Source organism: Lepidochelys olivacea (genome assembly GCF_965140295.1).
Source record: "Lepidochelys olivacea isolate rLepOli2 genome assembly, chromosome: 1".
NCBI lineage: Eukaryota > Metazoa > Chordata > Testudines > Cheloniidae > Lepidochelys > Lepidochelys olivacea.
The window spans coordinates 330,497,772-330,786,129 of NC_140411.1; the positions used below are offsets into that span (position 1 = coordinate 330,497,772).

Below are 288,358 nucleotides of genomic sequence, written 5' to 3' on the forward strand. Positions count from 1 at the left end.
TATTGCACCAGCTAATTCTGGAAGAGCTCCCATATTGGGTCACTTGCTCTCTGTTCAGATCTCTATAAAAGAGTACACTAAAGGTTTCAAAACCTTTATAAGGTTCCCCATATATTCTATAAGAGTTCTAACTTGCCTACCACAGGACATATTCTGAGAACATATCCAGGCAGTGGAACTAGCCAGTGTGTTTTTAATCTTGGGTCTGATAAAGGGACCTGCTCCTGCAACTCCTTTTGCAAGGCTAGCTGCATTTGGTATACAAATCAACATACACCTGTGGATTTTCCAACTCCAATATAATTTCCCACAGACTGGAAGCAATCCGGTGTTGCAGGCTTCCAGAGTGCATTTCCCACTCACTTCTCCACTGTCAATGCTGCTCTCATTTTGGGGTCTCTGTGCTGGAACGAGCTTGGCACACAGCTCTAGGAATGTGGCCTTTTGCATCAAAAAAATTCTGCAGCCACTGCTCATCGTCCTAAACCTGCATTATGATCCCACCAGTCAGTGCTTGTTTCCGGACCCAGAAGCAGCACTCCACTGTCTGCAGTTGCTCCATGAATACCACCAAACAACCTTGAAATATTTTCCGTTATGTCCCTCAGCAAACTGCCCTCAAAGAAATTGTCATATCCCTGATTGTTGTGGTACTTCCTAGAGTCTGCAGATACAGTAGAATCATGGCATGTATTTACAACATTCATGAGATTGGTGCAAAGCTCTGGGCGCTCCATGCTTCTTTCAGAGTGGCAGAAATGAAAAAGTTGTGTGTGAGTTTGAGAGATTTTTAAAACAAGCTGAAAAAAGTATGGGATGGAAACAGTTGCATGCTGGGAACCTGAACCCTAGCTCCTGGAGATACCTGGGTGAGTCATTACTATCCCATAAACATTGCAAAAATAACTCAAAAGGTATTCACTGGACAGCGATGCATGGCACACTGGAATACCTCCCCATGGTGCACCACCCTTTACATCAACATAAGTGCTCCCGGTAAGCACAAAGCTGATACAAGCAGCCAAATATGCCCAAATTATATAAACTTCACTGGCTATATGCCCATGTAACCTGCCTTAACCAAAGTCTGTAGCATAGAAAGTATGCTACAGGTATCATCTGCCCTTTGAAGAGGTAAACAAGAAAGCTCACACCTTCAGGTGGAGTTCTGTCAAGGGGAGTTTGGGGCCTTAGCCCTGTTTCCTGGGAGGGTGCAGCAGGCTGTGTGGTTGCACCTCTCTGGATAGATCAGAAACCTGAGTGTGTTGAGTGATCCTAAGACAGGGCTGTGCCTGAAGTCACTGGTTCAGATGCCAGAGGCTTAAAACACATGAAACTAGTGGCTTTATCTTCTCAACTGGACCTGACACACATGCAAAAAAGTGCTGAAATAAGGTTTCACAGGCAATCTTAATTCCAGCCCTTCCTACTTTTTGTGTGCTTGACTTTGTACCTTTGCATGTTTTAAATGTATTTTGTATGTAATTTTCTAAATAGTTAAAAAAGTAAACTGAGAAAACAAATCCCATCATGAGGCATAATAGTGAAAACTACATGGCTCAGCATCAGGGACTGAGATCTTTACATCCATCATACAAACCTCTGCTACTAGAGCTAAGTAACTGATAGTAGTAGTAAGAAATCATTCTTTAGGTCAACCATCTCTAAAAGAGGATGGACATTTACCAGGGGTGGTCTCAAATGTTTGTTGACAAAGAATGGTGCAATTTAGATCTTGGGATCCATTCCAGGAACTGGAGCAGTGTGTTATCCACTAGGCATAAAATATACTACCCATCTCCCCCAAGCTTGATTTCTTTTGCCTGTGTCTACCACACCACTGGCCTTTTGTCCCAGTTTTCTAACCTAGTCAATCTCCTTGCCCATTCCCAGTTCTCTCCCCCACTCCCTGATCTTTTTCTTTCCTCCCATAGCCTTTGGCTACACACTCCCTTAACCACTGGACACACGTTCCCATCCCCACTGGCTCCCGGTCAGTCTCCCTCCCTGGGTGTCTCATCTAATTTCAACATCCTCATCTCCCCTAGCTGGTCTGATGTCTCTCCTTCTCCCAGGCCCACTAGGTGCCTGCTAGGTTACAGACCTAAGTCTCCTTATCTGGACAGGCCCAGTTCCCACCCCCAGGCTCTTTCTACTAATCTACTCCACAATTTCCTAAGTCTGGGTCTTGTCCTCTCTCCATTTGCATCACACAGCTTACTCTATGCTGCTTTGGTGCCAGGAGGTAGGTCACTGTCAGCACAGAAGAGATAAGCTCCCAGGTCTTATTTCTAGTCACTAACCACAGAGCAGCTATTACTGGGAGAGTCTGACTTCACCTTTGTTGCCCTGGGCTTTGTGGGGATGGTGCATGAACACTCTGGTCAGCACTAGGAGCTGAGAGAGGTCTGAGTGGGAACTGAATCTTTTGAGATTTTTTGCTCAAGCCTGTACTGAACATGTGCAAACATTTTTTGCCCAAAGGCTTATAACTTGCCCAAATTTGTGCAGATGGTCACGGAGAATGGCAGAAGGCACCTCCCTGACACAAAGTGACTTCCTCCCTCATTTCAAATTCCTTGCTCCAAAATCCAGGAGTGCTAGAGTTTTTGAAAGAGAACCTGTCTCAGAAATGGCTGAACCCTATTAGCCAAAATTAATTAACTAAAAAAAAAAATTATTCGGAGGCAGAAACTCCCTGGAAAATTTCAACCTGAACTGTTAGTCTGGCATAGTTGTAAATTACAGAAAAACAGCATCTTATGTGACATGTCAGGCAATGGTAATAGGCAGGGGTATTAGCCCCACTGTAAATACTTTCAGCTGTTATCAATGCTCCACAGAAAATTTAGTACATTACAGAAAACTGTATTAGAACTATTCTATCAGTTCCAAGAAGCTACTTATTTCAATATGTAGTGGAAAACTAAATCCTCCTCCCAGAATTTAAACAGGCTGCACTCTTTAGAATGGAAGGTCTAGTAGTTTTATGAGGCGGTGAAGATGTGTGTCACAAAAATGCATGAATTCTGTTTTAACAAATTACATCATGTTTAGAAACACAGCTGAAGTCAAACATACTTTATTTACATGAAGATATTTGTGACAGTTCTAAAATAAAAACTGAACAAGTCCACTTTAAATACCTGCCTGTCTTAAATAAAATTTTCAGATTGACATTTATTATTTGTAGTTGCTGTGTGAAGTTTAAGCTTGTACCAAGATAGGATGATCCAGTAATCTGAAATTGGTCAACTTGAAAAAGTTTTGTTACAACTTAGTCTCTTCGTACATAGAAGATGTTATATCCAAGCTCAATCATTCCCCCCATGAGCAAGGCCCATAAGGGGATAAAGACATACACCAGTTTCATTTCAGTAAATTGTTCCAGTTTAGCGCAGAGGGCAAGGCAGAAAGCTAATTTAAGCAGCATTGCAATGAGGTACCAGGCCTTTTTCTTTACGTTTTGAGAACCGTTGCGAGGGTCATAGCCAGACTTACATCGCCCAGCCATTTTTACAATTAGCATAACGAGAAGGATAGTATCAAATATCCAGACTGGAATAAAGATAAGAAACCAGTTCCATGGTGCTTTCTCGTCCAATTTTAACACCAACATAATCAGGAAGAGTAATGTGAAAAGCCATGTGAGCAGCACTCTCTGTGCCAGGGACATTCTCATTTAAACAGCTTTGATAGGGAGTTTTCCCCCCCCAACTGTCAGCAACAACCTAAGACCAGGAAAAAAAAAACAACCAGTCAAAAATGGCATATCAAGAACATATGGAATATATCTTGAAGATTCACAAGCAAAAGTTTCATTCCTTGTTATTGCTTTCAGAACCCATCACAATTCCACCTCACCTAGACAGCAGACCGTATTTCACATTTCCCTTTTATGACTCTGTTCTTCCAATGATACAAGTCTTAACACTGAGCATTTTAATTCTGGTCCTCTTCCCAAATGAATTCACCACTCAAACCTGAATGCTTTTTGTAAGCCAATTAGCCAAGCCCTCATCCTCTCATGTCCCTAAGAAAACACATTCTGCAGAGCAAATACAGCAATTTACAGTTAAACTATAGAGGCCTTAATCCTAAATCATCCTTAACTTTGGACTTCTCTGTGCAGGCTGTCATCTTTGTGAATCTCTCTAGACTGTGGTCAACAAATACAGTTTCTGCTTTGGAGGTTTGTACAAGGCTGAACGCTTTTTCCGGGACTATGACATACACAGAAGTGTTATGTTACTTAGTTCCTGTCAAAGCACAAATAGTGTGTAAACTTCTCTAAAATGGATGCTGCTCTTGTAGAGATGCTTTTCTCATCAAAGGAGTAAAATGCAGAGGAAGTACAAGGTAGTAAAGACACTAACTGAAATGTCCTGGAAACTGCTGCTCAGACTGAATGATCTAAGGGAAACTAATAAGGATTAAGGACAATTTTTGTGATAACTTAGCCAATAGCCACCCAGCCCTTTGCACAGTTAGTGTTGGCTCTGACATCAGTTGTATTACAGTCGTGCTTAGAGGGCGGTCAGGGATCAATGCCCCACTGAACTGGTTATGGTGTATATGAACAAACAGGCCCCAATTACAATCTAAGTTTATTTTGTTCCCTATTCACAGTTCCAGTTGTTCATGATTTTAGCTTGGTGTCACAAGAGCTGGAGTTCTGAGGGCTCCTGCATACAGCCCTATATATGACCTGCTACTACAATATTAGAGACCAAATTTCAAAGCAGGAAAGAAAGACAAGTGATTTCAGGAATACCAAACCCCTCCTACCCACACCTTCAGAAATGTATTTTAGATCCATGGTCTCACAGCTTTTTCTGCTTCCACTATTTCTCTCCCACTCTCTGTCAGGCGGTGTTTTCAGAAAGTCAAACCCTATAGACATTTTTCCAAAGAGGATTTCAGCTGCCTAACAGCACATATTCAGATTTGTACAACTTTGTCATAAATATAAAGGGAAGGGTAAACCCCTTTGAAATCCCTCCTGGCCAGGGGAAAGCTCCTCACCCCTGTAAAGGGTTAAGAAGCTAAAGGTAACCTCGCTGGCACCTGACCAAAATGACCAATGAGGAGACAAGATACTTTCAAAAGCTGGGAGGAGGGAGAGAAACAAAGGGTCTGTGTCTGTCTGTATGCTGGTTTCTGCCAGGGATAGACCAGGAATGGAGCCTTAGAACTTTTAGTAAGTAATCTAGCTAGGTATGTGTTAGATTATGATTTCTTTAAATGGCTGAGAAAAGAATTGTGCTGAATAGAATAACTATTTCTGTCTGTGTATCTTTTTTGTAACTTAAGGTTTTGCCTAGAGGGGTTCTCTATGTTTTGAATCTAATTACCCTGTAAGGTATCTACCATCCTGATTTTACAGAGGTGATTTCTTTACTTCTATTTACTTCTATTTCTATTAAAAGTCTTCTTGTAAAAAACTGAATGCTTTTTCATTGTTCTCAGATCCAAGGGTTTGGGTCTGTGGTCACCTATGCAAATTGGTGAGGCTTTTTATCAAACCTTGTCCAGGAAGTGGGGTGCAGGGTTTTGGGAAGTATTATCCAACATTTCCCAGGAAAGGGGGGGTGCAAGTGTTGGGAGGATTGTTCATTGTTCTTAAGATCCAAGGGTCTGGGTCTGTAGTCACCTAGGCAAATTGGTGAGGCTTTTTACCAAACCTTGTCCAGGAAGTGGGGTGCAGGGTTTTGGGAAGTATTTTGGGGGGAAGGACGCGTCCAAACAGCTCTTCCCCAGTAACCAGTATTAGTTTGGTGGTGGTAGCGGCCAGTCCAAGGACAACGGGGGGAATATTTTGTACCTTGGGGAAGTTTTGACCTAAGCTGGTAAAGATAAGCTTAGGAGGTTTTTTCATGCAGGTCCCCACATCTGTACCCTAGAGTTCAGAGTGGGGGAGGAACCTTGACAAACTTTCTTCCTATTTAATCTTTAAGAGGCAAAGAGCTTTGCCCAGGAGACAAAAAAAGCTATTCCTATCCACTTGAGTGCAGAGACCCACTGTTTACTGAAAGTACTTCTCCCACATGCTCCGATTCCAAATTCCCATAGAAAGGGATAAACAACACAAGCTGCTGGCAAGGGATAAAACAAGAATGCTGCCTGGCTGGTAGGGGTACTATCAAGGAGATGTAGTCTGGAAATGCTAGTTTCATAAATGTACTTCATCCAAGAAGGTGACTACTTCTTGGATAACCAGGTTCAGCAATTGTTGCCACAGACACCACAAGGGGAAGGACTGGAAATAAGGGAACTAGAAAGAGCAGAAAGCCAACAAACAAACTGACCACTTGTGACACAGAGCTAGGAGGCATTCAGCCTGGCTAAAATTATCAAATAGTTATCAGATAACCAGTAAGTCAGCTATCGAGAAACGGAACAGAAAGCTATTGGGGTCATAGCTGATGGGCATCCTTGCAGTTTGGTAGCTGTTTGCCTTGTGACAGATTATTCAGTCATCCTGAAAATGCAAACAATTATCATTAGTGATTCCATATAAAGAAGAGTGGAGAGAGAACTCAGCAAGGGACTGAAGAATAACAGGATGGTGTGTTGTCTCCCTGGAGCAAAAATTTGACATGTAATTGCATGATTGGACAGAATTACGAAGTAATCTGGCAAGTCTCCACTGCTGCTGTTGAAACATTAGAATCAATGACTTAGCATCACATGGAACTACACAGACTACAAAAGACTTAGATCTTGAAAAGGAGATGAAGGTAAAAGACCAAGTGATATTCTCATAGATCCTTCTGGTCCCATCAATAGAAGGCTGAAGGAGAGGAATTGCTGGCTGCACTACTAGTGTGACACTGGAATTTTTGTGGCCCCGTCCCAGTGGGAGAGGGGGCACAATGAACGAGATGGCCTGCACCTTGCAGGCTCAGAGTTACGGGGGCTGAATTTCTCAGCTGGAGACTAGCAGAAGCCGCCTGGAGAGCATTAACCTAACAAAGAAAGGTGAGAGCGGAGGAGCCAAATGTCGTACCAACTCATATTCAACATGTTCCAAACACATTGAAGAGATGTGGGAAAACATGTGAAGAGAAAAAATTAATTAACAATGCTAGGAGTATGGGTAACAAGCAAGAGGAACTGAAAATTCTCAATTAATAGAAAATAGACATTGACCTTAATGAAACGGGTGGGACAAGTCACAGGTCTGGGATGTCAAATATCATTGGTTATAACCTGTTTAGGAAGGATAGTGACACCATTACCTGTTTTAGAGTTATGCTTAATGCAAAACTATAGGATCTTGACTGCATATAGATCACTGTGCTAACTACTGGGGAGATCTGTTACAGGCCACCAAATCAAACCAGGGCGTTCTTAAATTGTCCTCTAAGTTACTCCTTTTGTAACTGTTTAGTGTATGGGGGGGGAGGGGGGGACGACGGTTGTTAGGGAGAACTTCCATTGGAGAGGCATGAAATGGAGGTTTTGTGCAGCTGGTAGTAAAACACTGGAGTTTAGAAAATAAAAAAGTTTATAACACAAAAAAATACTGCACCCAACACAAGAACTATTCTGGACCACATTCTGATGGATAAAGGGGAGTTAATCACTGGACAGGAAATTGCCCATTGACCAATGATCTCGATCTGATTATATTCAATGTAGACAATGAGGACAGTCCCAACTAATAATTTATGTATTTGGTACTAAAAGGGCTAAATTTCTCACAGTTGAGAAAAATTATGCGAGAAACTTATTGGAAAGAAAAATTAGATGGAAAAATATGACTAAAACCCAGCAGTTTAAATATGTTCTTCAGAGAAAGAATACTTAACAAGAGATGTATAGCCAAAACACTTACATATACCAAACGGCCAGCTTCCTTCCATAAAAATGGTGATCTAACAACAAGTGATTAGATCATCCATCTCCCCCCCGCCCCAAACATGTTAAATTATGGAACAGAGGCTTTTTGTATGGAAATCTCTACTACAATTCCTTAGAGGTTTCCTCATTGTAATCCTGTAAAAGGGGGATTGGGGGTCAATCCTTTACCTCAGTGAGACAAATCTGTCAGATCCCAGGAGATTTTGTAGAAGACTTTATCCCTGCACCACAACTGGCCCCCAGCACTCAGGCAGGATGGCTCCAATGTAACTGTGCTATGAGGAAATGCCCTCTTGCAGGGAATGCACCACAGAAAAAGGCAACACAGAAAAAGGCTGACTGGGGAGTTGAAAACCCAGGATGGAGGCACCTCTTCACATAGGGATGTAGGGAGCATGATATGGTCCAAGCAATGCAGAAAATCTTGTCTGCTCTTTTAGATTTCTTGAAGTCAAAATTTTGCTCTTGGAGGATGTGTGCGCACAACTCACATTTATTTTAGTGGAAATACTGATGCATGGAACAAGGGTAGAACCTGAACATAGAGCTCGGCAGGTAAGAGAAGGTTAATGTATTGGTCATCCTTAAACTGTGTAGTATATTAATGATTTGGACTTTTAAACTTTTTTTTTTTAAACTGTTTTTCTCACCTTTAAAAGATAAGGTATCCTAAAACAATGTTCCAGTTCAAGGAACAACCTCATCCCTGTAACACTGAATGTTAAGAATGATTGTCTGGATCAATTTTCTTCAACTAATCCATGGGCATTTTACCTTATGAACGGCTTTAGCCACATATCTATTTTACTATGCTAAGGCATTTTATTTCTTGAGTTAAAAATTTTTTAGGGAAAGAAAACTACTGACATTCACTAACTCCAACTAATTATCCAAATGGAAAAAAATGCCATCTTCTGTTGCGTTTTTGGCACATAGTATATTCACTGCTTCTGGGTAACAAGTTATTGTCAGTTGCCTCATTATTTGGGACACTTCATATTCACAGCCTCCTTTTGCTGGCCTGAAGGCACTGATAGCAAGAATCCTGGACACTCCTTTTATTTTGGGATATTAGGGCTTGTCTGTCCCTGGACACTGATCTGGAATAAAGTAGGGTGTAATTTAAAGCAGATTAACTGTTTTAGTGGATGCTCTCACTCCCCCATAAATGCCATATTCCAAATTTGTTTAATCTAGTTTAATAACTCCCTAGGTCAATAAACCCTTACTCTATGTCTATATACTGGAGACTGGAGTGTAGACATAGCCTACACCAATGGTTTTCAAACCATGGGTCGCAACCCAGAACTGGGTCACAGAATGGAAGGGACTGGGTCGCAGTGGCTTTGGTCAGCACTGCTGACTGTGCAGTTAAAAGTCCCATCAGTGGTGCTGCCCAGCTACGGCAGGCTAGTCCCTACCTGTTCTGACATCGCGCTGCGCCCCACAAGTGACCATCAGCAGGACTGGCTCCTGGGGGGTGGGGGGGAGCGGCACAGGGCTCCACGCACTGCCCCTGCCCCGAGCACCAGCTCTGCACTCCCACTGGCCTACTGCCTCTGCATCCCGGCTGTGCTGCTGACTGGGAGCTGCCGGAGGTAAGCCCACCCCCCAAACCCGTGCCCCAATCCCATGCCCCAGTCCTGAGCCCCCCCAAACCCAGAGCCCCTTCCTGCACCCCCAAACCCCTCATCCCTGCCCCCCAAGAGCCTGCCCCCCCAGCCCAGAGCCCTGACCCCCTCCCACACTCCAACCTCTTGCCCCAGCCCTGAGCCCCCTCCTGCACCCCAAACCCCTCATCCCCAGGTCACAGACCCCCTCCATCCCAACCCTCAGCCCAGCACCCCCCTCCCACTCCCATAACCCCTCATTCCCAGCCACAGCCCTCACCCCCCGAACCCCTGCTCCAGCCCAGAGCCCCCTCCCACCCCTGAACTCCTCATTCCTGGTCCCACCCCGCAGCCCTCACCCCCCTACTCTAACCCTCTGCCCCAGATCTAAGCCCCTCCTACACACTAAACACCTCATCCCCAGCTCCATTGGATCACAGGCATCAACAATTTTCTTCAACTGGATCCTCAGAAAAATAGTCTGAAAGCCACTGCCCTACACTGATAGGAGTAATTTTTCTGTCAAGGTAGGAATACCACCTCCCTGAATGATGTTAGCTATGATGATGGACAAATACTTCTGCTGAGGAATATATCAACAATAAGGGTTACGTCTCTGTTTTCCCCCACACCCCTGTGACACAGCTATGTAGCTATAAGTATCATGTGTAGGCCATCCAAGCCTGAGTCTAGAGGAGCATTTCCTGCGATTATGCCTGGCCAATTAGGATTAGCAAGGTTCTGGAATTCATAGTTGACTTCTGATATCATGAACTCCTCAGGGCCCTGCACTACTGTGGTCTGTTCCCCACCCAGATTACTTGGAGCAGGCAGCAGCTGTATTCCTGTCCTCTGTGTCAGCAGGATTCTGCCATGGTGGAAGGTGCTTGTGAGTCAGCGATGTTCCCCGAAGCGCATGAGTCTTCACCCCTGGCCCAGGGGTGACATTTGGGTGCGTGGGGGGGGGGGGGGGAGGACTCTAGACCCTCTCCCCGAGTTCCCTAGGGGAGGTCTTCTCACTCTAGCCCCAGACAGAGCTCTTAACTGCAACAGCTTGAGTGTGATATGTAATAACTTCTGAAGCTGGGAGCAGCACAGCCTTTGGTGCAGGGAGTTTGTTTATAACCAGAGACAGGGTGATTAAGATAACAAAAGGCTTATCATTAAAGTAAAAAGAAAAGGAGGACTTGTGGCACCTTAGAGACTAACCAATTTATTTGAGCATAAGCTTTTGTGAGCTACAAGTGCCACAAGTACTCCTTTTCTTTTTGCGAATACAGACTAACAGGGCTGTTACTCTGAAACCCATCATTAAAGTAAAGTAAGTGATCCTGAAAGCACTGCCAGGCACTTCAGTTAAAAGATAGGAAACAAAGGGTAGGAATAAAAGGTGAGAATGGAGAGAGGTAAATAGTGGTTTCCCTCAGGGGTCTGTACTGGGACAAGTCCTATTCAACATATTCATAAATGATCTGGAAAAAGGGGTACGCAGTGAGGTGGTAAAATTTGTAGCTAGCACAAAATTATTCAAGATAGTTCAGTCCAAAGCAGTCTGCGAAGAGTCACAAAGGGATCTCACAAAACTGGGTGACTGAGCAACACAATGGCAGAAGAAATTCAAAAGTTGATAAATGCAAAGTAATGCAGTTGGCAAAATATAATCCCAACTATACATACAAAATGATGGGGTCTAAATTAGCTGAACCCATCAATAAAGAAGTCTTGGAGTCATTGTGAATAGTTCTCTGAAAACATCTGCTCAATGTCCAGTGGCAATTAAAAATGCTAACAGAATATTGGGAATCATTAAGAAAGGAATAGATAATATGAGAGAAATATCACATTGCCTCTACATAAATCCATGGTATGCCAACATATTGAATAGTGTGTGCAGATTTGGTCACCCCATCTCAAAAAAGATATATTGGATTTGGACAAGGTACAGAGGAGGACAACAGAAATTATTAGGGGTATGGAATGGGTTCTGTATGAGGAGAGATTAATAGGACTGGGACTTTTCAGCTTGGAAAAGAGATGACTAACGAAGCATATGACAGAGGGCTATAAAATCATGAATGGTGTGGAAAAATTTAATAAGGAATTATTTACTACTCATAACACAAGAGCCAGGAGTCACCAAATGAAATTAACAGGCAGCAGATTTAAAACAAACGAACAAGTATTTCTTTACAGTCAAGGGGTGGAACTCTTTGCTAGGGGACGTTGTGAAGCCAAAACTGTAACAGGGTTCCAGTAAGAACTAGATAAATTCACGGAGGATATTAGCCAGGGTGGGCAGGGATCCAACACCATGGTCTGCATGGTCCTCGCTGTTTGCCAGAAGCTGGGAGCGGGCAACTCGAGGATTGCCTGGAGCCTGTCCTGTTCATTCCCCCGGGGCACCTGGCAGGGGCCACTGCTGGAAGAATCAACCTCCACCAAAATCTGAACTGGCGCCCCTGCCCCGCCGCGACAGGACTCGCGGCTCCGCCGGGTCGAAGGGGAGGCTTCCCTCTGCGCCTCACTCGCCCCGCCGCTCCGGCTCCCCGCCCAGCGGGACGCCTCAGCCAACCGGCAGCTCTGAAAGGCTCGCGGGCGGGGTCCCCTACGTGCCCCCGGGAGGGGCACCTGCGCCCGCCCGCAGGGCCGAGTCCGGCTCGCGCTGGGCCCGGACAGAGGGTCCCCCCCACCCCGTTGGGAACCCGTCTCCGGGAGCAGGAGACGAGAGGCCCCCACCTCTCCCTGTACCTACCAGGCAGGCCCGGGCCACCCTGCGCAGCCGCCGCCGCCGCCTCACCCCGAGGCCAGAGCTTTCCCCCGCCCTTCGCAGGGTCTCGGCTCATCACGTTACAGCCCCCGGCTCCGACGCGCGTTGCAAGGGCCCCAGCCAACAGGCAGCTTGCAGGGGGAGAGGAGGGGCCCCCTCGTTAGAGAAAAGAGAGCGCGAGAGACGCTCACACCACCTCTGCGGCGCGCCCATTGGCTAGCCCATCACGCCATGATTGGACTCTGACCCACTCCCATTAGACGGCAGAGGAGCCGATCAAATTGATGCCGCCTTTGCGCCACGTCTTTAGGTGGGCCAGATGCCCATCAAACGGAGCCCTGCCTTCGCACCATAGCCATTGGGTATAAGGGAACCTGAATGCACGCTCAGCCCGCCCACTTTTTCCCTTCTGCCGATTCAGGGACAGGGACGTCAATCAAACAAAGGACTACATAAAGTCAGCGACTCTTATTGTGGTAGAGACTTGCCCATCTGACGGAATCCCGCCTCACCTCCTTTCCCATTGGATAAAGTAGCTATCCATCACATATAGCGCCCGCCCCTCTTCATGTAGTCGAATGGGAGGGAGCTCCCTTAAATTCTTACGGAAGGTGGTAACTGGCGTGATGACGTATCTCCGCAAGTCTTTCCTCGGGCTAGGGCGGAGCTTCGTTTAAAGCCCGGCCCCTTTCCCCACCTCTGTCTCCTGGCAGCGCACTGTTCCCTCCCCCTCCCCTGTATCCCGGCCGCGCGCTGTTGCTGCCGCCGCGACGGCTCTGCCTCCTCTCGAGCTCGCGCGTCTTCACAGCTGTTGCCTTTCGTTACCGCCGCACAGCTGCTGTTGTCTGCGGCGCGCGCTCTCCCCGCTGCCGCCTCATCGCGGCGCCGGGTAACCGGTAAGGTTTGAACCCCAACGGTTACCGGGGTCGGGGGCAGAGGAAAAACCTCCTTACACACGGGAGGAGAGGGCGCAGAGGAGCCTACGCACCCCGCGTGGGTGGGGGGAGCCAGGCTGGCTCTGGCTTCTCCGTATACTGGGGAAGGGATAAGGCGATAGTGTGTGGGGAGGGGGTTTAAGCTTTATGGGGCAGGCAGGGGAAGAGGATTGGGGGGGGGGGGTAAAGTAGCTTCCACTCACCAGGAAGGCGTGGCAGTCGGGGGGGAGACTGAGGGGCTGGAGCTGTTGTCACTGGAGCTCACTGGTCTTTTTTATTGGGCTATAGGTGGTGGGTTTAGTCTTCAGGCAAATAGGTGTACTCTTACATTGTTCAATCCCTGAACTAATGGTTCCTTATTCATGGGTGCTGTGTGAAAAGGCTAATTTTGGGGCTGTTGTGAACAACCCTTATTTTCTTGGGAGAGGGTGAATTTGGTTCAGTAGGTTGAGCAGATGATGGGAATCACATGGACTTTTTTTCCCCCTTGCCTTAAAGGCCCTGTATCACACAGTCCATGCTTTCAGCTCTGACCTGGTCACCTTTCATATTCTCTCCTTCATACATTGCATCCGTTGCACTCATTTGCCTTTTTTTTTTTCATCCCCACTTCTGCATCTTCCTCACCCCAATGCTGACAGCCTCTCTATTCCAAGCTGCTCTTATGCTTGGATCTCCCTCTCAGAAACTGTTTGTTTGCCAGGCCATCTCCTTCCTCAAATTAGAAGTTCTCTCTAAAACTCCTCCTGACCTTTCTTCCATGAGAAGTAGAGGGGAAAGAGCGAACAGCTAATATGAGCAAAATAATAAAACTGTCAAGTTGTGTAGCTGCCTTACTTTTGTTGTCCGTCTTCCCCCTTTGTCTATGACCCTCACTTACAACATTTTGTACATTTTAGTCTCTATGCTCTTTAGACTAAAGTTTATGGGTTTTTTTCATGTTTTATCAGGTGTCTACTATACTTTTGGGTGCTTGAAAAATAATGGGGAGTTGAGAATGCTGGTTTTTATTCCAAGCTCTGCCAGCATCTTGCTATGTGACCTTGAGTAAGTTGCTTAACCTCTCTCATCGTTAGATACCCACCTGAAATATGATTAACCTCCGAAGAGTGTTGTGAGGTTTAATTAATGTTTGTAAAGTGTTTTGAGGTCCTTTTGATAAAAAATGGTTGAAGATAATGTTAAGTATTCGTATTATTATTTTGACATGGCATAGCTTTTTTTTTTGGGGTCTCCACTCTCCAAAGAGTGATACAATTTGGCAGTTTGGAATGTGTCCTCAGTAATCTTCCCAATTTACTTCTTTATGCTGATTCTAGAAACCAGACGGCTGCATCTTTTGTTTCAACTAAGGCATCTCCTACGGATATAATCTGTTAATCCCAGTATGTGAAAGGCCACCATTTTTAACTACATTTAGTGCAATTACTAAATGGCAGGTTATAGTCTCATTATGTGTTACAATTCATTAATGCTCTGTATTTGCTATTTTTGGTTTCCAGTATATATCTCTCTTTGTGAGGAGCTGTATGCATTTGACTTTTTCTGCTGCTTTGGTGGGCTCTAGTGAACTACCGTGTTTTGCTGCTTAATTTGTAGCTCCCTGGAAAGGATTATCCTTTTCTCAACAAGTTTATTTTTGTTTCTGTAAAGTGTTCAGGAACTGATGTGTGTAAGATTTATTTTGTTTCTATGGCTCCTATACAGTCTTTGCAAACTACTTCAGTGCTAAAAGGGAAAACAAAGGATACTGTTTGGAAATGATACATTTTTAGATCCTGATTCATATTTGAAATGGAATTTCCATGTAAGTAGGGTTTTTGTTGCAGTGTGGTTTTGGTACCAACATATTTATTACTCTAAATATAAACGTTACTACTAATAAAATGTGAGTTTGAGTCATCTGAGCGGCAACTTTGAATTCATGAAAAGACTTACTCAATATGGATTTGTAGGAAAAAAATGAATTCTACTGTACATAACTTTTAAAGAAAATTATTCCAGTAACGTAACATTATAAGCTATTTCTACTCCAGAAAAAGGCCCAGTGCTAGAATAGTTGAAGTGTTTCAATAAGTTCACAAATGCATGGGGAAACAAGGAAATACTAATGATATTGGGCATGGACATATAGTGTAGTTGAATTAAGAGACCTCGTTCACTTTGATGGAGCAAGAGAGCTTATTCCTACACACCCAGCAGGGTGGGGCAGCTCTTGGAGCCAAACAATGCTGTTCCTGTACTGACTGGAAGGGGTCACTGGAAAGTCCTCATTCCTGAGAGTAGAATGTATTCTAAATAGGTTTAGAAGAATTAGATTGTTATCAGTAAATGTTCGTAAACTATGATTTCACCTCACACACAAACCAACTAAAAATGTATACATCTATAATAATTAAAATTTGCAGGTAGGCAGAGTAAGAAAAATGCTCCTTGAGAACTTATTAGAGTTTGATTTAAGGATATTTACTTAGTATATTTTGACATGTGATGTTGATAATTTGTGTTTTAATGGTTCTCCTTCAAGTGATTGTGCACATTAGTGCACTAGACTTGCACAGACCTAAAGTGGGAGATTCTTGCCAGCAGTATGTCTAGGTGGTACATGATCCCAGCCAAGGCTGTAAAGTGGGTGTGTCCACCGCTATCCTCTCATTTCCTTCTCACGGCCGGTGGCAAGAGTATGAGCTCCCCATAGCTTTGCAGTTCAGCCAGCTTTCTAAAAATCTTTTTGCAAATAGTTTATACTTGGGTTAGTTTAATTAGTGTTAGGTTAGCTAGTTTAGTTTTAAAGTAAATCCTGGAGGTTAATTATGAAGAAATCCCTGGGTTTCAAACAATGTGTTACATGCAGGGCTGTGTTCCCTGTCCTGAATAGATAAGAAAGATGTTTGTTCTGCTTAGGGGAAGGGCATATGAGGGACAGATGCCCAATTTGTACCTCCTTGCCCACTACAATGAAAAAGCAGACAGACTGTTGTTCAGTGGTCCATCTAATGGACATGATCAGACTTGTGTGTCCAGTATCAGAACTGGACCCTAACTTTGAACCGATAGATTCTGTATCAGGAGTGCCCCTCCTCTAGCACAAGACTTTAAGCACAAGTTGGATGAGAAACATTGTTCTTCATATGCTTCTGCTGTCTCATGTAAGTGCTCTAAGTGTTCTTATCCTGAGAAGCATTCAAAAGTCTACATCCTCACCAAAGAAATTGTACAGTAAGTCTTCTGGAACTGGTTCAGCACATCAAAAGCACAAGAGCACGTTGGCTCTCTCTGAGGCAGTGCTGTTGACTCTGGTACCGTGAAGTCTGGTGTCTTCACCTGTCTCAATCTGAAGTGATGAAAAAGGCCCTATTTTGGCATTATTGATGTACCAAGCTCTTTCACTACAGTCCCCACCTCTCATGTCTGTCTTGGAAGAGATTTGATGTCTCCCTCTACTGGACTCTTCAAGACTATTGGCTATGTCAGTACATCCAAAGCTAACAGCGTTATTGTTTGTTCTGTGCAATCAGAACACTTAGCACCTCCGTGCAGTCATGTTGCTCAGCACTGCTGTAACAACCAGCAACATCAATATGGTCTGCACCATCAGTGCAAGAGAGGGTTACTTACCTTGTGCATTAACTGAGGTTCTTCAAAATGTGTGTCCTGGTGGGTGCTCCACTTCAGGTGATGGTGCGTCCCGGCGCTGTTAATTGGAGATTTTTGGTAGCAGTGCCTGGTGAGGCCATGCATGTGCAATAGGTGTCTTGCGGTGTCGTTGGAGTCTCGTTCAGTGTGCACACTGCTTGACCCCCTACCGTTCCTTCTCAACCGTCCTCGACTGAAGACTGAGCTCGGGATAGTGCGTCAGCTTCTACCCCTAGAGATGGCAAAATAGTTAATTGTTCGCTTCAATTTAACTTTCCTTAGATAAGTAGTTAGAAAAAACTAAGTAAATTTTTTTTTTTATATAACACTGTGTTCCCCTGTTCCCTGCTTCCTGTGGAGCACAAAACTCAAAGTTCTTGGTCCACCTGGGACTTTACTTTGATCATGCCAGGCTCCCCTGGTGTAAAAAAATGCAGCTCTTGCGAAGAAGCTATGCTGTGCTCTGATGGGCACTCTCTCTGTGTGAGATGCCTCACAGAGACGCACATACCATCCGAGTGTGTCCGCTGTAGCAACCTGAAGGTGAGAGCGATTGGGATCTCCACCTCAAAAAATGATCCTAATGGAAAAATCACTTCAACCTGAATAGGAGAGGGACACCCCGAAACCTTCTCCTTTGTGCTCTCCAACTAGGTCTAAACCAACCACAAAGGAGATATCCGAGGAACCAGAGGAAGAACCCGTTCCTAAGAAAGTATCCCTTGAACATAATTCTTTTTCTTCTCTTGATGAAGCCATCGTGCCATCTCCACCCATCCTGGCTGATGACTTTAAACAATTCCAGGAGTTATTCAAACGCATAGTGATTAGCCAGGACCTCCCACTTGAAGTCCAAGAAAATCAACATAAACTGTTAATCTTGCAACCATCTTCTTCCTCAAAAATAGCCCTATTCATAAATGATGCTATTCTAAACCCAGCAGAAACGGTGTGGCAGACCCCAGCCATCGCCCCTTCCCCCCAACATGCAAAAGGGTGGACCAAAAATATTATGTGCCAGCCAAAGGAATGTTTGTCCATCCACAACCAAGTTCTTTAGTGGTTGAAGCTGCTAACCACAGGACCAAACAAATTCAACACTGATCTACATCACAGGACAAAGACCATAAGCAACTGGACCTTTTGGGCCGCAAGGTCTACACCTCCCCGACATTACCAACTACAGTGCCCTTGTGGCTAAATATGATTTAGACAATTATGGAAAACTCTTCGAGTTTACTGCGGAGATCCCTGAAGACAGAGCACAATTCAAATCCGTGCTTATTGAGGTACAACTGGTCACAAGCATGGCCCTACAGGCCTCCCTGGATGTCGCCAGTAATGTGGTCTGTACCACGGCCACAGCTACAGTGATGCGCAGAGCCTCCTGGCTACTGTCATCTGGCATACTGAAAGAGCTACAAGTAAAGGTAGAGGATTTGCCTTTCAATAAGGAAAAACTTTTTTCAGAAAAAACTGAAGTTCTTCACACCATGAAAGACTTTCTCGTGACTCTTCGTATGCTCGGCATCTATACACTGCCCCCTAAAAAGAAGCGGTACTAACTCAATATACCTGCTCTCAATCCAGACCATCTGAGGAGGGCAGGTACAGAAATAGACCACCTTGACGCTGGCAGACACAACCACAACCAGCGGTGTCTCAACCTTCAGGGAACAAACCACAGTTTTGAAGGTCTGATCAAGGGTCTGAATGACCTCCCCTTGACACCAGCCCTTACCTTCCCATTTGGTCACCACTGCCAGGCATGGGAGCGCATAACCCAAGACCGCTGGGTCTCAGAAATAATACAGTCAGGCTATTCTATCCCTTTTACTTCTTGTCCCCCTACCTTACCCTCCTCCCCAACCCTCTTCAGGCACCCTTCTCATGAGCACCTCTTAAGATTGGAAGTAGATAGTCTATGACGGCTAGTTGCCGTGGAACCAGTATCAACACAATACAGAAGGAAGGGTGTTTGTACTATTTTCTGACCCAGAAGAAAAGTGGTGGATGGTGCCCAACACTAGACCTACGAAAACTCAACAAATTTGTATGATTCCAAAAATTCAAGATGGTCATTTTAGGCATAATAATCCCAGCGCTGGAACAGGAGGACTAGTTTTTAGCCCTCGACCTACAAGATGCATATTTCCACATTACAATACATCCATCTCACAGACTATTCCTCCAATTCACAATGAGACACAAGTGTGTCTACTTCATGCCAGATTCCTGGCCATCAAACATCTCAGAGACACTGTCTCCATCTGCCCGCGAACTGAGGCAAGGACCTGTCTACAACTACTGGGACACGTGGCCACCACCACATTTGTGGTAAAACATGCCAGGTTACACATGCAGTGTCTCCAGGGCTGGCTGAGTTCAGTATACAAACACAGCCTGAGTATGATGGTAACACTACCTCTTGATGTTCTAACATCTCTACAGTAGTGGACAAGCCCTGGAAACCTCTGTGTAGGCATCCCTTTTCACCACAGAGCATCTTCAATCATGATCACAGCAGATGCTTCCCTGCGTGGCAGGGGGGCACACCTGGACCACCTCACAGTACAAGGCAGGTGGTCTCCATCAGGGAGATGCCTTCACATAAACCTGCTAAAACTCAAAGCAGTAAGGAACACGTCTCCACTTTGTACCACTCATAAGGAACTAATCAATTCGTGTGATAACTGACAATGTCGCATGCACGTTCTACGTCAACAGACAAGGGGAGCCTGATCTCACTCTCTATGCACTGAAGTTATGAGACTGGTGTATCCAACACAACATCGATATTTCAGCTTCCCACCATCCAGGATTCCAAAACACCACCGTTGACACACTAAGCAGAAGGCTCTCACAGGAGTACGAATGGGAGTTGAATCCTACAGTCTTACAACAGATATTCCATCAATGGGGGTTTCCATCCATCAATTTATTTGCCACAGCACAGAACCACAAATGACCTCTGTTATGTTCCAGGGCAGGACTCAGTCCCTGATTGCTAGGAGATGCTTTCCTAATTCAGTGGGACAAGACACTTGTGTGCATTCTTGCCAATCCCTCTGATACACAGTCCTACGCAAGATACAGGATGACAAGGCCAAGATCATTATGATTGCCCCATCGTGGGGCCAGACAGAGCTGGTACCCTTACCTGCTGCGTATGTCAGTTTGTTCTCTGCAGACTCTTCCGATGAGACCAGACCTCCTGTCATAAGCCATGACCAGATACTCCATCTGAAAGCATTTTTTTCCCATGGTTCCATTTGCATAAGTTAACCTGTTCAACATGTGTTTGATTAGTGTCAAACAGCAGATGTGAATCCACACACAGTACTTACCCACAACAATGGAAATGTTTTTCTATATGGAGTCTTACCAAACAGCTCACTCGCTGCACCATGCCACTACCAGTGATGCTAGAGTACCTTTTTAGAGCTGAAGAACAAGAACTCAGGACTGCCCTTAAGCTCTATCAAGGTACACCTCATGGCGATTAACACCTTCCACGACAAGATTGATGGATTCTTGACATTTACACATCTGACTACAAAACGCTTTCTGGCTGGCCTCCAGAATCTTTACCCTGAAGTACACTCACCCACATAGGATCTGAACTTAGTGCTCAAGGGACTAATGAGACCCCTCTTCAAGTCACTGGCTACCTGCTCATTACTACACATGTCTATGAAGGTAACATTCCAGGTGGTTATCACATCTGCTAGAAGGGTTGGAGAGATTAGCGCACTAATGGCCAATCCACCCTACACAACCTTTTTCAAGGACAAGGTCATGCTGCGACCTTATCCGAAATTCCTCCCCAAAGTGATGTCAACCTTCCACATCACCAACCTATTAATCTCCCTACATTTTACCCTAAACTGCACAAAATCTCACAGGAAGCAGCACTGCACACCTTGGATGTCCAAAGGGCTATAGCCTTCTACCTAGCCAGAATGAAACCTTTCCGTAAATCCATAAGGCTGTTTGTCTTGACTACTGAATGATCCAGATAGCCAAACAGCTGCTTTCTAAGTGAATATCTAACTGCATTAGCTTATGCTACCACACACATAAGATAGAACCCCCCCCCCCCCCCAGCAGGGATCAGATCCCATTCTGCTCAGGCTATGGCAACATCTGTGGCATTTCTGCACAATGTACCCATTTTGGAAATTTGTAGCGCCACCACAGGGCATCAGAACATACTTTTGTCAATCACTATGCCATTACACAGGACTCCAGGGCAGATGCCATACTAGGCCTTATGGTCCTTTCCACTTCTACTATGCACATAACTCCAAAGTCCCCTCAACCATAAGGGGTACTGCTCTACATTCACCTGAAGTGGAGCGCTGCCCCCGCCCTGGGACAGCACACAAAGAAGAAGAGAGGGCCACTTACCTTGTGCAGTGGCTGAGGTTCTTCGAGATATGTCCCCCTGTGGGTGCTCCACTACTCACTCTCCTCCCCTCTGCTTTGGTGTTCGAAACTAGGACTCTACAGTAGGGAAGGAACTGAGGGGATCTGGTTGTGTGTGCGCCGAACGAGATTCCAACAGCGCCTCAAGGCAGTTACTGCACGTGCGTGGCCCAACCAGGCACTGCAACCGAAAATTTCCATACAATCAACATGGTCTGTACCGTCAATGCAATTAGTACTAATCCGTGAGGCTAATGCTGCTGAAGCAGTCTACTGTGCTAACATGGCTGGCACTGTCAGAACCTTTGATGCTGTCTCTCCATTCTCTTAGGCTGATTGTCAGCACCAGGAGCTCCTCTGGTACAGTTGGCACTGATTGTATCCTTGGCATTTTGACCACCTTATCCAGTACAATCTATTGATTATAGGGGGTCTCCTTTACTGATACCTCCTTCAACCTCAATGGGCCAAGTGTGCCCTCCACACACATCTGCATCAGCAGTCTGGCATCACGACAGTGACTTGGTACCTAGGAAATAGTGGTCTTATAAGGAAGCCACTGTATGGTGCCCTTTTCTATGGGTGACCCAGGCTTTACTGGTCATGGCTGGTCAAAGAGAATTTGGATGTTTGTCAGTGTCCCATGCTGAAAAGAGAGTTCCTTCTCAACTTTGAGAAGCCCCTGAACGAGTTGCTTAACCAGTCCTTCCGCTATCCAGGTTGGACCTTTATTGAGAGAGGAGAAATAATGGAGGAACACACAGATGTCCCTCCATATCTTGTCACTGTCTGTGGACGATATATTCATGCCTGAGTGTCTCTGTCCTCCCCCAGAGAATTACAAGCTGTTTCAGGATTTGATGAGACAAGTGGCCAATTCTCTGGGAATTCAGATAACTCAACTCAACAGAGAATCGGCAAACCATCCTTTACATTTTACAGATCCCAGCTCTGAGAAGGGGTGCCCTTCCAATTAATGAGGCTTTTGTGGAGCTAACAAACTCTGGAAGACCCTAATCCATTCCACTGACTGCCAAGGGAGTGGATAGACATCAAGTCCCCCAGAAGGACTTTGATTACTTCTTCACTCATCCCAATCCCAGTTCAGTGATCACAGCCGCAATTGAACACTTGTGCCCGTCACACCCTAAATTCGTACTAAAGAGAAGGAGTATGAGAGACTCAGCCTCTGTGGCAGAAAGGCTTATTCCACATCAAAAGAAGGTGGCAAATTATCAAGCTGTCTTGCCCAAGTATAATTTTAATTTCTCTGCAATTGCTAAATTTGTGGACAAACTGCCAGACGACTAGAGAGAGCAGTGTATGTCTGAAGTCTCTGAAGGACACTTTGTGCAAGGATTTTGCTCCAGGCAGCAACTGATTCAGTGGATATGGCTGCATGATTCATGGCCTTTGGAATTGATGTAAGGTGTTCCTCCTCGCTCCAGGCGTCCCAAAAGAGCTGCAAAACTCAATTGAAAATCTGCCATTTGAGGGCTCTAGGCTATTCTCTGAATTTTTTTACCTTCTCCTTTTTGCTATTAGTTTAATGTCCTCCTGACTACTCAGGCAGGCCTGTCCCTGAGGAGCTTGTTTCCCCTTCTACTGAGGTGGAGGCCATCCAAATTATACAGCTCTTTCCCTACAGAAGGAGGACCAATGTTCCATCAAACCAAAATCCTCCTCCACTTATTTAGCCAGCAGTTCATTTCCAGAATCTCCTGCCTTCTGTCTTCCTATGATACAAGCACCAGAATTGTCTGGTCTCTGGGGTTTTACATAGACCCTAACGGGATGCGACCTAGTTACAGTGCCATTCTCCCGAGCAGACACAAACTTAGGGCCATTCCCTTTCTGGGCTTTAGCTGAATCCAGAACCAGCTCTGAGACAACTGCACTACCCTCAACCATCACAGGCTGAAAGGCCCCTTCTTTCTGCTCCACAGACAAAGAAGAGCTGGACACATTTTCTCCTTTACCAGACACACAGCTTGGGATCTCATTCCCCTTGTCCCAGCACACAAGGCTGGTCACAGGCAACTGCTTGGAGATCAGGATAGCTCCCTCCATAGGCAAGTCAATACCCCTGACAGACACAGGCACATTTCCTTCACTGTCACAATTCTCTACCCAGGTAATAGGTAAGGTACAGGGACACTCATCTTCCACTTTCCTCGCCTTCCCACACTGCTGACTAGACACAGCCATCAGTTCACAAGGCTGCCTAGGCTCATCCAGACTTTCCTTACCAAGCACCTTGCCACTCCCAGCAGATCACCTGCCCTGCCTGTGTCTCCCCCCACTCAGCTGGGGTCTCAGCTCCCACTGGGCTCAGCGCTGCCCTTGCTGTCCTAGTGGGGGTAGGCAGCGAGCTCCCTGCTTTCCTCACTGCATCAGAGCCAGCCTGAGCCCCCTCTCCAATGTGCAAGGGGGGCGGGGAGCCCCAGGGGTCTTGTGGCAGGCAGGTAGCATAAGCCGAGCAGCTCCTCCCCCCTTCCAGCCAGGTCATCTGCCTTTTCACTGACCATTTCTCTCTCCACCGATTGGTTCCCTGGATTCAAATTCAAACCCTTGGCAGTTACCGGAGCAGGGCCTGGATCTTGTCCCGAAGAGACACAGTCACACCGCAACAGGGTCTCGCAGCTGGTATCCTGGAGCACCCCAACGGCCAGCCAGCCCAACCCCTCCTGGGTCTGAACGGGAGACATAGGCAGGGTGAGGGCTTCATCCCTGGGACCCTCACCCAGCTCACACAGCCCCTCAGCATCTGAGGCTGCACCACCCAGGGCCTGACAACAGTTCTCTCTGTCCCAGGATCTCGCCACCCCAGGAATGTCTCCCCATTGACCATCACCTTCTGCTCCCACTGGAGGTCCGAGGGGCCTGGCCCCAGGAAACTCCATACAGACATATAGGTTGGGGTCAGGAGTGGGAGCCTGTCCACCTCCCCACCCATCTGGCTGACAGTCTTGTGGGAAAGGAAGAATATCAGAGAAGATGATTGGACATTCCTCTTTCATATGTTTCCAAGTTCCCTGAAGTCATCTATTATCTGTAAGATACCCCGCAATGAAATATATCTGTAGTGCTGATATGAACCATCACCAATGGATCCTTGCCTGTCAACTTTAGAAGCTCTTCCAATCTTAGAGTGAGGTCTTGTATCTTGGGTCCAGGAAGGCAGCACACTGTCCTTTTGTCTGCCTGTCCCTTGAAGAATGTTCTTTTGCGTACATTCACAAGTGCTTAGATCCCAAGACCTGGTGGTTATGCTATTTCAGTGGGGGTTCCTTTTCTAGACCCAGAACTGACAGACATTTTTAACACATGTCCAGGACAGATTGGGGTGTCCATTTTAGTGCACTGAAGGCATAAGTTCATTGGTAATGCTAAGAAGTCTCGCTTTACACAAGCATGTTGGAGCTGCAGGTGATTCGCTGAGCAAGTGAGATGTTTATGCCCACTCTCAGGAATTGGGTAGTGCCACGTGTGTGAGATCCAATTGGTTATGTCAGGAAGCTCTCCATCGTTGGAACATATGGATTAGGAATTGCGTGTCTGTTTAAAAGCCTTCCATCTCCTGGGAGAGAAAAACACCATTGTTAAAACCTGCTGAGGGAGTCATGTGGACCATCATGAGTGGTCCATCGGAAAAGGACATACTCCTTCTGATCTTTCAATAGTGGGGAACCCCATTAATTGACCATGATAGATCTCAACAACAAATGCAAGAAGTTTTGCTCATGGGCAAGTCCACAGGCTGGTTCAGTCACAGTCCCCATTTTCTCCCATGGTCTGGTTGGCTACTTATATACATTCTCTCAACCCCAGGGTAATCAGGAAGCTAAGACAAGATAAAGCAACATTGATTTTAATAGCTTCATCTTGGCCAAGACTATGCTGCATCGAGTCTCCATCAGCCCTCCGTTAATGTTACCTCTCATCAAGGATCTCCTATTTCAGAACCAGTGTCACTCACTGCACCCAAACCTTCGGTCTCTCCTTCAGGTTCTTACTGCCTGGATGATGTTTGGCTAAATGATCATGAGAAACTTTGCTCTACAGATCTTCAGGAAAGATTCCACTAGGGCCACCTATGCTGCAAAGTGGAAAAGATTTTTCTCCTTGGGAGCCATCTCATCTAGTCTAATATAAGACTAATGTGCTACTGCATGGACATTAGCCATATACTAGATTTACTTATTGCATGTGGAATCATTTGGCCTTTTGATTAGCTCTCTAAGGGTTCATCTAGGGTCCGTATCTGTGGCTTTCCCACTGATAGAGGGTGTTTCTGTTTTTTTTTTTTTCCTCACCCTCTGGTGTTCAGTTTTCTGAAAGACTTAGTCTCTCTCATCTAGTACTAGTGTGGGATCTTGTCCTGTCCTGTCCAGATTAATGGTGTCTCTTTTAGAACCCCTGGAGACTACGCCTTTGTCTCAGCTATCTATGAAAACTGAGTTTCTGGTAGCAGTTGCTTCTGCCAGAAGAGTTTCAGAGCTCCAGGCTCTACTAATTGACCCTTCCTATATGGCCTTTTATAAGGACAACCTTTTTCTCAGTCCACATCCTAAATTCATACCAAAGGTGGTGTGAGCTTTCCACATGAACTCCTCTTTTTCAGCTTCCAGCCTTCTTTCCAAAACCATACTCCTCTAAAGCAGAGGGAAAACTTAACACCTTACGTGTGTATTGTGCTTTGGCATTCTGTATCAACTGTACTAAGTTGTTCAAAGCCTCTACCGGGCTAGTTGCATGTTATGCTTGATAAATTAAAGGCGAATCAGTAGCAGCTCAGCATATCTCAACTCTCTCTTACTTTATCAAACTTTTGTTTTGAACTTGTGAAAGTCACTCCTCCACCGAGAATAATGGCTCAGTCTGCTTCTTCAACCTTTCTGAGTAACCACCCTTTTATGGACATTTGTAAAGCAGCAATGTGGTCTTCTGTGCATACGTTTTCAAGATGTTTTGTTATCACTCAGACCTCTTGAGACAATGCCAGTTTCAGCAAATTGGTGCTTCAGATCTGAAGTTCTACCACCTGTTTGGGAACTGCTACAGAGTCATCTAAAGTGGAATGTAAGATTTACAATCCACTCAGAGAAAGTTTCTCTCTTGCAGTAACTGTTCTTTGAGATATGTTGTGTACATATACATTCCACAACCCTCCCACCTTCCACACTATTTCAGACAATGTTTCAGAAGTGGCAAGATGGGACACAGAGGGAGGCAGCAGATATGTTCTCCACTTATGCCCTCATCTGGGCACACAAAGAGAGATGAAGTGTGTGCCCTGCCTAGTGGTACGGCTGGCAAGAGTCTCCTACGTGAGTTCCCTGGGTGTGCACACTCCACTTTAGATGTGTATCTGTGCACAGCACATCTCAAATAACATTATTGCAGGTGAATAATCAAAAGTTTTAATGTCTTTAATCTCAACGTCTAGTGTCATGAAACAGTTGTTTGACCCCTTTAATAATTTCCTGCAATTGTAAATCTTCAAAAAATCTGAGAAAAATAAGTTTTGTCAAAATTATAGAAAATAAAAATCATTGTGCCAAACCTAATTTTAAGCACCAACATGTTTTTAGCATCATCCTCTGTTCTTCTGTAAACTTCTGAAATTTAAAAGAACATGGATTCTTGTGCTTATCTCTGGTGTTCCCATCTGAGTGAGAATACTGCAATTCACAAGTACTTGAATTGCGATGGGGAAGCTCAGGGCACATGTGCATGGCGTACAGATTCACTCCTGAGATTGAGAACATAACTGATTTCATTTTAACCTTGTAGCAGTTAAAAGAAAACAGTCCTTTGAGATTCTTTTATCATTCACCAAGACCTCCTCTTATTGTGAACATCTGCCCCATAGAGGACAGCTGAACATAACTTCAAAGGATGAAACCTTCCTGAAGCATTGTTAAGAGGAGATCGTCTAAGTTTAACAGAGGGTGCTTTCTCTCATAGGTACGCTGTGCTGCTCCAGTATTCTTCTGGTCTGTAGGGGTCCAGAATGAAGTTTATGGATAGAGAACAGAGATGACTTTGACAGTATATATCTTTGACTTAAAAGAATAAAACCTCAATAATAAATGTTTATTGGATTGAATGATCTGTGGGGAAACAAAGTTCAAAGTAGTACGTGTTGGGATGTTGCATATGCCTTATTGCTGTGTAACATTTGGATGACAAATGTTTTTTAAATATAATAATTAGACTTCGTTATGCATATGTAGATATCCATTAAATTGTCAGTGGATCTACAACAATAGGTTTTGCTTGAATGTTAAGGGGGGATGTCAGTCAGCATTAATACAGGTTTTTTTCCTCCCCCTCGCCCCATCACATGTAGATACTTGTAAGGGATTTTTGGCAATTACCTTCAAAGATGATATGCAGTACCCAACCTTTCTTTGTAATTGGGGTCATTTGAGACACCGACAATGGAAATGTGCCCAAAAGGGTAGATAACAACACGTTTGTGGAATGATTGATTGAACTATGAATTCTGTGCAGCCTCATTATGTCAGATAGAAAGATTTTGAACAAGAAAGTAGTTGTAAGGAACTAGAAATTCTGTTACTGAAACGGATCTGAAGTCCATCTAGTCCAGTATAGGATTTTGAATAGTGGCCAGCACCAGTTGCTTCACAGATAGAGTTAAAAAAACCCCTAACAGGCAGATGTGGGATAATCTGGCCCTTCACATTAGGTTTCATCCTGATTTCTAATAGAGATTGTCTTTAAACTTTGAAGAATAAGGTTTAATATTCCTTCCAGAATTTAATTTGTTATCCATATAAATATCCAATCCCTTTTTGAATCTTTAGTTTTTGATCTCAAAGACTGGTGGTGGTGGTGATAGAAATGTAGGGCTGGAGGGGACCTCAGGAGGTCTAGTGTGGCCCTCTGCACTGAGGCAGGATCAAGTATACTTAGATTATCCCTGACAGATATTTCAATAACCTGTTCTTGAAAACCTCTAATGATGGTGATTCCACAACCTCCCTTGGAAGCCTTTTTTAGCGCTGAATTATCCTTATGGTTAGAAAGTTTTTCTTACTATCTAACCTAAATCTCCCTTCCCGTAGATTAAGCTGATTACTTCTTGTTCAACTCTCCCTGATCATTGAGAACAATTGATCATTGTCCTTTCTTATAGCAGCCCTTAACATAAGTCTTCAAATACCAGATTTCTCCTCAGTCTTTTTCTCAAGACTAAACAGGCCCATTTTTTTTAACCTTTCCTCACAGGTCAGGTTTTCTAACCCTGCCCCTCCCCACAACCCAAGCCTTTTCAGCAGTCCTACTGCCTAGCCAGTTATTTTCCATTTTGTATTTGTGTGTTCCATGGTCTAATTATCCATTGTGTGAAAGGATTTCCTTTTAATCAGTTTTGAATTTGCTACTGTTTTGAATTTCACTCACTGACCACTCATTCTGGTTTATTTTCTTTATGGCGTTCAATATTTTATATACTTTTATTATGATTTTATTTGTTGTCTTTCTAAAGTAAACAGTCCCATTTTTTCAGTTTCATGGAGAGTTTTCCATGTCCCATATCATCCTCGGAGACCTTCTCTGAATGCCTATTAATTCTGCAATATCCTTTTTGAGGTGATGTGACCAGTAATGCACACAGTATTCAAGAACAGGATGCATCATTGATTAATATAATGGCATTATAATATTTTTACGAGTTATTCTCTGTTCCATTCCTTATGCATCTAGATGTCTTGTTTTGCTTTTTAGACCGCATCTGCACATTGAACAGAAGTCTTCACTGAGTTGTCTATGAAGAAGCCAGAGTTCCTTTCCTAGGTTGATAGCAATTAAGTAAGAACCTTGTAAGGTGTATGTGTAGTTTTGTTTCCCTCTTGTGTGTATTACTTTGGATTTATCAGCATTGAACTCTATTGGCCTTCATATTGCAATTCATTTAGTTTGGTTAGTTCTCTGAAGTTGATCCCCAGTACTTTGTAGTTTTGACTAATGAACATGCATAGCTTTGTCATCTATACGTTTTGCTGCTTTGCTACTTGCTTCCTTTTCCAGATCATTAATAAATTATAGTAAACACTGGATGTAGTACAGAATCTTGAGGCACCCTGTTAACCTTTTGTCATGATGAATATCAATCATATATAATCCTACCTCTTACTTTTAGTTTTTGACCCATGGCAATACTCTGCCTCTCACTCTACCAGCTTATTTTCTCTAGTAGTCTCTTGTGAGGAACCTAATCCAAAACCTTTTGAAAGTTTTATCAGCCATTTCTTCTCTATCAGTTACTTCACTGATGTGTTCAAAGAGCGTTAATAGATTAGTGAGATACAAGTTTCCTGTGGAGAAACTGCTGGTTCATCCTATCATATACTGATCTTTCAGATACTTTACTATTCTGTTTTTTTAAATTATCATTTAAACCAGTTGTCCAATACAGATGTAAGGCTTGCTGCTCTGCAATTCCTCAGATTCTCCGCCGCCCCCCCAAGAACTTTTTTAAAATATAGGCACAGTATTTAGAGAGTGCATGTTTTTGTTAGCAGCTCAGTCACTTGATACCTAAGTTCCTTCACAAGCTCAGTTGATTGCTGTTTATAGAATGTGCTGAAAACTTTAATCTAGGAGTGGTTTTCTGCTTCCTGCATGCACTCATTAACATACCACAGCTTTGTCATACCAATTTCTTGATACAGATCCACACTTAAAAATTTGTGGTATTATGGCTCTGCAGTCAGGTGGCTAAGATGATCATCACTGGGGGTGGGGGAAAGGGGAACAACCACTGTTTCTGGCTTTTGTTTTTGACAATTTATTAGGCGTACAGCATACCTGACTTGTATGCACAGTTTTGGTCATTTTATCAATTGTGGGGAAATACTCAACTAGTACATCTAGAAAGGCATATATTAAAAGTATGTTAACGTATTTGCCCTGCAGTAGATGTACTTGATATTTTAGGGATTTTTAAAAAAATCACACTGATAGAATGTATTTTGGGAAAAGAATAAGTGTAAAATTATTTTTTTTCATAGTTTTTATCTGAGCAACTTTCTATTCTGCAGTATCATAGTAGCAGTAGCAAACATACAGGGCTGAACATTGATGAGAAGGCAGAATTGGAGGTCAGCCATATGTGGTGTATGTTTAAAATGGAATATGATATTAATGATGGCTTGGTTTATTGTAGACTACCTAGCAATGGAAACCAGGGTAGTTGGACTAACAGGAATGATTTAATACAAAGAGTAAAAAGCACAGTTAAATAGAAATATAAATCTATAGAAATCTGTACTCTTTGCTTTAAGAAACTGATCTTGCGCTACTGAGTTCAGTGGGAATATTGCCATTGTTTGTAATAGGAGTGAGATCACACCCTAACAGCATACGGCTAAATAATATATGTTGTAGCATGTCAAAGACCTAAAGACTCTCTAGAGATGTAGAAAACTCTCAACTTTTAAGTGCAGAATTGACTGAGAAGATGACAAACTGCCACCCTAAATTAGGTGCGAAATAATGCAGGTTATTTCCATGGGTGTTTTCACTGGGGCAATGCATGCAATACCGCCATATTTTAAAATATCTAAGAATGTTCAGTGATTTAATTGATTTGGATTAGCTAAATTTCCTAATACATTTCAAGTCCTATATAATGTATAGTGATAACTTTCACAGTATTAAAAAATTATGGTTAAGGTTGCATACAACCTTTCATTAAACCTGTTTCCACTCACAATTTTTTAAAGAAAGTCATTTGTTTACGTTAATGTTCCTACTTAATCTCAAACCAGAGAGAATGTTTTTGTGACCTCTTGCCAAAGTCTCTGATGACAACTTTTTAGCCAGCTCTTAGAACCAGTACTGTCCTCATCCTCCTTTACCTGTCAGCTGCCTTTGACACAAGTCAATCATACTTTCCTTCTTAAAATCTTGACCTTCCTTAGATTCTGGTTCTTTTCCTGTTTCTCTAACTTCTCTTTCAGTTGTCCTTTACAGGATCCTCCTCCTGCTCCTCCTCCTCCTCTTCTAGTCCCCCCCTTCAGCTTTCTGTGGGGGTTTCCCAGGACTCTGTCCCTGGTCCTTCTCTTCTCCCTCTACCCCTTATCTCTGGGTAATCTCACCTGCAAACACAAATTCAACCACCATCTGTATGTGGATGATTCACAGATCTAACTTTACTCCAGTTCTGTCTAAATTACAATCTTGGTCTGTGTCTGACACCCCCACATGGATGTATTTCCATCAGCTCCGGCTCAACATGGCTAAGACAGAGCTCTTAATCTTACCTCCAACCCTCCCCTCCTTTCTTGATCATTGTGAACAACACCACCATTCTTTCTGTCACTCAAGCCCATAACCTGGGTGTCATCTTTGACTCATACTGGATGTGAAGAACTAGAGAGACAGTCTGTCAGGGCCTTTGTTTAAAATGCTGCAGCCAAACAGTTACCTTTTGTGTTTGCTAGTTTAAAGATGCAGACAGCTTTACTGTTTAACTATTTAAAGACAGATGGTGAACCCACAGCATAGGCTGTTCTGCTCCAGGTGGGCTGCCCCAACCCCATGTGTGTAATATCATATTATTTGAGCTAGCACAGCCCATTGGAGCTGCACCTGTTCCCTAGATGTCCTTGCAACTCACCCACCCAAGGACAAAGGGTGAAGTGGGCTAGTACAGAATCTCACTACAGGACTCCCACATGGACAGCCTCTCAAAGAACCACAGTTAATGTAAGATAGGAAACTAGTTTTCTCTTCAAGTGACTGTCTACACAGATTCCTTTCTTGGTGACTAACAAGCAGTTACCTGTTTGGAGGTGTTTCAGAGCTTTCCCCTTGCACTTCTGCAGTGCCCTAGGGTTAATAGGTGCTGGCTTCTTACTCCTGTGAACCGTGTGCTTCATGACTTGTGTGGCTATTTATGGGCTACAGCTGCCATATCCCTAATGATCTAGGACAGTTTAAGAAATCCCTAGAGAAGCTTGCACCTCATTTTTCCTTGCCAAAATAACGATGTAGAAAGACTGTATCAATCTCTTTGACCTGACCTGGTCTGTCCTATCTCCACCTTTTTCCTCAGTGTCTCTACTTCAGGGGCAGTTTGTCAGGGCATGTCTTGAGGGGGAAAATGTATACATCTGGATTATGGTCGCTTAGTTGCTTTCTGTCACAATGTCTTCTACACTGTTTACAAATTATAAATAAATTTGTAGGAAGTATTGAGCCATCTGTCATAGGCTTGGTAACTGTAAGCATATACTGTGCAGGTGAACTTGAACAAATTACTTCAGGTCCTGCTAGAAGATCTTTTCAAACCAGCTCAGCATTTGTATCTCAACCTAGCCTCAATCTTTGTATCTTGCCTTGTGACTAAAACAACTGATCAATTGTACCAAATGGGGTTTGAACATTTTCAGCCACCTTGTATCCTGTAGCTGTTAAGGGTATAGCTATTATAGGGGAAAAATGCACATATTTGTAGAAAGAATGGCAAATCTGCTTGCTCAGTGCCCCAGGAGGGGTCCAAAAGATTGACTCTTCCACGTGACCCCACTGTTCTTGGGTGGTCACATATCCGTTCTCTCCTCTTCAAAGTATAAAACTGTTTACATAGGTTGAAAAAAAAAATCACTTCTCCCCACAAAAAGCTAGAATAACATGTTTGTGGATGATTGAATTAATCTTTCAACCTGGGAGCAAATTGTGGGGTTACAGTGTAGCACCTAAGCAACTGCTATTTCAACCCTTTTGCAACTTTTTTGATCCTAGTGAATGGGGTACCTGCCCACTAGATTCATCTAAGTACAGTTCCAATGATCTTAACTGGCCAGACTCCAGTGGCCAGCTAAACATCAGCCTACCTGGGCCTGTGTGGAGGCCCCAAAGTGTGGCTTCTCTGTCTGCCATAAAAGCCTAGAGGCCCTAGACAAATAAATGGCTTACAAATATCGCAAGTTTGTCTGGAAGAGTCTCAAACAGCTAAAAATAACTAAATTGAAATAGTTAAGTGCTTAATTTTAAGAATGCAGCTATCCAAAATTTCTTGATTTCTAAACCTTAACTATCTAACATTTATGAAATGCCCTTGTAACAATTTGTCTTAATGGACAATTTGTCTTAATCATTCCTTTGATTTTCATAGTTAATTAAATAACTTGGATATTATCTCAAAACACTTCGTTAAAAACAGGTTCCCTTAATTCTCAGTTCATCTGTCCTTTGTTACACTGCATTTTATGGACACTGAATAGGTAAGAGGACAGTTAATATAACCATGTAATTTATTTTGTTCTTTTAATTATATACACAAAAATCCAGATGAAAGTGTTTTTTGTAGGACTATAGATGCATTACATAACTTATGCAAATTCCACCAACCCTTGAATGATTCTTGAGCCGGTGCTTAAACTTTTGGGACTCTCTATACAATAAAATAGAAAAAAATCTCTCTTCTAAAAATAGGGTTCTTTATTTTGTGCTGAATTTTCATTTTTAAAATTAGATTTACAATGTAATTAATTAGTTAAGTGGAGCAAAGACTTCTTTAACTTATTTTTCAGGGGAAACCTCTTATGCACTCTAGAATTCCTGAGATCAACATTTAATATTTAATAAATTTCAGTTTTAATGTTAAAATTAGCTATACATTAGCAAAAGGGCATCCTTTAAAAAATGGAAGTTAAATCCTAGTGAAGAAAATAGGAGCATAAACTCTGGCAAATGAAGTGTAAAAATATAATTAGGAAGGCCAAAAAATTTGAAGAACAGCTAGCCAGAGACTCAAAAAATAGTAGCAAATTTTTTTTTAAGTATGTCCGAAGCCAGAAGCCTGCTAAACAACCAGTGGGGCTACTGAATGATAGAGATGCTAAAGGAGCACTCAAGGATGAGAAGGCCATTGCAGAGAAACTAAATCAATTCTTTGCATTGGTCTTCACAGTTCAGAATGTGAGGGAGATTCCCAAACCCGAGTCATTCCTTTTAGGTGACAAATCTGAGGAACTGTCCCAGATTGAGGTGTCATTAGAGGAGTTTTGGAACAAATTGATACACTAAACAGTTATTCACCAAGGCCAGATGGAATTCACCTAAGAGTTCTGAAGGAACTCAAATGTGAAATTGCAGAACTGCTAACTGTAGTCTGTACCCTATCTTTTTAAAAAGGGCTCCAGAGGTGATCCTGGCAATTACAAGCCCATTTGCCTGGTACTGAAGTAAGGCTAACTGATTGAAACTATAATAAAGAACAAAATTATCCGACATGTAGATGAACATAATTTGTTGGGGAGTAGTCAACATGTTTTTTGTAAAGGGAAATCATGCCTCACCAGTTGACCAGAATTCTTTGAGGGGGTCAACAAGCATATGGACAAAGGGGATCCAGTGGATATAGTGTATTTAGATTTTCAGAAAGCCTTCGACAAGCTCCCACCAAAGGCTCTAAAGCAAAGTAAGCTATTACGGGATAAGAGGGGAAAGTCCTCTTATGGATTGGTAATTTTCTTAAAAGATAAGAACCAAAAGATGGTCAGTGTCAGAATGAAGAGCAGTAAATAGTGGTGTGCCCCAGGGGTCTGTACTGGGGCCACTTCTATTCAACATATTCATAAATGATCTGGAAAAAGGAGTGAACACTGAGGTTGCAAAATTTTTGTAGATGATACAAAACTACTCAAGATAGTTATGTCCCATGCAGACTGCAAAGAGCTACAAAAGGATCTTTCAAAACTAGGTGACTGGGCAACAAAATAGCTGATGAAATTCAGTGCTGATAAATGCAAAGTAATGCACATTGGAAAACATAATCCCAACTATACATATAAAATGATGGGGTCTAAATTGTTAACATTCAAGAAGGAGATCTTGGAGTCATTGTGGATAGTTCTCTGAAAACATCCACTCAAAGTGCAGCGGCAGTCAAAAAAAATGAACAGAATGTTGGGCATCATTAAGAAAGCAATAGATAATAAGAAAATATATCGCCTCTATATAAATCCATGGTACACCCACATCTTGAATACTGCGTGCATATGTGGTCGCCCCATCTCTCCCCCCCCCCCCCCCAAAAAAAAAAAAGGAATTGGAAACAGTTCAGAAAAGGGCAACAAAAATTATTAGGGATATGGAACGGCTTCTGTATGAGGAGAGATTAATAAGGCTGGGATTTTTCAGCTTGGAAATCAGATGACTAAGGGAGGATATGATAGAGGTGTATAAAATCATGACTGGTGTGGAGAAAGTAAATAAGTGTTTACTCCTTCTCATAACACACGTACTAGAGGTCACCAAATGAAATTAATAGGCAGCAGGTTTGAAACAAACAAAAGGAGGTATTTCTTCACACAACGCACAGTCAACCTGTAGAACAATTTGCCAGAGGATGTGGCGGCCAAGACTATAACAGGGTTCAAAAAAGAACTAGATAAATTCATGGAGGATAGGTCCATCAATGGCTATTAACCAGGATGGGCAGGGATGGTGTCTCTCGCCTCTGTTTGTCAGAAGCTGGGAATGGGCGACAGGGAATGGATCACTTGATTACCTTTTCTGTTCATTCCCTCTGGGGCACCTGACATTGGCCACTGTCAGAAGACAGGATACTAGGCTAGATGGACCTTTGGTCTGACCCAGTATGGCCGTTCTTAGGCATTATGTTTACATAATTTTAAAAAAAATTCAATGGATGTAGTAAATACTACCATTTGATAGTTTAAAAAATGCCTTTGCCTGTCCCCTTAATATAGTTTTAGTTTACCCTTTCAGTGAGAAAATTGGCAGACTTTAAAATCATAATTAGCGTGGTCCCAACAGTAATTTTGTTAAAATATCCGGCTGCAAGTCTGAAATGGTCCTCCTTTGCATTTATAATGTTCTGGTTCACTTTCTTGAATATACTGTTGACTTCACTAAGTGCCACTATTTCCATGGAAAAGTACTTGTTGACAAATTCTAACAAGGCAATAATATAAAGCAGTGGGTACAACTTCTCATTGCACGTAAAATCATCTTTATTTTTTTAAACAATGTTAATCTTGGTATTTAAATTCCTAAGAAATGCTGTGATTTTCTTTGAGAAGATAACCAATTTTCTAGATAAAGGAAAAGCAGTAGACTCTAATCTATGTGGATTTCAGTAAAGCATTTGATAACTTCCCACATGGAACTGTAAGTTAAATTGGAGAAGATGGGGATTAAATTAGAACTGAAAGGTGAGTTAGAAACTAGTTTAAAGGGGAGGCTATAAGTAAGGCTATGTTTGTGTCGCGGAGGTCATGGAAGTTACAGAATCAGACTTCCAGAAACCTCCGTGACATTCTCAGGACTCTGGAGCTGACAGTAATGTGGCCCTGGGAGGGTTACAGCGACAATCGACAGGGGGGCCCCCCCTGCAAAGTTCCAGCACAGGTGATAGACTCTTGAGGGAGCCCCTCCTCAGGGTTCCAGTTACAGGCGACAGCTTGCCCAGGGGGAGTGGGTCGCCTTGGGCAAGTGGCTGGGGTGTCCCGTTTTTCCTTTGGGAAATATGGTCATCCTGCGGCTCCCATGATTTCCCCCACAACTCCCAGCCGCCACGATGGTGGGGGAAATCATGGAGCCACAGCAGCAAAAGTCACAGACAGATCACAGCTTTTGTGAATTTTTTTTTTTTGTTGTGACCTGTCCATGACTTTTACTTAAAAAAAACCATGACAGAATCTTAGCCTTAACTATAACAGGTTATGCTGAAAGGTGAACTGCCAGTCCGGAGAGAGGTTATTAGTGGAGTTCCCTAAGGTTTGGTCTTGGGACCAATCTTTATTTAACATTTTCATCCATGACCTTGGCACAAAAAGGGAGCGTTAATAAAATTTGTGGATGACACCTAATTGGTAGGTATTGTTAATATAGGAGGAGAACTGGCATGTTCTACAAGAAGATTTGCATGACCTTGAACACTGGAGAAAGACATGGGATGAAATTTAATAGTGCTAAATGCAAGGGACTAACAACAAGAATTTTTGCTTTAAGCTGGGGATTTATAAGTTGGAAGCAACAGAGTAGGAGAAAGACCTGGGTGTATTAGTAGATGACAGGGTGACAGTGAGCCTGTGAAAAAGGGTAATGCAATCCTAGGATGCACCAGCCGAGATATCCTAGTAGGGAAAGGGAAGGTTATTACTGTTGTACAAAGCATTGATGAGACCTCATCTGGAATACTATGTGCAATTTTGGTCTCCTATGTTTAAGAAACAGGTGCAGAGAATGGCTACTAAGATACTCTGAGGAATGGAGAATCTACCTTATGAGAGGAGGCTTACAGAACTTGGCTTGCTGAGCTTAACAGATGCTGAGGAGAGAGATGATTGCTCTCTTTGTAAATATATCCGAGGGATAAACACCCAGGGAGGGAGAGGAATTATTTACGTTCAGGGCCAATGTTGGCACAAGAACAAATGGTTATAAACTGGCCATCGACCAGTATAGGGTTGAAATTAAATCAAGGTTTCTGATCATCAGAGGAATGAACTTCAGGAACAGCCTCCCAAAGGGAGAAGAGAGGGCAAAAACCCAGACTAGTTTCAAGACCGAGCTTGATAAGTTTATGAACAGGATTGTATGATGAGGTTGTGTACAATGGCATGAGGGCCATTGTTGACCGCTATTGGCAAATATCTCCAGTGGCAGGACACGGGATGCTAGATGGGGAGGGTTCCAAGTTACTACAGAGAATTCTTTCCCAGCTGTCTGGCAGTGGGCATCATTGACCTGCTCAGGGTTTAACCAATTGCCATATTTGGGATTGAGAAGGAATTTCCACCCGATCAGGTTGGCAGAGACCCTGAGGGCTTTTTGCCTTCCTCTACAGTGTGGGGCATGGACTTTAGTAACTCAGACACAGGTTATGGGTCTATTTCAGGAGTGGGTAGATGAGTTTCCGTGTCCTGCAATGTGCAGGTCAGATTAGATGATGATGATTGTCCCTTCTGGCTTTAACGGCCTATGCTTCCACACTGCAATAAAAGACCTATGGCATGGCTGCGGCTGGCCTAAGTCAGCTGGCTTTGGCTTGCAGGGCTCAGACTGCAGGGCTAAAAATTACAGTGTAGATATTCGGGCTCAGCCTGGAGCCTAGGCTCTGAAACCCCGGCTCTGAAACCCCATGACGGGGGTGGGTCTTGGAGCCTGAGCTGCAGCCTGAACCCATATGTCTGTTGCAAATTTTAGCCCTGCAGCCAAGCCCTATGAGCCTATGAACCAGTTGATCCAGACTGAGACTTGGTACCATGGGTTTTTTTATTGCAGTATAGATGTATCCTATGAGACTTAGCTGGGCAGTAAAGCTTACTTTGTTTGCCAGGTATGCATTACTTTACAGAGTGGAGAAAGCTCTTGTAATAGAAACTTCTGTCTCTTACTATGGTAGCAGATTTTTGTTTAGATGTGGAAAACTTATTACTAAAATAATAAGACAAATGTGATGTAAGTATACCTGTAGACCACTTTCCTCTGCAGGTAACTAGAGTAGTTTACATGCCTGTTGATCAGTCTTTTCTTGGAAGGTGGAAGTAAAAATTGTCTGTCTTTCAACAGGCTAAAATGACTACTGTGCGAATGCAGTAGAATAAATGGCGTCAAAAGTAACGGATGCTATAGTCTGGTACCAGAAGAAGGTAAGCTTTTTAGTTAAAATGTGGTGTTGGTGCTGGTGGTAGTGGTAAAAGAAAGGAAGGGGGATGGTGGTGGTGGTGGTTGGGTTTTTGTTTTGTTTGTTTTTTTTCTCTTGAAGTGTTGATTTGTGTAGGCTCTAGAAATGAGTAGCTCAAACTATTTTTCCAAAAATGCTTGATTAAACATATGTTAAGAGTACTTGTGGCAGTGAAACTTCAATTAAAAAGTTTGTGTTGATTCCTTTTGGGCTGCTTGGTTTTTGTTTTGTTTTTTTTTTTTCTTAAAAGGAAAAATGTGGTTTTGAAGGAAAGTTTTCATTTATTGGTTGTAGACTAAAACATTGGTGTATAGGAGAATTTACAGTTTATGTAGTACTTTAAAAAGTATTGAAATAACACTATTTGAAGGAAAAGCAAACTGCAAGGCTGAAAGTAAAGATTTCATTTATCTTTTAACTCCTCGGTTAATGGCTCTGCTTTCCAGAATATTCAAATTTTAAAAATTTTTTTATTTGTACTGATATGTGGTGTTTTTTTTTTAAGTTATCCATTATATATCTACAATTGTGTTTCTAGGATTTGTTAACCAATTCCATTAATGTACATGAAAACTGCTAAATGTTGCTCCATATTTTGGTTTTAAAATCTCAAACTGTATCATTCATGACTTAGTCTGCCACAGTTTTTTAATATACTTTAGAATTCGAACTGCTTTTCAGTTATAAAGCAGCACGGAGCTAGAATTCATGATTTCAGTGCTCTGATGCTAGGATTTAAACCAGGAAGGACTGTCTTATATAACGCATATTAGTTTAAAAATGTACTATATTTAGTTAGGCTCTAATGAAAAGTTATGGGTTTTTTTTTGTGTGTGTGTGGTGGGTTTTTGTTTTTGTTTTTGGATTTAAAAAAAACCCTCATTTGCTTGCAAATCAGCAACTCTTAATATTTTTTGTTCACTTGGGATAACCTGTTGAGAATACACATCTCATTTTTATGAGCAGGGTGACAGCATCATGGTTCACTATCCTACATACAAGATATGCAATAATTATTGTTTTCATTGCACTATTGTGTTGAACCTTTACAATTGTGGATAACGCGACATTGAAAAGGCAAATCTAAAACCTTGATAACAAATGAGATGCTATTTATAATGTAGTTTTGGTTATATTAAAACACATTTAACTGTAAAATGTTTTCAGAGCATACTAGTGAATGAAGACTACTTCAGTGATCTTCAGTTATCCCTGTCTCCCATTATTTAGGTCTTTGCTAGAAGAAATAAAATAAAATATCTAAATTTAAAAGTGCAGGAACCTTTTGTTGTAAGGAAAACTAATGGAAGAATTACTGACAAATAGATTGAAGCTTTAGGTGTGTGTTCTTCTCTCTGGTACTAGTTGCAAGTCTTTTTACAAGTCTGGTGTAAACCTTCGAGTCTGAACATTCTAAGATAAAATTACATACCAACTACCCCCATATTTAAAATAATATTTTAGGTTGTAAAGTAATTGACTTGAAAGTTTAGATAATATTTTCATTCATTTCCCATGCAACATTAATTCAGTCCTCTTATGGTATGCTTTTTGATAGTCTTTAATTCCATGATCACCCCCTATTTTTTTTCCCACTGCACCCTGGCCATTCGGAGATCAAGACGGATGGTGTTCGGGGAATGATTCAGAATTGTGTTGTGAAACTAGGCTATTTGTAGGATTCCTGCCTCATTTGCTCTAGAAGTTGGAAGATATATAAGGAATGAGGTAAGGAACTACTGAAGGAGAGGATGGTCTTGTGGTTAAGACAGGTGAATGGCACACAGGGATACTTTATTTTCATGTTAATATTGTGTTCCTGGGCCCGCTGTGAGAAAGTGGTGAGTCCTCGTAACTGCAACTAAAGGCAATGGAAGTGGTGCATGCTCAGCTTCTCTGGTGGTAAAACAGCTGATCAAATGAGAACAGGGGTGGAAATCAGGAGGAAGCCCTGAGATGGCCAAATTGAGAGGTTTGCCTGATGCTATCTGTAAAATGGGGAGAATAATACTTTTATCTCACTGGGGAGATAAATTCATTAATATGTGAATGCCCTAGAAAAGACAACAAGGAAATAATTCTGTATTCAGTCCAAAATCTGGATAACTTTCATTAAATAAAGTAGGGACTGCACACTGAATGATGAAGATAAAAACAACCATTGAATAGATGTCTCATTCCCTATGTTGAATATTTTCAAGTGCTTGACTTTGCAACATAAAATATATTAAATAACAATCTTTACTGTAGTTTATTTCCTAGCCTGTACTTAAAAAGGGAAAAATTATATTCTGTGCAACAATAACCTCCCTCCCCCCCCCCCATGCATCATCTTCAAGCTTTAAACCCTGAAGCTTCCTTCAGCATGGAATTCTGCCAAGTGAAATACAGGACCTGCTGCAGGAAGCTGTTATCCTGGGGGGAAATGGGCCACTGGGGCCATGAGCTTTGCTTGTCCTGGGAAGTGGTGTCAGGGAGTTTCATAGAATATCAGGGTTGGAAGGGACCTCAGGAGGTCATCTAGTCCAACCCCCTGCTCAAAGCAGGACCGATCCCTGACTAAATCATCCTAGCCAGGGCTTTGTCAAGCCTGACCTTAAAAACTTCTAGGGAAGGAGATTCCACCACCTCCCTAGGTAACGCATTCCAGTGTTTCACCACCCTCGTCGTGAAAGAGTTTTTCCTAATATCCAACCTAAATCTCCCCCACTGCAACTTGAGACCATTACTCCTTGTTCTGTCATCTGTTTGCCTGCCTGTTTTTCTTCTTCCCCAGAAGATGGCGGGGTAAGGGGAAACTCCTGCTCCATGTGGTACTCTAGAGAGGAGAGGGGATCAGTAGGGCCATGCCTTGGGTCTTGTGCCTTGTTTAGGGGCACCTGGCTTACCTTCCTTTTTCCTCTATACTGAGAGGCAGGGGTAAGCTTCTTCCTCCATATGGTGGTCCTAGAAGGAGAGGTGCAGGGCTTAATTTGTGCCAAGGCTGAGCCCCGACACCTCTAGGTTTGGCAATTCATAGCACTGGTACCACTTGCCACATCGGTTATGAAAGTACAAAAATGCTTGAGCCCCAGCACCTCTTTCATTACAAATTAAGCCGCTGGAGAGATGGGCTTTTGGGTCTGGGTAGGAAAAAGAGTTGTGGGGGAGAAACATGAACCAGCTCTTTCTTCCCTACCCCTGGAAACACTGTTTGATCTTGGTGTTCCCAAAGTAGCATGTATTGTGCTGTTGTTACTTTGGTAATGGCATGGGACCATGTTCATGTTCATTTGTTTTGGCATGGTGCCAAATTTTGCTAATGTCATAAGAGATAGAAGGGAAGTGGCAATTCTAACAGTTTAAAACTTGAATGGAATTTCATGGATGAAGACAAGGCCCTTTTTTAACACACACACCCCCCCCCCCCCCCGGATTCTTCTCCCAGCTGAAATTCAAAGGCCTTCTGTAGAGAAAAGAGGTGTTCAGAACTTTGCAAAAATGAAATATTTTGTGACTTTTTTTTAAATGGAAAGAATTAGGCAACCTAAATATGAAGGGTATGGTTTATTAATTTAAACCAAAAAGCTTTCAAAGTAATACAAAATTATTCAGATGCCTAGTATAGCCTGCAGGGGCCCAGAGGCCTGTCACTCTGGATATCTCTCTCTGCTCCAGGACCAGTCACAGGAGTCAGTCTCCTTCCTACAGCTCTCCCTCCAACGTATCTCTTTCAGCCCTTTATAGCAGGGGTGGGCAAACTTTGTGGCCCGAGGGCCACATCAGGGTTGCGAAACTCTATATGGAGGGTCGGGTAGGGAAGGCTGTGCCTCCCCAAACAGCCTGGCCCTTCCCCCTCCCACTTCCCACCACCCAGCCCCCCAAACCTCCACCCCATCCAACTGCCCCCTGCTCCAGGGGAGGGGGGACAGCAGGGGAAGGGCCAGGGGCTAGCCTCCCTGGCCAGGAGCTCAAGGACTGAGCAGGATGGTCCCGTAAGCCAGATGTGGCCTGAGGGCTGTAGTTTGCCCACGTCTGCTTTATAGGCATCACTGACCCCTTCTCAGGTGGGCCTGATAATTGAACAGGGTTGCTGACTCCATGCCCCTGGCCCTTAAAGGAGTAAGCTACCCTGTTAGTGTCATTACCAATTGTCCGTATTGCCTCTGAGCCCTGCAAACACTTATGACTAACTTTACTCATATGATCAGTCCCATTGGCAGAAATTGAGTTGCTCAGATTATTAAAGTTTATTTTTGTACTTAAGTGTTTTAAAATTCATACCCTCTATATTGTTACAATAAATGTATTGTGTCTTGGGAGAATGCATGTGAGCTCTTGTCTGTAGTAGTGATCTGGAAAAGTATCATCACATGATCTGTTATGGTGACTAAGTCAGAATTTCCTTACTCTTAAGAATTTTAAGACTGATCCACACTACTTGAGGTTTATAAAATATTTATAGTGGGAGCTTACAGTTCATGTTCAAATTTAATTGATGATCTGTTTTTCATATATTCCCCTTTCTGAAATATTTATCTTTTTAATAGTGATTTCATTGCTTTTCCAGAAAGTTTCTTCAAAATTAGTTCAGCTGGTTTTGAACTTTGAAAAAGGTGTATGCATGAGGAGACTTAATCATTTTTTCTTTTTAAGATGGAAGTTAAAGCAAAAATGCCTGAAGTTTGATCAGGAGAGTTGGCATGGATGCAACTTTGAAAACAAATGCTTTTGCTTTGGGGAGGAGGGGAAACAATTAGTTTTACTTAAGAGAACCCTTTCAAAATTGTATATGTAGCTTGTCAGAACATGTCCGTAGGTCTGCATGTGTGTACTAATGCACTGAACTCACATACCACAACTTGAATAGATGAGTAGCTGCACAGAAACATTTCCTCTTGAAAAGTCCTGAGAAACTTGACAAACACTATCAATTTATTTTAAACTAGGGTGGATGAAATCAATGACATTTAAAAAAAAAAATCCGATTTTTTTTATTTAAATTGCATTTTTCCTCAAAGCATTTTATCAAAAAAATACGATCTAAAGATATCTCCTCATGGAATAGGGATTATAAATTCTAATTCTATAGTATGAGACAATATATTCATGTAATGTTTAAGAAACATTTTTTGTAAATGAGTTCATGGATTAGGGACCCAATTTTATGGGGTTCCAGGGGCTTCCGTATAGATTATTTTGGTTAATCTTTCTATCTATCCAAAGAGACTCAGTGCTCAGTCTAGAAGATACCATCAGAGATGCTTAGTTTTGCAGTTCTCAAACTGTGAATTTGTGTCTCCAAGATAATATGCTTGTTAATTGTTAACAGCAAAAATGTTTTTTCAAATATATATATATATATAGAGGTGAGAAATAACAGACCTCAACCCTATTATTCCTCTGCAAATTTGTGTACACAGAGTCAATCCCTTACCTCTCTAAAAGTGCAAAGTTTCAAAAAGTTGAATGAATAGAAGATTGTTGGGGGCAGAATAGATCTGGACAAGGAGAAGTCTGAAGGGAAGGACAGGCAGTAGAAACAAAAGTGAAACTGTTAAGAGCAGCATATTCCAGAAGTCTTGAGGTCTTTCTGAGCGTAGCCTTCATTGATTTGAGATCTACCGTACCATCCTCTCACTAGAAAGGAAAACCTATAATGGCAGCAGGGTGTAAAAGAGACCCAGTTTGGGAATATTTTAATGAAGTTCCTCTACCCGTGGGTAAGACAGGCATGCATGTGAAATGCAAACTGTCATAAATATAAAGGGAAAGGTAAACCCCTTTAAAATCCCTCCTGGTCAGAGGAAAACTCCTCTCACCTGTAAAGGGTTAAGGAGCTAAAGGTAACCTCGCTGGCACCTGACCAAAATGACCAATGAGGAGACAAGATACTTTCAAAAGCTGGGAGGAGGGAGAGAAACAAAGGGTCTGTGTGTCTGTCTGTCTTTATGCTGCCTTTGCCGGGGATAGACCAGGAATGGCGTCTTAGAACTTTTAGTAAGTAATCTAGCTAGGTACGTGTTAGATTATGATTTCTTTAAATGGCTGAGAAAAGAATTGTGCTGAATAGAATAACTATTTCTGTCCGTGTATCTTTTCTGTAACTTAAGGTTTTGCCTAGAGGGATTCTCTGTTTTGAATCTAATTACCCTAAGGTATCTACTATCCTGATTTTACAGAGGGGATTTCTTTACTTCTATTTACTCCCATTTCTATTAAAAGTCTTCTTGTAAGAAAACTGAATGCTTTTTCATTGTTCTCAGATCCAAGGGTCTGGGTCTGTAGTCACATAGGCAAATTGGTGAGGCTTTTTACCAAACCTTGTCCAGGAAGTGAGGTGCAAGGTTTTGGGGAAGTATTTTGGGGGGAAAGACGTTTCCAAACAGCTCTTCCCCAGTAACCAGTATTTGTTTTGTGGTGGTAGCGGCCAATCCAAGGACAAAGGGGGAATATTTTGTACCTTGGAGAACTTTTTGACCTAAGCTAGTAAAGATAAGCTTAGGAGATTTTCATGCAGGTCCCCACATCTGTACGTTCAGAGTGGGGCAGGAACCTTGACACAAACAGTGCAACAAAGAAATGCAAGGCCTGGTTTCCCAAATGAAACAACATCATGAAAAGTGTTCCTTCTCAGGAGGAAGCTGCGTTGAAGATGATGAAAGGAACATGTCTGAACATGCAAGATCTTCAGGTTGATAAACTTTTTTTTATTTCATACTTCTTTCTTAAGGACTGCCTGTCTTCCTTCTGGACTATTCTTGAATTCTCGTGTTTGAGCAAAAAATACAGTTGTTACTGTATGGTACTATCATTTTAGATGCAGTTGTGATAAAAAATAAATAGCTAAAATAGGTAGGTCTTCCTTTTACAGTTTCACCTTTAACGTAGTACCCAGTGTCAGTGAATGCAATGGAGTAATACTATATGAGCAGTATGGTAATAATTAAATAACTGCATTGACTTATTTTGTTTAGGAGAATCCATCCTCAACATACAGGATTCTGAAGACTCCACCTTCAAGATCACCATCATTTTCTATAGTTTCAGAGTTATCTGCCAATGATGGCGTTTCAGTCACATCATGTATGTCACATAGCCACAGTAATCAACTGTAGCAAAGAGGGGAAAAAAAAATCTCCATCATCCAGAAACAACCATAGATATCTTTTTGATAAGAACCAGCAGATTACAAAAAGAGGTAATTGATGGAAAAAATTGCCCAGTTTGTTTATGCAACTAACTCTCCTTTCCGTATAAATAAGAACCCACACTTTATTAACATGGTTCAGTCATCAAGACCAGGATACAGTCCACCCAACAGTGCAGGTGTCACAGGCAAACTGCTGGATAAAGTGTATGGAAGAGAAATTGAGCAGTGTGCAAAAAGTCTAGAGGACGAATTATTAACCTGAGTCTTGATGGGTGGAGCAATGTCCACAATGATCCTGTTGTATGTGCTGGTGTGACAACAGAAGAAGGAAATGTTTTCCTTACAGAAACAGTTGATACATCAGGAAATGCACGCACACAGCAGAATACTTACAAGAAGTAGCCGTAAAAGCTGTAACAAACTGATAAATTCAAATGTCTAATACGCAGGTTGGTCACAGACAATGCTGCAAATGTATCCAAGATGAGAAGAATTTATTTAGAAGCGTGAAGAGAGTCCCAAGCTAATAACATATGGTTGCAGTAATTATTTAATGCACCTCCTAGTCAAAGACTTTAGTGTTCCAGAAATAAAGGCGAACGTTGTTGAAATTGCAAAATACTTCTGTAACAACCACTTTACAGCAGCTGCTCTGAAAAAAGGGGGAGGAACCAAGCTAACTCTCCCACAAGACATGCGATGGAACTCAGTGGTGGACTGTTCTGAGCACTATCTCAAGAACTGGCCTAATCTGATGACAGTTTGTGAACAAAATTGTAAAAAAATAGATGGCACTGTCACAGCCCAAGTTCTCAACATTGGGCTTAAGAGAAATGTTGAACACATGCTGAGTACCCTGAAGCCTATTTCTGTAGCCTTGAACAAAATGCAGAGAAATAGCTGTTTATTTGCTGACACAGTTGAAATTTGGAAGGAACTGAGTGAGATCTTAAAAAGAAAAATATGCAATGACAGAGTTGAATTACAAGCATTAAAAAAACAAATGGGACAAGCACGGTCTCCAGCTCGTTTTCTTGCAAATATTCTCAATACTCTGTACCAGGGTCAAACCTTAACTGCTGAAGCAGGGGAGTTGGCTGTGACATGGGCATCCAGCAATCATCCCTCCATAATGCCAACTATAATAAACTTCAGAACTAAAGGGTGAGCCATTCAAGAAATATGTTTGCTGGGGATGTTTTAAAGAAAATCACACCAGTGAACTGGTGTGAAAGTCACTTAAGCACTTGGATTCAGAGACTGAAGTGATGATCTTATTTTTAACAGCAGTAGGTTCTTCTGCTGGTGTAGAAAGATTTTCTTCCTTTGGACTAATTCATTCTAAATTGAGAAATCGTTTGGGACCTGAAAAAGCAGGAAAGCTTTTTTTCTTTTCCAGATTATGAACAAACAGGAAAATGAGGATGAAGATGACTGAGTTAGCTGCAGAAGCCAATATTTTAAGTTTTTCATGTTCGCCTGGCTGATTGTTAAATTAAATTGACTATTTTTGTTAAAAACAATTTTAACAAACAAACCTGATTTTAAAAAACTTGAATGTTTAACTAAATTCAAAAATGCATATGATTGTTTTGTTAAAATATTGTTTGCTGTTGAAGAAAAAAATCCAGAATACATAACCTTGTTGTTAAATAAAACAATTTAAGTGTCTGTCTGGTAGTGTTCTCCTTAATACAGCATGGCAAGAAAATCCAAATATTAATGATTAACCTGTTGAATTGGAGATTGTTCACATCCCAATGACTTCATAAATATCTGCTTCAATTGCCTTTGGTAAATGAAGTAACCAAACAATTATTCATTTTTCTGATATAGCTGTAAAAGCTAATCTGAAAAGTTTTCAAAATAAATCACTTTATAAATGTATAGTGTGTACCTTCTAAAAAGGAAACCTACATCTATCTCTGAGTTGTGAAGAATATGTATTAAGGTTATAACAACCAACAAGAATGTACTTTTATGTAGCAATCCATGATTAAATAGTCTTCCTGACTATTGATTTAAATCAGATCCACCTTATTTTAAACAATTCGCATGTCTACCTGAACACCTTTTTCAGTTTTTCCTGGTTTTGTTCTCCATTGCTTTTAATAAAAAATAAATTTAAAAAAATCTGTTCCACTTTTTTTCCTTTTTAGCAAAGGAAAAACTAATGGTCTTCAAAGAGAAAACAGCATTTGACCTATTGCTAATTTTGCTGTGAAATACACAAACTTTGACAGAGTTTTTCACTAATTTTTGTTAACTAATAGGTACAAAAATTTTAGACAGGCATAATTTTCAAATTGATGGTGATCTGTTAGGTGAGCAAGTTGAATTGGCACCGTGCAAGAAATTTACAAGATGCTCAGCATCTTATCTCTGGATTTTCTTTGTTCTTAAATGCTTGGGGAATTTAAATGCAAGAATGTAACATTAATGTGTAGTGTTAAGATTGCAAGACCAGCATTCAATAATGAATTCTTAAAGTTAAGGTTTATCTTGAAATATTAACGTGCATACTATACCTAATATTTGTGTTCCTCTTTCCCTGGAAAAAGTAGATCTTAATGAATTAATGATCTTAATGAATTGGGCCTTGATTCTGCATCTGACTGCATGTCAGTTAACTTTGAGTGAGTGAAGCTTCACTTGAATACAGAGGTTCCCAAGTACTCAGTCATTTGCAAGTTTTGGAGCCTTACTTTGTTATTAGTGTGTGTGTATATATAGTAAAACATACACGATGCGCAATATGGCAGTTACAGTATTGTCAACCCAAACATTCAAAAATTGTGATTCAGACCTCAAAACCATGAGATTTAAAAAAAAAAAATTAAAGTTCTTTCTTTGCCTTCTAGTTTAAGACTTTTTAGGCTACACTTATGCTTGAAAATATGACCCTTCTTTCTGTATAACCGCAAGAACTAGAAACTTACTTTGTGAAAATGAAGACTCAGACTTAAGAAAAACACTCAGTATAACGACAGGTTTCAGAGTAGCAGCCGTGTTAGTCTGTATTCGCAAAAAGAAAAGGAGTACTTGTGGCACCTTAGAGACTAACAAATTTATTTGAGTATGAGCTTTCGTGAGCTACAGCTCACTTCATCGGTTTCATGAAACTTATGCTCAAATAAATTTGTTAGTCTCTAAGGTGCCACAAGTACGCAGTATATTGGGACTCCTGATAAAATGGTTAGAGTTTACAACATTGGAAGTATTGTGAGGGCAAACCTTCAATTTCATAGCTTCTGAGTGCTTGACCTTAACTTTTTGTATTAATTGGGTTTTTTATATAAATATCTCCTCTCTAAATAGTTTCATCATAATCCTTTCATGCCAGTGACCCCTTCTGCTCCATTCTGAAACTGGAAAAATCCAGCTCTTAATATTGACTGATTTAATATATTTGTTGAGGATCAGGAAAACTTTTAAAACTTAATTGGTTTTAAAGCTCACCTTTTTGCTGTTTTTTTTTTAAGTGAATGTGTTATGAAGAGTATCAAAAGTCTGTACGTTTCAAGAATGTACACTTGAAATACAGGGTGTTTTGAATGAAGTTTAGGGGAAGGATGGGAACACATTTTGGGCCCTTGCTATGTCACAGTGCTCTCTTTCAAGTTTTTAATAGTAGATTTATTTAACAAAAGGTAAGGTTTGCATAGATTATGGTGGAATTAGGATTGTTTACATGCATTTTTAATTTTAAATCTGTAGTATATTGTGCATCAATACCAAATTTGTCCCAAGTTTGGCAAGATAAAAGGAACGCAAATAGCAGAATTTTGTTATGCATAAGGGAATTGTATACAAAGCTCCTCCACTCCACCTTTGGCATCACTCAGTCAAGTCATGGGTGGCCCTGGCACCAAAGAAGTCTGTGCCAGATGGATTGGGTTTGTGACGACACTGTATAAAGACTTCAATGGGTACTAAAATTACATCAGCTCAAAGAAACAGTCCTTTCGGTGCCAGACTTCATCAGTGACACGGCTGATTTTTGCCTTCTAAAGAATTTGTTGGATCTGGGAGTTTCCTGTGTACTGATGAGATTGGATACTAAGCTGGTACCAGTTGCTCTTTCAGTAACAGCTTTGTTCTGTTGGAACAAGTTGATTAAAATTTTAGCACCAGGAGATTGTCTGAATCAGATTTAAGAAATACTGCTGCATTATTCTTTTTGGCATAATCTCTGAAGCATCTCTGACTTTGGGGCTGCTATGTTACCCTCAGACATAAGGCAAAGAGAGTGTTAAGGGGACTTTAGTTTTGATATCTGGGAACATTTAGTGTATAATTTAAGGTCAAGTAATTTCAAGATAAAAATCTCAAAATATGTTCTAAATAAGGGTAGTGCTATAGTTTAATGGCAGAGCAAAGAATAAAGTATCTCTCAAATTGTGGCTTTTTTGTAGTCTTCTGATGCTGCCAGAATAGGCTTGAGATATGTGGGCAGCTGAAATACCAAAGTCCAAGGTGTGTCACTAGAAAGGGAAATAGTGCTAATGAGGCCAACTGGATGCATTCATACCGGTGTAATGAATAAGGTTGACTGATTCATATTTTTCCTCGGACAATGCTTAGATCCTAGATACTTGTGAATACGTTTATTGTAAACACTTCAATAACATGCATTATTGCACTTTGAAGGCACTTCTCCACTATTGATCATTTTAAATATTTCATTATTTTCATAATGGTAATTGTCTACTTCAGAAATGTTATAGGGATGTAAGCCTCAGTAAAATTCTAGTTCTGTGAATCCCTCAAAAAATTTAACACTGTTAATGTTCTCACCAAAAGCAAATAATTCACTAGTTAATAACTTGAGCACCACCATTAAAATGTTTTAAAAATATTTTTGTTAAGGCAAAGTTCTTCTTCAAGCGATGGCCGCTATATGGATTCCAAACGAGGGTGTGCATGAGTGCATAAAAGTTGTTTTAAATTGCCAAGATGGTGGCAAAGAAGCATGTTACCACTTCTCCGACTTGGGAATCGGCCAAGAAATGGCATTCCTCAAATGGGCAAATACCCTTGGTACCTACTGCACCAGCCTTTTCCATGGCCTTAGTAGCTGGACCATCTCAGACTGGTGCCACGAGAGTGAAAGACCCTAAGCCAGTGAGCTCTGACATAGGCAATAAAAGTAAACTGAAACCCCATGCCTTGGCTGTGCACCACTGCACATGATGGCACCACCTTCTGCCAGCATCATACATTCGATGTGCACACCAGCACTGACAACCATGCTGCAACAATCAGTAGGGTATTGATGACTGTCCTCCGCAGTGCTGATGCCCCAACACCACAACAATTCCTGCGCCACAAAGACCTCATAGTTATTTTGATGCTGGAATCCCCTATTCTCTGCACCGACTCCACCACGATCCGCTCTACCATTTTTGAGCGATGGGGATGATGGAGAAATATATTCTCCTCAAAGTTCATCTCTGGTCCACGATCCACACAGACCAGACAGTCTGCACAGGGGCTATTACACTGATACCAAAGACAAACACCGGTATGGTCACACATGGATACCACCCAGGCCATTTCCCCCCAAAGTGGGCATATTGGAACCCATGGGCATCATACCCCCCCACCACAAAAATCTTCCAGCCCACCCAGGGTGACCATACATCAGCCACCTGCACCTCCGGTACCAGGACCATTGGAATCTCTAGAAGAGGGCAGTGATCAGGAGGAAGAACTCTCTGTCCAGGAGATGGTGCCAGCAACCCACTTACCTTCATCTTCCCCCGATTACACTGTTATGCTACCACCTCCCAACAAAGGAGATCAATTCAAACAATTTCAAGATCTCCGCAAAATAGTGACGAGCTCAATAGACATCTCATTAGAAGAGGTCCAGGCGCAACAGCACAAACTCCTGGACATTTTACATACAGCGGCTTCTTCCAGAATCACTCTTCCTGTGAACGACATGATCATGGAGCCAGTTAAGTCAATTTGGCAAATCCCTGCAATGATCCCAACTACGTGCAAGAGGTTGGATAAAAAATATTATGTACCAGCGAAGGGAAGGGAGTTCCTCTTCTCGCACCCTTCACCCAGTTAATTGGTGGTGGAGGCAGTACATGAACACGGCAGACAACGATACCCTGAAAACATGCCTTATGACAAGGACTGGAAGAGGTTCAACCTCTTCGGCCACAAGGCATATTCCTCTGCATCTCTGCACTTGAGGTTAGCCAACTATGAAGCATTACTGGTCCAGTACTATCATAATAATTGCACTAAATTCTTGGAATTTATTGAATTTATTCCAGAGGAGGAGAATGTCCCTCTGATATTAAGGATCTAAATGGGTCTGTTTACAACCAGGACAGCACTTCAGGCTGCCCTGGACTCGGTGGACACAGCAACGAGGTCTGTAGCCACCACAGTGCTGATGGAGAAGGGTGTCTTGACTCCATCTATCTGGGTTCCCCAAAGAGGTGCAATTGACGGTCAAAGATTTGCTGTTTCATGGTCCCAAATTCTCCGCAGCCAAAACAGACAAGCCCCTCCATACACTCAAGGAATTGAGGGTGACATTGAGGTCCCATTTATACATATAGGACCAAGAAAAGATGAAGAAATTATGCTCCATAGAGGTTCCAGCCCATTTCTCAGACTCAACAGCACAGACAACATGAGCATCATGGGTGGAAACTGAGACCCTCGAGGAGATAACAGCCTAGTCCTCAGACTACTATGTCTCAGCCATCAACATCCAGACAGCAAATATGAAGTCTTGGTCGAGGGTCTGAGACCTCCCACATCTTTCAGCGCTGGCACCATTTCTCAACCATTTGGAGAACACCTGACTCCATTTTACCCAATCTGGCAAACTATTATAACGGACAGATGGGTTCTAGAAATCGAGACTGGGTATTCTATCCCTTTTATCTCCAACCCTCGTACCCACCCTCCTTCCCCACCCCTCTTCAGGGACCCCTCTCATGAACATCTGCTGCATCAGGAGGTAGCCCATAGGAGCAGTATAACCCATACCAACAAAACACAGAGGGAAGGGCTTTTGCTTACATTATTTCTTCACACAGGGGAAAAAAAAAACAGGAGGATGGAGAGACCCATTCTTGATCTAAGACACTTCAACAAGTTTGTGAAGACCCAACACTTTAGTCACCATAATTCCAGCGCTAGAAAAGGAGGGCTGTTTCTTGGTCCTTGAGCTCCAGGATGTGTATTTTCATATAACAATTCACCTGTTACATCAAAGGTTTCTCCGATTTGCTATTGGACTGGATCACTTCCAGTACAATGTCCTGACTTTCAGCCTATCTACTGCCCCGTGGGTATTCTCGAAGGGCCTCGTAATTTTGGCTGCTTACCTCCGCAAAAAAGGAATCATGGTATTCCTCTTCTTGGACACTGCTTACTGAAAGTGTCAACACGACAAACAGCGTTAGAGGCCACCGAACAGATGGTAGCTCTCTTTACAAGATTAGGCCTCCAAATAAACGCACAAAAATCAATGCTAACACCAGTACAAGAACTAGAATTCATCGGAGCCTACCTCAGTTCTCCTGAGGTGATGGCCTCTCTACCATGGCAATGATTTCTAATCTTAACCAATCTGATCACCACGAAACAGTCCAAGTAACCTCCAGGATTTGCTTGCAACTATTGGATCCCATGGCTGTCACGACTTTTGTCATCAAGCATGCGAGACTACATGTGAGATGGCCTGCACGGGCACAATATAAACAAATGCCTCACAATGCCAAACAAGAAAAAAAAACTCCATACTCCAGACAACATCTGCATTGGGGTGGGGTGTCTTTGTACAGAATCCCCCAATGATGACCATCATGACACACCTCACTTTTGGGTTGAGGAGCATATCTGAACTCGCATTCTTTCCAGGGCTGTTGGTTCCCAACTGAATCCCTTCTGTACATTAAACTTTTAGAACTACAAGCCATTTGCAATGCTTGCTCCCACTTCTTACCCATCAAAAAAGACAAGACCATACAAGACCTCACAGAGAAGGTGGCATGCATGTTTTACATAAACAGACAAGGGGGAGCATGCTCACGCTCCTTATGCATAGAGACCATGTGGCTCTGGCACTGATGCATCACGCACAATATTGACATCACAGCATCATACTTATCTGGATGCCAAAACACCACAGCAGATACATTAAGCAGGAACTTCTCTCAGGGCCATGAGTGGGAGCTGGACACACGTGTGCTCCACAATGTATTTAGGCATTGGGGCTTTGTAACTGCACAAAACGCCAAATGCCAGGGCTGAGTCTTCACTCCTTAGACGATGCCTTTCTTATCAAATGGGATGCTCCCCTCCTATACGCCTTTCGTACTCTCCCCCCCCCCCCCCCAGCATGGGTTCCTTACAGGATCAGACTGGAAAAGTCCAAAGTAATACTAATATAGCCCCCACATGGCCTCTGCAAACCTGATTCCCTTACCTTCTCAAAATGGCGGTGTGTTCACCACGCACATGTCCACCTCTGCCTCTTCTCCTGTCCCAGGATGCAGATCAAATCCTTCCCCCCGGACCTGGAAATACTCTATCTCAAAGCGTGGTTGCTCCAAGGATCTGAAATTACGTGGTTGAAGGAAGTAAACATTTTGTTAAACAGCTGCAGAACAACCACCCCACCCACACATACCTACACAAATGGAAGTGGTTAGATACCTGGTGCCAACAGAGAGACTGTATCCATCTCCGTCTCCTTACCTCTAATATTAGAACTTAAAAAATCAGGCCTCTCCATGAGCTCAATCAAGGTACATCTCTGAGCTATCAACGTTCCACCACAAAGTGGATGATTTATTGATTTTTTTTTTCGCCTTCCAACTCACCAAGCAGTTCTTCAAAGGCCTCAACAACATCTACCCTGAAGTGTGAAATCCTTCCCCAGCATAGGAGCTCAACTTAGTCCTTCAAGTCCTCACCAGCCCCCCATTTGAGCCGATGGCAACATGCTCTCTCCTTCACGTTTTGATGAAGGTAGCACTTATTGTAGCTATTACATCTGCCAGATAGGCGGAGATCTGGGAGCTCTCATTGCAGACCCAGCATACATAATCTTTTTTTCAAAGAGAGTTTCCCTGAGGCTGCATCCCAAGTTTTTGCCTAAGGTTGCCTCATCATTCCACCTCAACCAACCCATCAGTCTACTGACATACTATCCAAAACCCCACAGGCATAGATGAGTCAACACTCCATACCCTGGACGTATGCAGGATGTCCACAATTTACGTAGAACAAAGTCCTTCTGCAGGTCTCTGAAATTTATTTGTCTCAATAATTGAATGATCCAAAGGGGACAACATATCTAAACAGAGGCTTTTCAAATGGATTTCAGGTTGTACAACCCCCTACAGACATTTGTATACATGCCACCAAGAATGTTCTGGACATTTGTAGAGCAGCAACTTGGGCATCAGACCACACATTTTACCCAACACTATGCACTAGAACAGCATTCAGCATCCGATGCACTATTCGGACTCACCATATTATCTGCCACAACTTCAGCACTGAAGCCTCTTTCCTCACTGAAGGGCATTGTTCTGAAGTCACCTAAAGTGGAGCACCCACAGGGACATCACTCGGAGGAGGAGAGGGTTACTCACCTTGTTCAGTAACTGAGGTTTTTTTTGAAATGTCACCCTTTGGCTGTCCCACTACCCACCCTCCCTTCCCTCTACTTCAGAGTTTCACACTAAGGGTATGTCTACACTATGAAATTTAGGTCAAATTTATAGAAGTCTATTTTTTAGAAAGCAATTTTATACAGTCGATTGTGTGTCCCCGCTAAGCACATTAAGTCGGCAGTGTGTGTCCACAGTACCGAGGCTAGCGTCGACTTTTGGAGCATTGCACTGTGGGTAGCTATCCCACAGTCTCCGCTGCCCATTGGAATTCTGGGTTGAGCTCCCAATGCCTGATGGGGCAAAAACATCGTCACGGGTGGTTTTGGCTAAATGTCATCAGTTGCCCCTCCCTCCATGAAAGCAATGGCAGACAATCATTTCACGCCTTTTTTTCCGTCAGGACACCATATTGCTTTTAGCAGACGGTGTAGTAGGTCTGCAAACTGTCCTCATAGAACTACTGCTTCTGCTGCCACTCTGTTCTCCTGGTGGTCTCGCGGGTCCTCTATATAACCGTCATCATCCACCGCTTCCGCTGCAACTCTACTCGGCTGCTCTTGTGTTGCCTTACCACAGCAAGCGTGCAGCCCGCTCAGCTGTTGTGTCCTGGCAGCAGATGGTGCAGTAGGTCTGCAAATCTGGTCATCCAACCACCGCTTCCCCTGCAACTCTGATCTCCTGCAGATGCCATACCACGGCAAGCATGGAGCCCGCTCAGATCACTGCGGCAGTTATGAGCATTGTAAACACCTCATGCATTATCATGCAGTATGTGCAGAACCTGCAAAAGCAGGCGAGGAGGCGACGGCAGCGCAGTGACGAGAGTGAGGACCTGGACACAGACTTTTCTTTCAAAGCCTGGGCCCCAGCAATTTGGCCATCCTGGTGGCAATGGGGCAGGCTCATGCCATGGAATGCTGATTCTGGGCCCGGGAAACAAGGACAGACTGGTGGGACCGCATAGTGTTGCAGGTCTGGGATGATTCCCAGTGGCTGTGAAACTTTTTTGAATGTGTAAGGGCACTTTCATGGAACCTTGTGACTTGCTTTCCCCTGCCCTGCAGTGCAAGAATACCAAGATGAGAGCAGCCCTCACAGTTCACAAGCAAGTGGCAATAGCCTTCTGGAAGCTTGCAACGCCAGACAGCTACTAGTCAGTGGGAATCAATTTAGAGTGGGCAAATCTACTGTGGGGGCTGCTGTGATCCAAGTAGCCAACGCAATCACTGAGCTGCTGCTATCAACGGTAGTGACTCTGGGAAATGTACAGGTCATAGTGGATGGCTTTGCTGCAATGGGATTCCCGAACTGTGGTGGGGCGATAGATGGAATGCATATCCCTGTCTTGGGACCAGAGCACCAAGGAGCCAGTACGTAAACTGAAAAGGGTACTTTTTCAATGGTGCTGCAAGCACTGGTGGATCACAAGGGACGTTTCACCAACATCAACGTGGGATGGCCGGGAAAGGTACATGATGCTTGCATCTTCATGAACTCTGGTCTGTATGAACAGCTGCAGCAAGGGGCTTACTTACCAGACCAGAAATACTGTTGGGAATGTTGAAATGCCTATAGTTATCTTTGGGGACCCAGCCTACCCGTTAATGCCATGGCTCATGAAGCCATACACAGGCACCCTGGACAATAGTCAGGAGCTGTTCAACTGTAGGCTGAGCAAGTGCAGAACGGTGGTAGAATGTGCATTTGGATGTTTAAAAGCGCACTAGTGCAGTTTACTGACTCGGTTAGACCTCAGCGAAACCAATATTCCTGTTGTTATTACTGCTTGCTGTATGCTCCACAATCTCTGTGAGAGTAAGGGGGAGTCATTTATGGCTGGGTGGGAAATTGAGGCAAATCGCCTGGCTGCTGATTACGTGCAGCCAGACAGAAGTGTTATTAGAAGAGCACAGCAGGATGCGCTGCGCATCAGAGAAGCTTTGAAAACCAATTTCATGGCTGACTAGGCTATGGTGTGACAGTTCTGTTTGTTTTCCCTTGATGAAAACCCACCTCCTTGGTTCACTCTACTTCCCTTTAAGCCAACCGCCCTCTCCACCCACCTTCGATCACTGCTTGCAGAGGCAATAAAGTCGTTTTCAAATTCATGTATTCTTTATTAATTCGTCACACAAATAGGGGGATAACCGCCAAGGTAGCCTAGGAGGGGTGGGAGAAGAGGGAAGCACCAAGTGGGGTGGGGGAGGAGAAGGCCACACTGCACTTCAAAACTTATTGAATGCCAGCCTTCTGTTGCTTGGGCAGTCCTCTGGGGTGGAGTGGTTGGGTGCCCAGAGCGCCGCGCACCCCCCCCCCCCCATGTTCTTGGGCTTCCAGGTGAGGAGGCTATGGAACCTGGGGAGGAGGGCGGTTGATTACACAGGGATGGCAGTGACGGTCTGTGCGTTTTCTGCACCTCAACCATACGCCAGAGCATATCAGTTTGATCCTCCAGTAGCCTCAGCATTGCATGCTGCCTCCTCTCATCACGCTGCCGCCACCTCTCCTGTTGTTCCAGCCATCTATCCTCTCGCACGTCCCTCCTATCCTCGCGTTCATTTTATGCTTTCCTGGACTCTGACATTGTCTGCCTCCACGCATTCTGCTGGGCTCTTTCAGTGTGGGAGGACTGCATGAGCTCAGAACATTTCATCACGAGTGCTTTCTTAAAAGTGCTTTCGCCTTCTTGTCTGCGCTAGCTTCTGGGATGGAGATGCTAGTGGCAGCATTGAAACATTTGCAGCTGCGGGAGGGGGAAAAAGGGAGAGTAAAATTGAAAACCCATTGTTCATTTAAAAGGAAGGGCTGATGTTTTCGGGTTAACATGCAGCACAAACCCAACTAATCCTTCCCCCCCCTCCACCACCAATTCTCTGGGATGATTGCTTAACCCCTCCCCCCACCACGTGGCTAACAGCGGGGATGATTTCTTTTCAGCCACAGGCAAACAGCCCAGCAGGAACGGCCACCTCTGAATGTCCCCTTAATAAAATTTCCCTATTTCAACCAGGTGACCATGAATGCTATCACTCTCCTGAGGATAACACAGAGATAAAGAACGTATGTTGTTTGAATGCCAGCAAACAGCGGGACCACACGCTGCCGTGCTTTCTTATGCAATGATTCCAGACTAAATGCTACTGGCCTGGCATGGTAAAGTGTCCTACCATGGAGGACGCAATAAGGCTGCCCTCCCCAGAAATCTTTTGCAAAGGCTTTAGGAGTACCTCCAGGAGAGCTTCATTGAGATGTCTGAGGATAGAGCGGAAATCCTCCAGGGACATGTAAACAGACTTTTCCAGTAGCTGTACTAGCCGTGAATGCATCCCAAGTCTTTAGGGCAAATTAAACACTCTTGCTTTTAAACTGTGTACTATATTTACAAAGGTACACTCACCAGAGGTGCCTTCTCTGCCTTCAAGGTCCGGGAGCCCGAGTTGGGAGGGTATTGGCTCCAGGGTGATAAAAAGTTCCTGTCTGTCGGGGAGAATGATTTTCCTGCTTGCCTGGTGTGCGCTATCTTCAATCTCCCCCTCCCCAAAATCCTCATCCCTGTTGTGTGAGTCTCCCTTGCAGGAGTCCACATGCAGGTGTGGGGTAGTTCTAGGGGCATCCCCTAGAATTGCATGTCGCTCATCATAGAAGCGGCATGTCTGAGGCTCTGATCCCGAGCAGGCATTTGCCTCTTGGGTTTTTTGGTAGGCTTGCCCTGAGCTCCTTAAGTTTCACGCGGCACTGCTGCGGGTCTCTGTTATAGCCTCTATCCTTCATGTCCTTGGAGATTTTTTTCAAATATTTTGGCATTTTGTCTTTTGGAACAGAGTTCTGATAGCACGGATTCGTCTTCCCCATACAGCGATCAGATCCAGTATCTCCCGTTCGGTCCATGCTGGAGCTCTTTTGTGATTCTGGGACTCTGTGCAGATCTCATCAGCAGAGGTGACCATGGTCTCCTGTGCTGATCAGCTTGCCACGGTGGCCAAACAGGAAATGAAATTCAAAAGTTTGTGGGGCTTTTCCTGTCTACCTGGCCAGTGCATCCGAGTTGAGAGTGCTGTCCAGAGCGGTCACAATGGAGTATTCTGGGATAGCTTCCGGAGGCCAGTACCGTTGAATTGTGTCCACGCTACCCTAAATTTGACCCAGTAATGTCGATTTCAGCGCTAATCCCCTTGTCAGGGAGGAGTACAGAAATCTATTTTAAGAGCCTGTTAAGTCGACAAAAATGGCTTCGTTGTGTGGACGGGTGCAGGGTTAAATGGATCTAACGCTGCTAAATTTGACCTAAACTCATAGCGTGGACCAGGGTTAAGTGCTCTGCAGTAGAGAAGGAAAGGGGGGGGATGGCTGCACAGCACCAAATAACCACCTGAAGTGGCGCGAAATGGGGACCATGCATGTATGACCCAACCGGGCACTGTTATCACAAATCTCCAATTGCGAGCAGAGGGGCACATGAACACCTAAAGTGGAGCACCCTCATGGACACACATCTCAAAGAACCTCAGTTACTGCATAAGGTGAATAACCCTCTCTTCTTAGTCATTGGTGGTTAACTGTTTGTGTACTGGGAGTCAGGACTCACATCAGGAAGCTGAAAGGTTAGAAGTCCTGAACAGTGTGGTGGGCAACTTGTAGGGTCTACTTCCGTCTCTCCATCCCATTTGAATAGTGAAAAATTGAAGTCCCTATTTCACTTCCCAGTATCGGCTAATGTAGTGTTGTTACCTTTCTTATAAAGTATTTTTAATCAGTAGATCTCAGAGTGCCTCACAATTTGTAGTGTATTTATCCTCACAGTACCCATGTGAGGTAGGGAAGGTATTATACTGTACCTGTTTTATAGATGAGGACCTGAGACACACAGGCTAAGTGACTTGCCAAGGTTACACAAAGTTTTGTTGCAAAGCAGGGAATTGAACTGAGGTTTCCCTATTCTTAGGCTAGCATCCTAACCACTGGAGCATTCTTCCCATCCTCAGTATGACCACTTTTTTTCCTGCACATGTGCTCCATTTCCCTACTCCATTCTCTTGTCTCCTTTAACACAGTCCATACCTAGGAACAAGCTCTGCCCATGTCCAAACAAAGAGACTTATCCATAGTGTACAGAGGTAAACTACAGCAAAGTCTGTGGTACTGCTGTATTACTGACTTGCTGCCACTTCTGCCCTGTAGATCACTAAAGAAAGAATAAAATAACTTCTGAAGGATGTTAGTAAATGCAGTTATGCTAGGCTCTCGTAATAAAATATTGAGTTTTATTTTTTATTTCTGGAACAGAAGGTCCATAGAAACTACTGGTAATTTAAAAATGAATTTGCTCTTGGGATTGTGTTTAGTATCTTGGAATTCTGGTACTAAATATGGTGATGCATCATTCTTATTCAGAATTTCTAAGCAGAAAAATTATAGTATGGTTGTTTTTGTTTTTTTTCCCCCTTATGTATTAACTGTTTTTTGTGCTAAGTCTTTAAAACATTATATATAATGAAAGAGCAAGCATGTATTCTCAGAAATATAATCTTGGAGAATGGTAGCCTACCCTGGACATTAAATTATAAATGACTCCTGAAATATTAATTGATTCCGTTAGAATCACAAGGTACTGTGAGTATTGGACTACATGTTGATACCATCGCTATGTTAGCTTAAAGTGAATATTTGTGTCCTTAACAAAGCTCAAATTCAGTCTTGGTGCACATAAGGCTTATTTATTCTGTCTGTTCGTGAGCAAGATGCTGGGAAGAAATAATTTATAATGCAAACACAGCTAGCATGAGGCATTACTTAAATCACAGATTAGTTGTCTTTGAAATAACTAAATTGATACATTGGCCAAAGAGAACTTATTTCATATCAATTGCTATAAAAATTAGATTTTTTTTAAACCAAATAGTAGCATTATTTGAGCTGTATTAGAGGCACCATCCATATATCAATTAAAATTAAGTAAAGCTATATAAATTATATTCTCTGAATGATTTTGTCTGGGAAGTTTATAAACAAAATCACTTACAGTTAAGGTTACATTTTAGTCACTGGTATTTTTAGTGAAAGTCATGGACAGGTCACGGGCAGTAAACAAAAATTCACAGCCCATGACCTGTCCATGACTTTTACTATATATCCCTAATTAAAACTTGGGCGGGGGGTCAGAGGTGCTCTGGGAGTGCTGGTCAGGGGTGCTGGGAGTGCTGGGAGAGGTGGCCCAGGACCCCCGCTGGTGCTGGGGAGATGTGGGGGCATGGCCTGGGACCCCTGCTGGTACTGGGAGGGAGAGGGTTGGCAGGGCTGGTATAGGATCCCTACCTGGCTCTGTGCGTCTCTGCAGCTCTTAGGTTGAGTGAGTTTAGACATATTTTAAAGTTTATATTCTTGAGGGAAAATGTAGCTATCCAGTTGCTCAAGTGGATTAGTGGTTAGAAATTTTGAATAGTAGCCAAGAAATGGTGGTGGTTTTTGTTTTTTTTGTTTGGTTTTTTTTTTCTTTTTTTACCCTTCAGTAGTTTGGCAGTTTTTTAGTATCTCCTGGTAAATCATATTCATTGCTTAGTAAAGTACATTGCTTTGTGAATCAGTTGTAAGGCACTGAGTGCATAAACTAGGAAAAAAAAAATTTTAGAGTATCAATATATTAAGTTTACTGTCAGTTAACTGATAAAGATCTACTAAGCCATATTCTGCTCAGTTAAACTAGTGCAACTCTTAACTTTTAAGTTTTGGTCCACTGTATCCTTATTCAAACAAACTATTTTTTTAGAAGTGTATACTTTTATTTGGTTTTGGCAAAATTTTGAATGCATGTGAAGTGAATGATAGGAGACAAATGAAGATTGAGCCTCTTTGACAGGGTTAAATGTGATGGTGAAGTAAAGTTGAGGAAAAAGCTTTGGAGGAAAAATTAAGTTTTTGTGTGCATTTGAGATGGCATTCAAAGATCCAGGGTGAATAATGACAGACATGAATGAAAGATTGACCAGACAGGGGTTCAAACAATTTGTATAGTGCGGGTGCTGAGAGCTATTGAACCAAACTGTAAACCCTGTATATAATGGAAACCACTTCAAGCCAGTGGGTGTGACAGCACCCCCAGGACCCTTAATTTCAGCACTTATGTGACCAGAGAAATTAAGGGACGTGAGGGATTAAAAATCATTAACATCAGTTTCAGAGCGGTAGCTGTGTTAGTCTGTATTAGCAAAAATAACAAGGAGTCCTTGTGGCACCTTAGAGACTAACAAATTTATTTGGGCATAAGCTTTCATGGGTTAGAGCCCACTTCATCAGATGCATGGAGTGAAAGTACAGGAGCAGATATAAATACATGGAAGGATGGGGGTTGCTTTACCAAGTGTGAGGTCAGTCTAACGAGACAAATCAATTAACAGCGGGATACCAAGGGAGGAAAAATAACTTTTGAGGTGGTAAGTGAGTGGCCCATTACAGACACACCTTCTTGTGAACTGTCTGTAATGGGCCACTCACTTACCACTTCAAAAGTGTTGATTGCTGAGAGCACTGGCTTCTGCATAATATTAAGACACGAATGACTGACTACCATTCTCCCCTCTGATCTGTCTGTAGAGACACATGCACACTCAGACCCTGCATCTTATACATACAAATATTAACATTGTGTTTTCAGAGCTCTTATTCCGTTGAGATGAGTGGAGCAGTTTATTCTTTGCAGGACGATTGTTTCAGGCTGCATACAAACTCAGGAAGATAATATTTAATCTATTTACAGTCATTTACAGAGAGGGAGGCTGGTGGTGGTCGGGGACTCTCTCCTCAGGGGGACTGAGTCATCTATCTGCCGCCCCGACTGGGAAAACTGAGAAGTCTGCTGCTTGCCAGGAGCTAGGATTTGATGTGACTGAGAGACTGCAGAGACTCATGAAGCCGTCTGATCGCTACCCCTTCCTGCTTCTCCACCAGTGATACTGCCGAGAATGACCTTGAGCGGATCACTGCAGGCTACGTGGCTCTGGAAAGAAGGATAAAGGAGTTTGAGGTGCAAGTGGTGTTCTCGTCCATCCTCCCTGTGGAAGGAAAAGGCCTGGGTAGAGAGCGTCTAATCGTGGAAGTCAATGAATGGCTACGCAGGTGGTGTTGGAGAGAAGGCTTTGGATTCTTTGATCATGGGATGGTGTTCCAAGAGGGAGTGCTAGGCAGAGACAGGCTCTACCTAACGAAGAGAGGGAAGAGCATCTTCGCAAGTAGGCTGGCTAACCTAGTGAGGAGGGCTTTAAACTAAGTTTGCTGGGAAGAGGAGACCAAAGCTTTGAGGTAAGTGGGGACATGGGATACCGGGAGGAAGCATGAACAGGAGAGCGCGAGAGGGGAGGGCTCCTGCCTCATACTAAGAAAGCAGGACAAACAGCAAGTTATCTCAAGTGCGTATACACAAATGCAAGAAGTCTGGGAAACAAGGAGGGAGAACTGGAAGTCCTGGCATAGTCAAGGAATTACGATGGATTGGAATAACAGACTTGGTGGGATAACTCACATGACTGGAGTACTGTCATGGATGGATATAAACTGTTCAGGAAGGACAGGCAGGGCAGAAAAGGTGGGGAAGTTGCATTGTATGTAAGAGAGCAGTATGATTGCTCAGAGCTCAAGTATGAAACTGCAGGAAAAACCGGAGTGTCTCTGGATTAAGTTTAGAAGTGTCAGCAACAAGGGTGATGTCGTGGTGGGAGTTTGCTATAGACCACCGGACCAGAGGGATGAGATGGACGAGGCTTTCTTCCGGCAGCTAACGGAAATTACTAGATTGCAGGCCCTGGTTCTTATGAGAGACTTCAATCACCCTGATATCTGCTGGGAGAGCAATACAGCGGTGCACAGACAATCCAGGAAGTTTTTGGAAAGTGTAGGGGACAATTTCCTGGTGCAAGTGCTGGAGGAACCAACTAGGGGCAGAGCTCTTCTTCTTGACCTGCTGCCCACAAACCGGGAAGAATTAGTAGAGGAAGCTAAAGTGGATGGGAACCTGGGAGGCAGTGACCATGAGATGGTAGAGTTCAGGATCCTGACACAGGGAAGAAAGGAGAGCAGCAGAATACGGACCCTGGACTTCAGAAAAGCAGACTTTGACAACCTCAGGGAACTGATGGGCAGGATCCCCTGGGAGAATAACATGAGGGGGAAAGGAGTCCAGGAGAGCTGGCTGTATTTTAAAGAATCCTTATTGAGGTTACAGAGACAAACCATCCCAATGTGTAGAAAGAATAGTAAATATGGCAGGCGACCAGCTTGGCTTAACAGCGAACTCCTTGCTGATCCTAAACACACAAAAGAAGCTTACAAGAAGTGGAAGATTGGACAAATGACCAGGGAAGAGTATAAAAATATTGCTCAGGCATGCAGGAGTGAAATCAGGAAGGCCAAATCACACCTGGAGTTGCAGCTAGCAAGAGATGTTAAGAGTAACGAGAAGAGTTTCTTCAGGTATATTAGCAACAAGAAGAAAGTCAAGGAAAGTGTGGGCCCCTTAATGAGGGAGGCAACCTAGTGACAGAGGATGTAGAAAAAGCTAATGTACTCAGTGCTTTTTTTTGCCTCCATCTTCATGAACAAGGTTGGCTCCCAGACTGCTGCCCTGGGCAGCACAGCATGGGGAGGAGGTGACCAGCCCTCTGTGGAGAAAGAAGTGGTTTGGGACTATTTAGAAAAGCTGGACAAGCCCAAGTCCATAGGGCCGGATGCACTGCATCCGAGAATGCTAAAGGAGTTGGCGGATGTGATTGCAGAGCCATTAGCCATTATCTTTGAAAACTCATGGCAATCGGGGGAGGTCCCGGACGACTGGAAAAAGGCTAATGTGGTGCCCATCTTTAAAAAAGGGAAGGAGGAGGATCCTGGGAACTACAGGCCAGTCAGCCTCACCTCAGTCCCTGGAAAAATCATGGATCAGGTCCTCAAGGAATCAATTCTGAAGCACTTAGAGGAGAGGAAAGTGATCAGGAACAGTTAGCATGAATTCACCAAGGGCAAGTCATGCCTGACTAATCTAATTGCTTTCTATGATGAGATAACTGGCTCTGTGGATGAGGGGAAAGCAGTGGACGTGTTGTTCCTTGACTTTAGCAAAGCTTTTGACACAGTCTCCCACAGTATTCTTGCCAGGAAGTTAAAGAAGTATGGGCTGGATGAATGGACTATATGGTGGATAGAAAGCTGGCTAGATTGTCGGGCTCAACGGGTAGTGATCAATGGCTCCATGTCTAGTTGGCAGCCGGTATCAAGCAGAGTGCCCCAAGGGTCGGTCCTGGTGCTGGTTTTGTTCAATATCTTCATAAATGATCTGGAGGATGGTTTAGATTGCACCCTCAGCAAGTTTGCAGATGACACTAAACTGGGAGGAGACGTAGATATGGTAGAGGGTAGGAATAGGATACAGAGGGCCCTAGACAAATTAGAGGATTGGGCCAAAAGAAATCTGCATTTGTCCTTGTTGAACCTCATCAGAGTCCTGCACTTAGGATGGAAGAATCCCTAGGGGGGACTAGGGACCGAGCGGCTAGGCAGCAGTTCTGCAGAAAAGGACCTAGGGGTTACAGTGGACGAGAAACTAGTATGAGTCAACAGTGTGCCCTTGTTGCCAAGAAGGCTAACAGCATTTTGGGCTGTATAAGTAGGAGCATTGCCAACAGATCGCAGAACATAATCATTCCCCTCTATTCGGCATTGGTGAGGCCTCATCTGGAGTACTGTGTCCAGTTTTGAGCCCCACACTACAAGAAGGATGTGGAAAAATTGGAAAGAGTCCACAGAGGGCAACAAAAATGATCAGGGGACTGGAGCACGTGACTTCTGAGGAGAGGCTGAGGGAACTGGGATTGTTTAGTCTGCGGAAGAGAAGAATGAGGGGGGATTTGATAGCTGCTTTCAACTACCTGAAAGGGGGTTTCAAAGAGGATGGATCTCGACTGTTCTCAGTGGTAGCAGATGATAGAACGAGGAGTAATGGTCTCAAGTTGCAGTGGGGGAGGTTTAGGTTGGATATTAGGAAAAACTTCTTCACTAGGAGAGTGGTGAAACATTGGAATGTGTTACCTAGGAAGATGGTGGAATCTCCTTCCTTAGAAGTTTTTAAGGTCAGGCTTGACAAAGCCCTGGCTGGGATGATTTAGTTGGGGATTGGCCCTGCTTTGAGGGAGTTGGACTAGATGACCTGCTGAGGTCCCTTCCGACCCTGATATTCTATGATTTATTTAAAAGGGTATCTTTCAAATCATGAGGGACATAGCGGTTGCCTATTATCAAGATTTTTAGTTTGTTTTCTGGTTTGTTTTTTTTCCTTAAAGTCCCCAGCTGCTGGAAACAGTGTACTCGAGAATCTCCACTTTCATTTAAAAATTATAATTAAAAAAAAAAAAAGTTTTAATCCTGATAGTTCTGGAGAAGAACCTGAAAATGTTGATCCCTATATGCTTCAACACTAAAAGGCAAATAAACTCTCTCCTAAAAAGTTACTTTTTGAGTCATTATTATAATATGTATTAATTATTATTATTTTTTTTGGAGGGCCTGACTCATGATTTTTTGAGTGCTCAGGATTGGCAATACTAGTGCTAGAAAGATTGTTGTTAAAAACAAAGTGGAATCTTAAATTTTGGAGCACAGTTCTGCACCGGCAGTAAGTAAATGGTGGATTCCAAAGTAAAGTCGGTGGTGTAATTAGGGCTCCATTATATTCCTACACAACTTGCTGAAATGTTTCATGCTCTTAACTAGCTGCACAGTGCAAGCAAGTTTAAATATATCACTAGTTGATTCAGCCAACTTAAACCATTGATGGCAATTGTCAACAATGGTTGTAAGTTGTGAAAGCAATTAACTTATTTTTAAAGTTTGAGGGGGGGAGGGATATGGCGTTTCATATCGGTTCAGGAAGGGCATTCTATGGAAGAAAGCACATATGGTGTATTAAGGCTGGCATTTTTGTTGGCCCTGTGAATTTACTGAAAAGAGTTACCAGTGGATAAGAGATACAAGTGGATAGGCAGGGAGAGGCAGAATTATGCAGGCCTTAAGGGAAAGGACAAGAAGTTTGTATTTTAATGAAGTGGCAGGATTAAAAGAGTGTGTGTGTGAGTGAGAGAGATAGATACTGGGTAAGGAAGTTGAAGTGGTAGCATTTTTTATTGAGGAGAAGACAGTGATGTAGATATCAGGGAGGCCAAAGAGGGATGAAATTACAGTAATCGAGATGGGAGATAGAGTATGAATAGGAATTTTAGCTGTAATGACTGAAAGAAAAGGATTATGTGAGAAACGTTGGAGGAAGAAATAGTGAAATTTGAACATGGCCCAGAAGAGGGAGGAGTAAAAGATCTCCAGATTATAGGCCTGAATATGGAGGAGGAGGTTGGTGGTCAGAGAATGGGGCAAGTAGGGATGATTTGTGGGGAAAAGGTAGTTTTGGCTGCCTTTCAAGGCATTGAGCTAGCGCAAGTATAAAGGGCAGTTTTTTAGCCACAGTAGCACTGGTAGTGGCAGCACAGCTGAGCCATGCCGAGTACAAACCCGCCTGAAACTGGTGAGAATGTTCTCGGCATGGCTTTGCTGTCCCTCCGCTGCTGGAAACCATGCTACTGCAGTTGTTTATACTTACATTAGCTCTCACTGAGGTAATGCGAATACATGTACATAAACAGGAGAATCACATCCTTAACTCGTAGTGTAGACACAGCCTAAGAAAGAAGTCTGGGATACTGATAAAATCCTCACTTTCAATAAATCTATTTTAAGCAAGGGTAAATAATTCCTCTTCAAGAAGGCAATGGTACGCTGCCAAGGGAAATGTTGAGATTCTCCAGTAATGAACTCAGTGCTTCCCCACAGAACTTTACAAACCAGGAAGAATATGGACTTAACTGTCAGGTGGCAGACTAAATCTCTTTGAGGATTTCTAGAACCTCCGAGGCTAATACTGGCCTAAACTCAGAAGAATCTACATTTGCATTGCTTGGTAGCACATAGAAGCTGAAAATCATATGCATGTCCCCAAGCATGGAGATAATCAGAATCCACCAAGCTGTTAATTGCCAGAGTAAATTAAAGGAAAGAGCCAAATAACCCTTGACAGTTGATATATGATACATGATCAGTTCCTCAGCTCAAACAATACCAATAAAATCTTCAATTCATTTTTAAAATTGATTTGTTTCTACAATTAATCATTTACTTGGGCATAGCCACACATGATTCTCTGGTATTGGGTTTATTTTGTTCCACAATAACATGTTGTGCTTATTAGATAGTATTGTATTTTCCCCGGCAATAGCTGATCTGAGAGTAGAGAGGGTTGCTTACACAATATAACAAAGCATATTCATTTCAGGACTTTGGCTGAACCTAACTGAATCAGTTCAGTCTGCATATAGAGTAATAGCATATAAACTCTGAAAAATGTTTTGCATTTAAAAGGTAGCCAAATGTTTCCTTTTCTTTTGAATAATCTCTCTTTTGTTAATCAACACTTAACAAAACAGAAGCAACCATACTTTTCAGCTACTTCAATTTGACTAGTACTCACAACTAATGTTGGTGTATATATGGTTGTGTACGGAGAAATAAATATTAACAAGCATGTAAAATATGCTAGCTTGTCACTATGTTTATAATTCTAATTCTGTGATGATTGCAGAAGCCTGGAAAAAGTTTAATGTACCTGCCTTTTCAGTGCAGGGTCCAAATCACAATTATACAATTTCTCCTAAGAAAGGTTTTATTATTATATCCACTATTTCTGGTACTTCCGTATTTATATGAACATCTAATTGAGGCGACGTCACACTTGTCAGTAATATTTGAGACATTCCTTTTGTACCTAAATTAAATGGCTGAGTGTATATTGATTAGTTTCTTTTATTTAATTATAAATCTGAATCTACTGGTGTCAGCTTGAATTTTCTTATGTACTCTTTCCCATATACGTTGTTAATCAGACCCTTTTTTGTCCAGAAATGATATGCTTCATTATTAATATTGCTGTAAATTAATAGCGCTTGATTGAAACTTAGCCTAAAGGATCTGAAACCAAGAATTTATGCTGCTTTGATTTGTACCTTTCCTTTGTATTGAGTTCATTCTTTGGGACTTGTAAGTGTGGCATCTGTTGCTAAATGAAAAAAATGGAAAAGCCTTCTCTTCTTTCTTTGATGTGTTGGTCTTCCACACCTTAAGTTAAATTTATAAGGTTTATTTATACAGTTCAGATAGGCACACTTAGTTCTTCCTGGACCCATATAAAAATACTTACAGTATTTTTCTGACCTCTGTGTCACGGCAAATAGACAGTAAATGAGCTAATGGCTAAAATGTAAATTTCCCTTTCACAATCAAGGGTTATTTTCAGTTACAGAAATAGTGATTTTTGTCTTGTATGTAATGTTTCAAGAAACTCCATTTAGGTTTGATTGCTTTAGTAATACATCTTAATTATTTTGTTTTTTAAGGAACATTACGTTATTCTGAATGCCTTTTCTCTTTAAGTTCACTGTTCATGGTCAAAGCTTCAATAGATCATAACTGGTAGGCATAAACCTCATTGGACAGAAAACAAGCTGTCACTGGGTATTGCCTAGGAACACTGCTATATGTGGAAGTAATGCAAAATCTGACTCGTCAAGTGACTGCACATGTCCATTGCACTTCAGGTGTTTTGTGTGCCAAGTGCATCAGAGTCAGATATTTTTTTCCTTAGTGGTAACAGTCGGGGAGGTGGGGACACATGCACCTTCTGCTGCCTCTTGCTATTGCATGATGGCATAAAGGGAGGAGCCGCCCCAGACCCCACTGAATTCGTTCTTACCAGCCATGATTGGTAGTCAGAATGTGTTGGCTTGCTTTTTGCAAGTTTTTTCCTTCACAGGGAATTTATCTTATATTTCTATAAATAGGTGGTATGGTTCAATAGTAGTTTAGATTAGTATAGGTTTAATTTTTTTTCTTTATTTTCTTGGAACATCTGTTCCCTCTGGTTTTTGGGTGATAATGGCTAGTACTGAGGTATGCCTCGTTCTCTGGGGTTTCAGCATTGTGCCGGCTACAAAAGATGTATGTTGGCAAGGGATCCTCATTCCACCTGCCTAAAATGCCTTGGTAAGAGTTGCATAAGGTTGACTGCTGCCAAATTTGTGAAGACTTTAAGTGCTGAATGAAGAAAACCTGAGACGCGAGACTGCGCCACATCCTTATGAAGGCTGTCATGCAGGCTCCTTCTGAGCCTTCCTGCTTAAGGAGAACACAGAATGCTTGGTCATTGGTGAAGATTGTCCTCTGGACGTTTCCTCGAATCATTGGCATTGATTTGCTTCCTTGGTGCCGAGGAAGAAACACGACGGGTCGAAATCATCCAAGGAGCCAAGACTTAGCTCTGCTAGATCATCAAGGTCCCCAGTGCCATCCACTAGTAAGCACTCAGGAGGACAGGGAAATGGGTTCTCTTGCAAAAGACACTCGCTGGTACCAACCCTTTCACGTAAGGGGTGTTGACTCCAGCACTAATATTTGGGCCGTCTAGACCATCTCCTTCCACAGTACTGACCTTCTGTGCAACAAAATCAACAACAAGAAAATCTCTCTCAGTACCAACAATGCTTGAGGCATACGTAGCAGCATGAGACCTACTCTGCCTTTCGGTGCCGGAATCCTTAATGGTACAGGAAATGGCTCACCCTGTACTGATACATCCTCAGGCCCTGGCTACAGACTTACCTTAGGCTTCTGATCAGCTGTCAGTCCAGCATGGGGGACAAAGCATTGGAATATCAAGCATTTTCTCAACTAATTTAGTCTAGAGGTTGACCTACCGCGATATCCCTGGTACCAATATCCCTAGGGCTGTGACCCGGACATCAGCACCATCATGGTGGGCTGAGAACCTACGGAGTCTGAGGTAGGTTCTTATGCTCCTCTCTCTTGACATAAATGATGGCATTCCCTTTCTCCTTCATCAAGGGAATTTTGTTACTGATACTCACCAGATGTCCAGAGGCAGTCAGAGAGAAACTTGGAGCATGGATGGCTGTGGTCCTGTGCTGTACCCATGACCCATCAGGAACCCAGAGGAATGCCCCCTCTTTCTAGATCCTACTTGGTTCCTCAGTCTTTTAGATCTCCTACCAGGCATCACTACCAATGTCAATACCGAGCAAAACCCTGAAGGCCTGCAGGCTTTGACACCTCCACCCACTACAGCACAAGAGGATCAGCCTCAGCCTCCTTTATATTTGTTGTCCTCACAACATGCTCAGACTGTAGCTCCTCAAGATACCTCACTAGTCCAAGATGACTAGAGGGCTTACCAAGATCTTTTAAGGAGAGTTGCTACCTCTCTTGAAATACCTGTTGAGGTGGTCAATAGTCTTGTGGACATTCTGGGTTCAGCAGGGCGTTCGAGAGTGGCTCTCCTTATCAACGAAGCCCTCCTGGAACCTAAAAGATCCTTGTGGCCAATGCCATCCTCTCTGTCTCTAACAGCCAAGATAATCAAGAGAAGGTACCATGTCCCTTCTCAAATCTATGAATATTTTTCCTGCCCATTCCTTGTCAGGTTCCTTTGTTGTCTCAGCATTAAATGAAAGAGCATGTCAGGCATGGCCTTCTACCCCAAAAGGACAAAGACACAGAGACTTTTGGTGATTTTTTTTGGTTGAAAGATTTATTTCACAGCTGGCCAACAATTTAATATCTAGCCAGCAAATCTTACTGGCTGGGTATGACTTCTCTCTCTGAGACAATATACTGAAGTCCTCAGACTAGTTGCCGGATGATCCCTGACGGGAATTTTTAGGCCATCATAGAAGTGGGCAAATTGGAGATTAGGATCTTGCTGCTAGTTGCCTTAGATGGGGCAGTTTTGACATCCAGAGCCATGTTATCTGCAATAACTATGCACAGATGTTCATACCTTCAACCATCCAGTCTCCCAGAGGATGTCCAGCAGACTATCCAAGATCTCCCCTTTTGAAGGACCTACTCGCTTTTCACAGAAGATGGATGAGGAGCTCCATGCTCTGAAGGGTTCGAGGGCTATGCTGAAATCATTGGGAATTATACTTTTCTTTGGGGGCGGGGGGAAAAAAAAAGCAGTTCTGTCCTCTGTCTCTGTGGAGATATCCCCTCTTCCCACTTTGGCAGCCTGGCCATTCCAGAAACAGGAGGAAACCACAGAAGACCTCACCCTCCTCAGTTTTCTTCTGCAGCAGGTTCTTAGTCTGGAAATCCGAAGCAGTCTGTTTGACTGCCTTGTTGAGGACAGGATGCCAGATCACTTTGTTTGAGTTCCTCCCTCCCCTATTTATTTTCCAACAGGTTATCCCACTTCCTATTTGTGTGGTCCTAAGTGTTGTGGATCAGGGATACACCCTGCAGTTTTTCCATTCTTTCCTCCGACCCCGCTTCCCATCTGTCTTCCGGGACCACTCTTATGAGCCTGTGCTCTTCCAGAAGGTCCAGTCTCGCCTCCATTTGGGGGTTAAAGAAGAGGGTTGTTCCCATTCTCCAAGGGAAGGGTTTCTATTCATGTTACTTGATTCCAGAGGCAAAAGGAGGCCTCAGGCCCATTTTCTGACCTGCAAAATCTGAGCAAATATATAAAGAAACCTAGGTTTTGCACAGTGACTTTGGCCTCCATCCCCTCTCTGCATCCTGGAGACTGGTATGCTGCTCTTAACTTGAAGGATACATGTTTCCAAGTGGTTATCCATTAAAGCCGCAGGAGATTCCTTTAAGTTTCTGGTCACCAGCACCATTATCAGTTTAGTCTTTCCCTTTGGTCTGTCCACTGCCCCATGAGTATTTACAAAATGCATCGTGGCAGTGGCTGCATACCTAAGGAAAACTGGGGGGAAAGAATTTTATTACCTAGATGGCTGATTGGCTGGTATGAGGTTGCTCTGAGCTCCAAACAGAAGTCAGTCTCTCCAAGATCTGATCCCTCTTCAGAGTCAGTTGATAAACCATATTCTCCCTGATTCAGAGAGTAGAATTTACTTGGGGAAGTTTTGGATTCTACAGTAACAAAGGTGTTCCTATCTCAAGCCAGATTCCAGGCAACGTTAAAAATTACCATAGAGCTCAAAGCCCATCTGCTTTCAACATTGAGCAATTACCTGACTACTGGGTATGTGTATGTATGTGATTCGGTATGCCAGATTTCATCTGGGAAAGTTGCAGGGCTGGTTAAAATCAGTGTACTCCCTAGCTCGTCACCAATTAGACATGCTGGGTTGAGTGCCCACAAGAGTACTAGCCTTCTTGGACTGGTGGATGGATCTGGGCAATGTATGTATGGGTGTTTCCTTTGCCCCTCCCTTACCCACGCTGACTCTGGTTATGGACACTTTATTCAATTTGAATGAATTAATACCAGTGGGGTTGGATACTATTCATCTGAGGATACTGAAGGAATTAGCTGAAGATATCTCAGAGCCACTGGCAATAATATTTACAAACTCGTGGCTGACAGGAGAGGTCCCAGAAGACTGGAGAAGGCCTAGTACACTGCTGATCTTTAAAAAGCTGGGAAAGGAGGCCCTGGCAAGCTATAGACCTGTCAGACTGACTTTGATAGTTGGAAAGCTACTAGAGCAATGTATAAAACATTCAATTTGTGAATACCTGGAAGATGAAGGGGTAATTGCTAGCAGCCAGTGTGGATTCACCAAGAACAAATCATGCAAAACCAGCTTGGTTTACTTCGACAGGGTAACTGATTTGGTGGATAGAGGGGGAATGTGGTGGCCATAATGAACCTGGACTTCAGCAAGGCTTTTGACACAGTCCCACATAACGTTCTGATAAGTAAGCTGGAGAAATGCAGGCTTGATACAACTACCATTAAGTGGATACATAATTGGTTAAACAATTGCAAATGAAGAGTAACTATTAATGGAATGTTTCAGAGTAGTTTATTAATGGAATGATGTCCTATTGGAAGGAGGTCTCAAATGGGGTTCCACAGGGATCTGTTCCGGGTCTGGTGGTGTTTAACATCTTTATTAATTACTTGGATGTAGAAATAGATAGCATAATCAAGTTTGCAGGTAACACAAAGCTGGGGATGGGGTGGCTAATACTTTGGAGGATAGCACTAAAACTCAGAGATCTTGATAAATTGAAGAACTAGACACCAAAATGAAATTCATCAAAGACAAATATAAGGTGCTGTACTTTGAGAAGAAAAACCAAAAGGACAAATACAGAATGGGGGAAAACTGGCTTGACAACAGCACTGCTGAGAAGGATCTGGGATTTGTGGTGGATCACAGCCACAATGAGTCAACAATATGATGCTGTTGCAAAAAAAGCAAATGTAATTTTAGGTTGCATTAACAGAGGTGTATAACATGCAAGTCCTGGGAGGTGATAGTATCACTCTATTCGATACTGGTTAGGCGTCAGCTGGAGTGCTGTGTCCAGTGTTGGTTACCAATGTGTAGAAAGAATATAGAGAAACTGGAAAGAATTCAGAGGTGAGTGACAAAGATAAAAGGAATGGGATAAGCCATTCAAGCACAGCCTGAAGGAACTGGGTATGTTTAGTATGGAAAAGAAGGGATTAAGGCGGGATATGATAGCGGTTTTCAAGAACTTGAAAGGCTGCCACAAAAAAGATGGAGAAAAGTTGTTCTCTCTTGCCACAGAGGGTAGGACAGGAGGCAATGGGTTAAAATTACAGCATAGCAGGTTTAGATTAAATCTCAGGAAAAACTTCCTAATTGTAAGAATAGTAGGACAATGGAACAGACTGCTTTGGGAGGTTGTAGAAGCTTTTTCACTGGAGGAGGTTTTCAGAAGGAGACTGGATAGCCATCTGTCTTGGATGGCTTGGACACAACAGGTCCTGCATCTTGGAGAGAGGTTGGACTGAATGGCCCTTATGGTCCCTTGTAACCCTATGATTCTCTAGGTTGGGGAGCTCATCTAGGAAATCTACGGACTCACTGTCTATGGTCTCCTCAAGATTTGGGCTCTCCAGAAAAACATGTGAGTTGTGAGCTATTCATCTGGCACTTCTCCTCATATCAAGGGAGAGACCCTACAAGTCCTCATGGACAACACTGTAACAGTTTTCTACTTGAACAGGCACGGAGTGGCCAGATCAGGTAGTCCTTGTTTAGAAGTGATACATCTTTGAGTTTTGGTGTCACCAGAACAATACATCTCAAAGCCTTCCACCTTCTTGGTGTTCAGTACAGCTTTGCGGATCGCCTGAGCAGAACAATCCGTGAGAATCATGAGGGGTCTCTCAGCCAGGATATAGTGCGATTCATTTTTCAAATTTTGGGGGGTCAGTGTGTCTCCTAGACATGTTGGCTACTTGTCTCAACAGAATATGCCAGCTCTTTTTTGTTCCAGGGAGGTCTTAATCAAGGATCTTTGACCAGACTCTTTCGTACAGCCTTGGAAAGAGAAACTACTGTTTGCCTACCACTCCTGTACCTCCCCAGATGTTGCTCAAGCAGGATCATGCTCACATGATCCTCATAGCACCAACATGGCCTCACCAGCATTGGTTCACCAGTCTGTTTGCCGAGGCTCCTTTGATACTACCTTCAGAAGCTCATCTGAACTCCCAGGACCATGGCTGCCTGCTTCATCTGATGGCCTGAATGCTCCATGGTTAATGTCTCAGGAGGCAGTGTGTTCAGGGAATGTGCAAAACATGCTCATGAATACCAGAAAGTCACCTACTAAACATGCTTACTGGTTGAAGTGGAAATGATTATCCTTATGGTCAAAGCAAAAGGATGTTTCACCAGTCCTGGCATCTATACCATGTTTTGGACTATTTGTTCCACCTAAAACAACAAGGCCTATTAATTAGGTCCATCAGAGTTTATCTGGCAGCTGTTTCTGCTTTCCACCCTCCAACTATGGGCTGTCTGGAATTTTCTAATCCTGTGTCAATCAGATCTGGACAGAGTCTGGACACTTTAAATCCCCATGTTGTAGCACCATGGAGTCCAAGCAAGGAATGGGATCTAATTCAGGTGATGGTTCCACACTTTGAACGAATGGCTACTTGCTCTTTACTACATCTCTCTATGAAAGTAGTATTTTTGGTAGCTGTTACCTCCACGAGAAGAGTGACAGAATTACAGGTTTTGGTAGTTGACTCTCCTTAATGCAGCTTTTTTTAATAAGGAAAAGGTATACATATGTCTACATCCAAAATTCCTGACTAAAGTATCATAGAAGATTAGGGTTGGAAGAGACATCAGGAGATCATCTAGTCCAACCCCCTGCTCAAAACAGGACCAACCCCAACTAAATCATCCCAGGCAGGGCTTTGTCAAGCCGGGCCATAAAAACCTCTAAGGATGGAGATTCCACCATCTCCCTAGGTAACCCATTCCAGTGCTTCACCACCTTCCTAGTGAAATAGTGTTTCCTAATATCCAACCTAGACCTCCCCCACTCCAACGTGAGACCATTGCTCCTTGTTCTGTCATCTGCCACCACTGAAAACAGCTGAGCTCCATCCTCTTTGGAACCCCCCTTCAGGTAATTGAAGGCTCCATGATTTTTCCAGGGACTGAGGTGAGGCTGACTGGTCTGTAGTTCCCCAGATTCTCCTTCTTCCCTTTTTAAAAAAATGGGCACTATATTTACCTTTTTCCAATTGTCTGGGACCTCCCCCAATTGCCACTAGTTTTCAAAGATAATGGTAGTGACTACAATCATATCAGCCAACTCCCTCAGCACCCTTGGAGCATTGGATCCGGACCCCTGGACTTTTTTGCATGTCCAGCTTTTCTAAATAGTCCTTAACCTGCTCTTTCACCAGTGAGGGCTGCTCACCTACTCCCCTTACTGTGCTGTCCAGTGCAGCAATCTGGAAGCTGACCTTGTCTGTGAAGACCGAAGCAAAAAAAGCATTAAGTACTTCAGCTTTTTCCACATCTGTCACTAGGTTGCCTCCCCCATTCAGTAAGGGTCCCACACTTTTTTTGACTACCTTCTTGTTGCTAACATACCTGTAGAAACCCTTCTTTTTACCCTTCGCATATCTTGCTAGCTGCAACTTCAGTTATGCTTTGGCCTTCCTGATTACACCCCTGCATGCTCGAGCAATATTTTTATACTTCTCCGTAGTCATCTGTCCAAGTTTCCACTTCTTGTTAGCTTCCTTTTTGTGTTTAAGCTCACCGAAGATTTCTCTGTTAAGCCGAGCTGGTTGCCTGCCATGTTTACTATTCTTTCTACACATCGGGATGGCCTGTTCCTGCGCCCTTTAAGGCTTCTTTAAAATACAGCCACCTCTCCTCCTGGACTCCTTTCCACCTCATATAGCCTCCCAGGGGATCCTGCCCATCAGTTCCCTGAGGGAGTCAAGTCTGCTTTTCTGAAGTCCAGGGTCCGTATTCTGCTGCTCTCTTCTTCCTTTTGTCAGGATCCTGAACTCGACCATCTCATGGTCACTGCTGCCCAGGTTGCCACCTACTTCTCCTTCCCCTACCAGTTCTTCCTTGTTAATTCCTCCAGCGCTTGCACCAGGAAATTGTCTCCAACACTCTCCAAAAACTTCCTGGATTGTCTGTACACTGCTGTATCGCTCTCCCAGCAGATGTCAAGGTGATTGAAGTCCTCCATGAGAACCGGGGCCTGTGATCTGGAAACTTCTGTTAGTTGTCTGAAGAAAGCCTCATCTACCTCATCCTCCTGGTCTGGTGGTCTGTAGCAGATGCCCACCACGACATCACCCTGGTTGTTCTCACCTCTAAACTTAACCCAAAGACTCTCAACAGGCTTTTCTCCAGTTTCATACTGGAGCTCTGAGCAGTCATACTGCACTGTATGTAAGAGAGCAACTATTCTACCTTTTCTCCCTTGCTTGTCCTTCCTGAACAGTTTGTACCCAGTCATGTGAGTTAGCCCACCAAGTCTCTGTTGTTCCAGTCACATCATAGTTCCTTGACTGTGCCAGGACTTCCAATTCTTTCTGCTTGTTTCCCAGGCTTCTTGCGTTCCTGTACAGGCACTTAAAATAACTAGCTGATTGCCATACTTTCTCAGTATGGACCAGGAGGCCTCCCCATTGCACCCTCCTCTGTGTTTCCTCCTGGTATCCCACTTCCCCACTTACCTCTGGGCTTAGGTCACCAACCCCTGGTGAACTTAGTTTAATGCCCTTCTCACTAGGTTAGCAAGCCTGCCTGCAAAGATGCTTTTCCCTCTTTTAGTTAGGTGGATCTCATCTCTTCCTAGCAATCCTTCCTGGAACAACATCCCATGGTTGAAGAATCCAAAGCCCTCTCTCTGACACCACCTGCGCAACCACACATTTACCTCCACAATTTGATGGTCCTTTTCCTTCAACAGGAAGGATGGATGAGAACACGACTTGCACCTCAAACTCCTTTATCCTTCTTCCCAGAGCTACGTAGGCTGCAGTGACCCGCTCGAGGTCATTCTTGGCAATCTAATGGGTGCCCACATGAAGTAGGAAGGGGTAGTGGTACGAGGGTTTGATCAGTCTCGGCAAGCACTTGGTCACATCCTGAATTCTAGCTCCAGCCAAGCAGCACGCTCTGAGTCTCCCAGTCTGGACAGCAGATGGATGACTCCGTCCCCCTTAGGAGGGAGTCCCCGACCACCACCCATCTCCTCCCCTTGGGAGTGGTGGTCATGGAACCCCCATCTTTAGGACAATGCATCACATACCTTCCGTTCACTGGGGTCTCCTTCTGATCCCTTCCCTCAGATGACTCTTCCAAACCATTCTCTGCCCTAGTACCTGTGCAGAGAACCTGAAAACTGTTTCTTATCCCTGTCTGCATTGGGGATACATTGGTTTTCTTCTGGAGGTCACATGCTACCAATTTTCTTCCCCGTTCTGCATCGCACACTCTGATTCTTCAGCATGCTGTGCCTGCAGTACCAAACGCTGACTTCTGTCTAGAAAGTCTTCATTTTCTTTGATGCAGTGCTGGGTTAATAGTTGGGTCTCTAGTCCTTTAACCTTGTCTTCCAATATGGAGACCAGCTTGAACTTCATACAGACGAATTCGCTTCTATCCTCCTGAGAGAAAGACAAACATGGCACATCCTGTGCAGGTCACAATATCTGATGGCTCACTGTCAGTGATATCTTCCTTTTTAAGAGCCTCTGCAGATGATGTATTTACTGCTCACAGAAGCCTGATAAGCAAAAAAAAAAAACCCTCTGTGTGGGAAATCTCTCCCCCCCCCCCCAGGGCAAACTCCCTCTGTTTGCCTGTCCTCTGTTCGCCGCTCACTTGCTTCAGAACTGGCTGTTTTTTATAAGGCTGCTGTCTTGAAGCAGTTGGCCCGGCTCAAAGTCTTCACTCCAGTCAACCACTCAAGGTCCACCTAGAACAAAGTACTCCCAATTCACACTTTTCAAACAAATAACCACATGGTCATACAGTCCTGGCAACCAGCTCCAGTCAAACGAATAGTCACAGGAGACAGACACTTGTATATTCACTTCAACTGCTCACAACACAGCCCCCTCAGTGCAGCACTCACTGTAGCTCCTCCCAGACAGTTCCCAGGCAAATTCCCTCTGTTCACCTGTCCTCTGTTTGCTGCTCCAGAATTAAAGTAGCACCAGAATTCCACCTTCATCAAGTCATATACTTGTCAACTTTCTTTCCTAAGTCCCATTCTCATAAGGCTGAGGAGAGACTGCACACCTTGAATGATAAATGGATGTTGGCTTTCTACTTGGACAGAACCAGATCTTTTAGATCTTCACCACAGCTGTTTGTGACTTTTGCAGACTGGCTTAAAGGCCTTCCAGTCTTGACAGAGGATTTAATCCGCATATGTTTGTGCTATGACATTGCCAGTCATTTGCCCCTTCCAAGCAGCATAGTAGCGTAGTAGTTTCTACAAGACCTCAGACAGTTTCTATAGCTTTTTTTGGGCTTAGGTATTTATACCAGACATTTATAAAGCTGCAACTTGTACTCCTGGGAGAATTCTGCACCACTACTCAATGCAGAATTTTGCAGAAATGAAAGTGCATGCAGAATTTCCTTTCTCCCCCAGAAATGGGCTGCAGTGCTTCTGGCCCTCACTAGGGGCTACTGGACCTGGCAAAACCCAACTCACACATAGAAGACACTGTCGGGGAGAAGGAGGAAGCTGCTGTTCCCCGCATGCTCTGAGGGAAGGAGAGGGCAGCGTGCAGGAAACTCCATGCAAGCCTGGGACCCAGCATCAGGCTGTTTCTCCCTCTGGATATCCCTGGGCTCTGAGGGGTAGGAGGGCAGCTGTCTAGACTGAAGGGGGCCGTGCCTGGGCTCTGAAGGGAGAGGGAATGCAGGTATCAGGGCAAAGGGAGCCCCGTGGCTGGACTCTGGTCGGGAGGGGTTGTGGGTGTATGGCCCCCTGACTTGAGTGGAGGGGAAGGGAAAGGGGCAGAGAAACAAGAATTGGGTTGTCATAGGGGTTTCTTTAACTCTCTACTCCTGTGGGAATTTGTGTGTGTATAGTGTGGCAGAGCTCCGACCTTGCCCCCATGGGTCCCATGCTTTCACGTGGTTTATGCTAGCCTCAGAGGCTCACTGCGACCCACCATGTAGACCTTCTTTCTCTAGAGCCAGGGTACAGTCTATTGAGCCCTTTTCATCATAAGCCAGCAGGGAGGCTGGTGAGAGAACTCCCAGTCTCTGTTGTCCCTATGGGCTTATTCCAGAACAGTTTTTAGTCTCCTGTCCTGACGGGGCCTGTCTTCCCCTCCCAGGAGGTGTTTCTGTAGTGGCAGGTTGGGGGAATCCCGGGCCCTCCCTCTACTCTGGGTTCTGGCCCAGGGACCCTAATGGCAGCAGCTGTTGGCAGCTGACCTTTCACTGCCAGAGTTGCTACATTTTCCTGGGTCACTTCCCCACAGCTCCCCCACTTCTCTCTCTTAACGCCGCCTTCACCCTTACCTTAGGGCTCCCTTTCCAGTGGCTTGAGGGTGTCTTCATTACTCAGTCCTTCAGCCGCACTTGCTCTCCTTGGCCTGACTAGAGTGAGCCCTTTTATAGTATCAGAGGGGCCTTAATTAGAATCAGGTGTTCTCATTAGCTTAACAGCCTCACCTGACTTGTTGCAGGCTAATTGGAGTCATGTGTCCACCCTAGCCTGTAGTAGCCCCTGCTCTGGTCAGTCAGGGAACAGAAAACTGTTTATCCAGTGGCCAGTATATCTGCCTTCTACTACTCTGCTGTACCCAACTGGTCTGGGTCTATCACAATATTTAGACATAGTGGCTGACAGGTGTTTTGAAATAAATACCTAAATAATTGAAACTGGTGTGATTATGTAGTTTTATTTTGAGAAATAAAATTTGCAGAATTTTAAAATATTGTGCACAGAATTTTTAATTTTTGGCACAGAATTGCCCCAGGAATAAACTTGGTCATTGGTACATAACTTTTTACAACTCATTGTGCTATATCTCAATATTCCAGAGATGATGCTAAATTTGGATGAGTAATCCTTCATTCATTGTTCAGTTAGTCTCCAAAATCACCTCTGGATTGAATTGCTTGAGAGTCACCTAAAGTGGAATGGACATGCAATCTCTTGAAGGAAAAAATGGTTACTAACCTGGTCTGTATCTGTGATTCTTTGAGATGTTGCACATGCCCATTGCATGACCCACTCTCCTTTCCCTGTATATTGGAGTCCCTCAAGAAGGAATGAGGAAGGTCTGGGGGGCGGGTCTGCCCTCTATGGGATTGTGCAACAGCATAAGGTGCAAGCCCAAGGAAACGATGGTCTATTGTTTTGTGTGTTCATGCTGTACCTTACCTCTGTGAAAACAGATTTTTTTTTTTGTTGCATAATGTTTCATTAAATGTAATTTAATTCAGATATTTTTGTTCTCTTTTTAGATTGGGGCATATGATCAACAAATATGGGAAAAATCTGTTGAACAAAGAGAAATCAAGGTAACATTTTAATAATTCTTTCTGTTCATAGTGTAGGTTATGGCTAACTTAATCTTAAATTTCAAATTACATAACTATGGTGATTTACACTCCTAAAATTCTTATTGCAATGAAAAAGTAATGTTCATAATGTTCTGAATTCCAGTGTATAACAATAAGTAGTTTGTATGTTTATCGTATATTATTTCCTAATTACTGAAAAAAACGCTAGCAATCCACAGTTCATGGCAAGAACTTTCAATTTTCTTTGTATGAATTCTAATGTCAGTTGTTTGAGCTGTTTTTTACTTTCAGTTAGTTACTCTGTACCACCTTATATCCTTCTTTTTGATGGTGTCATTGTTTTGTACAGTTTATTGGACTGGTAAGTACTTCGGGTTGGTGGTTTTGTGTTACTATGCATAAGCTGCTATGCTTAACTGTAATTCTGCGTTTTGGGGTGACTAACAGAATGTCATCAGTGTTTGATGCTGCCAACTTGTTATACAAAAATAACAATTGGTAGGAGTCTTTTTTAATAGATTATGATTTTATGGAATTTATGCATAATTATGTTACATGATTATAGAAATGAAGCAGTTCTAATTTTTCCTTGCAAATTAATTTATTATACCAACTTTTTTTTTCCTCAAGTTCTGCATCTGGTAAATATGCTACTATTGCCTGGGCTAAAAGCTGTTGCTGATTTTAGCACAAATAATTCTGATAACATATAAATTGCTTAAGATTTCACTGGGTTTTAGTGTTTGGACAGTAAAATGCATAGGATGAAAATGAATAGGGGATTTTGATGCGCTTCAGGCATGTTTTATTAAGTGGAAATTCAGCTGCATTAACACATCTGAGACTGACCTGGACTGTGTAATTGTGACCCTGACTTCACTATAGATGGCTTTTTTTTGTTTGTTTGTTTTTCCCCTTTCATTCTGCACAATAATTGCTTTCTACTGAAATGTTCCTATCTTTATATCTGTTTAATGAGAAGAATGTTTGAATATATAAATATATTTTAGGTGGCACATTACTGTATACTAATAAGATAAAAATGCTTCAGTTAAATTGTTGCATCATATAGGTGTTTTTAAATTATGAACTAAATGGTTTAGCCATTGAGAGTAAGAATGAAATACTTTATAGCATTGGCTCTCAACCTTTCCAGACTACTTTACCCCATACAGGAGTCTAATTTATCTTGTGTACCCCCAAGTTTCACCTCACTTAAAAACTACTTGCTTTCAAAATCAGACATGAAAATACAGAAGTGTCACAGCACACTATTACTGAAAAATTGATTACTTTCCTATTTTTACCATATAATTATAAAATAAATCAATTGAAATATAAATATTGTACTTTGTATTTCAGGGTATAGTATATAGAGCAGTATAAACAAATCACTGTATGAAATTTTAGTTTGTACTGACTCCGCTAGTGCTTTTTAAATAGCCTGTTGTAAAACTAGGCAAATATCTAAGTGAGTTGATGTACCCCCGGAAGACCTCTGCATACCCCCTGTAAACTCAAGGGTTGTACCGTATGATTGGAGAATTTCTAACATAGTTCCTATTTTTAAGAAAGGGAAAAAAGGTGATATGGGTAACTATAGGCCTGTTAGTTTGACATCTGTAGTATGCAAGGTCTTGGAAAAAATTTTGAAGGAGAGGGTAGTTAAGGACATTGAAGTCAATGGGACAAAATACAACATGGTTTTACAAAAGGTAGATCGTGCCAAACCAACCTGATCTCCTTCTTTGAGAAAGTAACAGATTTTTTTAGACAAAGGAAACACAGTGGATCTAATTTACCTAGATTTCAGTAAGGCGTTTGATACCGTGCCACATGGGGAATTATTAGTTAAATTGGATAAGATGGGGATCAATAGGAAAATTGAAAGGTGGATAAGGAATTGGTTAAAGGGGAGACTACAATGGGTCCTACTGGAAGGTGAACTGTCAGGCTGGAGCGAGGTTACCGGTGGAGTTCCTCAAGGATAGGTTTTGGAACCAATGGGGGGAGGGATAGCTCAGTGGTTTGAGCATTGACCTGCTAAACCCAGGGTTGTGAGTTCAATCCGTGAGGGGGCCATTTAGGGATCTGGGGCAAAAATTGGGGATTGGCCCTGCTTTGAGCAGGGGGTTGGATTAGATGACCTCCTGAGGTCCCTTCCAACCCTAACCTTCTATGATTTAATCTTCTTTTTTTATTACTGACCTCGGCACAAAAAGTGGGAGTGTGCTAATAAAGTTTGCGGATGATACAAAGCTGGGAGGTATTGCCAATTTAGAGAAGGACAGGGATATCCTACAGGAGGATCTGGATGACCTAGGTAAACTGGAGTATAGTAATAGGATGAAATTTAATAGTGAGAAGTGTAAGGTCATGCATTTAGGGATTAATAACAAGAATTTTAGTTATAAAATAGGGACGCATCAATTAGAAGTAACTGAAGAGGAGAAGGACCTTGGAGTATTGGTTGATCATAGGATGACTATGAACCGCCAATGTGATATGGCCGTGAAAAAAGCTAATGTGGTCTTGGGATGCATCAGGAGAGGTATTTCCAGTAGGGATAAGGAGGTTTTAGTACCGTTATACAAGGCACTGGTGAGACCTCACCTGGAATACTGTGTGCAGTTCTGGTCTCCCATGTTTAAGAAGGATGAATTCAAACTGGAACAGGTACAGAGAAGGGCTACTAGGATGATCCGAGGAATGGAAAACTTGTCTTATGAAAGGAGACTCAAGGAGCTTGGCTTGTTCAGCCTAACTAAAAGAAGGTTGAGGGGAGATATGATTGCTCTCTATAAATATATCAGAGGGATAAATACCGGAGAGGGAGAGAAATTATTTAAGCTCAGTACCAGTGTGGACACAAGAACAAATGGATATAAACTGGCCACCAGGAAGTTTAGACTTGAAATTAGACGAAGGTTTCTAACCATCAGAGGAGTGAAGTTTTGGAATAGCCTTCCAAGGGAAGCAGTGGGGGCAAAAGATCTATCTGGCTTTAAGATTAAACTCGATAAGTTTATGGAGGAGATGGTATGATGGGATAACATGGTTTTGGTAATAAATATTCATGGTAAATAGGCCCGATGGGGTGGGATCTGAGTTACCCAGGAAAGAATTTTCTGTAGTATCTGGCTGATGAATCTTGCCCATATGCTAAGGGTTTAGCTGATAGCCACATTTGGGGTCGGGAAGGAATTTTCCTCCAGGGCAGATTGGAAGAGGCCCTGGAGGTTTTTCGCCTTCCTCTGTAGCATGGGGCACGGGTCACTTGCTGGAGGATTCTCTGCTCCTTGAAGTCTTTAAACCACGATTTGAGGACTTCAATAGCTCAGACAATAGCTCAGTTTTTCGCAGGAGTGGTGAGTGAAATTCTGTGGCCTGCGTTGTGCAGGAGGTCAGACTAGATGATCATAATGGTCTCTTCTGACCTAAATATCTATGAAAGTACACGTACCTATAGTTTAGAACCACTGCTTTATAGCACCTTTCACGTGGGAACTTTTCTTGATTTGGCAACACGTATAGGGTGACCATATATTACAGATATATGGCTCTAAAAACCCTCTTTCAACCAGAGCTCTACAGTTGGTATCACTAGTTGACCTCAGAAAGGTAGCAAAATAATAACTTGTATACAAATGTCTTCTTTCAAGTTTGTCCTTCTGGGTTACAGTGGGGAGGATGTCTGGTTGTTGGGTCTTCTGATTCATCAGAAGACCTGTGTCTTATACAGACATTGTCTAATGCAGACTGGTGAGTGTTCAAATTAAAAGGGTGGGTGGAGTGGTGGGACTTCAGAAGCATTCAACACAATAACTACCTATAATCTCAAATCCAGACATTGGGCACAGTACTTATTAATTGAAGTGTCATTTCAATGAAAACCAACAATTACCTCTGCAGTAGTATAACGATCATATAAATTTAGAAATTGAAATAAACTGTTTCATATGCATCATGTTCTTTTGAAAACATGCTGCATGCGTATCAGGGATAGCTCTTGTTTGGGCAGTCCTATTTTACAATAATTAAGCAATTATACATGAGTGATTAAAATAATGCTTTTCACTCACATTTATATTGTGAGAGTTTAGTATAGTTACGCTTCATGTAACATGCCTTTATTACAATATGTAGCTGGGGCTTTACACAACTTCAGACCTACCCTCCTGCATTGTTGTATTGCTGTTATAAAAGAACTTGCGTAAACATACAAATTCAGTAATTTATGTAGGAAAATAAAATATCTCCATAGCTGGAAAATGTTCATTATTGATCAATTATTTCTCAGGTGTCCATGTTAAAACTAAGTTCTAGTTTACAGTAAATGTTAACTGAAAATGTGCAACTAAGTTCTTTAGTGTGCATTTGCATTCTTGCTTAATTGCTTAATTCAGTTCACATTCTCTTTTCTTTTCTGTTGCATTTTATTTCTAAAGATAAAACTATATGAAAAGAATTTAAGGCCAAGGCTTTCTAAAATAACTAGTAGTTTTGGATGCTTTGATTTTTGGGTACCAACTTGAGACATCTTAAAGGGTCCTGATTTTCTGAGGCCTAGCATGAGTGCTTTTTGAAAATTTGGCTCCATTTCAGTTTGGGCATCTATCATCACTAGTCAGTTTTTAATATATTGGGCTAAAATCCCACATAAACTTGATATGTGCATTCTTTTGGGATGTTTTACCTACTAAGTGCATATTTTATTCAAATTGACTGAAATAGAGATAATATTCTAACTGAAAAAATAACACAAAACATACCTGCTTTGAAGTTTCTAAAGAGTAAACTTACATTGTAACATCTTGCAGATAGATTCTGAAAGGAACAAGGACCAAGATTTTAAAAAATAAGTAATTTTATATGCCTCAATTTTTGTGTGATCAACCTGAAATACCCTAAAATGGTCTGATTTTCAGAAAGTGATAAGCGTTCAAGCTTTAGAAAATCTGGCTCCTTTAACGTGTCTCATAACAAGCCCCCCAAACTGAAACACCCAAAATGACCTTGTCACTTTTCTAGAAACTTGGCCAGGCTAACTGTGGTGTCATGGCTGGGCATCCACTAATGTTAGTTTCAAGGTTAATGTTGCCAAGTATTTTATTTCTCTAATATTTGAGCTGTTGCATTTTGTCATTTTCAATATAACAAGTTCTAACTTTGTGCTATTAAAAATATTAATTAAAATATATTTGCAACATTTAATGGGATTACACAGGCTTATTTGGCAGCTAGGAATCTGCTCTGCCTATCAGTGTGGAACTCCTCCTTCCTGCAACAACCTGCGTTCTCAAGATTTCCTTTAGTGCTGTCATCAGTGTTCATCCCAATGCCGGCATGGATACTGGCCTCAGTACCCTCAACTCTCATGGTGCTGCATAGACTTTCTAGATTGCCTGGCGCCCCGACCAGCACTGAATCGCCTCTACCTAAAGAATACTCCTATTCTTCTGACTCCAGAGCAGTGAGAGGCTTCTCTGGGTAGATTGCAAAGGTCAAGATCTTTGCCTTCCTCAGCTTGGGAAAGGCACTGTATTACGGTAGCTCTTAGGAGCCCACGTCACGGACCAGGACCCCATTGTGCTAGGTGTCATACAAACATAGAACAGAAAGATAAGACCCCGGGATAGGGACCATAATCTGAGTATTATGAGACAACAGATGGATGGACAGAGGGGAAGAGTCCCAAGTAAACAATGAGACAATATTTGTTCAGTGATAGCCAGTAGTTCCTAAAAAGAAAAGGAGCACTTGTGGCACCTTAGAGACTAACAAATTGCCATTAGGAGTTGGGGCCTTAGCCGAGTCTGGCGCCACAAGTACTCCTTTTTACGGATACAGACTAACATGGCTGCTACTCTGAAACCAGTAGTCTCTGCACACTAGCAGCCTAACCATTGAAGAGGGATCTGAAGGTGGATAAATGAGGTAGCTTTACGTATATTTACAGAGAGTATACTCCAAGGGTGCAGGACAGGATGGGAGAAAGCATGAAGATATTTGTTCGAAAATTTGACAAGTGGGCAGTGGAGGGTGGCTTTGTTGGCCAATTGGATGAGAGAATTGACAGCTTGATAACTAATGAGATGATATGTAGAGTGAGGATTGACTGTGAAGGGCTTTGAAAGTGAATACATGCTACATTGTTTTTAATAGAGAAGTGAAGAGACATTGGCGGGGTTCAAAGAGAAGAGTGGCATGGGCAAAGTGACAGTCTCCGAAAATGATCTTTTTAGCAGCATTCTGAATGGATGCGAGTGGGGCAAGACTGCATTTGTCAGGGTCAGAGAAAAGGACATTGAAGTAATCAAGTTGTGAGGTGATGAACCTAGATGAGGGTTTGAACTGTGTGGATGGATAGGAAAGTCTCTGTGTTAGAGATGTTATGCAGAAAAAATATCAGCAAGATTTAGATAAAGCCTGAATGTGAGGACCTAGAGAGGGGTCAAAGTTGGTAGTTAGAGTACCAGCTGGGATTTCGCCCGTGGGTGGGGCATACCCCACTCTGCCGGCTTCAAACCATGCTTGTCATGCATGCTGATGCCTATTAGTGACCCCCATGACAGTTGTTTAGGGGAATCTCATAGAAAGGGCAAGTGCAGAATCTGTAAGAACTTTCGCCCCAGAACCCAAAAGGAGAGGGATGGTTGCTTGAGGGCCCTCTTCATGGAGCCTGAGCTTCTTCCTGCATTGGAGCCCTCCTGCTCAGATCCCACACCGAGCACCTTGGCATCGGTGCGTAGTGCACCGCCAGCACCAGGCTTTGCCTGGCACTGTGCCCCCTCGCCTGCACTGAAAAAGTGGCAAAAGAAGAAGAGCCCCCTGGCACTGGAAGATAAAGGGGCCTTGGGCAAAGGACCTATGTCAGGACATGTGCGCGCCTCAAGGTATCATGGGGGTACCACTGAGGTTGAACCCCTGCCAGCCTGGCCAGGGATCTGCCTCAACTCCTGGGAGTGGCAGGGGACCCTGGCTTCTCCTCAGGCCCTGGTTGCCCGAAGTGGCCCCAGTGGCTAAAAAGAAAGCTGTCAGATAGGCACCACAGACACGGCACCAGGTGCCAGACTTGGCTAAGGCCCCAACTCCTAAGGGCAGGCTGATCATGGGACTGCCCCATAGGGCAGTGGAGCACCCTTCATCCCCAGACCGCAGGCATAGATCCTCCTCTCTGGGGCCTAGGATTCCGGCACCACATCTCTGGTCAGAAGGCCCAGGTCCCCTGCGCTCTCCCCCTACAAGAAATGGGACACCAGAGTAGAGGCACCAGTCCCTGTACCACTACTACTGGTGAGCTTCCTGTCAAAGATTGCCATAGCACAGGTCACCCTCGCCCAGTCGGTCTCCCAGACGTCGGTCCCCACTGGGGCGGGATCGCTCCCTGTTGCAGCACCAGTCTCCATCCCCCCTGTACTGCTCATCGGGCAGGCACCGATCATCACCCGGGTCTGTTGGCAGACTCAAGCCTTGAGAACTCTGCCCTGGTCACTGGAAGGGCAATGGTTGGACATGGACTAGGAATTTAGCCCCTCGCCAAGGAGGGGTGATTCACCGCCGACCCACGAAGCCGGCTTGGCACCTGCAGTGATGGCATGGAAGCAGGGACAGTGGCCCAGTTAATGGTCATACTGGAACCTTTGGGTCATGCCCATTATGCTGGTCCCATATTACCACCAGTTCTCCCTGGCTGCCTTGGACAAACCACTGCCGGCACTGGAGTTGGAAATGGTACCAAATCCAACATGGGGGCAGGGCATCAGACTCCAGCACCTAAGGAGCCGTCCCTGGAGACGGAAGGGGAACCCACCCCTCCCTGGTGGTACTCGTCATCTTTTCTAGACGAAGCAGTGATGGGTCCCTCCCAAATGGGCAGCTTCCCCTGATGACTTCAAGGAGTATTAGGACCTCCTTAAAAGGGTGGCTACCAACTTGAACTTAAAAATTTGAGGAGGTCACAGAGGAGTCCAATGTCCTCCTTTAACATTATTCCCTCTTCCACCCCAGCCCACGTCGCACTGCCCATCCACCCGAGGGTCCTTAAGATTGCCAAATCGCTGTGGCAGACCTCCTCTTCAATTCTGCCTGCTTCTCAGAAGGTGGAAAAGTAGTAGTATGTCCCTGCGAAAGGGTTCGAATATCTGTATGCACTCCCTCCAGCAGCACCACTGATTGTGTCTGCTGTTTAATGAAAGGCACAGGCAGGGTCTAGTCAGTGGCATGCCGAAAAATAAAGACACCAAGAGACTGGATTTATTTGGCAGAAAGATTTATTCAACAGCAAGCCTGCAATTTTGAGTGTATAACCACCAGGCCCTGTTAGGCAGGTAGAATTTTAACCTGTGGGACTCCCTTAACAAATTCAAGGAGGCCCTCCTGCAGGACCGAGCCCAGGATGCTTTCGTGTACGAAGACACAGCAGTGGCAAGGGAGGCCCTTCAAATGACCTGGGATGCTACTGACTCGGCAGCCAGGGTGGTCACCTCCGCAGTGGCCATGAGGTGCAGCTCCTGGTTGCAGTCCTCTGGGTTATCCCAGAAGATGCAGTCCACTATACAGGACCTCCTGTTTGAGGGTGCAGGGCTCTTCTCCGAGCTCACGGACTTGAGACTCCCGTGCCACTCTCCACTCCTTGGGCCTCCATACTCCTCAGCAGGCCAGGAAGCCATTCCACTCTCCATCTCCTCTGACTCCACAGTCCTAGCTCCTGGGGGGACTCCCTGGCTGGGCACCTACAGGAGAAAGGGTCTAAGTGGCGACGCCCATCATCTTCCCATTCAGCTACTCAGCCTGACCTTTCCAGGAACCAAGGAGGCCAGAAGCAGTCATTTTGAGGGTGTGCTCGAGGACGATGCCCCAGTCACCTCCCAGGATCCATCCTCCCACTCTTTTATTTTTTTCTTTTTCCCCCTCCACTGCCTCCACCCCTTTCAGTTGGCCTGGTCGTGGTTGACCTCAGATGGTTGGATGCTCAAAGTAATATCCTCAGGTTACACCCTGCAGTTCATGGCTGACCCTCACTTCCACCCCACTTCCCGGACCCTCTTCAGGGACCCTTCTTATGAGCAACTCCTCGTCCAAAAGGTTGAGAATCTCCTGCGCCTGGGGGCGGTGGAGGAGGTCCCTCGAGACGTGAAAGGAAAGGGGTTCTAATCCCGCTATTTCCTAATCCCGAAAGCAAAAGGGGACTTCAGACCCATTTTGGACCTGCGCCATCTCAACGAGTCTCACAAAAAGTTGAAGTTGTGCATGGTCTCCCTGGCCTCCATCATCCCCTCCCTAGATCTGGGAGACTGGTATGCTGCCCTCGACCTGAAGGACACGTGTTTCCATTTTCCCAAGGCACAGGCACTTCCTTCGTTTTATGCTGGGCCAGCGCCATTTCCAATCACGGCATTGCCTTTCGGTCTCCTGTCAGCCCCAAGAGTGTTCTCGAAGTGCATAACCCCAGTGGCTGCTTACCTGAGATGCCAGGGTGGTCAGATTTACCCGTACCTTGATGACTGGCTAATAAAGGGTCAGTCCCGGGATCAGGTGCGACAGTATCTTGATCTGGCTTGTTCCTCTTGTCGCGACCTGGGGCTGTTAATAAACGAGAAAAAGTCGACCTTAATCCTGGTACAACGCATAGAGTTCATTGCTGCGGTCCTTGAGGCTCAGTTCCAAGCCATGGCGGACCTCATCTTGTGCATGTAAGTCACCCTATTACCACTGCTCACACATGCCTGCACTTGTTGGGTCACATGGCAGCCTGCATTTAAGTGGTCTGGCACATGTGGCTCCGCCTCAGGCCTCTACAGGTGTGGCTGGCATCGGTCTACGTCCCCAACAGACATAGCATGGGCCACGTGGTCAGGGTCCCAGACCACATACTGTCGTCATTCACCTGGTGGCAGAGTCCTGCATCTGTGTTGGAGGCAGGTCCCTTTGTGGCTCCATCCCTGCCGGTGACCCTCATCTATGATGCCTCAGATCTGGGGTAAGGAGCCCGCCTTGACGATCTTGGCACGCCAGGTTGTTGTTTCAGTTATGATCACTCACTACACATCAACGTTAGGGAGCTCAGAGTGGTTCACCTGGCCTGCCAAGCCTTCCTGCCTCATTAAAAAGCAGGGTGATCCATGTCCTGATGGACAATACAGCGGCTGTGTTCTATATCAACAAGCAGGGCGGAGTCAGATAATCTGTCCTTTGCCAGGAAGCCCTCAGGCTATGGAACTATTGTGTACAACACGGTATCCATCTTGTAGCCGCATACCTCCTCGGGGTCAGGAACACTTTGGCAGATCGCCTCAGCAGGACCTTCTTGTCTCGCCATGAGTGGTTCTCGCCTCCGGGAAGTGGTCAGTTCCAAACGCCACGTTTGCTGCTCGATTTGGGGGGATTGAGGCTCCCTGTTGGATGCTTTTGTGCTCCTGTGGTCGGGGGCTCTGTTATGCCTTCCCTCCAGTGCCGCTGATTCACAGAGTTCTCATGAAAATCAAGCAAGACAGAGTGAAGGTGATCCTCAGCGCCAGCTTGGCCGCTCCAGCACTGGTTCAGCCTGCTGCTGGACCTCTCGGTGGCTGCTCTGTTACAGCTGCCACTGAGGCTAGACCTGCTGTCCCAGAACCACGGAAGTCTTCTGCATCAGACCTTGGTAACGTTGCACCTGACGGCTTGGCTGCCGCATGGTTAAATGCGGAGGAGCAGGAGTGCTTGCCACTGTTCAGCAGGTCCTGTTCGGCAGCAGAAAGCTCTCCACCAGAACGACCTACCTGGCCAAATTGAAGCTGTTCGCTTGTTGGACCTCGGATAAAGGTATTTGGTCTGAGCGGGCTTCGCTTCAATTGATCCTGGGCTACCTTCTGCATCTCAAGCTCCAAGGCCTGTCCCTTTAATCTGTCACGGTCCATTTGGCCGCTATTTCGGCTTTCCATCCACTGATTGAGGGTAGATCAGTTTTTGCCTAGGATATGACTGCCAGGTTCCTCAAGGGCCTCGAATGCCTCTGCCTGCACATAAGGGACCCTGAATCTTGTGCTGTCATGGCTCATGGGATCTCCCTTTGAGTCACTGGCTTTTTCCTCTCTTTCTCCTGTCCTGGAAGGTCACATTCCGAGTTGTGATAACATCCGTCCACCGGGTCGCTAAGATTAGGGCGCTTACCTTGGAACCTCCCTTCACAGTCTTCTACAAAGACAGGGTCCACCTATGGCCACACCCACCTTTCCTGCCCAAGGTGGTCTCACAGTTTCATACAGGCCAGGACATTTACTTGCCTGTTTTGTTTTTTTTTTCCAAAGCCACATAAGTTGGAGGAGGAGTGTAGATGGAATTCCCTAGATGCCAGGAGGGTGGTGCTAGCCTTCTACATTGAAAGGACCAAGCCATTCCACAAATCAGCGCAGTTGTTTGTCACAGTGGCCAACAGGTTGGAATTGCTTTTTGGATCACTGCCTGCATTCACTGCTGCCATAATCAGGCAGAGGTGCCACATCCAGTGATTGTAACTGCCCATTCAACCAGGATGCAAGCCTCCTCGGTAGGGTTTCCTAGCCCAAGTGCCTATCCAAGACATCTGTAGGGTGGCCACCTGGTCGTCCGTCCACACGTTCTCCTCTGGGATAATGCTGGCTAGAGCAGAGTTACAAGCCGCAATGCTGTGAACTCCAAGCTCACCTTCAAGGATACTGCTTGTGAGTCACCTAGAATGGAATCGACATGAACAAGCACTCGAAGAAGAAAAAACAGTTACCTACCAGTTTTTTGAGATATGAATAGCAACAGTTACAAAAAGGTACGTTGCCGGCACCCAGTGCCAGAGGCGAACAGCAGCAGGGGGTTCGTTACCCTGAATCATCCTCCCCAGTCATGGATGATTATGGGTGTAGATATAGATATAGATATCTACATATCTGTACCCACAATTGTCCAAGATTGGGGACCCAGCAGAGAGCTGAAAGCAGAAAGGGTTCCACCAGGACAATTTACCTTGTGAAAAGGAAGAGATTTTCTGTTTGGTCTCCTAGGCACCATTTGTCCCCGTTTGAAATGCAAATTAATCATATCTTGGAATACCTTCTTCATTTGAAGGAATTGGGCCTCTGAGTGAGCTCACTAAAAGTTCATTTGGCAGCCATCTTCAACAATCCACCCTCCCATTCATGGTTCCTTGTCTCACTTGGTTGGTAGGTTCATGAAGGGAGTAGTGGGAGGTTATCCTCCTATTTATTAATCCATCAGACCCTGGGACTTGGTGTTGACAATGTTCATGGGGCCATTGTTTGAACCACTAGCTGCCTGCTTTTTTTCTTATTTGGCTGCAAAGACTGTCCTTTGTGGTAATGACATCTACTTGAAGAGTGGGAGAGTTACAGGATCTGTTGATAGGACCTTCATATGTAAACCTTATTAATAGTTTCTTCAAGATCTCACATCAAATTCCTGGTTTACAGTGGTATTGAATTTGCTCCTGAATCAAATGATTCATCTACCAATATTTTTTTCAAATGCCTCAAAACCATTAAGATGAAGACAGACTTCTCATTCTAGATGTGCACAGGCTACTCTTTCTATATTGATAGGAATAAACAATTTTTATGTTCTCCAAGACTATGAAGAAAGAACGCTGTTGACATTGCCAGGATTCCAGTTTGAAGGAACTGAGGGGGTTGGAGCAACTGTACCCTTTCTGTCTTCAGCTGGAGTCGGGCACGAGGGACACACAGGACACCTGTACTGACCCAAAAGCACTCTAGAAATGCTGAGGAGGAAATGAATATTTTTTTTTATTTTATACAGAGTTTGAATGGTATGTGATAAATAAGGCCAGGGCTCCATATTGAATGAGGATAAAAATATTGAATAACTGGTTAGCCATTTCTGCGAAAATTATTTAGTAATGCTTTGTCTAATCCCCTGACTCTCCCTTTGTAGCATAGTATTTTCCTTGTCTTCTGGCCGGTATCTTATCTATCTGATCTTTGTGGTATCCAGATCTTGTCTCCCCTCTCTCTCCAAACACACTTTTTTGGGAGGGAGTGGGGGGGAAATAGCTATAGAGAAATTCACCATCTGTGATGGGAAACAAGACCACAGAGTCAAAAACTGGTGTCCATTTTTTATTAGTTTGATCATTATGTCTTGGTTGAAATGGCATGCAAACACTTATCTGAGGGAAAGCTTTGGAGGGAAATGGATGTCTTTGTCCTTAGTGGTAGGTAGGACAGGCTAACATTTCTCTAAATCATTGGAAGGTTTCACCTAGAGAATAGCAGAGCAAAGGTAGAGGGAAGAAAATGGGTAGCAGAATTTCTTCTTTGTGCTTTGTCTGCCTATATAGCCATTAAGGAGGCAAACCTAATAGTCTGATTTATATGGCATGATCAAGATGGCAGGGTATAAAAATTCATTTATTTTAAACCTGAAAATGTAACATTTCATGTTAGTATAACATAAAGTGTGGTTCCGTTCTAGAAAGTGACTCCATTAAAAATGACACGTTTAGGTTCCATATATGTTGTGTCTGAATGGTTCACATGTCAAATTTGCTCTATTTACACGTAAAATGATTTTTTTTTAAAGAAATAAGCGCTAACCATGCAAACTCTATTTTTAAGTCATTCTGGGTTCTTATGTTGTCGTCTTTCATCATGTTGAATAAAATGTCTGCAGCCCAACTCCCCTTAAATGACACCTGTGCATACCCTTTACCTGTGAAAGCTGCTTGGAACTTAAGGCATGTCTACACTACAAAATTATTTCATTGCTTGTGCTTATGCGTGCTATGCTTCTTGTGTTGGTGGTATGCATCTCACAGGAGTGCTTGTATCGATGCACATTCCAGTGCACCATTGATAAGTCTCTTATGCAACTCTGCACCATCCAGTGCAGAGTGTTTTGGGAAGCTTTTGCAGTGCCTCATGAGGCTGAAATGAATTGTGCAGGGGTGACTGGAAGCATGGGGTCAACTTCCCATAATGCAGTGTTCTCCATCCCATAATTTAATCTGCGTTCCATAATATTTTGTGCATCTTTTCAAAATCCCCACAAACCTGTGCATGTCCCTCCTTGCTGTCCACCCTCCGACAGAAGCATGGAGCTTGCACAGTTCTGCAGCTTGTCATGAGCATTGCCAGCATGGGGTGCCTGATTCTGCAGTACAGACGCTCGCTGGGTTACGCATGACCCAACTTACACAAATTCGCACTTACGGAAAAAGTTCCATAAGCCAGAAATAGGATTTTCGAGTTGCGGAAATTTTTGCGTAACGTATGGATATACGTTTCCGACTTAGGCAAAATTCGAGTTACACAAGGCTTTCTGGAATGGAACAATTGCGTAAGCCGGGGGGCATCTGTATTGCAGAGCTGCAAGAGGAGTCGTGGGGAACATGACAATTCTTTGGAGGCTAGATTGTTTTGGGACATAAGAACAATTCAAGGTTATTGATGGTGGTGTTTACAGAGCAGCTGGAGATGGTGGAATGCCGATTCTGGGCTTGAGAAACAAGCACTAGCTGGTGGGATCACACTGTCATGCAGCTTTGGGATGATGAGCAGTGACTGCAGGACTTTTGGATGCATAAAGCCACGTTTCTGGACCTGTGTGCCAAACTCGTCTCAGCTGTCCAATGCAGGGACACCAAAATGAGAGCTGCACTGACAGTTGAGAAGCAAGTGGTGATTTGTACTGTGGAAACTTGCAATGCCAGATTGATTCCTGATTGACCAGAAGCAATTTGGAGCCAGGAAATCTACCGGAGGGACTGTTACCGTGCAAGTGTGCAAGGCTATTAATCGCCTCCTGCTATGCAGGACTGCGAGTCAAGGCAACATGCAGAACATAATGGATGGTTTTGCAGCAGTGGGCTTCCCAAACTGTGGTCAGGCAATAGATGTCATGCATATCCCTATTTTAGCATCAGACCACCTTGTCACAGACTACATCAACAGAAAGGACTATTTTTCCTATAGTAATGACAGGCTCTAATGGATACCGGGGGCACTTTACCAACGTCAGTGTGGGCTTGTTAGGGAAAGTGCATGATGTGTGCATCTTTTGGATTACAGGACTGTTCAGAAAGCTGCAAGCAGGGACTTTCTTTCTCAACCATTGGGAATGTTGAAATGCCAATAGTGATCATGGGAGACCCGGCCTACCCCTTGCTCCCATGGCTCATGAAGCTGTACACCTGCCATCTTGGCAACACCAAGGAACACTTCAGCTACCCGCTCAGCAAGTACAGAATGATAGTTGAATATGCTTTTGGTCATTTGAAGGAACACCTGGTATTGTTTACTCACAAAATTGGACCTCTGTGTGAAAAATTTCCCATTGGTTATAGCAGTCTGCTGTTTCGTGCATAATTTCTGTGAAGTGAGGAGGGAAAAGTTTCTGCTGGGGTAGAGGGTGGTGGTGGAACAGCTCTCTGCTGAATCTGAGCAGCTAGATACAAGGGCTATTAGAAGAACTCAGTGTGGAGCTGTAAGTCTCAGGGAGGCTTTGAAAGACCATTTTAATAGTGAGCCAGAATAGTGTGTTGCTGTAGTGTGCTCTATCTGGCCTTGCTCTTTTGTAGCCCAGTATGAATCTTGTAGAGATTGCTGTGTCTGTAGGAATATAACATCAATGCACCTATTAATATTGTCTGTGAATATTATAGATTCTGTGACAAAATGAAGTAATAGTAAATCGGTACATGTCAGACCTGCTTGGCACCAGACAGCATATTTTTTGAACTAATAAAGATGAAACTTGATTAAAAAAATATAATTTTATTCAGTAACATGAACCAGGCAATTTAAAAAAACATCTTTAAAACTTAATAAATTAAGGGAACAAAACTTATGAAGGGGAAAGAACACTGCATTTTAAGTACAAATACACCAACTGTGGCTTTCACAGATCAGTGTATGTGCAGCTATGATTGTCTTTAATGTCCTGTGGAGTGGTAGAGAGAGTGCAGTGACCAGTCATGCCACGTGGAATGTTGAGGGGGTAGGGGGGAGAGAGAGATCCCGATATTGAGTTCTCTATGGACTGCAGTGAGTGTTGAGTACAAGATCGTTGAACCTGCAAGCCAACCGGAGTCCACAACGTCTTTGATTGCTGTCTGAGAAGCATAAGCATTTCCTGCTGCATGTCCTTTTCCTTTTTTTGCCCCTTTTTCCTCTCCAGTCAATTCTTAATGATCCTTCATGCTGTCTGCAAGGGTGATCCTAGACCCTGTGCTCAGTCTCTAATGCAGCACTGGCTTGCAGGATCTCCTGGAACATGTTTTCCTTAGTCCTCCTCTTTCTTCTTATCTGGATCAAGCATTCTGTGAATGTGGAGGAGGAGACCCTGAAGGCCACAATGGCAGCAACTGCAGATACAACAGACAGAGGTACCATTGTCAGTGTATTCACCATTGAAATAAAAACTTAGGATACTGAACTCACTTCCCTTGATCCCCAAACATTGTAAGCAGTATATTCTCCCTTCTCCTTGGCATTGATACAGCACAGCACCAGCCATGGAGCGTATGGCCCCCAGGGAGGGAGTGGGGGAGAAATGAGTGGGGAATAGCACACAGGCATGAGTATATTTGTGTAGGGCAATGGAACTGAATACTGGCACCATTTTCCATGGGTGGTGCTGATTTAGCTGATATCGCATTCCTGAGAGTAACAGGCAGAGACCGCACAGCTACAGCTTGCGTCCTGTTGCCACCTGGGCCCGTACGCTGCTAGCCTGTGTACTGCAGTGATGCTTGCTGATGTCAATGCTGGGTAGCATGCAGAAGGTGTCCTATTGCAGTGGAAGAAATTAAGGCAGCCATCCCCAGAAACCTTTGGCAATGGATTGCAGAGTACCTCCATGAAAATTTCATCAAGATCCCTGGGGAGGATTCACAGGACATCCTGGTGCACATAAACAAGCAGCTGTGCATGGCTCACTCTGCCTAACTCCAGAGGAGAATGAAAAGCGGATAGCAACTCTACCTCTCGATTGTTTCAGTACCTCTTCTAGCACAGGTTTGTTTCTTTGTTCTTTTGATTTGCCTTTTAAAAAAAAAAAAAAAAGTGTCCTGCTACTTTGTGGGTTACCAGAGATTCCTTCCCCTGCGTCAGGCGTGCCCATGCTGGACTGTGGTGAAGTCAAAAACATGGCTGGCTGGCTTGCTGAGCAGCTGGATCCCCCAGTTGCTTGTCTTCTATACTATTCTAACTCTTCCTTGTCCATCTCCTCCTCCTTGTTGTTCATGGTAGGGGTCTGTCACTTGGGCTCCTCTGAAGTTGCTGAGGATGCCATGCAGATCTTTGTAAAAGGAAGGTATGCAGCTCCACACTGGATCGATTGTTGGGCTCCCTGGCCTTCTGGTATGCCTACCGCAGCTCCTTGGCTTTCATGTGGCATTGCTGCTGGTTCCTGTTGTAGCCCTTCTCCTGCATCCCCTGAACAATCTGTTCATAGATGTCCACATTTCTATGGCTGGACTGGAGCTGTGTCTGCACAGCCTCTTTTCCGCACAGGCACAGGAGATCCAACACTTCCTGTGTATTCCAGGCAGGAGCGTGTCTGCAGTGTGTAGCCAGCATAGTCAGCTGGACAGTTGCACTCAACAGTGGAGAGCTGCTAGATGTGCTCAGAAAGCTGGGCAATCAGGAAAAGGCATTTCAAAAATTTTCAGTGCTTTAAAGGGGAGTGGTGGGTTCCTGTCTACCTGACCCCTGGACAACTTAGTTCACAACTGTGACCAGAGCAGTTGGTGTGAGACATTGTGGGACAGCTCCTGAAGGCCAGTAATAGTAAACATAAGTCATGCACTGTCTGCACTGACATTGCGTTGATTTAACTACATTGATCCTCAGTCTACGATGCTTGGGGAGATGGAGTAATTAAGTTGGCGTAGCGAGGGACTTAAGTCAGTGGGAGCAAAATTTAAGTGTAGACACATCCCACAGCTAGGTGGTCGTATACTGCCTTGCGTTGACCTAATTGTGTGGTTGTATACCAGGCTTTAGTAAACAGTTGTGATAATGCACAAGAAGAAGTAGTCAGGTTTCTCACTCCTACCTGTGGAAGCGTTGCAGGGCTAATAGGAGTTAAAAAAAACCAAAAAAACCCCCCAGAATTAACTGATTGTAAAATAGCGAATAAACCTCAAAAGATTTAGTTGAATTCATTGACTACTAGCTTACAGTTTATAGAGAAGAAAATACTTGCAACTTTACATTTTAACAAATTTAATGGCTGCTTTATGTGATAAGATTCTTTAAGTATGATAACTTAGCCTGTGTATTGATCTCATAGCCACTTTACATAAGATAATTGAACAGCAGAGAGAGTTAAATTGTTTGAGTGTTTTCTACTGGTTCTATCAAACTCTATTCCATCTAGGGCAGAGGTGGGCAAACTATGGACCACATCTGGCCTGCGGGACTGTCCTGCCCAGCCCTTGAGCTCCCGGATGGGGAGGCTAGTCCCCGGCCCCTCCCCTGCTGTATCCCCTTCCCCCACAGCCTCAGCTGCCCTAGCTCTGGCCTGCCTCCTGCTGGGCAGTGCGATGGCATGCCTGGCTCCAGCTGGGCGGCAGGGCTGTGAGCTCCTGCTGTTCTGAGTGGCATGGTAAGGGGACAGGGAGTGAGGGGCAGTTGGATAGGTGTAGGAGTCCCGTCGGGGGCAGGGGTGTGGATAGGGGGCGGGGCAGTCAGGGGACAGGGAGCAGGGGGGGTTGATAGGGGGTGGGGTCCTGGTGGGCAGTTAGGGACAGGGGGTCCTGGGAGGGAGGGGTCAGGGGACAAGGAGCAGAGAGGGTTCGATGGGTTGGGGGTCCTGGTGGTGGTGGTCAGGGGACGGGAATGGGGGGGGTTGGTTAGGCATGAGAGTCCTTGGGGGCCTGTCGGGAGGGGGGTGGATAGGGGTTGGGGCAGTCAGGGGAAAGGGAGCCGGGGGGGGGGGAGGGGGTTGGATGGAGGTGGGGTCCCACAGGGACGACAAGGAGCGGGGGTGGGGTTGGATGGGTCAGGAGTTCTGAGGGGGGCAGTCTTGAACATGCATGATTAGAATTGTATACAGTATATCAAATGAGGTCTTACCAGTACCTTGTACAAGAGTATTAATACTTCCCCATCTCCACTGGAAATACCTTGCTTCATACATGCTAGGAATACACTTTCCTTTTCCACAACTGCATCATTTTGGTGGCTTAGTCATCCTGTGATTGACTAATACATCCAGGTCTTTCTATCCCTCTGTCATTATACTCGCTCCCATTAGCATCCTGCCTTTGCCCCCATGGTCTGCATTATCACTCTGATTGAAAACTGAGGCAACGTATTCATTTAGTTTGTGAGCCATACCTAGATTGTTTAATCTCTACCCCACTGGTTTTCAACTTGTAGTCCACGGATCCCTTGGGGTCCGTAGATGGTCTACGATTTCCAAAAGGGTCTGCACTTTCATTTGAAATATTTTAGGGGTTCACAAATGAAAAAAGCTTTAAAACCACTGCTTTACCCCATAGCAGCCCTACTTCTTTTCTTGTTCTCCTTTTATTTATATTGGTAAAAAAAACCCTTTTACATTCATTTTAACTTATTTTGCAAGGCCTAAATAAAGCCTGCCTTAAGCTCATTAAACTACTATGAGGCTTAAACAGGATTTCCTGTTGATAAATTTCAGAGTGGTACCATGTTAGTCTGAATCAGCAAAAACAACGAGGAGTCCTTGTGGCACCTTGGAGACTAACCAATTTATTTGGGCATACGCTTTCGTGACGAAAGCGTATGCCCAAATAAATTGGTTAGTCTCTAAGGTGCCACAAGGACTCCTCGTTGTTTTTCCTGTTGATAAAGTTACGTACCACGCCCTTGTAAGATATCAGTTTTGGAAGGATTCACACCATGATACGAAACTCTTCCCCACCCCCAAAATTATACATGTTTAAAATAGTGGGTTTTTTGTGATAGTTGAACTTCCTTTTACATTTGGAGCTGTATTTCTTCAGATTTCACAGTGATCTACAGCTAATTTTGTATCTATTAAGATTCCCATTTCTCATTATGGAGGCTTATTTTCTTGCTCAGCATAACATATCTCAAAAATGAGACTGATGTGCAGACTGAAGGAAGACTTTTACACATCATGTTCTTTACAAGACTTTTCTGACCGTGTTTTAATTTTTACATGCAGCTAGTTTTTCCATATGTGCGGTCTTGTAATATATTTAACTTGCTATAACCATGTTTAGTTGTGCTCTATGGTATGTTGCTTTGTTTTGATTAATTTCTCCTGTTTGTGTCTCCAGCATGCTACAGATTTAGATCAGCTAAATCAAAAGTGTAGAAACAGCATTGTCTTATTCAGCATTACCAGCATCACATCTGTTTGAGCGTGTCAAACTGAAATTACCCATTTAAATTAAATGGAGAAAATTGCATGCATTCTTGCATCTACTTTTCATAAGATGAATTTGCCAGTTTTGGCATTACAGTAATATGACTAATTATCACTGACATTTGTTTGCTTCTGCCATAAGTATAGTGTGACTTTGGGTAAGTCTACACTGCAACAAAAGACCCTTGGTACTGCTGTAACTGGCCTGAGCAAGTTGACTGAGGCTCACAGGGCTAAAAATTGCAATGCAGATGTTAAGGTTTGGGTTGGAGCCTAATCTCTGAGACCCCATTAGGGAGGAGGGGTCTCAGAGCTTGGGCTCCAGCCTAAGCCCAGATGAGTGTGCTGCAATTTTTTGCCCCTCAGCCCAAGTCCTGTGAACCTGTGTCAATGGACCTGGGCGCCAAAACTGAGTGCTGCAGTGTTTTTTATTGCAGCGTAGATATACCTTTTAAATCTTACGTAAAATAGTACGGTTGTATACTTAATTTTATGAATGAAATTAACATTCTTGAAAATAAAAACTTAAATGTTTTACAAAGGCAACTGCAGTTTATTCATCAGTTTAAAAAGAACTGCAGAAGGATAAGGTTCAACCATCCCTGATGGTAATTCCACATCACTAACCTGCTCTCTTTTGAGAACAAAATATTAACTCTCAATCTGTAAAAACTGTACTCCATTGAGTCCATATCCACGTAATATGGCCAATGTAATTGACCTCAAATTTCAGAAAACAAATGAACCATAATTAAGTCTGTTTTAGTCACGGGTATTTTTTAGTAAAAGTCATGGACAGAAATTCACAGACTGACCTGTCCATGACTTTTACTCTATACCCCTGACTAAAACTTGGTGGGGAGAGTTGTGGCCTGGGAAGTGCAGAGGGGTATTGGTGGGGCTGGGGCAGGCTCCCTACCCAGCCCCAAGCTACATGTGCTGCCTTTGCTCCACCCCAAGCCCCAGTCCTGCAGCTCCCATTGATTGGGAACCGCGACAATGGGAACTGCGGGGACAGTGCCTGCGGGCGGAGGCAGCATGTGGAGCTAGGAGCTGAGGGAGGGGAGTTCCCTCCTGGTAAGCACTGCCCCGCACCCCAATCCCCAGCCCTGAGCAGGTTCCGGTCCAGCTGCACTGGGCTGCTGCAGAGGTCATGGAAAGTCACGGAATTCGTGACCTCCATGACTAACACGGAGCCTTAACCATAATACATGCATAGTTTTCTAAGGCTTGAAAAAGCAAGTGTTGAACTGAGCAATCTCTTGTGGGACAGTCACTTAATAATGGGTATGTGTGTTCCACTGGTGGAGCAAAAAGACCACCTTCCTTTGCCTATCTCTGCCTTTTTATGGCAGATCCTTGTTACCTGTCAGGAAAACTTATTACCCCTTGCTGTCACTGGGATTTAGCAATCTTAAAAGGAGGTTGCCGTTGACCTGCAGATTGCCGAGCACAACGTTGTTTGTCATTAGTTGTTTTAGCTGGTACTCCTTTGAGAACTAAAAGCTACATAGTATATATAGATTGCAATTAAAGAGAAAAAGGGTGTAGTGTTTTATAATAAACCACAATCCAAGTATATTACTAACTCTGGCAAATGTGTGTATAGTATTTTGCATTATCGTAGTCTATAAGAATTTTTAGGCACTACTGAAAATCTCACCCTAAGGGGGCAGTAATTGATTAATTTTCATTACGTTATCCGATCAGTTGTAAAATGTTTTTATACCCCATCGTGGCTTTACTATAACACATTGTTTTTATTTAATACCTGGTACATTGTTCTTTGGAGTACTTGTTACTTTAGATTTCAAATTGTGAATTTGGCATTTTCTTCAATTTTTTCAAAAAAAGTGAAAGACAATTACTGACCCCATTCCTATTTTTAGCTAATGTATATCTTCTGTTTTGGTGTTTATGTTCTAATATTTTTTGCATATTACAGGGTCTGAGGAACAAGCCAAAGAAAACAGGACATGTGAAGCCAGACCTCATAGATGTTGATCTTGTAAGAGGTAGGGCTTGAGCTAGTAAATGCTGAATTTGTCAGTAATTTGACCTTATGGGGACAGTTATAAAAATAATTGCCTTTATCCTGATAGCCTTGCAGCAGAAGAGTGGAGTATAACTATAAAAATGAGAAGAAACCCTATGGCTAAAAGAACAGGAGTACTTGTGGCACCTTAGAGACTAACACATTTATTAGAGCATAAGCTTTCATGGGCTACAGCCCACTTCATCGGATGCGTAGAACGGAACATATAGTAAGAAGATGTATATAGATAGATACAGAGAAGGTAGAAGTTGCCATACAAACTGTAAGAGGCTAATTAATTAAGATGAGCTATTATCAGCAGGAGAAAAAAAACTTTTGTAGTGATGATCAAGATGGCCCATTTAGACAGTTGACAAGAAGGTGTGAGGATACTTGACATGGGGAAATAGATTCAATATGTGTAATGACCCAGCCACTCCCAGTCTCTATTCAAACACAAGTTAATGGTATCTAGTTTGCATATTAATTCAAACACAGCAGTTTCTTGTTGGAGTCTGTTTTTGAAGCTTTTCTGTTGCAGAATTGCCACCCTTAAGTCTTTTACTGAGTGGCCAGAGAGGCTGAAGTGTTCTCCTACCAGTTTTTGAATGTTATGATTCCTGATGTCAGATTTGTGTCCATTTATTCTTTTGCATAGAGACTGTCTGGTTTGGCCAATGTACATGGCAGAGGGGCATTGATGGCACATAATAGCATATATCACCAGAAAACAGTTGTCTCCTATTTACATCGAAATTAAAATTAAATCAGTTTAGTTTCCTTAAATTGTAGCTGTAGTTGATCATGTAGATTTATTATAGCCGTAGACTTAAGAAAAGAGGAAACAATTACTAATTGTTTTCTATCTGATAGTGTCCATTTTAAGAAACTTCAGAGGAAAGTTCAAGAAATCCTGATAAGGGCACTTCAAGGAGTAAGCTTGAGCATAGTCTGAGAAGGTGTTTGGAGATGCTGTATAGTTATTTCTTGCCTGTAAAACAGGTGTATCTGATCATACTTATTGGCTAATAACAGCTCTTAGCCTCAGAGTACAAGTCCTTGTCCTGACTGGCTGCTGCCTTTGGAACTCCTAATCTAAATGCATATACAGACGTGTGCATATCACCCTGTCACTTACCAGCCTCACTCTGATTTCAGAATCTCTGTTGCTCCTTGACCCTGGGAAGGTTTACACTCCCCCCCAATAAGTAACTTTTACTATATTTTTAGCTTCCCTTCTCCCCTCTTTTCACACCAACGCCTCTTTTCATCTTCCTCTCTTTCAACTCCCTTTTAAATACTAAATGCTGAGCAATCCTGTGAGGCTCTGTGAGGGGTCAGTCAGAATCAGGAGATGGCAGCAAAATGGGGCTGGTCCCTATGTGACACAACAGGAGCTCTGAGGAGTTTTGAAAACTGAGCTGTGCCCCTGAGAAGTGCCTGTGTTCCCATTTCAGAGTAGCTCAATTGATGGAGTGTCTCAATTGATGAAGGGCTGCTCCCATTCACTTTTTAAAAGGATAAGATGGGAGTACAAAGTAAAGGAGCAACAAAAAATAAACACAAGTCAGTTTTAAAAAAGACTAATGGTTTTGGGAACAAAGAAAGGGAGAGACGGTGGAGACCATTTCAGTATAGCATGAGTATTTTCTGCTAACTCAGTAATAACCATATCCTTGGGTGAATAAACTCAGAGACCTAAGGATTGTTGTTAGCTTGTAATACCCTGTAGTTATTTTAAGTGAAACATGAAATGCAATGTTTGTTTGGCAATATAAAGCTGAAGGACCAGATTTATTGGTATTTTGTTAAGTATTTGAAAGTGAAATCTACAGAGGAGTAGTTCTTCCCAGGAATATGAGTGGCTAGCACTGCAGAGCTGTTTATTTTATTTGTATTATTGTTCCATCTAGGAGCCCTAGTCTTGGACCAGAACCCCATTGTGTTAGGCACTGTGGAAATATCCATAGATTATGATCAGAATGAAAACAATTCAAGGTCATAGTATTGTATAAAGCCCCTCACAGTCCCTAAGTACTGACGTAATCATCTGTGACCCTTATGCCTCTGCTCCACAGTTAAAATCAGGCAGGGCATGCTCGCTCTCCAACTGGGTCAGGGACAGGAGTGTCTCAGTTGAGGCTGTGGAGCTCTCTTCGAAACAAGTCTTCCTGAGACCGTCTTTGACGCAGTGCAGATCCCATTTATTTTTGGCAGGCTATCCTTTTAGAACCATCATCCCTCTCTTCTGTTCTCTTACATGTTGTTACCTCCTTTTCATCCCTAGGGGTTGTGTTAACTGGGAATTGATCTCTCTCATTTGTTAGTGACTTGCCTGAATGGTGGTGGGTTTTACCCTGTACCAGATCCTTTGGTTGGAACAGACTATATATAGTCCTATATATGTGTCAGTGTTTTTATTTTTGTTTTATATTAGTTTTACTTTATAGCTCTTCATGCTTTTCAATAGATGTCTTAAAATACGTTTGCATTAAATTAATTATATTTGAGAATAGGAATCAATTAAATTTTCACCTTTCCGTTCTATGTTTATATAGCAACTAGTATACTAGGGTCCTGGTCTAGGACTAGGGGTCATATGTGTTTATACATAATATTATATGAACAAAAATCTATTTAAAAGCACTGTAACTATAAGACGACATGGGATTCATGGTGATAATATCTGTAAATGTCCATTGCTTCAGAAGTCTGGAGTACAGGCTATATTTAGAAACATCTAAAATGTATTACTCCGTTATGCTTGGGAAGCTTTATCATCTGTAGACCTATGAAACAAGGCAGGACTTCTCCCCAGCTTGTTACAGACTAACGCTCTTTTGGGCAGGTTTATTGTCCAAACTTAAAACAAACGAACAAAAAATTCTTCAGCTCACTCTTTAGATATTGGGCTCTTGCTGTCTCTTCTCCCAAACTCTGGCAGTCCTGCAGCTTCCTAGCTTTCTCTCAGTCAGTTCTGCCTCACTGGGTCTTTCTCTTACTCAAATAGCCCCCTGTTTTGGGCTATTTGAGAGCTTCCGGCTGGGTCACTCTTACTCTGCCATATCATTCAGGCTGCTCATCTCCTTCAGCCACAGAGAAGGCTTCTGCCCATTTGACTGCCTCCCACACTAAGATATGCTGGCATTGTCTAAATCGGCTCACTTGAGTAGGACCTTTTAAAAATTTGTTCCAGGATGATTTGGTTCATGATTTTCTCAATTGAACTGGTCTCTGGACATAGTCACCAAGCCATGAGGTCTTGTAATCTTTGACCTCTACCTGTGATCATGGCCCCCATGGAAATGGTTCAGCCCAAAACCGTTGTTATACACTTCTGAAGTCAGTCCTAGTCTATCTAAGATGGCAGCCTTCACCTCAGGATAGGAGCCTATCTGCTTGTCACTTACTGCTTGGTATACTGCCTGTGCCTTATGTAGAACTGATCAATGAAATTGTTTTTAATTGTTCACTTTATTAATATAACTTCATAAGCAAAGTTTTATGAATGAAACAACATTCATTCATAAAACCGGTTACCCCAATAACTGGCTAATTGAGTTTCACTTTCAATCCAATTGCTGCTTAAATCACTGAAACTTACACCGTTTCAACATTGTAACTTCTGTTCACTGTTTGCCATTCCTTACACTTGTCCATATTGTAACTCAAACTCCATTTTAACTTGTCCCAAACTCCATTTTAAAATGCTCACTCCATTTTGTAAAAGCTTGCTGCAAAACCTTCATTTTTGCAAAAGCCGATGTAATCTTATTAGTGTAGTTTAGATGTGTGAATGAGGTATGTATGGATGATGGAATCAACCTCCAGCCCCAGCCTGTCCTGATGAAATAAAGTGTAAATACCAACAGCTGAAGATGTAGACAACAGCCCTGACAAAGCAAGAAAGAGTCCACCCTAAAAAGAAAAGAATAAAAGTACAGTTGAAGAAACATCAAAGCCAGGTCCTAGGCTGAAAGTCATGTCTGCAATTGAAGGGTGATCAATCACACCGAACCCAGAGGCAGCGTGACACAGCAAGACCTATAGACTCTGGATTCAAACTAAAGCCTACAAAAAGGATGGGTGAGATGGAAGACTTTGGAGGGTAACATTCTGCTGCCAACATGGAAGGGCATTGGTGCATGCCCAGTAGAGACCCAGCTCTTCCTTGTGCCTGGGTTTCCTGGCCAGTTAGCCACCACAAGCTACGAACCCAAGCCACAAACTCAAGCTACATTCAGGACTGGTAACTATCTAGCAGCTGCAGAGTATTTGGTGTGTGTGTGTGTGTGTGTATACATAGGTATTAGATATTAGTTATTGGTCATAAGTCAAATTGTGTTATAATAAACGTGACATCTTGTCGCCTGAAACGATCCTGTGCAATTTTGTCTGTATAATACTTGCCTATCAGGAACAGTGCTGTGTAAGCTATCCAAATTGACTCCTTCCTGACCATTACACTTGCCACTGTCTCCAAGGAATGGAGGAAGGCCTGGGGGTTATCGTCTGGCCCAGCTTCACCAGGCAAGGGACTAGGTGACCTGAGCTTCCCTCTCCATCACCAAGCAGGTTCCCCTGGGTCTCTTGACCCAACTGCTTCTGTAGCCATTCCTGTTGCTGGAGGGGGGGGCCTCTAGCCAGTGCTGTTGAGCAGCAAGTTGTGCCTCTGTTGCTTCTCTAGCCTGTTTATCAACTGTAGGAGCATAGCTTGGGTCTTTGCTGTTCCTGTTGCTGCTGTGCTATCATCAATAGATGTATCATCTCCTCCATCTTCCTTAATCAGCCAAACTAGGTGGGCTCAGTCAATGCTGGGGCTTCAATTTCCCTTTTTTTTTTCTTGGCACCAGTAATCCTTTTCGCTCTCCCCTGTACCGGGGCCAATTTCAGTGCTAGCCTTCTCTTCCACGTATCAGAAGGACGGCTTCTCCCCAACTTGCTATGGACTCCATTACCACACCCACAGTATCTCTCAGGCAGGTTTATTATCCAAACTTACACAAACAGTTCTGCAGCGGACCATTTACATTTTAGGTTCTCACTTCTTCCCTTCCCAGGCAGTTCTGCTTCCTGCATCTTCCTAGCTCTCTCTCAGCCATTTCTGCATCACTGGCTCTCTGTCTGACCTTTGTAACTGCAGGTGCAGCCCTGCCCCCTTAATTTGCCCAACTGGGAGCACCTGTTCTGGCATAGGGAAGATGGACCTACTTCAGTTACGGGGGTCAGCCACCCTGAGAAATTCTAGAATTAATTCACAGGGTTAGGCATTGCAGCAAACTGCCAATAATAATACTACTAAGTTCTTATGTAGTGCTTTTCATCAATAGATCTCAGTGTTTTAAAAAAGGAAGTATAATTATCCCCCTCTTACACATACATTTATTATTATGCCCTTCAGTAAAGCGCATGTATCACGATGGAAAATTCCTTTTGTTTTAGTTAACCAAAATGTAGAGCTATATATCGAGGTACAGTGCTTTTAAGCAAGATTTTGTGGATCCTGGAAAAAAACTCTTTATTTCTGATGATTTTTTTAAAAAATGCTTTGGGGGTTTTTTTTTCAGGAAAAAATATTCTACATGTATACGAACAAATGCATAAAATGTACAATTAATTATGACCATGGTTGAACTAAGTACAATGAACATACTACCTGCTAAAGTAATGTAACAAATAGTTGCTTCTGAGGTCTTAAACTAGTGCTGAGACTTCCAAACCTTTCCCACTGGTGTAAGGTAGAAACAGATTTATCGTTATGGGTGCAGGGAAGGATATTTTATTGTTCCTGATTTTTCCATATAGAAGATATGGATCCTATGTATGCTCACATTTTTATCTCCTCACCAGCATATTCTTTTTTTTAATAGGATTATGTCTATTAAAGTATCTGTTTAGGCTTGAAACACTAACCAGACGTCTGCTATCCAGTTTTAAATATTAGCCAGATGTAGACATGAAAAATAAGGGTGGGGTTTCCACCAACAAGGTCCAGGGGCATCACACTGGTGGGAAACCCATCCCCTGTCGCATCAATTTTCTGGGAAAAGAGAAGGTGTTGGGATTTCCACCAGGGTGTTGTTCCTGGACCCTGCTTAGTGGCTTCAAGTATCAGCCTCTGCCTAGCTAGTAGATAACTGGTAAACTTGAACTTTCATCCTTCTCAATTTGTTGTTAAGGTGCTTTGTTTTCTCTTTCTTTGAGACCCCCACAGAACTTCTTGGGAAGAGTTAAGGGGAGGAGGAAAGAGATCTTTGATACTCTACCCTATCACAATGCATAGCGTTTCTTGACTGCTGTGATTCTGCAGAAATTGATGGCTTAGAAACCACATTCATCAGGAAAAACTTCTCTCACCACTAGCAAGTGGATTTTTCAAGCCCTGATTATTTTATTACGTTATTTGCTTTTCAGTATCTTAGTGAAAGATGCTTTGTTTTCAAAATGCTGACCGTGGGAGAGACTGTGATGATCCACAGAATCTAGGAACGTTATATGGAAATATAAAGTTTTAGCACATGAGAAAATTGCATGCCTATGTTGCCCATACAGTCTACCACATTACTACCCAAAGTCTCCAAAAGTGTGTGTTTGCCAGTTGGTTGCTAGTGTATTTAACAGTTGTGTCCATAAAATGTATCTTTAGCCAAGTCTATGTAAATCTTAAATTCCTGGTCATTTGACTATTTGTAATGTGTTTTAGGTAATTCAGGTAGAAAAACTAAGTTATCCATAACACATAGGAGTAACTTTATTCTAATAGAGCAAAATAAAATCATGCAGTTGAAAACAAACTTTCACTTTTCAACAAAAATCCTTAATGATTGCTTTATTTTACAAGGTACTGGAGGTGGATTTGAAATTTTGAATCCTGAAGTAGGTTGCCTTTATACAACCTGGTTGGTGCATGTGTGTGTATATATATGTACTATATGGATGCATTTATACACAAGACAGCTTTGTGATTATATTGTACTAAAATGATAACCAAAACTTTATTAGATAAGTGTATTTAAGAATAACTTCAGTTGTCTTTTAATTTTAGGATCTGCCTTTGCTAAAGCAAAACCTGAAAGTCCTTGGACCTCTCTGACCCGAAAAGGAATTGTTCGAGTAGTTTTCTTTCCATTCTTCTGTAGGTGGTGGTTACAAGTGACATCAAACGTCATATTTTTCTGGCTGCTTGTTCTTTACCTTCTACAAGGTATAATTGGATAATAAGATAATATAACGGCAAACATTTGTTTTTAACAATATTGAAAATACTGTATCTTGTCAAGTTCACTCAGTACTGACAAGATACACTATTTTCAAAATGCTGAGCAGTCCTAATAATGCACCTTTAATTTACACAGCTAACCCCAGCTAAAGGCTGCTTTCCAAAGACCCCCTCGTAAGTCCTGAAAAATGTGGGGAAGAGAGCATTGATGGTAGCACACAGCATTGTGGCCAGTAGGCATCAGGGAGAGGCTTCAAATTACACAGGGGGGCATGGAACAACCCAGGATTGGGAGGGCATAATGGAGGCTTAAAGCCATTCTAGCTCCCCTTCCACTTGAACAGTGAAATCTGTGCTGTGCTTCCATTCTCTCTATGATGAATATGAATATTAAGAGTTTTCTGAACATCCAGGGAATGCTAGAACTCTGAGCCCTGAGGAAAATAACTTCGTCAGCACCCTTCCAGTAGCTCTTCTCCACCATTTTTCACTGCTGCCCAAATTTCTAGTTCCACTTCCCAGTACTATTTCCTTTTGCTTGCCTTTATGTATACCCTGTTTCTAAGTGTATTTAAAATTCATAATTAATGTTGCATTTAGGATCTATAATTAGCTGTGCATTCTGGGTATATTTTAAATCACTGGAGAGATTTTACTCTGGATAGATGCAGTCTGGGGATAGTTGGGTGTATTTTTTCATGTAATATGTTCACTAACCTAAAATCAGATTAAAAGTATGTTAACATGCTGCAAAACCATGCAAATATGTGTCCCAACAAATATCCACAAATGGACCTTCCTTTTTTTTAAACTATTGAATAAATGTATATACGCTTCATAGAATCATAGAATATCAGGGTTGGAAGGGACCTCAGGAGGTCATCTAGTCCAACCCCCTGCTCAAAGCAGGACCAATCCCCAACTAAATCATCCCAGCCAGGGCTTTGTCAAGCCTGACCTTAAAAACCTCTAAGGAAGGAGATTCCACCACCTCCCTAGGTAACGCATTCCAGTGTTTCACTACCCTCCTAGTGAAAGTTTTTCCTAATATCCAACCTAAACCTCCCCCACTGCAACTTGAGACCATTACTCCTCGTTCTGTCATCTGCTACCACTGAGAACAGTCGAGATCCATCCTCTTTGGAACCCCCTTTCAGGTAGTTGAAAGCAGCTATCAAATCCCCCCTCATTCTTCTCTTCCGCAGACTAAACAATCCCAGTTCCTCAGCCTCTCCTCAGAAGTCATGTGTTCCAGTCCCCTGTTTGTTGCCCTCCGCTGGACTCTTTCCAATTTTTCCACATCCTTCTTGTAGTGTGGGGCCCAAAACTGGACACAGTACTCCAGATGAGGCCTCACCAATGTCGAATAGAGGGGAACGATCACGTCCCTCGATCTGCTGGCAATGCCCCTACTTATACATCCCAAAATGCCATTGGCCTTCTTGGCAACAAGGGCACACTGTTGACTCATATCCAACTTCTCGTCCACTGTAACCCTTAGGTCCTTTTCTGCAGAACTGCTGCCGAGCCATTCGGTCCCTAGTCTGTAGCGGTGCATGGGGTGCTTCCATCCTAAATGCAGGACTCTGCACTTGTCCTTGTTGAACCTCATGAGATTTCTTTTGGCCCAGTCCTCTAATTTGTCTAGGGCCCTCAGTATCCTATCCCTACCCTCCAGCATATCTACCTCTCCTCCCAGTTTAGTGTCATCTGCAAACTTGCTGAGGGTGCAATCCACACCATCCTCCAGATCATTTATGAAGATATTGAACAAAACCGGCCCCAGGACCGACCCTTGGGGCACTCCACTTGATACCGGCTGCCAACTAGACATGGAGCCATTGATCACTACCCGTTGAGCCCGACAATCTAGCCAACTTTCTACCCACCTTATAGTGCATTCATCCAGCCCATACTTCTTTAACTTGCTGGCAAGAATACTGTGGGAGACCGTGTCAAAAGCTTTGCTAAGGTCAAGGAACAACACGTCCACCGTTTTCCCCTCATCCACAGAGCCAGTTATCTCGTCATAGGAGGCAATTAGATTAGTCAGGCATGACTTGCCCTTGGTGAATCCATGCTGACTGTTCCTGATCACTTTCCTCTCCTCTAAGTGCTTCAGAATTGATTCCTTGAGGACCTGCTCCATGATTTTTCCAGGGACTGAGGTGAGGCTGACTCGCCTGTAGTTCCCAGGATCCTCCTTCTTCCCTTTTTTAAAGATGGGCACTACATTAGCCTTTTTCCAGTCGTCCGGGGCTTCCTTGGGTCACCATGAGTTTTCAAAGATAATGGCCATCTTCATTTAGAAGAATTTACTACAGTATCATGCATGTTACATTAAAATTAATCTTTGAAACAAGGTCAAACATTGAAGACCTTGCACTTGAAGGGGATGGACTTTAGTTCTAAAACAAATGGACTCTTAGAGAAAATGAAAGAGATAGGATCAACAGCTATACATCAGGGTTTCTTGCAACCTTTTAAGAGGGAAATTCCTATACCTGCTTTCAAATAGCAAAGGCAAATAGCAAAGGCAACATTGTCCACCTTATTCTTCATCTTTGTATTTCAACAAAGGCAGACAACACTACCGGCAGCAACAATGGCAGTCACGGCTTCTCAGTAGCAATATAAAAGATGTCCCTTTAAATCCATGATGAGAGAAAGGAATTTGTCCTCCATTACTTCTGTACTGCAGTTAAAGTGCAGATGTGACATGAAGTTCAAGAGCAACAAAACAACCTTGAATTCAGTTCCCTGAACAATTGGAGACTCTTTGTCATGTTTACAGCAAGTGGCAAAAGATACTGTAGACAAATGGGTTTTGGATATTATAAAAGGACAGTTTGAAATCTTCCCTCCAGATCAGCGTCTCCTCCCTCTCTTTTCATGGATTCTTCTCTCAAACTGGTGTTAAGAAGAGAAATCCTACACTCTATTAATGGATGGAGCAGTAGAGGAGGTTCAGGAAAATCTCAAAAACTGGGGTTCCTACTCCCACTATTTCCTAATTCCAAAGGAAGATGGAGGTCTTCATCCCATCCTGGATCCAGGGCTGAACAGATGCATCCAAAAGCTCTTCTTTGAGTAGTGTCCCTATGTGTGCTCCACTGTAGGTGTATCTGTGCCCCTGTGCCTCTAATTGGAGATTTTTAACAAGAGGTCTCTGGAATCACCGGGAGTCTTGCCTTCATATCCGTGTTCTGGAGTTAAGAGCAATTTGTTGGCACTCAGATCATTCCTTTCTCTGGTCAGATCATTCAGTACTCCAGTGCAAAGATCAGTGGTTCAAGCAGCCACAGACAGTATAACAGTATATTAGAGGTGGCAGGGTCTCTCAATGAGTCAGTGGACCAACTACACAGAGACTTTTCCCAGATGCACAAATGGTACTTCGGGGCTTCATAGCTACTTTGGGGTACTTCAGATAAAGATCTGTTTACAGAAGATTTAACACTAAGTACCCTTCTTTTTGTTCAAGAGCAGCAGCAGATGATCACTCTCTAACAGATACATTCCTCCTACATTGGGGTACAGAGCTGATGTATGCTTTCTGACCATTACCTCTCATGTGGATGGGGTGACCAGATAGCAACTGTGAAAAATTGGGACAGGGAGTGGGTGGTAATAGGACCCTGTATATGAAAAAGTCCCCAAAAATGGGACTGTGCCTATAAAAACGGGATATCTGCTCACCTAAATATGGAAGATTGTGAAGATGATCAGCCAGGATGATGCTTATTGCCCAAGCATGGCCAAGATAGCAGTGGTACATGGACTTGTGCCTTCTTTCCAAAGGGAATTACAGACACTTACTTGTGTCACCATATCTTTTGTCATGGCAGCAAGGGAAAGTGTACTGTCCAGATCTGCTTTCATTGCATCTGACAATGTGGGTGATAGGACTCTGACAGAATTAGAGAAATCTTTCTCTGTAGATGTACAATATGTTTTACTTAACTCTAGAAGACGAGCAACTAGGAAATGTAAAATGAAAAAAATGTTCACTGTGGCTGTATGATCAGGTTTGATCCTGTCATCTCCTATTCAGTTGATATTTGCTGTTTCTAAAGAAATGAGTTTGTTCATAACTTTCAGCACAGAGGCCAGTTTTAATAAATTATATATGAGCTTTATTCTGAGTGTTGGATTCCATGAGCTCATGCACCTCAAGAATTTTCTTGGAAGCATGAACACTTTCTAGTTTAAATGTTTTCACAGGTGACACATTTCTTCAGCCATGAATATTCAGTTTATATAGGTTTCTTCTGACCAACTGTAAGAAATAGTTGCACCAAGACATTTTCCATGTAACAAGCTGACATTCTAGTTCAGAGGGCTCATGTGGTGTTTGTGAGATATAATCAAAAATGTCCCATAAAATCAAATACATTGATCCATTTTATTACAATTCCAAAATGTGTAAACATGCTGTGGTCTACATACAGAAGAAAATAAATTTGTAATAGATGTGACAGTATGAATAAGTGATACTGTCCTATAGTTGTAAGTAATTTTTAATTCTTATAGTAATCCTATTTAAAGATTTCTTCCAATTAACCTCTGAGATCACCAGACCTGAAAATTGTTTCCATGTGTCTGGGTCAGAAATGACATCTATATTTGCACCATATAATTAAGATATCAGAATGGGTGTGGTTCTACTTCTAAGATGAGAGTAGAATCTGCAACCTGTCATTTAGCAATGCAAGTTGTATCCAAGGATATATTTAGCTTGAGTGAGTTAGGTGAAGAGCAGTTAGGATGTGTAAAAAGATCTCTACAGATGTGAACAGTTTTTTAATTTTGTGAAATATCCATGTTTGTTGACCAGTAAAGTATTTCAAGACAATTCAGACTTTGAATTGAATATTCTTTTCCCCTTTTTGCAGTTACCGCAATAGTATTATACTATACAGCAGCAAGCCCACATAACATACCTTTGACTGAAGTAATTGGGCCAATATGGCTAATGTTGCTACTTGGAACTGTGCATTGCCAGATTGTTTCAACACGAACTCCTAAACCACCACCTAGCACAGGGGGTAAAAGAAGAAGGTACAGTCTATACTAAAATGTTTTCTATGAGTTAGGTTCATGAGTACATGAAATTATTTTGGAATATACAATCTCTGAACCGTTTTGCAAGGTTTTGTCTACTACAGAGTATGATGTTATGCATTGTCTTGTAAGAAATTTGAGTACTGTTTATATGTTTACTAATCTTTAAAAGTGGCTGTTAAAAACTTTAGTCTTTATTTGGCTATGTATTGAACCTTACCTTTTGCTTCAAATTGTTTGTTACTAAATATTGGTAGAGACTGTTCTGTAAATATGACTATAAACTTTGTATTATTCAGTATTCAATACTGAACAATAATCTTCCTGTTTGAGGCACAAATTAAAAGAATAACAGTGCAACCACAAACATAGGCCCCATCCTGCCAACACTTAAGTGAATTGGTTTACTACTATGAGTAATCCTGTTGAAATTGGTGGGACTACTCAACAGTAATTTTTGCGGGTTTGAGCCTTTAGTGTTTAGTGAAATTACATTTTTGTTTAGAAGAAATTATATAATGTGCTAAATGTTTTAAAATATTTATTAAAGCAAAATGGTAAATTACTAGATTAAAATATATTTTGAAAAGTCTCATATTTTGCATGCTTACAAAAATTGCTGAACACATTATAGAGCTAATGGATTACATTTATGAAGATGCCTTCCAATTTTAATCTCTTCTGATGAAGGAAATTAAGGAAAGCAGCACATTTGGAAGTACATAGGGAAGGAGATGGCTCTAGTACCACAGATAACATGCAGGAGGGAACAGTGCAGAGCTACGGTACAAGCACCTCTTACAGTATTGGCGCAGTCTTCAGAGATATCTGGCATGCTGCTTTCTTTTTATCAGGGTTTGTATTTATTTAAGGCTATGTACGTTAGATATGTACTATCCCTTTTCTGAAAAATTAAAATTTGATCTGTATTTCTATCAAATGTTTTTCTATTGAACAGAATATTTTTCTGTGTTTCTAACATACTCTGAATTATTTGAGCTTGTGTAGACATTAGTCTTTATTTTGGCAAATTCTAGTGAAATAATCCATGTGAAATACAAAATTAATGTCTTAATTTTACAGATGTGTTTGATGCTTGAGGGAGAAGTATTATATAAGGACTATCAAAGATAAGACACTTCAGTTTCTCTATTTTAAAATCCTGTCAGAGAATAACTTAGTGGTGGCAATGGAATTCCATGGCATGACAAATTCAAATGTATGTATTTCTTTGCTCTAACTCTATGCCTGTGTGCCAAAAAAAAAAAAGGCAAAGTGTCAAATACCCATAAGCTTTTATTGTTCAGCAAGGACCAGAGAACACTTAAGGTAATGAAATATGCAAGAGGCAGTTCTTTTTTAAACTAAGGCTTTATATGATTGGAGGTAAAATATAGTTGTTATGCCCTTTAGTAGCCTATTTTTTTTGCAAACAATTAATCTATCCAAACAATAGTCCTCAGAAGACTTACGTAAAAACATTTAATAGCTCTCTGGAATCCAAATGCAAGTGCACTATACATCTTTATTAGAAATTGGGAGGCATTTAGAAACAGTTCAAAATACAGTAACTCCTCTCTTAATGTTGTAGTTATGTTCCTGAAAAAAGAGACTTTAAGCGAAACGCTGTTAAGCGAATCCAATTTCCCTATAAGAATTAATGTAAATGGGGGGGAGGGGTTAGGTTCCAGGGGCATTTTTTTCATCAGACAAAAAACTATCTTTTTTTATATATCACTCACACACACACACAGTATAAGTTTTAAACAAACAATACTATATACAGCAATGATGATTGTGAAGTTGAGGTGGTCAAGTCAGAGAGTGGAAGAGGGTGGGATATTTCCCAGGGGATGCCTTACTGCTAAATGATGAATTAGCATGCGGCTGAGGCCTCTATGGTTAACACGTTAATGTAGCCTCACACTCTGCAAGGCAGCTCGTATGGAGGGAGGGGAGACGCACACCATGTGTATGAGGGAAAGAAATGCTCATTGCCCCTTTAAGTACACTGACCCTACTCTAAGTACACTGCCTTTTTAAGTATATCAGGAAGTTGAGACAGCAGCTGCGGCCAGCAAGCTCCCTCTGTCCTGAGCCCTGTTGTATCCCCACCCTACTCTATAAGGAGAAGGGATAAGTGGGGGGGGATACCCTGACATTAGCTCCCCTTCTCTCCCTCTCCGCAACTCCAAGGCAGAGGGCAGGAGCACTCACATGGCAGCAGGGGGGAGGGACAGCTGAACTGCCTGCAATTGATAGCCTGCTGAGCGGCTGCTGCATAGGGAACTTAGGAGAGAAGGGGGCTGCCGGTCCACCCTGGTTCCAAGCCCCCACAAGTTAGCTGCAATAGACTGCTCTTCCTGCAAGCAGTGGACAAAGAAGGCGGCTGCTAAACAGCGTTATAAGGGAGCATTGCACAACTTTGTTCCCTAATTCATCAGCAACGTAACAATGAACAAAGTTAATCGGGACGACTTTAAGTGAGGAGTTACATCACATACTGTACTGTAAGGTGGTCTAAAATTGAGAAAAGAGATACTGCACTTTCTTACATGTATGTTTTATTGTGCAAGTCCAGTCAATATTACTACACTACATTTGTGATTATGTGCTCTTTAACTCTGATAAAGATTATTCAGTTGTTCTAAAGTTAATTACCAGGAACATCATATTGAGCTGCAGTCCTTTAGATATTTTAAAGCACTTAAAATTAAAATGGGATAAAATTGCATATAAACTTTATTTACATTTTTTCATTATGTAAACTAAACTGGCTTTGAAAAGTAACATCAAACTGGTGATCTTTTTGAGTAAGCCCACATCTAAATGAATTGTTCTTTGTGCAGTCCATTCCAGTGCATTTGGAGCAGATTGTATAAAGTGCTGAATCTTTTACTTTCATAGAAGTCAACTGCACTTACCACCACACAGGATCAGGCCTGTAGCACCCCAGAATTTCCCCTCACTTTCTCAAGGGTCAACATCACATACACAATCTTTCTAGTTAAGCAGGACTGTCTGTGTCTCACTTTAGAGCTTATTTACATCATTTAATCAAATCTCAGGGTTATAAGCAATGAGAAGAACTTGCTGCACCCCATCCTGAAAGGCTAGAGCTTCTTTGACAGCCCATCTCAGGAAACAGATTAGATTTGAGTTTGCAATGTCTCCTATGGCACATTGCATAGCATTATTACTAGGTCATTAGGAAGGCTCAAGTTGTCTTTGTCTACACTGTGAGTTAGGGGTGTGTGATTCCCTTGCTTGTGTACACATTAGCATTTGCTTTCATCAACCTAACATGAGTGTAAACAGCAGTACAGTTGCAGTTGTATGGGTAGCAGTAGCGGAGGCAGGGCTGAGCTGTGCTGAGGGCATACTCCTGGTTTCAGGTGGGTTTGTACTCAGTTTAGTTTAGTTCACTTAGTGAATTCAACTAAACCATATTAAGGCCACTTTAATTCTCAATAACAGTATCCACACAGGGATTTTATGCAGCTTAACAAAGCCACTTCAAATTCACACAGTTTGTTAGTTCGGATTCACTTTTCTGGATGTTCCCATGTAGACAAGCACTTAGCACTGTAGTTGAAGGCATGTTCAACATTTAAATGTACATGATTACTTCCATTTTCCTTAGTCAGAAAGGTCTAATTTCAGTCAACACACAGAATCATGGACGCTGGCTGTGGTGAAACTTCATGCTATTTATTGCTCTCCTGCTGCTACAGAGCTACCAGTGTAGAAAATACTGCTGCTAGCATAGCCTTTGGTATGGAACAAATTGAACTGAATTTGATTTGTGGCTTTTTTCTATACCAAAGGAATTGTTAACATCGTTGCCCAGATATTCACCTGCATGATTCATTGTGTATGAGCTGTTCAGTCAATCCCTTGCATTTTTTCATCTATAGAGGAAATGATTTGCATGTGGTTTTTTCTACCCAAACACCTAAAATATTGAATACAATAATGAGTTGTGTGTGTGTGATGGTGTAACCCACACACCTACTGGCTGTGGTGTTCTGTCCCATCTAGTGGCATGGAGACCACTTTGAGAGAGAGTGAGTGTCTGCTCTACAGCCTTAGTTAACAGCCGTATGTCTTTTGGCTCATGCACTAAGCTCCAGAGATCCCAAGTTCAATCCTGCCTGCCGACAAGTGGGGTCTGTCGGCGTTACAATGGCACCTAGGAACTGGGACTTGTCAATGCTTTTTTCATTTTAAAACGTTCATTTCTTTCTGTTAGTATTTTGAAAGAAATAAAATTAAGCAGTTTAACATATATTGCCCAACAGTCTTGTCTTCCCTCAGAGCTTAATTTCCAAAGGTGACAACTCTACTTTTTATGGAACAAAGTATCAGAAACATTGTTAAATGTATATAGTTTGGTCTAGAAGTGGGGCTGGCCACCAATCTAGTAGTTGTGCAATGTATGTATACCAGGGGCTGAGAGCATTGAAGAGACAGAATACACACCTCTTGGAGGGATGGAGTGCTTCTCATTGATTTTCTAGCAATGTCTCTCTTCTCTGGCAAAAACGCAGGTCAGAATTTAAAGGCTCTAGAAGTCCAGCATTCTCAGGCAGGAAGTTCACAATGCAGAATCTTTGAGAGATGTGTGGAGGAAGTGTGCCCCAATGATTCTTCCAAGAAAGGCTGATATTTACACAGTAACAACAAAAAGAAAAGGAGGACTTGTGGCACCTTAGAGACTAACCAATTTATTAGAGCATAAGCTTTCGTGAGCTACAGCTCACTTCCTCAGATGCATATCGTGGAAACTGCAGCAGGCTTTATATATACACAGAGAATATGAAACAATACCTATTCCCACCCCACTGTCCTGCTGGTAATAGCTTATCTAAAGTGATTTCCAGCACAAATCCAGGTTTTCTCACCCTCCACCCCCCCACACAAATTCACTCTCCTGCTGGTGATAGCCCATCCAAAGTGACAACTCTTTACACAATGTGCATGACAATCAAGCTGGGCTATTTCCTGCACAAATCCAGGTTCTCACATCCCCCCCACCCCCATACACACACAAACTCACTCTCCTGCTGGTAATAGCTCATCCAAACTGACCACTCTTCAAGTTAAAATCCAAGTTAAACCATAACATCTGGGGGGGGGGGGGGGTAGGAAAAAACAAGAGGAAACAGGCTACCTTGCATAATGACTTAGCCACTCCAAGTCTCTATTTAAGCCTAAATTAATAGTATCCAATTAATAATATAGTAATGTAAATTAATAGTAACCAATTAATCAAATTAATAGTATAATAGAATATGAACAAGAGGCTGCTCGGCAGCTCTCCAACACGAGTTTCTACAAGCCATTACCCTCTGATCCCACTGAGAGTTACCAAAAGCAACTACAGCATTTGCTCAAGAAACTTCCTGAAAAAGCACAAGATCAAATCCGCACAGACACACCCCTGGAACCCCGACCTGGGATATTCTATCTACTACCCAAGATCCATAAACCTGGAAATCCTGGGCGCCCCATCATCTCAGGCATTGGCACCCTGACAGCAGGATTGTCTGGCTATGTAGACTCCCTCCTCAGGCCCTACGCTACCAGCACACCCAGCTACCTTCGAGACACCACTGACTTCCTGAGGAAATTACAATCCATCGGTGATCTTCCTGATAACACCATCCTGGCCACTATGGATGTAGAAGCCCTCTACACCAACATTCCACACAAAGATGGACTACAAGCCGTCAAGAACACTATCCCCGATAATGTCACGGCTAACCTGGTGGCTGAACTTTGTGACTTTGTCCTTACCCATAACTACTTCACATTTGGGGACAATGTATACCTTCAGATCAGCGGCACTGCTATGGGTACCCGCATGGCCCCACAGTATGCCAACATTTTTATGGCTGATTTAGAACAACGCTTCCTCAGCTCTCGTCCCCTAAAGCCCCTACTCTACTTGCGCTATATTGATGACATCTTCATCATCTGGACCCATGGAAAAGAAGCCCTTGAGGAATTCCACCATGATTTCAACAATTTCCATCCCACCACCAACCTCAGCCTGGTCCAGTCCACACAAGAGATCCACTTCCTGGACACTACAGTGCTAATAAACAATGGTCACATAAACACCACCCTATACCGGAAACCTACTGACCGCTATTCCTACCTGCATGCCTCCAGCTTTCACCCTGACCACACCACACGATCCATCGTCTACAGCCAAGCTCTGCGATACAACCGCATTTGCTCCAACCCCTCAGACAGAGACAAACACCTACAAGATCTCTGTCAAGCTTTCTTACAACTACAATACCCACCTGCAGAAGTAAAGAAACAGATTGATAGAGCCAGAAGAGTTCCCAGAAATTACCTACTACAGGACAGGCCTAACAAAGAAAATAACAGAACGCCACTAGCCGTCACCTTCAGCCCCCAACTAAAACCCCTCCAACGCATTATTAAGGATCTACAACCTATCCTAAAGGATGACCCAACACTCTCACAAATCTTGGGAGACAGGCCAGTCCTTGCCTACAGACAGCCCCGCAACCTGAAGCAAATACTCACCAACAACCACATACCACACAACAGAACCACTAACCCAGGAACTTATCCTTGCAACAAAGCCCGTTGCCAACTGTGCCCACATATCTATTCAGGGGACACCATCACAGGGCCTAATAACATCAGCCACACTATCAGAGGCTCGTTCACCTGCACATCCACCAATGTGATATATGCCATCATGTGCCAGCAATGCCCCTCTGCCATGTACATTGGTCAAACTGGACAGTCTCTACGTAAAAGAATAAATGGACACAAATCAGATGTCAAGAATTATAACATTCATAAACCAGTCGGAGAACACTTCAATCTCTCTGGTCACGCGATCACAGACATGAAGGTCGCTATCTTAAAACAAAAAAACTTCAAATCCAGACTCCAGCGAGAAACTGCTGAATTGGAATTCATTTGCAAATTGGATACTATTAATTTAGGCTTAAATAGAGACTTGGAGTGGCTAAGTCATTATGCAAGGTAGCCTGTTTCCTCTTGTTTTTTCCTACCCCCCCCCCCCAGATGTTATGGTTTAACTTGGATTTTAACTTGAAGAGTGGTCAGTTTGGATGAGCTATTACCAGCAGGAGAGTGAGTTTGTGTGTGTATGGGGTTGGGGGGGATGTGAGAACCTGGATTTGTGCAGGAAATAGCCCAGCTTGATTGTCATGCACATTGTGTAAAGAGTTGTCACTTTGGATGGGCTATCACCAGCAGGAGAGTGAATTTGTGTGGGGGGGTGGAGGGTGAGAAAACCTGGATTTGTGCTGGAAATCACTTTAGATAAGCTATTACCAGCAGGACAGTGGGGTGGGAATAGGTATTGTTTCATATTCTCTGTGTATATATAAAGCCTGCTGCAGTTTCCACGATATGCATCTGAGGAAGTGAGCTGTAGCTCACGAAAGCTTATGCTCTAATAAATTGGTTAGTCTCTAAGGTGCCACAAGTCCTCCTTTTCTTTTTGCGAATACAGACTAACACGGCTGTTACTCTGAAACAGTAACAACAGATTTCATGGTTGTAAACCCCCACCCAGTACTGTCTCCACATTGCTAGTTCATTATGTACTTTTATTATAATGGCTGACTGAACCAGTGGATCGTATTTACAGAAGTGGATGTATTGTTCTTGGAGTATATTGTAAATTGAAATACATGATAGAGAGAAAACAGTTTTTATCAAATATATACATACATTCAAACCTAAATAATTTGGAAGTGTTTGAAGTATATCCTTTCTGAATAGCAGAGTCCAATATTGTTAATCGCTTGTAGAACATTCAATACTTGATTTTCATCCAGCACAAGAATGAATCTGTGAAATTCTGACCCCGTCTTGAATATCATTTTGGTGAGGGAAACCTTGCACAAACTGTATAATTTATTATTTATATTTTGATATTACCTAGAAATCTCAACCAGGTCAGGGTCCCATTGAGCTAAGCTCTGTACACATTCATAATAAATAAGTCAGTATCTGCTTCAAAGAACACACAAAATGGAACACCCCAGTTCTGAATTTTGAACAACTCTAGGATTGGGTCATGAGAGAATCTTTAAGAGCAGCACAAAATGAAAGTAAAGGGAGCAGAATATTTCTCCATTTACAGAAAGAAGATTTGCTCTTTTTTTCTCTCCTTCCTTCCCCCAATTTATGATAATGAAAATCTGTCTTCCAGAAACCTTATTTAAGCCTTCCTTAACACTTTCCTCTAGCTAATCCTGAGAGAAGACCATGTCAAAGTACTGCTTGGCCTGTCCTGTCTTTTGGTATGTCTGTAAATCGCAAAACACCTTCATATTCCTACAAGTGTTCATGTTATCCCCCTATATATTTCCTTTAGATTTTTCACACTTCATATAATGATCTATAATAGACATGTATTAACATTCTAATAGAGAGTTACACATGTTCTCCACCTCAGGTGAAATTTTTAAAGCACAGTGAAGTGGGGAAAAAAATGAAATAACGTGGTTTTTGGGGAGTACTTTGGGATTGCTCTTTCCCAGTACTTTTCAAGTTCAAACAATGTTTTTTCTGGGAAAGGTCACATGAGCATAATATTTTCCAGTGTGATCATTAATCCCAATTCCAGTTCCTGTAAATGTGTGCAGAGATGTTCAAACCTGTCTAACCTGATCTTTGCAGTGAAAGTTGATCATGGGGAAAACCAGGTTTTAGTTGAACCAGAACCTTTGTGAACTTTACACAAAGGCCTGTGAATGCATTTCGAATCAAAGTTGGAAGAATTATCACAACTGTACCTCCTATCAGTTCAATAAGTCGTGGAATAGCAGAGTCTCACTGGTTAGGCTTTTGCATTTTTTTTATCTGTGCGCTATCTAAAAGAACTGGATTGAATTTTCATATTTATTACTACTTATTAAATTAAATACTTTTGATGCTCTGTCTGCCAGAAGACATTTAATGAGCTTTGTTTCTTTATTAATATACTGTACACAGAAAAAAGCTCTAAGGAATTGAATTACCTGATTATCATTTAATGTTTAATTGTAGCAAATTGTTTGTGGTAGACTTGATCAGAATTGAGCACTTAATTGTCTTGTATTATTCTGAATTTCTACTTACTGTGTGTCTCATGAGATTTGCATTTCTTTTCAATCACAGTAGCTATGAAGAAGAAAATATACCAAAAATATTGTTTTAGTGCATTAAAATGAGCTTCTTCTGCCTCCCTCTTATTGTGACTATTTTGTCACTATTGCTCCTTTTATCTTATTTAGCATCTTCATTGCTGGAAGTTGGGACTTCCTGAAGCACATTCTCTTGCAAACATGGCCAGCTAGCACCCAAGGGTTGATTTGCTTTCTTTCATAGTCTTAGTAATCCATTTTCCATAAACATAAATTATAGGTTTCATATGCACCTCCTTTTCTATCTCTCTAGCCTATTCATCTATTAACTAAATAATTTCAACACTGTAGAACTGCACCAAAGCAAAATTTTAATGTACCTATTTTGGGTAGTTTGACATGTTTTTTTTTCCTAAACCCTCAATAGTGTGTTCAAGTGGACTTTATCAGATTAATCTGTATTTAGAAAGTTTTTAAAATAAATATTGTGACAAAGTTCCTCCTCTGCTTTGGTGGGTCCTGTGCTTATTGGCAGATTTGCTCACCATAGAGGTTCACGGCAGCCTTCAGTTTGGCCACTTTCGCGGCTCAAATCTGCCGTTCACTCAGTTAACCTCATCACTAGCCAACATGGGGAGAGGAGGAAGAACAATCTCCACAGTCTGCTGATCCACCTAGTGGATCGGGGAACAGGCCAGAGACCTTCCCCTCTGGTGGAACCCACAGTCCAGATCAACTCCTCCAGTATCAAGTAGGGAGTTAGGGGGATGGGGGGAACCCGGGCCCACCCTCTACTCCGGGTTCCAGCCCAGGGCCAGCAGTCTACAGTGGCTCCTGTAACAGCTGCGTGACAGCTACAACTCGCGGAGCTACTTCCCCATGGCCTCCTCCCAACACCTTCTTTATTCTCACCACAGGACCTTCCTCCTGATGTCTGATAATGCTTGTACTTCTCACTCACAGCTTCTTTCGCCTCTTGGTCCCAGCTCCGTGCACGCACCACAAGCTGAAGTGAGCTCCTTTTAAACCCAGGTTCCCTGATTAGCCTGCCTTAATTGATTTTAGCGGTTTCTTGATTGGCTGCAGGTATTCTAATCAGCCTGTCTGCCTTAATTGTTTCCAGAAGGTTCCTGATTGTTCTGGAACCTTCCCTGTTACCTTACCCAGTGAAAAGGGACCTACTTAACCTGGGGCTAATCTGTCTGCCTTCTATCACTCAAGGTCTGGCCCGACCCTGTCACAATATGTATACAGGCTAAAGCATTGGTCATAAGAAAAAAGCAGAAGGCCTACAAGTGAGTCTTCAGAGGGGTTTTTTTTAAGGTGTTCACTGCAAGGGTAGAAAATTTTGCCATCTTTTCTTCTCTTTAAGCTTTTAGTAAGAAGCTTATCCTTTAGAAGTATTCATATATTCTATGTCAGAAACAATGATTTTCACATTTCTGTGCTCCCATATTACCCAGTAGTAAACCTGACTATCAGCTTTATGGTTCTGTTTGTCAGGCAGTAAGTAGGAGGCAAGTTCTGTCATTCAGTTGCATAATTTTAGTTCTCAGTTCTTCCTCATTTGTCTGCTTTTTGCATACTGGAGGCATGGAGTGGCACTTATATTAAACCACTTACTCATCCAGTTCTTTATTTTCTTATGGAAAAAAATTTAAGTGAGGGAAACAGAAGAAGGGCAACTTGAATAAAGACCCTACTTTGTCACACCCCCAGTCTCACATATGATTCCAACTTTGTCCTGTTTTGCACCCAGTTCTCCACAACCATCTTTCTGCCCTCTTCACGTCACACTATACATAGAATGCCCTTCCATGAGCTGTTCTGCCAATCGACTGTCCTTATTTTAAATCCATCCTGTAGATCAACATCATAGACAACACAACAAAACAACTAGCTAAGTCAACTTGCATATATGTTTAATTTATCTCATGAATAAATTGTTCATCAAATGTGGAGAGAGGGACATAAAAACAGTGGAATTGAAACTGGGAATTGGTGAAGGAGAATTATGGTCAAAAGGGCTTAATTGTGATTTGGGGTAATTTTTAATATTTTTTTACTGAAACAAAATACATCCTTCTCCTTAAAACAAAACAGGAAAAAGTCTCATCACCCCATCACTTTTTGTGCATATTTCCTCTCACTCTTCATCTGCCTGTGTCTTTTTAGATTGTACATCTGTTGGAGTAGTGAGGGCTAAAGTAGGCAATCCCAAGACTACATCCATTCTGTGCTGAAGCAGTTTGTGGGGAAAAAAAAAATCATGCAAAATACAATAGACCTTCAAAAATATTACAGCATGATTCCTCTTCTAATGTTGGGGGGAACTTCTGGGGAATACCTCTTGAGGCAAAATGCCCTGTGAAGGAAAATGCTTTTGGGGAATGCCTTTCTTGAAAAAATCTTGCTTAGCAGGGTCTGCCTGAACTCCCAAACTGAGGCCTTATAATTGTAAGCAGAGCCCAAAACAGACACAAGTGAACCAAACTTTTCTGTTTCTCCAACCCAATTAGACTCCCATAGATCCCTTTGATAAAATTGTAGCTTGCTACTCTAATTCATCTAGTTCATAAGTGGCTATTCTGCTCAGCCTCTACTATACTAGGGGCACTTCTGCAGCTCGAATAAGAGGAAAGAGCCTTAAGGAACTGTAGATATGAAAAATTATCAAGAAGAGCAGAAGTATGAAAATAAATTCCTCTGTCACAGCTCTATCTCTTGCCACAGCTGTCTCCTTCCTGGGTTTCTGTCAGAAGCTATTCAGGAAAATAATGAGGGATGTAGTGTTCTTGGTGGTCTTGAGACCTACTGTCCTCTCCAGTTCACTCTATTGCATTGGTCCCAATAAACTTTTAGGGCAACTGGATGGTAAGATTCAATTTAGATGGCTCCTCTCCAGACAGCACTGGCAAGTTTCCCTGACTTCCCGCTGACCATGTTCTCTCTTCCTCCCTTAAGTAAAGTCATGAAGGCCTTGGGCACATTGTCCAGTTCTACTCAAGGTGCTCTGTCTTTTTCAGGAATCCTTTAATGGCAGTAGAATAGCTGTTACATCCCTGGGTCTATCTACAGTGTGTTGCTGGTGTATTTGGCTGAGGAACTGCCATACTTCTAGGTAGAAGCTAGGACTAATCATGTCTACATACCCCCAAAGGGTTAAAACTCTTTGAGGGAGAAAACTTTGAACAGAACAACTTAATGTTGCTTCTGCCATTCCTGTTCCAGGTGTAGTTCCTCCACTGACAGCTCTTTTTTTTTTTTTAAGCTTTGCCTATCCCTCCCAGCCTCCAAAGCAGTATCACTGAAAGATTAGCTAACCCAATCCCCTTTAATCAGCTTTTTCCTATTGGGGGCCATCCTCATTTCTTTGCAGACTCTTGTTGAGCAGTTTTGTTACAGGGTGGTCAAAATCGGATTTACAGAGACCTGGGATTTCTGGGGCTTTTGGCTATGGCCTGAACTGTAATTCCAGTGACGTTGCCCTATTTGGGAGCAAAAATCAAAGATTTCTTTCATCAGCAGGCCACTTGTTTAGACCTTCTCTGTCTTTCCCTCTTCCTCCCTCCTCCCTGCCCCCCAATGCACAGAGGGGCTGGAGATTCTACTATCAATACGTGTTAGTTTATAAGGGGCTGAAGGCTTCAGTCTGATCCTAGATCTTCATTTTCTCAACCATCAAATCTTTCAGAAGAAGCTTTTCATAGAAATTCTCTTATCTCATTCTGTGTTGTTGCAGAATGATTTTCATCATTTGGTCATCCTGAAAGATGGACTTTCATATCTCCATTTTTTCAGCCCAATACTGTTACCTGTATTTTGCCCTGGATATTCATTTCAAATTCTGTGCTCTTTCTTTTCATTCATCCTTACTCCATCTTTATCGAGAACCTCTTCATCCTCATAGCCAGTTTGCCCCAGGAGGGGTGTCATGTATACCTCTACCTGGATGACTTCTTGCTCTAGGCACTGAAATCTTATCTCTTCTGGGAAAGAGAAGGGCAATGACATTTATTCCTGCATCCTTCAATGCCTCTTGATAAGCCTTAAGGTGAATTCCCTATAAGTGCCCTCTTCAGCAAGTTCTACAATACATGAGTCTGCCTTGGGTAGCAGGATAAAGCATCCCAAACCCTTCCTGAAACAACATGCATTCTTTTCTTTACAACAGCCAAAACATAATCTATTATTTAGAGTGCTTAGTTTTTAATGTGTTTGAGTCCCCATTTGAACCTATGAGGATTATTTTTAAAAAGTGTTTTTAGTTGTCATAACTTTGGCTTGTAGGTGGGAGAGCTCAGTTTCCTTGTGTCTCCATTCTAACTTCACATTTTCCAGATCAAGGGGTGTGCTGCTTCCTCATGTGGCCCCTCAAATTTATTTCATACTGACAGGGTCGGGCCAGATGGCTACAGGAGAGTGATAGAAGGCAGATATATTAGCCCCAGGTTAGGTAGGTCCCTTTTTCCTGGGTAAGGTAACTAGGAAGGTTCCAGAACAATCAGGGACTTTCTGGAAACAAGGCAGACAGGCTGATTAGAACACGTGCAGCCAATCAAGAAGCTGCCAGAATCAATTAAGACAGGCAGGCGAATCAGAGCACCTGGGTTTAAAAAGGAGCTCACTTCAGTTTGTGGTGTGCATGCAAGGAGCTGAGAGCAAGAGGCACAAGAAGGTGAGATTGAGAAGGCGTACTACTGGAAGACTGAGAAGTACAAGCATTATCAGACATCAGGAGGAAGGTCCTGTGGTGAGAATAAAGAAGGTGTTGGGAGGATGCCATGGGGAAGTGGTCCAGGGAGTTGTAGCTGTCACAACTGCAATCCACAAGGCCCTGGGCTGGAACCCGGCGTAGAGGGCGGGTCCAGGTTCCCCCCATCCCTCCATTCTTCCAACTCCCTACTTGATACCGGAGGAGTTGACCTGGACTGTGGGTTCCACCAGAGAGGAAGGTCTCCGGCCTGTTCCCCGATCCACGAGATGGATCAGCAGAGACTGCAGGGATTATTGTTCTTCCTTTTCCCCATGCTGGCCAGTGATGAGGTTAACTGAGTGAATGGCAGATTTGAGCCATGAAAGTGGCCAAACTGAGGGCTGCCGTGAACCTCTGAGGCGAGCAAATCCGCCAATAAGCGCAGGACCCACCAAGGCAGAGGAGGAACTTTGTCACAATACTTTTAAAGTTCAGATGAAGGTTACTTGCCAACAGTGGGAGTTCTTCAAGAGGAGCCTTCGTATGATCCAAATACTGGGAGATCTAGTGGTGGTCCAGTTGCACAACCATTTTTTCTCATTAGTGAGGATATACAGAAGAAAGAACTCAAATAACTTAGTTTTACCTACCTTGTGTTCAGAGATGGTCTGGACATACACTAGTAATCCAGAAATCTAAAATGCAACCATTTACCTGCTTCATATAGCTATGTGCCACCTTGTCCTGTTACAAGATCTCCATTGTTCACTAGGTAAAGATTTTGATCTAACAGTGCCACCCGTGTCTATAAGCTGTGTCCAAAGTGTGTCAACCTCAAAGGCTTGCAGGTCTGAGCTATCTGCCTCATCAGTTGGTAAATTAGCCACCTGCTCTTTCCTGTACACATTCACCACTACCATCCATTAGAAGCCACCGTAGATACCAAGTTGTAATTTGGAAGCGCAGTCATCCACTGTAGTAAGCCTTTCTTTAGAGTTTCTGCTTGTTACTATGTCTGCTGCTTACTCAAAGATGTTGGTGTGTAGGATGGGAAGAGACGGACACAGGACAGGTTAAAAAGGTTAAACTTTTGGATAGCAGTTTTCATTTTAATTCAGTATATGATTAATTCACGCTTCATGCATGGGTGTGCCAGGAATATGAAATTTAAGTTTCAATAATTATCAGTTAAAAATTCCTGAGAATAAACAGTTATTTGATCATACCTTTACGTTTGTGTTTGATACAAAAATGTGAACGAGGAAATCTATTCCCTTCAGAATTTGCAGTTGGCTTTGTCAAATTGCTGTTATAAAGCCTTATATGGTAACATACAGGTTTTCTTGGTCTCTGTCTCTTCTTTCAGTAGTATTCTATATAATATTCTTTCATGTGCTGGTTGTTTCATTTGATATTCTGTATTCCTACAGTTGTAACAGATAAGCTTTAAATGGTGAAAAGTAGCACAGATACTACTGTATCAGATGCTTGATTTAGATTACTAGTTTTCATCCATCTCAACAATTAAGTCAAATAGTTCGGGGAGAAGGACATAGACAATAATAGCCATATAGTAATTTTATGTGCATGTTTGTTTTTGTTTTGTTTTAAATCTAGATCAAAGAAAGCAAAGAATTCAATAGATAAATCAACAGAGACTGATAATGGCTATGTCTCCCTTGATGGGAAAAAGACAGGTAAAAGCAGTGAAGATGGAGTACAGACCCATGAGCCTCACTGTAAAGTGATTAGGCCAGAAGAGGGAGTTTGGAGCACAGGAACTGTGAGAAACACATACAACAATCATAGTCCTCACAAAGTAAGCATGGTTCATTTTTCATAACTAAAAGTAGTGTGTCCAATTACATGCACACTGTATTCCCACAGCAGTTTGGATAGGTTCCCATTTATATCTTGACCCTGTGTTTTTTAAAGTTTAAAAAAAAAAAAAAAAAAAAAAGGACTTATGTTAGGCTACTAAGGGCCTAAGTGCAATATCTAGTTCTGGGTTTCTTGCTCTTAAATTTTTCCTTATGTTTTCTCTTCACTGTCCCATCAATATTTTCTTCCTTCAAGAAGAAATCTCCACCAAAATCTCAGGGCAATATTTTAATAAGAAATAAAAGAAAAATATCTGCAGGTAGACAGAATGCACTGCAAGCAACTGAATTTTGCATAAATGACTTGAAACCTTTTCGTAGTGCTGTCTGCAGTCATCCTTCCCTGGCATAATGTGTTGGGAAATTACATACCATGTTGTACAACCTAGGCCATCCCAAAGGCAAAAATACTGCTTTTCAGAAATATTATATCTAAATGGTGGTAATTTATGTGAATACTACTTCATAAATATTTTGCCATAGACACAATAGGAGAACCCCAGCGGCACTGGTCACCCAGGATTCGGAAAGTCCATATCTACGGCTCGACTCCTACCACAGGAACCTCATTTTACTGACCTTTAGGTTCTCTGATTTTCTTTAACTTGACTTACCATGTATCCTTGTATTTCTTATTTGTTTTAGCCTTCATGAGAAGGCTTTGCTTCTACCTCACCTGCTGCTGTTAGATTTTTCTCTGGGATGGGTCTGCTTCTCTGCTACAGTTGGACAAACTTCACAGTAATGATGACTTCCAAAATTCAAACAACCCCCCACACCTTCAAAGGGTTTCCCTGCCAATCCTCCATGTTCATAGTTTCTCCTTCCCCTTCTCCCGTGGATAAGTGCAGGGATCTGCAAGTGTTTTCTTTCCTTCCCTTCCCCATGGAAGTGAAAAAGCTCTCTGGAATGCAGAGCTCAGAGGGGGTTGATGAGAAGAAGGATAGTCTTCAGAAAGTAGAGCATAATGAGGAGGAAGGATGTGTTGCTAAACATGGAGCTTCACTGGTTAGATCTGATAGCTCTGAGTTCTCCTATTTTACCTTACTTCATTCTCCTCCAAAACAACTCTACCATTATTGCGACATGAAGATTTGGAAGTGCAGCATTTAAGGAAAGCAAAGGGAAGCAAATGAGGAGCAGCCTATTATTCTACCTCCTAGAAGGTGATGGTGGTGGTAAAACAGGAATTTTTGCCTAAGGAAAGTTTCAGTGAGACAATGGCTTCATTCAATGAGATGCATTTTTAATGGAGGGACCCATTTTGGGATCTCCCATAGCTAGTGTAACGTATACACTCTTTCTGTACACCTAGTTCAGGTTTTGATACACTTGGGCAGGTGAGATTTAGAATATTTGTATATGGTAGTTTGTTTCATGCTTATCCTTGATCATGTCCCTTGCTGAGCATTCTACTGATTGGCACACTTAATTTGTATTTACTGAGAAATTTTAGGATGCTTTCACTGATTTATCACTATCTGTTCTGGCATCATCATTTACAGTATGTTGAAGACAAAATAAGACTTGTGAAAATGTTTCTGTAAAAAATGAGTTTCCTCAGTGTGCTTTATCTCACTTAAATGGTGAGCAAGTTTTTGAAGTTCCAGGCTCTCATAACACTTTTTATACATGCGTAAACAGTTTTCTGGATAATTATATATGTGTATAGTCTATTTATTTAGAAAAACAAAGACCTCTCTATATTTAGAGTAAACTATGAAAAAAGTTGAGGTAAACTATATTTCCAAAGAAATTAAACTTCTTATGTGACATTTCCCTTTATACCTGTTAACATCAGCAAAAAGGAAAAGAAATCAGAAAATATAATTGATTATTGCTAAATCTTGCTAATTCAGCATTTTGAAGTCTGACTATTTTAAAAGCTTGTGTTGCCTAAGGAGTCTTGATGCTTTGCTTCAAAGCAGAACTCCTGCAGCTAACAAGAAAAAACTTCAGAAAGCAGGGTTATGAACAAACAATTTTAAGAGCAGATGATAGCCATTTATTATAATTTTAATGGATGAGTTATCTGTTTAATAACTAATTTTAAATTAAGTTGCCTTTTATTCCTTTAAATAACTTTGTTAAAAGAAACTTTGAGAATGGCAGAGTTCAATGAGGATGCACAGAAGCATTAACCTTTTGTCCAAATGCCTGCAACATTATTGTAATTTGGAACAACAAACACAGTATCTAAAAAGACAACCAGTATTGGCAGTATATTAAGGTGACAAGCAACACTCACCTCATGCTGTGTCAGACCTGTCCAATTTTCAGTAATCAAATGCTAAACAGCTCAACTGTTGAAGACCTAATCAGACTATAAATCCAATGCATTTAGTAAAGCTGTTTAATTCTCAGGCCTAGTCAAAGCCTTCTGTGCATTGCAGGTGATGGAGAAAGAACCTGAACCAATCCCCTTCAGTATAAACAATGGCCTGGTGCCTGATTTGCAGGAAAAAAAGGCATTACTGCAAATCCTAATTTTTGTAGCATTGCGAGACCCAGTCATTGCCACACCATTATTCTAAACCCTGCTTTTAGGACCACCCACCCAAAGTTGCAACTCAGTGGACAAAATAAACAATAAGTTTAGCATGCCACCCATGCTCATCCCATGTAATTGTACCCTGTGCAATGCTGCCATGTCATTGATTCAAAGTCCAAAAGGCACATGCACAACCAGAGAAACCGCAATTACCCAGTGAGAAACATGTAACCCCACACAAAGAAATGCAATAGTTGTACTTGGCATTACTTATGCAACCATTAATCTGTAAGAGAGTAGATGAATTTGTAGAGGTGGAAGTGCAGAGCAGGAAGAAACCTGCTTCTGCCTGATGTCTGGCTGCTACTAGCAACCCGCCAACGCTTCTTAGCCCTGGTCTACACTGGGGGGGATTGATCTAAGTTACGCAACTTCAGCTACATTAATAACGTAGCTGAAGTTGACATACTTAAATTTTTCCTCAGTCCCTGGAAAAATCATGGAGCAGGTCCTCAAGGAATCAATTCTGAAGCACTTAGAGGAGAGGAAAGTGATCAGGAACAGTCAGCATGGATTCACCAAGGGCAAGTCATGCCTGACTAATCTAATTGCCTTCTATGATGAGATAACTGGCTCTGTGGATGAGGGGAAAGCGGTGGACGTGTTGTTCCTTGACTTCAGCAAAGCTTTTGACATGGCCTCCCACAGTATTCTTGCCAGCAAGTTAAAGAAGTATGGGCTGGATGAATGGACTATAAGGTGGATAGAAACTTGGCTAGATTGTCGGGCTCAACGGGTAGTGATCAATGGCTCCATTTCTAGTTGGCAGCCGGTATCAAGTGGAGTGCCCCAAGGGTTGGTCCTGGGGCCGGTTTTGTTCAATATCTTCATAAATGATCTGGAGGATGGTGTGGATTGCACCCTCAGCAAGTTTGCAGATGACACTAAACTGGGAGGAGAGGTAGATACGCTGGAGGGTAGAGATAGAATACAGAGGGCCCTAGACAAATTAGAGGATTGGGCCAAAAGAAATCTGATGAGGATTAACAAGGACAAGTGTAGAGTCCTGCACTTAGGGCGGAAGAACCCCATGCACTGCTACAGACTAGGGACCGAATGGCTCGGCAGCAGTTCTGCAGAAAAGGACCTAGGGGTTACAGTGGACGAGAAGCTGGATATGAGTTAACAGTGTGCCGTTGTTGCCAAGAAGGCCAATGGCATTTTGGCATGTATAGGTAGGGGCATTGCCAGCAGATCGAGGGACGTGATCGTTCCCCTCTATTCGACATTGGTGAGGCCTCATCTGGAGTACTGTGTCCGGTTTTGGGTCCCACACTACAAGAAGGATGTGGAAAAATTGGAAAGAGTCCAGCGGAGGGCAACCAAAATGATTGGGGACTGGAACACATGACTTATGAGGAGAGGCTGAGGGAACTGGGATTATTTAGTCTGCGGAAGGGAAGAATGAGGGGGGATTTGATAGCTGCTTTCAACTACCTGAAAGGGGGTTTCAAAGAGGATGGATCTCGGTGGTAGCTGATGACAGAACAAGGAGTAATGGTCTCAAGTTGCAGTGGGGGAGGTTTAGGTTGGATATTAGGAAAATCTTTTTCACTAGGAGGGTGGTGAAACACTGGAATGCGTTACCTAGGGAGGTGGTGGAATCTCCTTCCTTAGATGTTTTTAAGGTCAGGCTTGACAAAGCCCTGGCTGGGATGATTTAGTTGGGGATTGATCCTGCTTTGAGCAGGGGTTTGGACTAGATGACCTCCTGAGGTCCCTTCCAACCCTGATATTCTATGATTCTATGACTTACCATGGTGTCTTCATTGCGGTGAATCGACTGCTGCCGCTCCCCCGTCGACTCTGCCTGCGCCTCTCGCAGCTCTGGAGTTCAGGAGTTGACGGGAGAGTGCTCGGGGGTCGATTTATCGTGTCTAGACTAGACGCGATAAATCGACCCCCGCTGGATCGATCGCTGCCGCCGATGTGGCGGGTAGTGAAGACATACTCTTAGAGGTACTAAGATAAGATTGACCAGTATCTGCCCTTCCAACAAGAGAGAGCTTTCAGGAGTAAAAATATAGAACTTCGTATTGAAGCAGTAATGTAAAATTAGAGAAAAAATGAGCCTGAAGACTTCATACCAGTGTTGTCAATTACCGTTGTCATTGCTAATTACCATACTAATACACTTTAGGAAAAAAATATGAAACATAATAACTTCTGAGTAGTATAATGATTCTTACAGTTCAGTTTGCAAGAGGCCACTGTCCATCAGAAGCATAAAAAATCAATACACTATTCTGGTTGATTTAGAGCAGCTGAGCCACCCAGAATCTCCTCTGGGATAATGCTTTCCTTCCGTCCCATACCTGTTGGAGCCACTTGTTTGAAGAAAAAAAACAGAAAAGAAAAGGTGGAATGAAATACAGTAATGGATATTTTTGTGATAATGGTCTTTATGACAAAACAATCAGCTGTTGAATGCTTCTTTCCCTGGCAGCGCACTGAAGTAAAAATCACCCTTGGAAATTTAGAAATTGGAGGGCAGAAGCCAAAGAGACTTTCATTGTTGTCCTCTATGAAACTAGTATATTTTTCTTAAAAAAAAAAACAAAAAAAAAACCCTTTAGAATGAAAACTGAAATTTTCTTGGTGGTCGCTCCTACCATTTTCCTTTTGTGGGGGCAGCTTCTACATTAGCATGAAACCAGGGAATGATATATGCTCACAGTCCAAGCATTCTATAGTTGATTATGGACTTACACTTCTTTGGGTTTGGTGGGAGAGGTGGTAGAAATAAATTACATTTTAAGATTGGAAAAAGCTGGTAATATAAATTACTATGTTTGAGATGACAAAACCAAGAATAGAATGTCACTTTTTTTTTTCTTTTGAGGTCACAGTGATATACCATTTGGGGTTGCTGTGACTGCACCTAAAACATCACTTGGAACATAAATATCTTGAATCCATTCTGTCGTATAGTATGAATTGGCCTGACACAAGACTGCTGTGCAATGATTAATCACCCACTTTAGTATGTTATAATCTTCTATTGTATATCACTTCCGGTACCACCTTTCCATGCAGTCAACAACCTAAAAGAGGGAAACTGTTTTCTATGCCCTACTCAGCAAAAGGGGATTATTAAATATTTTTTAATTAAAAGAATTGATGAGAGAAAATTGATTGCAGTACTTAAAATGAATTAAAAGACCATTATGAAAAAATAGTGTGATTTACTAATAGTAAATTGTTAATTGGTCTAGGATACACACAGGACAGTAACAAATGTATCTGATGAAGTTTCAAGTGAGGAGGGACCTGAATCTGGATATCCCTTACGCCGTAATGTAGAACGTGCTTCTAGTGACTGTGCTCTTCGAAGCAGGAAATCCCACCATTATAAGAAACACTACCCTGTGGAGGTATGTTCTTTTCCCAGAAGTCCTTTTTGTAACTGATTTGTCAACATCTCCATTGAGCTTATTTCTTCTGAACACATTCTGGATCATTGGAATTTAGTGGTTATCTTGTCCATTTTAATAATTCCTGACGCTTGTTAAAAATATTTCTGTGAAGTAATTGTCTTTGGGAATCATTGCGATTTGGTGTCCAGTTTGCACAAGAATCACTTTGAACTTAGCATGTTTTTCACTTCTTTGGGTGGGGACAGTTGCACATCAGAGCTTCGCTGCTTTCTATTTTGCCTTCCAGAAGCAGCCCCATTATGCAGCAACCATCTCCTTTGGAGGTGTATTCATCTAGGAAATTAGTTTCCTCTTATGTGAGGAAGAAAGCTTTCTTGCCAGAGATTTAGCAGACTTTCCTAATCTGTTTTGCACTTTTAGTCATTACTATGTTGATGCTAGTGCTTTCTCCATGTCATAGTTCAGACTGAAAAGGAGTACTTGTGGCACCTTAGAGACTAACCAATTTATTTGAGCATGAGCTTTCGTGAGCTACAGCTCGCTTCATCGGATGCATGCCGTGGAAACTGCAGTAGACATTATATACACACAGAGACCATGAAACAATACCCCCTCCCACCCCACTGTCCTGCTGGTAATAGCTTATCTAAAGCGATCATCAAGTTGGGCCATTTCCAGCACAAATCCAGGTTTTCTCACCCCCCCCCACCCCCATACACACACAAACTCACTCTCCTGCTGGTAATAGCTTATCTAAAGTGATCATTAAGTTGAGCCATTTCCAGCACAAATCCAGGTTTTCTCACCCAACTTAATGATCACTTTAGATAAGGTATTACCAGCAGGAGAGTGAGTTTGTGTGTGTATGGGGGTGGGGGGGGTGAGAGAACCTGGATTTGTGCTGGAAATGACCCACCTTGATTATCATACACATTGTGAAGAGAGTGGTCACTTTGGATGGGCTATTACCAGCAGGAGAGTGAGTTGGGAGGGGGCGGAGGGTGAGAAAACCTGGATTTGTGCTGGAAATGGCCCAACTTGATGATCACTTTAGATAAGCTATTACCAGCAGGACAGTGGGGTGGGAGGGGGTATTGTTTCATGGTCTATGTGTGTATATAATGTCTACTGCAGTTTCCACGGTATGCATCCGTTGAAGTGAGCTTTAGCTCACGAAAGCTCATGCTCAAATAAATTGGTTAGTCTCCTTTTCTTTTTGCAAAGACAGACTAACACGGCTGTTACTCTGAAAATAGTTCAGACTGCACCCTACCTTCTTTTACCATCATCTCCAATAAGTCCATTAGCCCATATGAGGGGAACTCTGAGCAGACAAGAGAATTTGATTCTACCTACAAGTTCTATTGTGAGTGGATCCACCAATGTGGAGGTTCTCCTGGATATGAGTGTGTAACATTCTTTTCAATTACTCAGAATATGGGGTATGCTATTGAAGCCACAACTGTTGCATGGCAACAAAAGAAGTTCCAATATTTTGATTTAAAGAGCTAGTGAAGTCAAAGAGCAGAGCAGCAACCCAGCACTCCCTTATTGGTGGAGTCCTTCATAGAAATGAAATTCAGATGTGGGGAACCAAATGGAAATAGAATTCTCAGGTGACAACTTGTATCCTTTTGTTAAAGGCGTGCAGGCTTTAAAGCAAACTAGTGAATACTTAGTATTCTAGCTAGGACTGTCAAACAGTTAAAAAAATTAATTGTGATTAATCGCAGTTTTAATAACACTGTCAAACAATAATAGAATACCATTTATTTAAATATTTTTGGATGTTTTCTACATTTTTCAAATATATTGATTTCAATTACAACACAATACAAAGTGTACAGTTCTCACTTTATTTTTATTACACATATTTGCACTGTAAAAAATAAACAGAAGAGATGGTATTTTTCAAGTCACCTCACACGAGTACTGTAGTGCAAGCTCTTTATCATGAAAGTGTAACTTACAAATATAGATTTTTATTTATTTTATTTTTTTTACATAACTGCACTCAAAAATAAAACAATGTAAAACTTTAGAGCCTGGACGTCCACTAAGTCCTACTTCTTGTTCAGCCAATTGCTATGACAAACAAGTTTGTTTACATTTACAGGAGGTAATGCTGTCTGCTTCTTATCTACAATGTCACCTGAAAGGGAGATCAGGTGTTTGCATGGCACTGTTGTAGCTGGCATTGCAAGTTATTTACATGCCAGATATGTTAAACATGTATGCCCCTTCATGCTTCGATCACTGTTCCAGAGGACATGCTTCCATGCTGATGATGGGTTCTGCTCAATTGTCCAAAGCAGTATGGACTGACACATGTTCATATTCCTCATCTGAGTCAGATGCCACCAACAGAAAGTTGATTTTCTTTTTCGGTGGCTTGGGTTCTGTAGTATCAAATTGTAGTGTTGCTCTTTTAAAATTTCTGACACCATGTTTCACACCTTGTCCCTCTCAGATTTTGGGAAGCACTTCAGATTCTTAAATGTTGGGCTGAGTGCTGTAGCTATCTCTAGAAATCTTATATTGGTACCTTCTTTGCATTTTGTCAAATCTGCAATTAAAGTGTTCTTAAATCGAACAACATATGCTGGGTCATCATCCGAGATTGCCATAACACGAAGTATATGGCAGAATGGGGGTAAAACCATGGAATTCTCCACCAAGGAATTCAGTTACAAATTTAATAAACACATTTTTTTAAGGAGCACCATCAGCATGGAAGCACGTCCTCTAGAATGGTGTCCGAAGGGACATACTAATGTTTAGCATATCTGGCCTGTAAATAACTTGCAATGCCAGCTACAGAAGTGCTGTGGGAGCTCCTGTTTTCACTTTCAGGTAACATTGTAAATAAGAAGCAGGTAGCATTATCTCCTGTAAATGTAAACAAACTTGTTTGTCTTAGCGATTGACAGAACAAAAAGTAGGACTGAGTGGACTTGTAGGCTCTAAAGTTTTACGTTGTTTTGTTTTTGAGTGCAGTTAGATTAAAAAAAGTCTACATTCGTAAATTGCACTTTCACGATAAAGAGCTTGCACTACAGTACTTGTCTAGGTGAATTCAAAAATACTATTTTTTTATCATTTTTACAGTACAAATATTTGTAATAAAAATGATTTAAAGTGAGCACTGTACACTTTGTATTCTAGTGTTGAACAGTGCTATTCAAACTGCGATTAATTCCGGTAATTTTTGTTAATCAAGTTAATTTGTTTTGAGTTAATCACTTGAGGTAACTGTGATTAGTTGACAGCTATAATTCCAGCTGATTCTTTCAAATGTCCTTTACCACCACAGGCTGGATTTATAGGAACAGTGGTTCTTCAAGTAGATGCAGCCATGTATTCCACTAACTGGATCTGGAGAAGTTTGCCTAGCTGCACCTGTAGAGGGGTGATGCTCATGCCTCATGGCCATTGCCCCTCCCCATGCTACATGAGGCAGCACTGCCTGGACACCTCTCAATTCCTTCTTACCACCTGTGGCTGCAGTCAGAGCTCAGTGTGGTCTTAACCTCACAACCTATCAACTAGTTTAGTTTTTCCCTTGTTTTTGATACTTAGTAGTACCCTGAGGACAGGTCTACACTTAAAATGCTGTATAAGTGCAACTGTGTTGGTGCTGCTGTGCTGCTTCAGTGAAGACACTACTATGCCATTGGGAGAGTGTTTCCTGTCAGCGTAGTCAATCCACCTCCGCGAGAGGTGGTAGCTATGTCAACGGGAGAAGGCCTCCTGTTGACGGTGCTGTCTACACCAGAGGTTAGGTTGGTATAACTGCATCGCTCAGAGATGTGGATTTTTCACAGCTCTGAGCAACGTAGTTATACCAGTGTAAGTTTATAGTGTAAACGTGGCCCTACTGTTAGATTAATATTCGTCATATTAGTTTGTTTTCCTTGGTGATTCCCTCACTGGGTTTAAACATTGTCCTTCATGTGGGACAGTGATCTCCAACAATGATTCCCACCACTCTATCTTGGCAAGGCCCATGTTAAAGAGCATTGTGCGATCTGCAGATTGTTCAAAAAATGGACTCAAGTGGCTCGGGACCTTTGCCTGAAACAGCACATGCTTGAATAGGCCATGTTGAGGGCCTCCGTACTGAAGCAGGCATCTGGTTGAAGATCACCCTCTGATTCTGAGAGTGCTGCTGCTTCATGTTCCAGGGAAGGCGCTTCTCTGAAGAAATGGGTAGCAGGATTGACGCTCATCTTGTGATTGGGATTGAGGCCCTTGGCCCCATGTCTACTGGCCATCAATGGACTTCCATGGAATCGCTGAGATGCTCCTCGGTTGCAGAGATCCTGCTCTTCATCTCGCTTGAAGGCGAGATCACTGGCCAGGTCTGCAGTGGTGACCATCGATCCGCCTCAGGCCCAGGCACTGGCAGTCCTCCTTGTGAAGCTTCCAGAGTCGTCAGCCCTGGAACAGGATCCTGCTTTGGCTCAGTGAAGGGCCTCTCCTTCATCTCTGGATAATTCTGTGCTGCTCTTCCGTACTGAAGGATTTTAAGTGTACTAAGACCTTTTGCAGTGTAACTGCTTCCCTCAGTATCCAAGTGGAGCTCTTCCAAGAGAACACCCATAAATTAGTAGATGTCTTGCAGCCACCTGACCTGGGACAGACGCTCTCCGTATCAATTATGCGCTTCTTAACCGGCTAAGGCCCTCTGGATCACATTGGCTTCAGTGTTGCCTGCAGCTAAGTGATGGAAAAGAGCTATTTCATTCCCGTGCCAGGATTTGAGGGGTTTTACTCCCATTTGGCCCCAAATTTCCTAGTTCCAACTGTGGTGAATGATAGACCTCGGCAGGGCAGGTTTAGGTCCATGCCCAAGGATAGGGACTCTAAATGAGTGGACCTCCTGGGCAGGACACCTCCTCTTCATTACAGATGCGAATTGCTAACCAGCAAGCCTTGCTGTCCATGTACAGTTTTGTTGACTGGACCGCTATATCAAAATTCGCAGACTAGCTGCCCAAAGCCTCGTGAGAGGAATTTTGGGTATTTGTCACTGAAGGCTGCTTGGTGACTAAGACGTCCTTGCAATCTGTGCTGAATGTTGCAGACACCTATGCCAGGGTGGTGGCCTCCCTGGTCACGATGAGGAGGACTTCCTGACTGGAGCAATGCCTGAATTCTGCAATGTCCTGCAAGCCATTAAGAATTTGCCCTTTGGCAGCCAAATGCTGTTTTTAGACAAAGCTGATGAGCTGGTAGAGGGCTACGCTGCAGTCTTTAGGGGTGTATACACCAGTGGTGGGGAAGCATCACTACGGCATTCAACAGCAGCAGCAGACTTCTTTGTCCAGACCACTGTTCCAATCGTTGCTCCTCTCTCCTCATCTCGCTGCTTTTGGGGACAGGCTGGCCTGCTTTCACAATGCTTGGGGCTCGATTATCACTGACAGCTAGGTGCTAAGCACCATCAGACTGGGTTATGCCATCTAATTCCTCTCCACAACCTCCCTCCCTGCCTCTCTTCAAGGACCCCACTCATGAGATACTGCTCCTCAAGCAGGTCTGCGCTCTGCTGGCTTTGGGAGTGAAGGAGGAGGTTCCATCAGAACACTAGGATCACAGCTTCTATTCCTGGTACTTCCTAATACCGAAATCCAAGGAAGGAGTAAGAGCCATCCTCTACCTTTGCAGCCTCAACAAATATATTGGGTAGATGAGGTTCCAAATGGTCACTCTATAGACTATTCTCCCTCAGTGTCTCAGAACAACTGGCTTGCTGCTCTAAACCTTCAGGACGCCTACTTTCATGCAGTGGTTTAGAAAGCTCCTTCAGTTCACCTTGATGGAATGCCTCTTTCAGTACACAGTGTTTCCGTTCAACGCTTTTGTCCCCCTGTTTTTTACCAGATGCATAGTCATTGTTACAACAAATATTAAGAAGAAGGAAATTTACATCTTCCCATATCTGGATGACACTTGACTGAGGGGCCAATCCAGAGATGAAGTTCTTGCTCACATCAGTGCCACTTTATGCTTGCTTGACCATCTGAGTCTCATCCTAAACACTGGAAAGTCAACTTTGACTCCCACTCAAAAGATCAAGTTTATTAAGGCTATATTAGATTCTTTGATGTCAAAAGCATTTCTGCCAACAGACCATTTTCAGATAATTCACCCTCTTTGCCTTAGTTTTCTGTCTCAGCCTTCCATGACAGTTTGGACATGACTGAGGCTCTTGGACTACATATCCTCTTACATGCAGGTGGTCCGGTTTCCAAGGCTGTGCCTTCACTCCTTTCAGATGTAGCTCAGGATGATCTACCATTCTACTTTTCATCCTCTAGACAGACTGGTTTGTGTTCCTCTGGTGGTTCTGGGGTCCTTGTAATGGTGGATTCATCTAGAGCATGTTTGCCAAGGCATTCCAAGGGACAACAGGAAATGTTGTCTGTTCTGTTTTCAAGGGGGGCGTCAGTCCAAGCTGGTGGTCAGCTCTCTTGTACGTCTTTCCCTCAGTGCCAATCATCCCTCAGCTCATCCTTAAACTCAAGCTGGATTGGACCAAGCTTATTCTCATTACCCCAGTGTGGCTGAAATAATGCCAGCTCTCTGACCTTCTTTCACTGTGTATTCAACTTTCCGTACTGCTTCTTCCCTGTCCCAACCTACTCACTCAGAAGCAGGGATTCTAGTTTTCCGTGATAAAAATCCAAAATTTGCTGATTTAAAAATAAATAAATATCTGCTTTTTTAATGCAATTAAAATGGAACACTGAACTTCAGTTTTCATAGCCACAATATATATAGCTATCAGTTGAACACAGTGTTTTATTGATATACAGTAGAATCCCGTTTATCCAGCTCTCCATTATCTGGCTCTCTGTGTTAACCAAACTACTAGCCACCCAGAGCAGACCACCCAAGCTCTGCTGCTGTTGGCCTCAATTAAATATAGCTATTTATAGTTCAGTTAACACGGAGAGCCGGATAACAGAGGCTCAGATAAATGGGGTTCTACTGTAAGTAAATGAGGAAGGAGAGCAGTGTTTGACTGTTCAACAAGTCCTCCTTAACAGTGGAAAACCATCCACCAGGATGGCCTGTTCAGTGAAATGGAAGTGATTTTCAGTGTGGTCATTAGCCTGTGGAATCCAACCAACACTGGCTTCTATCCAGGACATTTTGGACTACCTGCTGCACCTTCAGTCATTGGGGCTTGTGTTCAGTTTATTGAAAGTGCATCTGGCAGCATTATTAACATTTCGTTCTCCAATTCAGAGAAGATCAGTCTTCTTCAATACCATGGTAGCAAGTTTCATTTCTTTAGGTGACAAATCTGAGGAACTGTCCCAGATTGAGGTGTCATTGAGGAGGTTTTGGAACAAATTGATTCACTAAACAGTAATAAGTCACCAGGACCAGATGGTATTGACCCAAGAGCTCTGAAGGAACTCAGATGTGAAATTGCCAGAACTACTAACTGTAGTCTGTAACCTATCATTTAAATCAATTTCTGTACCAAATGACTGGAGGATAGCTAATGTGATGCCAATTTTTAAAAAGGGCTCCAGAGGTGATCCTGGGAATTACAGGCCCATTTGCCCGGTACTGAAGTCAGGCTGAAACTATAGTAAAGAACAAAATTATCTGACATGTAGATGAACATAATTTGTTGGGGAATAGTCAACATGTTTTTTGTAAAGGGAAATCATGCCTCACCATTCTAATAGAATTCTTTGAGGGGTCAACAAGCATGTGGACAAGGGGGATCCAATGGATATAGTGTATTTAGATTTTCAGAAAGATTTGACAAGATCCCTTACCAAAGGCTCTTAAGCAAAGTAAGCTGTCATGGGATAAGAGGGAAGATCTTCTCATGGATTGATAACTTTGTTAAAAGATAGGAAACAAAGGATAGGAATAAATGGTCAGTTTTCAGACTGGAGAGAGGTGAATAGTGGTGTCCCCCAGGGGTCTGTACTGGGACCAGTCATATTCAACATATTCATAAATGATCCGGAAAAAGGGGTAAACAGTGCAGTGACAAAACGCACAGATGATACAAAACTATTTGAGATAGTTAAGTCCCAGGCAGACTGCAAAGAGCTACAAAAGGATCTCTCAAGAATAGGGACTGGGGAACAAAATAGCAGATGAAATTCAATATTGATAAATGCAAAGTAATCTGCATTGGAAAACATAATCCCAATTATGTATCAAATGATGGGATCTAAATTAGCTGTTACCACTCAAGAAGGAGATCTTGGAGTCATTGTGGATAGTTCTCTGAAAACATCCACTCAATGTGCGGCCTTCATCTACAACCCCTGGTTTCAGGGGAAATTTCATCAAAATTGACATGGTACCCTGAAATGTTTTGATTTCGATGAATCAGCAAATGCTGACAAAAAAAAAGTCCATCTAAATTTTTTCTTTTTTCTGTTAAAATATTGGTATGAATGAAGGTTTCTTGATTCTCAGTCATATTTCTATGTTAATTTTATGTACATAACTCAAGCCTCAATTTCCAGTTAGTGGAATACATGGCTGCATCTACTTGAAGAACCACTGCTCCTATAAATCCAGCCTGTGGTGGTAAAGGACATTTGAAAGAATCAGCTGGAATTATAGCTGTCAACTAATCACAGTTAACTCAAGTGATTAACTCAAAATATTTTCTCTTTCACATTTAGAATACTTATGTGGAAGAGGTAGACTGGAATATTTAAACTGTAGTGTGTAATGTAGCCTACAAAGGCAACAGTGAAATTGGAACTGAGTAACTTCAGTTCTTAATAATACTTGTACTGTTTATGGCTGACTTAGAACAACGCTTCCTTAGCTCTCGTCCCCTAACACTCCTACTCTACTTGCGCTACATTGATGACATCTTCATCATCTGGACGCATGGAAAAGAAGCCCTTGAGGCTGGACTAGATGATCATAATGGTCCCTTCTGACCTTAATATCTATGAATTGCACCATGATTTCAACAATTTCCATCCCACCATCAACCTCAGCCTAGACCAGTCCACACAACCGGTCCATTTCCTGGACGCTACTGTGCTAATAAGCGATGGTCACATAAACACGACCCTATACTGGAAACCTACGGACCACTATACTTACCTACAGCTTCCATCCAGGACATACCAGACAGTCCATTGTCTACAGCCAAGCTCTAAGATACAACCTCATTTGGTCCAATCCCTCAGACAGAGACAAACACCTACAAGATCTCTATCAAGCATTCTTAAAACTACAATATCCACCTGCTGAAGTGAAAAAACAGATTGACAGAGCCAGAAGAGTACCCAGAAGTCACCTACTACAGGACAGGCCCAAAAAAGAAAATAACACAACGCCACTAACGGTCACCTTCAGCCCCCAACTAAAACCTCTCCAGCGCATCATCAAAGCTCTACAACCTGTCCTGAAAAACGATCCCTCACTCTCACAGATCTTGGGAGATAGACCAGTCCTCGCTTACAGACAGCCCCCCAACCTGAAGCAAATACTCTCCAGCAACCACACACCACACAACAAAAACACTTACCCAGGAACCTATCCTTGCAACAAAGCCCGATGCCAACTCGGTCCACATATTTATTCAAGTGATACCATCATAGAACCTAATCACATTAGCCATGCCATCAGGCTCGTTCACCTGCACATCTACCAATGTGATATATGCCATCATGTGCAAGCAATGCCCCTCTGCCACGTACATTGGCCAAACCGGACAGTCTCTACACAAAAGAATAAATGGATACAAATCTGGCATCAAGAATCATAACATTCAAAAACCGGTAGGAGAGCACTTCAGCCTCTTGGGCCACTTAGTAACAGATCTAAAGGTGGCAATTTTGCAACAGAAAAGCTTCAAAACCAGACTCAAACAAGAAACTGCTGAGCTTGAATTAATATGCAAACTAGATACCATTAACCTGGGTTTGAATAGAGACTGGGAGTGGCTGGGTCATTACACATATTGAATCTATTTCCCTACGTTAAGTATCCTCACACCTTCTTGTCAACTGTCTAAATGGGCCATCTTGATTATCACTACAAAACTTTTTTTTCTCCTGTTGATAATAGCTCATCTTAATTAATTAGCCTCTTACTCCACCTTTTCATGTTCTTTGTGTGTGTGTGTATATATATATATAATCTTCTTACTATATGTTCCATTCTATGCATCCGATGAAGTGGGCTGTAGCTCACGAAAGCTTATGCTCAAATAAATTTGTTAGTCCTGTTCTTTTTATGGATACAGACTAACATGGCTGCTGCTCTGAAACCTGTACTGTTTGTTGTTATATTTCCAGTGAAACTGGAAAATTAAAATGAGTGGATTTATTATAGTTGACTTTAGTAATTGGCATTTTAAATAAACAGGGTAGAGTATGTAAACTGAATTAATGCCAGTGTATATCTTAATTGCAGGATACCCCTAAATCAGGTACTAGTTGCAGTTCACGCTGTTCAAGTTCCAGACAGGATTCTGAGAGCACAAGGCCTGAATCGGAAACAGAAGATGTGCTATGGGAAGATCTGTTGCACTGTGCAGAGTGCCGGTCTTCCTGTACCAGTGAGACAGATGTAGAAAACCCTCAAGTTAATCCTTGTGTGAAAAAAGAATATAGAGATGACCCATTTCATCAGGTTGGTGTCCTGTAATTATTTTTATTATCTAATGGAGTACTTGCAACCTGCAGTCCTAACAGCTTTATGAAGGGTTCAGGAGTTAGAACTGGGGAGAGAAACTTACTTTAAATGAAAATAACAGAAATTAAATGCTGAATTAGTAGCAAAGTTCTGATTTAAATCCTTTAAAACATGGAAAATTTTACCATGGGAGATGTAGTCCAGCTAGGGAGCCTAGTCCATAGAGGGAATATGGGGGTCATGAAGCACCAAAAGTACAACTCCTATAAGGCACCACAGCTTTTAACTTGTTTCTAACTCAGCATAACTTTAACATATTTTATTTTAGGTTAATTTTTTGTTTTAAGGGCAATATCTATTAATGGATAAGTGTAAGACAGTCATACAATTCATGAATCACATGATGAGCAGAGCTATTATACTTCATTACTGCAGTGCAGATTTAGGAAACTAATCTTTGAATTAGACACAGATCAAACAGGACTTTTTTAGAGACATTCTTAGTTTACATAGTTTATGGGACTGTAAATGAATATTTGTATACATTCACATGCATATTTAGAGAATATGGGCATTAAGTGTTTAAAATTCATCAGTTTCTCTAAAATATATATTCTGTTTTCTAATGATTAATATTGTAATTTTGGTTCTTATGATTTGCGTATACTTCCTAAACAGTTATTTTTAAACAAATACAGTAGCTGTGTTGTTAGAACTTAAAAAAAAAATGAAAAAATAACTTTCCAATATAAACTGAATATTTTAATTTGCATATTAACAAATTTTGCATTTTAACAAAATTTTGCAATTTGCATTTTAACAAAAATGGAGATTGCAGTTTAGCTTTTAGTTTTACTATTTACTATCTTTTGTTCTATTTATAGTTACACTTTGCTTAAATTTCAGATCAAGAATAAAATAAGGAAACTTACAATAGAATGGTATTATACCAGATGTGCTATCTTTACTTTTCTGCAGATGTTTGTTTTTGCACAGAAAATGTTCATTTGTGCATTTAAAAAAAAGAGTGCTCCCAGTGGTTTTTACTCCATGAAAAGAAAATCCTTTATCTTTTTTTTTAAATTTCACTCCACTCTGTCCCTGCAACTAACCAGATTTAAAGGTCATTTTAGTAATGTAGTTCACTTTCTGTTTAGTAACACTGAAGATTTGACCAGTGAGTGAGTAGTAATCCAAATGAATAGTAGGAAAGCCATTCTGTGAAAAGATCTAGCTTTAAACAGTTAAAAAAATTAGCTGTAATTTTATTACAAGGCAAACTAGTAAGCTATACTCTTTCAGTATTCTTTTTAAATTTCTTCAATTAGAGGGAGTATTACGCCATTGTTCAAGTGTTTTTATAGGCCAGTGTTTCTCAAATGCAACCACTGTGGCCGCATGCAGCCACCAGGAGCTTTTTGTGCAGCCACAGGCTCCTGTGTTGTCATTGGGGAGGCAAAGCAGTGTTAACAAACATACACTTTTCATAGAAACAGACTTATGAGCTAGCCAGTCTTTTTTTTAAAAAAAAGGGAGGTGCGGGGGGGCAAAAGAAACAAGAAAAAGACAAGACCATGCAAAGCAAATTATTTGTTTATATTGTGTTTTGGTCCACTAAAGAATAGAGACAACTGTACATTATTTTTATTATTGAGTGCAATAAAAACCTACGTAAATTATGATTTAGACATGTATATGTGCATATTTATTGTTCTAAAGTTAATAAAGTATTTTAGGAAAAATTGTCAAAGCGGCCACCAGCAAGAGTTGGTGGCCACACTCTGAGGCCACCAAAATTTCTTGTGAGAACCCCTGGCTCTTCATATTCATATTCACATTCGGGGTCATTCCTCAGCTTCAACTTGGTCTTATTGTTACCAGTCTTTGCCAGCCCAGCTGTTCCTTGGTTTAGGCTAGGGGTCTCAAACACGCGGCGGCCCGTGAAGTTATTTCCTGCAGCCCTCCATAGGCGCTGACTCCATTGGCAGCCAAGCTCCGTTCCCTCCACCCCCCTTCTTTCCCTCCCTGAGCGCACCGCGTCTCCGCTCCTCTGCCTGCCTCCCAGTGCTTCCCGCCACCAAACACCTGTTTGGCGCCGCTTAGGACTTTCCATTTCCAGGAAGGGGGAGAGTAGCAGGGATGTGGTGCGCTTGGGGAAGGAGGCGGAAAAGAGGAGGGGCTGGGGCGGGGATTTGTAGAAGGGGTTGGAATAGGGGCAGGGAGGGGCGGAGTTGGGGTGGGGACTTTGGGGAAGGGGTTGGAATGGGGGCAGGGAAGGGATGGTAAGAAGTGGGGCAGGGCCTCATGGACTAGATGAGCAGCCTGAGGTATGAAGTTCAGCATGTATGATTGATTGTTTGTGAGTAGTTGGGAAGAATGTTTGTTAAAAGTGGCAACATATTTTGCATGAATAGTTACTTTAAAAAGTTCATGCCATTACAGCTATGTTGATAGACTGTTAGTGTAGATCGTCATCAGTGTTACTGACCACATAAGGAATAGTTACAGGTGTTTATATTTTGCTAAAACTCCTCTTCACATTACAGTTTTTAAAAAGTTAATACATTGACTTTTAATAGCATACTATATTACTCTTCCTTTTTTTCATTTTTGACTGTACTTTTGTATCGTTGTATGAAAAGTTTTCAGTGATGCGGCCCTCGAGCCAATGTACTAGTCCTCAGGTGGCCCTCGTGGTGATTTGAGTTTGAGATACCTGGTTTAGGCTATGTCTACGCTTATGATGGTGTGTAACGTACATATGCAGCACACACCCCTAGCACAGGTGTGTGTATATAGCAGTGAAGACAATGAGGCAGTACTTACATGTGTAAAGGCACACCACAACTTCAGAGTATATATCCTACACAGCTCTTTACACACCCAAACAGTGCTTCCCTTGTCTACACTGATATTTTTAGCAGTCTAACATCCTGCTGCTAGAGCCTTTCCATGGTCCATTGTCTCTCATCCTGCTGCTGGAGCTTTTCCCCGCTGCAGAGAGCTGCCAGAGTTTTTTCCTGTCACAGTGGGTAGCAACAGGGAAAGTCTCTGGCAACTTCCCTCTGCCTCCTCCCTGCCACAGCTTTTCATGGCTGTGTGTAGCTACATGCTGCAGTGTGGACACAGCCTGCTTTACTACAGCATGTACCTTAACACACCTTACATACCACTGCCAGTATAGATAGGGCCTTAAAGTACACCAATGTCAGTGTCTTTGCGGGCGTTGTTCTGAAAGAACCAGGTTCTCCAAGATCACCAGCACTTCCAGACATTTTGTTACTCTGTAGCCTTCCCAAGCTGTATTTTGGGGTAAGGCATTTTCAGAGGTAAAGCATAGCTGTGCCAACAAAAGCCCCAAATATAGACTGTTTTGCAAGCATAGCTGCATTCCCAATAGGAGCATTTGCCAGTATTCCTACACCAGTAAATCACTCCAAGTGTAGATATAACATAGACATAGCCTTAAACTTCTAAAAAGCTCCAGATAGCATAAATATATTAATGACATCTCAACCTTCAAACATACAAAACCAAAAAATGAAATCATAATGGGTGATTTCAACTATATACATATTGCATGGGTAAATGTCATCTTAGGGCATGATGCAGAGAAAATTTCTAGACACCGTAAATGACCGCTTCCTGTAGAAGCGAGTCCTGGAACTCACAAAGGCAGAAGCAATTCTTTATTTAGTCCAAGAAATAACTATAGCTGAACAGCTCAGTAATAGGGACCATAATGTAATTAAATTTAACATGCTTGTAGGAAGGGAAAATATTAAAAACAACAACAAAACACCACTTCAGTAACATTTAACTTCACTTATGGAAATTAAAAAGAGTAGTCACAAGGGTAAAAGGCCTGCAAGCAGCACAGAGACTATTTAAAAACATCATCATAAAGGCTCAGATTAAATGTATATCCCAAATAAAAAAAGACAGTAGAATGAAAAGAATGCCACCATGGTTTAATAGCAGAGTAATGGGGACCATTAGAGGCAAAATGGCTTCCTTTAAAATTTGGAATTCAAATCCTAATGAGGAAAATAGGAAGGAGAACAAACTCTGGCAAGTAACTCGTAAAAATGTAATGCAGACCCAAAAAGAATTGGAGAAGCAACTTGCTAAAGATAAAAAAATTACTGTTAGTTTTTGCAAGTACATCAGAAGCCTGCCATTTAGGCAGTGGGGCCGTTATATGACAAAGGTGTTAAAGAAACCTTCAGGGAAGAAGGCCGTTGCAGAGAAGCTAAATAAATTCTTTGCATTGGTCTTCACTGCAGAGGATGTGGGGGAGATATCCACATTGGAGCTATTCTTTTTGGGTGAAAAATCTGAAGTATTGTCCCAAATTGATGTATCAGTTGAAGATTTTTTAGAATAAATTGACAAATTAAGTGCCGGATGACACTTAAGGACCAGATGATATCCACCCAATAGTTCTGAAGGAACTCAAATATGAAATTGCAGAACTACTGACTGTAGTATGTAACCTATCACTGAAATCAGCCTCTGCACCGGATGACTGGAAGGTAGAAAATGTAACACTGATTTAAAAAAATAAATAAATAAAAAGAAGGCTTCAGCAGAGATCCTGGTTGAGCTGAACTTTAGTACTGGGCAAACTTGGTAAAACCTATAGTACCGAATAGAATTATCGGACACCTACATAAACACAATATGTTGGGGAAGAGTCAACACAGCTTTTGTAAAGGGAAATCATGCCTCACCAATTTACAGTAAAAGCTGTGTTAGCTGGCACTTTACCAATTGGAAAGCTCTATAAACTGGCATTTTGGGAGGGGGCTCTAGGAGGGAGTTGGGGTGCGGGAAGGGGTTCAGGGCAAGGGGTTGGTGCAGGAGGGGTTTTGGGGTGCCGGATCTGGGCGGCACTCACCTCAGGCGGCTCCCCGCAAACGGTGACATGCTGCTGCTATCTGGAGGCATGGCCAGGTGGTTCTGCGCACTGCCTCTTCCTGCAGGCGCCGCCCCTGCAGCTCCCACTGGTCACAGTCAATACTCCTAGGCAGAGGAATGGTGACAGGGGTTCCGTGCTCTGCAGCTCCCATTGACTGGGGAACGTTACCAATGGGAGCTGTGGGAGCCGGCGCCCACCTAGGAGCAGCAGGGACATGTCACTGTTTGCAGGGAGCCGCCCAAGGTAAACACCGCCTGAATCCGGCACCCCAAAAATCCTCCTGTGCCCCAACCCTCTGCCCTGAGCCCCCTCCTGCAACCAAACTCCCTCCCAGAACCCGCTCCTCCTCCCTCACCCCAGCCCTGAGCCCTTTCCTACACCCAAACTCCCTCCCTTTTAGTTAACCACAATTTTTGATTTACTGGCACCCCCCATTTCCCTGAACATGCCGGGTAACAAAGCTTTTACTGTATTAAAATTCTTTGAGGGAGTCAACAAGCATGCGGATAGAAGTGATCCAGTAGATACAGTATACTTGGATTTTCAGAAAGCCTTTGACAAGGTCCTTCACCAAAAGCTCTTAAGCAAAGAGGGAAGGTCCTCTCTACTGGGAGGACCAGTAACTGCTTGAAAGATGGGAAACAGTCAGTTTGCACAATGGAGAGAGATGAACAGATTCTTCTTTGAGTGCTTGCTCATGTCAATTCCATTCTAGATGTGTGCATGACCTCATGCACAATTGTCAGAATTTTTTGCCTTAGCAGTATCCATTGGGCCAGCTGTGGGGCCATCTGGAGTGCTGTGCTCATGCACCAGTATATGAGGCACTGCCGGCACGACAACCACTTAGTTCCTTCTTGCCGCGTAGGTCGGAGCGCCTTCCCCTTGCCTCCCAAGTGGATAGTGTTTTTTCTAGTACCTGTTGTCTCTTCTCTTTGTATATAGCTGTTAGTTAGTAATTAGGAGTTAAGTTGTAAGAGTTAGCAAGTTAGAGTCCTTGCAGGCACTTTACCCCGGAGAGGGCATGCCCCAGCCTCCAGGTTTCAAGCCCTGTTCAGACTGCAATAGACCTGTGCCTGTTAGCGACCCCCATGGCAGATTCCTAAAGTGCTTGGGAGAGTTGCACACAAAGGACAAGTGTTGAATTTGCAAAAACTTTCGTCTCAGGACTCAAAAGGAGTGGGACATTTATCTGAGGGCCCTCCTCATGGAGCCCATGCTTTGTCCAGTCTTGGAGCCTTCCTCCTCTAACTCCACGCCAAGCACCTTGGCGTTGGTGAGGAGGACACCGCTGGCACTGGGCTCCGCCCGGCACCGCTCCCCTTTGCTGGTGCCCAAGAAGTGCCTGAAAAAGCGAGGCTCCCTGGCACCAAGCAAGAAAGGATAATGGGCGCTGGGCAAAGGACCCAGTTCAGGCTGCCTGCTCATTCCAGAGCCTCAAGGGAGTGCCTCTCCATCTGGACTCCCCAGCCCCTCTTTCCCTCCCCCCCAGGGATCCGACTCTTGGGAGCATTAGGGGACCCAGTTACCTGGTAGTGCCTTTGACGTCTGAGGCCCTTCTGGTGGCTAGGGACCAGAGAGCCTTTCCAGTGACGCCTGAGCCATGTACGATGTTGGATGTGCCTAAGGCTCCCCACGCTAAGGGCAAATCAGTCATGGGACCACCTCAGAGGGCAGTCAAATGCTGTCAGTCCCCAGAGCAGAGGCAGCGCTCCCCGACTCCATGACCGAGGTCTCTGGTCAGACAGTCCAGGTTGCTGGCACCACGGTCTTGGTCTCCACCAGCACAGCACAGATCACCCGCAGTGAGGCACCGATTGTCCTCCCACCAGCTGATGCCCCAGCGCAGGTCTCCATCCGTCATTCTCCACTGGTATGGGACCGCTTACCTTTGCAGCACCGATATCTACGTCCCTGGCACCAGTCCTCAGAGAGGTGCCAATCACCTTATTCGAGGCACTGCTCTGCCGCTCCTAGTATCAGCTGCCAGACCCAGGCATCTACAGTTCCACCTTGGTCACCGGAAGAGGACTTTAGCCCCTTGCCACGGCAGCAGCGACCCCTGTGGGTACCAGAGACTGTCTTGGCTCCTGCAGTGCCAGCATGGCAGCAGAGGCCAGTGGCCAGTCCAATGGCCTTATTGAAACGTGTGGGGCATGCCGGCGATGCTGATGCCTTTCTCGCACCAGTCCTCCCTTGTGGCTTCGGAGAAGCAACTCCCTCCACCGACGGTATCAAGTTTGGTGCGCAGCACAGACTCTGATGCTGGGGTAGAGGAGTTGGTGTGCACTCCAAGGGAGCCCTCCCCTATGGGGGACAGTTCTCCAGGCCCTTCCACAGTGGTGCAATCATCATCCTCATCACCAGATGAGGCAGTAGCGGGGCCTTCACATGCTAGTTTTCCCGATGACTAGAGAGCACCACGCCATGCTTAAAAGGGTGGCTTTGAATTTGGGCTCAGAAGTGGAGGAACTGGTGGAACATTCAGACAACTTTTTTGATGTTCTAACGGTGGCAGCCCTATCATGGGTTGCACTGCTGGTATATGAAGGGGTTCTAAAGATTGCGAAGGCCCTGTGGCTCATTCCATCTTCTATCCTGCCCACCTCCAAGGGGGTAGAAAAGAAATATTTCATCCCCACTAAGGGGTTCAAATATTTGTATACCCACCACCCTCAGGGTCATTTGTCGTATCTGCGGCCAACGAAAAGGAGAGGCACGGGTAAGTGAGTTCCAGCCCCCAAAACAAAGACACCTGGAGGGTGGACCTTTTTTGGGAGAAAAGCTTATTCAACAGCCAGCCTTCAGTTTAGAGTGTTGAACCACCAAGCTTTGTTGGGGAGATACGGTTTTAACTTGTGGGACTTCCTCAAGAAGTTCAGAGACTCCCTGCCTCAGGACTTGGGCCAGGAATTTGCTACCCTCCTGGAGGAGGGTACTGCGGTGGCAAGGCGCTCTCTCTAGAGGGCCTGGGACACAGCCAATTCGACGGCCAGGGTCGTTGCCTCGGACATAGTGATGAGGCACAGTTCCTGGCTTCAGTCCTCAAGTTGTCCCAGGAAACACAGTCCTCCATCCATAACCTTCCCATCGAAGGAAACGGGCTCTTTTCAGAGAAAACAGATGCGAGGCTGCATGGACACAACAATTCTTGAGCCACCTTCTGCTCGCTCGGTCTGCATATGCAGCAGACAGCAAGTAAGCAGTTCCGGCTATCCCCTGCCTCCCTGGTAGGGTTTCTGAAGACAGAGGGTTCAGTCATCATTGCCCCTCCAGCTCCCGTCTGACCACTCAGCCTGGCCTTGCGAAACACCAGGGAGGCCAGAAGCACTCCTTTTGAGGATGCGCTCGAGGAATTGCAGGGTGTAGCCCAGATATACTGAACACCCAATGGTCTGAGGTTACTCGTGACCATGCCAACTAGAAGGGATGCAGGCGATTGAGGAAAGAGTAGGAAAGTAGATTCTGAAAACTGACTGGCACCCTATGAGGAAAGGTTATAAAAAAACAAACAAACAAAAAACTGGGCATGTTGAGTCTTAAGAAAAGAAGACTGATGGGGGGGAGTACTGATAATCTTCTTATGTGTTATGGGCTGTTATAAAGAGGATTGTGAACAGTTGTTCTCAATGTCCACTGAAGATGATAAAACAAGAAATAATGGGCTTAATCTGCAGCAAGAGAGAATTAGGTGTTAGGAAAAGCTTTCTAACTGTAAGAAAAGTGAAGTACTGGACTAGTCTTCCAAGTAAAGTTGTAGAATTCCTGTCATTGAAGGTTTTTAAGAACAGGTTAGACAAATACCTGTCAGGGATAGTCTAGATGTACTTAGTCCTGCCTCAGTGCAGGTGGATGGACTAGATATTCTCAAGGTCCCTTCCAATCTCGCATTTTTATGATTCTATGATGATCTGGTACATATGAAAGCTCTTTACAACAATATTCAAGACAGAATCTGATGTAATTACTTTTGTCAGCAGAAGTATTGACACTGAAGTAAATTTTGTTGGTGAACTATACAATACTTATTATATACAAATGAATATCCTTGCTTTTTATAGAGTCATTTGCCCTGGCTCCATAGTTCCAATCCAGGACTAGAAAAAGTAAGCGCTATTGTATGGGAGGGTAATGATTGCAAGAAAGCTGATATGTCAGTACTTGAAATCAGCGGCATGATAATGAACAGAGTGAGTATTCTTTTCTTTTTACTCCATGCAAACTATAATTAGCACTCAGAATTTATCATGTTTTGGGCAGATTTTCTCTCTGATAATCTCCAGGAAATATCTTTAGAAGTCTTGCTCTGTGAGATCTCATTCTGATTTCATTTTGTCCCCATCGGTGGTTACAAGAGTTATTAAATCTCAGATCTTAAAACCATGCATTTTAGATTCGAATTACTATATATCCACACGGTGAGCTTAATTGTTAGTCTTTATTTGGTTTGTTTTCAGGCACTTGAACATTCTGTGAATGTTGGTCCCCCAACTCTTAGGAACAACCAATTTCATTTCTGGGTTTTATGTGAATATCAAAAATTAGAAATATATTAGAGATATAAATATCTGAAAACTAGAGGTTAAGGTTGGAAAAATATTGCTTACTTTATTGAAATAAATCTTTAAGAAAATGGATGCTATGTCTCATGCACCAAAATGTTTCCAAATAAAATTCTCCTCTTAAGAGAAGACCAATATGACCCCATGTGTCAGGGGTAGTCAATTATTTTTTGTCAAGGTCCAAATTTCTTGGTCAAGGTCCAGACTCCAGAATAATTTTTTTAATAACTATAATGATAATAAGTAAATAAAAAGATTTTAGGTCCGTTCAAAAGCATCTGATGGTCTGGATTTGGCCTGCGGTCCACCTATTGACTACCCCTTCATATGCTGTACCAATACAACCAGTATGGACACCATCAGAGATAGAATAGACTTCAATACCAAATCCAGACATACACAACTTTAGCTAAAGAGACCCTTCATTTGTTTTAGCAGTATTGAGAGCGTTTTTCTCTGTGTGCAAACCATTAGAAGGCAGTACAGTTACACGCTTAGGTGAACCACATGTGCCTTATCCATATAGACAATATAGCCCTCTATTATTTATTTATATTGTGATAACACGAACAGACCCAGGTAGGATTGGGGTTTCGTGGTGCTAGGTGGGGTTTCGTGGTGCTAGGTGGGGTACAAACATTTAGGAAGACATTGTCCTTGCAAAGAACTTACAATCTAAAAAGACAAAGATGCAAGGAAGGAGAACAAGGTACACACATGTAAGCAAAGCAATTAGGTTGATTGGCGCATATGTTGCTTCACTGTTGTCTTTATTTTTAATAAAATTACTCAGCTGCCCCTGAGTCTATCGTCTGTTTTAGTTCCTTATAAAAAACAATAATGTATAGGTTAAATTTATTTACTTACTTTATTTTCAGTGTGGATTAACTATTTTCATAGCTACCTATCCATCCTCAACCTCAGTTTCATTGTCATTTTGTATATTTAAGGTATATACTTTTTCTATAACAGTACATTTAGAAGGTGTTTAATAAATATTTTACATCTTGTATGGCTTTTTTTGGAACTGTCATTGCTAAACTGAAGTAATAACTAAGTTGTTGATGCTAATAGGCATGAGCTTAATTCTTATAATTAATGGATAACTTTATTTCTCCCATTTTTAGGTGAACAGCCACATGCCAGGAATAGGATACCAGATTTTTGGAAACGTAATCTCTTTAATCCTGGGTTTAACTCCATTTATATTTAGACTTTCCCAAGCTAAGGATTTGGAACAGCTAGCTACACATTCTGCTACTGAACTTTATATTATTGCATTTGGGTCAAATGGAGACATACTGGTTCTTTCTATGGTTATAATAAGTTTTGTAGTCCGTGTGTCCCTTGTATGGATTTTCTTTTTTCTGCTATGTGTAGCAGAGAGAACATACAAACAGGTAAGTATACTATCAAGCCTCTCTTTATTACATTCCTTTGTGGAAGAAAAAGAAAACTAAGTATTATGCTTGATGAGTTTTGTTGGGCATAAACAATTTAAACTGTTTCTTCTAAGGTCCATAGATCCATTACAGTGGACACTTCAGACTGCTTCTCTTGGGGGGCAGAACCAGACTTGTCAGTCACTAGCAGAAGGGGAACACCTTGCCCTTTGAAGTTTCCTTTAGTTTTATCAGCCTCCTTTACAACCAGTGGCTCATTAAGATATCCCTGCTACAGAGTTTTTCCTGAGGAAAACTTTCACCTTTTTATTTCAAATTTCTGATTAACACTTTAGCTCAATAATTCTCCAAGTAATTCTCAGCAATGTCCCAGAGCTGAATTTCCCTCAGTCCCCCTGTACGCCCTACAGGAAAGGAGTCGGGCAGGATTGGAATAGCCATCTCCAGGGGGCAAGCAGCTCCCCCTCCCTTATTTGCACAACAGGAGTAATGCCAGATAGGCCGTGTTCCAGATGGAAAATAGTGTCTAAATCGTTAGAGCCCATGTCAGCAGCCACACTCCTGACTGAGGAGCTCAGATGTCTTCTCTTCTGCCTCCCCTCAGGCAGTGTATGGAGGGCATTGGCTATAGCATGGACATTGCCAACACTGGATAGTTGGGCCCAGCTTCATCTCCCTGCTGCCGTCTCAATAACAGGCCTCTCAGGAGATCCCTACTGACATCCTAGGCTGAGGCCATCCAGGGAAATGTAGAACCATCTGGTTTTTATAGATTCCGTACACTAGATAGGATTAGAGCCTCTGGGGAGTCCATTCTTGAATCCCCCGGTACCTTACCTGAGAGATCCAGAAGGGATCTGTACTGGGGAGACAAGGCAATGAGCCCTGCCTGCTTGAGGGCAGCGAGATTGCTAACCACTTGAAAATCTTTTTGGAAGAGTGTCTTAGCTTAATTGTGTTCCTCTCTCTGAAGCAAGATCGTAGGGACAGATTCCCAAAGGGGATGTAAATAATTGAAATCCGCTCTGGTTCCCCTGTTCCGCTCTGGTTCCCCTGTTCCTCTTCATAGAGCGGGGGTTGGCACATAAAGATAGAAAAGACCAAACCAAAGACTTGGGGCGGGGGGGGAGAGGGGAGGAAGGGAAGGGTGGGAGGGGGAAATTTTTCCTGAAGGAAGGAAGGCCAGTTGTCCATATCAGAGTTAAGGGATTAAATAATACAGTAATATATTTTAAAAAGACAGATAATCTTTTAGGCAGAATACTGAGTTCTGTGAAACTATAATTAGGAGGTCTGTGGCTGCTGTACGTAAGCTATAACTACTTATCCCTCCCCATCTTCCCTAGGAAGATACAGGGATGGAGATTTCCTACCACACTTAAGAAACTAGCTATAGGTCACCTACTCCTTACCAGGCTGTTTGGCTCAGCTATCACTCTGGGTTGCCATGCTTAAATGTGCAGATTCTTCTTCGAGTATCTGCTCATGTGGATCCTAGTACATACGTGCCTTATACACAGGAATGGAAATCTTTTAACTAGCAGTGTCTATTAGAGCTGCAAATGAACTCTGCATGCTGTTCTGCTCTCCGCCCCCACCAAACACCCCCAATGGCATAAAGGGTGGAGCTGCCCCTGAACCACTACTCAGTTTTTTTCTTACAGCTTGTGACAGTGAGATAGACCAACTTCAGTGTCTTTTTAGCTACTGTAGTCTCTGTGTGGCTATATAACTAGTGTAGTTACTATACTTAGTTTTTCTTTATTTTCATATATATATTGTTAGCCCATTGACAAAAATAAATATATGTCTGTGTATATATAGCTTTGTGTTTGTGTATATGTGAGAGAGATGGAATTGTGTTGTTTTTATTTAGCTGTCCCAATGCCAAGTCTATCAGCCCTATGGCTGTCTCAAAATTTCCAGGTTTTGAAATCTATCTGTTGTGCATCATTCCAATAAATGAAGGACACAATAAATGCCTCTCTTCCCCCCTGGGAAAAGGCCATAAGCCCAGAAAGTATGTGATTTTATAAGTCTTTCAGAATGCATCCAAAAAGCTAGAGAACTGTGTTTAAAATTCTTCCTGATGGAAAAATCAATGAGAGGTGCATTATACTCTGTAGTCCTCTCAAAGGAAGAAACCCCTGCTTCTTTGGAATCTCACTCAGCATGTGTTCTGGGTTTTATTTGTTTTGTTCTGTGTGTGTATGGTCGAAACTATTTGATAAACGTGACATGAATTAGTGAATACTTTTGGTTGACCCAATACTGCATTTTTCTGCAAATAAACTTTTGCACAGCTCTACTTGTAATGGATCTGTGTAAAATGCAAATTTTCAGGCAAGCACAGTTAAATTTTCCTATTCTGTAGCATTAATGGATTCATATAATTTATTGATGTATTCTTTTTAGTATAGCACTACCTCTATTTGTGCTCTTTAAAGTAGCATGTTTAATATATGAAAGTAAATTGATAAGCCATGTTGCGCTCAGCTTTGTTTCACTGCATTTTTTTTAATGAATTTGTAATCACTTAACTGTAAAATTTTGTTTATCTCTTTTAGAGGCTTCTTTTTGCCAAACTCTTTGGTCATTTAACATCTGCTAGAAGGGCAAGAAAATCAGAGATTCCTCACTTCCGGCTGAAGAAAGTGCAAAATATAAAAATATGGCTCTCTCTCCGGTCCTATCTGAAGGTAGAATGACTATATTTTTTCCTAACACTCTTACACAGTTAATATAAATCCATGTCCCATTGCTGGAAAGCTGATGATATTGTTGCACTGAGGTCTGCCCTCTTGTGAATTGCTAATTTCTTTTCAATATGCTCACTTCTCTCCTAGTCAAAGACATTTGGGCTGCGCCTGTTGCAATAAACAAAGCTAGCTCAGACTTTTCCAACAGGATCCTGGTCCTGACCAAGCCCTTTGTGCCCTTCTTTGACTCCAGTGGTGGTGGTTTAGTCTCCTTTCTTATCATAGACTCCCTTCTGACAGAAAAATTCCCCCAGGAATATGATATATTGCCACTGCGCAACAGAGAATTTTGCGGAAATTAATGTTGTACATGCAGAATTTCCTTTCCCCCACAGAAATGGGTTGCAGTGCTGCTAGTCACCACTAGGGGCCACTGGACTCAGCAGAGCCCCAGCTTGCACATAGAAGACACTGCTGGGAGGAGGGAGAGGGAACTAGAAGGTTCCTGGCAGCTGCAGTTCCCAGCATGCCCTGAGGGAAGGGAGAGGGTGGCACGCAGGAAACTCTGTGCAAGCCTGGGACCAAGCATTAAGCTGTTTCTCCCTGTGGATCTCTGGGCTCTGGGGGGGAGTGGGATGGTTGTACAGGCAAAGGGGGGCTCTGCAGCTGTGCTCTGGGGGAGGACCGGGTGCAGGTATCTGGGCTGGGGGGTGGGGAGAGCCTGCGGTTGGGCTTTGGGAAAGAGGTGGTGTGGGTGTATTGGCTGGAGGGGGGCCCTGCTGGTGGGCTGTGGGTGGGGGAGGAGTTGTGGGTGTCTGGCCCCCTGCTGGACTCTGGGAGAAGGGAGGGAAGGGTCAGAGAAACAGGAACTGGGTTGTCATAGGGGTTTCTTTAACTCTCTACTTCTAGGGGAATTTTTGTGTGTCTGTTTTGTTACAGACATACTTGCTGACCGGTATTTTGAAATAAATTACCAAAATAATTGAAACTGGTATGATTACATAATGTTATTTTGACAAATACAATTTGCAGAGTTTTGCAGAATTTTAAAATATCGAGTGCAGAATTTTTAATGTTTTGACGCAGAATGCCCCCAGGAGTAAAATCAGATGGAACAATCAGAAGATAAGGAGGAGCTCCATCTACAAGGAGACTCTCTCAAGAGTCATAAAAAGACAGCACTGCCATTATTACTCCCAGTTTGCAAACCCTTCTTCTTCCAAGGAATGGCTTGTTAAGGTTTCTGCTTCCCATCATACCAATAAAGGGTCTTCCAGAAACTCCTCCATAAGGGCAGATCAGTCCTTTTCTTCACTTCTTAGGACTCCACAAAGTGAATCATCCTTCCTGATCATCAATTCTTCAGCGTAAAGCCCAAAACTTCACCCCCTGTCCCCCACCCAAGTCCAAGGTCCAGTCCACCTCCAAAAGAAAAACTCAAGGTATCATCCCAGGTTCTTAAATTAAGTAACTGAGCTGCTTAGCAAATAATTTTCAGTTTGCTTTCCAAATGGAAGTTCTGGACTCAGGAGTGTTCTCTAACCACTTATTCACAGCATGTTTATAAAGATGTTGGTTCTGCTAACAGTTCAGCTAAGGTTTCTGCAGGCTCATTTAAACCTGCTCTTAGGCGACATATTTACCAGAATACAATTTTCGAAGATCTTGCAGGAAGTGACCCCAAAGGACTCCTTCTATATGCCAAGTACATAGGTTCATCGTAAACTTGAAAGAGCATTCCCTGATCCTCTTTCAAGAATAATCCACCTAATAGTTGAGGTGAACATAGAACTAGTTTTCCTATCTAGTCTATCTAATCTTACTATACAAGTACCCACAATAGATATCCATTACTACTGCATCTGAGTGTTTTGCAATCTTTAATGTATTTATGCCTAGAAAACGTCTCAGATAGGGAAGTATTATTATCCCCATTTATAGGTGGAAAGCTGAGACATAGAGACTATATGACTTGACCAGAGACACACAGAAGTCTGTGGGACAGCACGGAATCAAATCCAATACTTCAGAATCCCAGGCTAGTGCCCTGATCAGTGGAACTTCTTTCCTCTGTAGACAACAGAGATCTTCTTCTTCCTTCATATGACTGGTGGAGAACAGCAGCTACAATTTCACCTGAAGTTGATAGAGCCAGGTGGCTACATCAGAAGTAGCAGAATTTATTGCTGTGATGCCTCCTTCATATTTATAAGATTTGTTAAGATGCAGATAGTGATTTCTAGGGTATCATAGAATCTGGTGTCTTCCATCCGTCTTTATCTGCAGCTTCAGTTTCCAGCACAGAGATTCTCCAGGGTTTGGCTGAGCCCTAGAGCCTTATGGAAAAGACTAAACTGCCTCCAGCCTTTGCAGGAAGTGAGGTGTAGTGTGACTGTCGGGGGAAGAGATTAGTCTCAGAAAAAGAATGTCAAGTAATACATTTTCTATTTGGACTTTTTAATGAAATAAGCTTCCTTTCTAAGATTAAATATAAAAAAGCTACAATGTCTAGACTTCTCAATTTAGTTATATCTTTGAATGCTAACTTTATCCAGAGTATACCATTGTTAAAAATGCATTTTTTTTCTGGGAGGCAAGGAGGTCCTCTGCTTTCCTTTGTGATCTGAAATGGTCTGTTCCCCTTTGCTTCCACCAAGTTTCCATTTCAGAAAGGTCAGGACATGACTTCATTTTGAACCCTTTCAACACCACTTTCTTAAAGGGAACTGTCAACTTAAAAATGTTGTAAACAAGTTTGTTTACCCATATTACTAATATTATTAAAATATTTAAATTAATATTGTATAATAGTTTTGAAATACAGCTCACTTGTTACTACTTACGCTCTTTATTTCTCACCTCTCCGACAATGGAAAACAGTTTCACTTTATGTAGTCGCTTACTTAGTACTGCAGTATTTGTGTTTCAACACTGCGATTAAAAAAAAAGAAATCCATACCTACTAGGACCATCGGTCCATTGCTTCAGGCTCTCCTTTCATTATATGTAACAATCAGTTGAGTTTGGGTGTTTTCTTTAGCTCTGGGAAATTCAGAACTATCTTGAATTTAGCAATTTACCTTTTGATTTCTGCATCTAAGAATTCCACTATGAAGTCTGAATCATCAAGTTGGTAATTTTATTTCAGAAAGCATGATTTAGAAAGAGAAATTTGCTACAACATGCTTGCTACAGCACATTTGTAGTGTATATCAGACAAATGTGAAGAGCATATATGAAGAGTTTACTACTTAATTTTTTTTCAATTTAATGTTACATGATGGGTTAAATTCTGCCCTTGAATTACAAGTAAGTCAGTGATGAATTTGGCCCAATATGTGTAATTGTTAATACATCTTCAATCCCCTTATTCTCCTGACTGCTCACTCCACCATCACACTCTTGAGAGCCTATCTGTTCTCTTTGCTAATCTTTCCAGTTCAGGTTTGTTTTCTCACTGATACCATCCATCTATTTAGAATTCCCATCTTCACTCCCCTTTTCTGAAACACTTATTATTTATCAATTATGTTGCAATAGTGCTTAGAGGCCTCACTCACATGCCAGGTGCTGTGCAAACAAACAGGAAGTGACAATCCATGCCTTGAAGAGCCTAGCATTTCCTCTTTTTCCATTACACATGGCCCCAACAGCAGTATGTGGTACTGTGCCAATGAAGGACGCTCTGGGCCCATTCCTGCCATTAACTTCAATTGAAGCAGGATAAGGCAGGGGGGAAGGCATAGGGTATAAACATTGCTAAGCCCATCATGCCACCTAATGGCTTTGGCCAGTGAAATATGGTGATGGGCTGTAAACAAAGCTGTAAGTATCATTAAGAAGAAAGCAACAGCCTTTCCTTGTAAGCTAAAAGTTTTTCCGTTTGTAACTCTTCTGCCCGTCAGAGTTGGCAGCAACAAGGGCCGGGTTCAGTATCTAGGGGTTTCATTCCAATAACACTGGTGGAAATTCACTACCATCTTATATAATTATACTTTTGTTCCCACCATGTAACTATTATCGCATAATTCACAAATTCTCCTCACTTCATCCTGTTCCCTCCCCACATATCCCTGAAAATAGGAGAGTCTTGCGACATGTCTGGAAGGCTAACCAGTTTGGACTCCGGAAGACCAAAGAAGGAAGCATTATTCCATAGCTGAGTGACCCTCACAGAGAGTACCTTTCTGGTAGCTGCTTCTCATCTCTGTCAAGGGACCTCCATTTCAAGCAAATCTACTGATCACAACTGTGATAATATGGAATAATGAAAGAGACAATCTCTAAAATAACATTGGACCAAAACCATATAGGAGTGCTTTAAAGGTCAAAATAAAAACCTTGGATTCTACCTGTAAGCCCAGAGCCACTGGTGTATCAGACAAGATGTTATCAGACAGTCTGCACAAACTTTATCTTCAAATGGTCACAAGGTATTTTCCTAAGCAGAGCGCATTACAGTCATCCAAAGAAATTATTTAAAAGAAAAAAGTACAGAACTATTTTTAGTAGAACTTTAGACTGTTTAATATAACTGTGTTCAACCTATCAAGAGCCAAAATTTTGTTTCACTGTATATGCAGTTCATTTGGCCCCTGTAACATATTAAATCGACTAATAAACTGTAGACTACACTGTAGTCCAAAACAAAAATTTGTCAGTTCTCCTCCCATGCATTTTTTGTGGATGAATGTATTGCTTTATGAAAACGCTGCCAAAAGCCATCCAGAATGCAGATGCGTTGTGTTGTAAAGATTTCCTGGATAGTTTTGCCAAAGTACTTCATTTTTGATTTGTATAATTCTGCTGTTCCAGAGCCTGTTTTGAGCCAACTGTGCCAACTTGTGCAAACTGTGGGTTATATAATGTGGGGAGTTATGAAGCAAAGAGAGACACTGCCTTGATGCAGCTTGTATGTTCTGTTGTGATTCAAGACATTGAGATTTTTTAATGACATTCGCATGTGGTATTTTCATTTCCCCTTTTTTGTTTTTTCCACAATTGTCACACATGCACTAATATACCCTGCTTTGTGCTAGGACAAGCTGTTCTCAATATTCACTTTGATCATTATCCAGAAAAAAAAATGGAGTCACTGGATTCAGGAGAAATTATATGTCTTGTTTGTTCGGGTTCGAAGTGTGTCCCAAATAAGTAAATATAATGCCTCATCATCAAAAACTCCTACATTTCTCATCTTCATGCAACAGAGAAGTAAAATTTTGAAAAGGGAAAAGAAAGATGGGAAGTAAAAATGAATGTATGTTCATAACGTACATATTTTTCAATCCAGCAGAGGGCCCTCAATTCTTAAAAGGAAACCAAAAACCAAAAACAGTATTACAGGATCATCTTGCTGTATATGTAACCAGGAGTGAGATTATTGAAAACAATAAAAACATGCCTTTCCAGTCATATTATCCTGTCCCAGACCTTTCTTTTTTTCCATCCCTTCCTCATGAGAATTTTCACATGTAGAAATGTAGTATGGCTATGTGGGATAATCTTTTGGTATCCCAGTGCAGTATCCTTATACTGAAAGAGATTGTTGCACTGATGCATGTAGATGGCATGTTGGTAGCAGTGGTCTGTATCTCAACTCTGCTGTCAACCCAAGTTTAGTTCTTTGCTATGGCCTGAGGCAGAATATCTTTTCCATTTATAGGGCGCTTAGGGAAAACTATTAAAGTAGAAGCAACTTTTGATCACTGAGGAAACCAGTGTACTAGTGATTCATAGTCTATTATAGTTTCCCTGAGCCACCCGCTTCCCCTTTCTTCTTCATTGGTGATGCATTGTCTCAGGAAATATTAATGTGTAGTTACACTGTAAAATTAAAATACAACGTTTTGTATTTAAAGTTCTAGGTTACGCCACTGTGAGCCATAATCAGCCTGTGCTGGGGGTGTGAACCTGACTCGATCTACAAAGTTTCTTGGTCAATTACTACAGAGATTTTCACTCAATATGTTTCCCTTATTTTCAGCGGCGAGGTCCTCAGCGGTCAGTCGATGTAATAGTTTCATCTGCCTTCTTATTGACAATTTCAGTTGTATTTACCTGCTGTGCTCAGGTGAGGATACCTCATTTATGCAAAGGCAGCCAAGACTTTAGAATGCTTCTTTAAAAATGTTTCACTTTATAAGCAAGCCTTCCAGGCTGGAAGATATACAGTGAAAATAACTATCATGGTTAGTGCCTTTTCAGAAGATTAATTTCTATTGTATATTACTCAATGTATCTATTTTAGAAGTTTAACTTTTTAAGCGCCAGTGTATTGCTAAATGTATTCTACCAAGAGTATAAATTAAAAGTAAATATCTCTGTTAATTTTTTTCATCCAGTTTTTTCCTGTCCCCCATGAATTTTGGATCTTAGTGATTTCAAAACACAACCTGTCAAAAACCTGATTTTGCAAACATTTTGTGTAATAAGATTAATCTGGAGGGATGAATTGGGGATTTTAAAGGTATAATATAGTAGTATTCAGTGAGATATTTTAAAAGCATCTTAATTATTTGCATTCCCAGTGTTTGTATACTGTCTCCTATTCTTTTCATTCTGTTGCTGTAAATTGCCATCCTGATTTCTGTGAGATATAGGAAATGCAGTGGTATTGTAGCCATATTTGTCCCAGTATATTAGAGAGACAAGATGTGTGGTAATATCTTTTATTGGTCCAGCTTGTGTTGGTGAGAGAGCTTACACAGAACTCTTCAGGAAAGATTGCATTGTTTAGTATGCTAGTATTAGCCTGCCCTCTAGTGGAATAAGCAAACCTATGTTTATATAGCCTGGTATTTACTGAAAATACTTGCTTGGATGTCTGTAGATAACCACCAGAGGCTCTGTCATTTGAATTGACTAGCAATCATTTTTCCATTTCCTTTTTAACCAAAAATAATTTCACTGCCTTTTCCTGGTATATAATGTAAATAAGGCTATGATTTTGGAATGGAAACTTGTAGTAAATTTCATGGCAGAGGTGCAAAGGTCATTCGAGGGAGCCCTGCTCCACTAGCCCGACCCTCCACTTTGCCCGCTCCTTACCTTACTCTCCCTGCTGGACACATGTGTCCGTCTTCCTGGATTCAGATGGTCCACAGCACCTAGAGAGAGGTACTGCCATGGTTTCGGCAACTGGCAGTTGAGAGCCCAGTTATCAGCACATGGAACAACATATAGTGGGACCTGTCTGCTGGACAGATGGATTAGGCCACAGCACTTTCCCTTGCTGTCTAATTTTAAAAATGAGGTGGGGGAGAGGAGAGTGGCTCTTGGGCTCTCCACCCCCCTTGTCTCTGGCACCTGTGGAGCTGGGTTCAGCCCCATGGGACAGGCTTATGCCAGTTTTTATTCAGATGCATGATTATTGTGAACCCTATGGCCTCCATACCAAAATCGTAGTGTTAATCGTACATATTTTAATATGAACATAATTTTAAGTTTAGCAATTTAATATGGATTCAGTTTTCTTTTTAATCCAAGTGATAAGTATGTTGCTGTTTTCAAGCAAATGCGACAACTTCAGGAGTTCAAACCTCTTCATTTTGTATTAAAATATTTTTTTTGCTTTACTTACATGCTAAAGAGGCCAATCCTTCCTAAATTACTCTTAGGCCTGCTCAGCCCTTATATGAAAACCTATCTTGGTTAATAGAATGTTGGTTTTGAAATATAAATTAATTTAAAAAGTCTATAAAGTAAAAACCAGATCCATACTTTTTACAAGAAAAAAAAATTATGAACTGAAGTTTTTATCTTACTGTAGCATTAACCTTTATTTTGAAGTTCAATAACTCTTAATTTTGCTTTTTCTCTTTGCTTTCAGTTGCTTCATGTACATGAGATCTTCCTTGATTGTCACTACAATTGGGAACTAGTGATTTGGTGCATTTCATTAACCCTCTTTCTCCTAAGATTTGTTACACTTGGATCTGAAACAAGTAAAAAATACAGCAATACCTCAATATTACTTACTGAGCAGGTGAGAATGTACGTAGACCTGCATATTTCTCTCTCTGCATGTCTTTAGTCTGGGAGTCCATGGGACATGGACTTTAAACAGCCCTGAATTCAGTGAAATCATGGTATTAAAGACATATACAACATGTAGCTCAGTTCCCATATTTTTCTCTAGTGCCAAATCTAGAGTAATGCTCAGTAAAAAGTGCTTTAAGGTTCACATAGCCGCTTCACAAATCTTACAGTAGTCTTTTGCAGGCGAGCTGCAGAAGCTGCTGGAAAAGTTCCTGTTGCCCTAGTAGAATGGGCTTCCTATAAGAAAAAGGGTTTTTTAAAATTTAGAGACCAAGTGGGTGAGGTAATTTATTTTATTGGACCAACTTCTGTTGATGAGAGAAACAAGTTTTTTATCTTACACACTGCTCTTCGGGTCTGGGAAATGTACTCAGTGTCATAGCTAAATACAAGGTGAAACCGATTGTTTAGCATATTTAGTCAACACATATTTCAAGGGACAATTCAAGGTGAAGTCATAGGTCGGGAAAGGGGGAAAAATGCTGGGGTTGGGATTTAAGTGGGTTATAGATTGGATTTATGAGTGAGAGGTCAGTTATGGAGTGATTGCTTTGTGGAAAGTGTTCACCCATAGGTGATAGGATGTTTTTGTCTTTTGTCATTTTTCTCTGTGAGTTCATTTGAGAGCTTAGTGATTGTCTGGTTTCACCCACACATTTTTTATTGGGGCATTTAGTGCACTGGATGAAGTCCCCCACATATTGTGATAGGCATGTGTAGGACTAATGGATCTTGAAAGGTGTGTTGTGAGAGGTGTTGATCATCATAGCAGTTGAAATATGTCTACAGGTTTTGCATCTGTTGTTTTGGCAGGGTCTGGTGCCATTTTGAGTTGGTTTGTCCTGATCTCTGGGGAGCTTGCTTCTGATGATGAGCTTGGAGAGGTTGGGGATTGTACGAAGGCCAGAAGAGAGTTCAAGAAAGATTTCTTTCAGGATGGGACCCCATCAAGTACGGGTTGTAATTGTTTGATGCTTCCCTGTATGGGTTCCAGTGTGGTATGGTAGGAGACAATTAGACGTGTGGGGTAGAAGTGGGTTTTATTTCTGTATTGAAGCAGGTAATCTCAGGATATCTGTATGGTCTGTTCCCTGATGAGATCTACTTCTCTGGTGGAATGTCGTTGTTTGGTGAAGGTGGTTTTATGTGGGTTAAAGTGTATATCCTGGACTTTTTTCTCAGAGTATATTTTGTGGTATGTGAATGCCTGCCTAGGGGTAGATAACAGATTTCTTGGTGTGTTTGGGATAGCTTGATGTATTTGGGGTAGTGAAGGTAGGGATGATGATGTGTGGGTTTCTTGTATGTAGTTATCTGTGGGTCCATTGTTGACTCATGAACCTGATCATGGTATTCAGGAAGTTGATGGTATTGTGGGAGTGCTATCTAGAGAGTGTTGAAGTTGTAGTGGAAATCTATGAGGGAGTTTAGGTCATCTGTCCAGAGGATGAAAATATTGACACATCTCAGGTGTATTTGTTCAGAAATTGTTCTTCAAGGTGGCCCAGGAAGAGGTAGGTATACTGGGGAGAGAAGTTTTCTTTTAACTGTTTTTCTCTTACTGTTGGTGTTCCAAAAGCTAATGGGACATTATGGCTGAAAGCAACAAGAATTCTGTTTTTAAAACGTATAGTTTATATTTACATAAGGTGTCTAAACAAGCACAGCTTACATGCAACTTCTCTCAGGAAAGGCCCATCTTACAGAGGATCTCTTGTTGGTGTCTCGTTTATGGAATCATAGAATTGTAGGACTGGAAGGGACCTTGAGGTCTTCTAGTCCAGTCCCCTGCACTCAAGGCAGGACTAAGATCCGTGTGATGAAGTTGTTCTTCACAAGTGTGGAGCTAATGCTGCAAAGGAGAAACACGAGGCTGCTGTTGTGTGTGAAATCTGGCAGAATCAACTGGAGAAGGCAACCTTGCTCTGTTTGGGCGGGTCCCGTGCACATAAAGAACTTACTAAACTGGTGGAAGGAGCAACCTCATGTCTGTGCAAGTGTCCCTTTCTGCTGCCCAGCCCTATCAGTGACTCTAACAGCCGAAGCGCAACTCAACACCCTCATGTTTCAGGGCAGATGGACAGCCCACAAAATCAGTTTCCAACTTGTTGGAACTCAGGGTGATCAGGAATGCTTGCCTCCATTTCCTACCTTTCATCAGGGCAAAATGATCAGGATCATGACAGACATGTCCAGTATGTTTTACATCAACAAGCAGGAAGGTGCAAGATTCCCTTCCTTGTGCACTGAAGTTATAAAGCTCTAGAACTGGTGCATAATCAACTGTATCCAGATTTCAGCAGTCCAGGCATCTGGAACACCACTGCTGATGCCCTCAGCAGACACTTCTCCCACAACTACAAATGGGAACTGGACACTCAGGTCCTCCCATGCATATTTCAAAGATGGTGACAGCCAAAGATCAATCTTTTCGCCACCTCTGATAACTGGAAGTGTCCTCTCTTCTGTCCAAGAGGGATCTGGGTCACCACTCCCTGAGGGATTCCTTCCTTCTAACATGGAAAAGGACCCTGTTCTATGCCTTTCCTCCAATGCCCTTAATTTTAAGGGTGCTGAACAAGATCAGGCAGTACCAGACCAGAGTTTATCCTCATAGTGCCTACCTGGCCAAGAAAAGCGTGGTACTCTTACCTACTTCAGCTCTGTGTCCAAATGCCGATCAAGCTCTTGATCATTCCTCATCTCCTGCCTTAGGATGTGCGTCACACGCTTCACCCCAAACTGGCAGTTCTGTGTCTCGGGGTCTGGCTCTTGGATGGTTCTCCAGAATAGAGGTTTCCTGCCCTACAGAGGTGCAGTATGTGTTATTAAATAGTAGAAAAGTGTCAATCCATGCTACTTATCTGCAGAAATGGAAGAGATTCGTCCACTGGTGTGGTTGTCACTACGTCTAGCTGGAAACAGTTCCCCTTTCCCTTATCCTAGATTACCTGCTGGATCTGAACTTCTCCAGGTTATCCATCAGTTCAGTCAAAGTACATCTTGTTGCTTTTTTCCCCTGGTTGAGGAATTATCAATTTTTGCTCACCTGGTTTCATCAAGATTCATTGGTCTGGGTAATCTCTTTCCCCATGTTAGACCCTCTGCCCCATCTTGAGACGTCAACCTGATTTTCAACCACCTTCCGAGAACTCCATTTGAACCAATGGTGACCTGCTCCCTATTTCATGCATCTATGAAGACAGCCTGTAGGGCCATCGAGATTGGCACCTTGATAGCAGATCCCCATCTTTACCATGTTCTTTCATGATAAAGTCTCTTTACATCCACATCCAAGGTTCCTACCCAAAGTTACCCTGGATTTCCATTTCAACCAATCTATCCATCTATCAGTGTTTTTTCCAAAACCTCACAGTTCTCAGTAGGAATCCTATTTCCATATCCTGGACATTAGAAGGGCCTTAGCCTTTTAACTGGTAGGACTAAACAGTTTATGAGATCTCCTAGGATCTTCATATCCTTCCCAGAGAGGTCTAAGAGAGCTTGCATTTCTGCTCAAAGTCTTTCAAAGTGGATATTGGGTTGTATTGCTACTGTTACGAGTCTGCAGATGGTCAGCACCCCCCTGCAGCCAAGTGAATTCAACCAGATGGCAGGTGACATCTACTGCATTTTTTTTTGAGAATGTCCCAGTATTTGAGAGAGAGAGTTTCTACCCGGTCTTCAATTTGTACATTTTTGAAGCATTACACCCTACTCCATGCTGTCAGATCTGATGTCACTTGGCTCTGCAGTACTATCTTCAGTTCTGGATCCTGTTCCTGATGCTGATCCACCGCTTCTTCTAGGGATACTTCTCAGAAGTCACCTGAAGTGGAGCATCGATAGGGACAGTACTAGAAGAAGAAAGAAATGTTACCCTGTGATGTAAGTGTGATTCTTCTAGATGTGTCCCCCTACAGGTGCTCTACTACTCGCCCTCCTTCCCCTCTGCTTCGGTTGTTCCTTAGGGGATGAATGAGTACAGAAGGAACCGAGGGCGATTAATCCACGCACTCCTATGTAGCCTTGGTATCTGTCACAAGGAGGCATAGGGTGCATGTATGGGCCAAACAGATGCTGCTAGCTAGAAATCTTCGACTGACGGCTCAAGAGGTGCATGCACACTTGAAGTGGAGCTCCCATAGGGGGTGTCATAAATATAAAAGGAAGGGTAACCACCTTTCTGTATACAGTGCTATAAAATCCCTCCTGGCCAGAGGCAAAACCCTTTCACCTGTAAAGGGTTAAGAAGCTAAGGTAACCTCGCTGGCAGCTGACCCAAAATGACCAATGAGAGGATAAGATACTTTCAAATCTGGAGGTGGGGGGGGGGAGAACAAAGGGTCTGTCTGTCTGTCTGTGTGATGCTTTTGCCAGGAACAGATCAGGAATGCAGACTTACAAATCCTGTTAAGTTGATAAGTAATCTAGCTAGAAATGCATTAAATTTCCTTTTGTTTAATGGCTGGTAAAATAAGTTGTGCTGGATGGAATGTATATTCCTGTTTTTGTGTCTTTTTGTAACTTAAGGTTTTGCCTAGAGGGATTCTCTATGTTTTGAATCTGATTACCCTGTAAGGTATTTACCATCCTGATTTTACAGAAGTGATTCTTTTACCTTTTCTTTAATTAAAATTCTTCTTTTAAGAACCTGATTGATTTTTCCTTGTTCTTAAGATCCAAGGATTTGGGTCTGTGTTCACCTGTACAGATTGGTGAGGATTTTTATCAAGCCTTCCCCAGGAAAGGGGGTATAGGGCTTGGGGGGATATTTTGGGGGAGGATGTCTCCAAGTGGGTTCTTTCCCTGTTCTTTGTTTAAAATGCTTGCTGGTGGCAGCATATAGGGTTCAAGGACAAGGCAAAGTTTGTACCTTGCAGAAGTTTTTAACCTAAGCTGGTAAGAATAAGCTTAGGGGGTCTTTCATGCAGGTCCCCACATCTGTACCCTAGAGTTCAGAGTGGGGAAGGAACCTTGACAGGGGGACACATCTCAAAGAACTGCAGTTACTGCACAGGTTGAATAACATTTCTATCACTGGGTGTATACACTCTGCAGCTAAAAAAAAATACAGCCAAACTTAATCAAAGCAGCCATCTCAACCTTTTATGCATATTCTAGACCTGCTGAAAGAGGCAGTGCTTCCATAAGAGGGATCCATCTGCTTCATCTGACAACCTCTTCATATCTGTCACCAACGAAGAGACAGCAGGTTTAACAGTTCTGTCGAGAGCTGTTCCAAACCAATCATTTTGAATTTTTTTTTTCTTTTCTACCCCTTTTTGGAGAGTCTCATTTATAACTGTGAAGCCTGGAACAATATTACAACAGCCTAATGGATCCTCCAGATTAACCAGCCTGGTTATATTCTTCAGTTCCAGTCTATCCCTACACCCCATGCACCTTCCCCATCCCTTTTCAGGGACTCCTCTGAAGGATTCTACAACAAGAAGTTCAATCTGTGTAGTCCCTCACAACAATAGTAGAGGTTCCTCTTCAGTTCAGGGGAAAGGTCTCTTGTTCTCATTTTTTTCTGCTTCCCAACAGAGGAGATTGGAGAACCATTCTGGATCTAGGCAGACTCAGTAAATACATTTGATTCAGATTCCGAACCATGTCCGTAACCTCAATAATCCTGTCCCTAGACCAGTGGTTCTCAACTCTGGTCCACCGCTTGTTCAGGGAAAGCCCCTGTCAGGCCGGGCCGGTTTGTTTACCTGCCATGTCTGCAGGTTCGGCCGATCGCAGGTCCCACTGGCCGTGGTTCGCTGCTCCAGGCCAATGGGGGCTGCGGGAAGGGCGGCCAGCACGTTCCTCGGACCGCGCTGCTTTCTGCAGCCCCCATTAGCCTGGAGCGGTGAACCGCGGCCAGTGGGAGCCGCGATCCGCCGAACCTGCGGACGCGGCCGGTAAACAAACCGACCTGGCCTGCCAGGGGCTTTCTCTGAACAAGCGGTGAACCAGAGTTGAGAACCACTGCCTAGATCCACAAAATTGGTTTGCAGCTCTGTAACTCCATGATGCATATTTCCAACCATCCTGCACACAGGAAATATTTCTATTTCATAGTTGGGTACACAACATTTCCAATACAGAATTCTTCTGTTCAGCCTGTCAGCAGCCCCGGGCTGTTTACAAAATTTCTGGCAGCAGTGGAGGCATTTCTCAGGGTATGTCTACACTACAAACCTACGTCAGCCTATATTAGGTCGACTTTCAGCCACCGCAGTAATTACTGCAGTGGTGCATGTCCACACTATCCTCGGATCACTAGTGCAGATCCTCACCAGGAGCACTTCCACTGTCCTCAGAGTGGCAGTGTGGGGAGCTGAGAGCCTGGTCTCTCAGCTCCAGTGGCAGCTTCCTGCCAGGACCCTGGCTGTCCCACAGGCTATCGGCAGGCTGCCCTCCCTCCTCCACTCCCTGTTCCCCACCGGCAGCTGGGGGAAGCCACCCGGGCTTGTCCCCCCGATCCCTGTTCGGAGCCAGAGCCCTGCCAGGTGCTTCTCCCCTTCCCTGTTCCCCACCAGGAGCTGGGGCAAGACACCCCGGGGGATTCTTGCCACCGGGGAACAGGCTCCAGCTGCAGTACCCTCCCGCCTGCTCCCTACCGGGAGCCGGGCAGCCTTGTCAATTTCAGCCATGAAATTGACAGGGGTGCCTGGCTCCTGGTAAGGAGTGGGGTCCTAAGCTGTGTGGGCTCCAGACGAGAGCAGGGTCCAAAGCTGCCTAGCTTTCCAGGTAACGGGGGCTTGCTTGTCAATTTCACGGCTCCTGTAAAGGATGCAGTGTCTACACAAACACTGCGTCGCCCTAACTACACCGACCTAAGTCATATGCCTTTCATGGAGGTGGACTTATGTTGGTGTATTAAGGCACTACCATCAGTGGGAGGATGGGTGTAGTGTAGACACTGACATAATTAAGTCAATATAAGCTGCCTTATGTGACCTAACTGTGTAGTGTAGACCAGCCCTTAGAAAGCAGAACATTCAAGTTTATCCTTGCATTGATGATTGGCTGATTCAAGATACCTCTCCTCAGCAAGTTTCTTTTAACATTCGGTACATTCTCCATCTGTGCACCAGTCTGGAGCTTGCAGTAAACAAGGAAAATCTGACTCCATCACAACAAAATAAAATTCTAGGGGATCTTCTGGATTCCACTTCTGTATCAATCAGATTTGAGACCACAATGTGAATCATTACTCAATTGCAGAGCAACCCTTGCACAACAGTAAGATCATGACTAAGAGTTCTGAGGCATAATGCGTCATGCATATTCATCACTCTTCGTGCCAGACTTAACCTTCATTGTTTGCAGGACTGGCTGAAATCAGTTTACGCTCCAGTAAAACCTCATAGAGATATACTGGAAAGGGTTATTCAGTTTGTACTTTCTTTACTTCCATGATGGAAAGATTTGATTGATGTATGCAAGGGTGTCCCTCTTGCACCTCTTCTCCCCTTGTTAACACCGGTGATGGATGCTTCCAGTCTAGGTTGGGAAGCACATTTAAGTCATCAGACTCAAGGTCTGTAGTCAAAAGTTGAATCTCTTCTATACATAAATATTTTGGAGCTCAGAGCAGTTTGTCTGACATGTAGTGTTCTTGCCTCTAATCCAAGGCAAGTCAATTCCAGCAATGACAGACAATGCTGAAATGTTTTATTTAAACAGGCAGGAACGGGCCTCTTCTGTGTCAGAAAGTAATCCAGCTATGGGAGTGATGCATCAGGCATCTAGTATATGTCACTGCTATCCATCTAACAAAACTAATAAACACCCATGTGTTTCAGCTGGGGAGGCATTTTTGATCTGGCCAGGTGTGGTCCATAAAGAACTCAGTCAGCACATTTTCCAAAACTGAATGTAAGAGATCATAGACTTGTTAGCCACAGAAGTGAACAAAAATGCAACATCTTTTGCTTGAGATGAGGTCAGAGTTGGATCTCCATCAGGTGCCTTCCTAATATCATGATCTTGATTCCTGATGTCCACCTATCCCCCTTAATTTTGCATACTCTGAGAAGGCCCAAGGATGCCACAGCCACGATGAATAAACTGCTCCATCCTGGCCCAGGCAAATTTTGTTCCCAGAGCTGCTGACACAGTCAGTTTGGATTGCAGTAACATTGCCTTTACTGTCAAATTAGATGTTTCAAGATGACAGGAAGACACTGCACCTTACAGCTTGGATGCTTATTGCTTAACCAGATGTAGAGAAGTCTTGCTCCAGGGATATACCAAATATTTTAATAGTAGAAAGGACCTGTGATGGGTTCCCCCAGGGGTTCTGTCTGGAACTGGAGCTGAGCCCTCTGACCCATCAGCCTGGGCTACCTCTCACTCTGTGCTGCTGTGACAAGCTGCAGACACGCTCCCGGCCTAACACTTCCACCAGCATACTCACAGGTAGGGACACAACCATTTGCAGTTATATGCAGGCTCTCTGAGCAGCCACGGCATGTGAACCAACAGTAGAGAGGCTACAGGCAAAATAATCCCCAGTTTTCCAGCCTGGGATCCCAGAGTGGTACCGTCCTGCCCTGGTCCAAACCCCAACCAGCATGAATTTATTATCCAGTTTGCCTCCCCCTCAATGTGAAGAGGAATATGCAACAGCCTCTCCAGGTTAAGATTCCCAAGCACATCACTCCAAACTCACTGGTTTAGATTAAAACATAAAATAAATTAACTACAAAAGATAGATTTTAAGTGATTATAAGTAATAGCAAACAGATCAAAGCAGATGACTTAGTACATAAAGAAAAATGTGATCTAAGCTTAATATGCGAGAAAGATAGGATTTGAATTAAGAATCCCTCACCCTGACGGATGATACAAGCAGGCTGCAGATTCTTAAGGCACAAACTACACTTGCTTTGCAGCTTAGAATCCCCAGGTCTTTCATACACAGGCTAGAAATCCCTTTAGCCTAAGTCCAACACTTCCCCCAGTTCAGTCTTTGTTCCTCAGGTGTTTTCAGGAATCTTCTTGTGTGAGGAGTGAAGAACAACAGATGATGTCACTCCCTGCCTTATATAGCTTTAGCATATGGCAGGAACCCTGTGTTTCAAAACTTGGTTCCCAGAGCAGTTTGTGGAAAAATACCGACATCCCAAGATGGAGTCCAGAATCATGTGGCCTGGTTACATATCCTTGTAAAGTCATAGCAGCCATTACTTACAGGCTGTTTGGAGTGTTCTCAGAAAGGCTCACCAGGTGGGAGATAAGCTTCTCCTAAGGCCTGTTGTTTTCCCTAATGGCTCATTGCCCTGAATAAGCCTTTCCCAACCAACTATCTAGACTGAAAGCACCTTGTCTAGTGGGCGTTACCCAGGTGTAATTACATTTGAAGTACAGATACATAATTAATATTTATAAATTCAGATACAAAAATGATACATGTATACAAATAGGATAATCATATTCAGCAAATCATAACTTTTCCAATGACACCTTACATGACCCGTCCTGCAGAAAATAAATCATAATTATGCTGTAATCATATCATAATATCACTATGAAAATATGGGGTGCAGTATCACAGGACCCTAAAAGATCTACTTAAAATGACAAATGAAAAAATTTACTGTTTGGGCACAACAGTGTTTCACCTTTTCTACAGACCTTCCATTCATTTTGGACTACCTGCTTTCACTAAATCATCTGGACTTTCACTTTTATAGAATTAACAGAATCTAGCAGCCGTATCTTCTTATAATTCATAAATTTGAAATCAAAAAATATTTTCACACCTTATGGTTTTTAGATTTTTAAGGATCTTAGTGTATGTAGTCCACCCTCCCTCTCACCCCGATTAGGGAAACCCCCTCCAACATGGGACTTTAATGTAGTATTAGTAGGGCTGCTGAGTTCATTACATCATCTTTCAGTGGAAACATTGGTTTTAGTGGCTATTCTCTCTAGCCTGTCTGGTTGGCAAAATTAAAGTTTTAATGGCATGGTCATCGTACATTATTTTTCATTGAAATTAGGTTTCTTTTAGGCCTAATCAGAGATTCCTTCTTAAAGTGGTTTCTGACTTTCATATTAATCAGATATTCATTTACTGGTTTTCTTTCCCAAATCTGATCCTAGCAGTTCTGAAGGAAAATTACACACTTCTGTTATTTTGAGAACATTGTATTTTTATTATCATATAACCAAACCATTTAGAGTCTCTTCTATATTATTTATAGCCTATATTGAAAGAGTAAAAGGGAAAGCAGTTTCTTCCTAGAGGTTATCCAGATGGATTTCAAAATGTATTAGACTATGTTATTAAATAACTAAGCTTGATCTCCTTGCTTAGATAACAGCTCATTCTGCTGGAGCTCAGGTAGCATCTGTGGCTTCCTTTAAAAATGTCCCCATCTCCAAAACTTGTAAAGCTGCCTCCTGAAGTTTAATTCATACACTCATGAAATACTATGCTACTGGGGAGGCTTTTTGAGCTGGTGCTTGCTTTGGCAAGGCAGTTTTTCAATCCCCATTTGGTTAAGATTGCTGACCCACCTTCTAGCAGGAGGTCATTGTTTGGGAATCATCAGGAGTGTAATACACAAACAATCACTCGAAGAAAAGCAGCTACTTACTTTAAAGTAACTGATGTTCTTTGATATGTGTTACCTAGTTGTAATCCATGCCCTCCTTCCTCACTATGAGATTCTGTAGCAAAGGAACTGAGATGCAGTTGGCCCTGCTGTGCCCTTTTATGCCTTCTGGGGTGTGATGGTAGCTAGGGCACAGGCCTGGGCTAGCAGGCACTGCTGGTCAAAATGCTCTGATCTCACTACTGAGGGCTCCCGTGCACCAAGAGTGAAATACATTTAGACAGCACATCTCAAAGAATACCAGTTACTGTAAGGTAAGTAACCATCTTAAACAATTAATCAACTTATGAGCATTTTGCATATTATGTAGCTTTGACTGAAGCAATTCATATGTGTTAAAAACAAACTTAGTTGATACTGAACTGACTGAAAGAGTACACATCTTTCAAAAATTAACAAAATTCTGAATTCAACCATCTTGTGTTTCATGTTTTGTGTTCCCCAGTTTTCTGTCTATTGATACAACAAACTCACATTTGGAGAAATCTTCAATTTTAAATGCTATATGAATAAGATGGAACTTAAGTTTGCCTTCCATAAACTAAGTTTTCCACTGCTTCCTCCTATTCTGGGTTCAGCATATGGACTTCCGTTTTGGTATCAGTCATGCTGGAGAAATAAAGGAGAGATTCCATAGTTTCTTTTTTTAGTTAGGTCAAGTCAGATTTCCATTGACACTTTGACATTAGTGTTATCAGCTTGTCAAGTCCTTCTGAAACCTCCTTCAATTGCTTTTGTAAGTAAAGTGCCTCTGTCTAGTGCCTTGATGTATAGAATATGTGCTATGTTTTGATCAAAGTTCTCTTTGTGCTCAGGGCATACTTTAACATACTTATGAAAACATGGAGACCCTGAGAGTTCCACAGACTTAGGAATCAGCCCTTCTTTTTTTCTTTTTTTTTTTTTTTAAACTAGCCATGAGGTTGGTTATTGCCAAAGGATCTTTGTATTGCCACAGTGTCCTTTAGTTATTACTTTCTCAATACTATTAAGTATGCTAAATACAGTTAGCTCACTTCATTCCTGTTTTAGAGATGGTTTTGGTTTCAGCACTATTCCCACTTTAAGTATAAGGAATATTGCTTAAATCAGTCTTGGGTCTAAAACCAGAATGCACATTTTAAGTGGGCTGACTGTAAATTAGAAGTTTAATATGATTGTACCTGACAAGTTCTCTCCTCTTTTTTGTTTTATTTTCAGAAGTAAAATCAGTAGCATTGAGTAGGAATGCATTTTTCCCTGTCTGGATGCTAGTAGCCATTATTGGGTCATTCCTCATGTTTGACCCTCAGTTTATGTTAATGCCAGATTAGATTCTTTTGGTTCTTTATTTTTTCCTCTGCTACTTGGTATCTGTGAGTTTGTCTGTCTGGAGTCTATCTTTAAATTGCTCATTTTATTCTACACTGAAGCTGATTTTTTTTTTACGTATAAAAAGTTACAAGTTTAAAAATTTTTTTCATTTGTTTTTATTAATTACTGTCAAGGTTCCTTCCCCACTCTGAACACTAGGGTACAGATGTGGGGACCTGCATGAAAAACCTCCTAAGCTTATCTTTACCAGCTTAGGTCAAAACTTCCCCAAGATACAAAATATTCCACCCTTTGTTCTTGGATTGGCCACTGCCACCACCAAACAAATACTAGTTACTGGGGAAGAGCTGTTTGGAAATGTCTTTCCCCCCAAAATACTTCCCAAAACATTGCACCCCACTTCCTGGACAAGGTTTGGTAAAAAGCCTCACCAATTTGCCTAGGTGACTACAGACCCAGACCCTTGGATCTTAAGAACAGTGAACAATCCTCCCAACACTTGCACCCCACTCTTTCCTGGGAAATGTTGGATAAAAAGCCTCACCAATTTGCGTAGGTGACCACAGACCCAAACCTTTGGATCTGAGAACAATGAAAAAGCATTCAGTTTTCTTACAAGAAGACTTTTAATAGAAATAGAAGTAAATAGAAGTAAAGAAATCACCTCTGTAAAATCAGGATGGTAGATACCTTACAGGGTAATTAGATTCAAAACATAGAGAATCCCTCTAGGCAAAACCTGAAGTTACAAAAAAGATACACAGCCAGAAATAGTTATTCTATTCAGCACAATTCTTTTCTCAGCCATTTAAAGAAATCATAATCTAACACGTACCTAGCTAGATTACTTACTAAAAGTTCTAAGACTCCATTCCTGGTCTATCCCTGGCAGAAACAGCATATAGACAGACTGAGACCCTTTTTCTCTCCCTCCTCCCAGCTTTTGAAAGTATCTTGTCTCCTCATTGGTCATTTTGGTCAGGTGCCAGCGAGGTTACATTTAGCTTCTTAACCCTTTACAGGTGAGAGGAGTTTTTCCCCTGGCCAGGAGGGATTTCAAAGGGGTTTACCCTTTATGACAATTACCAAGTGAACTTTGCCACGTTTTGGGTGTTGAAGACAAACAAAAGTTGCTTGTGTTCCAGAGTTTCTAGAAGGCCTGGAACAGGGAGTTAAATTATAATTTTTAGCTATACTTTCAGGAAAATGATGTCATCAAAAATGTCTTGCAAGATCATTGAATTTGTCAGTGTTCTGTGTTTCTGCTTCAATAAGGAGTTTCATTCATTAGCATATTTGATAATCAGCCGGAGAATTTTGTCAGAGTATTAAGACTCCAGAGAGAACAGAGAATCTTGTGTCCTTTCAGCAACTTTTATTGTTCTTTCTTTCCAATCAGATTTGTGGATGTGTCAAATTACAGATTCAATTTTTGTCTTAATGAGAGTCACAATTATTTTGTTACATCATAAAATGTGTTTTATTATAGTATTACTCATACAAACATTCGTTCTTAAAAAAAACAAAAAAAAACCCACCCTGGATTTCCACAATAGTTATGCATTTACCATATTATTACTGACTAATCACTTATCCCATTAACAATTGTTTTAAAATAGATTCTTGCTAACTCAGTTGAGGTATTAAATCAATATTTTATTTGAATAGATAAATCTATATTTGAAAATGGAAAAGAAGCCTAATAAGAAGGAGGAGCTGACACTAGTAAACAATGTTTTAAAACTTGCTACTAAACTCCTGAAGGTAAGAATGAAAATGGAGTACTACAGTATTATACATGATCAAGAAAGAGAACATCTTGCTTAATAAGTCACCTTTCTAGCATTTCTGTAGTATGCACTAGAAACCCTTCCCCTTTAAACCCACTTTCCCTAATAGTCTGTGTTGTCATCAGGACACTTTCTGTAATATGCTTCAGTCTGTTGTGTTCTGTCATCACTGTGGATTGCAAATAGAAATTTATTAAAATCATTGTTAAGTTTCACTTTGTACCAACAGTACATGGAGAGTATAGTGAGGGGAGCCTTTGGGATAGGTGGCAATACACTGGACCAAAGAAGGCGGAGTCTTTAAGCTTGCTTTGTTTTTGATCTCTGCACTATATAAGGTGCTAAGTAGTCAATTACTGTAACATTAATACTCTTCTGTAAAGCTAATCCTCCTAAATGCTGCAACAGTTGTTGGTTAGTTACTGTTAAAATTAAAATCAACTTATTTTTACATATGTAAGAATCCTGTTATAGAAGTGAGAGAAGTGTTTAAAAAAATAAATTTGTAGTCATGGTCATTTCTATGCCAGCTGCAGAGTATTTCATCCAATCTAAATTTTAAATGATCTAGTTGTAAATGATACTTAAGTAAATGAGACTATGCCTGTGCATAAAGTCAGTCACATTTTTACAGGTGAACTCATTGTGTAGGTTGTGACAGGGTTGGGCCAGATGGCTACAGGAGAATGATAGAAGGTAGATAGATTAGCCCCAGGTTAAGTAGGTCCCTTTTCACTGGGTAAGGTAACAGGGAAGGTTCCAGAACAATAGGAACCTTCTGGAAACAATTAAGACAGACAGGCTGATTAGAACATCTGCAGCCAATCAAGAAGCTGCTAGAATCAATTAAGGCAGGCTAATCAGGACACCTGGGTTTAAAAAGGAGCTCACTTCAGTTTGTGGTGTGTGTGTGAGGAGCTGGGAGCAAGAGGCACTAGGAGCTGAGAGTGAGTGTACTGTTGGAGGACTGAGGAGTACAAGCATTATCAGACACCAGGAGGAAGGTCCTATAGTGAGAATAAAGAAGGTGTTGGGAGGAGGCCATGGGGAAGTAGCCCAGGGAGTTGTAGCTGTCGCACAGCTGTTCTAGGAGGCACTCTAGACAGCTGCATTCCACAGGGCCCTGGGCTGGAACCCGGAGTAGAGGGTGGGCTCAGGTTTCCCCCAAATCTCCCAACTCCTGGTCAGATACAGGAGGAATTGACCTGGACTGTGGATCACGAAAACGGTCAAACTGAGGGCTGACGTGAAGCTCCGAGGCGAGCAAATCCGCCAATAAGCTCAAGACCCACCAAGGTAGAGGAGGAACTTTGTCACAAGGTATAGAATTAATATCACTAAATCATCATGGGGAGTGTTTTGGAAATATTATACTTCCTTTTGGCAACTGATTAATGGATTATGATCGAATGGATGGAAGTGTTCACGTGTCAGATTGATTGTGATTTAGGAAGTCATTCACCAGAACCTTCTGAATCCCTTGTATTCTAACGCACCTTACTCATTAGTCTCATGGATTTGTTCTCTGCGAATATGGAGACAGCTACTGGAGTAACTCTTCCCACTTGCTTCTGGAGGAAGGATTATGCAATTTTTTTTCTTTTCTGATGAGATCGTAAAAGTCCTGGTGTATCAGACTGGTTTTGACAACTCACCAGTGATTTGAACCTCTACAGCTGTAACTGTACAGCACAGCCTGACTGTATTGGAATGCAGATACCAAATCTAGATCCATACACTATTCAGTGGCAAGAAACTGTTTGGTGAGGTACTGGTCACTACAGTGAAGAACCACTGAACTAAAACTACTACAGTGGGTGTTATTAAGAAGTTTCTACCTGTTTGAGAGAGAGAAGTGATTCTACCTGTATTTCCCATTTTAAGATAAGTAATTTCTTTTATACAAATAAAATCTTTCAAGCCTGAAGAAAGTTTTTCAGATTACTTGCTCTGGAGAAGGGAAAAAAACCAAAACCCTCTTGCTTCATCTCTCCTAGGTATATCTTGGAAAGAGATAACAGATATCCCTTTCACTCCACTAGAGCAAAGGACTAGTTCAATATCTCCAGTGAAAGAGTCAGGAGAATACCATCAGTTATAATGAGGCTGTGCTAGCCTAGGCCAACCTTGACTGCCTAGAGAGAGTGAGGTGTTTCAGAATCCTAGCTGACCAATGGCAAATGAGTCTTGTAGATAATTAGGCCAGGTTTTCATCAGCATCACATCCTACCATACAATTTTGACTTGGTCTGTGCATCTGGCAAAAACAAGGACACAGATTGCATCCTGTTGCGCACTAGGGTAATTGTTCATATCCTAGTGGCATACTAGAACACAGGTGTCTACAGTATACTTTTTGTTATCTGAGAAGGATGGAATTTTTGTCACAATTTGGATCTCTTCTGCCCATATCTCCATGCCCAGAAATCCATATTCAGGGTGGAAATGCTAGTGTTCCTCATCCAAAAGATCATCTCTCAGGACTTTATGTTCAGTGGATCTCGGAGGCATATCTCTATGTATACATTCACCTGGTTAACCACTTGTTAGAATACCTTTGTTATGAACAGGAACTCCTAGTATGTGGCCATTCCTTTTATTTTATTTATTCCCTAAGGAAGGGAAGTATCCTTGATCACCTTGATCGATCAGTCCTTCAGCCCTCATATAGATTGCGCCGATCACAACACATCTTCCATTCTTCTCATATCCTGGCCTTTCTTCTTCGTGTGCGGCCATGTCTTTTCACAATAAAATCTTCCCATCTTTTTGGAAGTCGGCAGAGTGGTTGTTTCAGTGGGTACTACTCGGCAACAGCTGCAGTACATCAATTGTTGGTGAGCGTCGGTATATGCCCAGCCTATCACATTTTACTATGCCTGCTCTCAACAACGACATCCTTCACTCCATTCTGCTGTCTGATCACTTCATTGGGGACTCGGTCGTGGATTGAAGTTCCCAGAATTCTTTCCATCGCACTCTCCATGACGGACAAATTGCTGCTCCTGTCTTCATCAGAACCCATGTTTCGCTGCCATACAGCATTGCTGGCAGTACTGTTGAGTGGAAGAGGCTGGCACGTGTTGCCTTGTTGATTTATCCATATTTTTAATTTCTTGGGTGATCTCCTGACCAAAACTTCTTTGTTCTAACCTACCCAGATTTACCTCCATGGATTGTCTTCATTCTCCAAACTCACAGATCCATCATCAGCTGGAAGATAAACTCTTTTTTTCTTAGTTCAGGCTCTGATACATCTACAGGATCTGATTGTTGACTCAGCAGTCGGACAAAGTCTCTTAAATCCAACACATGCTCCAGGCCTACATTTCAAGTCCACAGCTCACCAACTGTTTCTAATGTTCTAAATACAAAGTGAGTGAAGTGATATCTTTCATTGGACCAACTTCTGTTGGTGAGAGAGACAAGCTTTCGAGCTTACACAGAGCTCTTCTGCAGGTCTAAACACATACAGACAGTGAGCTGTTCTGTACAGACTGGAGGCTGATCTACACTGCAAAGTTAGGTTGGCTTAACTACATTACTTGGAGCTGTGTATACACCACTAGGATGAGAGAAGAACGCTTTAGTAGACCTAGCTACTGCCTCTTGGAGAGCTGGATTTACCACAGAGACAGACAAACCCTTTCCGTCAGTGTAGTAAGTGTCTACACTTAAGCACTGCAGATGTGCTGCAGTAGTATTTCTATGTAGACATACCCATAAACTCCTGGGCCTTCCTCTTATTAGTTTGAGATCACAAGAAACGGTCCCTGACAACACTGACCACTGAAGTCCAGAGATCTTTGGGCTCATGGCTATTGTGGAAAACAACAGATGTCAGGAAAACTGTCAGATCCTCTACCCCTCAATTGCAGCAGATTCCAGTCTGGATGGATGGAACATTCATGCGGGCACAATGTCCTTTCAGATCCTGTAATCCAGGTGAAAATCCAGTGTGAATACCAAACTCAAACTAAAGAGTGCTGAGCTTTTGTCAGTTTCTCTTAAATTCAAGAAGGGACAATTAGATCCTCTAGTCCAGGGGTCTCAAACTCAAATGACCACGAGGGCCATATGAGGACTAGTGCATTGGCCCGAGGGTCGCATTACTGACACCCCCCTTGCTACCCCTGGTCCTGCCCCCACTCCACCCCTTCCATGAGGCCCCGCCTCTTCCCACCCCTTCCCTGCCCCCATTCCAACCCCTTCCCCGAAGTCCCCACCCCAACTCTGCCCCCCTCCTGCCCCCAAGGGGAGGGGTGCGGCGGGGGCTCAGGGCAGGGAGTTGGGGTGCAGGAGGGGTGTGGCAGGGGCTCAGGGCAGGGAGTTGGGGTGCAGGAGGGGTGCGGCAGGGGCTCAGGGCAGGGAGTTGGGGTGTGGAGTGCAGGAGGGTGAGGGGTGCATCAGGGGGTTGGGGTGCAGGGTGTGGCGGGGGCTCTGGGCAGGGGGTTGGGGTGTGTGTGGCCTCAGGGCAGGGAGTTGGGGTGTGGGGTGCAGAAGAGGTTCGGGGTGCAGGCTCTGGCCCAGCGCCGCTTACCTAGGGCGGCTCTGGGGTGGCAGCGGCACGCACTGGGGCCAGGGCAGGCTCGCTGCCTGCCCGCCCTGGCACCGCGCCGCTCTGCTCTGCTCCAGGAAGCAGCCAGAACCACGTCCCTGGGGTAGTGGGGGCACAGGGCTCTGTGTGCTGCTCTTGCCACTCCTCCAGGTACCTCCCCTGAAGCTCCCATTGGCAGCAGTTCCCCCTTCCCGGCCAGTGGGAGCTTTGGGGGGCGGTGCCTGTAAGTGAGAGCAACGCATGGAGCCCTCTGCTGCTGCCCCCCCCGCCCCCCCGGGACATGGTTCCGGCTGCTTCAGGGAGTGGCATGGGACTCGCAGCAGGCGGGGGGGGGGCGGTGCGTGGGAGCTTGGAGGGCCACGTGTTTGAGACCCCTGCTGTAGTCTGATTGCCTGTATATACCAGACCATTAAATTTCACCCAATTACTCCTGTATAGAACCCAGTAATGTGTGTTTAACCAAAACATACCTTTCAAAAAGTCATCCAGTCTTGATCTGAAGAAAACAAGAGATGGAGAATCTAGCACTTCCCTTGATAGTTTGTTCCAATGGTTAACAACCCTCTCTGTTAAAAATCTCCATCAAGCGAACCTGCTTGCCTGCCTGCTCAACAAGCAGTTATTCCACCCAGATTGATCCCCAGGTGTGGAGAATGGACACATTTTCACTCAACTTCTCTGATCTCTGAATGACACCTTCCTTGCCTTAACTCCCCTGCTCCTCTTTAGTCAGGAAAATCCAGAGTGAAAATAATTTTATTGTCCTCTTGTCGCCCCCAGAAACCCTTGCTCCTCAATCTTTCAGATGAGTCTTTGAGCTGTGGCTTCCTCACCTCTCTCAGGTACTTGTGCATTAGAAATCAGTGCTTCATCAGAACCAGAGTCATACATTTAATAGCTTTGAGGTTGTCTGGTTGATACTCCAGTCTTTTTTCCACATGAACAATAGAGATTCTCTTTCCTTCCAGAAAGCCCTCAACTGGCCTGGGCTTACCAACATAGTTGGGGGTCATCTTTCATCCTCATCAGGCCTCCACTGGATTTTTGCTAGAGTTTCTCCTAAAGGGAGAAGGAACTTCACTAGTGGTTCATCATTTGACTTGACTATACATAGTTAGCATTTGACTTGCAGTTCATCCTTATGTCTCACATTTCCTCAAGGCAGTCAGATATCTCAGAACCAGAAGATAAATGGAGTTTTAATTTGGTACGTTATACTCTCATTGAAGGTTTCCTATGAACCACTTAGAACAGCTTCACCAAGAAGTTATTCATGTTTTTTTCTTCCTGTCATCATAAACCACTTCACTTGAACAAAATAGTTCTCCTTACATGGCCAGAGCTCTCAAATTCTCCTTAAAATCAAAAGAGCCTATTCCAAAAGTCTGGTAACTATGCTTACTTAAGTAAAGGGCCAAAAATCTCTAAAGCTACAATCTTTAGATGTGCCAAGATGGCTATCAAAGAGTTCTGCAGTACTAAGTTTAAAAAATGCATCCTTCTGAAATTGCCTCCATTCATTTACCAAGCATTACAAAGCTGATGTGGAAGTCTCCTTAGGCACCTTCTTTGGGTGCAGAATATTTCTGATTGAACTTTGTTAAATGGCGGAATCTAAAAACAAAGTTCAGAAGATTGGTTATTAAATAGTTACATATTGTTTTGAGGGTTTTTTTCTCATTTTCCTTCTCTCTGACTTTACTGTTTGCTATTTCCCCAGTAGTTGTACCTAGATTTGGGGGGAGGCCACTCTAAGAGAACAGCCCAATTTAGTCTCATCTGTTAATTGGTTTTCTTATGGAGTGACCCTCTGCCAGTGTGGAACATCCTTCCCCCTTTGTGGTTTTCCTAGGTTCCTTGCCTATATTTTCTAGCATTGGAAGCATTCTCTAGGTGTTTGGGTGCCAAAGTGACTCTGAAAGGCCAGGATCTGATACCTGGAAAAATAAATTTGCATATTCCTGCCTCCAGAAGCAAGTGGATAGATCTTCCACACTAACTGAAAGGGCTACTCAGAGAATATCAATTAACAGGTGAGACACTATGTAGTCTAGATATTTTCCTCATATACACTAGTATAGTGGAACCTTTAATCGGCACTTAATTTAGTACTTATTTCATATTACTGAATTGTGCTGTTTAGCAAGTTTGTGGGGGGAAAGCGATCAGAAACAAATATGAGCATGCAGGAGACAAGTAACTTTATTTTTATGAGCTTCTCAACCTCACATGCCCTGAAAGTTGATGACATTTTTTGCTACTTATGCCTTTGTGAGAATTGCACAGTGGGGAACAGTAATTTTTTCTTTCTCCCACCCTTTGCCTCTCTATTTAGATTTTAAACCCATCATGCCTCTTACTCTCTATACCCTTACAATGTGTATGTATAGCTCCTACTAGAATGGGGCCACAGTCTTAGTTGTGCCTCTAGGAACTATTGTAATACAAGTAATAAATAACAAATGAGCCATAATAATTATTAACGTGGGATGCCATTTGTAAAACGTGATTTTTATAATTACCAACAGGTATTTTGGACAAATGTAAACAACTGTTTGTTACAGAAAGTTATGAGTCAAAGATAAAACAATAATAATATTTTAAAATAATTTAATAACTTTGGCACTATGAAAAGTGTCAGATGACACCATTTCATATAAAACCATTGTTCAATAGTGAACAAGGTAATCACTGCAGCATTATGAATATTTGCTATGCATTTGTTTGTGTTGTCTTGATTTTTTTAAGTGATTTCTTAAATTTGGTTTCTTTTCATACTAAGAGAATAAGTGTTTTCACCTGGAGACATGCCCTTTGCATAACAAACTGAATTAATGTTTTGTAGTACTAATTTCTGTCCTATAAGAATAAGATAACTGTCATATTAACCCTTTGACACAATAGATAGTGCTCCTTCTGCTAAGAGCTAATGTGTTATGTATTATTGCTCAGCATCAGTATATTTCAACTCTTGTCATGAAAAGTTGTAGGTTTCTTTTTGTTTTTGCAGCAGAAGTGAGGAGGCATCAGAGCATGAGGTTTGTTTTTTTTAAACCCTCTTTGACATTATTTTACAGTACAGCAGCCAGTCTGAAATGACTGAGCTCTTTAACTTTCCCTAGTATTCTGCTCAGCCCTTGAATTCTTGCCCTTTTCACTGCATAGCACCCTGTTTCTTTTGGAAGTCTAGTTTTCTTAGTATTTGTTGGATCCAGAGCTGGAACTTCAAGATGCTTCTCAAGCACATACAAACGGGCAGTTAAATCAGCTGCTTGGCTGTCCTGGTGCAGTAATTGGAGTTGTAAGCAGTTTTTTCCTTAAAATATTTTGTCTTATTTGTCAATACTGTGACCACTTTACAGCCTCAAAAGCATTCAAAATTACATATCACAAATCTTGTTAATGTGATCATAGAGGTATTAGTTCCATATTTCCTGACATTAAAATTGCTTTTGTATAATTTCTGTGTTTTAATTATGTAAATATATTTCTATCGGTAGGAATTGGACAGCCCCTTCAGGTTATATGGGCTTACAATGAACCCACTGCTTTATAACATCACCCAAGTTGTCATCCTGTCTGCTGTTTCTGGTGTTATCAGTGACTTGCTTGGATTTAATCTAAAGGTGACCGCTTCCAGTACCATGTATTGATCCAGAACACACAAAATGTCACAATTGAATGTGCATAGTGACCTCAGTAAAAATACATAGTAAAATTATGAATATTGTTTGAAAATAATTTCATCAAATTTAAAATACATAAAATTTATTCTATTCTTAGAACACATCAACCACCAGCTTTTCACATTTATTTCTTCCAACCTTGGGCCTTCATTTAGCAGATATACTTCTGTACAGGCTCAGTTAATCTATTTAACTAATCTTACAAGACCTACATCTAATTTAGGAAATTATCTCTGCCTCTTGGCCATTATTTCTTACTGCTAGCTTGTTTGCAGTTCTTGGAGTGCTACAGAAAATGCACATATCACCTCTTGCCCCACAATATACATGATGTCACAACACGATGTAGGATCACCTTGTCATACTACGCATCATGTCACTCCATCATGACTAGAGAAATTAACTGATAATTTAACACTCTCTGAAATCTGAATTGCATGAGATGTCATAATTTCCAGACTCAGGAGATAGGGGAATATCAGTTACAAAAGCTTTCAGTAGTATCAGGGCTCTAGTCCTGATGCTTAGCCATTCATCTTTCTAAATAGATTACAAAAATATCTGTGTTCTTTCACAAGTAAAGGAATGCAACAATGATTCTGTACACTTTAGACACAGCGGTATGTTTTTAAATGTAAACACAGAGATGCACTGTAACTTTAATATTTAACTGAAAATTCATGCAAGACTTAAAATGTTCATTGCTGCTTTCACTTTTTCAGCTCTGGAAGATCAAATCATGACAATACACAAGGGAGAAGATGTAGCACAGTATTCTGGCAAAATCCACTGATGGACTAAACTGCCTCAGAGTAGTCACTGAATCTGTGCTTCAGAAGTTATGGCCTCTTCAAGGATGTAGTTTGGAAAACTGAAGTGTTTACATCTGATTGTCTTGTGCAATCTTTATATTTATTTTATCATCTCACTGTTTTTTCTGTTTTAGCTGACATTTGTATTTTATTTTCAAGTATTGGTATGCTTAGTTATTGAAAGGGTTAGAAAACTGATATCCAGATACTTGAGATCCTGGTAATGGGTCACACTGAATTATTGTATCTATGGTGAAAGCTAAATACCAATGCTAAGCTTTTATACTTCATAATTTATGGGTAAAAACTTTATATTTGTAGATTGTTTGTTGCAGTAGAAATGAGACCTATTTACAAATAACTTGAAGTACTGACAATACAGTATGACAGGTAATGGAAATATTTTATGTTAACGCTAGAAACAAGCTGGTTTCTTACTTTTTTGGTGAGTCCAGGATCTAATCTGATTAAGCTGCAGTTTAAACACCTTTGGATATTAATAAGATATTACATCACAGGTCAACAAGTGCTCTTTAATAACACTTTTATTAGAGCAATAATTGTAAATGGTTAACATGCTGTAAGATATTTTGATAAAATTAACTATTGTATTTATTTGAAACACTGGGCTATTTGCATAGATCCGACTGTGCATGCTCAGTATGTGCACTTTTTATTGTTACTTTTAATTAGGACCTTTATATATAGTAAAGGGAATATATTATGGTGGACTGTGGAGCAATATATTATTTTTGCAACCTGAGTATTTGGACGTCACTTATGAGTCAAAAAGTTGTTAATGGAAGATGGTAAATTATATACGCTCAAGAATAGGACAAATACTCTCCCATAGTACACTATAGTATATGCTGTTTATACCACACTTACCTTTAAGAACAGTTGTTCCATTATATAGAAACATTTCTTCTTTAAGTCTTATTTGTTTGCATGCCCACATCTCTTGCAGTTATAAAAATGTAGCTTGCAAAATCTATCAACTAAAGCTAGTATGCAGTGTTGTTGTAGTTAAGGCAATTTTAAAAACATGCTGCTAATGTTAGCATCACCAAGCTCCTCCTCAGTGTTTTTATTTAGGTTGCCAAGTCTCCAGTCTAAACCCTGATGCTACTTAAGGAGCATGATTTTGATGACAGATTTGTTTTGGGGTTTACATTTTAGATTAGCCCAATTATTTCCTTAGAGTATTCATCCCTTCAGAGTTACTAGTTAGTTTGTGCTTAAACATAACAACATCCCACTTACAAAACTGTATTAGGAGGGCCAATATCATGTTTGAGTATCCTTAAACATTTTACTTTTAGGGGAATATATTTATGATTAGAATTCAAAAAATCATCTGCTTCAGATTGGGAAAGGGTAGAAAATGTAATAGGCTATGTGATACATACATGCATACAAAAATCCATCATACATGATATATTACTAATCCTCAATTATTAAATAGTGGAGGCAATGTATCTTAAACTTGTGTGGTATAAAAAATTTTTATATACAAAGCAACGCAAACAAGCATTTTGTATTTTATTTGCCTATGTACTAATGTTTAATAATGACCAAAGTGCATTCTGGTTTTTGAAGGAATGTATTACTGGAGCTTTAAGAACATGTTATACTTAGTTTCTCATGTGATAAATTTGGCTGCATCTGATCCGTTTCTTCTTCCTCTGTTATCTGATGTTGGGATTGTTTTTAGGAATTAAGTATATTTTATAAATAGGTTCCCCCCTCCACCCCAAAATATGGTACAGACCTACACAAAACTTAATTTTGCACAGAATATATTTTAAAGGGAGGAGGAGGGAGAGTACAGCAAGAATTGTGTAGGGGTAAAAGATGAGGCTGTTGGTTTTCACAGCCTGTCATTATAAAAACTAATTTTTCCAGAATGGAAATATTTTTGAGAAATTTGTGTTGAATATACTGCTTTCAGTTTAAAAAAAAAAAAACAGTTTGGGTTGAAGATGGAAATTAGTTTGTAACTACATATACCTCAGCAACTGGTGATATGCTGGATTGTTGCACTACCAGTAGGAACGTGGGGAGAATAAAATGAGGGTTTGTAAAAGGAAGTGAAGGGTACTTCAGAGTAAATGCAGACACATGTAAATTGCTGTCATTAAGTATATCAATAATGCAAGAAATAAATGAGAGAAATGTTCTACATCCCTTAATATGAAAAAGCCAGTACAAAAAAAGAGGTAAGTAGAAATATGGCGGATCTTGTGTTTTGTTTTTTGCCACATTTTGTAACTGAAAGTGTGATGAGGCTTGGAATAAAGCATTCTGTGGCCGATGGTCTAAAACTGTGCAATGGTCTGTGTTTCTTGTAATTCCACCATATTTCTATTGAATTTATTTGCTTACTTTGACCTAAATCCAGTTTTGTGATGCTGTAAAGGGTCAGATAACGCTTATTCTATTGGAATTAGGAGTGTCCTCCTTAGGAAAAGGGAGCTTAAAGCAAGAATTCAAGTTAAAAATTTGAGGTGGCTTGTGAAATGCAATTGTCAATAATACACCTCTTAACCATGGAAAAGGAACAGAAAAATGTACTCAGGATAGTTTTTGTTCATGCAGAGTGGCTTATTTTACCAGCAAAGAGCTTTGCAATTGGAAGTGTAGATTTCAGGCATAAAGGGTTACCTCTTATTTGATTCATTTCACTAATGGGCAACATAGGGCAGCGTTGAGCACCCACAACCTTAGTTCTTCTTGGAGTTATTTGTCCACATGGATCCCACTTCTAGTGCACATGCACCCCATGTGTGTGAAATTTGATTCTTCAGGTCAGCAGTGTCCACTGGGGCTGCACCTATGCACTGCACATCATAGAATCATAGAATATCAGGGTTGGAAGGGACCTCAGGAGGTCATCTAGTCCAACCCCATGCTCAGAGCAGGACCAATCCCCAACTAAATCATCCCAGCCAGGGCTTTGTCAAGCCTGACCTTAAAAACCTCTAAGGAAGGAGATTCCACCACCTCCCTAGGTAACACATTCCAGTGTTTCACCACCCTCCTAGTGAAACAGTGTTTCGTAATATCCAACCTAAACCTCCCCCACTGCAACTTGAGACCATTACTCCTCGTTCTGTCATCTGCTACCACTGAGAACAGTCGAGATCCATCCTCTTTGGAACCCCCTTTCAGGTAGTTGAAAGCAGCTATCAAATCCCCCCTCATTCTTCTCTTCCACAGACTAAATAATCCCAGTTTCCTCAGCCTCTCCTCATAAGTCATGTGCTCCAGGCCCTTAATCGTTTTTGTTGCCCTCCGCTGGACTCTTTCCAATTTTTCCACATCCTTCTTGTAGTGTGGGACCCAAAACCGGACACAGTACTCCAGATGAGGCCTCACCAATGTCGAATAGAGGGGAACGATCATGTCCCTCGATCTGCTGGCAATGCCCCTACTTATACAGCCCAAAATGCTGTTATCCTTCTTGGCAACAAGGGCACACTGTTGACTCATACTAGCTTCTCGTCCACTGTAACCCCTAGGTCCTTTTCTGCGGAACTGCTGCCTAGTCACTCGGTCCCTAGTCCCCCCTAGGGATTCTTCCATCCTAAGTGTAGGATTCTGCATTTGTCCTTGTTGAACCTCATCAGATTTTTTTTGGACCAATCCTCTAATTTGTCTAGGGCCCTCTGTATCCTATCCCTACCCTCCAGCATATCTACTAGTCGTCCCAGTTTAGTGTCATCTGAAAAGTGCTGAGGGTGCAATCCACGCCATCCTCCAGATCATTAGTGAAGATATTGGACAAAACCAACCCCAGGACCAACCCTTGGGGCACTCCGCTTGATACCGGCTGCCAAGTAGACACGGAGCCATTGATCACTACCCATTGAGCTCAGTGATCTAGCCAACTCTCTATCCACCTTATAGTTCATCCAGCCCATACTACTTTAACTTGCTGGCAAGAATACTGTAGGAGACCATATCAAATTCAAAAAGTGATCTTGTGCATAAAAAGGTTGGAGACCACTGCCATAGAGCTTGGTCAAAATTTGGAATTTTCCATTCCACTAGAAGTTCAGACATTTCAATATTTCCTTTTGTCCCAAATAGAATGAAAAGCTGAAATTTCCAACAAAACAAAAATCCCAGAAAATTTCATTCTGGAAATATTGAAAAGCCCTTTTAAAAACATTTTGTTTCGATATGGTTGAAACACTACATTTTGACTTCTATATTACACTGCAATATAATGTAATGTAATAGATATTTTGTAACGTAAAAGTCAAAAAATGGTAGTCAACAACCAGTTCAAACTCATTGAAATGAAGCACTTAGATAATTTTTAAGAAAAAATTTGATTAGATCAATGTTTCCATGGAATATTTCAGGTTAATCAAATCAACATTTTCTGATGAGAAAATTGTTCTGTTGGAAAATTTCCAACCAGTTATATGAAAAAACAATGTTAATGTCAACACAGAGATGTTTACAAAAGCAAAATCCTTAGGCTTTAAATCTTTTCCTTTTTGTGAAGCTTACCATACCCCTTAATAACAGGCACTCTGAGTGCCTTTTAATCAGGGTCAAGAGCAGATTCCAGACTGCTGTTCTATTGGTTGCTCATTTTCTAAAGTGTACACAGAAGGCGAGAGATGTGCAGTTAAAATGACTGTTAGAGAGCTTCATAAGGACTATTCCTCTAAGCCACACTTCAGCAGTGCCCCAGTGAGACGTAATTCTAGCCCATGTGTTAGAACTGCTTTCTCTACTAAACTAAACCCAGTTGTCAGCAGCTGAGGCTTGAAGGGCAAAAAAGGTCTCCATGATCCAGACTCCATCTATGACTGAGAGGAGTAGGAGCATCATTCCAAGGAGGAGATTAAGCACATTCCCTCCATAGTCGTTAGAGCTCTGTCTTGTATCATGCTCCACAATTGGAAGGCCAGTCACCAGCCAGAATTGGGTTCCACTGATGCTCCAGCACTGACTGTACATCACACATGGCATCTTGACTTATTGGTACCAAATTTCTCATTATTATTATTATTATTTGGATTATCATAGTGCCAAGGAGCTCCAGTGATAGACCCAGAACCCTGTTGTGCTAGGTGCTGTACAAACATAAAACAAAAGCTGGTCCCTGAAACAAAGTGCTTAGAATCTAACTGAGACAAGAGACAACAGATGGATACAGACATACTGATGGGAGAGTACAAGGAATCAATGAAACAATATTGGTCAGAATAATAGGCAGTGATCTCAGCACACCAACAGCCTAATTGTTGTTAAGGTTTTTATAGGCATCACAGCAAAGGAGATTTTGAAGGCTAATGAGTTCGTTTTGTTGATGTTTATGGGGTGCTTCTCCCAAGCATGAGGGCTAGCATGGGAGAAAGTACGAAGGTGCTTATTTTGAAATTTAGCAAGTGAGTGATGGAGACTGACCTCATGGGCCAATTAGAGGCGTAAGTAAACCTTTCCTTATTGAATAAGAGATAAGGGAGGCTGAGAATAGGTCTTGAAGGGCCTTGAAAGTGAATATATGCAGCTTATGTTTGATACAATAAAGAAGAGGGAGCCAGTGAAGCGATGCAAAAAGAAGGGTGACGTTCAAAGTGAACCGCTAGGAAAATGATCTTTGCAGCAGCATTTTGCATGGATGAGTGTGGCAAGATTGCATTTATTTAGGCCAGAGAAAAGGATGTTGCAGTAATTGAGACACGAGATGAGAGCCTGGATGAGAGTTTTAGCTGTGTGGATGAATAGGAAAGGCTGTATCTTTAGAGATGTTGTGCAGAAAGAATCTGAAAGACTTGAGACATAGCCTAGGTGTGAGGCTTTAGAGGGAGTCTATATCAAAGATAACACCCATATTATGGACCTGAGGGACAGATAGAATGGTGGTGTTTTCTATAGTAATTGAGAAAGGAGGTAGTGGGAAGAATTGAAGGGAAGGGAGAGAAGGAAGTTTGAGCTCTGTTTTAACCATGTTGAGCTTGAATTCATGAGTAGACATTCACAAGATGTCATCAGAGAGACAGGCTTAGATTGTAGTTTGTACAGAAGGAGATGGGAGTAGCGTCTCGCACTCATGTTTCCCTGTGAAGCATAGAATTCTAGCATAAATGTGTTCACTCAAGAATCAATCTTGCAGAAGATTTTCTGCTGGTCGGGATTCCCCAGGATCAATATATTTGCCACTGATCAAAACAAGAAATGTCGAATACTTTTGTTCCAGAGAGGGTTTGAGTCCAGGCTCCCTGTCAGATGTTTTTTTTCATTCCATTAACACTGAAGGTCCTGAGAAAAACAGACAGGAGGCAGACTTCATTATCTTAATAGCACCAGTGTAGGTCAGACAATTTTTGTACTCTGTTCTGCTTCTGTATTCAAAATCTGCAATCACCCTACCAGCTCTACCCAATGTAATCTCTCAAAACTTCAGTGAGATCCTGCACCTGGATCCAACATCATTACATCTGACGGTTTGGATGTTCTCTGGATAATTGCTCCTGACAGGAGCTGTGCAACTCAAGTTCAAAACATTCTGATTTGTAGCAGAAAAAACTTTACTAGACTGAATTATAAAGTAAAGTGAAAGAGGTTTTTTTCAGCATCACCTGCTATCCATAGAGTCCCCAATTTCTGTTATTTTGGACTGTTTCAGGGCTAGTACATAATCAGGTCTCTCGAATAGCTCCCAGAGGGTACATTTAGCTGCAATCTGGACTCACCACCCTCTGAATCAGGGCCATATCATTTTTCCTCAGCCAGCATTTGCAACATTTCTTAAAGGTCTGGCACCTAATTTTTCCTCAATCTAGGTGCCCCTCAGAATCTCAGTATACTGTTAACATGTGTAATGGGCCCCCTCTTGAACTCTTAGCAACTTGTTCCCTTATATCTCCTATTGAAGACTGCCTTCATGGTAGCTATAGCTTCATCCTGAAGTATAAGGGAGATCAGCCTTTGATGTTAGGGCCCCCTTTTATGTAGTAGTTCATAGCAGTAAGGTGATTCTCAAACCTCATCCCAAGTTTTTACACCAAAATCTGATTTACCTCTGAATCAATTTTACAGTTTTCTTCCCCAAGTCTCACTTTTTTCCATGGAAAGCTAAACTGCACACTCTTAATGTTGGAAGGGCTTATTGTTCTGCCTTAATAGAACTAAATCCTTTAGAATCCAAGTTGTTTATGGCTTTTGCTGACAGAGTTATAGGTTAGACCAGTGCTTCTCAAGCTATCTGATGTGGGGGACTGGCAATTTTTTTTCCAATGTGCGCTCAGACTGGCAGCTGATGGCTCATGGACCGGCACCAGTCCACAGACCACCACCTGGAGTAGCACTGGGTTAGACTATTTCAACACAAAGGGTATCCAAGTTGATGTCTAACTTCATAAAGGATGCCAAGATTTTAAAGTTTGTAAATTGTTTTAAGGGCTGAAGCCCAGATTCTGATCTCAATTACAGCAGTGAGAATTTAGAGTGTAACTGTGGCAGTGAATGGTATAAAAACATTTGGATTCTGTTTGTTTGATACTTTTTTGTTAGCACTCTGACAAGTCATTATTTAAACATTTAGATTCAGATTTTCAAATGTATTTAGATGTCTAACTCCCAGGAGCCTAAATACCTTCAAAAATCTGCCCCCTTGTGTCTGTTACACATGTGCAAGATGTAACTTTATTTACACTGGATTAATGTAGTTGTAAGTAAGATCAGAATGTGATCGTATTTCATAAAAACTTGTTCCTTAAAGTGCTTCCCAAAAACCCCCAAACCTAGAAATGAAGTCCAGATATTTTGGTTTGCCCTTCTCTAACGGCAAAGGACTTAAATGATTTAAACCATTCTTTCATTTGAGCTGACAGTTTCTCAAGTTTCAGCCCAATGCAGTTTGAAACTGCTGCAAATTGGGTTTTATAATGGAAAAACCCATGGTCTCTGCTATAGCTGTGCTGTCAGCAATGCTATATCTCATTCTATCAATAACTGGGGATCCTTCAGGGAGAACAATCGGAAGCTGGATTTTTCTCTTCCTTTTCAACCTTTGGGCAAGGTTGAAACTGCTGCAGAACAATCTTCAGAACAGACACCTGAGTTCACTGAATGATTAAAATACCATCAAATTTTCATCACACTTTTCTTCCATTATGAATTATCAATTTGTTAGCATCATAAAGGAGATTAACATAAAGAGCTTTTATGTTACAGGAAGGATTTTTTAGATAAAGTACATGTTTACTCACAGGATCTGCTAATAAACAAGGACTGGACTGTTCCCTTAGTGAAGCTCATTTGACCTACTACATTTGACTTATTTTTTTATTTAGAAGGGATAACTGTAATTGCTTCCCCTGTGCGCCCCCCCCCTTTTTTTTTTGTTCAGTCTTTAGAAATTATTTACAAGCATCTCCCACTTGAGCTTAATCTTTCTGGTAATGAAAGTAAATTTTATTAGGGATTAGCTGCCTCCCAACCAAATAAAAATCCAAAACAAAGCCACTTGAGGTGTAGTAGTAAATTAAATGATCTTTTGCTTACCCTTTATTCTATAAGCACAACTGAATGGAGCACAAGTCACTTCACTATTTGACAGATGCAGTTAATCTGACTAAACCTAATGGTTTCTCGTCATTCAAACACAGAATATAAATCTCAAATTAAATAGCCAATAAAATTTGACATAGGTGTACATTTACTCTCTCGTTTTTGATTAAGTCAAAAGACCACTGCGACATTGCTAGTCGTAGCAGAAGTTGGGTATACCATCTGGGAGGGGAGAGTTCTGGAATTCTACCTCTAATAGTAACTCTCTCTCTCTCTCTCTGAACTAGTGAGGAGTTGTCAGTTGGCTTGCGTTTGTGTCCTGTCAGTATGCTGTCCAGCTCTGCGCAGATAGTTAGCTTAGCAGACATCGATAGTATTACACAGTGTTATGTGCTAAGGCTGGAGTGTCATTGCCTGAATAATGCTGTTCAGTTTGCCCACTGCTTCTATCCTTGGAGCAGATAAGGCAGCCCGCTCATTCAGCAGACTGCAATGTTACTCATAAAGAAAGACTACAAGCACAGTTCTTGTAGTGACAAAGGCACTCAGCCAGTTTTATTGCCATCAAAAGACAGTCCCAGTGCCCTGGCTCCTTGGTTACAGTACGCTAACACATGAATGCCCTGTGACAAGGAATGGCTCAGTCAGCAGCAGGAATTTCTGCTATCCCCTCACTGAACAAACAAGACAAAGTATCGTGACATTTATAGGATAAAATAGACAACTAAAATACACAACTTACACACCACCTTACATATTTCATGACATCTGCTTGTTAGCTCCCTTGTTCCTGATAATTGGAACAAAACATCCCTATTCATTATTTTGTCAAACCATCTTATCTTGTACTAGATTGGGGTGCGCCTGTACTAGATTAAATATATTTACGTAGCTATCTGGTGCCTAGAGTACTAACAACAACTTTGCCACGTTCATGTACTGAACAGTGAACTTGTAAACATCTGCTTTAATACATGGCCTGACTTTGGTTCACAGCCTCTGGTTCAGGCCTCAAATCTTACACCAGGACCAGTGCACCAGGCTCTTTCTATCTCTGCTCCGTAAGTCACCTGGGGCCACTTTGCATATAGCCACAACCATGATTCTGTAACGAGTAAGAACAACAGTAATCTTAACTGGTCACAAGAAAAAATGTTTTGAGTTCATAGCACAGCTTTTCTGCCATCATGAAGGTTTTTGCATCCACATCTTGTATGCTGCCTGTTTGTTTTTGTTTTGTTTTGTTTTGTTTATGAGTGCATTCAGGGCAGCTAACCCTAAGTGCCCCTGCAGTAGCTCCCTGAGTAACTTTTTAGGATTACAACAGCTAATTTCCTTTGTGGAAACCTGCTTATCAGTACAGTTGCTGCATCCTCCCACTTCTGTAACTTGCTGCTTAACAGCTTGGGAACATAATAGGGTAGAAATGGTAACAGCACAGAGCACTTGGAGCTAGTACCAGAAAAGCAGGTAGAGGCAAATAAAGAGATTTTGCCTGAATTACTGAACTTAAGAACATAAGAATGGCCATACTGGGTCAGACCAAAGGTCCATCCAGCCCAGTATCCTGTCTACCGATAGTGGCCAATGCCAGGTGCCCCAGAGGGAGTGAACCTAACAGGTAATGATCAAGTGATCTCTATCCTACCATCCATCTCCACCCTCTGACAGAGGCTAGGGACACCATACCTGTCCATCCTGGCTAATAGCCATTGATGGACCTATCCTCCATGAACTTATCTAGTTCTTTTTAGAACCCTGTTTGAGCCACATGTTCAAGTACTCAGCATCCATGATTTCAGCCTGATTTTCGGGAGAGCTCTGCTTCCTTATGGGTACCTAAACAGAGACCAGATTTTCAAGCTTGCTCAGTAGCTAGCTGCCCCCAATATGCTGAGTTCTTCTGAAAACCTGTCCCTTTATTCTGATGCTTAAATGGGAGCTGAGCTCCTTTGAAAATCTGGCCCCAATTGTGTGAGCAGAATTCTGTTGGAAATGTCTGGTAAAGCATTAGGGCCAGCATCAGCTAACCTTCACAAGCTCGTGAGGCTGGTATTCTCATTTTACAGATGGGCAGATGGAGACGCAGAGTAGCAAAGTCACTGTCTGAACTGAGCGAGGCAGAGTCTGAATACACTCCATCCGCACCTAGCTTTGTGGAGCTGGCCTCTAGCTCACCACACACACCCAAATGACAGGAGATATGCTTTGTCCCACACAGAGAAGGAAAAAAAGCTGGTCTCAGAAGGGGGAGGATCTTGGGTGGTATGGTATTCTTTAAAACAGGATGAGAGTCAGGTTGGTGGGTGAGGCGGGGTTGCCAGTGGGAACACAACATTACAAAATCTTGCTGTTTTTCTTGTAATATCCACCCTGTTCTGGGATGAATAGAGGCCTTCATATTGGGGGAAGAGGAACTGGAATAAATTCCTATTGTACATAATGTACCTCTGATGGTAGATAGGGCTTGAATGTATAATTGGTTCCACTTGTCTGGGAACAAATTATGCTATTCTCTCTATCATTGCATGATACATGTCTATGTTTCAAACTGCTGACTTCAGTCCCCACATGGAACCTTTATTCGTTTTCCTCTTCTATCTCAGATTTGCCAGGACAACTCAAGCCTTTATGGGCCTTTTCCTTGAGACAGCTATTGGTCTCTGGGATAGGGTATTATCAGTCTTTTCCAGGAGATTGGCTTTCTGTAGGAGGAATAAAATATATACTGAGAGTAATTAGAGAACAGTATCTCAAGGACATGAAAATATTGGGTGACTCATTGTTTACAATCTTGGCTCTATGTATTAAAAAAACCAAAAAATCCCACAACCTCTCTTCTTTAGGACAAGTCTTGGGAATGGTAATCATTTCCCTGCTTGCTACCAAAGTCTGGTAGTGAAACTCTGTTCAACAGTCATTACTTCATTCAAGACAGCAGGCAAATGACAAATTATTTTTCATTTTATGGTCCTTATTTTCAATGTAATTAAGACCAGTGAACGGATGGCAAATAGTTTACTTATTTTGTAAACCGACAATGCTGGTGCACATTGTTGCACTTTGGCTGCCTATGTTACTTGAATGTTTTTCCAGAATCCCCTGAGCTAATCTACCATCAGACTGCTGAGACACTGGATCACTGTGCTGTCAAACAGTTCAATGTTAATATCTAGTGTGCTTGGAGGAGTTAGGTATCATGTGCGGGTTCAGCAGAGAAACAAGCACTGCATAAGCTCGACAATAGCTGTAAGAAAGTTCTCCATGCATTCTTTTTTAATAAAAGATACATTTTTACACTGAGTAGATAGCAGCAATTGGTTACTGGACCTCCTAAACTGGTTCACTGATTGATTGTATCTACTCTGGGCAGCATTAACCTTTCAAACGTGCTGGTTCATTAAGACTTCAAAAAAGCAGGAGAAGCAATACAATATACACTAACCCATATTGTCATTAGACAAATTTAAAATGGCTATGATTTTTATTTAAATCCCTTTACAATTTTCCCCCTAGATTTGTGCTAGCAGCCTCTCCTGCAAGAGACAGGCGACTTAGTTTAAGCCAATGCACTGGTTTAGCATGCACACTCGGGCCTTCTGTTTGGGGCAAGACTAGGGTGGGGCTATAAAATAAGGAAAACTGCTTCTTCTTTACTACTCACACATGCACACTCTAAAAATATACACTGCAAGTTGTGCAAGAAGTGATTTCCACTGTAATACTGCTTAGTGCAGCTCAGTAGCGCAGTTCACATAAGTTCCTTCTTGGATCACTTGGTAGAGATGCTACTTGGGGCACAAAAGAAGCCTGGATTGTGTCTCTTTCTCAATTACTACCGCGCTTGCCCATCCATGTACAGTAAACCACAGAAATCTCTGCTAAATGATCATCTCCTCCATTGAGTGTCTGGCTACCAGTGAACAGAGTGCTTGGAACTTCCACACGGAAAATTAAAAGTTGTCTAATTGTTAAAACTGGTGTTCAGTTTGCCATGTAGCAACACACAAACGATTCAGAGGTTCCAACATAACCACTCTACTGGGTCAGACCAATGTCTCATCTAGCCCAGTATACTGTCTCTGACAGTGGCCGGTGCCAGGTGCTTCAAAGGCTAGAAGGGACTATTGTGATCCTCTAATTTGACCTCTTGAATAACATAGGCCACAGAACTTCCCAAAAATAATACCCTGAGCAGATCTTTTAGAAAAACATCCAATCTTGATTTTAAAATGGTTAGTGATGGAAACTCCACTACAACCTCTCGTAAGTTGTTCCAATGGTGAATTACTCTCTCAGTTAAATTTTTTCACCTTATTTCCAAAATGGAAAATCCTAATACTTTGCCCTGTACCTTTCAAGGCCCGGCATATGCTTTATCAGCTTGGGTTACTTTCCCAAAGGAGAAGACTATCTGGGCAATTTTCCTGCCCTTAACCTTCTGATTGTCAGCCACATGTTGGTGCAATACTATGTGCATATGTTCCATAAGCTAGCAGAAGATGTTTTCTCTTATTGTCGTAATGCACTGTGGAAGTATCTGTTTTACATGTGTATGGAGAACAGTCTACTAGGGTAACATTGTCTTCTGTGTACCAACTTGGTGTTAGTCCCCAAAATATTCCTTGTTTGAGCCTAACAGTTTCTTTGGATGTGACTTTCACTCATGGAAGGTATCAAACCCAGCCCTGCAAAAGTATCAAAAATAACTGAGATGAGGTCACGAGAAACGCATAGTGAACTAGGTAGAAAAAGATATCAAGGTTAGTGATTTACTTTGCAGAAACTTTGTTACCACTAAGATCCCCTGTAGAAAGACTTGGGGTGAAATTCTGGCTTCACCAAGATCAGTGACAAAACTTCCATTGGCTTCAATGGGTCCAGGATTTCACCCCTTGGAGTTTCAATCTGATGCACAGAGAGATTCTGCTTTCTCCAAAACAAAGCAGTTACATGCAGTGTGGTTAGTCACGTGACTATCTAGTTATGCATGGACTTACCCAGTTTATGGGTGAAGTCATGTCAACATTTCATGTCCTTAAGCAACTGTAACTGAACATTCCTAATTTTGAAAACTAAGCCCTATAATTTCATTTTCAGTGTATCCTTCCAAAATTTAATGTAACGCACAGAACACATCACTTTGAATGGCAATTTTTATGTTTTTTTTAAGACCTGTGGTGCAACAGAAATACAAAGTAAACCAGGAGATATGCAGAACATAAATCAATAAGAAGGTCAATCTGATGCTCTCCTGATATACTCCTTATCTGATTTAATTATTACTTGAGAATCACTTCCAGATCCTTTGGGAGTATGTTTGAGTAAGATTGAAAGAGATGTTTATGCAGTACATTGCTGATGGTTGTTTTGCCAGAAGCTGGGAATGGGCGACAGGATGGATCACTCGATGATTACCTATTCTGTTCATTTCCTCTGGGGCACCTGGCATTGGCCACTGTCAGAAGACAGGATACTGGGCTAGATGGACCTTTGGTCTGACCCACTATGGCTGTTTTTATGTTTGTATGTTATGCAGAACATACTCAGAGCAGGCTGGGATGGCATTAGATTGCTGTGGGAACACCATTCCTTCCTTAAATCCAGTCTCAAACATATTTAAATTTCAATTGTCTTAACAAAAGTAAAGTAACAAAGAAATTAAGCAACAGAAGCAGATGAAGTCATCTAGCGAGAAGGAGTGGAAGGAAAATAGAAGGCCAAGGATTGGGCACTATGGAAAAGTTTGAAGGGAGGAGGCTGACCCACTGAAAGAGCCCACCAAAGAGGTAAGAGGGGAATGTGTAGACAATACCTACAGACCTCAAAGAAGGACGACATGTTGATAGTAGGATATGATTGACAGTGCCAAAAGCAGCTGAGAAGTCAAGGAGGATGTGGATGGAATAGGGGCCCTGAAGTTTGGTCACAGAAAGGCCATTGCGTTAGTGCTGTTTCAGTGGAGTGGGCAGGACAGAAGCAAGTGAGGCAGAGTTGGAGGAGAGAAACTCCAGGCAATGGTTGTGAGCAGCACACTCTTATTTTAGAGACAGGAGATGAGTTGGTGGTTAGCGAGGTGGGTGTGGTTTTCTGAGGAGTGAGAAGATGACACAAGAGTGAGAGGATAAAGACACAAGGACGAAAGCGGTTAAGAGTAGTCATGAGGCAGAAAGGGAGGCATGATTGGGGCTTGTGGAGGGATTTAGAGAATGAGAGCAAAGGAGAAGAAAAGGAAGGTGTTGGGATTGAGGAAAGTCCCTTCATATTTTCATGTGGTTTAAGAGCGAGGGCAGTTTTTGTAATTCTGGTTAATGTATTAGAAATAGATGGCTGGTTTGGGGTCGGTGGTTGGGGGCGTTGTATAAATGGTGGTACATTTCAGTGTGCTCATTTGGTGTACTAGAACATATGGCAAATTACTTGACCATACAGAGTCAAAGAGTGACTTGTGTTCTGCACATTAAACTCACAGAACAAACAAATGATAAGAGATCTTAACATTTTAAACTGGAAAACATGGCAATCATCTCACATTGTCTAGACTCTGCATCTGTATCATTCTTACATATTTTTGCAATTATTACATTCATTTCCTTTAACTTATTTTCTGCCAAGCCCCATCTGCAACTTAGGTTCATACAAAATAGCTTTTCATATTCATGATGTTAGTCACCGTGAACACTTTTGATGCTGCCATCAATTTCAGCCATAGTAAATTAATTCCATTCCGGCAGTGAGATGAAAGCTGTTTTTGACTTATCTACTGCAGATATTGTGAATCAAATGGAAAAATCCGAAAAGATATTTTATAATAATATTTAAGTTCCTTATTCATCCTCAAAAATCATATTCTTGGGCAGATAGGATAGAGAAAAGTCACTATTAATTTTTTATAGCAGAAGTAATTAAAGAATTGTATCACAATAATAATAAACACAAGCACCCTAAGGCAAGCTCTTTATTACATACTCATTTTCATTAAGATGTCCTAGTAAAACCAGAGTCATTGACTAAGTGGAATTTTGGGGAAATATGTTCTTTTAGGTTTTCAATTTTGATAGGATTTTAAATTACTTTTGACATGGTTGAATAATATTGAATATATTAGTGAATTGCCTGTCCGTAAGCAAAGGAATGTGCCTAGATAATGTAGAAACCTCCAAACACAAGGAAAGGGCAGAAAGGCAAACTTCAAATAAAATCTCCAAATTCCCTGTGCTTCAACAGCTAATGGGAATAGTCTGTGTCACCTAAAAGCAGTGATTGAGAACCACTTACTTTTGCCCTGGGCGGAGACTAAAATGTTGCCTCCAATCCACTGCTTCTAAAGGTAGGAAGTAAGAAAAATTATTATAGGCTGCCCTGGGGTATTGACACCAAATTTAGTAAACACAGAACAAAAAGAAAAAGAAGGAAGTCCCTGTCCCAAGAAACTAACAATCCAAGTATAAGGCAAAAGACAACAGATGGTTACGCTCGGATTGTGGAATACAAGGAAGCAATGGCAATTTTGGTCAGCATGATAGGATATAGTCTTAGCACATCAGCAGCTTAACTAGTGTCACTTTTTTGTAGGCTTCCAGCCAAAAGAGATTGGAGGAGGGATCTGACGTTGGATAATGAGGGAATTTTGCAGATGCTTTTGGGGAGCAACTTCCAAGCATGCAGCACAGCATGGGAGAAAACACAAAGGTGCTTGTTTGAAACATTAACAAATGGGAGGTGGAGGCTGGCATCATGGGCCAATCAGAGATGGGACTTGACCTTTCGATACTGAATAAGAGAAAATAAGTGGGATGGGGATAAACTGTGAAGGGCCTTGAACGTGAAGAAAAGCAGCTTATGATTACAATAGAGAAGGGGGAAGCCAGGGAAGGGATGCAAAGAGGGGGGTGGCATAGTCAAAGCGACCTTTAGTCTGAGTGGCTATGAATGGGGCATGATTGCATTTGTCTAGGCCACAAAGAAGACTCTGGTAGTAATTCAGACATGAGATGAGAGCTCAGATGGCAGTTTTAGGTGTGTGGATGGATAAAAAGGCTGGATTTGTCTCTTTCTGTGATACCACAGCTACTGTGTGGAATATCACCAAAACAAGGAGCCAGACTATGGTAGTTTAGGACTGATGCCCTTTTAAAAACTACTTGGCACAGATATTTTCCCTTCATATCAACAATAATTACTTTTTGTCCTTTTATATGTATATAAATTCTACATAAATTCACATCTGTGTGTGTGTATTTTTAAAATCTGCTTCTATCTCCCAGCTCCACGCTCTAGCAGAGTTCTAGGACTGCCATCATTTTGTAGCAACTTAAGAGGACCTGACCATAAAAACATTAGTAAGTGGTAATGTGATGAATAGTCCTTCTAGCCAGGGTACTAGGGACACATTTCTGCACTAGGTGGATTTTTAAGATTTTATTTTCAGTTCACCTTCATGATTAGTTCAATATAGGACATTCTCTATCATATAACTGTAATAGCACTTCCCCCCTGCATACCCAATGGCCCAGTTCAGATGGTGGGGTGCACTGTTCTGCTCTGCCTGAAGATGGAGATTGAAAGCTGCATTTTGAGTAATGCACAAGTTGAGCTTCCTACATCTAAGAGCTGCAGCTTGTTTCCTGAAAGCAGCATCTGATCCCTTGCAAGCTAGACTGTGCCTTTTCCCAAGACAGTTGGAGGCCTCAATTTCTTGAAGACAATAGTGCAGTAATTAACAAGCTGCACTCCTTCCACTTGCAGAGACCTCACACAACTTTTCTAAAACCCTCCAGTGAAATAGGATAAACATAAGGAGTGCTAATAGCATATCAACATAAACTACTATAACAAAAGGACCAGCCTCTCTGAAACATACATAAACAGAGTTTAATAAGTAAAGTTAAATACTGCTCCAAAAATATGCGTATTTGGCAGTGGTCAGCAATGGATTTACTGAGCAGTAGGAAAAAATAAATCAAATGCTATTAATTTTGCTTAGTGCTTATATTTTTAAGCTTCTTTCTCAGAGACAACACATTCCGGATCCTCAGTATTTACCTTATTTTTATTTCCTGTTGATTATTCCTATTACAGAGTTTTTGGCCACACAGATTTTCATTATGGGGAAATCAGAAAGCACAGGCCTTGTACACACTTAAGAACATTTGCACAAGTGTTGCTAAACTGACATAACGACACCACTGCATTGAGATGAAGACACTCTGCACGAGTGCAAAGCAAGGCTGACACGTGCAGCTTAAACTGGTAACATACCCAAGTCAACTACACTGGTGTAAGCACCTCTTTGCATCGGGCAGCAGGTCTGCATGAGGGGTTTGCACTGGTGTAACGGTATTGAGCTAGTTATATTAGTGCATGTTTCTTTAATGTAGACAGCGTCTAGAGTAGTGAGAAATGAGCAGCTGATAAGAAAACAAAAAGACCTCTCGCAGTCCCTTCCAGTCCTATGATTCTATTATTTTATAAACAAGACACCAACTAGAGATCCTCTGTAAGATGTGTCTTCCTTAAGAGAAGTTGCATGTAAGCAGTGCTTTACCTTCTGTAAATATAACATTCTTGCACCTCAGATTAACTTTTTTGCTGAAACGTAGGCAAGGGGTTTGTCTTTTAAGAAAACATTACATTGTTGACTGTACCTGTTAACAACAGTTCCCAGTCAGCTTCAAAGACACAGTAGGATTCAATTTCTTAGTAAACAAACATTTAATACACACAAACATTTGTAACTTGTATTTGGAATACTTTTGAATAATGCTAAAACAAAAGATAATAGGTGGTAAATCTACTTACACAGACCTTTGTTGCTGTTACATATATTTAAGTGGAATATTTCAATGTAACATTGACACTTCTATCGGTTAGTACACACACTCTGCTCTTCTTTCAGAGATGATTTCTCAGTCTCTGTAGTTCAGCTCTAATATACAGTGTGTGTCATCTGGATTCTTCAGACCTAGAGAACAATGGCAGCATCTCGGTTCTTTTCCGAACACTGTAGCCTTGTCAGCAAACAAGTCTTACAGTTAGCAGCATTCCAGCCCTTGAATCAAATAGTTGACTGGTCTCCTCAGAAATCTGTAGCCAGTATCCAAAATGGTACAGACAGTGGGATTATCATATAAAATATACATTATTTGGATTTCTATAGGGCACTGTCTTTTTTCCCCATATACCCAGTAAATTCAGGTAAGAACTTAAAAATCTTTACCTCACTGGGCTGTCCCATTCTCTCTCCGGCTGGGACAAAATCCCAATTTAAACCAGTTAGCTAACAGCTAAATGTTCGCAAAAAGAAAAGGAGGACTTGTGACACCTTAGAGACTAACCAATTTATTTGAGCATAAGCTTTCGTGGGCTACAGCTCACTTCATCGGATGCATACTGTGTTTAGTATGCATCCGATGAAGTGAGCTGTAGCTCACGAAAGCTTATGCTCAAATAAATTGGTTAGTCTCTAAGGTGCCACAAGTCCTCCTTTTCTTTTTGCGAATACAGACTAACACGGCTGTTACTCTGAAACCAGCTAAATGTTAAGTTCCATAAACAATGTAGCCCCTACAGGTGACAATTTCTCTCCCTCCCCCAGCTCTCCTTCCAGGTCCATAAAGAACATAACAATGGGCCAAATATTATTCTAATGGAGGGCTTCCCTAGTAAGCAAAGCTGGACTAGCATGCACCTCTATCCAAAGTGGTACAGGTACTGAGACCCAGCCGTCATAGCAGACGTATCTCTTAACCCTACATTGATCATTCACTGAGTCCACAGGGCTGTCTTTAACTCCTATATTTATAATCTTGTGCCCTTTCTTCCCCCACACTCTGATTGGCTCATCCTTCAACTAGTGAATATGTGTGGGATTTGCAAGACTCCTTGCTCACAATGAAAACTTCCCATACAGCTGCAGTAACAGCTGCTGAGCATGTCCAGGAACTGCCAAACCGTAGTTCTGTATATTTGTGGCCCGCTGAGCTGAGTGCATGCCCCGCTGACACAGTAGTATAATTAAAATCCACGTCTTCTCCCCATTGCTCTCTCCCTTTCTTTTATAGAATCATAGGACTGGAAGGGACCTCAAGAGGTCTTTCAGTCCAGTCCCCTGCACTCACGGCAGGACTAAGTACTATCTAGACCATCCCCTACAGGTGTTTGTCTAATCTGCTCCAATGACAGAGATTCTACAACCTTCCTAGGCAATTTATTCCAGTGCTTAACTACCCTAACAGGAAGTTTTTCTCAATGGCCAGCCTAAACTACCCTTGCTGCAATTTAAGACCGTTGTTCCTTGTCCTAGCCTCAGAAGTTAAGGAGAAAAATTTTTCTCCCTTCTGCTTGTAACAACCTTTTATGTAATTGAAAACTGGTGTCCAGTCCCCCTCAGTCTTCTCTTCTCCAGATTAAACAAGCCCCATTTTTTCAATCTTCCCTCATAGGTCAAAATCTTGTTTTGGACCAAAACAATTAAATACTGCAGTACAAAACATATGGATTACATAAATACCAAGTGCAATGATGTTCCAAAGCAAACCCGAAGTGGATTGGTAGGATAAGTATTATAGTGTCATAGAAGTTAGAGATGAAAAAGCACTCTGAAGTGATCCTGTCCATCTCCCAGTCAGTGCTGGATTGGTCCCTATAACACATATTCTAGTGCTGTGGTCAGTCTAGTCTTAAATGCCCAAGTGATAGAATATCCAGACCCCCATAATACTTTGCACACATATAGCAAGTTTAATTATCGATTGCTGTGAAATCTTCAGAGGTGTGCCAGTATTGGCACCATTTTACAGAGAGGGAAACTGAGGCAGAGGAAGGTTTAAATGACTTGTCCCAAAATCACACATGCTGTTACTGTGATAGACTGGACATAACATTTGACTTACCTTTAAAACTATTGAGTGAAATCTTGCCCCCATTAAGTCAAAGGGAATTTTGCCATTAACTTCAATGGGGCCAGGATTTCACCTAGTATCTGGTGTGGAATTTGCACTGACTTATGTTTTTGTTAAGAATTTTATAAAATCCACCCTTTTGAGAGTATAATTTTAAAAATTTGTATTTATCACTTGCCAGACCCATTTAAAAGAATGATGTCAAGCACCAGAAGGGTAGCCGTGTTAGTCTGGATCTGTAAAAGCGGCAAAGACACCTTATAGACTAACAGACATATTGGAGCATGAGCTTTCGTGGGTGAATACCCACTTCGTCACTGCTGGCAAAAGAGTTCACGCAGAGTTAGTATGGGACAATATGTGGGGGGTGAGAGGGAGTGTTACCAATGCACCTAAATTTATCAAGGTGATTTTGGTCCTTGATGAAAGAGTTCTTATCTTCACAGCTGCCCATCCCTCTGCCCAGCAATAATTTTTCCCCTTTGGCTCCCCTATCAACACCTTAGCTCCCCATTAATTCTGGCCCCCCCCATCAGTTCTGTCCTCAGATGCCAATTAATTCTGGTCCCGCAGTGCCCCCATCAGTGCTGCTTCTCCTCAGCCCCATCTTTGCTCCTCCTGCAGCTTTTGGAGTTCTTCACACACACACTTGGGTGGGTGGGTGCAGGGCATATGTGTCTCTCTTCATTCTCAGGTCACACCCCATGTTGCAGGGAGGGAGAGGAAAGGGGGGAGCAACAGAGGAACTGTGCTTGCTCCATGGCTCACAAGAGGGGAGGGGAGCCACTCCCATCCGATGAGAATGGTGCCCATTCCTGGCGAGAGAGCGCTGCCTGATTTTTTCAGCAGCCCTGATTGGCGGATTGTCTCCAGGAGGTGGGGCAGTGGATAAAACAGCCAATCAGCTGGAACTTTCCCCAGCCAAGGCTGAAATTCTCAAGAGGGTGAGAGTTTGGCCCCAGTTGAACACAAATGACTCATGAAGAAATCATGAGAGTTGGCAACCCTGAAGCCGTTAGATCCTTTGATCAAAATTTCTATGATGTTCCAAGATTAAAGGTATTTAGACCTCAAGGTGAGAGCAGACAGAGGTTTGCATTTGAAGTGATTTATTAACCTTCTGTAATGTAGGTCAGGCTAGTTTCCGAATATTGTTAGAGTCCTTAATAGCTGCCTCCCTTAGTATTATGAAGCAATCATCAACTAAACATTAGTTAAATTCAAAGTCTTTGTTCTTCTATGGAAGGAATATTCAAAGTGGATACAAATTCTGTGCTAGTACTCAGGATTAAGGTATAAAACCTCACCTTTAAATTACAATTCTCAAAAAAAATCCCTACTCTTTAAGAAGAAAATTACCTCTGGTTTTTATCAAATTGCACAGCATCCTTTATGATCTTGCATATGCCCCCCCATCCCCAGCAGTAGCAGTCAACATAAAGCCCAGCCAGTTCTCCTAACCTACAGTGACTATTCATTACCTTACTTGGTAACAGTAACAGTTTGTGAGACAATAGCTGAAAATATTAGTGCTCAAATCAGTCTGAAAATATAAATTGCAGCCGATTATGCAAGTGGAGCATGTACTATACAGTCCACCTATGTGTGGTGAATGGGGACTACTCTCAGCGTCATCAGCAGTTCAATCCCTTCTGCCATCTTTTGGTTGAGGAAAATAAATCCTCTTTTAACCCCACTAAGGACACTCAGCATGTCATGAAATATTATTATTATTTTATTATATTGTTCTGAGAATGGATATATTGCAATGTGATAACAGTTGTCACCAATGTTCCTCCTAATTGTTCTTTGTACTGAGCAGGCTATGAATTCCACTGACCATTACTTTTTTGTCCTTGGGCAATCAATCTTACCTGTGTGTGTTGGGGGTGTGTGTGTGAGGGGATTGTGTATATGGGGCAAGGTTGTAAACCCCCCCCCACAGACCAGTGGCGTGTGTGTGTGTGTGTGTGTGTGAGGGGTTGTGTGGAGGATGAAGGATGTTGGGGTGGGGTAGCAAGGGGTGTGTGTGTGTGTGTAGAGGGCGTGTATGGAGTGAGGAGTGGGGAGGGAGTAAGGAGCATTTAGGGGTATATGTTCGTGCGGGGGTGAGTAGGGATGTGTGTGTGGAGGGGCTGGTGTGGGTTGGGGGTATAGGGTGTGTGTATGTGTCAAGTAAGAGGTGTGTGGGAGGGTACTGGTCAGAGGTGTGAAGGGTGTGTGTGTGTGGTGGGGAGGTCAGGGACGTGCAGGGGGAGGCATGCTGCTCCAGGGTTGCTCCTCACTAGTCTCAGACACTAGTCCCTGTAGACCCTGTCCCTGCCATTTGCAGAATGAGGAGCCTGGCCAGGATTCTGTGCAGGGATGGGGGTGGGTGTCAGATCACACCTCTGCCAGGCTGCTGAAGGGGCCATGGCTGCAGCTCCCCCCTGCGTTGCCTCTCAGCAGCAGCAATCCCCATGTCCTTTGAAAGCAATTGTCGGGGGTGGGCTGTTGGTGCTTTGGCCCCATCAGGCTGCAACTCTGCAGCTTCCACTGACCCAGCCAACACTGCAGTGTCCAGCCGGGCCCCTCCCCTGAGCTCCTGCACATGGGGCTGTCAAGGTTCCTCCCCCACTCTGAACTCTAGGGTACAGATGTGGGGACCTGCATGAAAAACCTCCTAAGCTTATCTTTACCAGCTTAGGTCAAAACTTCCCCAAGGTACAAAATATTCCACCCGTTGTCCTTGGACTGGCCGCTACCACCACCAAACTAATACTGGTTACTGGGGAAGAGCTGTTTGGACGCGTCCTTCCCCCAAAAATACTTCTCAAAACCCTGCACCCCACTTCCTGGACAAGGTTTGGTAAAAAGCCTCACCAATTTGCCTAGGTGACTACAGCCCCAGACCCTTGGATCTTAAGAACAATGAACAATCCTCCCAACACTTGCACCCCCCCTTTCCTGGGAAATGTTGGATAAAAAGCCTCACCAATTTGCATAGGTGACCACAGACCCAAACCCTTGGATCTGAGAACAATGAAAAAGCATTCAGTTTTTTACAAGAAGACTTTTAATAAAAAATAGAAGTAAATAGAAATAAAGAAATCCCCCCTGTAAAATCAGGATGGTAGATATCTTACAGGGTAATTAGATTCAAAAACATAGAGAACCCCTCTAGGCAAAACCTTAAGTTACAAAAAAGATACACAGATAGAAATAATTATTCTATTCAGCACAATTCTTTTCTCAGCCATTTAAAGAAATCATAATCTAACACATACCTAGCTAGATTACTTACTAAAAGTTCTAAGACTCCATTCCTGGTCTATCACCTGCCAAGACCCAGCATACAGACAGACACACAGACCCTTTGTTTCTCTCCCTCCTCCCAGCTTTTGAAAGTATCTTGTCTCCTCATTGGTCATTTTGGTCAGGTGCCAGCGAGGTTACCTTTAGCTTCTTAACCCTTTACAGGTGAGAGGAGCTTTCCCCTGGCCAGGAGGGATTTCAAAGGGGTTTACCCTTCCCTTTATATTTATGACAGGGGCGACCCAGAGCCACCACCTCCTCATGCTGACCCCAGCGTGGGAATCATTTCCACCCGCCGCAGCGAGGAGATGGGGTCACACGTGCCCTGTCATAGGATGGGGCGAGCAGAGCAGGGTTTTAAGTGGCCCAGGGCTGCAGAGAGGATATTTGAGCAGCATAGTTTCTGACCTGCGTATTATATAGACGATTGCAGCGCAGCCATTTACAAGGAACACTGGCTGTCACCTATGTTTGTGACCCTAACAGGCCTTTTTGAACTCATAACATCAAGGCACTAGAGAGATTCAGCTGTGGTGTAGCTATCCAGGCATTGCTCTTGCTTGCCAGAAGAGGTTTAAAGAATTCCTCATTGTTTTTATGAAGGGTTTTATATTTAATTAGTTACTTGTGTTCCCTTCTGAATGGAGAATGTCTTTGTGATGTGCCAAAGCATATTGTTAACCCATGACAAATGCGATCATATATTAGTATTCATGGTAGACAACCAATCAGATTTCCATCTGGCAGTATTTCAGGCTTGATTCTGCTCATATAGAAGTCGGTGACAAAACACCTGTTGACTTTAGTGGGGGCAGAACTGGCCTGTTTGTGCCGATTGTCATGGTTTCTTACACTTGTGCAGCAGTTTATCTATTGGTTCTGTCAATGCTGGCTGGGTGTATATAGATCCTCTTCTTCATGTCTTGGGAAGGCCAGCCAAGCGCCTTCTTATTACCCCTATGTGTAACTCTGATGCCAGGTGGGCAGTGGAGTATAAGTGCAGTTGCACCTACATCTCCCAGGGAGTAAAGGAGACCCCCTCAGCTGGTGTTCCCCATAATCTCTGGGACGTGAATGGAAAGGTCACTGCCCCTACTTCCTTGAGAAACTTGGACTTAGTTTTTAAAATAATCGGAATAATCTTTTTAGAAAAGCTTTTCTAAATAAAATAATGATGCTAATAAAAAATGACACAAATATTTAGAACCTGCAGCATTCACTAAAAAATGAAGGAAATTAACAGCCCAAAAGCTTTGAAGTGATTAAAGTTGGCAAGATACTCCATCTATTAAAGCCAGAGAGCAAGTGCTTGGGCTCATGGGATCCACACAAAAAATAATGTAAGGAAAAAAATCTGTAATGATTCAGGGCCAGGATATTTTTTCTAAGAGAGGCCACATGTGGTCTGGTAGAAATAAACATTTTATAACATACCCATAGTGGCAAACTGCTGAAATGTTGTCAGGAGTCCATTTTAACACACATCACAGTGAAAAGCAGAGGTGCCTGAAGAGGGGAAGAACATAGGTACATATTATGCAAATATAATATTCTGAGGACATAGAGTATTTTCCAATACAGTATATAAATATATGGCACCATCACAAACTATCTGTCAGCATATTAGTACCTATTTGCTGCTTTGGTGCATTGTGACATATTTGTGCTCCTAAAGTTCACATTCTTCTTCAAGTAACGTTCCTATGGGTGTGCCAGTTGCCCACGCTCCTTCGATCGGAAATTTTCAGCGGCAGTGCATATTCCGTCCACACATATGCCACAGCTATCTTTGTGCCCCATACCAACAGTATACAGGGCTGTGATGCATGAAGCAACCTCAGTTCCATGTCAACTGCCTATGACCTGAGATGGAGCAGTCAGTGGTGCCAGCTTATTTAGCCAGCTACCAGTTTCTCTGTTTACTTATTCTTTAGTTTACCTGGTCCTAACAGACTAGTTTAACTGTTTTTTATTTTTAATAGTTTAGTTTTATTCTGTGTGTGTGTGTGTTGGGAGGCTTTGCCTCCCACACCCCCTTTTTCAGGGGACCTCTTTTTCCCTGAAGGAGCTTTTTTTCCTTGTGATATGCTTAAATACTCAGGATTTACGTGTTGCTTTACTTGCTGGGATTCCACCGCAGTTAGTGACAGCCGTTCACAGTGTATCCACTGTCCGGGAGATACTCATGTGCCATCCAAGTCCAAGATTTGCACAGGACTCAAGAGCTGTTCTAGGAGAGAGAGAGAGGTAAAGCTTTGTCTCCTAATGTTGGAGCATTCTCTCTGACCTGCATCAGATTCACACCTTGAGACCCTTCCGTGCAGATGTCTTCAAGTGACCACAGTATCTCCTTGACTTCTGCAACTCAATTACCTTCTAGATCATCGTGAGAGAGATCTGTGAGTGATACACCCAATCTTTTGCAAAAGGAGTCCTAAATCTCCTCTGAATTAACTTGGCCACAAGAAACATGCCATACTGGAGCCCTCATGCCCATGAAGGGTGCTGCTGAAGGCCCAAGTGGTCTCACTATAAAGGTTTCAGAGTAGCAGTTGTGTTAGTCTGTATTCGCAAAAAGAAAAGGAGGACTTGTGGCACCTTAAAGACTAACAAATTTATTTGAGCATAAGCTTTCATGAGCTACAGCTCACTTCCACACAAACTTCCTCGTGGCTGGACTTTACAAAAACTAGACAAGCCATTTACAATACACACTTTGCTTCTCTACAAAAGAAAAAGGACACTAAACTATCTAAAGTACTACATGCCACAAGGGGCCACAACAGTGGTTCCCTTAATCCACCCAGCAATATTGTTAATTTATCGAATTATACTCTTAGCCCAGCAGAAGAATCTGTCCTATCTCAGGGCCTCTCCTTCTGCCCCTTCACCCCTATGAACAAGATACAGTTCTATGGTGACCTAGAATCCTATTTTCGACGTCTCCGACTGAAGGAATATTTCCAACACACCTCTGAACAACATACTAAGAGACCTTCCTACCAAGACTACAAAAAGAAGCATTCTGGTTGGACCCTCCTGAAGGTCGAAACAACAGACTGCACTTCTACATAGAGTGCTTCTGCCGACATGCATGGGCTGAAATTGTGGAAAAGCAGCATCACTTGCCCCATAACCTCAGCCGTGCAGAACACAATGCCATCCACAGTCTCAGAAACAACTCTGACATCATAATCAATAAGGCTGACAAAGGAGGTGCTGTCGTCACCATGAATAGGTCAGAATATGAACAAGAGGCTGCTAGGCAGCTCTCCAACACCACTTTCTACAAACCATTAGGAATGCATCCGATGAAGTGAGCTGTAGCTCACGAAAGCTTATGCTCAAATAAATTTATTAGTCTCTCAGGTGCCACAAGTACTCCTTTTCTTTTCACTATAAAGGGTATATCTGCATCGAAACCCATAAGTACAGCCAAACCCTCTACTACCCATTGCTCAGTAGCAAAGCATTCCTCGGTACCATCTGAGGATTATCGAGGTGTTAAGGACTCCAGAGATGCTGAAAATACTACTGACATTGACCTTCAGAGATATCTACGGTAGCCAGATCTACCAGTCAGTCTGTACCAATGCACTCTGCACTGTCCTCAGTACCCCAGGCTCCTACTGCTCAGACTCATCAGGCTTCTATGCAGGTCCACTCAGTCCTGCAGGAATACAAATGATCCAAAGACCTGCTTGTCTATGGTGATGAACCTGAATCTCCTTTACTGAGTGTGAGAAGATTCTCAGTACCACATCACTTGCTTGTAGCAAATGGTTTCCCGTTACCCACAGGACATATCAGACAATCTTCTACTCGACCTTTGGTTGCCTCTCCTGTAGTCTATAGAAACTACAGCTCTTTGGAGTCCAACATTTCTAGTCAAGGTTGTTTTGATCAACCTTGCCCTGAGTGCCCTGGAGCTTTCTCTTCAAGGGACATTTTGGGTATGCTTACAAGCCTGCAGGAGCCAGCCTCTCAGCCTGGGTTGGGTTAGTGGCGCTCATGCTGAAGCACTAGAGAGTGCTTTGAAGTTGCAGCTTAGCCTGGAGCTTGGGATGAAGCTGGCAGCTTGGGATGAAGCCCACCCCCCTCTCTAGGGTTCATCTAGAGGTTCAGTGCCTAATCTTTGGTTGTGGAAACAGTGAACAAACACAATAGGCAACATCATTCAAAAACTGCCCCACACGATAAGGACCAGAATGTGTAGACCTCTTCAGCTGCATCTGTCATTCTGCAATTCAGAATTGCTAGTTACCATGCACTTCTTGCTATAACAAATTTAACTCTTTTGTTGAACATCAGCCCCAGAAGCAGAGGGAACAGACTCAGGCCATCATTGTTGAAGATTAGCTCTTGGCGAGAACAGCAGTGCAAGTTTTCCTTGGCACAACTGGCAGGGCAAATCGTTCCATTTCTATGTCTTTTGTAATGCACAGAGCCTCTTGGTTTCAGTACTTGGGAATCCCAAGAGAGGTTCAGGGCATGGTCAAGGACCTTTCATTTGATGGACTCAAGCTGTTTAGTAAGTCCACAGATGAGTCCTAGCACTCTCTTAAAAATTTAAGGACAACCCTTCACTCACCTGGAATGTATACATCTGCAAACAAGAGGAGATTTAGTAGATCACAGATGACACAAAGACCTCCCCATCTCAATTATTTACATACTACAGATCATTGGACCCTCGTAAAAAGAAAAGCAGGGTGCAAAAGTGGAAAACTTCAGCTGCTCCACCTGTGTCAATGCAACTGTCCTCATCAGCTCAGTGTTCATTTTGATATTTTGGTTGGAGATCCCATGAACATGCCCACCTTTTGGATTTCAACCTGCATTATCCTGCCCACAGCTTTCCATCTTTTGGAGATCATCTCTCCCATTTTCATACCTTATGGGAGCAGATTACTTCTGACAAGGGGTTCTGGACGTTATAACATTGTGCTACTCCATCCATTTCCATTCCATGCACTTCTCCCATGTTCCTGTCCTGTCCCTTTTCAGGGACACACCTCACAAACCTCTGCTGAGGAAAGAAGCTCTGTCCCTTCTCTAAATAGAAGCTATGGAACCAGGTCCCCCCATGAAAGAGGGAAAGGGTTCCCAAAAAGAAGCATGGATGGAGACCCAGCCCTAGATCTCAGGATGCTGAATACATTTGTCAGAAGTTCAGGATGATAACATTTGAAGCTATTATACCATGTCTAGATCCGAAGGATTGGTTTGCAACCCTTGATGTATTCTCACAAGTTGTTTCTTGATGATTTGTCATTGGTCAAGTCCACTTTCAATACAAATGTTTCTCTTCAGCTTTCTACTGCACCCATGGTGTTTCCAAAGGTTCTGGCAGTAGTTGCTGCCCAGTTTTGTCTTCCCCTACCTCAATAATTGGCTACTGAAGGGATGTTTTTACATTGAGGTCCAAGTTGCCATCAAGAGAGCTACAACCCTATTCAGCTTGCTAGGACTTCAGCTCAACACCAAGAGGTCCTTTCTCTCTTATCTGGTCAGCAAATAGAGTTATTAGGGGCCATCCCAGATGCTACAACAGCTAGAGCTTACCTAGCAGAAGACCATTTTCTTACTCTGACAAATTCGATTACTTAAGTCCAAATTACTTAAATCCAAACCACTGCCAGGTTTTTTATTGTTTTCTTTAAAGATAAAGTATCCCTCTGACCACATTTCCAGTTCTTACCCAAAGGCACCTCAGATTTTCGTATTTCAGACTAGTCATCATCCTCTTTTTCACTGTAAATCTCATTGATCTAAGGGGGATGCTGTCCTTCACACCTTGGACATTAGGAGAGCCTTCACTTTCTATTTGGACAGACCTAGACCCTTGAAGGCTTCTCCTCAATGAGTGGTTCCCTTTGTGGACAGAGTTAAATTCACACGTGTGCCCATCCAGAGACTTTCCAAATGGGTTTCCAGTTGTACCCTCTCCTGCTATGAAGCTGCTGATGTCCCATGAAATGCAAAAGTTAATAGATTATTCCACCAGCTCTCAGTCCACCACTGTTGCCCTACTGATGGGCACCTATATCACAGAAATCTGCAACACCCTCACATTGGCTTCCAGCCACACATTCTCAAGACACTATGCTTTGGTGCATGCATCCCGAGTGAATGCTGCATTTGGGTCTGCTGTTCTGCAGTCAGTTTCAGATCCTACTCTGAAGCCCCCTCCTCCTGTGAAGAATACTGATTGGGAGTCCCCTGGAGAACCCACAGGGATATTACTTGAAAAAGAAGGAGAGGTTACTTACCTTGTACAGTAACTGGAGCTCTTTGAGATGTTTGTTCTTATGGGATCTCCAGCAGCACCTGCCACTCCTCGGCCCCCGCCTGCTGCTTCAGAGGCTCATCTGCGTGGTGTAGAAGGAACCAAGGGTGCTTTGTCTGTTGAAGCCCTATATACTCTCAGTAAGGGCACGAGGATAGCTAGGGCGCATGTGTGGACCAAAACAGGGGCTGCTGAAAATCTCTGATTGGAGGCACAAGGGCACATGCAGACCTGAAGTGGCGTACCCAGAGGAGTCGAGCATCTCAAAGAACTCCAATTACTGTACAAGGTAAGTAACCCCTCTTCCCCCCCGCCTCTTCCAATTCAAAGCATTGCACATTCAGATCTGACTGACCTTTCAGGAAACTGGAGCAGGCACCATGATGCCAGTGAATCGTGGCTATGGTTCCTAGAAAGAAGTGATAATAAACTATCAGGAGTTATGACCATTCTAAAAGCCTGACCCTGCAAGCCTTCCATGCATAGAATTCCCAATGGAATCCATGGGACTTCTGTGCTTGGAGTGGTTGTGGGAGCAGACCACAGGAAAAATCCTTGACCTGTGCTACTGTTTGACATCAGTCCAGCATCTGGAGTGCAGTCCAAACCTTGGGAGTAGCAATTAATTGTCCAGCTGGCTCACTGTATTTAGCTCATTGTACAGAGTAGAGGGCAATGGGGCAGAGAAGATAGGTGGCCACAGCCGCAGATGAGGCAGTCCTAAATACGGAATGGCAACTTCTTAGCGGGAGCTATGGCTTGCGCTCAGGATTGAAAACCACAAAATTATGAGTTCTGATCCTGACACTGCCACAGACGCACTCTGGCCCTTTGCAACTTTAACCTCCCAGCCTCAGTTTCCCCATCTGTAAAATGGGGATCATAATACCAGCTTAACTCAGCAGAGTCTTGTTGGAGTTTATTGCGTTGAAGATTAAAAGTTCTATAAGCACAATATGGTGTTACTGGTAGCATGAAGAACTATTATATTGGTTGCTACTTCCAACTGAAATGTAACCTGGAAAGGGCTAGCTGTGAAGACAAAGGTCTCAACCTTCAAAGACTTGGTCTCAACCTTCATAAAATATATAGTACATGATGCTTATTAAAACAAATGTAGATGCAGTACTTAATGATACTACTCAGGGGACTGGATCAAATTCCAATCTCCTGCACTGATGTAAATCCAGAATAATTACTCACTTCCAGGAAGTCCTTGGTAATAGTGCATTTACTTCGGCAAACTAGCACTACTTGTGTGGTGATGATAGTTCTGTGTAAGTACTATAGTCCTACCTATGGTATGTATAGCAGGGAACAATGGACAAAAAAGCATGGCTGCCGAATACATAACTACAGGAGCATCACCTTCTCAGCTGGTGCATGACAATGGAAGAGCCAGTAGGTCTCACAAAACTGACCAAGTCAGAAGAACACTTCTAAGTAAAACATGAATAAATGAGCCAGACACAAGAGTATTGGTATACAAAAAAAAAACCCTGGACTCTATAGCTGTGTTAATGATAAAGGTAACTGAGCATTTAATCTCAGCCCTGTGAATACATAATGGTTCCATTATTGAGAAGTCAAATAATGCTACTAGGGTGTGAGTACTTGGGGCAGCTTCCGATGCAAAGTTCTTAACTTTCACAGTGGAATGGAGACGATGAAACCAGACTGAATGGGCTTCAGGCTGGAGCTGAAAGAGAGGAACTCAGGACAATGGTGTAGATGGCACATTCAATTGGTTTAGTGGTGAATGCGAGAAGAGAAAAGGGGCCATGGTTAGACCTATGTATTATGAGCTGGGTAGTTGGTGTCAGGCCAGTTCCCATTGGACAAATATTTACATTGCCCAATCATTTCTACAGTCAGCACTAAAGGGACTCGCACCTCTACAGGTGGCCCCTCCTGTTCAGGATTGAAATGGGGTGGACATTGTGGGGAAACCTGCAGTGCCTTTGCCCATACGTATTTGTCCTGTAAGTAACAGAGACTGTCAGTCTCCCTGGCCATCTGTTGAGCACCATTCACAAGCACTAAAAGAAAAGACATCAGCTGAAAAGACTGTGCAGCTTGAGGGATTTTTCTGGGTTTCTATCAAGCTTGTTTGAATGTAAATGCCTCTGGCCAACACTTTGTTTCCTTATTTGTCCGTGTGACACCCAACCTGTAATGCCCCATCCAGGGCATGCCCAGCAAGAGCCCAGGCTCTAATTTCCATTGTCCCTGTCAGATCTGTATTGGTGTGGAACCAGGCAGAGAAATGGTGCATGACTGGTGAGCAGATGCAGCTGTTACCTTACCAAGCCCAGCTGATCTGTATAAAACGTCTGCCTGTCTGCAGCTCATTACATCAGACCTTGAACACCACAAACACTCTGAGCGCTGTATAAACAATAGTTAAACCTGCTCCTAGGTCATTTCTCCTTAATAACATAGTTAGCATTTTAATAAGACTTCCTCTGTCCATCCAAATATCAGCCATTGATCAAGTGAAGAGACAAACAGAATATGCCTCATGCTGCTAAGCTCCTCACAGCAATGTTACAGTTGTAGGGAGAAAGTGCTAATTTGGCCAAAATCCTCCCCCCAAATCTGTTTTTCCTGATCACATGCATGCCACATGGCTATAACAATAGGCTCTGCTGTGAAGGACCTGTTTCTCAGTGTACAGCCAATTATGTTACATGCTGCAATTTTGGAAAATCCGTGTAACTATTCAATCTCCCGTGTTACTAGATTGGTATCAAACGATGCGTAAGCAAAAACAACACTAAGGGCAATATGCTTCTGAGTGATAACATGATGATGTAGGTGGTATTATAAGAGGAGTCCAAAAACCAGGTGAATTCTAATTTCTCTGGAAGTAAAACAACCCCTTGGGAAACGTATCTTGCTGTGTATCATTGCTAACAGAAAATGCAATGAGTATGTAAAAGTGAGGGAAACACTCAGTCCTGTAAATTTAGAATCTGTTACAAACTGCTTTGAAGTCAATGGAAGAATTCTCATTGACTTCAGTAGGATTTGAATCACACCCTTATTCACCAATCTAGACATGGGAATGATAGAGAGTTCCACTTACATCCAGAGTTCTAAAGCCATGGTGTATTTGTTTTGCTAGGTATTGTAACAGTAACAAACAACAAAGTTATTAGTACAACTGGTGGGAAATTTTCATGTGGAAAATTTTCCTTTTGACAAATGAGGTTTAATTGAAAAGATTTTTTTTCCAGGCAAACTGTAATTTAAATGAAAAATTCTGATTTTTCCTTCCGGAAATTTCAGAACAAAACAGTTTTGTTTAATTTTGAATGGCCATTTGAAACAAACAAAATTTTTGTTTTGCTTCAACTTAAAATTCTGATTTTTTTTAAACCCCCCCCCTGAAAAAAATCAAGTTTTCATTTTTGGTTTCTGTATTCCCCTCCTTTATTAGACCTCCCCCTTCTTCCCCCCGACCCCTCCATGGAACAGGTAAGAAAAACTTTTAAAATGTGGGGAACGTGGAAAAAAAGCCCACTTGTTCTCATTTGTTTGCTTGTTTTCCAGTTAGACAAAGTTGGGAAACAGTTGCTAAACAGTGACCTCTGTCTTTTACCAATGGAAAAAAGGGTCCAAAGGCAAGAAGGGGAGGGGAGTTCTGCCCCTGCCAAAAATCCAAATACTGAAAATGGAAAACTGAAATTTTCCAGATTCCAAACATCTACATGAAACAACATTTTAAGATAAAATGGAACAAAAATTGTCATTTTGTTTCAAAATGTCGTATCTGTAGGAATCAACTCAGTTTCCCCATCAACTCTAGTTATTAGTGTCCATGATTCTAAAGTGTCACGAGTTAGCAAATTACATAATACTCCTGGCCGAATCTTGTGCCCACGGAATTTAACAGGAGTTTTTCCATTCAGCTCAATAGGAGCAGGAGAAGGCCCCCATAACGTACATTCTTGTGTCCTAAATCCATTCAATACAACAAAATTACTCTCTGACGTTTCTTGATATATTCTGATAGACTGTTTCTATCAGGTAACTTGGTACTTAAATCATGCCCCACAATCCACTCTGGAGAGCAAACCTTTAGAATGCTCAGACTGCCAAATTCCAATTGTTCACACTAGATAAGCACAAACGATGACTTCCAGTGCTGTGGGGCTGACCATCTCTGTATCTCATGATTGGGGGGGAAGGGGAAGGGAGAGTTCAGGTGTTTTTTTTTAAGGGGGAGGGGCGTTTGCTGAGCTTTTGCTGTTTCTAAATATAGACATACGAAATACATTTTCTTTCTGGTATCTGTACTGGCTGCCTGCATTTTAATTCAGAAATTGTATTCTTCCTCTGAATCAGAAATCAACATGGCAATATCTTTTGCATAATGAAACTGTGTGTTATTTCCAGTCCAGTGCATGCAAACATTTATTTCTTGGTAGCCCACTTAAAAACCACTCAAAATTAATGCACAATATGTACAGCTGAAAAAAGATTTTTTGGATATATATATTTTATTTGACAGTGGTTTAGATTATCATACAGTAAACAAGATTTCTGTAAAAGTTAATTTATCCATAGTGGTGCATTTCATAAAAATAGTTGCTCACTTACAGCCTTTCTGTGACTATTAATACATGGAATTATATTTATAGAGATCGAGCTGTACAGGGTAAATTCACAGCTAACACTACACAGAAATATTATTTGGAATGGGGTTTAGATGATGTGCTGTCTTCACAGGTTATTGATTACAGCCGCATAAAGCAATTTACTGCACAAGGAGTAGCTGTGAACTGTGCAAATTAGAGTTTATGCAAGCATAATCTCAATTGTTTTTCATGTTTTATGATTTGTTTCTTTACACATAGAAAATAAGATATGGGGCGTGGATCTACACTATGAAAGCATTGTCCAAAATCCAATTCAATAAATTAATGGCAAATTATATTGGATTTCTAGTTCAGGGGATAAAGATTTTCTTTTAATTAAATAAAAATTGTCAACAGCTACATGGATTTGTGCTTTTTAAAATATGATAAATGGAGTTTTTCTTAAAAAAAAAAGTTTTAAAAGCTGCAAAATCCTTTGTTTGAGACTTTTAAAATAATCTGATAGGAAGAAACATGCCTACACACTTCTAAGGGGAGAATGAGAGCAATGTTTGAGAAATATATTATGTGCTGACCTGTTTGGATAATGATGATCTCAATATGACTCTTGAGCCGAGCACATGAATATTGGAGTTTGCTAGCGTACTGATGTCTATTTCTGCAAATAGCATCAATTTTTTTTAAACAGCGTGTGTATTATTATCCAGAGCTTTTTGGCAAAACAAGAAACCTACTGGTGACAGAATGGTGACCCATGGAATTCGGAATCCTTCCCCAGAAAGGTGGACTTGAGACAGAGAAACAAGTAAAATGGAAATAAAAGAGAGAGAAAATGTCTCTGATGAAAATATAATGAACTAAGAACTTTTATCTTGGAAACAAGTCTCATTTGTGTTAGTGTGTGCAGTAAAAGCATCTGATCTGCCAAAACTTAAAGATGCCTTAACTAAAGTCTGTATAGATATACAAAATATAGCACTGTTGATAAGCAAAATTGTTGTTTTCTGTGGGAAAGAAAGGCCTTTCATTAAGGAAACTGCAGCTTTTTTTCTTTTAAGAATCATCCTGTCATTATAAAGGTCTTGTAACTGTAAGTCTCAGTTTTGAGCTTGACCAACTGAGGTTTCTGTGCTACTTGTAATATTAGGGGAACCTGTGGTAAATCGTTTTTGAGGATAATTTGCAACTACAACTGCACCCTAACTCCTTTCCAATGTACAGAAATATGATTTGTTCACAAAATGGCAGTAGAAATGCTATCACACCAACAAATCCATTAGATTCCCCAACTCATCCAACTCAACACATGAAGTGAACTATGCTGCTGGGGATCATGTGGACTATTCCAAATTGTTAACAGTGGAGACGTGTCCTGGGCGTATAGTTTCAAAGAAACCCTTCAACCCTTGTCTAGATATGTTGAGAACAATATATTTACAACATCTTAGCTCAGTTAAAATATTCTTTCTCAGTTTCAGCTTGCTTCGTGCAGTGTTATTTAAGGCGATGTTCCAGTCTGTGATTGCTCTAACTTGCTCCAGTTCCTTGATATAAAGTTTGAACTAAATCCAAGTCCTTCATGCAGTGGAATAAAAATACTAAAGCTACACTGCACTGTCCTTCTCTGACACATTGTCCTTTATTTTGTTTTGGTTTCTTCCATAGCTGCCAAAGTCCCTAAAATGGAACTGGGGACTTCAGGGTCAGTTTTAAATCTCCATGTTGACTATATGCTGCTTGAATTTATTAGACAGTGTGCATATTGTCATGGAATTACACATTAATGTTTCCATTCTTCAGTGTTTTCTGTATATGTGTGATAGTTAAAATAAATTAAAATAAATCAATGTGAGACAGAAGCTAAGAAGTATGTTCTGCATCAGTGTGAAACAGTTAGAGGGCAACAGTTCACTTATTTATCTGCTCATGGCAGAAGTGCCAGACTTCAGTACACTAGGTAGCTTATCCGAGCCAGGAATTTTCCATGGGCCTGGTGAGACTGTTGCCTTCCGAACTGTATTGTTGATGCTACGTGTGTTAATGGAATGGAGATGTCCCTTCCTGGGAAACTCACTGGGTTTCCCATCAGGGTCCCTCTTGTTCTGGTCCATATCACTTCCATGTGAGCTACAGCTATTGCTACTGTACGTCTTTGTAGCACCAACTAAATCAAGCTTGACATGTTCAGAAGCTGCAGCTGATTTCTTCTCAGAGGTATTTCCAGATCTGTGATCTTCTTTCACACTGAGAGATCCATCTTTCTTGCCTTCTGGCTTCTTGGATCTCCCAAGATATTCATCGTTGATTCTGGCACATACATGCTCTCTTGCTCCAGACTCCATTGTAACACTCTGTCCCACTGCCTTACTTTCAGAGGTGGGCCTGCCGCCACTAGTGGTCTTTTTTTTGCCTTCTGAGTATCCTTTCCTAGAAGCCTCTTCATGCTTTGTCCTGTCTACCTTTTTCGGACTTGCTGACCTTTCTCTTTGCTCTCCTAACCTTTTCTTTTTGTGGCCATTTGATGAAAGCTCCTTTGGTTTTCTTACATCATGTTCCCTCTTGATATCCCATCTTGGTTCTGGGTTTATCTGGTGAGAAGGGTCAGAAAGTGGGGCTAGATGTGATGAAGATAATGGTGAGATTATGTCATCGAGGGAAATAGCTATTTCCGGCAGACCTGGGGAGGTGGCAGAGAGAGAACTCCAGGAGTTTGGTTCGTCTGTTATAACAACAAAGAGAAGGGAGTTAAGGAATTATTCATATAACTTGGACCTTATATTTCAAACATCAGTTACAATACCCAAAACCCATACTGGACCTAAACCCTGCAGTCCTTAGTTGGGTAAAACTCCCATTGAAATCAATGGATGTGGGAGGTAGAAATGCCATCAACAGATTTGCCTGAGTAAGAACTAGGGTGACCAGATGTCCCAATTTTATAGGGACAATCCCGATTTTTGGGTCTTTTCTCACATAGGCACCTATTACCCCCCAACCTCCTGTCCCAATTTTTGACACTTGCTATCTGGTCAGCCTACTAAGAACTGTGGGAATTGGTGCTGAAAATACGAAGTCCGTTGATATAGGTTTAACTTTTCTTCGCGTATATTAAAAGTATAATAATACTGACATATGCTGGTGAAATCAAAATGCATTTTTGTGCCATTATAGTGGATTTCTTAGTTAGCCATATAATTTCTCTCTCAAAGGACAAATGAAGAGGCCTTTCTGCTATCTATTATACACGTCCCTACAAGCATACAACAATCAGCAGAAATTTGTGGTCCAAACCACGTCATCCATCAAATCCAGTTTTTTCTAAACAACTATATTATTGCAATGTTTAGGGCCCTATTATTCTGAAAGCATATCTACAGTGTTCTGCCTTATGTAAAGACATGCAGGCTCTGAAAAGTCTTGGCTATCACCCTTGACTTTGTCTCAGTTACTCTGCTTCAATAGAATTTGGTTAGATTCTGTAGATCCCATTTTCTTAAGATAGATGGTGCTTAGGATATGCTGAGCCATAAAGAAAGCCAGAGGCATCATGTTCTTCTCTGTTTCGGAAATACTTTGGTCCAATCCTGTAAGCCTCTACTCTCATGAGTTGCCCCACTAAGCTCTTTGGAACAACTCACATGAATAGGATGGTGCAGGATATGGCCCTTCCCATGTGATTCAGAAGAGCTGAAAGTTGAGTTAGTTAGACTTCAGCACCTACATCCCAAACCACTGGCAAAATATAAAGTGTCTTATCTTGGTCAGGCCAGTGTTTCTTTCTCTTTGAGTGAGTGATCAACATTTCTTTTGATTCATCTTAAGGCAGGCAGCCAGTCTGAGACTCATCGGAGCTGCTTGGTAGCCTGGCTCCCACCACTTCCACTGTGAGGCCAGAGAAGTCTCTGACCTTGGTTAATGTGGTCCCATAATTGTCACCATTTCAGTAAGATCAAAATGCTGCCATAGATGAAAAAAATCCATGCAATGATGGGACCCAGTGAGAGGAGACAGCATGTTTATTAAGGAGAAAATGTTATCTGCTGACTGAGGATTAAGCCTGGCCTTCAGAAAGGTAGCACTTACAGATCTGAACCATTCTAAAAATCTACACCATTTCTTTTTCCTAACTAACATTATGGCCAGTTTCAAATCATCATGAGGATGCACATTACTGTGAAGAGTGAAATGTGCTTTATGCTCCAGTCTGGGATGGAGAGCATACATTGGGATGGAGACCATAAGTTTAACTGAAGCAGCCTGCTTAATTATTTATTTCTTTTGTAGATAAAAACAGAAGAGACAATATAGAGGTGGGTGATGTGGTGAGAGCAGCGTGGCCAGCTGAGGAGATATTTATTTTCCCATCTGGTGCCAGTCATGTGCTTTTGTACCATGATCATCTCTGGGGGAAAATAGCATTTGAAAGGTCAAAAGTGAAATCTGGGTAAGGCAAATACACTTGGGTTTGGATTCTAACTGGGTTCAGGGTCTCCACTGAATTTTAAAACCCCTCACACAAATATATGGAGGGCTCAACTTTTCAGGCCTCTCAGCTCTCATGAATTTGCCTATGAAAAGCTAGTGCTGTACTGTCACAGTGGCCTCTTCCAGACATCTATGAGTTAATTTGTTGTTTAATGCTGCTCTATACCTCTCAGTAGAGTTAATGGGAGTCACGTTGGTGAACAAGGAGCAGGGCATCACCGCTTGACTCTTTTAAAAAAAAAAGCTGCAGCCTATTAGTTCGTGTTATACCTAAATCGGGAACGAAATTTCAGTTAAGTTCAAGTAATTTTTTGAACTATTTTAGTGCAAAAACTATGGCTCAAAATGGTAACCCCCTGATTTCCCCCCCTCCTGCTTACACCATAGATCTATCTGAACCAACGTTTTTCTCCCAAGGAATTAGTGGGGAAAAAACTTTTCAAGTAAAGATCCTGTGTGGCAAGTTCACATCAAAATTAGAAAGCTCTGGAAAAAAGTCAAATTTTGCCCTCTTTTAATATCCATGCAACACCATGGAAGTCAGCTGTGGGGCAGAATGTAAAAAGGAAACAGAGAAACAAGTATAATTGTGTGCTTGCCAACTGTAAGGCATATCCACGCTGCCCCCCAAATTGACGGCATTGTTGAACTTCACTGACTGGTAGCAGAGCGCATTGGGGTATTCTGAAATCCCTAATCTCACGTGACAGTAAACCACGTCCTTGGGGATGATCACTTCCAGAGCAGTAAAAATAGGAAGGGCCAGTGGCAATATGATTGAATGGAATGATCTAGTAGCCACAGTACAAGACTGTGTCAGCCCCCTGCGAATCACCTGTCCCTTATGAGGACTGAGCCAGTTCGCTACCTGCCAAAAACAGGGTGGATGGGCTAATCACTAGTCCCCCATGATACAGCGCAGTGGCCACAGGCCTATCGCCTGTTCCAAAACACCCAGAGGGAAAGGGATCAAGGGGCGAGTGGGCCTGCTCGGTAGCACTCTGAAAATAGAGTGGACTCAGTGTTGGGGGCGGGGGCCATAATTAGTCTCTGGGCTGTTCCCCAAGAAGATTTTCAACCAGTTAGGAATTCTTCAGAGAGAGCCCCAAAACACACCCTGCTGCTCCCGGTCATTCCCCAAGATCTCTTACCCAGACATGTCAGACCCATGTAAAGGGTTGAATGTAGTTCAGTTTGAGTTTTGGGTGAGGCATTGGTATCTGGTATATGCATGGATTTCTTATTCCTCTGAGCCCGTTCATCCATTCTTAGTCGTTACCCAAATCAGACTCTGGCCAGGGATATCGTCAGTCACGCTCCTAACGCTTGCTAAAAATGCCGTAGGCTCTTTAATGACCCCAAATGGGCAGGACCTCAGTTTTCTCTCTTTGTAAAGGCTGCAGTTGCAGCAGTACATTGCTCCCAACACCATGCTTGGCAATGTATCAAATACTGACGTAGAGAAGGGCTGCCTCCTGTTGGGCGACCAGATATCACGATATTTAGGTTTGTCCCGTGTCCCGACTGATGTACCATCGGGATGCCATTTGTCCCGATATTTTGCTTTGGGAGCACTCTGGCTTTTTTTTTTTTTTTTTTTGCTTGGGGCAGCAAAAAACCTAGAGCCGGCCCTGGTGGTGGGGGTAGGGTGGGGTTTGAGCCTGTGGCTGCCCCCCCTCCCAATGTGTCCTGATATTTTGTTCTTGTCATCTGGTCACCCTCGCCTCCTGAAACATCAATAGCGCTAGAAAGTCTCCGCTCCAATCCCTGGCTTTGCTCAGCTGATGAGAGCGGCTGGTGTGCGGCAGGGCAGGCACGGTTAACTAAATTACATGCTGAAGTAACTTTTGCTTGCAAGACTCATGTTAAGACTGAAACCTTGACTTTTCTCTCTTTAGCTCACATGGGATTTTTGCAGACAGGTAAAGATTTTGTACAGTCAATAACCAAAATGGAAGCTTACACTGAAGTTTAATTTCCTTATCCATGATTGCACCATGGAAGACTAGTGGAAATGTTATGCCTAGAGTGACAGATTTTATAACTTGCCAATTTCTTCAATAGTTTGGATCCACCACAGCTAAAAGTGAATACAGACGAATTATATGAACAATTACATGAGCTGCCAAGTTAGAATGTATAACATCCTGGTATTTCCCATTTCCTGGGCTAAGAAGTACTACTGGCAGGCAGGCCTCAATGGACATTTTGCCTGTGTAAGAACTGCATGATTGGGCCCTTTGCTTGACATTTATTTATATTGTTTTTTTCACAATGGAATGTGTGCATCCATTTTTGAAGACAACCACTATAAGAGGAATTTGAAATGCTCTAAGGAAATAATTTCCAGTATGACTACATCACAAAAGATCCCTATACAGAGTAAAGCCCCCGGTTTATATTTTGGGGAAATGTATTATGTTTGAGGAAGAACATGAGAACAATAACTTTCTGTATCTCTAAACATCGTCAGTTTGAGACAGAACCTGTCCCCCCCTTTTCTTTTTTAAATGAGAAGCAATTATGCAGAAAAAGCACCCTTCAGTCTCTGTAAATGTTAATGTCTGCAAACCATTATTGTTGCAACATGGAACTGACTAACAAAGAGCACAATGATGCAGTGGTAGTTAAATCTGGCTCTCCCCTAGTGTTACAATGTTATGGGAAAATATCAAAATTCTAGGGTAGACCAAAGGGCAGCAATGTAAAGTAATTTGCCGCTCAAAAAAAAAACCTTTTAACAGCTGTGTGCAAACATAATGGTTTGTTTGAGCTTGTTCAACTGTCATTAAGATGATTGCTTTTCCATAACAAACATAAATATGAAAAAAATGCAAAATTTTATGCTTTTGAGCTACCAAATTAATTATTTTACCCTCTCTCTTTTCGTTCTCTCCACCCCCATCTCCTTTCTGAGAGCTGGTTAGAGTCTAGAGGAATTTGGTAATGTGTCTGAAGCATCAAGTCTTTGCTTTAACTTCAAGACATTTTACAGACACAAACAAAGCCTGTGGTGGTAATAATAAATATAGCCTATTCTTTAGCACCTTTCATTACAAAGGATCTGAAAGCATATTACAAACGTTTCAAACTATACACAAAGGTATACTTTCATTCCCCTTCCACACTCCACTGAAATGCAGCCACATCTGTGGTAGAAAATGGTGGCTGTTTAACAATGCATGAAATACACTACTGCACAAGTTTATGAAAAGAACAAAAGAATACCATATTCAGTTGAAACTACAGGCGGTGGTTGGGGTGGGGATTTAGGCAGGATTATAACTACCCATATTACAATGTGACTAGAATATGAAGGCTGTCACTCTTACTATGGCCAGGAAAGAAAGGAATTGCCATGAGATTTTTTTAACACTGTGACAAAAAGGAGGAAATGAGTTCAGCGGGACTTTCCAACGGTACAAAGGATAGTCAGTGTCCAACTCCCATTGAAGGTTAATGGTGCCTCTCTCATCTGTGTTTTGAAAAACCTCCTTTGAACTAATACTGTAAATAGAGTAGATGAACTGGGAATGTCAAGAGTTACTGCACTTGCATCCCAGTTGGTATGATTAGCAGGTGCTTTTTGGTGAAGTACCAGTCTTCACCACCTCCACCATGGGAGCAGAGGTCCTTTCATATGCAGGAACTGAGCATGTCTAACTAGCAACATTCACTTATGTAACAAATTGCAGTCACGTGAACATAGGAGTAGAGTGGTGACTGAGTCCCAGATCCTCAAAGGCATTTAGGTGCCTAACTCCCATTGAAATCAAAGGACAGTTTACGTCTAAGGGTGAAACATATAATAGACAGACAGTCGTTTTGGAGAACAGTGACTTGGGAGAAGTAGCAGGAAGGAAAATTTCTGGCTGAAGATGTTTTGATGACATTTTGGCAGTGGAGTCAAACTTATGAAGTGTTTGCGTTGCTGCTTTTGTCACCATAACCTCTGTTCAGGAGGGTAAATACATGTTAATGTAATAGACTGGCAATCCAATATTGTGTGTGTGTGTTCCTCTCCTAATTTAGGTCTAATCCCACACCTGGAGCCCATTCTTTTCTGACCACTCTGTAATCATGACAACAATTAGAGGTTGGGACTGCAATTTTCCAGCTGAAGGAAAAGATGGTACCTTCTACAGAACGGTGCCCTTGCATAATTTTCTGGGGGCACTGGCTTAGTACTAAATCAGAGAGAAGAGTGTCATCTATGGATTAACCAATATCACTTTCCTAACACCTCAGGTTTTCATGAGAAGTTGCCTAGCCAAGTTCTGATTAGCTCTAAACTTGCTCAGTTTATAATCTCTGCCAAGCTTGCAGCCCAGGATATATAAGGCTACAGACATACTGTCACATATGCGCACTTGGTCTCAACTGGTTTAAATAATGACTCAATGGTTTACCAACAACCAGTTGAATTTAACTTTAACGTGCTAGTGTTAAGTCCTTTTAATGTTCAATAATAGCACTAATAATAATAATAAAAGCCTGCCTGATGAAATATAAAAAATAATTATTTGCATTTTATTACAGAAGTAAAATAAAATCGCAGTGCCTCTAATAGCCAAATTTCATGACTAATTAATAGTATTTGTAAGCTTTGGGTAGTTTCAGAAATAGGAACTAAACAATTCCCAAAATGTCTTTGCATCTGTTTTTACATCTCGGTGACATAGTGCTAGTGAATCAAAGAACTGGTTGATAAAATCAAAATGTGGTACATTATAGTTTACTCTCTTACATCTGAAATTACATATTGCCACAAGGTGACAAACTTAATTCTTACAGATGCAGCTAATAAAGAAAATAGGGAAGCCTTATCCCTGGTGTGTATCTCAATAGAAGTCAGTGGAATTACATCTGGCATGAATCTGGCCCTTTATTCTTATATCTTGGAAAGCCTGTTATGTTCTTGATGGCTTTGGTTTCCTGCAGCTTGCGTTTCATGTTCTTTGGGGTCGATCTTTCAACTCACTTTAATACTTTGTCTTGGAATTTCCACAGCTACTGAAATAATCACTTTTTTTTAGTTACTGAAGTAAATGACTCAGAGGTTCCCCACTTTGATTTTTGGATGGTTTGGGAAGCCTTTGGTAGTTTCTGTTAAATTTTAAAACCAATGTGAATATCATATTATAGTCAATCCCCTCCTTTCACCTTCCTGTACACTTCCAAAGTGAGTGTGTTTCAGTGGGATTCAGCATAACCTTCCCCCCAAAATTACACCTTTTTAACAGAAGGGTGAGGGCAAGGCAGTCTACCCCTTTAGAAAAGTCCCAAACATCAATAATACTGGAAATAGTTAAAGGATCCAGCCATTTACCCCTGCCATATAATCTTCTGTTGTTTGCTGTGGTGTTGAGTTCACACATGCTGCAGGAGACCGCTTAAAATGAAGTGGCCGATTAAGGTTTAGTAGGCAGTAGGGTGTGTTACAAATTGTTGTAATGAGCCATAAAACAAATGTCGCTGTTAAGTCCATGGTTTTTAGTGTCCACAGAGTTATGAATTTAAGTTTCCAGGCTTCTCTTTTGAAGGCGTGGCGGTTTCCTTTGAGGCTGAGGACTGAGAGGTCAGATATGGCGTGCTAACGTTGTGAAAAGTGTTCCCTCACACTGATAGGGTGTTTGTTTTTTAGCCTTTTTTTCTCTGAGAGTTCATTTGCAAGTGTAGTGATTGTCCGATTTCATCCATAGGTAGTGTTGGGTCATTGAATGCACTGGACGAGGTACACTGCATGTTCTGATGGGCCTCTGTAGGACCCGAGGAACTTGAAAAGGGTGTTGTGTGGTGTGAGCATTGTATCAGTGGAGATATATCTGCGGGTTTTACATCTGTTGTGCTGGGAGGATCTAGTGACACTTTGCTTTGGTATATTTGCTCCTTTATATATTCTCTACTCTTACACCATCATCTCACCCAGTTTATAGTACCCACTCAACCTTAACTTTGCCCTCTTGCTTTAGTCTGTATACGTAAATATGATACTGGATGCATGCTTTGCCATTGGTAGTAAAGATTATGAGAGGAATGTAGTCCCAAGCCACATTCAGTTTTGTCAGAGCACAATAGGTCTGATGTTATGAAGTGCTGTTGGATAGAAGAATGTTTTTATGAGCAGAAATAAAATAATTGGTCTCTCTGGTGTTATGAAGTGTGTGGCAAATATCATGGTGCAAGCTTGTCTAATTTTATAGACCTTATCAGTGATCATTCTAATAACTATCCTTTTTTGTATTGATTAATGGTGCAGTATTCTTGTATATTGTAAATAGATCCCTTAAATAGGCATAAGATTTTTATATTCTCCTAGTAATTTTGACTTGTGCATATATTATTGCATATTTTCAGGGGCAATGCTAAGCCTAGATGGAAAGTGTAAGCCAAGTAGGATGATGGCAAGAGAGGAAGGATTATATGACAATGGGGATGTGGCTGGATCTCTTTATTTCTCATTTACAGATTTGGTAGTGTTTGGAATGTTTATTGCCTGTAATTTTTTGGTGGTGATTAAGAATTCAATCTTAATTCTTTTGAACAAATGATTTCGGGGGAATTCTCTTTGTTTTAATAAGTGACAAAGATCTGAATTGGGTTTGGTGGATAATTTCTGTATGAGGCTCCTTAAAGCAGGGCTCACTCCTGCAGGTATCAGCAAATCTGTAAGAGGCATGTGAGTGTGGTGTTATACCTGGGTGGGAAAAGGGGATTGATAAAGGAGACTTATCTGCATTGAAAGCTTGGAGCACTTAGTTTGTCGAAAATCTGCAGAGTCTCCCTCTATGCCTCATTTATGTGCATCCCAGTTCCCGTCGTACCCTATTGCCATCGCTCCTTTCACACTCTTTATTGTTATTGAATGGCCAGATGTTGCTTCCTTTTGGATTCACTTCATGCCACTTTTAATTTTGTCCTGTATTCAGATACAAAATGGTATGTGTCCTAAAATAGATCAGACAGGAAGTCTCCCATACAACCTTGCTGAGGACCCTCTTGTGTGCCCATAGGCAAAATTCCCATTGATTTCCTTATCCTCATATACTGCCTGAGAGTTTTGCAGAACTAGGAATCTAACTTGAAAATCACTGATGTGTATGTTAAACCTAGAGATTGCTAGTCCCTCTTGAAAGGAAGAAGGAGAAGCGTTCTTTTCAAGCCCAGGAGAGGATATTATCTGTATTCTGGACTCCAGAGGATTGTACAATGAAAGAGAGACGAGACCACTCTCCTAGCCCCTGGTCTGGTAAAGGCAATGAGTTAACCGTTGCCGGTTACAAGCTATTCAAGTGATAATACTTTATTCACTTTAATAAGAAAAGCATTTTTTTCAATGTGGTCAGACTGTGGATGAAGAGCTATTGGAAGCCAGAGCAGATCTCACCCAGAGCTGAGGCAAAGCAAGGAGAGCTATAATATAAATGACTCTATAATTTAAAAAAATAATGACTTTTAAATTAGTTTTTATTAATAGCATTGACACACTGCCATAAAAGGTGTTCATAAATATGTTAATAAAATGTGTGGCATTAATGAAAAAAACTTTCTATATAGAGTGAATAATTTAAGAGATTGCTACTACACCATTAATTATATTTAAATATTAAAATGATTAATTATTGCAGCTAAAATAGGCATTAGGAAAGCTCACATTTTGACTGGTCAATAAGTAGCTGTCATTCTTAGATCTGCTTGGTTAATATTGGGGGCATGGTTTGCTGAACAAAAGTAGCCTCAACTTACAGTGTTTGGACAGTGTATGAGTTGCTGAATAAATGAACTTCCATAGGAAGCTGATCCTGCCAGGTGCTGAGTGCCCTCTGTGAGGTGCTGATCATCATTAACTTCCATTTAAGGATTCAGTTCAGCGAAGCAAGGTGTTTAAGCCCATCCCTACTGAACAAAGCACTTAAGTCTGTGCCTAAGTGCTTTGCTGAATAGGCTAGACTGCTGAACCGGGGTGTAAGAGAACACCTCTCAAGGACTAGGATACTGGGAATTGAAGGTTGACAGCAGCACCTGCGATCAGGTTAGTTGTTATGACTATCGGCTAATCAGGGTGTCAGGTTTTCTAATTCTTTTTTAGAATGTCGGACAGAGTCTCCTGCAAAAAAAGACCAGTATAATGAGAGAGAAGTCAGTAAATGGGTGATCTTAACATTTTCATATTCAGTGCATAGTTTATAAGTACAATCCAAATATTGATGGAAAGCCCAGACACTTAGAAAGCTGGGTAATGTACACAATTCCACTTGCAAAACTGTTCCAGTATGTAAAATGTTCTGTAGTCATCTTTGTTTAAACAATATGTTCCAGTAAGTTTTTCAAAATTACTAGATAGTACTGAAAAAGTGTCAGTGACCTCATGCTGCTGAGTTTTTAAAAAAATATAGTTATATTTGTTTGAAAGGTTTTCAAGCTAAGAATTACAATTTCAATGGAATTTGGATCCAGGACAGATGTAAAGAACTCAACTATCTTCCAATTGCTGTTGGCTCAGGAACCAGCAGTTGAGAAAAAGATCACAAATAAATTGGGAGAGTTTCAAAAGTGGGGAGAGAGGATCACTTTGGACTCCTGAAAACAGGCCTGCCTTTCCTTTCCAGTTGACTGGACTTGCTCTTCCTACATGGCTCTGCAAATCTCTTGGAAGCTGTTGGTTTCTAGGTGCTAAAGACTATTTTACTAAGGGGTTATCTTTGAAATTCATTATTATGTTTAATAGCTCTCAGAAGCGCCAGATCTATATCTCTTCTTCACTGAATGTGTGCTTCTGTGTTTGCACATCTGGTTGCTTACGGTACTGCATCCGTTACTAAGAGAGGTGGTGGTTGTTTATTTTCTCATGTATATCATTGAGCAAGTTGAAAAGCCAATGTTTTTATACTATTATGAAATGAGAATGTGGAGCGGATGAGTGGATCCAAGACACTGCATCCCACCTTTGAACACTCTTTAGCTGTATCACACAAGCAGTAAGTTGTGTCACTGGGGTTGTCTACATGGTATGGCAGTGCACATCAGTGGGATGTAAATTCCAATGTGCATCACTGTGTTACACACTAACTGATGCCTGTGGACCCTGCTGCTGCATGCTAAAAGTTTCCGAGTGCACATTAATGTTGTCCTGTTTCAAACAATACTATGTTAACACACACTAGGGAACTTTTAGTGCTTGCCAGCAGGGTCTACACAGGCCAGTTAGTACACACAACACATTGGTGTGCATTAGAATTCACACCCCACTTATGCACAGTACTACACTGCATAGACAAGCCCATTGTCTTTCCAGGGACGTAGCCTCCATTTTTATGCACAAAGGTGTGAAGTGTCCAACCTGAGACACCTGAAAGGGGTCTGTTCTATAGAGGTGGGTGCTCAGCACTTTCTGAGAATCAAGTCTCTTTAAGGTGATTCAAGTTGGGCACTCCAAATCACTAGTCACTTTTGAAAATTCAGACCACTGGGCCCCAGTCTGCTAGGTGCTACACATCTTAAGTGCCTCCCAGAAAACCTACATCCAGCTGAGACAGCATGAGGTGAAAGTTAGATGCCCCTAAAGTTGGCTAATTCAATTACCTACAGAGACATGGTCTGTAGAGCCTCCATTATAGGAGCTGTGCTGGGGCTTTCTGGGGAGGAGGAGTTCATGGCCTGCATGTTTACACAACATGCTCCTGGATCAGCAATGTCCCTTAAACATGGCTATCTATATACAAAGGGCCCCAGTACACATGGTCCTAACAAGAATAACTTCACAGACGTGAGGAGGAGTGAGCTGTGGGTGGAGGGGGGAGGGAAAGCATGTTTGGCACTCCAGCCCATAAGGGGTTACTGGATTCCTTCCTGTCACATGGCTGAGCTGGGTGAGGTTATAAAAGGAAAGAGGAAGTTAGTGCCAAAGAGGTTATTGTAGGGGAAGGATGTGAACTCTCCCCTCCCAGCTGATTAGGCCTTGAGTGGTTATTACCCAGTAACTGGAGTTGAGTTGTTCTGGCTTTGAGTTTGTGTTTTGGAAATATAGCAAGCAAATACAATGAGAAAAGGGCTAAGAAGAGACCTTTAGTTGGGACTTTATTTTTCCTTACAGGGTAGGTGAGTCTGGATGCCAGTTTATGTGACCCAACCACGGATAAATGCTCAAGGGTAAGGTTTGTCATGTATTTTATTCACTTTAATTTAGCTGTGAACATATACACTTGGTAGGGTACTAGCAAATCTACTGTAGCATATGATATAAAAATAATTAAGGCTTAGTAACAAGAGAACTCACTGTACAGCACTCTTATTAAATCTCTGTTCAGATGTGGAGATGGGCTGCCAATTTTTATATGAATTATAATGTGTGTGGATTAGTGAGGTTCTACTTTAATAAAAATAATTAACTTAGTCTTTAAGTAGAATTTTTCATCTTTAAGGTATTTTTTAAGCATTAATTCACCTTTACAACACACCCAGGAAGTATGTAAGTAAATATTATCATCCCCATTTTACAGATGGGTGAGGCAGGTTAGAGTGTTTTAAGTGACTTGGTCAAGGTCACAGAGGCAGTCAGAGCTGCTCTTTTGTCCAGGAGTCGTACATTCAAAAAATAAAGGCCCTATAGCAGTTCTCCGGAAGATCAGACATACTGCAACAAAACCCATGAAAACGTTCCCCCTTTTCTTTCCATCTCTCCAAATGGCATTTTATGCTTTCAGTTCTACAGTGAAAGATACAAAATTCCAATATAAAAAGGGCAATTGATCTTTTAAAATATAAAATTTGCTGTTACATAAGACAGACAATAGATACCTTTCATTTTTCCAACTGAAGAATGTTCTCCTCTCTCATCAGCTGCTACATATTTGTTAAACGCTATGGATTTGTTTGTAAAACACATTTTAATACTGAATTTTGTCCTTGAATAGTTTTTACCCACAGGTCTAAAAACTGATAGAACCTTTTGGAGTTCATATTCAAATTGCCTGATGGTTTTAGGCCACTTTTATCAACCAGTATTTTGATTCATTTAGTTAGTCCCTCTTTTTTCCACACCACAGGTTCCTGAAATTAAGTCGGTGTTGCTAGAAATAAGAGGATGGCTATTGGGAATGCAGCATGAATACGAATGAATGTTCTCAACTCAGTCAAGGTGGTCACATAAGGAAAGGGCACTGTTTCAAAACGACCCTATTGATTTTTGCTTCTCCCATCGTTGTCTGATATATGGGACAGTTCAAGTTCCCAATACCATTCAACACTGAGCTCTAGAGATTTATAAGACAGGCATTTCAAAAGAATGAACTGGATTATCTGATTAGTACTCTCAACAGGCATGAGTATCTGATGTAAGAGTAAAAAGAAAAGGAGGACTTATGGCATCTTAGAGACTAACAAATTTATTTGAGCATAAGCTTTCACTGAGTGCATCCGATGAAGTGATCTGTAGCTCACGAAAGCTTATGCTCAGATAAATTTGTTAGTCTCTAAGGTGCCACAAGTCCTCCTGTTCTTTTTGCAGATACAGACTAGCAAGGCTGCTACTCTGAAACCTGATGTAACAGTATGAGTCAAGACTCATTAGCCAATTACTGTACAAATGTAACAATTTCTAAACATGTAAAGAAGTAGACACATGTGGTGTTTACTTTGTGCTCACAGTCAATACCAGGCAGGCAAACACACAGCATAGCTTCCTAATTTTGTCATGTATTACACAATGGATAATACAGGGCTCACCACTTTAAAAAAAAAAAAGGCACTGTTCATCATTGCCACACTGAGGATCAGAAGCCCCCCCCCCCCCCCCGACATGTCTATCTAGGGTATGTGTAACTTGACTTTGATGTGCTTTCCATATCAAATTCAAGCTTGTGGGCATCCCCTTCAAGGCCCATTACTATTCCATCCTGCTCACGTCTCTGATAGTCTCCTGCCATTCCTCCTTCTGCTGCTTTGCTCCGTCTTTGTCTCCCTTCTGTCTACTCCATTTATCTCCTTCTTCCATGCTTGTCCTCTTGCCTGCTTTTTGTGCCGCACTCCTTCCTAGAATGGCCTCCCTACAACCACTCTCTCATTGCAAGTCCTTCTTAAAACTCGCCACCTATGCCGTAGGTGTCAGGTTTCTGTGTATGTTACTTGGGTCTATACACTGCACAGTGGCTCAGTGCTGCTTAGTTGGTTATCCAAATGCACAATGTTTTTTAAAAGGGATGCTGGTCAGCAAAATCCAGGGGGAAAAAGCATATCAAGACATTTTTCCTCCTAACGTCCAAAATACTTTGTGATGATAGGCATACACTTTATCATTACATGTATTCACTAGAGCAGTTTTTAATCATTTGGACATTTACTTACTTGACTGTTGGTATTTGTAGGGCAGAGGTCACCAGCCGGTTGATTGCGATCGACTGGTCGATCCTGGAGCTTCTGCCAGTCGATCGTGATCTCCGGCCACTAAAAGTCCAGTGGTGCAGCGAGGCTAAGGCAGGCTCCCTGCCTGCCCTGGCCATGTGCCGCTCCCGGAAGCGGCCAGCACGCCCCTAAGGCCCTGGGGGAGAGAGGGAGGCAGGGGTCTCCGTGCACGGCTCCTGTCTGAAAGCACTGTCCCTGCAGCTCCGATTGGCCGGGAACGGGGAACTGCGGCCCCGGGAGTTGCGGGGGCGGTGCCTGTAGAGAGGGGCAGCATATGGAGCCATGTGCTGCCCCCCCACCCAGGGGCCGCAGGGGCGTCATGACCAATTCCAAGAGTGGCGTGGGACCAGGGCAAGCAGGGAGCCTGCATTAGCCCCGCTGCGCCACTGACCAGGAGCCACATGAGGTAAGTGCCGCCTGGAGGGAGCCAACACCCCTCCTGCATCCCAACCCCCTGTTCCAGCCCTGAGCCCTCTCCCAGAGCCAGCACACCAAACCCCCTCCTGCACCCAGCCCCCCTGCCCCAGCCCAGTGAAAGTGAGTGAGGGTGGGGAGAGTGAGCGACAGAGGGAGGGGGGATGGAGTGAGCGGGGTGGAGCCTTCGGGAAGGGGCAGGGCCTTGGGAAGGGGTGGGGTAGATCCTGGGTTGCACTTAAATTCAAAAAGTGATATTGTGTGTAAAAAGGTTGGAGACCACTGTTGTAGGGCATCAGGGCAGCTGATCTTATAATTACACATGCAATAAGAAAAGTCCAGGAAATTCATTCACTTTTGTTATCAGCTTTAGATTTCACTGTTAAAGCAAGTCAGGGATTCAGCTCAATTTTACTAAGCAAGCAATTTTTGATGAGCCCAAAAAATACTGTATTCAATAAGAAAAGATTTTTTTCAAATAAATATAAAGCTATTATCTTGGCTATTAATATTGAATTATTCATTAAGCTGTTACAAAAGGTGCAAGCTGAAATGTCCTGAATATAGATACTGAAGAGATGGGTGGATTTTAAGAAATACTCTAAGTGAAATACTAATTACATTAAAATAAATAGCAGTACAGCAGTACTTTCTTAGTTAATTACCACAGCATGGTTTCTGCTTCTAAGACGGTCAGTTGATATCACACCTTGTCGCTTTTTAAAGGGACTGAGTAAATGAAGGACTAGGCAACGGAACTCTGTCCTTTGTCTGAATATAGGTCAAGACAGAAGTGATTGGAAGTTGTTACCATCTGATGACTGTTCATGGACTATGTGAACTGTTCTGGTACCTTCAGTTCATTTTCATTTTCGTAGACTTACAGATTCTAAGAGCAGACGGGACCACTGTGATCATCCAGGCTAGCCTACTGTATAGCAAATGCCGTAGAACTTCCCCAAAATAATTTTTAGAGCAGATCTTTTATAAATTATTTTGAGGAAGTTTTAAAAACATATGTTTAATAGAAGCTGAAAATTCCATCCAACAAAGGTTTTTATTTTGATGACTGACACCCTGTCTCTGTCAAGTTTTGGCTCCAAGAAAAGTTCTAATAGGGCCAAATAATAATTAGAACATCGGCAGCCACTCATCCATAGTTGAGTTACTGAGTACTACTAAATTAAGATACATTGATAGAGGATGCCAACATCTACCAGTTTTAGGAGGGAACAACTTTCCTTCCCATGCTTTTTATCCTAAAGCAACAAAAAGTAATTTGAACATGTACGTGTGTGTGTGTGTATATATACACACTATAAAGTCATGGTTATATAAGATAGTTTTCATGATGGAGCCAAGGTCACCTAACTCGCTCTATTTGTGACTATAGACTTACAAGATGAATCTGATATAGCTATATAGTGCAACTCTCTGTCTGCATGACCTCGCCTCTCAGTATCTTGAAAGATGACCTATAGTGACTTTGCCAATGAACATGAAGCAGAAGTGAGGTGTAAAATGGTACAGTTCTGATTTCCACGCTACTAAGAAATTAATTCCCTTACTGAGACCCCTCAGTACTGTCTCAGATGTTCAAACAAATCAGTACTGGATACAAGTGTAAAATCTGTTAGTGCAATGGTTTTCAAAAGGCCTCTAAAACTGTGCCAGCAAAATATATGGGTATATCAGTTTGTAGATGCGAATTCACATTTGGGGACACAAACTGGATACCTGCATTTGCAAAGGACAATCAGATGGGTAACTAACTGATCTGCATTCGCAATAACAGACTGCTGCCCTCCACCCCCCCTCCCAAATGAGACTGCATATTTTGTGAGAACATTGTTAGAGGATCTGAAATGTTGGCCTTGTCCAGTATTTGGAGGAGATTTTCAAAGGCCCAAATGGCAGTTAGGCACCTTTGGAAATCTCCCTCTCTGTTCCCAACCTTTCTGCTTTAAGTGTTTTAGATTGTTCTGCTAGTAGGCCACAGTTTTAATGAAAATATTATGTTATATGAAGTTATTATGTGAGAGACTTCCATAACTGTTAAATGTACCAGCAGAGATTACTTTTGAGATTTCTCTGATGACCACAATCAAATGAACCAGGAAAAATAAATGTTTCCCTTCAGGTATCATTTCTGGGCTGTGGCTATATATTATACATTGGGTAAGTTTGAACAAACTATGCAGTAAGACCGGATTTATGAAGGAAATAACTTGAAACTGAGTGCAAAGCTGTGCCATCTGAATCAGCTTCTTTGTGTTTGAAATTGTATTACAGAATGTTCCAACGAAAGCACAGGAACATTATTTTAGGTCAAGATATAACTTCCATCTTCACATTAACAGTATTTTGGGGAGCCAAGTACCATCAGAAAGGGGTAAAACTATTGCATCGGCTTCTAAGTACTTTGGTTACTCTTCAAGGAAAGTTGTCTTTATAGCATGAATCTTTGTTACAAATACAAGAAGCTACCTTCTCAGAGGGACATAGCTGGGCTTCTCCCACTAGTAGCAGTGGAAGTTACAGGGCTACACTCCCATCTAGGAAATTAAAATACATAGGTATTCTCTTTAGGTGATTAGGTTCTCAGCTATAAAGAACAGTCCAATATAGTAGGAGCCGCTGAACAAGCTAGTGTGTAAGAAAAAGTAGGAAAAGCCTCAGTTAAAACAGTTGCGTGAAACAAAAGCATATTAGAAAATGATAATATACATGCAGAGTTTACAAACCGTGTCTTTAGGGTGGCCCAATAAGTAGAAATATGGGGACCCATGCTTGTCACTTTTCATGCACATGGAGAGACTGGAAGGTACCATTCCTAAAGGAAGGGGAGGAACAGCCTAGGACCAATCATTAGAATTAACAGAACCAGTGACAAAGATATATTACTATTGTTAGAACAAAGAATCCTTAGTAAGTTTAGAACAGCTGAGTAAAAAGCTTATAAATACAGGAAAAAGACTTTCTGTAAAGCGAAGACTAACAAGCATGCAGTAAGTCATCATATTAGTGAAAGATTGAGGTACTATACATATATATTTGAGAAGCAGATTCTGCTGAACTGTGGAAGACATCTTGAGGTGCTTTTTAAAGGAGCTGTAACTCATAAAATTGAAGGGTTTTATTAAATTCCAAAATCATAAAGAAAATTCCTTCATATCAAAAGTCTTTATATTGGTATCAGCTCTGTCATTTTCAGTGTTAGTCACTGTGGCTGTGCTGAAACTCAAACAGTTGAGCTTCCCCAGGGCTTCTTGAAAAATGAGTCACTGCTAATTCCAGCACTTGTGTATACTGAAACTTTACATTGTAACTAAATTACAAAAACCTCTTGCCCTTAAATAACTAGCAATGTACTAAATCCCCAATTCTGCAAAGATTTAGGCATGGGGGTCCCACTTCCAAGCATTTATTAGGTCGTGTTTGGCAAGCCAGATGCCTAAAAATGCAGTCTACTTTTCATAAGACTGCAGAACTGTTTTTTAAGCAAAGTCATATCAGGAAAAAATCTTTTGTGTGAATTCATGAATTACAGCTTGTATCAAGCCCTTGAAATCACCAGTAAATTAAGACACACATGAAAAACATAAAGAGTGTCAATGAAGGTTCCTTTAAGAAGTGGATTGGACCCACTAGGAACTTGTCCCATTAAATATTTCCACTGCTCTCAGAATGACTAACAGGTAGGAATGAGGTGCCCAGGTAGCACTTCCAGGACATGCATATGGTGTTGTGTGCTGGGAGTAACTGGGAGGCAGGAAGGGGATTAGAAGTTCTCGTCAGAGAAACAATCCTGTTGGAAGCTGGAAAAATAGGATCTGTAAAGCTGGAGGAAATAGGGCCAATGCTGACCACATGAGAGAAGAAAAAAATCTGAATTTGAGTAACAGTCATGCCTCATTTATTAGTTTGTATAAATAATTATGTTCATAACTCTAACTGCAGAAAAGAATGGGCAACTGACTGCCTGCAGCCGTGAAGGAAAAAGGACTGTTGTGACCCAGTATCTCTAATCAGTGATTGAAAGAAATCTGAGAGAGGTTTCAGCTAACTCTCAGTATGGAAGGGATGGCGATCTCCTTGGCATGGAAATATAAATATCGTGCTACTACATGGGCCATAGATAAATAATGGCACAGCACATCGCTGGGGCTGTAGTGTCAATAGAGAGCAGATAAGTCACTCGGAGATGTGATTCAGCTTTGCCTATAAAGCTGAGCTTTGTAGCGGAGGATGGATCCATGGAAAGAAATAACTTAAACTAAAATGGTGGGTAGCATCTTTTCCTATCAATAGGGCCCTACCAAGTTCCTGGTCCACTTTGGTCAATTTCACGGTCATAGGATTTTAAAAATTGTAAATGTCATGATTTTAGCTATTTAAATCTGAAATTTCACGGTGCTGTAATTGTAGGGATCCTGACCGAAAAAGGAATTATGGGGGTCGCAAAGTTATTCGAGGGGGGATTGCGGTACTGATACCCTGGTGGTGGTGGGACTGCCTTCAGAGCTGGGCAGCAGTGGCTGCTGGCAGGGAGCCCAGCTCTGAAGGCAGAGCCACCGCCAGCAGCATCACAGAAGTAAGGATGGCCTGGTGTGGAATTTACACCTTTACTTCTGTGTTGCTGCCTCAGTCAGCAGCTGCCCAGCTCTGAAGGCAGCAGCGCAGAAGTAAGGGGGGCATGGTATGGTATTGACACCCTTATGGCTGTGCTGCTGCTGTGGGGTGTGGCCTTCAGAGCTGGGCATCTGACCCATAGCTGCCACTCTCCAGCCACCCAGCTTTGAAGGAAGCACAGAAGTAAGGGTGGGAATACCGCGATCCCCCTGCACCTCCCTTTTGGGCCAGGACCCGCAATTTGAGAAATGCTGGTCTCCCCTGAAATCTGTACAGTATGGGGTAAAAGCACACAAAAGACCAGATTTCATTGGGTGGGGAGGGAGACAGATTTCATGGTCCATGATCCATTTTTCACGGCCGTGAATTTGGTAGGGCCCTACTCCTGAGTGAGAAGATGAGGTAAAGATTTCTCACTGTGAACTTCTTAGGTGATCTCAATTGAAGTCGGACAGATACTAACTCTAATGTTTTCAGAAGAGGAATGGGCAGTAGCTGGGAGACTTACACTGATATTAATGGGAGTGACACCACAAAATATTAACTTTTAATTTAAAAATATTTATTTTGATTTATCTGCACCCCTAGGTGGTTATATATTATTTATAAGAACACATAAAAACGGTCAATATAATTCATCATCCTAACCCATCACCAGTGAAACCCTGCCTCCCCCAAGCACATCCCCAAAATCATTTTCTTTTATATAATTGCATGTATAGAAGTAGAAACTTTTAAAAAGTTTATTCTTTAGTCTACCCTATATTTTTAATGTAATCTTCCAGGACATTGCATTTCAGTAAGAATCTTTTTTTGTTGTAAATAAGGGCATCTTTGTTTTGGAGGTAGGCACCCAACTCCAGTTCCCAACTTCAGATGCCTAGGGTATGCTGCACATGATCATTAGATGAAAAACTGAACTACTTGCAAAAAACATGAAATCAGAAACTGAAATTAAAGTTCAGGAGGTAGGAATTGTTTAAACTGTATACTTCCTGTTGCAAATTCTAGGACAGTCATTTTTAAGTCATTCAGGGCCTGATTCATCTTCAATGGAAACTGTCTGGGGTCGATAGAACTTACAACAGAGTTTTGCCTGTGCGTGGAAGTTGTATGTGTAACCCACAATTGGAGTTTGGAAGCTCTTGGAACTCTGGACTGAACTTCTAGGGGGACCTACCCTATGTACTACAACAGTAATGGCTACCAGAGCCTGCTTACACCATTTCCCAGCATGCTTTGAGTCAGGAGTGGGGACAGAATAGAGTGTGGGACTCCGTAGGGAGATGTAGACAAGTAGTTTTCTGGGCCAATGATGATGAGCAGGGGCTGCTCAGCCCCTCGGTGGGAGGAGTCAACCTTAAACTCAGAGACAGAGACTAGTTTTAGGCCTTGTCTACACTACAGAGTTTTGGTGACAAAAATTATGCCGCTTTAATTAAACCGCTTTTGCATATCCACACTATGCTCCTTGTGTTGGCAGAGCACATCCATACTAGCAGCTCTTGCATTGACCCAGAGAGCAGTGCACGTGGGTAGCTATCCCACTGTGCAACTGGCAGCAGGGTGCTTTGGGAAGGATTTGCAATGCCTTATGGGGCAGGTACAGCATCACATGATACAGGTTTCTTAATCCCATCGTTCCATGGGCATTTTACCAGATACACTGCAATTGAAAAGTGGCTGGCTATGTGGGAGCGAGACAGGAACAGTGTGTGTGTTGGGGGAAGTATGTGAGAGATGGTGTGTTGGTGGAGGCTATATGTGAGAGAGACAGAGTTTGTGTGGGGGGAGAGCGTGTTGGCATGCTGTCTCTTTACGTTCAGACATCAGCAACCAATGAGACATCAGTGACCTGAGCAACCAGAGGCAGGAGAAGGGGAACACCTTCCCCCCGCCCCATCAACCCCTGGCTCTTCCCAGCACAGCAGTCTCCTCCGCCCAACCCCACCCACAGCCGCCCAGTCTGCTGGCCACTGTGTTCCTAGTTCCGGGGAGAGCAGGATTCTACATTGATGGTTCTGTGATTGCTTCCGAGTTCTCCCACAGCATCCTCAGCAGCTCTGTGAGCTCTCCACGCTGAGGAATGTCAAAGCTTAATCTGGGAGCTTTGAAAGGGGAGGGGCACGTGCCTGAGTAGCTAGATGCAGGGTAGCGGCATTAAAACAGTCAGCAGAGCAGTCCCGGCGGCCATTGTGGGATACTGGGAGAGGCCAGTTATGGCAATACAACGAACGGCAGCATCTACACCAGCGGTGGGCAAACTTTTTGGCCCGAGGGCCACATCGGGGTTCTGAAATTGTATGGAGGGCTGAGTAGGGAAGACTGTGCCTCCCCAAACAGCCTGGCCCCCTCCCACTTCCAGCCCCCTGACTGCCCCCCTCAGAACCCCCAACCCATCCAACCCCCCTGCTTCTTGTCCCCTAACCACCCCCTTCTGGGATCCCCTGCCCCTAACTGCACCCCTGGGATCCCACCCCCTAGCCAACACCCCAGCCGCCCAGGATTCCCACACCTATCCAACCACCTCTGTTCCCTGTCCCCTGACCCCTCTCCCCACCCAGAACCTCCACCCCATCCAACCGCTCGCTGTCCCCTGACTGCTCCCCTGGAGCCTTCTGCCCCTTATCCAACCCACCCATTCCTAGCCCCCTTACCATGCTGCTCAGAGCAGGAGGACTGGCAGCCACCCCCGCCCCCAGAGTGCTGGCAGCACAGCGAGCTGAGGCTGCGGGGGGGGGGGGGGGAGGAACAGCATGGGAGTGCGGGGGTGGCTGCCAGTCCTCCTGCTCTGAGCAGCATGGTAAGGGGCTTAAGTTTGCCCACCTCTGGTCTACGCTGTTGGTATGTTGCGTTAACTTTGCTGCAAAAAGCTGTATGCGTCTCATCGAGGTGGTTTTATTTTGTTGGCAAAGCAGCAGTTTTGCTGCCAAAAGTAGCTTTGTAGCATGTACACCTCCACTGTTTTGTCGGCAAAAGCTGCCTTTTGCCAACAAAACTGTGTAGTGTAGACAAGGCCTTACTTTCAGTGCTGAGGTTTGAGTTAGCTGGGAGCTGACAAAGAAGCAGAAAAGCTCAGAGAGTCTCTGATTAACTCCTACTTCCCCAAAAAGAGAGTCTTTGAACTGCTGTGGGATCTAGTGCCTGGGTCAGACAGTTCAAGCTCTGCAGAGATCAGCATCCAGAGTGGCAGTAATCCAGTTTGGCCCTGACTACTGAGAGCCAGCAAAGACCTCTATGGGACACCAGACTAGGAAGCCAGGATAGGATCCTGTCCCACCAAGGGGTGAAGACACTGTAAGAGGATGTTTTTCCATGTGTTTCAACTGGCCAATTTTCACAGTGCTACAGTACTCATCTCCGGACTCACCCTCAGCATGCTATGTGCCCGAGACGGTGCCAGGGAGGGTGATGGGGGATGGAAGCATGGTGAATGTTGGGGCATGGGCAATTTATTGAGTTGTTGAGGGTTAGTTCTTATTAGTTAACCTTAACTCTTTCCTTTCTCAGATCCTATTTTCCTGCTCCCAGTAAAGTCTCCCTTTGTTATACTGTTATTTTTAGGTGTGTCATTTCTTTGCTGAGTGTGGATGTACTTTATTGTTTCTTATGTACTGGGCTTTATAGTCCTTGCCAGCAGTGGTAACATTATTCCTTTCCCCAAGGGACAGCAGGAGGCACCTTGGGTGGAGGCACCAGGCACCACAAAAAAAGAACCCAATATGAGGAGATGAGAGAAACTACCCCAAGTAGCAAGCACTGAGGTGGAGGGAGAGGCTACATATGTCTTCAGCAAATCACAGGAATGATGTATCCACATTAAAAAATGCAAAATCAATAGAAAGTAAAATATTAAAGCTTGGCTTGAAACCAGGAAACAAAACAAATTAGCATTCTTCTAAATCCCAGGTGTAACAAGCCATAACCTCTTCAAATACAACATTTTATACTAGTAAGCCCTGCTTCTTAAGGATGAAATTCACTGCCCCCATCCTCCATGCAAGAAGCTTTAATAGGTGGGCTTTGGGAAGGGAATTTTGCACTGGTCGGAGGGATGTAATCCACTCTCAAACAATGAGCAGGCAGAAGGACAGCTCAACAGTCTCCTCCAGCAGCTACTCCAGCTCCTTGGCTGGTACAGCACATCCTTGTTCACTACAACTGTGCCTCATGGAGGCAATAGTCATGCCCTGCTCAGGTGTCAAACTCTCCCTATGTGGGATGCAGTGAATACTGACATCACAGCTGTTTTCTCCTGATCAGTAGAATCATGGTGCTTTCTTTGCCATGGGAACTTCTGTCCCTGCACATGTATGTGAATTTTTGCTCTAAATACTCAACTGAATGGTGGGTGACTATATTTCTAGCCTCCTGCAATTTTTTCACATAGCTATGCTCACTATTAGAATTCAGCAGAGTGAAGGTTTAAAAACATGTAACAACCTTGCAGATTCTGGGCTGGAATGAGGGGGGGAACCTGTTACTAGTCTTCAAATACATTAAGGGTTGTTATAACAAGGACAGTTATCAATTGATCTCCATGTCCACTGAAGGCAGGACAAGAAATAATGGGCTTAATCTGCAGCAAGGGAGACTTGGGTTAGATAACAGAAAAACTTTTAAAACCCTCCCATTAAAATCTATGAAAATGAACTCATTGCAATATATGATTGTGATTTAAACCCCAGTCCCACAATGACATCAAGGTGGGCCAACTCCCACTGACTTCAGTGGAGCTCTGTGCTGGCCGTAGGGCTGGCTGTGGCCATAGGGAGGTATAAAACTGCAGGTTACATTACAATTACATTACTAGAGTGTGTGTTCAAGAATTTGAGTAGACAATATAAAAGACCAAAAAGCAGCGTAAAATCCCAGTGTGTGTCTGTTGTGCAACTGCTCAGAAACAAGAAAACAAACAGTTGAATGGTCCATAATTCACTGGCAATATAATCCAATTATTGGAGCAGTGTCATTGATAGGGAAACAGTTTGAGGTGTATTTCAGATTATTCTGTTTACTGTAAATCACCATTTTGCCATGTTGGTAATATTCAGCTATAAAAAGTCAAGTTTGAAATACTTGTTTATGCTCATCTATTTTAAAGTAGCCTTGTATAAAGGAAAACTCCAATCAGAAGAGACTGCAGACAGGATATAGATGGAATATTGGCAATTCCTGTGTGCTACGGTAGTGCTGCGGGGATTCTGTGAGACCTTCTTATGTGGATTTCTAAAAACAAACACTAGTTGGTCCCCATGAAGAAACATAACAGCAATGATAAATGGTATTGTTCTCTTTCGTGCCTCCCCACCTCGTTTTCCAGAGGGCTGTATCATCAGAGGTCATTCACCCCTTGTAGAGCTCTTTACTGAGTGGCGGGATTGTGATTTGTTACTAGTTTATCTGCTACGTTTCCATTTTTATTTATTTGGAGACAATTTTAATACATTTTGCCCCAGATTTTTAAAGGTATTTAGGGGTTTCTGCACTCAGCATCACAATGCTTAACTGATTTAGGAATCTAAATCTCATTTTCATAAGGAATTTAGGTACGTAGAAGTCTAAATCCCATTGACTGTTGATGGAATTTAGCCTCCGAAGTGCCAGCAACACCTAAATAGCTTTAAAAATCTGGGCCTTTGTCTTTAAGGCTCTCTACCTACCGCTACATTTGAGATCTTATGCACAGCACAGATGTGACTCTTATGGGTGTTTTGAACATACAGCCAAGTCTTTAATGATATGGGTGTCAAGATTTAGGTTCCTAAACTGAGAGGGCCAGATTTTTAAAGGTATCTAAGTGCTGAGTGGGATTTTTCAAAAGCAACTACGTGCTGAACACTCATTGACATGGCCAGATTTTTAGAAGTGCTGTGCTCCCAGCTGCTCCCATTAAAGTCAACTGGGCCCGTATTTTAGGGGCTTAAATATGGATTTACAAGCATAACTTTAGCCATCCATTTTTTTAAAAAAATCTTGGCCTATAATTTTAACCTGGGGGAATTAATGAAATGTTATGCATAAATGATTGAGAAATGCGCGGTCCTGTAGTGATGGCAGTTTGTGTAATGAAGACCTAGCTGCAACTGGCTGTTCTTGGTCCTGTGAAGTGCTGAATGCCCTGCATCCCTAGGGAAGGCAATATAGCAGTGCGCTGAGCATCCTCTGGAGTCCATGGGGGTGTTGAGCGTGGTCAACACATTACAGGATCAGGCACCTTGACAGTAATTGTAGTGTTTCTTGTTCTTGAAAAACAGCCTTGCTGGGAATTTGGAGGACTTGACAAACTATTTGTTGTAAAGTATGACACTGGCGTTTTTCAGACTTGGAAGAGGGTGATGATACGTCTCTTTTTGTGGAGGCTCAGTCCCTTTGGCTGTCCCTAGCTTCAGCAAACATGTTCTGAGGTCTGGAGTGGAGATGTAACATCTGCTTTTTTTAAGCTTCTTGTGGCACACCCTGCTGTGAAAGCAGCTACCATTTTAGAGCATTAATTGTATCCCTGCCCCTTTCATAGGTATTCTGATAGAACTCTTTGCGTGACCATAGGTTTTGTGGCTGCATTTAGGGATTTTTTTTCTCTCTGAAATGGCAATTCAGATTTTGGTTTAAAGCAAATTCAGCATCCTCTGAGATGAGATAGAAGATTTACTTCCTCACTTGGTTTTGCCTAGCATCACATCTCAGACAGTATTTTCCGAGATGCACTTTTAGGACCAGATCCTCAGCTGATGTAAATCGGCATAGTTCAGTTGACTTTAGCAGAGCTATACTGAGTTACATCAGTTGATCATCTGGCCCTTAATTTTTTCACTTAGTGCTCTCATCTTTTTATTTGATGTTCTATTCTTTCACAGATAACTTTCTTATCAGTGTTAATTTTTATTTTGTCTGGACTGAAAGCTGCTTTGATTGGTATCACTTAAGTTCTTGGTATGCCTTAGTTTCAAATTTTTTTTTGGTCTTTTGTACTAGAACCTCTCTAGTTCTGCTAAAGGCACAATCGTCCTGTAAATCAAAAAGGATCTTTTGCATATAAGGCAAACCCAGAATTTTCAAGACTAAGTCAAGAGACTTGAATGTAATTGATTCACAGACTGGGATACCCACCAGTCTTCCTAGAAGAGGCAGGTTTCTTGACACTATGATGACTATGTAGTGCCAATCTTTAAAAAAGGGAAGAAGGAGGATCCTGGGAACTACAGGCCAGTCAGCCTTACCTCAGTCCCTGGAAGAATCATGGAGCAGGTCCTCAAAGAATCAATCCTGAAGCACTTACATGAGAGGAAAGTGATCAGGAACAGTCAGCATGGATTCACCAAGGGAAGGTCATGCCTGACTAATCTAATCGCCTTCTATGATGAGATTACTGGTTCTGTGGATGAAGGGAAAGCAGTAGATGTATTGTTTCTTGACTTTAGCAAAGCTTTTGACATGGTCTCCCACAGTATTCTTGTCAGCAAGTTAAAGAAGTATGGGCTGGATGAATGCACTATAAGGTGGGTAGAAAGTTGGCTAGATTGTCGGGCTCAACGGGTAGTGATCAATGGCTCCATGTCTAGTTGGCAGCCGGTGTCAAGTGGAGTGCCCCAAGGGTCGGTCCTGGGGCCGGTTTTGTTCAATATCTTCATAAATGACCTGGAGGATGGTGTAGATTGCACTCTCAGCAAGTTTGCGGATGATACTAAACTGGGAGGAGTGGTAGATATGCTGGAGGGCAGGAATAGGATACAGAGGGACCTAGACAAATTGGAGGATTGGGCCAAAAGAAATCTGATGAGGTTCAATAAGGATAAGTGCAGGGTCCTGCACTTAGGACGGAAGAACCCAATGCACAGCCACAGACTAGGGACCGAATGGCTAGGCAGCAGTTCTGCGGAAAAGGACCTAGGGGTGACAGTGGACGAGAAGCTGGATATGAGTCAGCCATTGTTGCCAAGAAGGCCACTGGCATTTTGGGATGTATAAGTAGGGGCAGCAAGCAGATCGAGGGACGTGATCGTCCCCCTCTATTTGACATTGGTGAGGCCTCATCTGGAGTACTTTGTCCAGTTTTGGGCCCCACACTACAAGAAGGATGTGGATAAATTGGAAAGAGTCCAGCGAAGGGCAACAAAAATGATTAGGGGTCTGGAACACATGACTTATGAGGAGAGGCTGAGGGAACTGGGATTGTTTAGTCTGCAGAAGAGAAGAATGAGGGGGGATTTGATAGCTGCTTTCAACTACCTGAGAGGTGGTTCCAGAGAGGATGGTTCTAGACTATTCTCAGTGGTAGAAGAGGACAGGACAAGGAGTAATGGTCTCAAGTTGCAGTGGGGGAGGTTTAGGTTGGATATTAGGAAAAACTTTTTCACTAGGAGGGTGGTGAAACACTGGAATGCGTTACCTAGGGAGGTGGTAGAATCTCCTTCCTTAGAAGTTTTTAAGGTCAGGCTTGACAAAGCCCTGGCTGGGATGATTTAATTGGGGTTGGTCCTGCTGTTGAGCAGGGGGTTGGACTAGATGACCTCCTGAGGTCCCTTCCAACCCTGATATTCTATGATTCTATGACTTTAGGCTATTAAGAAACATTTCTTTTCTCAATATCTACTGGCAGAAACAGAGTTGATGTTTTATTTTAATGAAAAAAGTCTCTTTAGTCTCGTTACTATGCAACAGCACATTCTTGGTTCAAAAACAATAACATTTTTACTGGTTAGTTTGATGTCCTCAGGAGCACTTTGTACTCAAGCTTCCAACGTCCAAGTTTTCTTTGGGGTCATTTTTACCATCGTTTGGAAAAAAATATTTCTTTTTCTGAGGTTTTCTTAACTACTCCTGAGGTTGCACAATGGCTAGACAGATGTTCTTCACAACTGGCTGACGGAGAGTGTTTAATAGTGCCCACTGCGGTGCTTAGTATGGGGATGACAAACCAGTACGGAAAATGTAGAAATTGATCTGAGCCTTTAATCAAACCTAAACCTAACAGTTTTGGGAGCTCAAATAGATTTTTTTTACATTTAAAAATACTTTACATTTTCCTATCTGGTTCTGTCTGGAAATGACACTGTAAATGCCAAAATACCACTAGAGAGGGTGAGGGGTATGGTATTTTTGGACCAACTGGTGTCAGGAGGTAATGTAAGTCTCATGAAAAAGCCTTTTCTTTTGAAATTTCAGGTCCTATTCTATATATCTTAGTGGTTCAGATATTCCAGACAAGTATCTGAATTTCTGATTATTTAGCCAAACCCCCTTACCTCATGTTTTACTTATTTTATAATTACAAAGGCCTTTGGTTATTTTAAATTCTTGTTGCTTCAGGTTAAGGTTCATTCTGAACTTTCTACTATTTATTTTACAGAATTTATCATAATGTATCATCAGTCCTTGCCTGCACCCTATGTCTTGCTGATGCTATTCAGTTATATATTTCTGGAGTGCTAGGGCTTTTAGCTATCATGTTCCTTGTCTTGGCATTGCTGTATTTTACTTGGAGATACTATAGTGGACTACAACAGATTTTTAAAGCTGATTGTTAGACTAAACTTTGCTTATCAAGGCTATTAGCTTATTATTTATTTTCTTAAAGCTCTGAGATTTTATTAAGGGGTCTATATAAGTCTGCAGTTCTTATGTTTTTCTGCATTGTATGTAATAGTTCATACCACACATACATATTGGTGGTAATGACTTCAGAGGAATCACTATGGACCAGAGGGAAATAAAATTAATTTGTAAACCTCTGTAAGGACCTAAGTCCTGCAAATACTTATGAACAGGCTTACCTTTACCACTTTGAGTAGACCCATAGATTTCTTATGGTGGTAAATTTAAGCATGAGTAAATGTTTTCAGGATTTGAGGCTAAATGTGCATTGATATATTCGCATACGTTTCAAGATATCACTAAATACATACTTTTATAACATACACCATTGCAGCCTGTCAGGTAACTAATATGTTTCAATATTTCCTAAAATTATACACACTTTTTAGAAGCCTTTTAAAAAGTTGGAACAGAAAAAATTCCAAGGAAATACAAACACAAAACAAAATTTAAAAATAATATTAAAGCGGCCTGTTACAACTTCCAAAAGAGCAAATACTGTCTCTTTATTCAGAATTGACTTTCGTTACGTCATCCATGTAAATTCTCAGTTGTCTGATAAATGAGAGAGCCTAAGAAATAAATTGTAAAATGAACATTATGGGCTCACTCTTGCACAACTGAAGTCAGTGGGAGTTTTGCCATTGAATGATGGGAGGGGGTCAAGCCCCTATGTCTCCAAATGTACAGAGAAATACCAATAGAAGTGTATTAGAAGAGACTGTTTTATCAAACAAGATGATAAGAATGCATCAGCAACTCCTAGCACACTCAGAGATGTCGCTAAAGAGTTCAAAGTGCTCCTACCAGTAGATATATTTTAAGCATTGCCTATACAGGGTTGGCATAGTTGAAAATGATGTGTTCATATCTTCCGCACCAGTACAAGAAAGCACTCAAGCACATACTTAAGCGCTTTCCTAAATATGGGTGGACTTATGCACATGCTTAAGTGCTGGGACCTAAATGTGTAATTGATACTTAGAATACAATACATGTAATTTAAATACACACACACACACAGAAAGAAAAATAATGAAAACCCACCATATTCCGGAACCTGGCCTGTTCCGCGCTTTAATAAGAGCCGCACTCTCCTGCCACCAGACTTGATTAGCTCTATTGCTCTGGCATGTGTCATGTCCCTTGTACTTTCCCCATTGATTTCAATTATTTGATCCCCTACCTGTCAGGTAAGAAAAATATCAAGTCAGGCAAAAATTGCAACAAAATGAACATTTAAAAATATAGGCATATTCAGTGGATCACAGGTTACCTGAATGAAAGGCAGACATCAGGGTACATTTGTTCCTATCTAGCTGAAGGATATTATCACCAGACTTAATAACCCATAGAATGGATTCTGAGTATGGAATAGGATGTTGCTCATCTTTTGCTAAAATTCATGTATTGTGGTAGTAACATGTCTCATGCCTTCTATACAAGAAAGGTTTTTTTGAACTGCTTGATGTGCTGGAGTCACTGGGAACTTTTAAATCTTTTCTGTGCTTTACTGGATTGATTATCACTGAAAGCGGTTCTGTATTGGCTTGTCACACAGGCCCCTGAAGTTCATGGTACAGGTACACTGGCCTCTCAGTGCTGATATCCAAATCATGTTCAGTGAGCATCATCCCATTTTAAAGTACCATTTGAAGTGCTAATGTTAAGTAAATTAGGAAAGTTTGGTGTCCCAAGCTAATTATTTTGTAGGTTAAATAGAAACATCATGGTAGTTGTGAGATCATATATTGAATTGTACATTCATAAAAAACCTGCCCTGCTCTTTCTAAAGGATGAGCTACTACAGCCTAATGACCCGAGAACTATACTGGGACCAATGAGTTCTAATTCTAGCTCTGTTGCCACTGATTTGCCATTTGACTGATGTCCACAGTCAGGTTCATTATTATTTCTGTCAGCCTTTGTGTCCTTTTCCATAAAGTGGGGCAATTTACTTACCAGCCGCACAAGAGGTGTTGTGGGGATTAATTTGTTCATGTTTCATGTTCTTTTGAAGCAGTTGGGTTATTTAATAATTAGTTTTATTAAAGGAATCTGTCACTACTCAAAATTGAAACGTGGATGCAAATTGGCATACATTTCACAGCCGTTTCTAAAACATTAATTTTTTCTCTTGCCTGTAGTATATTAATCTTAGCAGTAATGGGGAAACTATAAGAGATTTGTACCTAGGGTTTAATTCAGGTAAGTGGATACTTATCTAACTTCTGAAGATCTTGAGGCTCCTAATTGGTGTAGGGCTCTTTGTTTTGGCCCCAGCCTGGTGCTCTCTGGCTGGCTACCAGCAGCTCTGTTTTTTAGCTTCAGCTGCCTTGACTGGATCTAGTATCAAGTCCTGCCTGTCCTGACGTTTGGTGCCTCAGCCCTGGTCTACACTAGGAGTTGAGGTTGAATTTAGCAGCATTAAATCGATTTAACCCTGCACCCATCCACACGAAGAAGCCCTTTTTTTCGACTTAAAGGGCTCTTAAAATCGATTTCCTTACTCCAACCCCGACAAGGGGATTAGCGCTGAAATTGGCCTTGCCGGGTCGAATTTGGGGTACTGTGGATGCAATTAGACAGTATTGGCCTCCGGGAGCTATCCCAGAGTGCTCCATTGTGACCGCTCTGGACAGCACTCTCAACTCAGATACACTGGCCAGGTAGACAGGAAAAGGCCCGTGAACTTTTGAATTTCAATTTCCTGTTCGGCCAGTGTGGCAAGCTGCAGGTGAGTGCAGAGCTCATCAGCAGAGGTGACCATGCAGAGCTCAACAGCAGAGGTGACCATGATGGAGTCCCAGAATCGCAAAAGAGCTCCAGCGTGGACCAAACGGGAGGTACGGGATCTGATCGCTGTATGGGGAGAGGAATCTGTGCTATCAGAACTCCGTTCCAGTTTTCAAAATACCAAAACATTTGTCAAAATCTCCTAGGGCATGAAGGACAGAGGCCATAACAGGGACCCGAAGCAGTGCCACGTGAAACTTAAGGAGCTGAGGCAAGCCTACCAGAAAACCAGAGAGGCAAATGGCCACTCTGGGTCAAAGCCCCAAACATGCCGCTTCTATGATGAGCTGCATGTCATTTTAGGGGGTTCAGCCACCACTACCCCAGCCGTGTTGTTTGACTCCTTCAACGGAGATGGAGGCAACATGGAAGCAGGTTTTGGGGACGAGGAAGATAGCTCACAGCAAGCAAGCGGAGAAACTGGTTTTCCTGACAGCAAGGAACTGTTTCTCACCCTGGACCTGGAGCCAGTACCTCCCAAACCCACCCATGGCTGCCTTCCGGACCCGCCAGGCGGAGAAGGGACCTCTGGTGCGTGTACCTTTTAAAATACTATACATTGTTTAAAAGCAAGCATGTTTAATGATTAATTTGCCCTGGCATTCGCGGCTCTCCTGGATGTACTCCCAAAGCCTTTGCAAAAGGTTTCTGGGGAGGGGAGCCTTATTCCGTCCACCATGGTAGGACACTTTCCCACTCCAGGCCAGTAGCACGTACTCGGGAAACATTGTAGAACAAAGCATTGCAGTGTATGTTTGCTGGTATTCAAATAACATCTGTTCTTTCTCTCTCTGTGTTATCCTCTGGAGAGTGATATCATTCAGGGTCACCTGGTTGAAATAGGGTGCTTTTCTTAAGGGGACATTCAGAGGTGCCTGTTCCTGCTGGGCCGTTTGCCTGTGGCTGAACAGAAATGTTCCCCGCTGTTAGCCACGTGGTGGGGGGAGGCAAAATACGATCTTGGAATGTGCTATGTATATAATGTTAACAACAAGGTTTACTGTGAAAGAGTGTACCCATTGTTCTATAAAATGTCTTTTTAAATACCACTGTCCCTTTTTTTCCTCCACCAGCTGCATGTGTTTCAAGGATCACAAGATCTTCTCCTTCCCAGAGGCTAGTGAAGATTAGAAGGCGAAAAAAAACGCACTCGCAATGCAATGTTCTCTGAGCTCATGCTGTCCTCCCACACTGACAGAGCACAGACAAATGCATGGAGGCAGACAGTGTCAGAGTGCAGGAAAGCACAAAATGACTGGGAGGAGAGGTGGCGGGCTGAAGAGAGTAAGTGGTGGGCTGAAGCTCAAATGTGGCGGCAGCGTGATGAGAGGAGGCAGGATTCAATGCTGAGGCTGCTGGAGGATCAAACTAATATGCTCCAGCGTATGGTTGAGCTGCAGGAAAGGCAGCTGGAGCACAGACCGCCGCTACAGCCCCTGTGTAACCAACCGCCCTCCTCCCCAAGTTCCATAGCCTCCTCACCCAGACACCCAAGAACACAATGGGGGGGGGGCCTCTGGCCACCCAGCCACTCCACCCCACAGGATTGCCCAAGCAACAGAAGGCTGGCATTCAATAAGTCTTAAAGTTTTAAACTTTTAAAGTGCTGTGTAGCCTTGTCCTTCCCTCCTCCACCACCCCGCCCAGTGCTTCTCTCCTCCACCACCGCTCCCAGGCTACCTTGGCAGTTATCCCCCTGTTTGTGTGATGAATGAATAAAGAATGCATGAATGTGAAGCAACAGTGACTTTATTGCCTCTGCAAGTGGTGATCGAAGGGAGGAGGGGAGGGTGGTTAGTTTACAGGGAAGTAGAGTGAACCAAGGGGCGGGGGGTTTCATCAAGAAGAAACAAACAGAACTTTCACACCGTAGCCTGGCCAGTCATGAAACTGGTTTTCAAAGCTTCTCTGATGCGTACCGCGCCCTCCTATGCTCTTCTAACTGCCCTGGTATCTGGCTGCGTGTAACCAGCAGCCAGTTGATTTGCCTCAACCTCCCACCCCGCCATAAATGTCTCCCCCTTACTCTCACAGATATTGTGGAGCACACAGCAAGCAGTAATAACAGTGGGAATATTGGTTTCGCTGAGGTCTAAGCGAGTCAGTAAACTGCGCCAGCGTGCCTTTAAATGTCCAAATGCACATTCCACCACCATTCTGCACTTGCTCAACCTGTAGTTGAACAGCTCCTGACTACTGTCCAGGCTGCCTGTGTATGGCTTCAAGAGCCATTGCATTAAGGGGTAGGCTGGGTCCCCAAGGCATTTCAACATCCCCAACGGTTATTTTCTGGTCTGGGAATAAAATCCCTTCCTGCAGCTTTTGAAACAGACCAGAGTTCCTGAAGATGCGAGCGTCATGTACCTTTCCCGGCCATCCCACGCTGATGTTGGTGAAATGTCCCTTGTGATCCACCAGAGCTTGCAGCACTATTGAAAAGTACCCCTTGCGGTTTATGTACTCACCGGCTTGGTGCTCCGGTGCCAAGATAGGGATATGGATTCCATCTATGGCCCCACCACAGTTAGGGAATCCCATTGCAGCAAAGCCATCCACTATGACCTGCACATTTCCCAGGGTCACTACCCTTGATATCAGCAGATCTTTGATTGCGTTGGCTACTTGCATCACAGCAGCCCCCCACAGTAGATATGCCCACTCCAAATTGATTCCCACTGACCAGTAGCTGTCTGGCGTTGCAAGCTTCCAGAGGGCTATCGCCACTTGCTTGTGACCTGTGAGGGCTGCTCTCATCTTGGTATTCTTGCACTGCAGGGCAGGGGAAAGCCAGTCACAAAGTTCCATGAAAGTGCCCTTACGCATGCGAAAGTTTTGCAGCCACTGGGAATCGTCCCAGACCTGCAACACTATGCGGTCCCACCAGTCTGTGCTTGTTTCCTGGGCCCAGAGTCGGCATTCCACCGCATGAACCTGCCCCATTAGCACCATGATGCCCACATTGCCAGGGCCCGTGCTTTGAGAGAAGTCTGTGTCCATGTCCTCATCACTCTCGTCACCGTGCTGACGTCACCTATTCGCCTGGTTTTGCTTTGCCAGGTTCTGGTACTGCATATACTGCTGGATAATGTGCGTGGTGTTTAATGTGCTCCTAATTGCCAGAGTGATCTGAGCAGGCTCCATGTTTGCCGTGGTATGGTGTCTGCACAGAAAAAAGGAGCGGAACGATTGTCTGCCGTTGCTCTGATGGAGGGCGACTGATGGCATGGCTTATAAGGAATTAAAATCAACAAAGGGGGTTGCTTTACATCAAGGAGAAACAAAAACAACTCTCACATAGAATGGCCCCCTCAAGGATTGAACTCAAAACCCTGGGTTTAGCAGGCCAATGCTCAACCCACTAAGCTTTCCCTCCCTCTGGTATTTCAGGCATGACTGAATCTCCATTAAAGTTTTCAAGGTACCCCTGACAGACCTCACCAAAACGATTGTTGGCCATTGATTTCACGGAGGGAGGGAGGGGGGAGCAAATGAATACAAAACAAATCTGGTCTGTTTCTTGTTTTGATCCACTCCATCTTTCACATCTTTGGCTGGCAGCAGACGGTGCAGTAGGACTGCAAACCATCCACATCTCCTGCCTGCCTGGCAGAAGATGGTGCAATAGGACTGCCTGCAGGACTAAAGAGAATAACCTGGGCGAGTCACTCCTAATTTAGTCCCTGGGCCCATGTCTGCCCAGGTGCTCCTGACCAACCTTACTGAGGCAGCCAGGAGCACCTCGGACACGATGACAATGGTTTTCAGGCCTATTGCACCGTCTGCTGCCACAAGGCAATGGGTTGCTGCTGCTGTGTAGCAATGCAGTACCGCGTCTGCCAGCACCCAGGAGACGTACATGACAGTGAGCTGCGCGGGCTCCATGCTTGCTGTGGTATGGCGCCTGCACAGATAACCCAGGAAAAAAGGCACGAAACAATTGTCTGCCTTTACTTTCATGGGGGGTGGGGGGGGGGCTGACGACATGTACCCAGAACCACCCGCGACAAAGTTTTAGCCACATCAGGCATTGGGATCTCAACCCAGAATTCCAATGGGCGGCGGAGACTGCGGGAACTGTGGGATAGCTACCCACAGTGCAACACTCTGGAAGTCGACTCTAGCCTCGGTACTGTGGAAGCGCTACACCGAGTTAATGCACTTAATGCACTTAGAGCATTTTGTGTGGGGACACACACACAATCGACTATATAAAAACAAAACGATTTCTAAAAAACCGACTTCTATAAATTCGACCTAATTTCATAGTGTAGACATACCCTTAAAGTGGTACAGACACAGGACCTGCAGGCTTGTGCTGCTCCTCTTCCCTTTTGTTTGTCCCTGTTCCCACAATGCAAGGGGTAGTGGGACTGAGGAAAGCCAGAGACAGTGAGGGAGCGACCAGAGGGCTAAGCAAACTGACCAAATGCTAGAGAGTAAGCAGGGCTGATGGCTATGCAGCAGCACACTCATTAATGCAGGATCAGGTTCCCAAAGGTTTCTGCTTATCACTTTTATCTTGTGCTCATATGAATAACACTCTGCACCAGCTCTCAGGAGTACCAAATCTTTTCCAGATTTTACAGCCTAAAGTACATCACATGTAAAAATAAGTATTTGCATAGCCTATATGTACAGTACACACCCCTTTGTAATATGTCTGATCCATAGCCACTCACACTCCCCACACTCCTGTCACCCTCCCAGTTTTGGTACCTATTTGACTCTGCTACCACTGTCTTACTGAGAAGAGCTGACCTTCGCAGAGACTTCACATCTTCTCAGTGAGTAGGGTAGAGATTACTTTCAGCCATATCTGGTCAGCATGGCAGAAATTGGTAGAGAAAGAGTATATAAAAGCAAATCTGATGCAGTTCATGCAATCCTGGAATTACACAGCCTCCCCCTCATTTTGCAGGACAGTTATACCAGCAACGTGGCCAAGCGTCAGGTCGGTGAGCATGCTATCAGCAGCACATCAGCCATTTCGTTAATGTTTTGCAGCTGTGCTGAAGAAACCACCAGTTCATTTTGCCTGTAACCAAACTCCAAAATACAACATAGGATGACATCTGAAGGAGCAGTGGCAATATAAACAAGATGCAGTTGCTGAAGATCAGTGACTCAGGAAGAATCACTTGGAAAACAGCTGTGTAGGTTAAATAATAGCATTTATCAGTGCTAGGACAGCTTGTCTGCTTTGTTATAGCTCAACAGGATCAGAATTCCATTTGCCTGCATCTAGAGCCTTCTCACAGTGGGAGGTACTTGACTGCTGGTCATGTGTATCTAATTTTAAAGTGACTGTACCAAAGCTATTGTAGGGAGGAATACAGAGAGACTGTGAAGACTGTATGATGTCATGAGAAGTGCCAGTGTAGATAAAAAAGAGGAGATGTTTTTAAAACTCCTTGATTAAAACCCTTTGTAGGTGGGCACTCAGGAAAATTATGGTTCAGAGTACAGTCCTTCTTATAAAGCCCATAGCAACTCCTCTGCACTCCTGAGTGGCCAGAGATTTTAATCCATTTTAATATGGAAAAAGGTTAAGTTAATATCACATTCCACCGCTGCCCCGCTGGTTGCCTTTGTTTTGGTCTCATTGGCCATACTGAAGAAAATAACTTGCTATTAAAATAACCTTTTATATATTTAATGGATTAAAATATTTCTTTCAACACAGGCAGCAGGTAGCTGAGTCACTCAGGAGTTTTCAACTTTTTTAAAATATAAAAGAATGTACTATAAAACAACATAAGAAGTTTTAAACGGGCCAACATCCTAGTCCCACTAATTAACAGCTCAAGGGGAAATTGGTCCCCTACAAAACTTTGTTGGGGCAGTTGGTCCAGATTTTCAAGAGAGCTCAGTTCTCATTTAGGCTCCTAAATGAAGTGGCCAGATTTCAAAGAGTGCTCATTGCCCAGCAGTTCCTATTGAGAGCAATGGAAAGTGCTGCCGGCCCAATGCCTTTGAACATCTGGCCACTTCATATGGGAGCTGTTTGAAAATCTGACTGTTACTGTAAAGTGGCATTTCTGCAAAACTCAGCTGTCTCTCAGGAAGGTATACACCTGTCCTGCCTATTGCATGAGACCTCAGCCACAGACAGGGGTGAAAGTAACTTAAAGGATTTACTGGTACGCTGGAGTCCTGAGTGGGGGTGTGGCCTCAACCAGAAGAGGCAATTTAAAGGCCCTGGGGCTCTGGCTGGGATCCCTGGGGCCTTTAAATCACCCCTCTGCAGAGGCGGCTGGGAGCCCTGGGGCTCAGGGGTGAATTAAAGGGTCCGGGGCTCCCAGCCGCCATAGAGGTCTGAGCATTTTAAATCCGTGCTGGAGCACGGCTGCCAGAGCCCCGGGGCTCCCGCAGCCGGGCTCAGGTGGGGATTTAAAGGGCCTGGTGCTCCGGCCACTGCGGGGAGCCCCGTCCGAGCCCCACTGCCAGAGCTCCGGTGGCGCTTTAAAGGGCCTTGGGCTCCCTGCAGCGGCCAGAGCTCTGGGCCCTTTAAATCCCCACCTGAGCCTGGCTCCGGCAGCTGGGCTCCCAGCGGTCCTGCCACTGCGGGGAGCCCTGGGCCCTTTAAAGCGCCACCTAAGCCCCACTGATGGAGCTCCGGAGGTGATTTAATGGGCCCGGGGCTCCTCGCAATGGCAGGAGAACTGGGCCCGTTAAATCACAGCCAGGGAAGCCGGTCCGGTCCGGTCTGGCCTGGCGTACTGGCTCCTGCTGGAACGCCGGACCGGACCAGCTTACTTTCACCTCTGGCCACAGAGCAACCCTTTTCCACTTGGATGTCTTAAAAACGTATACAAAGTTTATAGGTTAATGTACCAACACTGCCATTGTACATTTAGTCACTCTGGCGCAGAGCAACAAAGGTATTTAAGCATCTAACTCCCAGGCTTAGGTGCCTATGTCCAAGTTTTAGCCTCCACTTTGAGTCACAAAACTCCCGCTTGGCTGCCGCCTAACACTGGAAACACCTAAACTCAGTCAGTGCCTAAGTTTTTGCAGTAGAAGTTCCCTAGCTGCCAGAGTTTCTGCCTCGGAGCATGTGCACTGATGTCTCATTCAAGGCGCTCAGGCATCTATTTCCTGCCTAACTCCAGAGTGATCCATGACCCAGGGAACGTCCATTTCACCCATGGGGCCCAGTTGGGTAGGCTGCCTCTTAGCATGCCTACTGGATTTTCTAGGCGCCTACAAGTTAGGCATTGTGACAATCAGCATTGCTATGCCTAAGGCCTGGTCTGCACTCAGTGGTGAGCTGGAGCCGGTTCACACCGGTTCGCTAGAACCGGTTGTTAAATTTAGAAGCCCTTTTAGAACTGGTTGTTCTGCGAGGGCTTCTAAATTTAACCGGCCAAAGGTGGTGCCTTCAGCACCAACTCCATGGGTGCTCCAGCGCTGGACCACCCAGGGGGAAAATTTGGTGGGTGCAGAGCACCCACCAGCAGCTCCCCGCCCCACCCCTGACCCCAGCTCACCTCACCTCCGCTCCGCCTCTGCCTCCTCCCCTGAATGCGCCGCCTCGCTCTGCTTCTCCACCGGCCCAGGCTTCCCGCGAATCAGCTGTTTGCCCAGGAAGCCGGGGCAGGCTGAGAAGCAAGCGGCGGCTTCCTGCTCAGGCCCAGGGAGGCAGAGCAGAGGTGAGCTCGGGCGCGGGAGGGGCGCGAGGAGGGCCGCCTGCACCGCAGCAGGTAACCCAGGGGTGGGGGGTGCGCAAGGGAACTGCGCCCCGCCCCAGTTCACCTCTGCCACCCTCAGCCTGAGCGGGAAGCCACGGCCTGCTTCTCAGCCCTCCCCGGCTTCCCGCTGAACAGCTGATTCATGGGAAGCTGGGCGTGGCGGGCACGGAGAAGCAGAGCGGGGCAGCGCGTTCAGGGGAGGAGCAGAGGTGAGGTGAGGTGAGCTGGGGCTGGGCGGGAAGCTGCCGGTGGGTGCTCTGCACCCACCAATTTTCCCCATGGGTGCTCCAGCCCCGGAGCACCCAGGGATTCGGCGCCTAAGGCGCCACTTTTGATGTGATCAGTGGGGGAACGGCCGCTCCCTCTGCTCTCCACCTAGCTATGCTCCCCTGCTCCTAGGAACCAGAGAGACCTGCCGGATGCTTCCTGGGAGCTGCCCCAGGTAAGAACCGCCGGGACTCCCCACCTTGCCCCCCGGCAGGTGCCTCTGGCTCTTAGGGGTGGAGTGGGCACCCACTACGGTGGCCCACGAGACCCTCCTGCCCGGTTCTGGGGGCAGTCAGGGGACAGGGGAGGAGGGTGGATGGGGCAGGGGTTCTGGGGGGGGGGTGTCAAGGAACACGGAAGGGTTGGATGGGGCAGGAGTCCCGGGGGGCAGGGGTGGGCAACGACCGCCTCGTGGGGTGAGGAGGGAACCTGTTGTTAAGATTTTGGCAGCTCATCACTGTCTGCACTATACAGTTAGGTCGATGTAAGGCAGCTTATGTCAGCGTACACACGACTGCCTCACTCCTGCCAATGGAAGAGCCCTACTACACTGATATCATAACTCCACATCCACCAGAGGCATGCCCCCTCCCACCCGGCTCTCTGCTCCCCGCTGGGAGCATGGCAGCTGACTGGCCTCCAGGCATGGATCTCCCTGCTGGAGGTGAGAAGCCCTGCCCTGGGGGGCAGCTGGATTCCCGGTGGGGAGCTGTGTGGAGCTAACAGCCCTGGCTCTCTGCCCCTCTTCAGCCAGTAGAAGCGCTCCTCGTGAGGATGTGCAACACAAACAGAACGAGGGTAGTGTGGCTATCAGCCATTGCCATAATTACTGTGGTGGCTGTAAATTGACCTAACCTAGGGCATGTGTACACTACAATCTTAAGTTGAGCTAAGTCCCTTTGTGGATCTGGGCCCCTGTGCTTTTACACTAGACGGCATTCTTTCTTTGTCCACAAATTAAATTATGTTGTGAGAATGGCTTGTTTAACACACCAGCCTCGTATAGCCTGGGCGTCTCCAACCCAGCCTGTAAACATACTAGTGTGCAGTTACACAAGCCGGGACTGGAAGAACCTGGTGTTGTTCTGTTGCAGAGGTAAGGAGGCAGTGGGCTGGCTGGCTGCCCCCAGAAGTTGATATTACATGGGGGAAATGGAGTGCTGCAAGCTGGTCCCGCCCTACTAACAAGCAGCAGGAGCAGGGTTGGGCCAGTTTGGTACCCACAGAGGATGTGCATAGAGGGAGGAATCTCAAGTCAGAAGACTTCTCAGGGCCGCGGGAGAGGCAGGGCCTGAAGAAGGAAGGGTAATTTTCTGTGTTTGTCATGTGAGACCTGTGAAGAAAGGAGGGGTGTTAAGTGAGGAGGGTATAAAATGATCTGGATAGTTCCTAAATGGTTTAGCTAAACATCCCCACCTCATTGGATGCTTAGCTGAACCGAACCTCAAATGTCTGGAGAATTAGTGTCTGGTACTAACATGTCATGTGGTGTAATTTTTGTATGGCAGCCCACAAGAACACTTGCACCCCAATTCCCAGTTTTCAAAGGCACAGATAGCATGCAGGGTTTGGAGAATGTAAGCCCTTGGAATTCAATATTTTAGCATCATAAAGCCACAGATTGTGGCTTCCAGTCTTTTACGTCAATTTTTTTCTTTAAAAACAGCTTTACACGGGAGCTGCATGCACAGTTATAATGAAAGCAGCCCATCTGATGGCTGTTTGATGGCCTATGTGAAATGAGTTAGTGGGCTCATTCCAGTTCCCAGCAGGCAAGCATTGCAGCACAATAACCACCCCTGCAATTGGCACTAACAGTGATTTGTAACCTTCTTAGCAGTCTCAACTAAAAGGACAAGGCATGAATGAGTTATTTTCCCCTTCCTCAAAATATTCCCACCCGCTTCAGCATGAAGCTCATTGGCAGGTCACTATGGGAAGCTTGCATGGCTGCTGTCTGTGCTGTATTTATTCTGTGGAAATGCAGTCTCCAGGGCTAAGAATCTGGAAACTTTCACAAGCATTAATTTGATGTGATGTTTCTTTTTTAAAAAAATGTAGCTCTGGCGGAATTTTTAGTACTAGTTGAGATAAATACCTATCAGAATCCACTAATTTATCTACTGACATGATTAAATTAATGAATAAAATGCTACTGTATTGTATTCCTATAATGTGTAAGCTTAAAAATAAACATTATTCATTTTTTCCATGGCATATTAATTTATTGAATGTACTTACGAAACAAGTGTGTGCGGGGGAGAGTTGTCCCTAAAAAAAAAGTTTGTTTCAGTTCAAGTTAATTCAGATTCTCCACCCATGCATAAAAACAACTGAACTATGAAATTGGGCAGCAAGTTTTCTGGCAATAATGAGAAGATAATATTCCTAAGGAGTATTTAAGCAACATCACTATTGATAGGTTAATTAGAAATAAAAATGTAATGCTTTCTTAAGTCATTAGAATAAAGAGCCTCCAGCATGTGACTTTTGTTACACACTTTTTGAACTATCCTTATTTTATACTTAAGTAATTAATAATTGTCTTGTGAACAGAAGCCAACCAGCACATACAATCAGAATTTTAAACATGTTCAACACAAGGAGACAATGTATATAGCTGCTATGTGGCAAAAAAGGATGTTTGTGTTTTTATATATTTTGAAACTACTCACACCAGCCTACCTTAAACTTGCCTCAGCTACTATGCAATTCTTGAATAAATGTGTCTGTGTCATTAAAGAGGTGCAGTTTCCCTGCTGCACAAAAATGAATGTAATTGCATGTGCAGGCTTTCAATCTATGTTAAACAAAGAAATCTAATGTTAAAAGCAGCCCCTGATGAGTTTTTGCAGAGGGCATTACTGTCTGCCATCTTATTAATGGATTTTATAATTAAACCTCTTGAAAGAGACTAATTATCCTCAGAAAAATAACAGCCCACACTTATATGAGCATTATATTTTACAATTGAAACATGTTTTTTATATTATGTATTTTGCATACATTTGTTCTCAGTGAAACTGAAAGACTAAGGGCTTGTCTACACTTGGAAATTTACTGGAATAGCTATTCTGGAATAGATTTTTTTTCAGTGAGTGTAGACAAGAAAGCCTTTATTTCACTCCCTGGAGATCGGCACGGAATAGTCAGACACTGTGCAAGCTTGCTCACAGCAGGGTGCTGTTGCTGCATCAAAAACATTTGAGCAAAATTATCAGATGTACCCAGTTACAGTGTAAATTATGATTTGGACTGGACTGAACCCCTCAGAATAATTTCACAGAATAATTTCACATAAGTATGAATGTCCTCTTTTGGGAGGAATGGATGACGTGTGTCCTCCCCTCTCTGTCTTTCAGCAGACACTTGAGAGGGAGGGAAAGAGGAAGGCAGCAAAGTGGGGCATCTGAGGCTGCTGCCTTAAGAAGCAGTAATTCCATCTTCCTTCTGCTGACAATCAGCTACTGAAGTGGCAGAGAAAAAGCTGTTACAGTGGGCACTAGGTATTGCTCTACCTCAGGGCAGGCATGAAGCTGCTCTGTGCTTGGTCACAACAAGTTAATATATGCAGATAATTAGATAATAAGAGGGAGTCCAGTGGGGCAGGGAAGGATCTGAGCTAGCTGCAAAAAAGAAATGGAGTTTCAGCCCCCTACCCAGCAACAGCTCCAGCTTTTACTCTCTTTTCACCTACACAGAGGTTCAGTTACAGGGGAAGGGAGCTATTGAGGACCACAAACTAGTGTGAGGGGAGGAAAAATCTTGGGGAAAGGGAGTTTGGGGAACACACGCTTGGGGTGAAGGCTGAGGGGAGAATTGGAAGGGGTAATGAGGTGTATGGGGGGGAGGGACATTGTTGGGACAAGGAGAATTTTGTAAAGAGAAACTGGAAATTGGAAGGAGGAATGAGTGAATGAATGTCTGGGAAGATTGAGGTGTTCATGGATCGTGGTGGTGGTGTTAGGAGATGGGGCTCATAGTGCTGAAGGGCCTTGGGAGAGGACCAGGGCAGCTCAGGGTATGCTGACGGTCTACGTGCACTCTCCAACTTTGCTGGCAAAATTGCACTGCTGCCCATAAACTAAGCCGAATTTGGCTTTCAAAGTTGAAAGGTTAGTTCATTCTCTAACTGTGCTTAATGGACACACTTTTAAAATTATTTTAATGGAGTAACATGATATACTGTTAGTAGGATGTACTAGAGCCTTTCACCTCCATGGCATGTATCCAAACCTGAAGAGACTGTTAGGCCATGGCTACATTAGAGACCTTACAGTAGCACAGCTGTACCAATGCAGCGGCGCCTCTGTAAGCTCTCCCATGTGCACACCAGAGTGTCTCCTGCCAACATAGCACTATCCACGCGGGCACTTCTGTTGGTATAACTTAGGTCACTCAGAAGGACGGGTTTTTTACACCCCTGAGCAACGTAAGTTATACCAACAAAAGTGCTAGTAAATGAAAGTTTTCTGATAACTGTCTGGTGTTCTCAATCCTGTTTTCAATGGACAGGTCATCTCATTCTAGGTCCCTCTAGATAATCATCAGAACCATGGTTAGAAAGACTACATAGAGGCCAAACACTGAATGTGTATGGAGACAGAGCCCTCTGGTCACTCCTATAGGTTATCCCTCCAACTCAGTGCATGTGTGAGAAATTTCTCACACTGAGGCAGTGTGAGAAATTTTGTAGAGGTGCTGCTTATGCTGTACCTGTTCTAGGGCAGAGGACTTCAGTCATCAGGCCTGCTATTTGGCATCTTTCCTGAGCACTATTTTTAAAAATGCTCTGCATGTTATGCATAATTTCCTAAAGTTTATACTAATTCACATCATGGAGCAGGAAAGCTTTATAATTCTCCTAGAAAATGCAGGTTTAAGTACAGTATCTGCCTGACATTTTATTTGTAAAATAGTACATTAAACCATATTAAGCAGATATTATTAACTCAACATTCTTTTCCTTATCTGGTTACAAGGATTTTGTTATTAGCCATAGAGTTATAAAGATGTTTGTAATGAGTGAAGCTGAACACATTTTTGAGAGAATCAAGTTAATCACATTTGTGAAAGAAGTATTTTTTCTCTTTACTTTTCCACAAATGATCTCTATAAAATGTATTCAGCTTTTGAGAATGATACTGTCTTATCTCTCACTTGTGGTTAAATCTCACAATTTATTAAGCCTTCTTACTGCTGAAATATATTTACTATCCTAAAGAAACTCATTTTACATTTCTTTGCTGTATATACACAATACAGTTGGTCAAATTTTTGTCTATGTGTCAATACAAACTTCCTTGGGTATTGCCATTTGTACTAAAATAGCATGCTGATTCACTGTGCTCTCGGCTGGCATGCAGCTAATATGCTTGAATATCCCAACTTAATTCCCAGAATTCTGATCAATCACACCCCAACCTCTCTACAAGTATAGCTGGATAGTGATGGATGAAGTAAGGAATTGGCATTTGAATGAAAGTGCCCCATGAGGACTGACAATTCAGAGGGAAAGGGCAGCTAAATGTTGGTTTGTACCACTAGGGTAGATTGCAAATCACTAGATAATGACAGCAACTAAAGAATGTGCTGTCTTAGTGTATTTCTTTGTCATGATGGTTCTGAAAATCATTAAAAACTGCTTTCTATGTGGGTAATTTATAAAGAGAAACAGACGATGCACATCAAGGTATAATGTAAGCCACGTAGCACAGTATAATACAAAATTTAAAAAACAGCAAGTGAAACACAGATAGAAACAAATAATAACTAGTTCTTATGTAGCATCTCCAAGTGCTATACAAAGCAGGAAAGTGTTATCCCCATTTTACAGATGGGGAAATTGAGCGTGAAGGGACTTGTCCAAGGATGCTGGTGACAACATCATGCGTAAAACCCAGGTCTCCTGAGTCCCAGTCTACTGCACTATCCACTAGGCCATGTGGTCTATTGCTGTGCACGAGGGACATTCTTGCCATAACAAAGACTAAGGCACTTCCACGAATCTGCAGATTTCAGTAATCCAAAATCAAATCCAGACATTCAGTAAAATGGGAGAGAGGGGAAATTACTAAAATGGGAGGGGAGAATTACTATTTCAAACATTTTAATAGCATCAACACAGCCACTGAAGAGCACTGGCAAACTTTCAGCTGCTCTCCTCACACAATTTTTGCTTTTATTATAAAATTTGGTTTTCTATAGTATCTTTCATACTAAATGTATGTCAAAAGGATTTACAAAGCAATGGGTCAGATACATGACATCATTTTCTGCTTTCAGTTACATTGCCGTAAATCTGGAGTAAATTTATTGTGTTTTATAGATTTTGGCACAGGTAATTCAATGTATGTCTAAGCAAATACAGCAGCTGTTATAAACAACAGTCGCAGGCAAGTGGAAAGCAAAAAGGCGACTTCTACTACGGCTGGTTGAAAATGTTCTGTTGAAACAGTTTTTTTCAATAGAAAATTGAGCTTTCAATTAAATGAACATTTTTGCAAAAAGTGTCCACTTTCTATGGAGAGCTTTGAATCTTCATCAAAAAGCAGAACGTCCCAAACACAAACATTTCAATTCAGAAATGATGAACAGGTGCTCCTGGGAGTTGCAGTTTGTGTACCTCATGCCTCCATTCTCCAACCTGGGTTGCATTCCCCAGCCAGATTACATCTCCCATAATGCCCTGTAGGAGGGGAGACTGGGTTGCATCTTGGCAAATGTAATCCGGTCTGGAATTCTGTTCCCTAGAGGGGAATAGGGGCATAAGGCACCATAGCAGCAATTTTTAATTGAAATTTTCTGTTTTCGGTTTTAGACTTTTTTTGCCAAAAAGTTGCAATTTTCTGCAGGGAAGTAAACACCATTTTTTGACCAGCTCTGCACTTCAGTCTTGTAAAGTGCTGAGTGCTTCAAAAGTACATAGCATGGTGCAGGACTGGGAACAAAGAATATGAGGGTGAATATACTTTAGAGACAACACGGAGCCTTTGATATCTTGCCACTTGTTGAGTTCAGTTACATTACTTTCCCCCTCTTCCAGACAGTACTTTAAATTGTTTCATCTCCTCTGTGTTCTTAGTGTATCTTTCATAAGTGAATGTCTCACATCTCATTGCTAATGCTTTCGGGTCCATCAGCCTTGTACACTCATCTTTCTCAGTTTATTTATTGCCATGGAGTCAATTGACCCAGCCACTGACCTCACCTGTGTAGGATTTTCACATCCTCCTAAACTTTGTAGTGTTTTTTCACCTTCTTCACTCTGTTTTCTTTTCTTATGTATTTGCTGAATAGACTCCAACACAGGTCCTGGAGCTTGTTGCACTTTTCATGCTTTGCAAGCCCTCAACTTTGACAATGTTTTTCCCGTTCTTTTTTCCATTTCCCACACCTCTTTTCCTTGCTTTGATTTCAGAGACACAGGGCCAGATTGTCCTCTACCCAGAAAATATCTGCACAGGTGAGAGGAAGCGCCTGGAGGTTCACCTTGTGAAGATTTTCTCCTATTGTTCCTATTTATGTGGGTTTTTTTCTGCGCTTGCATTCTGAGTAAGCAGAGGATGAGACCCACCCATAGGAATGCAAATAGTTATAGTTGCTGAATAGTGTGGAGGTTGGGTTCACTACACTTGCTCATGGGATCACTTGCCGCAGCCTTGCTCATGACAACACAGCTGAGCTCCCAGCAGCTTCCCCAGCAGCTACTCAAGAAACATGACATCTAAAGTAAAGGTTATTCTGAACATGAAGGGATAACTTGCTTGAAATATTATTGTCTGGGTCAGAAATATTTTCTACCAGAAAATCCCCGCATATCTGCAGGGGGATGATAGCAGAGAGTGTCCATCCTCTTCTCACATGTCCCTTGCTTTTCCCTTCTACAAGCACGGAGTCCACTTCCTACAGGGGCAGGGGTTGGGACTGACTTTGGCAGGATTGGCAGAAAGAGGAGCAAGCTGACAGGGTAAGTCTCCTTGTCATGTTTCAGAGTAACAGCCGTGTTAGTCTGTATTCGCAAAAAGAAAAGGAGTACTTGTGGCACCTTAGAGACTAACCAATTTATTTGAGCATAAGCTTTCGTGAGCTACAGCTCACTTCATCGGATGCATACTCCTTGTCATCTTCATCATCCAGAACATTAAATATTGTAGTGCAGCTGTTAGGGAGGTTTAGTAACCTCAGACTCACCATTTGTCTGACTATAAAAAAGGTGAGTCTACATCACCTAAGACTGCAGAATACACCAGTTAAAATGCAACCCCAGTGGATCACCATTTTCCCTCCAATGATTTATGGGTTGATGGATACTGGTAGTGCAGTTTGAAAGTATTTTTAATTTTGTATAGTTAAAATTACTTCTGTTTATAATTCAAAGAAGCGTCATATGCCTCCCTTTCTTTTTTGGGTTTCCCCTTACTAGCTTTTCTCCATTCTTTTCTATTGTCTCCTCTCTCAAAATCTAGGCATCTGTAATTAATTTACATTTTTTGCTTCAATTATATTCCCTGGTAAGCTATTCTTTTGTGTTTATTATCCTTTGCAGTAGATGGTTATATCCACATTCTTTATTTAGATTGATTTTCCTAATTTCTTAGATTTTGTTTCAAAGATTTTGGATTCTGCAGATATAATATTCCAGGAAAGAGGATTACTGTGCTGGGATGGGCTCCATATATCAAATATCGGGAAGATCATCTTTGTACATCATACAGCTAATGTGATAAGGTGAGCGTTAAACTAGGTCTTATGGGGCATAGTGACAAAAATCTGGCCAATGCGCATCTAGCCTCAAGTAAGGAAGTCAAGGGGAAAGGGCTAAATTCTTGAGAAGGGACTGGAAATCACAAATGCGTTAAAGAGGCAAGAAGAAAAGCAACAGGGCAGTCTGCAAAACATCTTTGATGCCTGCATACCAATGCAAGGAGTTTGGGGAACAAGCAGGATGAACTGGAAGTCATGGTATATGAAGAAAGTCATGACTTAATTTGCATTGCAGACTTGGTGAGACAACTCCCATGATGGGAGTACCAGCACTGAGGGATATAGCTTGTTCCAGAAGGACAGGTAAGGGAAAAAAAGAAGAGGCATTGTGCTGTACGTCAAGAATGTATACACTTGCTCCAAGGTCCAAAAGGAAGTAAGCAGAGACCTATTGAGAGTCTCTGGGTGAGGATTCTAAGGGAAAAGAACAGTAGCGAATCTACGGTGGGGGTCTATTATAGACCACCAAATCATGACAAGGAAGTGGATGAGGCATTCTACAAGCAGGTAACAAGATTAGCTAACACATATGAACTAGTATTAATGGAGGATTGTCACTTCCCTAATAGCTGTTGGAACACTATTACAGAAAAACATATTATGTCCTGCAGGTTCTTAGCATGTAGAGGGGGCAACTTTTTAATTCAGAAAGTTTTGGAAATAATTAGGGGGGTCATCCATTTCGGAATTGGTGTTGCCAATAGGGATAAATTAGTTGCGAACGTGAATGTGGTTGGGAACTTGGGAGGAAGTGATCATGGTCTGACAGAATTCAAGATCCCAAGGAAAGAAGGACATGAGAATAGCAAAACAAGGACACTGGACTTCAGATTTAAACCAACGCAGAGGAATAGTAGGAAAGGTCCCATGGAAAGACCAATTAGGAAGAAAAAGATTTGAAGAGGGCTGGCAGTTCCTAAAAGATGTAATACAGTATTAGAGACTCAACAGCGAACTATTCCAATGCAGAGGAAAGATAAGAAGAGCCACAGGAGGCCACTATGGCTGCACAAGGAGCTTTTTAGCGATCTACAACCCAAAAGGGATACATCCAGGGAATGAAAGGAGGGACATGTCACCAAGGAAGTATATATGGAAATAGCTTGAGCATGTAGAGACAAAATCAGAAAAGCCAAGGTAAATAATGAGTTACAGCTGGCAAGAAATGTTAGAGACAACAAGAAGGGGTTCTACAAATATGTCAGACGAAAAAAAAAGATCAGGGATAGTGTGGGCCCGCTGGAGAAGGTGAGCTGGTAACGGGAGACAGAACTGCTCAATGCCTACTTTGCTTCAGTTTTCTCACAAAAAGTAACATGTGACCGGACAACTAGCGAAGTTACCACAGACAATAAGGGGAAGAGATGAAGATCATGATAAGTAAAGAACGCGTCAGATATCTTCTGACTAATGAGAATGAATTCAAGTCAGCGGGGCCTGATGCTATTCACCCCAGAGTGCTAAAAGAATTGGCTGAAGAAATCTCAGAGCCATTGGCAATAATATTTGCAAACTCCTGGATGACAGGAGAGGTCTCGTAAGACTTGAGAAGGGCTAGCATAGTGCCCATTTAAAAAATGATAAAAAGGAAAAGCTGAGGAACTGTAGACCTGTGAGCCTGACCGCAGTACCTGGGAAGCTGTTAGAGCAATGTATAAAACATTCAATTTGTGAATACCTGGAGGATGAAGAGGTAATCACTAGCAACCAGCATGAATTTACTAAGAACAAATCATGCCAAACCAGCTTGATTTCTTTCTTTGTCTGGGTAACTGGTTTGGTGGATAGAGGGGGAATGTGGTGGACATAATATACCTGGACTTTAGCAGAGCTTTTGGTACAGTCCCACATGACATTCTGATAAGTAAGCTGGAGAAATGCTGGTTTGGCAGAACTACCATTAAGTGGATACAGAATTGATTTAACAACCGCAAACAATGAGTAACTATTAATGAAATGAGGTCAGATTGGAAGGAGGTCTTGAGTGGGGTTCTACAGGGATCTGTTCTGGAGCCAGTGTTAATTAATATCTTTATTAATGACCTGGATGTAGGTCTAGAGAGCATATTGATCAAATTTGCAGATGACACAAAGCTGGGGAGGTGGGTGGGGAGGGTTGCCAACCCTTGGAGGATAGAGCTAAAATTCAAAGGTATTTTGATACATTGGAGAACTGGGCTGTAGACAGCAAAATGAAATTCAACAAAGACAAATATTAGGTGCTACACCTAGGGAAGAAAGCCCAAATGAACAAACAGAGAATGGGGGATAACTGGCTTGGCAGCAGCACTGCTGAGAAGGATCTGGGAAGAAGTGACTGGTAACTGCTGATAGTGGCGGGGGCACAATTTAAAGGTTCTGGTGGTATGCAGTGGGGTTCATGGCAGGTACTCAGGAGACAAAGCAGTTTTGATTTCTAGAGCTACTTTTGATGTTATGTTTTACAATACTATGTAATAGCACCTGGAGACTTCTAAAAGACAGCTACACACGAAGAAGCTCTGTATTGCATGGGTGTATTATATCAGTTTGAAGCAGTGGTTCTCAACCAGGGGCACGGGTACCCTTGGGGATATGCAGAGGTCTTCCAGGGGATACCTCAACTTATCTAGATATTTGCCTAAACAGGCTCCATAAAAAGCACTAGTGAAGTCAGTACAAATTAAAATTTCATTTAGATAATAACTAACTTATACTGCTCTATATACTATATCAGTGTTTCTCAATCTGGAGTGGTGGCCCCCAGGGGGAGGTCATGGGATGAATTTAGGGGGGTTGCATATGCAGGGCCAGCATTAGGAGGTGGCAAGCAGGGGCTCTGCGAAGCCAGGATACACACTGAAGCTGAAGCCGAAGCCCCGCCTCCAGGGGCTGAAATCAGACTCCTGAAAGGCGTACAGCAGTCTGGAAAGGTTGAGAATCACTGATTTGAAGAACAGAGATATTTGCAAACCAATCCTTTGATATGATCTTTTAGAGCTCTTGTGATAATATCAGCACCCAATAATTATATCAGGAATCAGCTCTAATTTAACCGTATAAAATTATTTTTCCTCTCCATTTGAATCCACTCTCTCTTCTGGGTTTATAGGGAGACACTGGCTCTCTTAGGCATCAGAAGTACCAGAAATCTCTTGCTAACCCCTGTGGTGGCTATAATGTCTCTTCTGGCACCTGACTCCTCTGGTATCTATAATACCACAGAATGATGACTATGGGGCATCGTTAGCAAACCTGTACAAACAGATTTCATGGCAGGAGGATAGTGTTTTGGAAAGTAAATTAAAACAGATTTCTGTGCTCAATCTCCTGTGCCCAACCCAGTTAACAGGGATGTTCAAGTCACGTTTCTGAGCTTACCTACAATTCCATTTTCTCTCTACAATTCAATTTTAACTAGATATGGACCCAAGACTAGGACACAGAATCCAGACAACTCAGAAACATGAGGACGATCAGATCTAGATCCGGATTTCAACTTCACAGCTCAGGTTTATTTTTATGATGGGCCAGTTCAGAACTCCAACTCTCAGTGCTCTTGTGAAGTGGCTTGGGTTTGGATCTCAAGTTTAGGAACTTGAATTGGGATTGAAGTTTCACAACTGCCCCTCTTTTTCTATTAACATTACAAAGTTTAATAGTTCTTTCCAGTTCTTTTTATTTACCATAATATATTCTGACATTAAGGTCCCAATTCAGCAAACTCTTAAGCAAATGCTCAGTTATAAGCATGTAAGTTGTCCCATTGAAATCCATGGAACTCTCAAGTGCTTGGACTTAAGCATGTGTAAGTACTTTGCTGGATTAGAACCTTTAGAAAAAATAAAGAAAATATCATTGTCACAATTTCAGGGGATCTGCACTTCTATTCCCACCCACCCCCATAGCCCCTGTGCCCTGCTGCTTCCCCTGGCCCCCCTTCCCATTACTCCTGGCCCCCCACTGCCTCCCTGGGCTTGTAAGTTCAGACAGCAGCAGACCCCTCTCCCCACCCCGCACACCCCCACTCACAGCAGCAGCATTCCACAGTAATGGTTGCTTTGTCCCGGAGCAGATAAGCAGCCGGCTGTCAGAAACGGAGCTTTGAAAGCGGATATCCGCATGCCTGCCACCGAGTTCAAAACAATGACAAGAGTGGCCACTTGACTTCAGGGGATTATGGGACGTTTCCGGAGGCCAATCACAGCGCAGTAATGCAACATGTTGTCCACACTGACACCCGGGCATTTCAGCCGGGGCGCAGCAAGCGTTATGCTTCTCATGGAGGTGGATTACCAGGAGCGCTCCATCTGCAGAGTCTAGGCGCTCTACGTGCCTTGCCAATGGGGACACCTCAGGAGTTAGGGTGCCTGGGGCCGATTTAATGCACTCTAACTTGCAAGTGTAGCCAAGCCCTAAGTCACTGTTATACCAGTATAACTGCACCCACCCAGGGACTTTTGAATAAATATAATGATAAAAATCTCACGCCTATCTGACACAGTTATACTGGTAAAATTTTTACGTGTAGAGCAGGCCTCAATCCCTAACACGGTCAATTGTATCTTAACATATTCTTCACAATGGCATATCCAGCCTTAACTTCTCCTTTCTTGACTTGATTGGTGTGGCGAATGACACAGTTATGCATATTATTTTTTAAAAGTATCGTATGAACCTCAATTTATCTTTGCTATTATCCTGCCTTACCGCCAGGAGTTAAACCCAAGGAGGTTGTTAAAGGGGAAGCAAAGAGGAAAATGACAGATAAAGCTCTTTAAGGGAACGATGCGCAGAGCTATTAATTGGTAAATGCCCCTGCCTGGCTTCCAGCAGGCTGGCATGGTTTACTCTTTTCGAGACTGAAAGCCTAGGACCAAAGGGAATCCTAAACCATAAAGATGCTGGCATAGGGAAGAAGTGGGTGCTAAGTGGGCTGTCAGTAGCAGCAGCTGGAGAGAAGGCGCTGGCAGATAGAGAAACGCAGGTCCTGCAGCAAGAAGGCTGACGCCCACAACCCAGAGATGGGAATAAACTGTCCTTAGCTGAGCTCTGAATAGAGAGGTTAAGCTTTGGTAAGGATAGGTGTACAGGACTCTTTGTATGCAGTGTTGTAGCTGTGTTGATCTCGGGATATTAGCGAGACAAGGTGGATAAGGTAATATTTTTTATTGGACCAACTTCTGTTGGTGAGAGAGACAAGCTTTTAAGCTTCCTGAAGAAGAGCTCTGTGTAAGCTCAAAAGCTTGTTTATCTCACCAATAGAAGGTTGGTCCAATAAAAGACATTTCCTCACCCCCCCTGTCTCTCTGTAGGACTCTTTGTTGTTTAAACCCATTTTCCTGGATGCTATCTTCCTTTTGGCAAACAAATTTGTTTTGAAGAAGCTGTTTTTGAGTCACTTTAATCAGCTGGTCACTGGTCCCCAGAGATAAAGGGCTTACAGTTGCCAAACTCAGCTGAGCCTGTGGGGTTAACATGGTTGGTAAGCGGAGGGTGGTGGTGGTGGAATGTAGCCCAGAGATCTGGTCTAGCATGGTTCCACCCAAAGAGGTCCCCAAATGAGTGCACTTGCAAAGGACAAAAAGGGTTCTAAGACATGGCGTGCCCGGTAACCATGATAGTTGGCTTTGTATAACAACTAAAAAATTAGATACATTTTAATATTTATTTTAGAAAAGAAATTAGTATTTTTCATGGAATATTATAAAATATTTCCCAATGAGACTGAAAAGAGCCATGAACTGGCTTACTGTCCTTACTTGTTTAAAATGGATATAGTAGTATTCACTCAGTGACTATAAGGTCTATTTTATACTCGTGAGATTATTCTATTCAAATTATGCATATAATTTTACTGGTCAGATCTTTGGCTAAATAAAGGAAATTATCTGTAATGATGCTTCTCTAAAGGCACCATCCTTCATGGCTCTGTAATCTCGGTCATATGCCCTAAACTATATGACTTCCAGAGTTGACTGTAAAGGAAGAGCTCTACTGCTTTCCTCACCATTAGTTACACCTTGGCTAATATCATATATCCTGGTTATGACTTTTTATTAAGTACAATGAACTATGATAATACAGCAATAAAGGAACAAATGAAAACACAAGTAAAAACATTAAAATATACGATTCTAAAGTAAATGTTAACTCACACCTACATTACATACTCTATATTACATATATTACATACTCTATATATAGCTAGGCAGTGGTTCTCATTTATTGGGCAGTGCTGGCTGGCTCTAGGTTCCTAGTGGAAGGGAAGTTGTTGGGTGGCCTGTGTTTCCGTAGCTCCTCTTCAGGAAAGCTCACAATGCACGGGCTTTGTGGCTTATGCATACTCCAGGACCAAATCGAGTCTTACAAACTGTATGTGCAAAGTGTGCTAGCTAACAGTGACACACGGACCATAACAAAATTTCTGAAAATCCTGACTTGTGTGATGAAATTTTTCACCTTTAACTTTGTATTAGCATGGTTAGACTGCCGTATTCTTTCAAGACAGAAAGTAGACTTGTTCCGGTTGCATGGGATGCAAGTGAGGGCAGAATTTCATTCAGAACTGCAGCATTACAACAAGCCATTCTCTTTCTAGCGTAGCACTATTTTTCCATTTCCCATCTTTATAATTAAATATTGGAGCAACTAGTAGGCATTTGTTTTATATTTTAAGGAAAAGTTTGTGCTGATTCTTGGTCTAACTGTACTGTCATGGTTGCCTTTCCCCACACTTTTTTGTGCACTCAATGAATTGTTATGTATTAAAGTGCAAGTGTAGATGAGTTTATACCTACTCTTCAGATAAACTCTTCACTACAACAGCTGGACAGACCCAAAGCACATATTTTGATCCACTTATTTTTCTTATATATAACACGTTTTTAAAGTCATGTGGAATTTCCTAAATTAACTTTGCAATTTTGTCACACTCAGTGCACTGCTGTGGTTTTTATTATTATTTATATTATAACAACACCTAGAAGCTTCAACTGAGTTTGGAGCTCCATTGTACTAGGTGATATACAAACAAATAGTGAAAGTTAGTCCCTGACCAAAGATATTAGAATTGAAGTGGGTGAAACAATTTGAGGTGAGACAGAAGTGAAGTGACTTCCTCAAGGTCATAGGAGATGTAGTTTCCCTGCCCTGGTTCCTCGCTGTCCCGGAGAGAACACAAAGAAACACAAAACAAAAACCTTCCCCCACAGATTTGAAAGTACCTTCTCCCCTTATTGGTCCTTTTGGTCAGGTGCCAACCAAGTTATCTGAGCTTCTTAACCCTTTACAGGTAAAGGAGGGATTTTATGCTACCTGTAGCTGTATGTTTATGACAAAAGCAATCAAAAATGACATATCCAATCCACAAATAAATTACCTAGACCTACTGTCTATTTAATGTAATTTCTTCAGCCCTTGTTAGGCCATTTAACAATATAAAAGTGTTTGTCCTTCTCTGGACAAGTATTATACGATTTCTATCTGATCTTGTCACAAAATATAACTATTTCTTACATGCAGTGCACAAAATCTTCTGAAAAAAATATATCCCTTAGAATTTACGTTATGGAGCTGTTTCAGAAGAGTTAAATTACTCACCCTCATCCTTCCATTTCTTATTGCTGGCCCATCTTCTGCTAACCTCAGCACATACAAATCCATTTTGTACTCCCTTCCTCCTCGAATACTAAATCCAAACCCTTTGGCTCCCTTCTCCATGTCAACAGTGAAATAATCAAAATCCTGTATAGACACAGAGAGTAAAAACAAATTAATTATGTGAATGGATTTGTGCACATTAAGGAAAAAAACACAACCAATCCCTTTGAACATATGTTTGAATGTGGAATTATCCAATATGCTTGTACAAAGAAGTCATTTGAAATATATATTTTTACACAAACAGGTATGTACATATTTACATGGAAACAGCATGTGTGCCTGCTTTGAAAATATGGCCCTAGAAGTGAACTCTATAGGGGGTTGACCTAGGAATGTGGTCTTCATGCGGACTTCTTGAAACTTAGACCATGTGCCTCTTGATTTAATAAACTTTCTGACATCTGCTTTTTCATCCCTTAGGCAAGGAAAGGGGGAGATTTTATAACCCAAATTTGCACCAGATCCTTCAATCCTGACACCCATTAGTAAACACCACTCATGAGAACATTCCCATTCAAATCAAACATAAGGCTTACTTCTGGGAATAAGCATTGCAAGACTGGGCTCTGTGTAAAAAGAGACATCTGGCTAATTTGTGTATAGATCGTTTCTGCTCACATAGATTATTTCACATCAAGTCCAAACATATACAAGATTGATCTTCTGAAAAAGGAGAAGTTTCCTTTTCAGACTCAAAGTCATAGAGATATTTGTAATTTTTCTGATTATAAATAAGGTATGTCTGCTACAGTGACAGAAAGATGATAATTTATGTAGAAATTCCATGTGACCTGGATACAGCCAGAGTTTATTGATTTAGGGCTGGATTGTGCCTTTAAAGCACAGCCCGTGGTAAGAGACTATTTATGCTGCTGGTATACAGTGGCTGGAGAAGAATAATGTTCTGGAAAGTGCATTTTCTCATCATTGTTTGAACTCTCCAAAACATAACAAATAGTCGACTTGCAGCTGTAACAACAGTA

At 42.5% G+C, this 288,358-nt stretch overlaps 3 protein-coding genes across 11 annotated transcripts in view; 1 reads left to right on the forward strand and 2 right to left on the reverse strand.

Moving 5' to 3' along the window:
* Positions 1-3,066: 3,066 nt before the first annotated feature.
* TMEM60 (transmembrane protein 60) lies at positions 3,067-12,551 on the reverse strand. The gene is made up of 2 exons (XM_084613650.1): positions 12,229-12,551; positions 3,067-3,731 (listed from the first exon to the last, which is right to left on the reverse strand). Exon 2 carries the CDS (start codon positions 3,680-3,682, stop codon positions 3,278-3,280), a length of 405 nt encoding a protein of 134 aa, XP_084469776.1. The 5' UTR covers positions 3,683-3,731; positions 12,229-12,551; the 3' UTR covers positions 3,067-3,277.
* A 415-nt stretch (positions 12,552-12,966) lies between these two features.
* Positions 12,967-196,383, forward strand: PHTF2 (putative homeodomain transcription factor 2). 3 transcript variants are annotated; one of them, XM_084649562.1, is made up of 18 exons: positions 12,968-13,139; positions 38,823-38,902; positions 82,608-82,664; positions 104,980-105,049; positions 112,115-112,273; positions 117,184-117,349; positions 118,043-118,207; positions 132,818-133,019; positions 138,847-139,005; positions 149,434-149,652; positions 158,638-158,766; positions 160,266-160,538; positions 163,109-163,240; positions 169,227-169,313; positions 171,072-171,227; positions 184,885-184,980; positions 193,065-193,190; positions 193,973-196,383. In XM_084649562.1, exons 2-18 carry the CDS (start codon positions 38,858-38,860, stop codon positions 193,991-193,993), a joined length of 2,262 nt encoding a protein of 753 aa, XP_084505688.1. In that variant the 5' UTR covers positions 12,968-13,139; positions 38,823-38,857; the 3' UTR covers positions 193,994-196,383. The 3 variants fall into 3 exon arrangements, with proteins under 3 accessions (XP_084505689.1, XP_084505690.1, XP_084505688.1); XM_084649563.1 differs by lacking the exon at positions 118,043-118,207 and having other exon boundaries at positions 12,967-13,139; XM_084649564.1 differs by lacking the exons at positions 169,227-169,313; positions 171,072-171,227; positions 184,885-184,980; positions 193,065-193,190; positions 193,973-196,383 and adding an exon at positions 167,324-168,655 and having other exon boundaries at positions 12,967-13,139.
* A 32,724-nt stretch (positions 196,384-229,107) lies between these two features.
* The window catches only part of MAGI2 (membrane associated guanylate kinase, WW and PDZ domain containing 2), a 1,196,373-nt gene continuing 1,137,122 nt past the window's right edge, over positions 229,108-288,358 (reverse strand). For all 7 annotated transcript variants that reach the window (XM_084630708.1, XM_084630707.1, XM_084630706.1 and 4 more), the window contains 3 exons: positions 287,313-287,456; positions 261,259-261,397; positions 229,108-231,406 (listed from right to left, as the gene is read on the reverse strand). In XM_084630708.1, coding sequence (XP_084486834.1) covers positions 230,604-231,406; positions 261,259-261,397; positions 287,313-287,456 — 1,086 coding nt within the window. In that variant the 3' untranslated portion in view covers positions 229,108-230,603. The remainder of the gene's footprint in view (positions 231,407-261,258; positions 261,398-287,312; positions 287,457-288,358) is intronic.

What these genes read in the sequence shown, in the direction of transcription:
- TMEM60 (XM_084613650.1), bottom strand. Translation starts at nt 3,682, where the DNA reads ATGAGAATGTCCCTGGCACAGAGAGTGCTGCTCACATGGCTTTTCACA.
- PHTF2 (XM_084649562.1), top strand. Translation starts at nt 38,858, where the DNA reads ATGGCGTCAAAAGTAACGGATGCTATAGTCTGGTACCAGAAGAAG. An exon ending in TTGAACAAAGAGAAATCAAG is followed by an intron (nt 82,665 to 104,979) that starts GTAACATTTTAA and finishes TGCATATTACAG; the next exon opens with GGTCTGAGGAACAAGCCAAA. An exon ending in GAGATGACCCATTTCATCAG is followed by an intron (nt 149,653 to 158,637) that starts GTTGGTGTCCTG and finishes TGCTTTTTATAG; the next exon opens with AGTCATTTGCCCTGGCTCCA.